This window comes from Lissotriton vulgaris, chromosome 9 (assembly GCF_964263255.1).
Source record: "Lissotriton vulgaris chromosome 9, aLisVul1.2, whole genome shotgun sequence".
Taxonomy (NCBI): Eukaryota; Metazoa; Chordata; class Amphibia; order Caudata; family Salamandridae; genus Lissotriton; species Lissotriton vulgaris.
In genome coordinates, this window is record NC_141697.1 from 689,963,387 (window position 1) to 690,251,744 (window position 288,358).

Below are 288,358 nucleotides of genomic sequence, written 5' to 3' on the forward strand. Positions count from 1 at the left end.
AAACAACATGACCTGCCACTGCTTGGGGTCCCCCACCCAGTGGGGCTCCCGGCCCAGGCCTTTGCCACCAGAGGATCCATGCCGCTGGCTGTGCCTGTACTTGTCCCCTTGCTTCCCCCGATTCTGTTGCCCAAGGGGGGGCAACCCCCTTGGCCCCTACGCTGCAAAGTTGCTCACACCTAGCTGTCCCATAGTTTGCAAACAGCCCAGGTACACTCTCGCCTGGCATGCCCTTTCTTGCCCCCGCTGCAGGGCCCATTCGCTCAGTGCTTGGTGCTCGGCCTTCTCCTTCTCCATGCTTGCTCCTGCTGCATCTTGTGGTACCGTGGGCGACGCCGAATTGGCCACAGGCCCCTCATCCCCACTGCTGACGTCCTCACTGTCTAATAGTTGTGACTGCGGGGTGAGGCAGCTGACCTCTCCCTGGTCCTTTCCTGCCTGGCCTCGCTGACCCCCCTGCTTTGGGGTCCTGCCCGTTGCTCCTGGGCCTTGCGGGGGTTGGCGTTGATCATGGCGCTTTCTTTCCCGGTCCGGCAGGGGCCACCATTTGGTTTTTGCTCGGCTGGTGGATTTCCTTAGAATAGTTAAATCTAAACAATAAAAAAACTGGCATTTTTGGATCTACATATGCCCACCATATACAGAAACTATAGACCATTAAAAAAAAACATGATATATTAGTATGAATACGTATTAATAAAATATTAGTGGTTATATCATTCGCCGAATATAAAAAGGGGGGTGTGAAGAATGAGATGATTTATAAGGGTTATGCATAAGGCGGGTGCCTTATCATAATATAAAGTTTAAGGAAAAATGCACCTGATGATCCAAATATTTGTATAATTTGTTTAGATTAAGTAAGATAAAATAGTTTAAATATGGCGAAATCTATCGCTTGTAGGATGTTTAGAGTCAGGGATCTGAACTCTGAACACCGGCTTGCCTGACTCAAATATGGCTGCCATTTATGTAGAGTGCATCAATCAACACACTAGAGTATTACATACCTCTGATTCTAAACAGATTGACTTTCTATTTAAACATAAAGTTATGAAGATTACACAAGATGGTCAAAGGACTTCACATAAAACATGCAATAAAAGAGATAGTTGTTCCAATATAGTGTAAAGTGTAACACGCAGGTTCTATATAGTTAGAGAATACAATTTTGAAGATCAGATAGCCGAACTCAAATATGGCTGCCATGAACATAATGCGAATCAATTAACCAGCAACACTATTTATGGTTCCGGTTGGAAACACAGAAACACAGAGAGTGTATGAGAGACAGACGAATCACAGCCGAATTCAGGTAAGAATCATAGGCGTTGATCAAACTTAAGAAATATGTATCCCCAAGACCTTGTCTCATGTAATTGAGAGCTAGTGGGGGGTCCCCATATTAGAGAACGGGGAGGGTTATCAGCACGGGAAACCTCACCCGGCCCGGACACGGAAAGGATTGACAGATTAATAGCTCTTTCTCGATTCTGTGGGTGGCGGTGCATGGCCTTTCTTAGTTGGTGGAGCGATTTGTCTGGTTAAGTCAGATAACGAACGAGACTCATCCAAGTTACGCGACCCCCAGCATGATGATCCATTTATTCCCCTGTTGGATTGAAATGCCGTTGACACCAAAAAACACCTTATACATGGAAAACCTATGCTCATTGAAATTGTAAAGGTGTACCTTGTGATTCGTTTTTTTCGTTTTGTAACTGTATATTCCCTATATGTAACAAACTGTCAAGCTTTGCCTAAAGCCCCCTGTTATCTCCTCCCCCTGTTTTGTAATTGCTAAACAGGACACAGGCTTGTGTCCTACTTTATGTATTGTGTTGTTAAAACTCCCTGTCTAATTCTTTAGTGAGTAAATCATAGACCTCTGTCCGGCTGGACATGTCCCCTGAATATAGTAACGACTGAGTCTATATTTATTGACTGTATATACCCCCTTCCGGGGACCACTGTTGCTTAAAAGAATTGATTCCCAAGGTCCCTGGTCGACTCTTGTGGGTTACCTTGTTGCCTCAAAATATGGGGCGGGTTATCGAGGCACAAACAATATCTAAATAAGACTAACACGCGCATAGCCCTGCTGATTGATTTATATTGTTAATTGCTATGACCAGTAAACTAACTTTAACCGACAAGAGAACAGCAAATAATAGTAATATACATAGAGAGTCTGACTAAAAGTATATTGACATAAGTAGCTTCTAGTGTTTGGTACAGAAAAAAAGATTTTGGACATAACCTGTTGTTATAGAATGAGCAGGGAGATGTCTATCGGAAGTGAGGTGCCGGGTTTTTAGGAACCCGGTGGTGCCAGGGGAAAACACCTGAAGACCTCTTGAGTTCTTCCTGTTCTGGACCACAGAAACACAGAGTCTTCTAGGTGAAGTCAAAGATCGAGTTTTATTGGCTGCAACCAAGTAACAAGCGTCCTAGAACTACAACAGCACGGTTTGTAGATTCTCAGGAGACTGTTAGTTTTTACAGAACCAGCCTTCTCCTTTTATAGAAAAATAACAGCTGCAGGCAAGAATTCTTTAGTTTACAATACGGTCATATACATATTTCCAAAACACTAAAAAAGCAAAGTCATGATGGCAAACCCACATTTTCGATGTCCAGTTTGTGATAGATGACCCAGCTCGGCCCAGAACTACCATCAGATATCGACGAAACCCCAATAAAATCGGGCACCTCCTCATCGTAAAACCGGCCATAAACTAGAAACATGGACAGGTGTATGTGTGTGGATAACATGGTTTGTATGTAGTGAATGGTTTATGGCATGTTGTGCCTTGATGCTATCTTACTCGGCCACTGGGCGAGGAACTGCCCGAACAGGTTTGGCTGGAGGCAGTGAAGTCAGCTCGGCCAGGACATGGGGAAGTCAGCTAAGGTGGACGTGTCCTTTCAGATCAAACTCGACCTTAGTCAATTGACTATATGTGGGCAAGCCACAAGATGGATGCCGTTCACAAAATAGAACCCGAGGGTTCGAGACGGAAACCATGATTTAAGGGTGATAGCATCACTCAATCACGACGCAAATGCATAGGGATAATGTCCTAATCATTACCGGTCTGCCGACACCAAATTCGTCAGGGTACGATGATATTTTGTGACACGAGGGTTGGGCCTCGGTACCATATTATAGCAGGGCCCAGAATTTTCAGAACCACAGACCCTCCTTTTGCCCTTATATAGGCAATAACTCATGCTAATCTGAGTCCAAATCTGTATTCATGAAGTCATGGAGATGTTGCTGTAGCATCATCCTGTTGCTCAATTCGTCCCTTGACACAGTCTTCCTTACACATGATGTAGCACAGAGGCCACATATTGCAGGAGCGCACTGAACACACAGGCAGAACAGGAACAGAATGGCTAAGATCATCCCAATGCATATCAGAATTTTCCATCCCCAGGCAGATATCAGTTCCCAGAACCACCCTAGCAAGGACCAGTCCCCTTTATCCACGTGAATGGAATCAGAGATCTTGTGCAGTTTGGAGATGGCCTGGTACACTGTTGGAGCATTATCAGGGATGAAAATGCAGCAACTGGATTGGATCACTCTACATACCCCGCCACGGTCTGCAAGTATAACATCTAGGGCAACCCTGTTCTGAAGAGTCATAAGTCGGTCCGACTGGAGCGCAGCAGTCAAGTTACTAAGGGCACCGGCCGTTTCGGTCACGGCGGATTCAACTACCCTCGTCAATTGGCGAATGTTCCTGCTGTTCACCATAGGCCCCCAAAACGGCAGAAAACCCTTTGCGAAGTCTCCAAACTCCTGCTCCGCAGTGTCGTCTTTACTCACGACACCCCTAACTGTCCTTGTCCGATGGTAATCTGCCTCGGCCGTGTAAGTGGGTGGCAGCAGAAACGAGACAAAACATGTGCCCGAGAAGTCAGGGGGCAACCATGTATACGCTCTGTCGTGGCAGACGAAGTAGGTACCCTTAGCCTCTAAGAATGAAGGGGAGGTCTGAGATGAGAAAACGTAAGTCTCAGTGCAGACACTCTTCCCTAGCTGAGCTCTAGGGTTTTTGCCATTTCCCTGCAGACATAGGTGACCTTGGTGGGTTACTATGCAGACTGGGGAGGATTTTTTTGTTTCTGACTCTCAGCCATATTGCGTTATATTCCACCTGCTGTAAGGCGTCAATTCATCTCTGGGAATCGTTTTGTACGTTTCGACATCCCTGCTCATATTTCTAATTCCCGCCACTAGTGCCTTGTTGCTTGAGTTTTTCCCTGGAACATATGGTTCGAGGGCAAACAGGAACATTGCTCGAAATGCCCACAGAGAACCATGGTAGCCAAATGGCAGGGCAAAATACGGAATACCCTTATCTGTTGTGTGTGGCATAAGTCCACATACCCAACAGTTCGTGGTGTTCATTACAGATTGGTGCTGGTGTAGGAGTTGGACGAATGAATTATTTACAAATTCTAATCTTCTGGCAGACTCGTGTTCCGGAAGAGGGTGAAAAGAATGCGGGGAGACAGTAGGAGGAGGTGTGGGCTGAGTGTTATGTACAAATGTAACTCGAAATGTGAATAGAATATAGCCAATCAAGAACATCATTATGCTACACAACATTAAAATGCATATTATTAAAAATTGTTTTCTCGCCATCACAATGCATATTTTCTTTTCAAAGTTCGTAGATCTAGCAGGTCTCTTTACCCTTGGAAACTCCATCCTCTAAGTTGCTGCCCGCGGTGGGAGATTGATTCTGCTAAGGAGTGCTTCTGTTAAGTCCAGGGTAATTCCCTTAGACCAATCAGAACTGTTGACCTAAACGTCTCCAGCTGCACTTCCCAAGACTGTCAACCGCGACCCTAGCAGCAGAACCGGATGGTGGTTCGAAAATCAAAAATGAGCAAGTTCCCTGGACGAGAGAGCTGCACAATCAAAAATAGTTCTTGGGGGAAAGAAAATCTTATTAGTTTACTTTTATTAGTTCGTTTTTCTTGGCCTCAGATTATACCGTTGTTTCCCAGGTATGGTGTGGTCTTCAAACAAGATTTCAGGTTCTGTAGTGTCCAACTGCATTGACGGTGGCACAAATCCTTGCAGAAGGGTATCGTTCTCCTTTTCTGTGGCAGTTCCTTTCAAACGTGCATCACTGAAGGGTACAAAGCGTGGCACGGACTCGGTTTCAGAGTCAGCAATTCCCTCCTGGACCCATCGGTCATATGGAAGGGGCAGCGGGGCCAGTTTGCAATGGGCGCCGTGCACCCAATTTTTCTTGCCGTGGACACGTACTGCAGAGCGGGTAGCCAGCAACACCTGAAAGGGTCCGGACCAGCGAGGCTCCTCGTTCTTGGTTCGCTGGAAGTTTCGCACTAGGATCCAGGAGCCAGGTTCAATGGCGTGGCCTGGATCATCAGACGCTGGCGGAGAGGAGCTGTGGACCTGTTGGTGTAAAACACGCAATTTAGTTGTCAATTCGTGCAAATAGTCAAGCAGTACAGGGTGCTCTATCTCGCTGAGTTTCTTGGGCCATGGTACACCCCATATATTAGCTGGGCGGCCGAACACTATCTCGTGCGGACTAAGTCCCAGTCTAGAATGGACAGTCATTCTGGTAGATAGGAGTGCTAGAGGCAGGGCGTCAGGCCATTTAAGACCTGTGCTGGCTTGGATCTTGGCCAATTTCAACTTTAATGGAAAGGGGCGACCACTCGGTCCCCCCGAACGTATGGTTGGGTGCCCCGATCCTCCCGGGAAACCATTTTGGGCGGGGGGCATGTCTCGGCTGGTATGCCCGAAGCGGCGTAGCCGGGGCGCGCCTTTTCCCGCCCAAGAGGGGTTGTCTTAGACACCTACACCGATGGCCACGCCCGGTAGGCGTACCGGAGGAGGGTACACGCCCTCCCACAGAAGAATAAATAGAGCGGGAATCCGAAGAAGCATCCTCTTGTTCCTATGCTCTGAAGGCTGCACCCACTCGTTGCTCGTGAGCCCTTGACGGAACAAGCAGCAATTTTGAGAACTTGTAATTCTTGTGTTTCTCTTTCAGTGACTTTAAGGCGAAGAATCCAGGACCGTGTTGATCGACTCGGAGCGGATAATCAAAACCATATCTGGCAAGAAGGCAGGAAAGGGTTCCGAGACAGATAAGGTGCTACGCATGTTGGTGAACCGAATAGCGGGCATGGAACGAAAAGTCGGACAAGTCCCAGCGATCGGTCGAGGTTTGGCGGACGTCAAAAAGCAACTGGCGGCACTGAACAATCCTGGTAGTCCTAAAAAGGTAATAGGCCCGGCCTTGCCGGGAGTCGTCCCCGAGGGTAGAGGGAAGCGGGTCAAGAGGAGGGTGGTTGCTGGGGGGGTTCCGGTCCCTGAGGTGCCCCCGGTCAACCCTGTCACACCAGCTAACGACCCGGTACCAATCCCAGACGCGGGTCAACCGATCCCGGTTGTGATTACGCCCGCTACCGATGAGGATATGCCTCCTGAATTGGCCACCCAGTTGGCCGCATGGCTCAATAAGAAGGCGGGGGGTGCTACGGCGCCCGGAGACATGGCCGAAGAGGCCAAGTTACTAATCCAGCAGTTGCGGCAGTCGCGAGATGCCGCAAAGGCGAATATTCCTCTTGTTTCCCCACAGGTGACACCGGTAGGACCGGCAGTTGGTCTCGAGAAAACGGCGGGAACAACGACCGAACCGGGTAAGCTCGCTTTGCCAATGGCGGGGGAGGGCTCATTACCCTCAAGGCGGGAGAGTGTGGCACAACACATCCCTATTGCAACGAAAGAATTGATATGGGAGGACAAGTATGTCAATCATTGCCGGTCTGCCGACACCAAATTCATCAGGGTACGATGATATTTTGTGACACGAGTGTTGGGCCTCGGTACCATATTATAGCAGGGCCCAGAATTTTCAGAACCACAGAAGAACACCATGGCCGAGACTAGAATCATGTATAAATATAAACGATTTCCAACCAAAATGAAAGTCGTAATAATTAAAAGCACTGTCCATCAGTGAGAAGACATATCAGTAAATTGGTTGGAAAATTAGACTTTGGATATAGATTTATGCTATTGGAATTCCTAAAATATATGTATATCATACAAATACAAAAAAGGGGCTCTGATTAATTGAACTAAAAATCGGATCTGAGCCACGGTGAAGAATTCAGAACTGAAAATAAATCCATCACGAGTGGAATAATCGAAATCACAAAGATTACAAGAAATTAAGGGTAAATTGAAACACCTATACAGATCAGAAAGAAAAAAAGATCCCCATTATAGAGACACATTAACAATGTTGCTTTTTTAGACAGTTAATTAATCTCACAAATAAATGACAACTTTTATTTTGAGGCCCAGTGAAGTCTACCCTGTTCCTTAAAAGTAAGTGAAAGAAAGGGAGCCATTACTATAGGAGATGAACATTCCTTAGATAATACTAATATGAGATTTAATACTCACAGGATACCATCAATCTGCTGGTATAAATTGAAGACTATACCGGGATGTATACATGCGTGACTAATCACTAAACATGCACGTTCTGGAACTGAGCCATATAAGTCTATGTTGGATAAGGAGCCTAGTTTTAAACTTTCCCAGATTTATAAGGGAACAGATCGCCAAAGCAGAATAATGCAATTGTAATTGATAATAAGTACAAGCGTGTTTTACTATAGATGATGCATGCTTAGGAATAGGCCTATTAAAGCCAGCATTGGGTAATAAGCCCTGTTGAACCCCTTTTTCTAATTCATTACGGAATAGGTTTCTCTAGTCAGAGTAATTTAATGGCATCTGACTATTTAGCTATAAATATGAGAACAATGACCTTAGTAGTATAAAATTACTAGTGTAAACTGAACCAACCAAGGATAGCGCAAATGAATAATTGTATTTTATCTTTTCTTATATTTATAGATGTTTGTACCTGATTTTTCAATGAATGAATTGTATTATGAATAAGTCCTGAAGAAGGCGGGGAGAAAATTAAAGATCCACAGAAGCGCTTCGTCGACATTATTTGTAATAAGTGAATGGTCTTTGTAATAGAGAAATTGCAAAGTTTTTAAAGAGATTGTATATTTTATTGTAAAGTTGTGTGTGATTAATTGAATACAGTACAAAATTGTTTACACATAGGTGTATGTAGATTTTATACAGACCTCTAGGCATCAGAAAGTATATATCAAGACATTCTATTTAGATGTAGTGTATGACGATTATCATTAATAAGAGTATATAAAAAAAGTATGTGTATCACGTGTATTAAATTAACTTTGATGAACTATAATTGTAATAAATTGTTCTTTGTATGGTTTTGGTTCAGTGGATACTCTCTTTTTGGTCATTTTTAAAGCTATTAGCACAGAAGGGAAAATTTGCTTATTAGAAATATACTACCCAGGCCCTTTTGGCTCTATTGGAGTAACTCTCTGACTTTGGAGGCTTTTCTGTGTCAACAAGGGGGACCTCTGCCCTCTTTTGACCCCACTGCCGCTCCATTTCTCGGGTCCTGATTGGCCTGTTCATTACCTTTCGGAGGACACCAATCAGGCACGCCCTCCGACTCCCTTTTGAGGGCTTTCACTGGTTCACGCCCCCCCGGGTGGGGTTGAGCACGGGCCCCCAGCTGGTCTGGCTTTGCCTCCCCCAGCCCGTGCTCTAGAGAGACAATAAAGCCACCAAATAGCAAGCAATGGACAGGTTTCAAGCCCCTTGTTGTATACAATATCTTTTGTAGGTGAGTCCAAAGATAAAGCACCATCACTTATCTCAAGGCCAGTGTTGGTAATTTCAGGCAGGGTTCTGGCATTAACACAAAGAAGTGGAACATTAACACACAGCAGAGAAGTGCAATACTATACTGCACTAGTTCAATATTCCTTCCTCTTAGATCGGATGTCGTCAAACTGGGGGTGGACCCCCTTGGGGGGGCCTTAAGTGATCCTACGCTGTGAATAAGAGAAGTATCATACTTTATTTTAAGTGCTAAATAAAAAAAATGAGTGGTAATAAGCCACTTTGTAATGGACCTCACTAACATCTTTTGCCATTTTGAATCCTGACTGTGAATGTGTGTAAAAGGGGTAACAGAACTTAACTGCAATTTTTAAATATGTTTAGACATATTTAAATATTGCCAACTTAACTGATTAATGGTGAAAAATGTTTAACACTGGGGGAGCGGCATAAAGAACTTTGAAGACCACCGTCTTAGATGCACTGTTACCCGTGCCCAGTCAAGTTGGTGAGTAAATGCACTTCTTTTTCCCGTTCAAAGCATTGTTATTTACACTTTTTGTGGAACTTTGATTATACTGTATTCATATCATGTTCTATATTATCCTTTTTACGATTTTAATGGATATCATAAATCATTATTATTCTTTATTACATCTTCATGTATTTATGTATCAACAAATAACTATGTATACGAAGTGTTGTTTTTATGATGTTAATCTTTTCAATAAACCTTTTCTTGAACTTAAAAAAGCACTGCTTCTGCACCAAATTCCGCATGCATCTGATTTTATAGCCAAGGGTAGGACAGTAGAAATAGTTCAGTGGCAATAACCACAAATCTAGCAATTTTGAACCCCGCGGCTCAAACGGCCCACCTGCAATCAGGGCCAAAGTACCCAAGTTTAAGCTTAAAACTCCCTTTATATAATGCGCTCTGTCACCCAAATAAGACTTGTATATAAAACTGCTGCTAAATAAAGCAAATAAAGGAGGCAGTTAGCAATAAAAAGAGTGGGGGGTGGGAGCCCCGGACCACCAGTGAGAGCTGTGCAGCAAGTAGTGCCTGCTACACCGTTTAGGCCTTTTACAGCGGCGTAGCAAGTAGTGCCAGCTGCTTCGTTTAGGCCTTTTCACAGCTGCGCAGAAAGTAGTGCCAGCTGCACCGTTTAGGCCTTTTTCATCTGCGCAGCAAGTAGTGCCAGCTGCATTGTTTAGGCCGGTTACAGATGTGCAGCAAGTTGAGCTATTTCCAGCTGCATTGTTTGTACTTTTTTCAGCTGCGCGGCTATTAGTGCCAGCTGCATCTTCTAAGTTACTTTTCCGTGGGGACAGGTCTGATTAAGTTGGAGTCCTGCTGCAGGGACAGCACCATTGACACTATGGTTTCAGGGCATTTGAGTCCCCCTCTGAGATGGCTATTTGGCCAGGGAGTCTGCAAGGTTTGTAGGGCGCCAGGCCTGTACATATATGTTAGTGCTAGAAAATGCTTTTCATGTATTTTGTTGTCCGCACCCTAATGCGGCTGTTAGACGATCTTTTAGTCTTTCGCAAAGTCTTAAAAACTTTTTTGTTTTAATAAATCACTTTCCTCCTTTCTGTTATGTTTCCTGTGGTGTTGCATTTTTATCTGCCATGCGCCAGGACGCCCCTTAGCTGGGGCAGCTGTGCGCAATACAAAAGTTTGTAACATAACATAACATAACATAATATGAGCACCTCTTCAGGTGGTCTTAAGATGATGAGGCTGTTGTGCATACTTAGGCTTTGCTAGTCCCGGATGGCACATTAGTTCTGATATCCTCACCTTAACGTCTGGATTATGTGCCCCCTTTATGCCCTTTTATTTCTCTTCTCCACCGCTTTGCCAGTAACACTTTCCTCTCATCCCCCCCACCCTCCTCCGCCACATTTTCCCATCATGGCCACCACTTGAGTTAAGGTTGGAACTAATTGCTACAAAATCATTTATCCTCCCAGCCTGACTAAAGCTGCAACAAAACGATTGAAGCACAATACTATTGAACGTTTCCCGGATTCCCTCTTTGTTGATCAATTTCACAATAGTCGTTTTGGGAGGCTCAAAAATGATTTCATTTTCTTCACTCACGACACCTCCTCTTGGTCCACCAGCTTATACAATATCCCTTAACGTCACCTCCTCCTCCTCTATCCCTCATAGGAAACAGCTAAAAATCTCCCCCTCCACGCCTTTCAACGGTTATCTCACTATCTCACTCTATAACAACGGTACTGTCATGATCCAAGGCAATGACACCTGTCTTTCGCTCTTTGACCACCTCTTCCCCTCCCTACTCCCCTCCTCTGCGACCGGGCTTTCCCCCGACTCTCCTTCTAGCTCCACCCATTACTCCCTCTCTCCTCCCCTGACCCCCCTACACTCCAAATGGCTGCACTCTCAAGAATCACAGTCCGGCCCTCTTCCCGCCCCCTGCCCAGTGACCTCTTCTCCTATTCCTCCCCCCTCACAATATGCCCCCTGCCACTTCACTTCAGCCTCACCGCTAGCTAATGCGCTCCTCGTCCAATCTGCATCATCCCGGTACTCCAATCTCTTCTCCTCCCCCATTTTCCTTCCAGTCACCCCCCTTTTTAGTCCACCTCTCCTCCAACCTTCTCCCCCAGTGAACTTTCCCTACGCTCCCCTTATCCCCTTATCCCCACTTCCATACCTCCTGTCCACCTCCCCCTCCCCTCGTTATTCACCCAGATTTCGCCTCAATCCCACTGCATCTCTCTCCTCCCTCCCACTCCTCCAGCAATGCTATGCTACTCCTTTTCCCCCAATGGTAGCCCTGTCCATTTCCCTCCCTCGGGTCCAACAGTACCACTTCCTTTCCCCAACTTCCCTTTCTCTCAACCCCCCACTCTGCCAGATGCCCGTTCCCTCACAGCCTCCTCTCCTACCTGACATGCCCACCACAACCACCTCACCTCTTTTCTTCCCAAACCTCCTTCATTCCCATGACTCCACACAGTCCTCCCCTCTCCTTTTTCCCTATTGCTGTGTTCCGCACCCTTCTCCCCCTAAAGTTATCCCTAATTCCTCTCCTTCTTGCAACACCAACAAAGGCAACTCTCCCTTAACCTCCGACTCATTAACTCCTGCTCTCAACCTCCACCTTTCCCCACTTTTGAACCTTACACCCCAACTCACCTCCTATCCCCCCACATCTCCCTGCCTTCCACCACCAATTCCACCCCCACCTGTTTCCATCGATCCACCCAACATTCTGTGGTCTGCATTACTCTCGCTGGAAAATAAGCTAGGTTCCCTTATCATCTCCATCTCCCAGCTTACAGCTGCAATTTCACTTCTAAGCTCTAAGATTTCCACCTTTCCTTGCACCCCCTCTCCTTCCCAACTTCCCACGAGATGCACCTCGCCCCCTCATCTCAATTTAGCCAAGCTCAATCAGTCTGCAAACTTTGTTAACTCGCACAAGCCTTTGAACGCCGCCCTTCCTCAACCTGCATACCCTAGCAACCCTACTATCTACACTATTCCAACCATCTCCTCTGTCAGAACCAAGCATCCACCTAAACCCTCCGGAGCACCTCCACATAAGCACAACATCCCGATCACCCTTCAGAGCCCAGGTGCCCCTGTCACCAAAACAGTCCTGACAGAGCTGCACTGTCTGCTCCACAACTGCAGATCTGCAGTAAAACACAAACTTGAAATCTCAGATACCATCACCCACCACAATATTGACCTGCTCTTCCTCACAGAGACCTGGTTCAAAGATACCTCGCATTCTATGTTTGATCTCCTATTACCTACAGGCTATTCTATTATTAGGAATGACAGATCTGACACGGGGGGAGGTGTTGCAGTCATCTTAAGAAACTCCCTTCAACTTAAGGCCTCTTCTATCAGCTCCTTCCACACCTTTGAATGCCTTTCTTTTGAGCTACAAGTGTACCACCATTCACCCCTTAGATTCCATGTCATTTACCGCCCGCCTCGTAGTGGCCCTTTGTTTTTGGAGGAACTCACTCACTTCATCAGTGACCAGTACTCGCAAAGTGAAAATCAGACGTTTGTGGGTGACTTTAATTTCCACTGGGGCTCACCGCAAGACTCCACCGCAAACTCTCTGGCCACTTTCCTCTCTGTCAACGATCTCATCCAACACTGCACAGAATCAACACACTCTAAGGGCTCAATCCTGGACCTTGTTATTTCTAAAGCAGGCATGCTTTCCATCACTACCCCTATTCACGTAGACTGGTCTGACCACCTCCTCATCCCATTCTCTATTCAACTATCACACGCTATAACACTTGGCCAACCCAAGAGGGCTATCTCCTGGTTCCGTGATCAAAATATTGATGTCGGTCCCCTCTGTGAATCAGCTTTGTTATCACTTTCAAGGCTAGACCCGAACCTAGATGTTGACGATCTCACCTCCCAATACCTCACAGTTTTTGCAGATGAAATCAACAACGTCGCTCCACTCAAAAGCAAAAGGTTAAGGCCCACCCCCTCAGCACCTTGGTTCAACAAATCCCTCTATTAAGAAAGGAAGCAGCTAAGATTCCTGGAGAAACAATGGAGGCAAGTGTAGGAGAGTAGGGTCTGCAATCCTATGATCACCCCAGATTTTTGCTTTTTGCTTCACTGGTTTACGACTTCTCTGGCTGTGGGCCTGCTAATCAGACCCACAGCCTTGCTGTTCTCTCACTAAATGGACACGTGTACCTTAGGTGCATTAACCAATTGGTACTGGGGCACCTTATCAGACCCTGTAACTCAGGGCATAGGTGTACCCAGGGCCTACCAGGGGCTGCAGCATGTATTATGCCACTCCTGGCTGGCCATCTAAATCTGACACAACTGGCTGCACGACAGCTGGGACAAGGTGGTGTAATCACCCTTTGCTTTAGATATAGTATACCTATATCTAACCCTAAAATGGACACTCGTATTCCTATCAGTCACTCCTATGGCAGGCCTTAACAATCCTGAAGGCAGAGTGCTTGGAATCGTGTGAGATGGTGCTCTGGCATAAGCTGAGCCCGTTTGCAGCTTGCGGAACCAAGTCCTATTAGCTGTTCCATGATAACGCATACCATATTTTCTTAAGTGCATTATAATACTCGCGGTTATATGCCAACTCTGGTATTGCTTTATCAAAACATGTCGAGTAAGGTGTCATACGAATTGGAATACTAACCCCTCGCCAATTCTGGCGACGGGGTTAGCATTCCACCCTTCTAGAGGGACACGACATGTATGTAACTATGAACCCCGGTTAAAGTTAACTCGAGCCTCAGCATCACAAAATGGATGCTGCCACCACAGACAGAAGTCTGACCTCCTGCTGCTGGGAGTCCTTCCAGCGAGGAGGGTTTCCTGTCAGGGGCGGTGCTAGCACCGACCCAGACAGGGTTTTGTGTATCCTAGGTAGGCAGGGCTGAATAGGAAGGTGACTGCAAGTGGCACCTCGGTGCTCACTATGCATTTGCCAGTCTAAACCGGTTCCAGGGGCACACCAGCCCCTGGACTGGGGAAAGTCCGGCATGGGAGAGGGGTGTAACCATCCCCCTTCCTGGTCCCACCCATGGGCAGGACCTAGTCCCGTACCAGCCCCTTTCTTTAGTATAAAGGTGGGAGCGGGGACCCCTTCCAAATTAGATCATTCCGAATCTTGATGACTTTCCACGAAAGAACTCTTGAACCTTTCAGAAGACTCTCCCTTGCGGCTAAGGAGTAGCCACGCTGCACCCGCAGGCACCATCCAAGCATCGCGGTTTGCTGTAAGTCTCTCCTCCGGATCAAGACTTCCCAGCTCGACGAGAACCGGCTTCCCTGGCACCTCTGACCTCAACCTGCATCATCAGCCCAGCTGAGATTCGTGGGTGCGACGAGACCTCGAGGGACCGGCCATCTTCAGAACTGCAGGACGCTTGCCCAGCACGACCGCCGAGGGATCCTCGAGTGAGTGCTTTGGGGTTTGAGAAGCCCCAACCCTGAGCAGCTCCAGCACCGAAGTTCAGCCTCCCAGCATCCACGAGATCTGCGTGGGGGCCCTTCTGCTCTTTGCTGCTCACCGCGTTGTCTGGCTACTAGCCTGCTGGCTTGTGGCCTTCCCGACAACGATCGACGACATTTCCAACGCTGGTCTGGTTGCTCCAGACTTGCCCTTGCTCCCCTCCAACAGAGGAGCACCCCGGACCCTCCTGGTCCACTCCAGACGCCATTTTAAGTCCACAGCGTGGGCTTGCATTTGCCAAGACTTGTTGCCCCAATCCTGGGTCCAGCGACGTCGACAGCAGATATCATCGTGGGACAGCTCGCACCTCCATCCTGGTCGCCGACAACGCCTCCTGGTCCGTGAGACTGCAGAGCCCAGCGTCGCCCACTCACCTGGTCGAGGCGACTCCATCCGGTGCCATCCTGGTGCCCATCTAATCACTGGCTAGTGATTCAGAACTTGGTCCCCTCTGCTTACAGGTGTCTTCCATCTTCGATCCAGGCTTGGATCACTTCGAACTTCAACACTGGTCGCCTGCCAGCAACTTCCTCTTTCAGGCTCCATAGACTGCAACGAGGATTCCCGACGTCTATCCAGACCTATGCATCCGCAGCCCCGGGGCTAGGTAAACTCAGCATTTTGGTGCTCCAGCATAGCTTTGCTATCCAAAGGTCCAGATCCTTTTTCGTTTCAGCTCTACCTAGTCGGATTCGTCCGATAACACTAACTTTACAAAATCTAGCATCCATAGACTTTGTCCCGCATCCCGCGTGAGAGTGCGCACTCTGCACCCGATCTCCCTAGGCCTCCTGCTAGTAATCTGAAGGTTCAGTAGTCAAGTCCTAGCGATCCTAAAGTCTAATAGAGTAGTACTTACCTGCTAGTAATTTTGCATTCCACTTTTGTAGTATATGGCTTTTCGTGCCCCTCGGGCATTTGTGTAAATTGTGCGATTTGAGTATTTTCCAAAGAGCTTTGTATTGTGCTTAGCGCCCTGTCCTCATAAAGAGTCCAGGGCTGTTGTGTTCTAAATAAATATACTTTATTTTCATAACAACTTGTGTGGTGTCCTTTCACTTGGTGTTCAAGGGGTATATGTGATGGTATAACAGCTGGCTTAACACGACCTCTAGAGTCTAGCCTAAAGACTGCTCTTGTCCACGCTACTAGGATAGCTGGTCTACGGTTGACTTACAACCAGTCATCAATAAGGGTCGTTTGGAATGATACATAGTGATCACTAGAATAGTGAGCACTGCATATCAGGCCAATTCTCACATTGGTGAGCAGCGGTTGGGATTTGAGCTTGCTGTTGTTTTACCACACGTATCCTAAGAATATCATTGTGAAAGATCATATAAGTACCCAGGTACATATAACTTAGCTTAGAATACTCTGAGTTCTACTGAACCAGCTGTTGTAGTTCAACAGGGCCTAGCACACCCTGACTACAACTCTTAGCAAGGGATCAGTAGGCAAACAAACAGTGTAGGTAGGTGCATCACTTACACCCCACTAGAAGCATGTCGGACAAAGGAGGGAACTCAGAAGCCCCCCTTGTGTCAGTGGACCCTCCACAGGTCACTTCACGATATGCTGCTCTTAGCTTCCAGGAGATGAGACAAATCTGTACATCCAGGAAGCTAAAACAGGGTTCTAACACTACCATTCCCTTTCTGATTGGTCTCTTAGAGACTTATGATGCCAGGAGGACTGCCAACACAGATCCTTCTCACTCAGATGGGAATATGCCCCCCTTAGAGGGAACCCTTGGGGACCCTGACCTCCAAACAATGGAACAGTGAGTGAAGGTGAGGAGGAGGATCAGGAGTTGTCAGAGGATGAGGCAGACAAGGGTCAGGGAGAAGTCAGTAGACTAACCAGGACCAACTTAAGTAGGCATGAGAATGGATTTGGGGGACCCCCAGGGCCACTCTCAGGCGGACTTAACATTGGGAATGGACGAGTTAGGTCTCTATCCAGAGGCTCTAACAGATCCATTCGAACCAATGGCTCTCAGACCTCTTCTCATAGAGGGATGTCATCCCTTAAGAGGAGAGAGCATGAAGCAAAGATGAGGGAAGCCAATCTGAGGATTGAAAGGGAAGAACTTGCCCTGGCCAAAGAGAGGCTTGCCTTTGCTAGAGAGCAAAATTTAAGTGGGCTAGATCCCACTGGTGGCAGCATTTTACCTAGAGAAAAGGACAGGAGTTTAGACACTAGACACCTGAGTAAGATAGTGCCCCCCTTTAAACAAGGGGATGATATCCACAAATGGATAACTGCTTTGGAGAGGGCCTGCACTGTCCAGTGCGTCCCACAGAGTCAGTGGGCAGCTATCTTGTGGCTCTCCTTTGAAGGCAAAGGTAGAGATAAGCTCCTCACTACTAGAGCTGAGGATGCTAACAATTACCAAGTCCTGAAAAGTACACTGATAGATGGGTTTGGCCTAACCACTGAGCAGTACAGGTTGCTGTTCAGGGATACCCAGAAAACTCAGTCTCAGGATTGGTCTGATTTTGTGGATTGTGCCACTAAGGCTTTGGAGGGCTGGTTGCTGGGCAGTATGGTTACTGATTATACAGGATTGTACAATCTGATCATGAGGGAACAGATTTTAAACAATTGTCAGAACCAGTTGTTGCATCAGCACCTTGTTGACTCAGATCTGACCTCTCCCCAAGAATTGGGAAAGAAGGCAGACAGATGGGTCAGAACAAGGGTCAAGCAGAACCAGGGCCAGAACCAGGGTGGTCAGAAGAAAGCAGACCAGAAGGGTAATAATACCAAAGGTGAACAAAATGACCAGAAGTCTTCGACAGGACCCCAACAAACCAAAGAGGGTGGGGGTCAGGCTTCCCAGAAGAAGAAGACTCAAGAAGGCCAGTCAAAAAGGTGGTGCCAGTACTGTAAAAGTAAAACTCACTGGTTTAGTGAGTGCACCAAGAAAGGAGGGCAAACTCCTGCCACTGCAGCCCCTAAGGCACCTGCACCCCCTAGTACAGTCAGCAATGGTAGTGTACCTCCCAAGGGATTAGTTGGGTTAACCTTGGGTTCTGAGGGGTATGACACCTTAGTTGGCACACTCACTCAGGCTGTCCTTGTCTGTACAGGGGATGTAGATATATCCCCTGATGCCAGTCCCAATACTTTGGGCAAATACAGACAGACTCCTTTTATCAATGGCAAGATGGCTCAGGCCTACAGGGACACTTGTGCCAGTGTCATAATGGTGACACCTAACTTTGTGGACCCTGGACAGATCATGCTAGGACCAGAGTACCTAGTGACCAATGCCAGCAATGTCACTACCCACCATAGTATGGCAATTGTTGATTTCTCCTGGGGAGGGGTAAGTGGCCAAAAGAAGGTTGTTGTTAGTTCAGACCTCCCAGTTGAATGTTTGTTGGGCAATGATTTGGAGTCATCCCTATGGTCAGAAGTGGAGCAGAGGACTCACATGGAAATGTTAGGCTTGCCAGCACATGTGCTTGCTGTGACTAGGTCACAGGCCAGAAGATGCCCCACTGAACAGGTGCTGGATCCTGGAACAATGGACCAGACACCTTCCAAGAAGAAGAGCAGGAGGGTTAAGGCATTGCCTTCCCCCTTGCCCCAGGTTGTGGATCAAGTCTCAGAGGAGGCTGACCTCAAAGAGCTGAGGGAAACTGAGCCTAAAGAACTTGAACCTGATCAGGTTGAGTTTCTGGGTTCAGGGGGACCCTCCAGAGAAGACCTGGGGAAGGAACAGTTAGCCTGCCCTTCTCTTGAACCCCTCAGACAGCAGGCTGCTGCTGAGGCTGCAGGGAACGCCACAGGTGCCCACAAGGTATACTGGGAAGATGGACTCCTGTACTCTGAGTCAAGAGACCCCAAACCTGGTGCAACCAGGAGGCTGGTCCTCCCCTTGTCTCTGAGAGGTTTCCTTCTCACCTTGGCCCATGAGATTCCCCTTGCAGGACACTTAGGCCAGAATAAGACTTGGGACAGAATTGTCTCACACTTTCACTGGCCTCACATGAATGAAGATACCAAGGAGTTTTGTCGCTCCTGTGTCACTTGCCAAGCCAGTGGTAAGTCAGGTGGCACAACAAAGGCCCCCCTTATACCAATGCCTGTGGTGGGGGTGCCCTTTGAAAGAGTGGGGATTGACATTGTTGGTCCAATGGAACCCCAGACAGCATCAGGGCACAAGTTTATACTGGTGGTGGTGGACCATGCCACCAGATATCCTGAAGCTATTCCCCTTAGGACCACTACAGCACATGTTGTGGCAAGAGTCCTAGTTGGAGTGTTCTCCAGAGTGGGCTTCCCTAAGGAGGTTGTCTCTGACAGAGGTGCAAACTTCATGTCAGGATATTTGACTGCTATGTGGAAGGAATGTGGTGTCAACTACAAGTTCACTACAACCTATCATCCACAATGCAATGGGCTTGTTGAAAGGTTCAACAGGACCCTAAAAGGGATGATTCATGGACTACCTGAAAAGCTCAGGCGTAGATGGGATGTCCTGATACCCTGCCTTTTGTTTGCTTACAGAGAGGTCCCACAGAAGGGGGTTGGCTTCAGCCCTTTTGAACTTCTGCATGGGCATCCTGTAAGAGGACCCCTATGTTTGGTGAAGGAAGGATGGGAGAGACCTCTCAAAAAGCCTGCAACCAACATAGTGGACTATGTACTTGGTCTCCGCTCCAGGATGGCTGAGTATATGGAAAAGGCTTCTAAAAACCTTGAGGCAAGCCAAGAACTCCAAAAAGCTTGGCATGACCAAAAGGCTGTCCTGACTGTGTACAAGCCTGGACAGAAGGTGTGGGTGTTGGAGCCAGTGGCACCAGCAGCACTCAAAGACAAATGGTCTGGGCCCCACACAATCCTTGAGCAAAAGGGAGAGGTCACCTACCTGGTGGACCTTGGAACTCCCAGGAGCCCCCACAGGGTGCTCCATGTGAACAGGCTCAAAGCATATGTTGACAGGAAGGACATGAGCTTGCTCATGGCCACAGATGAGGGATAGGAGGAGGAGAGTGACCCTCTCCCAGACCTGCTCACTCAGAATCCTGATGATGGATCAGTAGATGGTGTTGTCTTTTGTGGCAGCCTCTCTGACCATCAACAGAAGGATTGTAAACAAGTTCTTCAATCCTTCAGACATATGTTCTCTCTGACACCCAGTCAAACCAATTGGTGTACCCATGAGGTTGACACTGGTGACAGCCTGCCAGTTAAGAGTAACATCTACAGGCAGCCTGATCATGTTAGGGACTGCATTAAGACAGAAGTGCAGAAAATGTTGGAGCTGGGAGTCATTGAGCCCTCAGATAGCCCTTGGGCTAGTACAGTAGTTCTAGTGCCAAAGCCTCACACCCAGGGTGGTAAGAAAGAGATGAGGTTTTGCGTAGACTACAGAGGCCTCAATGCAGTCACTAAGACTGATGCCCACCAAATACCAAGGGCAGATGAACTTATAGATAGATTGGCTTCTGCCAACTACTTAAGCACATTTGACCTGACAGCTGGGTATTGGCAAATCAGGTTAGCTGAGGATGCCAAGCCCAAGACAGCATTTTCAACCCCTGGTGGACATTATCAATTTGTGGTAATGCCCTTTGGTCTGACAAATGCACCTGCCACCTTCCAAAGGCTGGTGAATCAAGTTCTCACTGGGCTGGATGACTTCTGTGCAGCATATCTTGATGATATAGCTGTCTTTAGTTCCACCTGTGAGGATCACCTGGTCCACCTGAGGAAAGTGTTAGAGGCACTGCAAGCAGCAGGTCTCACTATCAAGGCCACAAAGTGCCAGATAGGGCAGACACAGGTTGTATACCTGGGCCACCTTGTAGGTGGAGGCCAGGTTCAGCCACTGGAGAGCAAGATACAATCCATCAAGGATTGGGCTCCTCCAACCAGCCAGACTCAGGTTCGAGCTTTCTTGGGCCTGACTGGTTATTACAGGAAATTTGTCAGACATTATGGATCAATTGTGACTCCACTTAATGAACTGACAAGTAAAAAGATGCCAAAGAAAGTTCAGTGGACAGCAGGCTGTCAAAAAGCATTCGATGACCTAAAGCAGGCCGTGTGCACAGCACCTATCCTAAAGAGTCCAGACTACTCCAAACCATTCATTGTCCAACCGGATGCTTCTGAGTTGGGTGTGGGAGCTGTTCTATCTCAGCTGAATTTTGATGGTCATGACCAGCCCATTGCTTTTATAAGCAGGAGGCTGACCCCCAGAGAGAAAAATTGGTCAGCTATTGAGAGGGAGGCCTTTGCTATGGTTTGGGCCCTGAAGAAACTGAGGCCGTACTTGTTTGGCACTCATTTCAAGATTCAGACCGACCATAAGCCCCTCTTGTGGCTAAATCAGATGAAGGGTGAAAACCCCAAACTGCTTAGGTGGTCCATTTCCCTACAGGGGATGGATTTTACAGTGGAGCATAGACCTGGCACTGATCATGGCAATACAGATGGGCTCTCCAGGTATTTCCACTTAGAGCAAGAAGACTCACCTGGTCAAGGTTAGTTTATTGTCCCAAAGTTTGGGGGGGGGTCATGTAGGAGAGTAGGGTCTGCAATCCTATGATCACCCCAGATTTTTGCTTCACTGGTTTACGACTTCTCTGGCTGTGGGCCTGCTAATCAGACCCACAGCCTTGCTGTTCTCTCACTAAATGGACATGTGTACCTTAGGTGCATTAACCAATTGGTACTGGGCCACCTTATCAGACCCTGTAACTCAGGGCATAGGTGTACCCAGGGCCTACCAGGGGCTGCAGCATGTATTATGCCACCCCTGGCTGGCCATCTAAATGTGACAAAACTTACTGCACGACAGCTGGGGCAAGGTGGTGTAATCACCCTTTGCTTTAGATATAGTATACCTATATCTAACCCTAAAATGGACACTCGTATTCCTATCAGTCACTCCTATGGCAGGCCTTAACAATCCTGAAGGCAGAGTGCTTGGAATCGTGTGAGATGGTGCTCTGGCATGAGCTGAGCCCGTTTGCAGCTTGCGGAACCAAGTCCTAATAGCTGTTCCATGATAACGCGTACCATATACTCTTAAGTGCATTATAATCCTCGCGGTTATATGCCAACCCTGGTATCGCTTTATCAAAACATGTCGAGTAAGGTGTCATATGAATTGGAATACTAACCCCTCGCCAATACTGGCGACGGGGTTAGCATTCCACCCTTCTAGAGGGACACGACATGTATGTAACTGTGAACCCCGGTTAAAGTTAACTCGAGCCTCAGCATCACAAAATGGATGCTGCCACCACAGACACAAGTCTGACCTTCTGCTGCTGGGAGTCCTTCCAGCGAGGAGAGCTTGGACAAAGGGTTTCCTGTCAGGGGCGGTGCTATCACCGACCCAGACAGGGTTTTGTGTATCCTAGGTAGGCAGGGCTGAATAGGAAGGTGACTGCAAGTGGCACCCTGGTCCTCACTATGCATCTGCCAGTCTAAACTGGTTCCAGGGGCACACCAGCCCCTGGACTGGGGAAAGTCCGGCATGGGAGAGGGGTGTAACCACCCCCCTTCCTGGTCCCACCCATGGGCAGGACCTAGTCCCGTACCAGCCTCTTTCTTTAGTATAAAGGTAGGAGCGGGGACCCCTTCCAAGTTAGATAATTCTGAATCTTGATGACTTTCCACGAAAGAACTCTTGAACCTTTCAGAAGACTCTCCCTTGTGGCTAAGGAGTAGCCACCCTGCACCCGCAGGCACCATCCAAGCATCGCAGTTTGCTGTAAGTCTCTCCTCCGGATCAAGACTGCCCAGCTCGACGAGAACCGGCTTCCCTGGCACCTCTGACCTCAACCTGCATCATCAGCCCAGCTGAGATTCATGGGTGCGACGAGACCTCGAGGGACCGGCCATCTTCAGGACTGCACGACGCTTGCCCAGCACGACCGCCGAGGGATCCTCGAGTGAGTGCTTTGGGGTTTGAGAAGCCCCAACCCTGAGCAGCTCCAGCACCGAAGTTCAGCCTCCCAGCATCCACAAGATCTGCGTGGGGGCCCTTCTGCTCTTTGCTGCTCACCGCGTTGTCTGGCTACTAGCCTGCTGGCGTGTGGCCTTCCCGACGACGAACGACGACATTTCCACGCTGCTCTGGTTGCTCCAGACTGACCCTTGCTCCCCTCGAACAGAGGAGCACCCCAGACCCTCCTGGTCCACTCCAGACGCCATTTTAAGTCCACCACGTGGGCTTGCATTTGCCAAGACTTGTTGCCCCAATCCTGGGTCCAGCGACGTCGACAGCAGATACCATCGTAGGACAGCTCGCACCTCCATCCTGGTCGCCGACAACTCCTCCTGGTCCGTGAGACTGCAGAGCCCAGCGTCGCCCACTCACCTGGTCGAGGTGACTCCATCCGGTGCCATCCTGGTGCCCATCTAATCACTGGCTAGTGATTCAGAACTTGGTCCCCTCTGCTTACAGGTGTCTTCCATCTTCGATCCAGGCTTGGATCACTTCTAACTTCAACACTGGTCGCCTGCCAGCAACTTCCTCTTTCAGGCTCCATAGACTGCAACGAGGATTCCCGACGTCTTTCCAGACCTATGCATCCGCAGCCCCGGGGCTAGGTAAACTCAGCATTTTGGTGCTCCAGCATAGCTTTGCTATCCAAAGGTCCAGATCCTTTTTCGTTTCAGCTCTACCTAGTCGGATTCGTCCGATTACACTAACTTTACGAAATCTAGCATCCATAGACTTTGTCCTGCATCCCGCGTGAGAGTGCACACTCTGCACCCGATCTCCCTAGGCCTCCTGCTAGTAATCTGAAGGTTCAGTAGTCAAGTCCTAGCGATCCTAAAGTCTAATAGAGTAGTACTTACCTGCTAGTAATTTCGCATTCCACTTTTGTAGTATATGGTTTTTCGTGCCCCTCAGGCATTTGTGTAAATTGTGCGATTTGAGTATTTTCCAAAGAGCTTTGTATTGTGCTTAGCGCCCTGTCCTCATAAAGAGTCCAGGGCTGTTGTGTTCTAAATAAATATACTTTATTTTCATAACAACTTGTGTGGTGTCCTTTCACTTGGTGTTCAAGGGGTATATGTGATGGTATAACAGCTGGCTTAACAAGCCCTCTAGAGTCTAGCCTAAAGACTGCTCTTGTCTACGCTACTAGGATAGCTAGTCTACGGTTGACTTACAATCAATCATCAATAAGGGTCGTTTGGAATGATACATAGTGATCACTAGAATAGTGAGCACTGTATATCAGGCCAACTTCTCACAGCAAGTGCCCTCCACCGATAACTTGTCCACGCTTCGCTCCGCAAGATCCAAGTACCACAAACACATCTTCCTTGGGAAAGCGGCGCACTTCAAAACCCTCCTTGACTCAGCCAAAAATAGACCCAAAAAACTATTTGATCTCATCAAGAGTCCTGACAGCTCTCCCCCTGCCTCCAAGCTGGAGGATTCTGCAAAGAGAGCAGCGGATTTCGCTATATTCTTCGACGAAAAAGTGAAATCACTTGTGGATCAGGTCGCTCATCCTACCCCTCCAGAGGAGTGCAAATCCTTAACCATTTGGCAAAACTTTGACCCCATTTCTGAAGATGCCCTCCTCAAGTGCATCCGCAAAACAAAGCCCTCCAACCATTATTTGGACCCTATCCCCAGTGCCATTGCCGTTGACTTTTATACCCTTTCCGTCTCCTTCTATCAAGGCTCCCTTCCTGTCTCCTTCAAAACTGTGCAGGTCACCCCGCTTCTTAAAAAACCAACTGCTGATGCGTCTGACCTCAACAACTTGCGCCCCATCACTAACTTACCCTTTCTTGCGAAGATTACAGAAAGATGTGCAGCAAAACAACTCTCTCGTCATATCAAGGACAATGATCTTCTTGACAATTTCCAGTCTGGCTTCATTCAAAACTGCAGCACTGAAACAGCCCTACTGCAAGTGGTTGATGACGCGCTGAGGATCCTCGACTCGGGGGGGGGGGGGGTCCTGTCTTCAAATTCTCCTTGACCTTTCTGCAGCCTTTGACACTGTCAATCACAACACCCTCCTCAACATTCTTAAACAGAGAATGGGCATGGAGGGCACTGTGCTTAACCCTTTCGATGCTGGTGACGGAACCATTCCGTCATCAGTCATGGTTGAGCTGTGCTGATGACGGAATGGTTCCGTCACGACCACACCCTGTTCTGCATTGTCCAGCACAGGGGGGGAACTCAATCAGCAGCCAAGGTGTTAAATGGTTTGCCTCCTTCCTCTCTGATAGATCACAAATGATCAAAATAGTGAACAGTCTCATCTCCTGTGGTGGTAGGTCAAGGTGTTCCTCAAGGCTCTATACTTGCACCCACATTGTTCAACCTCTATTTAGAACCACTAGGAAATCTCCTAAGTAAATCCGGGACCCACTATCATCTCTATGCTGACGACACTCAAATCTACCTCAAGGTTGCCTCCATTCACGATCTCTCTATCCTAAGCTCCACTCTCGACTCCATTCATAACTGGATGTTTACTCATCAACTGATTCTGAATCCCTGCAAAACCGAATTCTTCCTCTTCTCCTCTTCAATCTCTCCTCCCCCAGTGCAATCATGGATGGATCAGTTGAATCTACTGAACACTAAACCCATCATTGACCACAGCGCAAAATCCCTGGGTGTCACTCTTGACAAAAAACTCAATCTAACCCCCCACATCAATTCCATTGCAAAGTCTGCTCGATACCATCTGCGCCTTCTTTGGGGAATATGTCGCTTCTTCCCGGAGCAGGACCTTATAACCCTGGTGCAATCGCTGGTCCTCTCCAGACTGGACTACTGCAATTCTCTTCTTACTGGCCTCCCCAAATCCCACCTGTCCCCCCTTAAATCTGTTTTACATTCAGCAGCTCGTTTCATTTATGGGGCCAAAAGTAGCGACCACATCAGACCGATGTTATCCACCCTCCGCTGGCTTCCAATTGAGGCTAGAGCTAGATACTGCTTGTATCACCCACAAAGCCTGGCACTCCTCCTCTCCTCACTACCTGGCGAATAAACTGAAACTCTCTGGAGGCTCTAGACCATCACGTAATGCGGAAAATCTTCTGCTTGAACCTCCCACTTTCAAGAAGGAAAGAACGATGGCACAATCCTTTTCAGGCAACGCGGTGAGAATCTGGAACTCCCTTCCGCCGCAGCTCCGGACCACCACTTCCTCCCAGGCCTTCAAAACTAACCTCAAAGTTCTCCTCCTTCAAAGACACTTCCAAATGTAATCCATGCCCTCTCTGTTAGAACCGGCTGTCTCTAGTTGGCAGAGGTATACACTTCTGACAAATAGGGACACTCCTTTTCTAGTCAGGGCAAGGGGATCACACCCTTCGATAACCCCTGCTCACCCCCTTGGTAGCTTGGCAGAGCAGAACAGGCTTATCTCAGAGGCTGTGTGTTAAGCAATTATGACCACATACAGTAATACAGTGAATACACTACAAATGGACACGACACCGTAGTATTATAAAAATAAGTATTTTTATATAAGACTTAGCACAAGACCAAATAACGGCAAAACTGTACACAATCAGAATAAATACGTTCGGAAAGGAAAAAGGATAGTTCAAAGGTAGTTTCTTCTTTAGCACAAGAGTCTTTTAGTATCAAGCAAATCTTCTTCTTGGAAACACAGTTCTTAGCAACAGGGTAACTCACACGGGAGCTACACAACGCTGGGGCAACGATAATCCACAGGTTCGGCGTCGACCGCGAGGAGCGCTGCGTCGGGCCTGGAGTCACACGGACCCCCAACAACACAGTACCTTAGGAAAATGAAGCACACGATGATCAGCGGCGTCGAGAAGTCCGGCGTCGCGTCTTCAGTGTCGATCAGGCCTCAGCAGGCGTTGTCGATGATGCAGTTGCACAGAGTGAGCAGCGCTCACGGCGTCGAAGGGCACACGGTTGATGCGATCAGCAGCGGGGCAGACACGAGGTCCTCTGGAGTTAGAGCCGTACTCCTACTCACTGGCGTTGCTGCTGGCGTCGGTCGGGCCCAGCGTCCGATCGTCGTAGTTGCTGGTCTTTTCAGAGGTGCTGGATTCACACTTCCAGCGGATAGCACTTTTTAGCAGGTGAAGTCTTTTGGCCCTGTGACTTCGGCAGGAGACTGGCACTCTTCCAGTCCTTGGAGATTTTCTTAGCAAGCGTGAGAGTACACACACAGTTCCTCTCTCCTGGTTCCTTGGCAAAAATAAAGAAGCACTGCAGGATTCCCCCAACAACAGCACACCGGCAGAAGGGGTAGGCAGTCCTTTAGATCAGCAAGCTTCTTGTCCTTGGTTACAGGGTTCCTTGTCAGAAGTGATCTAAATTCTTGGTTCAGGGGTCCTTCTCTTATACCCCTTTTCGTCTTTGATCCCTTTGTCTATGCCGGGGGTTTCCCAACACCCTGGGTCTGCGGTGGGTGGAGCGAGGCAGTAGCACCTGGCCTATTCATTGAGCCGGGCCGGGTCCTCAGACGCCCCGCAGGAGGTGGAGCCAGCATTGACACTGGCAGGAGCAGAGCTATCGCCCTCCTGGCAGGAGGTGGGGCCAGGATCGTCCATGGCAGGCACAGAGCCATCAGTCGCTTGGCAGGAGGTGGAGCCAGCATTGTATCAGGCAAGGCAGGCTATCAACAACTACTCTCCCCCTACTCTCAACGTAATGTCCCACTCATCCCACACTGACTCATCCAGACCTCTTGGAGCCACCCAGCTCCTGTCACACACACGTAAGACCAGCAGAGACCAGATATGGTTAGACAAGAAAATAGACACTTTCTAAAAGTGCTATTTTCGTACCCAGAGTCCGAAAACCATCCATACCACCGGATGCGTAATTGAACCCCGAGTTCAGGGATACCAAACTCGACATTGCACCATGCTCCCCGAGCCAGCTAGGATTATAGCGTTAATAATCCCGGCGGCCCATTCTATCCAACGGAGAGCAGGCTACCTCGCAATAGTGAAGCCCTAAGATGGCGGCACTTCACTATCAGGACAGACCAACTTGGTCAGGCTTGTCCTACCTTACACTTACAATGCACCCTGCCCATGGGCCTACCATAGGGGTGACTAACATGAAGTTAAGGGAAGGTTGGAGGGGCTGGCAAGTAGGTATACCTGCGCAGCCGACGTGACAGTGCAAGACTGCACGTGGGTCTCGCAATGACCGACCCGTAGACATTCTTTTACAAGGCCGCTCCTGTGGGTGGCACAACACGTGCTGCAAGCCCACGAGCGGCATTTGCATTTACAAGCCCCGGCACTCCTGGTGCACTAGACTAGGGACTGACAGTAAACCAAATAAGCCAAACATGGATACAATAGATACATCATTTTAACATAGGGAGCACTTGCGCTATGGCACTGATCAGCAGTGACACGGCGCCCAAAGCATATACCAGCAAAACATCGTAAAACAGTAGAGGCAAACAGAAAAATGGAGGAGAGACTCAAGCCAATGATGTCAGGTCTAACACGTGTCCCCTCCAGCTGAAATGTGGGGAGAACTACCCTTAACCAAGGGAGTCCTCATCACTAAGGCGGAAAAATCTGGACAGACCATCAGCATTGGCGTGATCTGTACCAGGGCGGTGTTCCACCGTAAAGTCCATCCCCTGTAGAGCAATGGACCACCTCAACAGTTTCGGATTCTCACCCCTCATTTGCATCAACCATCTGAGGGGCCTGTGGTCTGTCTGAACCCGGAAGTGAGTCCCAAACAGGTAGGGTCTTAGCTTCTTCAGCGCCCAGACCACAGCAAATGCTTCTCTCTCTATCGCACTCCACCTCGTTTCCCTGGGAAGTAACCTCCTACTGATGAAGGCTACAGGCAAGTCTCGGCCCTCTTCATTCACCTGAGCTAGAACAGCCCCCACGCCATGCTCTGAAGCGTCCGTCTGAACAATGAATTCTTTCGAAAAGTCGGGTGCCTGGAGTATAGGTGCTGTGCACATTGCAGTTTTCAGGGTGTCAAAGGCCGTTTGACAGGCATCAGTCCAGATCACGTTTCGTGGCTGCTTCCTGGAAGTCAGCGAAGTCAAGGGGTGCACAATGTTACCGTAATCCTTGACAAACCTCCTGTAGTAACCCGTGAGTCCTAAGAAGGCTCTCACCTGTGTTTGGGTTTTGGGCGGTGCCCAAGCCAGGATGGTATCAATCTTGGGTTGCAGGGGGGCAACCTTGCCGCTCCCTACTTGGTGCCCCAAGTACACCACAGAACCCTGCCCAATCTGGCACTTACTGGCCTTGATTGTGAGGCCTGCTCCGCGCAGGGCCAACAACACTTCCTGGAGGTGGCGCAAGTGTTCCTCCCAGCTGGCGCTGAACACTGCGATGTCGTCCAGGTAGGCGGCGCTGAATTCCTCCAGTCCAGCCAAGACCTGGTTGACCAACCTCTGGAAGGTGGCGGGGGCATTCTTCATCCCAAAGGGCATCACCCAGAACCGGTATAGCCCATCTGGTGTGGAGAATGCTGACCTCTCTTTTGCCCCATCAGTCAAGGCGATCTGCCAGTACCCAGACGTTAAGTCAAACGTACTAAGGTACCGGGCAGCCCCCAACCGATCGATGAGCTCATCAGCTCTGGGGATGGGGTGCGCGTCAGTCTTCGTGACTGAATTGAGCCCTCGGTAGTCCACGCAGAATCGGAGTTGTGGTGAAGCACCAGGCGCTGCAGCCTTCGGGATCAAGACCACTGGGCTGGCCCAAGGACTGCTAGAGGACTCAATCACCCCCAACGCGAACATTTTGGAGACCTCCTCCTTAATGTACGCTCTGACCTTGTCAGTCACCCTGTAAGCCTTGTGCTTCACAGGAGGGCTGTCTCCGGTGTCAACGTCATGGACACACCAATGCGTGACACCCGGAACCAAGGAAAACAGATCCGGGAATTGTCCCAACAGGTGGCGACAATCCTGTTTCTGCTCAAGAGTCAGTGTGTCAGAGAGGACCACACCATCCACTGACCCGTCTTGCTCTTTAGCATACAGGAGGTCAGGAAGAGGTTCACTCTCCTCCTCCGTTCCATCATCTGTAGCTAAGAGCATGCCCACTTCGGACCTTTCTAAGTGGGGCTTCAAACGGTTGACATGCAGGACCCGCAAGGGGTTCCTGGGAGATTTCAAGTCCACCAAGTAGGTGACATCGCTCTTCTTCTCCACAACCTTAAACGGTCCAGTTCACCTGTCCTTGAGCGCACAAGGTTCCACAGGGGACATGACCCACACTTCCTGACCAGGCTGAAGCTCTACCAGAGTGGCATTCCGGTCGTACCATCGCTTCATCTCCTCCTGGCTGGCCTCCAGATTTGCCTGAGCAAGTTCTCTGAAGCGCCGAGTCTGGTTCCGAAAGGCCAGCATGTAGCTGTATACATCCTGGGGAGGTTTCCTGGGAGATTGCTCCCAGCCTTCCTTGACCAGACTCAAAGGTCCTCTTACCGGGTGACCGTATAAGAGCTCAAAGGGGCTGAACCCTAGAGCCTTCTGCGGCACCTCACGGTAAGCAAACAACAGGCATGGCAAGAGGACGTCCCATTTCCGCCTCATTGGTTCTTCAAGACCCATAATCATGCCTTTCAGGGTCCGGTTGAATCTCTCAACCAGCCCGTTTCCTTGAGGGTGGTAAGGAGTGGTGAACTTGTAGGTTACCCCACACTCCTTCCACAGAGACTTCATATAGTTCGAAATGAAGTTGGTGCCTCGGTCGGACACCACCTCTCTGGGGAACCCCATCCGGGAGAAAACACCCATCAGTGCCCGTCCCACCACGGGGGCCGTCACTGTCCTGAGAGGGATGGCTTCCGGGTACCTTGTGGCATGGTCCACCAAGACCAGGATGAACCTGTTGCCTAGGGCTGTCTTGGGGTCCAGGGGCCCAACAATGTCAATACCCACCCGGTCAAAGGGGGTGCTGACCACTGGAAAAGGTTGGAGGGGAGCCTTCTGCTTCCTTCCGCTTTTCCCACTTGCCTGGCAAGTGCGACAAGTCTTGCAATGGATGTCTACATCCCTACGCATCTGAGGCCAATAAAAATGGGTGACAAGCCTGTCATAGGTCTTGTCCTGCCCCAGATGTCCAGCTAACGGTACGTCATGAGCCAAACCCAGTAGGAAGGCTCTGAAGCGCTGGGGTACCACCAGCACACGGGCAAACCCAGGCTCAGCAGCCTTAGGCTCGCTATACAGGAGGTCGTTCTCCCAGTACACAAAATGTGACCCTGATTGATCACCTGAGGATTGGGCTGAGGCCTGCTGCCTCATGCCCACAAGAGAAGGGCACTCCTTCTGTTCCGCACAGAATTCCTCCCTGGAGGGACCACCATCCTGCTGCCAATGGGTCAGCTCGGGCAGATCTCCCAGTTCGGCAATTTGTTCCCCTGTGGGCTCCAGGGCATCCCCCTCAGGGTCTACCTCCTTCTGGACCACGGGAACAACGGGGGCCGGTTTCCCGCGCCTCCTGCCTCTTCTCTTCACAGCTGGGTCCTGGGCCGTACTTTCAGGCTCCGGGACCCCATCAACACCCTTACTCGCTGTCATGGATCGAGTGGTTGCACACACCCACTCTGGCACACCCAACATTTTCAAATGCGCCGCTCGCTCCACCTTAGCCCAAGGGGAGTCTTCCAAATCATTGCCCAGGAGACAATCGACAGGCATGGCGGGCCTCACAGCAACCTGAAGAGTACCTGAAACTCCCCCCCATTCAAAGGAAACCTGAGCCACCTCACACTCTTTCTGGGAGTTATCGGCAGCTATCACGGGGTAGAATGCGTGGGGAACCACCTGCTCTTTGGACACCAAGTGACACTTGACAGCTGTCACACTCGCTCCGGTGTCTCTGAGAGCTTCCACTCTATGGCCATTAATGGTCACCCACTGCCTATATTTACTAGTGTTACTAGGCAGAGGGGGTGGAGGGACCATTTGCATGTCTCCGAGCGAGACCAGGGACATTTCTGCGGGACCCCTCCCACCATGGACAACCATCTCCTCCCCTCCCAAGGCTACACTTGCCAACTGACGAGGGGGTGCACGCGGCGGTACATTCGAATCCTTCTTGGGACACTGGGGGTCATAAAACCGGTGTCCCACCTGCCCACAACCGTAGCAGGTTAGGGGGCCCCTATGAACAGGTTTACCCGTCGGGGCCCCTGACTTCTTCTCAGGGGGAGGCTGGGAACCCTTCCCTTGGTTCCCTTGGGGATTACTTTGGGGCCCTTTCTGAGACTCCTTCTGTTTACCCTTGTCCCCCCCACTCTTCTGCTGGGGACCCTGCCCACCTTTGGCTGAGTCTCCCACTGGACCCTTGTGGACCCTGGTACTGACCCAGCGGTCCGCCTCCTCAGCAAGTTTTCTAGGGTTAGATATCTTGCTATCAATCAGGTGCTGGCGCAGCTCTGGAAAACAGTTATTAGACAAGTGCTCCCACGCAAACAAATCATAGAGAGCTTTGTAACTTTCCACTTTGCTGCCCTTTACCCAACCATCCATGGCTCTGCAAAAATAAGACACATATTCAACCCACGTCGTACCAGGCAACTTCTTACATTCTCTAAAAGCTTGTCTGTACTGCTCGGGGGTTAAACCATACCGCAACATTAAAGCATCTTTCATATGAGCATACGACATCCTATCTGCAACAGGCATGTCTAACAGGGTATCTCTTCCCTCATTCACAAAGCGACCCCACAACCCCGCTCCCCAATTCTTCTCAGGGACCTGGTGGGCCAACAATGCTAACTCATATGCTTTAAACCATTGACCAATATCTTCATTCTTATTGTAATCTTTGATCACATCTTTTGGGAAGTAAAACTTACTTTCTGCAGGCTCGGATGGAATGCTGCCACCAGAGGGATTCAACTCTAACTTTTTAGCTTGGATATCCAGTTCCCTCAACCTGGCTTCACGCTCCAAAGCTAACTTCTCTCGTTCAAACTCCAACTTTTTGATCTCTAAATCAGCTTCCCTTCTACCTCTTGCATTTTCTAACTCCAACTGCCCATTTATCTTTAGCCTTGCCATCTCCATGTTGTAAGCTCGCTCTTTCGCCCTTTCTTCTCTTTCTTCAGGGGAAAGACCTTTGGAGGAAACACTGCTTCCGGGAGAGGGCACAGGTCCATTCACTGGCACCTCCTCATCCCCTTCCTCTGTGGGTACCACCACCACATCAGAGGGATTTCTGGATTCCCACCAGGCCTGCAATGCTTTATAAAAATCATCCTTTCTCGAGAGGCCGGTGGTAGGAACTTCAAACTGGTTGCAAAAGTGTTTCAGCTCATCTTTCTTGTATCTCTTGAGCTTACTCCTCTCGAACTCTTCAACAACAACGATAGCAGGGGCAGTGACTCCGTTGTCACTCATGGTTAAAACTGGCAGTGTTCAGAAAATCAAGTTTCAGGAAAGCGGAGAACAAAAATAGGATCCTTCCGAATCAGATTGTGACTGCGTTATGGTCTGCTTTCACTACGTAGCGCACACTAATCACTGTACATGGGTCATAAATGCAAGGTCCAAATCCTCACCGCTGCATCCAATGTTAGAACCGGCTGTCTCTAGTTGGCAGAGGTATACACTTCTGACAAATAGGGACACTCCTTTTCTAGTCAGGGCAAGGGGATCACACCCTTCGATAACCCCTGCTCACCCCCTTGGTAGCTTGGCAGAGCAGAACAGGCTTATCTCAGAGGCTGTGTGTTAAGCAATTATGACCACATACAGTAATACAGTGAATACACTACAAATGGACACGACACCGTAGTATTATAAAAATAAGTATTTTTATATAAGACTTAGCACAAGACCAAATAACGGCAAAACTGTACACAATCGGAATAAATACGTTCGGAAAGGAAAAAGGATAGTTCAAAGGTAGTTTCTTCTTTAGCACAAGAGTCTTTTAGTATCAAGCAAATCTTCTTCTTGGAAACACAGTTCTTAGCAACAGGGTAACTCACACGGGAGCTACACAACGCTGGGGCAACGATAATCCACAGGTTCGGCGTCGACCGCGAGGAGCGCTGCGTCGGGCCTGGAGTCACACGGACCCCCAACAACACAGTACCTTAGGAAAATGAAGCACACGATGATCAGCGGCGTCGAGAAGTCCGGCGTCGCGTCTTCGGTGTCGATCAGGCCTCAGCAGGCGTTGTCGATGATGCAGTTGCACAGAGTGAGCAGCGCTCACGGCGTCGAAGGGCACACGGTTGATGCGATCAGCAGCGGGGCAGACACGAGGTCCTCTGGAGTTAGAGCCGTACTCCTACTCACTGGCGTTGCAGCTGGCGTCGGTCGGGCCCAGCGTCCGATCGTCGTGGTTGCTGGTCTTTTCAGAGGTGCTGGATTCACACTTCCAGCGGATAGCACTTTTTAGCAGGTGAAGTCTTTTGGCCCTGTGACTTCGGCAGGAGACTGGCACTCTTCCAGTCCTTGGAGATTTTCTTAGCAAGCGTGAGAGTACACACACAGTTCCTCTCTCCTGGTTCCTTGGCAAAAATAAAGAAGCACTGCAGGATTCCCCCAACAACAGCACACCGGCAGAAGGGGTAGGCAGTCCTTTAGATCAGCAAGCTTCTTGTCCTTGGTTACAGGGTTCCTTGTCAGAAGTGATCTAAATTCTTGGTTCAGGGGTCCTTCTCTTATACCCCTTTTCGTCTTTGATCCCTTTGTCTATGCCGGGGGTTTCCCAACACCCTGGGTCTGCGGTGGGTGGAGCGAGGCAGTAGCACCTGGCCTATTCATTGAGCCGGGCAGGAGCAGAGCTATCGCCCTCCTGGCAGGAGGTGGGGCCAGGATCGTCCATGGCAGGCACAGAGCCATCAGTCGCTTGGCAGGAGGTGGAGCCAGCATTGTATCAGGCAAGGCAGGCTATCAACAACTACTCTCCCCCTACTCTCAACGTAATGTCCCACTCATCCCACACTGACTCATCCAGACCTCTTGGAGCCACCCAGCTCCTGTCACACACACGTAAGACCAGCAGAGACCAGATATGGTTATACAAGAAAATAGACACTTTCTAAAAGTGCTATTTTCGTACCCAGAGTCCGAAAACCATCCATACCACCGGATGCGTAATTGAACCCCGAGTTCAGGGATACCAAACTCGACATTGCACCATGCTCCCCGAGCCAGCTAGGATTATAGCGTTAATAATCCCGGCGGCCCATTCTATCCAACGGAGAGCAGGCTACCTCGCAATAGTGAAGCCCTAAGATGGCGGCACTTCACTATCAGGACAGACCAACTTGGTCAGGCTTGTCCTACCTTACACTTACAATGCACCCTGCCCATGGGCCTACCATAGGGGTGACTAACATGAAGTTAAGGGAAGGTTGGAGGGGCTGGCAAGTAGGTATACCTGCGCAGCCGACGTGACAGTGCAAGACTGCACGTGGGTCTCACAATGACCGACCTGTAGACATTCTTTTACAAGGCCGCTCCTGTGGGTGGCACAACACGTGCTGCAAGCCCACGAGCGGCATTTGCATTTACAAGCCCCGGCACTCCTGGTGCACTAGACTAGGGACTGACAGTAAACCAAATAAGCCAAACATGGATACAATAGATACATCATTTTAACATAGGGAGCACTTGCGCTATGGCACTGATCAGCAGTGACACGGCGCCCAAAGCATATACCAGCAAAACATCGTAAAACAGTAGAGGCAAACAGAAAAATGGAGGAGAGACTCAAGCCAATGATGTCAGGTCTAACACTCTCGATTAGCTGAAGGAAGCCCTTCCATTATAGAAAAATCTACTCTACATGACTATGGAAGTGTCCTCCCAGTGTGTTCTTGTGGTTCGAGAGTCGGGCATTTATTGCAGTATTATCTTTCTACCTGTGTTTGGAACTCGTGTGTAACATGCACCCGTTACTTTCTCTTGTAACACACTGTTTTCTACCTCTTACATCTGTTAATTTTCGATACCTGCACAAGTGCCACCATGGCCTACGTAACGTTTGTTCTTGTGCTTGAGGGCCCTCCATATATTGCAGTATTATACCTCTGTTTACTTTGTACGCTTTTGTAACCAGCACACGTCACTCTTTCCTCCTGTAATGCACCGTTTGCTACCTCTTGTATTTTGTTGGTTCACGATTGTCACTTTTGTAATGCACCGTTTGCTACCTCTTGTATTTTGTCGGCTCACGATTGTCACTTTTGTATTGCACCCGTTTGCTACCTCTTGTATTTTGTTGGCTCACGATTGTCATTATTGCTTCATTTAATGTAACGTTTGCTTTTGTATTTTGTTCACTTGTAATGTTCTTATGTATCAGTTCTGGTCCTATTGTGAAGCGCTCTGACACCTTCGGGTAAAGTCCGCGCTATATAAAAACGCACAAATAAATAGATAAATAAAATGCGAAAGAATGAAGGAAAAGTGATACACACGTCTGGCAACTTTTCAAAAGCTTGGTATTCTTTTATCTCATTAAAATAATAACCAAACCCAAGTTTTCCAATTGCTCTCACTGAACAAATGTAACTTTTAGGAGACGGGTTGAATAAATAAAATATTCATGTTTTTAAAAAAACGAAAACGTTGACCTAAATGAGAATCGAGCCCGAAAGCGTATATGGTCCCCTCATTTGTAGATATACGGAAAAGTTGCCAAGCCCCCTCACTGTGGATATAAGGAAAAAGTTATCAGGAACCAAGTGAGGGGCATGGGCAGGAGGTAGACCGGGAAGGAAACGTGTGCAGGACTGAGGAAGCGAGTTAGAAGGTAGAGGGGGTCAGGAGTTAGGTGGGGGAGGGAAGGGGGTCAAGGGAGAGGTGGGAGACGTGGAGCAGGGGCCGGGGGAGGAGGGCGGTAGAGGGGCGGATCCCAGAGCCCCAGAAGATGGCTTCCTTCCCCGCTCCGGAGCCCGGGAGTCCGCAGACGTCGGAAGAGTCTCCTCTGTCGGCGGAGGAGGGCCTGCTGGATCCCGGGGAGCAGACACCCTCCTCCCCGGGGTCCCTGGGATTCTCCCCCGAGCAGGTCTCGTGCGTGTGCGAGGCACTGCTGCAGGCCGGGGACGGGCAGCGTCTGGCCGGTTTCCTGCGTTCCCTGCCCGCGGACGGCCCGGGCGGGGAGGCGCTTCTCCGGGCTCGGGCCCTGGTGGCCTTCGAGGCCGGGGACTACGCGTCTCTGTACCAGATAGTGCAGAGCCGGCCCTTCCCGGCGGAGCACCACGGCTTCCTGCAGGACTTGTATCTGCGCGCCCGCTACCGGGAAGCCGAGGCGGCGCGGGGACGGCCGCTGGGCGCCGTGGACAAGTACCGGCTGCGCAAGAAGTTCCCGCTGCCCAGCACTATCTGGGACGGCGAGGAGACTGTGTACTGCTTCAAGGAGCGGGCCCGCCGCGCCCTGCGAGAGCGCTATCGCCGCGACCGCTACCCAGCACCCGACGAGAAGCGCAGGCTGGCCCGGGAGACCGGCCTGTCACTCACGCAGGTCAGCAACTGGTTCAAGAACCGCAGGCAGCGCGACCGCACCGGGACCGGCAAAAGGTGAGTGTCCCGGCGTGGGGTGCTTAGCTAGTGGGGGCTCGGACACACAGGACTCCGACACATTCACGTCACGGTGTGTAGTGGTTCGAAAGAGGTCCAAACCGCAGACCCAGAACAAGAAACAGACACTAGAACTACATTACGTAGAGCAACTAGACGGAAATACGTCGCCTTTAGCTATAGGTATCAAACATGTTGGCCCAGAACTAGAGAGCGAGCACTAAGTCTCGGATTCGAGAACTAGTGATACAAGAGACAGAATGTCAGGGTCTAGGGCCAGTAAAACCAAAATACAATTAGAAGTTTAGTTTATAAACTCGGTGACGGCACCTGGGGCAGAATGTCAGGGTCTAGGGCCAGGGAAAACAAAATACAATTAGAAGTTTAGTTTATAAAGTCGGGGACGGGCTCTGGGGCTTAGAACAAATGAAGCCAAGATTATTAGAATCCAAGTTACATGTCCCAAGGGAGAAGATGTCAGACAGCAGAGTGACTCGAAGTGTCAGAACTGAAACAAACAAGAATTCAGAAGCACCCTGACTTTATTTATTTATTTATTAGTTTTATAGAGCGCGAACCAGACCCGTGAGGGTATCCGAGCGCTTCACAGGATGTTTAGGGAAGGAATACAAAACATAAGGATGGGAGCGATCAGATTGGGAGAGAATGGTATACATTATACGGGAGGAGCACGTAGTCTAAAGTCATGAAACATGGAAATGTGCCCACTAAGTGAGGGGAATAGTGAATTAGAACCCCAACACCTAGGGACCATGCCGGAATTAAAAGCATATGGAATTCGACAGGCCCACGTAAATTCACAGTGGACCCAGAATCATTGGGCGCGGAAACAAGACCAGAACTCCTGGCAATGGAAATAGACCATGGGTCGAAAGTTGATGTCTTAATTTGAGAAACTTGTCTTACTGCTTCCAGTAATAATTCATCTCGTTTGAAAAGTGTGGGTATTATTAATTTAACTCTTATTGCAAAAGAAAGTAGATGGAGGCTTCTAAAAGCTCACATTCTGCTGTAGAAACACTGCTCGACCTGCCTTCCCTGGAGGGTTGCCACGCCTCCTAGCAGCAGGTCTCTAGCTCTCTAAGTACACAGTTGCTGTTAGAAACTCCCCAGGCCAGGCTCTGCCACGTCACTGGGCCTTCCCACGCTTGTGGCTTCAAGCCTCATGGTAGGTATTGTTGTGAAATGTGAACCCGGTAACTTCCTGTTTCTCTGTTCTCCATGCCCTTTCCTCCCTGTCCAAGGCGCCGAGTTAGCTTTTAGTTCCAGAATCCACAGACACGCGTTTTTTACTCCACACACCTCAACGGGGTGGCATATATATTATTTATGTATATCGCTCGTACAGACGTGCAGACACTCCACTTCATACTATACATTACACCCCCTGCAGCACTTTCGATATGAGCAAAGCATTAAGCTGTACAAGGGCACGGGTTACTGGAAGGCAGGCGATAAGAATGAAGAGTCAGCTCCATACTAGCTATTTAGAGGTATGAGTAGATATTTCTAGGCCCATCCAATAAATATTAATTTGGGCTAGCAGATGCATAAAACAGATATTAAGAGTTTCTCCATTTAAATGGTAAAGAACATGCACATTTGGTGCTAACCGCAAAATAAACCTCCACTTTCAGCACTTAGTAGCCCCCCTAAACTATTCGATAGGCTTGACCAACTGCAGAAAAAAATCATAGCCTTGTGTAACTGAGACCTGTTTGCACGGGAGGGGCAATTTTATGATGTCCTCGTAATTGAGGCCAACAAGGCTTCACTTACCAGTTCAACCTGCAGATTTAGGTGCAAACTGTTCCAAAATCTGCATGTCCTGTTATTTACTGGGTCTTTTCCCACACCGGTTTGACCTGCTAAAATTTAACAGATGAAAACCAGACAGTCTGATTTTACCATCATACTCCTAAATCCTAATTCTGACCCCTGTGCATGTAGTGGTTTGCAAGTCTGGGCCGGTTCTGAGATTTTTGGGGCCCCGGCCAGAAAGGGAATATGCGAGGCCCCTCTAAATTTACATAGAGGACACATGCAGGGATCTGGAAGCTGCTTTGTGCAGACTCCTCCTGGGCTGCAGGTCCTCCTCCTCAGCCACCTACAAGCACCTCTTACAGCTCCTATCCAGCTGAAGCCGTGGGGGCGCTAAAGTGCTGGACAAAGTCCTTTCTGCAGGGTCTCTGAATGTGCAGGAGCCCAATTGCAGGACCAACCTGCCAAATGTGTCTCCTTGCAACTGGGACAAGAGGAAGTGTATCCCCCCCCCCCCCCCCAACCCCCTAAGAGGCACCGCGAGGGGGGACGCCCTCCCATGAGCCCAATTGCAAGGAGACACCTTTCTTTCAGTTGGAGCGACGGGTACAAGAGGACCGGCTGTGTTTTGCACTGTTGGTTGGCCCCATGCCGGAGGGATGAGTGCGTGGCCCTGTCTGAAATATCCTAGGCCCTCATAATGGAGTTCTGAGCGTAAGGCATAGAAGACTAACTGAAAGGTTAGCTGTATGCATAGAAGAAAATGTAGCAGGTCAAATGTTTAGGAGTTTATTAATTTCAGAATAATGTGGGGGTACAGATGAACATTTTGTACTTTATATTTTACAAATGAACATACTATTCTTTACCAATTACCAATTCCAAATCTGTATTTCGATCACATGATCATAAAAGATGTACAAAATTTACCTCATCAGTTAAAAATCCGGAATATCAATATGTCATTAATATAAAATACATTAAGAATTAAAAAATTAATGAAAAGAAGGTGCCAGTTAGACAAGGGATAAAAATTGTCAAGAGTCTCCGACCCCCTTTATCAATCGGGTGCGGGCATACCACATTGCAGTTAAAAATGTTGCTATAGCGAACACAATTGGCGGGGATAAATCAGTCTTTAAAACTCTGTATGCGGGTAGGAATGTTCTAAATCCCAAGTTTTTGAGGAGGGTGACAAGCCAGTGTTTCCTGCTTTTCCGGTAGGCTCGACAGAAGAAAACCACATGCACATCGTTCTCCTTTGAATGGGCACGTCTCTGTGGCAGGCCGACAGGACCATGCTTGAGTAAAAGACCCAAGAGGGAGGGTCCCGTACCTCCACTGGAGGAATAGTTTTCTTGTTAGAGCCGGAGTCATGCCATCCAGAACGCCTTAGAGGTTATATGAGTCTTTAATTTTAATGAAGTGTTGTGTTAGGGATCCTTCACGAGTGCTATCCAGAGCTCGGAGAAGCATATTATCATAGTACGCTCTGGACAGTGCTTTCCTCAGAATCTTGTTGCTTGTACTTTCCGGGTCTGACCATAGTTCTGGTAATCCAAGGGTCTCACAAGTTCTCTTGATGTAGTTTAACCAAGGGGTCTTGGTGGCATTGGGTAGGGATAGAAATTCCTGTAGCTCGGCTCTGTAGGTGGTGAGGTCTTGACAGCTCCAAAGACGACGCCAAAAGGTTAATGGTTTGAGCCCTAATTCCTCCGTAATGGGCCTCAGACCCAGGTCCAGTCTCAGGGGCAGGAGAGGAGTGCTTGGGGGGGGAGGGCTGTCAGCTGCCTGAGGAATTTGTTTTCTGTGGTCAGCAAGTTATGCGACGGAATGTGGCCCCATAACTCTCCCCCATAAGTAACTCCCCCCGCGCCTGGGCTTTATAAATTTGGATTGCAGGGCTGAGTGGGCGATATGATGACTTACTCGCGATTCTCGTAATACCTCCTGCCCTCTGGGCCAATTTCATATTTGCTTTTGTCCGGTGTGCCCCCCACGTTAGATTTTGGTTTAGGGTTACCATTTTTCAGTTAGTTTTGGATGTTGATTTGTGGCACTGCAGAACGTTACTGCTTCATTGCCACAGCAGTATACACATTTGGTCACAGAAATGTGCATGGGTATATTAACCAAGCTGATAATTTGCTACTGTAGGTGAAAAAGATGCAGCAGAAATGATCTGAAGATGCCATGTTGCAATTCATACAGTAATTTGGAAGGCAGGCTCGGATGGATGAAATGTAATGGTCCTTAACAGTGAAAGTTATGATTGAAACACCATTCTTGCCATATTTGAGCTATGGATTTTATTATTAGTTATTTGGGGTTAAGATAGATGTCTAGACTATAGAGGACAAAACATATCACGTATGTTCATCAAATCGTATAGCGTAAATAAAGCTTAAGACCACAGACATCTCACAGAAGGTAATGCTCAGGGTTCATAAGGCAGCTATCCCTATGTCTGCAGAGTTATTCCACTTCACAGTTCTTATAGGCATGCTTTTCTGCGAAGAAAGCTGTTATTTAGGTTGTGCATGCCCTATTCCTAGTCCTCATACATCTAAGCTACCCACCAAATACATGCTAAAGCTGTCACTCATATTAGTCATATCTTTGCAGGCCCAGGCTTATTATAGCAGAGTTGTCTTTCAGGTTGCACAGGCCTTACAGGCTCAGATAAACAACAGCCATGCAAGTTTTTGGATTACTGTGCTCTTACGATTCAAACATCTTACAGCAAAGCTAATCAGAAAGGTATACAGACTAGTTCAGTTCAGTTCAAAAATAAAGTTTATTTAGATCATTTGATCTATAAACCACAGCTCCTACATTATCATTTAAAAGTCTACACATCACAACATCATATTTTAAACATTAAAAGTCATATTATCCTTAAAACTTAATTTATAGCAATTTAAAACAGATAATTTCATTATTAAAATTACAAAGCACTTAGCTACTCTTAAGCCTCTGATAAGACAGGGAATTTACATGCGGCCTGCATATATTTCCCAATGGCTATCGCAATATCTAAATTTTCCATATCAACAAGAAGCTTCCGTGCTTGTAAACGCGCTCTTGCGTCATATTTTAAGAATATTGGGCGAAGGAACTGTTTACGTAAATTTAAAAATATGACAGTCCAATAAAATGTGCAAAATAATACATTTCATCCCTATCTTACACAAGCATATGCCATCTGGTTGCAATAAAACCGCTTTTATTGCACTATCTATAATGACCGGGTTAATACCAATTCTTAGCTTAAGTACTTCCATTCTTAACCAGCGGTTTGGTATTAAGTCAAGGTAAGGAAAGCTTATGTCTTTCTCCCAGCTAGTACTCATAAATTTTACAGAATCTTTTTTACTCGAGTATTCTCGGTCTATTGCTCTAGAAATTTCTTTACCCTGCATTTTAAGAACCCTCTTTATTACATTAATTTGTAGAGTCTTCGGGTCTATTTTCACATTCAGGTGGTCACAAATGGCCTGATGTTTACTTCTTATGGCTTTGGTCCACTTTAACTCACTGGCTTGGATTTCTTTCATGCACCATTGAGACACCTTTGTGACCTCCCCAAGACCCAACCGATTCCAGAATCTGAGGAGACTTAATTGCACCTGAACATTCCAAGCGGTTAGGCCTAATTCCAGTCTGATTGCCTGGATCATTGCCGAGCTGGGGAGAGACAATAAAGATTTTAAGCATTTCCCCTCATCTTTATCCCAGGAGCTTTTACCATCAATACAAAGAACTTTCGACCCATATTGGAGTTGTGGGGGAATCATAGCTTTATAGGCCGCCAATAGAGGCTTATGTGACATATCACTATAACTGTGGTTGAATCTTTTCAGTCCACATCTCGCTAGATGTGATTTTTAATTTCTGAGCCTCCAAATGCATGCTCCACTTCAGGGAACTTGTGAACCCTATTCCGAGGTATTTGTATTCACTTACAATATCTAGTTTAGTTTGGCCCAAATACCAACTAAACTTCGTATTCTTCTTCCCAAAGCACAACATTTTTGTTTTTTCCATGTTTACTGTAAGTCGCTTTGCCGTACAGTGTTCGCTGAATATATTCACCTTTCTTTGAAGACCCACCTCGGTTTGGTCCAATATTACCAAGTCGTCGGCATACAGCAAACAGGACAAATGCCTTCCATTTAGTTTTGGGCTTGCACCTCTGGCAGAGCCCAAGGGAAGGGGCAAGTCAGCTAAGAATATGGCAAAGAGAAGCGGGGCCATAACACAACCTTGCCTCAGTCCATTATTTATCGCTATCTCAGGTGTTAGGCCGCCAGAGATATCTTTGATTACCTGTGCCCAGTTTTGGCTGTGCAGTTCCTGGATTACCAACAAAAGATCATCAGGAACCTCATAATTTTTCATAGTCTCCCACAAACACTCCCTATCTACCAAATTAAAAGGTGCGCGTAAGTCCACAAAGCAGCAATACAACTTGCCCTGCAGCATCCTGGACTTCCGCGCCACAGCCCACAGAGAGAAGCAGTGATCGATAGTAGAATGTCCTTTCTTAAAGCCTCCCTGCTCTATTGGGACTATCGACCACCGCCCCACCCACTCCTTTAATCTACCAAGGATTATTTTTGAGAAAACCTTTTCTCCAATGTCCAATAAATTAATTAATCTATAGTTCCTTGGATCCTTCCTTTCGCCCTTTTTATGTAAGGGTCTAATTATGACCCCTCTCCAAGATTTGAGTCCAGAATGGCGACAAACATATGAGATAAAAATCCTGCCCACCAATCTATTTGAGTTTTAATTAAGATGGTGGTGGGGAAATTATCAGGATCTGCTGCACGAGATAGATTCAGCTTCTTGATTTTTTTTTTTTTTTACTTTCTCTACGGTAAAGGCTGGTTTTAGCGCTTCTACACACACTGTCCAAGTTGGTTTATCCATCTCTATTTCCTGGGGCCTACTAGCTTTATATAAATTGCTTAGGTAGTTTACCCATGCCGCCTCTTGCACAACACAACTCCTATTTTCCGGGGTCCTTCCTACGGCATCCTGTATCAACCTCCAGAACCCTTTTTATATTTTTATTTTCTATTGTCTCTAATAGGTTTACCCACCATTTTCTTTAAACATCCTTTTCTGCTTCCTTACTAGGGATTTATATTCTTGCTTCAGATTGTGCAGGAGCTCTAAATTCTCATGATCATAATAGCTCCTCTGACGTTGCTCTATTTTCCGAATGGCCCTTTTTGAATTCTGACATACAGGATTATACCACCCGGGCATTCCTTTGCTAAGGTGTGTTTTTACCTTAGCTTGTTTTTTATCTCTTACATACACTCTAAGACATTGCACCGCCTGTGCTATTATATCCACATACCATGCTACCTGATGACCTTTAACTCTATCCTTCATTAAATTTTGGTGAAAGCTTGCCAGTTTCTCAACATATTCTTCTGACAATTTTGTGGTGAGGCGCTTTGGGTATTCCACGTTTTTGGGGATCACCCTTTCACATGTACTTGTTGATTTCCCCCCCCCCCCCCCCTAAATATTCACAATATAAAGCATTATGATCATTGTCCCTGCGCTTGATTACCCAGAACTTTTTTACCATTGTGTAGTTCCAGGCCTGGATAAAAATATAATCTATTGGACAATGTTGATTGCCTACTCTAAAAGTCAGTGCAGCTGGTCAGTCTGTGTCCTTCCTGCCATTCAAACATATTAAACCCTTAGAGCCCAAAACTTCCCTAATGCTTCATCTTGATTGGAGGTTAAACACCTTGAAATTCTGCTGGCCCTATATTATAAGGGCTCAAAATGTCCTCAAACCAGTGATCTATCTTTCCAAAGTTTAATTTGTGGTTAAAATCACCCATTATTATGATTGTATCCTTCCCGTACATATCTATTAAATCAGTTATATCCTTTTTTAAGAGCCCTAATTCTCTATCATATTCTTTTTGAGAACCCCATTGAATATATACATTTATGATAATCAAGTGGTCGTCCTTCCCTTCTGTGTCTGGATGAAGTACCTTACAGACCTACAACCATTTACACAATGAGCCAATTAGCTTGGCCTCTTTCACAGACTATTCAAGCTCAGGCTTTGGGCATCCACAAAACCACCCCATAGTGTATGCATGTTGTCGAGTCTTAATAGCTTGGATAGAGGATCTAGAATTTTGAAAGAGGACTAGTGGGGTCTGGAGACGATAATGGTGCGTTGCACATAAACAGGATTTCTGCAGAACACCACAATTAGTTCTGGACTCTAGCAGTGGGCTCTAGCCGTGGGCTGTCTGCCACTTGTGAAAGAGGTGAACCTGCAATCATTAACAGCTGGTGAATTCACAATTCATGCAATGAAGAACAAAATGTTTAAGAACAGTCACCCTATAGGTGGGAGAGCGAGGAAGGCATGGTTAGGCCTAGGATACCCAAACGTCTCAAAAAGGATCATCATTATGCCAGGAATGACCACCTTTAGACAGAGATGACCCGCTGGATACCATTTATTGTTCCAAATGTCACCGGTGAGAAGTTTCTGCTATGAAGAAATCCACAACAGGCATTTAAATGCCACAACTCCTGCTCCTTTCCTTTTCTCCTCAACTGGTTCTGTTCCAAGCTTGCACCCTGCCCTTTCCAGTCCCATATTCCAGTCACTCCAGCTACTGGCATTATTTGTTCATGGACCCTGATTGGTCGTGTTGCAGACCTTGTGCTGGTAGTTAGTTTATTGTTGGTGGGTCGTAGGGTGTACTTGGCCATGGTTTGGTTAATAGTCACTCCAAGGGCCTGCAGTCCTTCTACCCCATGCATGTTGAAGTAGACCTCTCCTCTCTGTTTGAGACCCCTTGAATGACATACTGGGCTAGCTCTATATTTAAGATCTTGAGCTATTCATTTGAAAACCCTGCATTAAAGTGTCCCTGAGTACAAGTTCCATCAGCCTTTGGCTATTGTCCTGTACTCCAGACAAGAAGGGGTGCTACTCACTTTCTTAACAAGGATTTAGACATCCCCCCCAATGCTTGGGATAGATGGCACTCTGTATCGCTCAAAGGTACATTCAATATTCCTAGTGCAAAATACTGATCTACCTCTTCATGCTATGCAACACTTATGCAGCACTGTGGAAATCGGCGAGGGTGTGTTTTCCAATTAAAGCCTAGGGAAAGCCACGGGTAAGAATAAGGACAAGTGAAGGCCATCGTGAGGATGTATGGGGATCTAGAGAGAGACATTTAAGGGTTGTGTGGTAAGAAATTGACATATTATGGTTATAAATTACATTTACAGAGAAAATAGATTTAAAAAGCCTATACCCATTGACAAAAGGCTATGTATAATGTTTATTTAATAAAATACATGGTATAGTTACATTTTAAATTTGCTGCACACTTTATACATTTACAAAATACGCTAAACCTTTTTCACTGGATCAGTTTGAGTGTGTGCACTGCATAATGAAATTGCTTCTAAGCCACATAGCAGTACACACACATCTTGGTTACAATGATAATTGAGGCTGGTCAAGATTACATTCACTCGCTTTTTATTTTCTAATGCTTACAAAATAATTATAATAGAGATGACTATACGGACTTCATGTTGTAATTCACACAGTAGTGTAAGGCAGAAACAGGTGGGGAATTTCATGCTACTGAACTGCAAATAGTACAGTTAAATCCGGCATAGTGCGATTTAGTGTTATGAGTTATTTTGAGTTAGTACAGATGTCCAAGCTCTGACATTACACTATCGGCCTTGTTAAACAAATACTACTGAACTAAGCGTTAAGACCGCAAATCTCTCAATGCACAGCTCTTAATCGTAATCATTGTTCATGAAAAATGGTTGCAACAGTACCCCACTTTAGAGATCTTGTAGGCCAGACCTCCCAACTGGTCCTCAGCTCATAGGTACTGTCCGGGCTCAGACTTCAGACAGCAGGGGTAGCTGGCTTTACGCAAAGTTCACATGCCTAGGCTTTAGCTGATCATGCTATCTGTTAGGTTATACATCGTACAACAACAATTCTTCAGGTGACACAGATCTTACAACTTAAGTCCTTCAAAGGTGACCAGTTGATTACAGAGATTGGTACATTCTGAGATTTCAGATGAAAGATGTATCCGACTCATTGCGTACAATTTCCAAGTATTTTGCACCATGCTATCCTTAAAGTTGGAGATGTCACAGGCTGAAGTATCATACGAAAGAAATGTTCACCTGGTTGTGTCAATCTTACGTGTGCCGGCTTTGAACAGCGCACTCATTTCTTACAAGTAAAGGCACAGATCACATATTCTTACAAGCATGCCTATCTGTCAGCAAAGCTATCATTTTTACTCAGACCTTACATTGAGTTCTCTGAAAGCTACTGTCCATCAGATATAAGCCAAAGCTGTCACTCATGTTACACACATCTGCCGGCTCAACATTATGATAGCAAGGTTGCCTTTCTGTTATACAGGCCTTACTTGCCTAGGTCCATGACTGGAATCCAATTCTTCTGACTACAGAGCTCTTAAATTTAAAAGCAGCTGATAGCAAAGCTATTCCCAAAGGTACACAAGTTGTACAAGTCCAGGCTTTAGGCATCAGCAAAACCATCCCCTAGAACACCAAAAATAGAGAAATAGCTAGAATAAAAAACGATATTTATGAAAGTGGACCCCTATAAATGTAAGTCACTGCTGGGGTTAAATAAAAGTCCTGCAGAACCCTCAATTCTGGATGAAAATGATGTTCTCCACGTTAACCCTGGGCTGTTTACCATTCATGAAATAATAAAGCTACCCTTATATCGGGTGTGGTCCAAGTTAAACAAGAAGAATGAAAAATGCCCACAGCCCCCACAATGCAGGGGAGCGAGTGATGCACATTAGGCCAGGGAAGCTTAAGATATTGCAGAAAAGATCAACATTATGCATTGACCACCATTATGCAAGGGATGGCAGAGATTTGCTGTAATGATCACTTTTAGACCAGAGATGACCCAGTAGGTGCTACTTTTGGTCCCATGTAGATTTGCCACCAGGAAGAGGCTGTATTTGCCATGAAGGACTGCATGCCAAGTATTTACATGCCTCCACTCCCTCTACTTTTATTCCTCTGCTGATACAGCACCATGCATGCACGCCTTAACAGTGGCTACTCCAGTGCCATACTTGGGCATCTCTGTATTATGCTGGCATCCTTCATTCTCTGATAATGAGTGGTTATGTTGCATGCCTTTGTGACGGTCATTTTCACTGTGTGCGAGTTTGGGCATTTGCCATTGTTTTGGTTAACTCTCACTCCAAGGGCATGCAGATGGGAACTGATGACTCTTGCATGTTGCAGGAAAAATCTCTGCTCCGATGTAGATCGTATAAATGACACATTGGACTGGCCTCCATATTTAAGAGCTACCTGTTGGTAGTGACAGCGCTACCAGTAGCCCATGAGCTGCTCCTAAATTATGTCCGATATAGCTAGTGCAACCCGGACAACCTATTGCAGATGGTTATGCCTAATACAAACAATCCTATATTTTCATGGATAACACAAATATCTTTGTATCTGGGAAAGTTATGGTACTGTTATGGAAAGAGATGACAGTTTGTGAGACCTTTATTTTTTGATTTGGACCTCATCAGAGATCCATGTATACAATGTTGTTTTTTACAAAGTAACAACTACAAAACAATCACAATACCAAATTCAATACAAAGATACATAATTTTTTATTTTTTTAAACCCATTTTGTGGGTACACAATACATCGACTAGCCTTCTCTGCAGGTGATGTACTAGATTCAACGATAAGTGGTTTAAAAAATGGTTGACGTCTGAAGTGCAAAGCTGGACAAAAAATAGCATGATTGAAATCTTGCGCACTACTATTATGTAATTTACAAATTCAGTCTTTAAGAGACAGTTTTTCCTATGCATCTGTTGGGATAAAGCACTCATTCTTAGTCACACGCATTGACATAACCAATAGGCCTCGTCTTTGGGACCTTATAAGTGTTATAAGAATTTTTGTTATATATATATATATTACCTACTGGCGGTCGCCAGTAGGTATATATAGTTAGGATTTTTTCTCTATGGGATTTTTGAAAATTCTATGTCTAATAACTTTGGCGTTTGTGAACGGAATTGGCTGAAATGTTCAGCAAAATGGCACATTTTGTTTCTGAGCAGCCCCTGAAAATTTGGGGGGGGGGTTTGTCAAGGGGGGGGGGGCCGAGAAAAAAGGGGGGGTCCCAAAACGCGTTTTTCCCATGTTAATTTCCATAGGGCGGTTGGCCTCACTTTTAGCTTGAACGGCTGAATGGATTTGCACGAAACTTGGCAAAATTGTAGGGACTGTTCGCCCGATGTGCCTTTGCTAGGTCTCAATATATGTGCTCCAGTGGATTTTGAGAAATTAACGTTCAAAAAAAGATATATATCTGTGACAGCGCTCCGGTTCGCGTACTTGACGCGTAACGGAACTTTGCGAAGCGAAGCCGATTGGCTCTCCGGTGTCTGTCAACATTCTAAACAGTCCGGAGCGGCCGCCATCTTGTCTCTCGGTAGGATCGAGAGACAAGAGGAGGCCAAAACAAAGGGGGAAATGAAGGAAAGGGGGCAAGGTAGACCCCTCCTGACCCCCTAGGATTGATGAGGGGGATATTAAAGTGCCCCGCGGGGCAAAAAATAAATAAAAAAAATAAAAATAATTTCGCCGTAGAGGCCCGTCCCGGTACGCGAACCGGGCAGCTAACTGGGCAGCTAACCGGCAGCGTAACGGGAGTCTGAGGAGTAGCTGATTGGCTGTCAACATTGTAAGCAGTCCGGAGCGGCTGCCATCTTGTCTCTCTGTAGGATCGAGAGACAAGAGGTGGTGAAAAACGAAGGGGGAAATGAAGGAAAGGGGGCAAGGTAGACCCCTCCTGACCCCCTAGGATTGATGAGGGGGATATTAAAGTGCCCCGCGGGGCAAAAAATAAATAAAAACATTTTTAAAAAAATTCGCCGTAGAGGCCCGTCCCGGTACGCGAACCGGGCAGCTAACTGGGCAGCTAACCGGCAGCGTAACGGGAGTCTGAGGAGAAGCTGATTGGCTGTTAACATTGTAAACAGTCCGGAGCGGCCGCCATCTTGTCTCTCGGTGGGATCGAGAGACAAGAGGTGGAAAAAAAAAGGTGTAAATGAAGGAAAGGGGTAAGGTAGACCCCTCCTGAACCCCTAGGATTGATGAGGGGGCTATTAAAGTTCCCCGCGGGGCAAAAGAAAAAAAAATTGCGATTTTTCGCGGTAGAGGCGCTTCCCGGTACGTTAACCGGGCAGCTAACCGGCAGCGTAACGGGAGTCCGACATATTGTGTTTTTGGAGTGTTTGTTTGCATACCGGGTTGCGTTCCGGTAAGCGTAACAAGGGGAAAATCAAGAGAAACAGTAAAATAAAATTTAAAGGAGTAGATTTCCACCAAACTTGGCAAAATTGTAGGGACTGTTTGTTTGATGTGCCTTTGCAAGGCCTCAAGATATGTGCACGTGTGGATTTTGTCTAATTAAGGTTAAAAAAATATATATATATCTGTAAGCGTGCTCCGGCGCGCTTACGTTACAGGTTTTGTTTGCGCTGCAGAGACGATACGTCACGGTTATGCGATGCGTATTGAGGCGTCTCACGGGCTATGTGATATGTCACGTAATAAAGAATATATTTTACAGCTATAGATATTAGCTTTTAAAAAACCAATGAAATTCACTGAAAAAACCATAGGTTATAGACCATATATAGTTAGGAATTTGCATTTACAAAACCTTGAAAATTCACTGAAAAAACCATAGGTTATAGACCATATATAGTTAGGGATTAGCATTTACAAAACCTTATTTTACTCGCACAAAACCATTGAAATTCCATATATAGTTAGTTGCACTAACTATATATCGCGCACCCGCAATCCACTGCTAATGATGTCACATATTACATCATTCATGACATGGTCAGTGACATCACTGATGACATCTCAAATGACATCACTGATGACATCACTGATGACATCTCAAATGACATCACTGATCACATCACTGATGATATCATTTATGTGATAATACAATGAACATCTTCAGACTCTAATATAACCTTAGATACAATCAGTATAAACAGACACTCACAGACTGTCACTTATCCATGGAGTTACTCACACACCTAGTCAGTTATGCAAAAAAATCAATCACACCTCCATTTCCTCAACTATACAGTTATACACACCTTACTTATTCAAACATATACTAACACATATTTACTGTCTTATACAAGTTCACAATGATCCATACAGCCACTCACACATTCACTGGCTCTTATGCACAGTTATTTATATATGTCAACTCTCACATGGACTGTGTTTTACATATCTACTTACTTTGACATGTAGCACTGAGATATCCATTCACTCACCAATACACTCATGCACACAGTCAACTGTCCATACAGCTGTTTCCACATGCACTTTTGAACCCATACATTTAGTGAATCAACTGCTCACACATCTATGCACAGTCATACACCTCCCAGCCACCCACACACATACTCAGTCTCCCATACAAATACTTGGGCAACCAATCAATAACCCATATAGTTACTCATATAGCTACTGATTTAAACATGCAGCAGTTTACAGAACAACATATATAATGATGCACAAATTAAGACAGTTTAGTCACTAACCCATGCACTCAGTGAGACCAGGGGTGGGGAATTCCTATCTCCCGACGCCCGAGACATCTAGATTTCCTACAAGGGCAAGAGGTTTTAATTTCTATTTTGTCCAAAGGACAAGTAGACAGTCTTGCGGTAATCTGATACACAGCTGTTCAACTCTGTTGGTCACAGCCAGTTAATACATAGCTCTGCAAAGTTTATTGGCAGTGAAAGGGTCAATGCAAAAGCTGGGGCCTGCACTTTAATTTTACAAGAGCATAAGAACAACGTGATGGAGCTGAGCTCAAAGTTGCAGCTCTGTATAAAACATCCACAGCACTGGAGTATTTTTGCTTTCTCCCCCAGACTCATGGCCCTCCCCTGGTCCTTTGACTTTCTTCGAGCACAAAACCAACATGGAGCTTTTGCAGCTCCAGAATACTCCCATCACTGGAATGTAATGTTATCGGCCGCCTGGCTCCTACTCTAACTTGAACCTTGTGACCTCTTGCCTTTTATTCTGTGCTTCACCCTTGGGCCTCAATCGGCCCCAAGATCCCTCCTCACCCTCTACTCCGGGGCCTGCAGCCTACAGTAAAGCGCCATGCTTTCCCTTCTCATGCAGCTCTTGCACAACCTTCCTTTACTGTGCACATTATGTTTCACCCGGTGCCTGAATTTGCTAATCCCACCCCACCCCCCTCGGCTGCCCCCTCTGACTGCCCTGACCCGCCCCCCTTGGCCTCTCGTATCCTACATCATCGAGGGCTTACAATAAAGCTCATTAGTTTACCCATGTGAAATGCATGCAGTCCTCAGGCACACCCTCAAGTCTGTCCTTGCACTGGGCCTCTTGTTTCACTTCATGTGTGCACCAGGGGCATCTGAACACACCGCTGTAGCAACTACAGCAGCTGTAGAGTTCTTGACGGGCCTCTTCTTTCTGCAGGTCCAGACAAAGGTTCATAATTGACGTGAAAGGATATATACATGGATTAATGAGTGAAAGGATGGATGAGTGAAAGAATGGATGGATGAGTGCAAGGGTGGATGGATGGGGTTAAAGTGGATGGATGAGTGAACGAATGAATGGTTGAATGAAAGGGTGGATTGATGGATGAGAAAGTGGATGAATGAATGGCTGGTGGAGTGGGTGGATGGATGGCTGGGTTGAAGGATGGATAGATTGATGGGTAGAAGGGTGGATAGTTGAGTGAAATGATGAATGGAGGGATGAATGAAAGGGTGGATGGATATGAGTAAAAAGGAGGATGGTTGGGGTGAAAGATGGAAGATCAGAAGGATGGATGGAGGGATGAGTGAAATGGTTAATGGATATGAGGGAAAAGAAGGATGGAGGGATGGAAGAGCAAAAGGATGGAAGGATGGAGGGATGAGTGAAAGGGTCACGGGGTGGATATGAGTGAAAAGGAGGATGGAGGGGGTGAAAGATGGAAGAACAAAAGGATTGAGGGATGAGTGAAAGGATGGGCATGAGTGAAATGGTGTATGGAGGGGGTGAAAGTGGATGGATGGATGAGTGGATGCATGGATGAGTGGAAGGATGGATGAGTGAAAGGAAAGAGGGATGGATGAGTTTGAATGATAGATTTAGAGCTGGAAGGATAGGTTTGGCCAGGGGCATTGTGAACCCCTCTCTTTAGCAGCACTGCAGGGTGGAGCTCTTGATGGGCCTCATCTGTCTGCAGCTCACCAGTCAAAGGCCCATAATTAACGTGTAATGGTGAGTGAGTGAGTGAAAAGATGGATGAATGGATGTGAGGGTGAAAGGGTGGAAAGATGAGTGAGTGTGGCTTGCTAGATGGATCAATGAGTGAAAGGATGGATGAGTGACTTGGTTGGTGGACGGATGATGGATGTGTTGAAGGAAAGGGTGAAAAGATAGATGGATTGCAGGGTGGATTGATTAGTAAGCTAAAGGATGGATGAGTGAAAGGGTAAACTGACGGATGAGTGGAAGGATAGATGAGTGAAAGTGTACATTGATGGATAAACGGAAAGATGGGTGAGCGAAAGGATGGATCGATGGCTGAGATGGATGTATATCATTGGGGATGGAAGGGTAGATTTGAAAATGGATGGATGGACAAACAGAATGGTGAAAGTCTGATGAAAGAATGAATGGACGCCAATGTAAAGGTGAAATGCTAGATATCAGTGGGTGAATGAAAGGCTGAATGGGTAGATCTGCAAAAAAGAGGCAAAATAAAGAAATCTCTAGTATTCGAAACCTTCTATAATATGAGCCTGACATAAGCTGAGAGGCTATCATCCGAGCTTTTCTATAATGTTATGTTATGTTAGTATGGATTTGTAGAGCGCACGTTCACCCCAGGGTTTCTTGGCGCTGTGTGCCGCTGGGGAACCTGTCCTGGCTTTCCCTGTTAGATGGTCCCTATTGGGCATCCCCAAGGTGAAGCCAGGCATCCCCGGCAGCGAGGGGCCGTTGTGGAGATTAAGCAAGCTATTGCCCGGCGTTGCAGCGTGGGACCCATGGTTAGAGAGGCACCGAGGCGAGATTTATCGAGCACGCTGACATTGTTCCGTACCCTGCCGCGTCGGGAAATGAACCCTGGTCCCGGGCCGACCTCTGCTTCTGGGTCTGCGGCCTCTAACCGGTGAGCCACACTTCTCCATCATAATGAGAGTGTTGCCATAATTTGACGGTGCACTACATGGACAAGTGGATTTAGTAACAGGACAAGTAGATTTATGAAGCTACCTGTCCCATGGACAAATAGATATTTTATTAAATTCCACACCCCTGTGAGACACATTTAATCATTCTCCCATACAGTCAGTCATGCACCTACTAAATCCTTCATCCAGACACTTATACATCCACTCATTCTTCAATATGTAAGACATATTTTAACTTTACAGAAACATACAGTCACTGGGTGTTGTCATCAGTGATGTCATCAGTGATGTCATTTGAGATGTCATCAGTGATGTCACTGACCATGTCATGAATGATGTAATATGTGACATAATTAGCAGTGGATTGCGGGTGCGCGATATATAGTTAGTGCAACTAACTATATATGGAATTTCAATGGTTTTGTGCGAGTAAAATAAGGTTTTGTAAATGCTAATCCCTAACTATATATGGTCTATAACCTATGGTTTTTTCAGTGAATATATATATATATATATATATATATATATATATATCTGGAACACTCCAAACTTTCTCATGCAAGTAAGGCACTGACTCCGTGAAATAGTTGATTCCAAATAAGTTTATTCACTCATTTAGGCTGCTTGACGCGTTTCGGCGGTAAGCACCCGCCTTGTTCACAACATCTTAACAGACTGTGGTTATATTTATACCCCTTAGTCATTGCATTACATCATGCGCGTTTAACTCCTGTTTTCATGCACATTTTAGCTTGTTTTCACATTTCACACTTGTGTGTAACCAGTTCCCATGGTAACATGGGGCGACGCCTTAATTAGACTGACATAGAGAAGTTATTTTCACTTTCACAGTTTGCAATTACATCACCCGCCTCCATGCGTTGTTTCGTTTCTATAGAAACCTTCCCGCACCTTGAGCCCAGTGATTTCCTCATTCCTGCTTTGTGTGTGCCTCGCTATGATGTGACAGGCAGACCTTCGCGCGCTTTACCGTGTTTACAACTCCCTCAGCGCTGGTGAGTGTGGTACTCTTCAAATATTACATTGTCCGTGGTTTATATTCGCGTGAGGGCACATTGTTTTATTAATCATTAGTGCAGGTTTGCCGTGCTTGCTCCGGTCTCCATATGCTGCTTTACGCGTGTGTAAGCGGGTGCAGTGAGGATGCTACAAGGTTATTCCGAAAACGTTTGTGATAATAATCGGTTCTCTGATCATTAGGCGCGCGGGGTTAACCAGGGAAGTTTAAGCGGGATTATTTGACTTAGTTTACTTGCGCGTGTTAGTGCGTACCCTTGCGCTCGCGTTCGATACTAAAGCCCTTGCCTGTGATTTCTATCTGGTTTTTATCATTGTGTATCGCACTCGCGGTCCCACAGTGTTCGCATTTACTCCCAGTGGATAGGCTTAACCATTTCTGACAATTGACCGTTATTACATTTAGTACGCTTTATATTTACATCATCTCCCAGTGGACAAGATTATAAGCGTCAGTCAATGCTTTGCGCTAACGGGTACTTACATATATTGCAATAAATTATGTAAACAAATAATGTTCCCACTTGCATTACATACATTTATGTCTATTCAGATATCAGATATACAATCATTTGCAGAATTTATCATTTTATATTATCACATATGTGCGTGTGGTGATTTTCTAAAATGCTGGTATGTCAGGCTAAAACTGCTCTCGGGGTCGTGTTTGTGCTAATATATACAGTGATATATATATATATATATATATATATATATATATATATATATATATATATATATATAAACAAAAAACATTATATACAACTGAACGACCCTATTAAAATTGTTTTCTTGTCCTTGCAATGCTAGCAACTCCTTTCTGTCTGTTCTAATACTTGTTTGCTCTCTGAAATTCTGTAATCCTGTTTCATTGTTTCTGCCTCTTAAACAATTATTTAACCTTAGTGGAATATTCGGAAGCCACAACTTGTTTTAGTGGTAAAGAGCAAAAAGTGCTGCTACTTTAAAGCCAGGTTTTCCTTTCCTTTGGGGTTCTTAACTGTCTAGTGTCCAATTAAACCACTTTGCGCCAACACATCTAGATAGTTGATTAGAATTAATACTCAAATTACTAGTGAACCTGAATGAGCAGTCAAATGTACTCCAGAAATCAAAAAGCTACAGCCCTGTGTTCTTTGCTGCGTGTATCACAAGCGCCTGGAAAAAATACAGAGATTACGCATAATAATTCAATAAATGAACATTCAAAAACTGCAAGACTTAAAAAGAGGAGAGGAGAGTAACATGTGGCTACAAACAGCAGTGAGTAACCAATCAAATAGACTTTATTCGCTTCACAACTTATGAAACCATAAAAGTTACATTTTACAAATTCTAAAACATATCCATTTACAAAAAAGCACAAGGCATGATACATTACATTAAAAATACAGTCCCGGGTATATAATACAAAGGTTCTAATTGGTGTTCAATGGTAGGGGTATATGGGGGAAGGACACAGTAATTCCAATATTAAAATTTTTAAAAATGTTGTAAAAACACAGATTTATCAAGCAATACATATCCGAAATTCTTTAAAGATACAAACATTTTCTTAGTTTCATTGAGCATCTCAAAAAGCCTGCCACGAAAGGAATACATTCAGGTCTTAACAATAATAGGTAATAGAGAGTGGGGCGTACCTGTCTAAAATTTAACTTTTTTAAAAGAGGTTTTAAATAAAAGCTCCTTGGGGTCTCATAATATTTACAAAAGAACACAGTGCAGCAGATCCTGTGGAGACAGATTGTCGCAGCCACAGGGTGCTAGCACTTTCCCTTTGTGACACCCTCTCGGAACAGGTAATAAAAGATGGAAATAATCCAATCTAAACCTGATTAACAGAAAGCGCTCATAAGAGGGTACCGGCCATTGAAGATATGGTTCCAGCTCAAGAGAAGACCTAAGTAGTATGTGTTTACGTGCACTGTTATTCAATAGTTCTCTCTCCTCTCCTTCCATTTTTCTGCGTAACATAAGAGCTCTTTACAAGATCCACGTGTTCCTTGGTGATACAATCAGGTGTTAGGAACAATTCAGGACGTCCCAACTCTCTAAAGCTCCCCTGTAGGTATTTAAACCAAGGAATACAAATCATATGATCTAGGTTCAAAGTCTCTTTTTAAAATGTTGTGTAAGAACAAGATGTTCATTTAGACAACATTTCAGCCAGAAGATTAGGGGGCGCATAGCCAAGGTATCCCAAATGTAAGGGGTGCCCGTTTCTTCATGGACCGTTAGATTCGCCGTCCCTTGTGGGACGCGCAGCAGCCGCTTAAAAAAATTGTTTTCGGTTACCTGCAGTCCCTCAAGGCCCGAATACCCCCATAAATCACTCCTTAGCTGGCTATAGAGACGCTTTGCGCTTGGTAAATTTTCAACATTGCGGCCACCGGGCGGTAGCCCAATTGAGCCGCAAAGCTAAATATTGCTGCATTGGACCTAACAACCTCTCCCCTTTTCTTATTAAGCAGAGCGGTCCAATTCAGTTTGTCGTCCAATAAGACGCCCAGATAGGAGAAGGTTGTGGATATAGGGACTCTAGCTCCATTTACCTTAAAGGGATACTGCTTTTTAGGGCGCTGCCCTACCTGCATTACATATGATTTGGAGTTGTTTATGGCCAAATCTCTAACATCCATAAACCCCCAGAATGCATCTAGTAGGGTCTGTAAACCTTTAGGGGTACGTGCCAAGAGGACGGCGTCGTCCGCATATAGCAGGACGGGCAGTCCCCGGCGTCCCATGTATGGGTAATCAGCCCCGGTCTCCCGCAGGATTCTTTCTAGGTCGTTAATATAAAGGTTAAAAAGGAATGGTGCAAGGATACACCCCTGGTGTACCCCCCGTTCTGTTTTAAAATTCCTAGTCACCTTGAGGTCGGAAGCATATCTGATATTTGCCCGTGCATCTCTATGTAGTTCCATCAGGAAGTTCACCAAGTTAGACTCCACCCCCATGTCCCTCATGGATTGCCACAGCCTTTCCCGGTTGACGCAGTCAAAAGCAGATGATAAATCCATGAAGGCCAAATAGATTGTCCCTGGGCGGGTGATGGTATACTTTCCGAGGATCAAGTAGAGATTAAGGCATTGTGCCATAGTAGAGTGGCCCGGGCGAAACCCAAACTGAATGTCTGAAACAATCTTATTGTCTTCAGCCCAGGCAGTCAGCCTCTTTAGAATGACTCCACCGATAACCTTTACTATGGAGTCAATGAGGGAGATCGGTCTATAATTTACAGTACAACCACGATCTCCCTTCTTAAACACAGGCAAAATAGTAGAGGTTCCCCAGGATTTTGGGCAGCCTTCTTTAGCTGCTGCGTTAATTACCACAACCAAGATTGAGGCCCAAAAAGAGGGGTTTGATTTGAAAAGATCAGGTGGGACCCCGTCAGGGCCCGGCGCCTTCTTATTTGTAAGACTATTAATACCTTCCTCCACCTCCCCTACGGTAAACTCAACTATTTCCTTGTTTATAACCCTATCTATTGGCTGTGCCCGGGGAGATTTACTTTTAAAAATATTAGCAAAGTGAGATACCCATTCATCCTCGCTTATATTGGTACCCTCTTCCTTGTCTCCTCGCTTATATTGGTACCCTCTTCCTCGTCTCTAGCCACTGAAAAGAGTGGTCTATTAATAATTTCCCAGAATCAGGAGCTGCTAGAGAGAGTCAGGGGGTCTAGAAGCTCCCTCCATCGGGCCCCTTTCAATTCCTTTTTACGACTAGCTAGTAGATCTCTATAATTGTGCCGAAGAGTTTGAAAATGTTCTCTATCTCTCGGGATTTCTCTTAAGGCCACCTTGAGATCTCTTGCAGCCTTGGAACATAAAGGGCTAAACCATTTGGGATCAATGTGCACCCTGTTTTTCCCTGGGGCTGATAGCAGGGTCCCCACATTAAAGACAATTAACAAATGCTTTGAGAATACCCAGAGCAGTTGTTTCCACATTCATGCAGCACGAAAATTCCGTCGCACATGCGTCCTTAAGTGCCTCATGAAAAAGAGGTGGAATTACTTGGGTCCATTTCAGTTGACGCTTACTGTGTGTTAATTTTAACTGAGCAGGGTTTGATACAGTCCTTTTTCTTCAATAGGCTACCTCCTAGGTGCACACACACAGGGTTGTGGTCACTGGGCACTTGCTACGATTAAAAAATCCCCTCATGAGGGACGAGATAGGCCGGGAAAATAATATGTGGTCTATAAAGAATCCTTCTCGTGACCCTTAAATGTCGGTTCCCCTTGTCTACTATTTGGTTTAGCATAGCTCATAGCAGGGTAATAAAAACAATAATATAATGGGCAGAAATGCAACACCTGGGGAATGACTGATCAACCCCTCTTCGGAAGCAAAACATCCCTATGAGACGACTCTTGGTGGCCAGCAGAGCTCTCCCCCTCGCGCCCTCAGAACAAACTAGGACCCTTGGCATCATACTTGACAGCAAGCTCACCATGAAAAAAGAGATGAACGCTGTGTCCCCAGCCTGCTTCCTCACTCTCCACATGCTATGAAAAATCTTCATGTAGCTCCTCATCGGCACCAAACGCACAGTCACTCCAGCCCTCTTCACCAGCTGCCTGGAATTCGGCAACACCCTCTTGGGGTCACCTCTCAGCTGCTGAACAGACTTCAGGCCACCCAGAGCGCAGCAGACCGGCTCGTCCTCAACCTCCTGAGGCGTACCCACATACCCCCCTTACATCAGATCACTCCATTGGCTCCCCGTCTATAAGAGGAGCCAGTTCAAAATGCTGACCCACGCCTACAAGGCCCTGCACAATGAAGGACCAGCCTACCTTAACCACAGACTGAACTGCCACCAACCCATCAGACATCTGCGGTCTGCATCCCTCTCCCTCACTCACACTCCCCACTTCTGCCGAAGCAGGAGTGGCTACCGCTCCTACTCCCACCTAGCCGTCAAGACCTGGAACGGCCTCTCCCTCCACCCCCGGACCGCCCCATCCCTGCAGGAGGTCAGAAGTGGACTAAAAACCTGGCAGTTCAATTGACAAAGCCTAGCAGCAGCTACCCCCGGCGCCTGGATACCTTCCCAGTTGATAAGCAGTGCTTTACAAATTGGAATTGATTGATTGATTGATTGATTGATTGACTGATTGACTGACTGGCATTTGTCTAGCACCTGCCACCCAAATTAGGTCTCTTGGCCCCAAACTAAATAATGCCTAGCCAAACAAATAAGACTTCCGAACTATGTTCCTCTAGCCAGTGTGGTTTTATACTACACTCACCTTATCACTAATTAATTTTACACTCACCTACTTGGGAGTTTACTTATTGTGGATTTTCATTTAGAATTAAAACAAAAAGTGGCTCAGACAGTGACTAATTCTATACATGATAGGGCCAGTGTCTAAGCTGTTAAATTATGATTATTACGTTAGAGATGTCAGACACCCCCGTTCAAGAAAAATGCAAAACACAACCATTAATAAATTATGATCTAAGCCCTGGCCTAACCAAACCAAATTAGACCACTCAACAATGCTCTGTAAATAAAAGGCCTCAAGAACTGAGCCGTAAGCGTGACCCTAACATGCTCTCAGTAAATATCTAATGCTAATTAATGTTCAACATTTTACATGACTATGCCTAATTAAAGAATTTGATTCGTAATATATATTAATATAAAATGAATGTAAGCAAACATCAAAGCGACAACGCTATAAAGACTAAAAGTGCATCCATTTTGTATCTTTTTTTATTTTTTTATTTTATTGTTCTTAGCATAGCAGAACTGTAAACAAAATCACAAACTAATATAAATCACATTGATCATCAAAAGAATGTCCAAATTTTTGCTTTCAAGAGAGAAAAACTCATGATTCATAATAGTCCCGAAAAGCGCTCCAAATTTTATACCCAGTCTCTTTTTCCTTGATCCTTTAATTGAAAATAAACTCCACTCCAAAGTATATAAGCTCAGCATTTTGGCACGCCATTGATGAAAGTCCGGTGGTTTTTCCTGTAGCCACTCCTTGGCTATACATAGACATCCAACAGTCATCGCAAAGAATCTGAAATGTCGATATTGAAAAAGTGTTTCCAAGTTATTATCTTTTTGAATTTTACCTAACAACATCATTGCTGGGGAGATAACAACCGTTGTTTTAATCACCAAAGAAATAAAATTTTCCAAATGCTAAATAAACCCCGCAGCTTATCACAGCTATAAAAAATATGTATCGCCCCAGCGTCCTCATCCCCACATCGAAAACATTTACCTTCATTTCCAGCTCCCCATTTTGCCATTCGCTTAGGCGTATAATATAAATCAAAAACCGATTTAAAGAACTGAGCTTTCAAGTTTGCTGACTTGAGCGCCTCCTTTGACAAAATTAAAAGATCCTCTACATCAATTTCTAAATCTCCTAAAGATTCTCTCCATTTCAGCTGCACTTTCTCAATGTCATCTTTCTTAGCAGAGACCAGGGATTGATAGATCACTCCAATTTTAACCGATCTATTAATTCCTTCAATGACCTGATGTTGAGTAAAGTTCGTACCTCTCCGATTTAAGTAATCACGAATTTGTAGGTATTTAAAAAAATACCATCTGGGCAGTGAGTATTTCTCCTTGATCTCTGCAAAAGATTAACAAATCCCATTCTCATTAACAATATGTCCTAAGATCTTGATACCTTTCTGCTGCCACTTGTTGGTCATTGCATCCGAAAAAATCCCAGGTAGGATTCTATGTGCATTGAGCGGAGTATAATATGATACTCTTGCTAAACCCATATTATTTATAAACCATTTCCAGACCTTAAATGCCCCCATGGTTACCTTAAACCTTGTTCGCTTAAAATAGCTCCCATCAATTTCTTTGACTAGGATATGCTCTGCATATGACCCTAACTGTATAACAAAAATATTTGGCGTATTAGCATCATCACTTTCATGCTCTCCTGTTATCAGGACATTCACTTTCAATAAAAAGCAGGTTATATAATAAAGAAAAAAGTCAGGTACACCCATCCCTCCCCTTAAAACAGGCAGCATCATGTAATTCATTGCCCTTCTAGGTCTCCCAGGGCTCCATATAAATTTCCCACATTTGGATTGTAGCGCCTGTATTTTATCTTTAGTAATTTCTAAAGGTATAGATCTAAATAAATACAAAACCTTTGGCAATATATTCATTTTTATGACATTTGAACGTCCAATAATAGTTAAGTAGAGCCTCTCCCATCTGTCCAGAGATGACGTAATTTTTGCCATTAAAATGTTCCAATTGGCTTGCAGTAATTCCGTCATGTTTGCCCTAATTAAAATACCTAGATACATTGCTTCTTTAACCACCCTCCTGTCTTGCCATTTAATCGTATCAGAACAAAGAATTTGGGTTTTTGACTCATTCAATTTATACCCAGTTATATAACCAAATACCTTCGCTAACCGCTCTATTTCCTTTATTGCAGTTACAGGATTAATTGTAGCCACTGCAATGTCATCAGCGTATGCAAAAACTGGAAAAAAATAATCCTGAGTTTTATAAGGAGGAATCCAGGTATTCCGGCTCAGTAACTCAATTAAGGGATTTATGTAAAGGGCAAATAAAAGGGGAGAGCAAGGACAGCCTTGTCGTGTACCGCGTGATATGATGATATTTTCGGAGAGTTGGCCCATAACTGATATCTTTGCCACAGGATGTATATTTAAAAATTGAATTGCTCTAATAAATTTTGGCCCAAACCCATTTTTTTCATTAATTCCCAAAGGTACCCCCACTGCACACGATCAAACGCTTTTTCCGCGTCTAACAGAATCAGCGCTAGATCGTTCTTGTTCACCGAGGCGATATCAAATAGAGATATAACTTTACTGACGTGTTCTACCGTCCCCCTTCTGGGGATGAATCCATGTTGATGCTGTGATACTAAGGGGGTAATACAGTCCGAAAGTCGATTGGCTAGTAATTTAGAGTATATTTTGTTATCGGCATTTAACAATGAAATCGGTCGATATGACCCGACAAGTTCTGGTGATTTACCCTTTTTACAGAATACTGCAATAGTGGCTTCTGTCCAGGTTTTTGGAGGGTGTCCCAACTGAGCTTCCTGCATAGTTTTTAATAGTTCTTTTTTTAATATCGTGATAAAATTGCCCGTATACTTCACTAGGTAATCTATCGGGGCCTGCAGCTTTTCCTTTAGCTAAGCTTTTAACAGCCCTATCCAGCTCCTCCTCGGTGATCGTATCCTCTAGCCATTGTGATTCAATTGAATCCACCCTTTTTAAGCCTTCTGCTAATATTGCATTCCAATTTGGTCCCGGGACAGAAGGATCATCATATAGCTCAGAGTAAAATTGTTGAAAGACCTTCAGTATCTCTTGTGGTTCTGATTGTGCCTCCCCGGCAAAGTCTATCATTTGATCAATATTTCTAGCTGATTCTTTAATACGTAATTGAATCGCCAATTTTCTCCCAATTGCCTCTCCATATTCATGTTTATCCATCTTAGAGGAAAGATATCTCCTAGCGTTTTCTTCAGCCCAGAAGTCTGATATTTTCGCTATGTCCTTGGCCACCTTATCCTCTAATATGGTTAAGCCAGCCCCCTTATTGATTATATCTCCTGTGTTAACATTCTTTCTGAGTAAGTTAGTTGCTCATATAATCTATCTAGCTCTTGTCTGGCTTTTCTTTGATTCCTAAAAGAAAAACTAATACATTCTCCCCGAAATCCCACTTTAAAAGTATCCCATATTATTGCCTGTGAACTAGATCCCTTATTCTCTTCAAAGAATAGTTTTATCCACTTCCTGATATGATCTCTAAACTCACCATTAAAGATTAATTTCCTATCAAATGTGGCTTTAGGACTTATGGTCCTGTTGATGCAAACTTGCCCCATTCCACCTGCTTTCGCCCGCGAACAAAAATACTGATTTCAAGAAATACCCAAAAAAATCATACACTTCAACCTACTGAAAAGAGGCCTATACCGTACACAATAGTACCAAGATCATAAATTATACATTAGAGTTAGCATACCCTCATTTCATTAGATACAATTATATTGTGACAAGAAACAGGTTACATTGTATCCAAGAAAGTCTTAGCTGCAAGTGATGTTGTAAAGTAATGAGTACGTTCTTTATAAGCTACTTTCATTTTGGCGGGAAACATTAGGTAGGCTTGAACACCCTTAGATTGAAAAGCAGGTATAAGCTGTCTCAATTGCCACCTCAAGTCTACCGTTTGTTTGCAAAGATCAGGACGAACAAAGTAATCACAGTCCAGAGCTCTAATTTTCTTATCTGGTCTTGTCTCATGAATACTTCCTCTCGGGCTAAGAAGCTATTGAATGCCACTAGTAAAGCTCTTGGTTTTTGCTCACGCTGTTCCGGATAGTTTGATCTAATTTTGAAGGGAAACCGATGCGCTCTTTCCACTTCCCGATCCCAGTCCCATCTTGTTGAATCGGGAAATTACTTTTTCAGAAGCTCGATGATGAACCCTCGAGGGTCCGACCCCTCCTTCCCTTCAGGAATTTGTAGAAACCGCAAGTTATTTCTACGAGAACGATTCTCTAAGTCAATAACTTTCCAGTTAATCTCGTCCTTGTGAGCCAACTGTTCCGCTATCACTCTCTGCTGTCGTGTTACCTCATCCTCCAGTGTGGATATTCGCTCTTCAGCTTCAGTTACTCTGCCCAAGAACTCTGAGTGCGATTTAGCCAAGCTCCTAACTGCATTTTGAAGCTTTTTGCATGAGTTCTGCACTCTTAAGCTGTCCTGTCTGTGTTCCTCTCTGTGCAACATCATAGTCTTATATATAAGGTCAAGCGATATTTCTTCATTTATCTCTTCTCCTGGCAAGGATGCAGCTCCTGTGCGGTCGCGATCTCTTTCCTGTGTCAGCCGCAATCTACGTACTGTATGACCGTTCGCATGCTCAAGATCCTGTTCTTCAGCCTGATAGCTGCTATTAAGACTTCCTTCCACCATACTCATCTGCATTGCATACTGTTGAGCAAGATCCTCAGTAGATGACGCAGAATGCTCTGAGAGAGAGTAAAAATCTGCTGAGTCTGCTTTTTATATACTTGACCGAAGGGATATCAGCAGGAGTGCCATCAGGTAAATTACCATCTAAATCCACCTCTACTACGGGATCTTTCTCTGCTGGCTCTATCAAGTTATCTTCAATCTTCCCTTCGACCTCCTCCTCCCCAGCATCATTTAACTGTACACCATTGAGCTCCATGCTCCCAGAGCCTGCATGTAACCCCTGCCCAGTCTCCACACGCTCTATTAAAGCTTCTACGTATTCTATAGGCACTGTCTCTTTTAACTATTTCTTGATTCATAACGTGCTTAATTCCCTTTGAAGCCTCTTTATTTTTCACTGAATTAAATAGTTCAGGAATATCTTTAGTTGCCTTTGTAGTCTTGGATACTTCATGCGTAGTCTTGAGTACTTCGTGTGATACACTCTCCTTTTCCTTTAGCCGGGGATTGCCTTTTCCAGCTCTCTCAAGTTCTTTAACCTCCACGGGTATTGTCTTTAACGTATCAGTAGTTGAACGCCGAAGTTCGCGAGGTCCGGCAGGAGCGACTAGCTCACGCGACCGTTACAGTCGCCATCTTGCCTCCACTACATCCATGTTGTATGTCAATGCAGTCCGTAATAAAAAAAAGTCAATAACAATGCAAAAAAATAAGGTGGAGATGACAAAACATTGCACTTTGTAGGATATTGTGACATTATTTAAACTTTAAACAAACTTTTTGAATCATTGTTTTTGCATGTGGTTTAATAATTTTACAAAATAAAATGTTTTCGTAATTTCATATGTAAGACCTCTGATTTTTTTTTTTTTATTTACACTTGATAGTGTGTTTAAGACCTTAATGTCAGTCATTGAATAAGTACAAAAAGGCGCTTGCAGAGTAAATAAGAGGCTAGTAAGGAAATGTTCTAACTATAGCTCAAATCGTGAATGTACAGACCCTGCATGACTTCGGAGGATACACCTAGGGATGACTTGACGTAGACCTTTTATACATAATGCACACGCATTTAAAAACAAGCATTAGAAATGCAATAGGTCTCGCAGCATTAGAGTTAGTGCTTTTAGAATTGTTAATGGTTTTTTTTGTAAATCTTTAGCATGAGGTTGAGGGTGAGTGAGGGTGAGTGAGGGTGAGTGAGGGTGAGTGAGGGTGAGTGAGGGTGAGTGAGGGTGAGTGAGGGTGAGTGAGGGTGAGTGAGGGTGAGTGAGGGTGAGTGAGGGTGAGTGAGGGTGAGTGTGAGTGAGTGTGAGTGAGTGTGAGTGAGTGTGAGTGAGTGAGGGTGAGGGTGAGTGAGGGTGAGTGAGTGTGAGTGAGGGTGGGTGAGTGTGAGTGAGGGTGGGTGAGGGTGAGTGTGAGTGAGGGTGGGTGAGTGTGAGTGAGGGTGGGTGAGGGTGAGTGTGAGTGAGGGTGGGTGAGGGTGAGTGTGAGTGAGGGTGAGTGGGGGTGAGGGTGAGTGGGGGTGAGGGTGAGTGGGGGTGAGTGTGAGTGTGGGTGAGTGTGGGTGAGTGTGGGTGAGTGTGGGTGAGTGTGAGGGATTGAGGGTGAGGGGTTGAGGGTGAGTGAGGGTGAGGGGTTGAGGGTGAGTGAGGGTGAGGGGTTGAGGGTGAGGGAGGGTGAGGGGTTGAGGGGTTGAGGGTGAGTGAGGGTGAGGGGTTGAAGGTGAGTGAGGGTGAAGGTGAGTGTGGGTGAGTGTGGGTGAGTGTGGGTGAGTGTGGGTGAGTGTGGGTGAGTGTGGGTGAGTGTGGGGGATTGAGGGTGAGGGGTTGAGGGTGAGGGGTTGAGGGTGGGTGAGGGGTTGAGGGTGGGTGAGGGGTTGAGGGTGAGTGAGGGTGAGGGTGAGTGAGGGTGAGGGGTTGAGGGTGAGGGGTTGAGGGTGAGGGGTTGAGGGTGAGGGGTTGAGGGTGAGTGGGGGTGAGTGAGGGTGAGGGGTTGAGGGTGAGTGAGGGTGAGGGGTTGAGGGTGAGTGAGGATGAGGGGTTGAGGGTGGGTGAGGGTGAGTGAGGGTGAGGGTGAGTGAGGGTGAGGGTGAGTGAAGGTGGGTGAGGGTGAGGGTGAGTGAAGGTGGGTGAAGGTGGGTGAGGGTGAGGGGTTGAGGGTGAGTGAAGGTGAGGGTGAGGGTGAGTGAGGGTGAGGGGTTGAGGGTGAGTGAGGGTGAGTGAGGGTGAGGGGTTGAGGGTGAGTGAGGGTGAGGGGTTGAGGGTGAGTGAGGATGAGTGAGAGTGAGGGTGAGTGAGGGGTTGAGGGTGAGGGGTTGAGGGTGAGTGAGGGTGAGGGGTTGAGGGTGAGTGAGGGTGAGGTGTTGAGGGTGAGGTGTTGAGGGTGAGTGAGGGTGAGGGAGGGTGAGGATGAGGGGTTGAGGGTGAGTGAGGGTGAGGGTAGGTGAGGGGTTGAGGGTGAGTGAGGGTGAGTGAGGGGTTGAGGGTGAGTGAGGGTGAGTGTGGGTGAGTGTGGGTGAGGGTGAGTGTGGGTGAGGGTGAGTGAGGGTGAGGGGTTGAGGGTGAGTGAGGGTGAGTGAGGGTGAGGGGTTGAGGGTGGGTGAGGGGTTGAGGGTGGGTGAGGGGTTGAGGGTGAGTGAGGGTGAGGGTGAGGGGTTGAGGGTGAGGGGGTAGGTATTTTGGGATGCGAGGTGACACCGCCACGAGACCTTGTCATAAATGCATAAAAACATATCCCTATAAAAAGAAAACAAAACACGAGATAAACAACATCCCTTAAGGAAAGTTACGTGCTGTGAGCCGCGGGGAGGGCTGTCGGAAACACCTACGGAACTGACATTTTAGAAACGCGTGGGCTGCAGGAAGGTCCCCCGGCACCTTGCAGAACAGAGCCTGCTTGTGATTGTGAACAGTGTGTGGTCGAATCTGCCCTCCAGCTATTTGTCTGTACCAGAGCACCTGACAGGTCAGTCCAACGGTGTCCATGCTAGTGTTTTTCCTTTATGTTTGAAAAAGCTGTGTGTAATAGGGGCCTGAATATTTTCATGGGGAATAGCTAGGAATTAGTTCACAATAGCAGGAAGCTTTCAAGTTTACCTCATGCCCTAGAGCGAATTCCACTCGCACGCACGAGAATGCCATAGAAGCAAGGAGAACGGCGGCCATGCATTGATTGGGTCACTGCGCGTGCAAGGCCGTCCATGCCTCTGCGAGCTGACCGCCTCATTCTAAACTGGCAGCAACTAAATCAGCACACTCGGAGCCATATTATGATGCCGCTTTCTGCGTCAGCGCAAGAGACGTCTGTGCGTCTTGGACACATACATTAACTCGAAATGTCTGAGGTAATGCATGTTTTGCTTACATCAGAGCTCGGAAAAACAGGGTATGTATTGACTGTTTCCGAGCTCTGCTTGGAGATGATTTCAGTTGATGTATGCACTCAAAACGCTGCAGAGGCAACTGCGCAGGCGCAGCTCAGAAAACGACATCCAAGTACGGCCCCTGGAGAGTCCGGTCTGAGACGGACAAGTCGCCGTTCACCTCCCCGGCTGGTGGCGCATTCCCACCTTTAAGGTCGAATTGGATACTGGCCTCATGAAAGCAAGAGTACGTAAAATGGGCTAATTGGATTTGCAGCAGTTCACAGTCGAATTCAAAGCAAGTGTTCTGGACGGGAATGAAAGCCCCAGCTGCTGCTGTCTGTTCTTGTTCCTTAAAGCCAGATGAGTGACCAGGATGCTTTAACACACTGTTCCAGACAGAAGTTTCCACGGAGAGGCGTTTATTTTGCAGGCTTTCAGTATACTTTATTCGATGGCGCAGCAGGGATACCATGTCCCCTTCCCCTGTTTTTAAAGAAATAAAACGCCATTTTTGGAAGTCACATGGGTCCCTTATGTCCTTTACCTGTTAACTACTTCCCTGCAGGTATGACACATTAACGGATAATTTTGGGTGATTTGTAGCGTTTGGCCTGACTCTGTGACATTGGGTTACATTTTAAACCAATTTAAATGCCCGAGGACTGTAGTGTGAGTAAAAAGATACAAGGTGAGCCATGATACTGACAAAGTTCTACAATTACGTGATTTTGCGAAATGCCATGACTGGCCGGATCATAGCAGTTTTTTTTAATGGCAGACTGGAATGGGGGGCATGTGGAGGGGAAAAATACACTATGCTGAGAGTGGGTAAAAAAAAGCACTACGACACGAGGGCTTAAATATACAGAAAAAACAAGGCGACACGGCGGGAGGGGGCGGAGCGGGTAAACAAAGACGGACATGCACGCGCCCGTGACTTTTAAGGTCAATGCGCATAAGCTTAATGCGCATGCGCATTGACCTTAAAAGTCACGGGCACTGCAAGGAATCGCCACGATTCCTTGCAGTGTAGATAAAGAGTGGATAACTCGCAATACTCTCGACTTGCTCGATGCGCATGCGCATCGACAGGCGAGACCTAACAAGGAGATCTTAGACTGGGGACTTTGCAGTGCTGTACGGGCTGAAGATCCTAGTCTTTTTCAGGCCAAACTTCTGAATTGTGGGCACATTGGAACTAACCAAAAGGGTCTCTTGTAACTTGCTGTTAAGGGCTTCATTATTACTGTTGCATCTGTGATGAAAATAAATTGTCCTCTCCGAATAGTATTTGCTAAAATCACGGGTGTTAATGGGGAGGCATCCAGGTCAGAAGCAGGGGGAACCTGCATGAATTTGCTTTTTTTTAACAATAGTGCCTTGTCCTTTTAAGCCTTTTTGAAGTGCAGACTTTTGAACATGTTTTTTAAGCTAAATACATTGCCAGCCTGAGGCATGTTTTGTTAATAGGGAAGTGATTTTTAGTGAAATATACGAGTTGTTAGAAATAAATGTACCTTTATAGCAGAGGTGTGTAATTCTACGTTTGTACTGCTTCCTTAAAGGCTTTATATAGAAGTTTAAAATTGTGTTATATTGCAATAAAAAGGCAATTTTCTATAAGGTGATATCGAGCGTTTTTATGACTTGTGTCTTTCGGGATGGGGGAATATGTTAAGGAACACAATTGCACTTGCTGTGTGCAGTTCCTGGGGGGGGTGGGAGGGTGTACTTTAGAAATATGCACTATGCTCCATCCAGGTTTGAAATATCATTTTACAGATCACACCAGTATGCTAAACGGTGAGCCCAGAGGCTTGTTGGGCCTGTCCTCTGCAGACCGTCTTTACCCGCAGCGAAACCGCATCCATATTTACTCCTTAAATGGCCTTTAATTAAGAAGGACCATTGCGCATGATAAGCCAGCGTCTCTCCTGGAGGAGGGAATTTGTCCCAGGAGAGCCCACAGAGTCTCCTCTGAAGCTGAGGAATGTTCGCATGTTACAGCCCCTTTAATCTTGGGGCAGGAGTGCGCATCTCATTGCTGGAAGCCCAAAAAAAACAAGAATTGAAATTGCACGAGGGTGGTTATGTAACACGATAATGGGAAGAAAAGAAAATGTAACTAGTATAGAAAATAAAAGTGAACCGTCTACAAAAACGGCCCAAACGGAGAATTTTAATGCGCAAGTAAAACATAAAGGGTTCATCACAGGTCTGTTTGTGGGGAAGAGCAGTTTGGAACTCGCTTGGTCTTTTTTGATAGCTAACCTTTTAATGTTAATGCAAAACACAGCCAACAGTGGTGTGATGCACTGTCTGGTTGTTTAGGCACATTATGGCGGGGGCATTTGACAACCAAATGAATTGACCGTGAACTAAATAAAATTAATTGGCCGTCTTTCAGCCATAAATTGTCACTGCCCTTTTCGAGGCCGCCCATATCACACACTCCAGCTGGCTGGTCGCTTCCAATGCTTTTTTTGCCAAACATTGCATTATCAGAATTCATGTTGCTGGTTTTGAGGATTTTTAACCCTTCTAACGCAGATCAATTGCTAGTCTGAAAGGTTGCTCTTCAAGTTATCTTTACTGAAGTGGACTCCGTGTGTTGCAGGCATAATAATGACCCGAATATTCAGGGGAAATTGTCTTATAGTCACAAAAAGGCACACTAGGGAATTAGAAAAATACACTCACTGGTTAAAGAAAGAGAACGACAATTTGTATTTATAAAGTGCGACCTTCATCCAAAGGATATTACAGTGCTATGCTAGGACGTCTTGCGAATGGCTGAGTGGTTTATGGGTGGTTTGAAAATAAGATAGTTCTCTGTGAGGCGGAGTTCTTGTGGTAGGTCATTCCAGTGTTAAGCTGCCAGGTATGAGAAGCTGCGACCCCCTGTTCTCGTTTTCTTAATGCATTGTGTCCTCACTAGAGCTTGGGACTGTGATCTGAGGCACCTCGAGGGTACAAATAATTCAACTTTTATCTGTAGAATAATAGGCCCCTGTTGGTGCAGGGCCTTGTGTGTGTAACCGAGCAGCTTAAATTTCGCTCTTTGGCGCATTGGCAGCCAATAGAGTAATTTGAGGCACTCGCACGATGAACTGAGTCTGACTTTGTTGCATACCAGTTTGGCTGCGGCATTCTGCACTACTGCAGTCGAGTGAAGAGGTAGTCTGCCATGCCCATAAATAATGCATTGCCATAATCCAGCTGTTAAGTAATGCCTGTGTGACCGATCTCCTGCAAGTTTGCGGGATCCAGGGAAATAGCCTTATTAGAAGTTTCAGCATCGCGAAGCATCTTCCACAAAGGACCCGTATGTGGTCCTGCATGGGTAGAGTGATATTCACGAGGATCCCCTGATTTTTTTTTTTTGTGCATTGCTTTGGGGCTGGGGCATCCCCAGTGACTGGGGCCACCAAGTGGGGTTCCAGAAAATGCCATACCGATCTGTTACTGAGTACGATTTCTGGCTATGAAAGCGAGAAGGACCAACCCCTACTAAGCAATTGGTTTCTAACCAGCAGCTTGGTGATGCTAGGTGGCAGCAGAGGTGTGTGACAAATGTCACACAGTAGCATTGTATGCCTCGGCTTGAATGCAGCAATGTCACAAGCAAGAAGATGTGTCCGTGAGGAAGCTGTCACTGCAGGGGTGCACGGGAAGGCTCCAGCAGGACTGTGCACGGAGATAGTGCAAACAAGGGGACCTACAGACCAGCTTCCCGGGGGCAGTTAGCTCTCCTGCAGAGGATGCTGTGCCAGGCTGAGCTCAAGAGGTGACGATCAAGTGGCGTATGTCTCCTGACCACACAACCCTTCTCTCAGCAAAGGGGAATGCAAGCTGAGCGCTCCCACTGGCAGAGGTTCATACAGAGTGCATTCATGGCAGGTACTGTGGGTTAAAGGTTATCGCTGTCTCACCTGCATCTTTGACACAGCAGGAGAAAAGATTCACATGACGAGGAGGGGTTGACCTCACCTGTCGCATTTATATGTTCCTCAGAGAACGGCTGTACCCTGTACATGTCTCCTCTTGATGCAACCGCGGCAGAGCCATGTCTGGGCACGGCTCTGCAGACTACCTTTACAGCAGCCCTAGCAGTACTGCTGCCCTGGCACCGCTGCCAAGCTCCCCCCGTAGGGATCACTGGCCTGCGTGCTGTTTGCCTGCATCATGTGCTTGCATGTGGACTCAGCACTTGAACCGAATGCACGACCACAGGTGCAGTGAAAGAAAGTTCCTAAAAATCCTCTTTTCTCACCAGACTTGGGCGATCGCTTGACCTAGCAGGCATTCGCAGCATTTCACAGCGTGGGATTTCCAAGTTGCATGTTAAATGAAAATAAAGAACTGGGCATTTAAACCTATGAAGATCTGGAGCATTTCAGAGATTACTTTTTTCAGTTCGCATGTAAGTAAGCATGCGAACAAAACATGGGCTGGTCTGAAAACAACTAAAACAAGCAACCGAGTGGTAGCTGCGGCCGCAATGATGAACGATGAATTATCTTCCAGTACCTTCATATATTTTTGGACAATGCAGCTTCATGCAGGTCCATCCACAAGCAACCTGTCTCAATTCTTTTATTAGTAGTTCTGTGTCTTGCTCACTTTATTTTTAGATTGCTATGTTTTCTCCCTTAATTGCAGAATCATAGATAAATTGTGTTCAAACGAAATTTATTTCTTTAGCGATATTACGCTCTGAGCATACCTATCTTAATTGATTTAGGGTTGAAATTTGCTTTTGATTTTTTTACATCTGAAAAATCTTCATGTATTCATACTCCACGAATACTTTATAGCATTATTGAAAATGTCATCAATGGCCGGTGGTCAAGCCTTTGACACAAATTATCTAATTCCAGCATTCAGCCATTGGATTTCTGAAGTAGCACTGTGTCGCCCTTCATGTTCCAGATGGATGTATTCTCTAACAAGATGATTACTTTGTAGGAAGATATTTTTGGGGCACTAAGTGTTGTCTGTTATATGCAGATCTGATAAGAAACCAATTGCTGAGTAGGAGGACACTACACAGTCTATTGTAGAGGACCCCCTATAACTAATGTGTGTGGCGATCAAAAATATCCTTTTTCACACGACTACTTATAATAATACATTCATGTTCCCTCAAGAATTCTAGGATTAACAAACCTTGTGTTTCTGCCCTCAATTAGCAGGACATTTGGAGAAAGCGATATTAAGGGATTCTCTTTAACTGTGAAGGTCTATAATGATTGATTTGATACTTTGGCATTAAAGTCACCCATTATAATTACTAAGCAGCATTTCTCAGACTCAATCATTTCAGATATAAGAGCTAATATACATGTAACCAGGGAAGATTTCTTTTAGACTCCGGGGCATACATACTTTAAACAAAAGCCAAGCATATTTATCCAAATTGTCAGGTGTTAAAATAACATTAGATGAATGATTAAGGAAATAATAAGAGCGTAAATTCTTTGTACATAAAAATATTGCTTTTCCTCCACTTACGCGTCCCATCCTGGAATTTTTGGCTGGGTAACTAAACACCCAGTTGTATATCAGGGGTTGACCAGGATTCTTGCAGTCATATCATATCTGCTTTTAAACAAACCATAAAAGCAAATTTTTGGTGATCTGTGGAATTACCTTCCATGTTCCAGGATAAAGAAGGTGACAATTCCAATCTGTGGAAATGTAGTATGTGTGACGACGAAGTGAAAGTGAAAAATTAGCAGAAAATTCAGTGCACATAATCAAAAAAGTCTTAACTAACAAGACATCAATTTCAAAATAGAACCCTAAAGAAAAGTAAATTAGATGGGGTTCTCAAATCCATTCATCAATACAAATGAGGTTAAGACACAGCAGCCGTTTCAACCCCTAAACTTTATTCAACAGGGTCTTCCTCACGGCAGAACAGTCGCAACCTAGACAAAGAGGGGAAATGTCCGAAAATAGTGAAGATGCTGTAAAGCGAGGAAGAATCTCGATGATGAATACCATCATACTGCTCACCCGACCTAAAAGGGACGAAAGACAACGCAATGCCTAAAACGAATGCGATCATATAGGTCCTACGTAAATTGCCTATAAAAAGAAAGACTCAAAAAACACCAAAGCACAAATCACGTTCGAGATAGCGGGCATAGTAAAATGAAGCTCCCAACACTGATATATAACGATGAACCCATGTTGTAATAGCATGTAAAAAAAAAAAGATGACCTAGTCATTGTGGAATATTTATGCAGAAATAATAAATCATGATGAAAAACGGAGACTATAAACCGGAAAGCGTGGGCTGATCCATAAAACCAAGGGCCCAATTAAGAGTCTGGTGGTCCGAGGAGTGCCAGCCTTGTTGGGCGTGGCAGTCTCCCAACCGCCTGATTACGAGTTGGGCGGTCTGGCTGCCACAGTCCCTCCTCAGCAGACCGGGAACTGCTGTTCCCTGGTGGTGTTGCGGTGGTGTAGAGGCATCAGAATGCTTTGCGGGCCCGCTGCTGTTCTGCCAAGCATATTATGAGTTTCCTTTCTACCAGGGTTTACATGGAGGTACTTACTACAGGGTCCCCTGGTGCCTCTGCACCATGTGGATGCACAAAGTGGGCTGTGTGCATGCTCACTAGTTCCTGCACTAGTTCCTGCACGGCATGGACTTTTCAGTCCATGCCATGCGGTAATTGTTTTAACGTTCCCATTGTGATGCCTGTTAACAAAGACACCGCCGTAGGAATGCCAAAAAAAGCCTGCCAGACATGCGTTACACCCGTAATCTGGTCGACAGCCTCACAACAGGTTTGGTAGTGCAGCAGCGGGCGGACCCGGTGCTGCACCACCAAATTCGTAATCGGGCCCCAAATGTCAAAGTGGTAAAATGGCTCTGTTACTAGCAGACCGAGGATACATATAACTAATTTTTTTTATACCTCACAAAGAGCCTGAGGGCCAACAAGCGTAGTCTAATGCCAGTGCCAAAGAGATAAGATTACCAAACAAGCATTTACAATGCAATGGTCTCGGCATTGTTAAAGATTAAGCTATTGGCATTGCTCGTGACATTGCCATTTATTTATATGTTTTAAAAACAAAAACATAAATAAAAGTATTGTCATTTACAATGCCAATAGCTCAATCTCTTGCAAATGCGAGACCTTTTGCATGTGCACCCACACACAGAGCCCCCCCACACACACACACAGAGAGCCCCCCCCCCACACACACAGAGCCCCCCCACACACACAGAGCCCCCCCTCACACACAGAGCCCCCCCAGACACACACAGCCCCCCCATACACAGAGAGCTCCCCACACACAAACAGAACCCCCCTCACAGAGCCCCCCCCCCCACACACACACACACACAGAGCCCCACACACACACCGAGAGTATTAGAAGTTAGTAAAGAGTGAGTAGTAAAGTGCGAGTAGTAAAGAGTGAGTAGTGGAGTGAGTAGTAGTAGAGTTAGTAGTAGATAGAGAGCGAGTAGTTTAGTGATTGGAGAGTAGTAGAGAGTGAGTAGTAAAGAATGAGCAGTAGAGTAGTAGAGAGTAGTGGTGAGTAGAGTAGTAGAGAATAGTAAAGCGAGTAGTATAGAGTTAGTAGAGTTGTAGATAGTGAGTAGTAGATAGTAGAGAGTGATAGTAGTGTGAGTAGAGAGTAGTAGAGTAAGTAGTAGAGATTGAGTAGTACAGTGAGTAATAGTGAGTAGTAGTGATTAGTAGAGAGAGCGTAGTAGAGGAGTAGAGTGTTTTAGACTTTTAGAGTTAGTACTACAGTAATACAGTTATTAATAGAGTGAGTAGTAGTGAGGAGTAAAGAGTTGTAGAGCACTATAGTGATTAATAGAGTTTGAGTAGATAGTAGTAGTAAAGTGAGTATTAGAGAGTGAGTAGTAGAGTGAATAGGGAGTGTTAGAGAGTTGTAGAGTAAGTAGTAGAGTTCTAGAGGGAGTAGTAGAGAGAGTGGTAAAGAGAGTAGTAGAGAGTGAGTAGTAAAGTGAGAGTAATAGTGTGTAGTAGAGAGTGCGTAGTAGAGAGTGCGTAGTAGAGTATTAGTAAGTACGAGAGTAGTCGAGATTGAGTAGTAGAGTAAGTAAAGAGTATTAGAGAGTTTTAGAGTGAATAAGAGTGAGCAGTAGAGTGCGCAGTAGAGTATTAGAGTGAGTACTAGAGAGTAATCAAGTTAATAGTGAGTAGTAGAGTTGTAGAGTACTACAGTGAGTAGTAGTGAGTTTTGTGAGTAGTAGAGAGTAGTAGAGTGAGTACTAGAGTAGTCGAAATTGAGTAGTAGAGTGAGTAGGGAGTATTAGAGAGTTGTAGAGTAAATAGTAGAGTAGTTGAGTGAGTAGTAATTATATTAGAGAGTAGTAAAGAGTGAGTAATAGTGAGTGAGTAGTAGAGGGTAGTAGGGTTGAGTGGTAGATAGTGAGTAGTAGAGTAGTAGATAGTGAGTAGATGGAGAGTAGTAGAGAGTGAGTAGTAGAGAGTAAATAGTAGATAGTAGAGAGCGAGTAGAGTAGTGGAGGGTAGGGCGAGGGTGTAGTTTGAGGGTGGAGGTTAGGTGGAGGGTGGAGTTCCAGTGTACAGTAACCCCCGACAGTGTCTGAAGCACTGGGGGCTCCAAATAAGGGTGGTAGCGAACAGAGGTATGTGTGTGTCTGTGGGGTGGGAGCATAATTCTACTGAATTGTGGGGTTTCAAGAACTTTGTGTAGCGCACACATAACTGCTAAGAGGTGTGGAGTGCTTTATGGAGAATATTTTATTGTAACCGGAACATTTACACAGGAAGTTTAGAGGATCAGACACTGCACTGAGGCCCTTAGGGAAACCGAAAGGGGGCGAAAGTCAAAGGGAGGTTACCAGCTAGTGCCTGCACGTTATTCTCCTGATTGGCAATTCAAAATACCCGGCAGTCAAAATACCCGGCAGTCAAATAATTTGATCAGAATCACACATTTGGTTAAATGAGAATGCCATCAACAGCAGCCAATTCTCATATTCCTAAGGCCAGCTGCTCTGTCACGACTACACACTTCCCATAAGTGGGAGCGAAGCAGCAGGTGCAAAAATGTAACTTTAAAAAAACACCCACAAGAACAAACATAAAGGTGGCACAAAAAAAAACAAGAACACACAAGGGTGGCAGCGGGTTAAACCAGATGACGCAATGTCCACTCCCAGGCATTGCCTTCAAAACCAAGGTAATAGCCCCCCTCCCCCCCGACCGATGCCTTTCAAAGGTTGTCAGCTACCACTACAAAACCCAGAATGCAATAGACTAAAATCATAACTCTGCATTTACCCGTAGTATTCCAGGTCTGACAGACCCGGGCACTGCCCAAAATCCCAGCAACTTGATGGGGCTCCCCTGTTCATAGAGGCACTATACTCCTAGTTTCTACCCCAGCTGAGAACCGTCCAGATAACAGAAACGTGCATTACTTCAGGTGTACAGCCCTTGCGACCTCAGCACAAAGTGCAAGCATACCATAGGCACAAGAAAGCGTTACGAAGCTGTTTCCGGTTCTAAATAGCGCTACAAAAGACACTATAAATTGAAGCCTTTGTTTTCCTCCGACAAGACATAAAAGGGTTGTTGTGGCCCAATGTTTATCACACGCGCTGTCCACTCACCGTCGCTATGAAGCAATAATATACAATTAACTTCTAAACAGACCCAGAGACATTCGGGTTAAAACGTCATTTGCCATTTTCGACAGGAAAGATTGGTTGACAGTCGCACAGCGTTCTTAAATCCAATTACAAAAAAATCTTTGCCCTTCCCCCAAGGAATGTACAAGAAAACATGAGCACTAGTCTCTGACCTTTTATCACACATTGGTTACAGATGAACTGCCCTTTGCAAGGAGCAGCCCGTCACCATCGTGATCCGCTCCTCGTATCGTGCGTCCGCCCACCTCCGTTGCACCCGATGCTCGTTTGCTATTCCCTCCATCTCGAAACCGCACTCTGTCTCCCATCTTCCTTACTTGAATAACTTTTTAATTGTGCGATCATAGTGTGGTTGTTGTCCTGTATTTTATTAACGCACATTTTTTTAGTACAACTGGTTAATCGGAGGTGTTTCTAACATTTGGAATTGCTTCCAGGAATGAATAGGCTTCAGGTGTCTCAACAATGTGCCATCGGAAAGTTTTTTTTTAGTGTTAAATGAGGGTGGGTCAGTGGTGTCACATAAAGTAGCGATTGCTCAGTTTCAATTAGTGCACCTTCACCACAATTCACGAACACCACAGGTCACGCCAGTTTCTTTTTTTCTCTTAAACACACAACCCCTGGAGGTCAGCTGTTGTACACTGTTACAAAGCTGACCATCTTTAAAGTATGTGTACCATGTCATGATGGCACCGAGGTACGGACACACATAAGGTATAGCATTATATCTTGCGGTGTTGAGGGCTAGTCCCGTCGCACGGGTTGTTTTCTGAATCCGTAAAACCACGTGTGGGTAAGTAACCACGTGGTGAGCGAAGGAAAGTTCACAGCACATTGTCCGTCTTAGATGATCTTGGAGTTTCCTTTCGGTACGAACTCCACCCTTGAAGTGCAATTGGCTGGCTAGGTACTCTGTCATCAATAACAAGTTAAGGTTGGTGATCGTTATGGTTATTATGATCTATGCCTTCACAGCCGGTTCAATGTCCTGTCTAAGTAGTGTTTTTACCCTTTTCACCGGAATTGAATTAAGTTAATTAATGTCCCTGGGATCTAACCAATCTGAGGAGCCTCTTGGTCTGACATTAAAGTGCCACGTTTCTGTGCTTTAGTTTGGGAATTATTTCTGTCCGTGTTTAACATTGCTAAGCCCCGTCCTTTTCAGACTGGGGGGGGGGGGGGGGGGGGGTGTTTTTGAGGAGAGAAAGAAACGCAAAAAACACGCCTCTCAATCCGAAACGGACGGGGCTTAGCTACAAAAAATGACGTAAGAGAAACATCTTCTCCAATGGCTGGCTGCCGTTTAGGGGGCCAGCCAATAGAGAAGAGGGTCGGGTTTAACCCCTTCAACACTGATGACGAGTTGGGCTCGTCATGGCGTAGCCTCCTCGCACGCTGATGACGAGCCCAGCTCGTCACGTAAAGTGCGTTTTAAAAAATCTCAGCGTACGAGCGGAATTCCGCTTGCACGCATGAGGTTAAGACCCGCTACTCTGAGACATGAGATCTCGCCAGCGAGACTGCGCAGCCTACGCCAGCCGATACCTAAAAAGGAGAGTTCTGGAATATGAAGTGTTTGTAAAATCAAATTATTTAAATCATTTGATTATCTTTAAGAGCCATTTGGCAATATTTATGATGGGCTAAATCTGATTTTTTTTGCATGCATTTATTTAACTGATTCTACGTTTCTTGCTTTTTTACTTTTTTTTTTTTTTTTACCGTAGTGAATATTAATTTATGCTATTGATATTTTCTCCTTGCCTCAAAAAATTGGTAGAGAAGCCAAAGGAGCAACAAGAGCCTTTCTAGGAATGCAGCATTGTTATCGAAAGGAACGTGTTTCAGAGATTAAATTTGGCTGTCTTTCGAAATTTTCTTCTCTTTCTCCTTAGGTTGTATTTAGTTTATCTTATGGCTACCAATCCAAACCCGAGCACTGCTAAATGCAGTCTGTAGAGAGGGTGTGTTAACAGTATGTTTGTGATAATTCCGAAGGAGATTGATCTTGTTGAGGTAAGCTTTCCAAATTTTGATCACTGTTAGTCTGGGCTCCTGAAAAAAACATCCGTTACTCTGAGTTCCACATTTTGGACGATTACTTAAAGGGCATTGAGGATCCGGTGAGAAACATTTGTAAATCTTTTCAGTAATGCTAAAATGTAAGATAGAATTCTTTACAAAGTTCGAAGAGTTTCTGAATACTACAAATAATTTTCTGGTAAGTTACAGGAGGTCTGTAAGTCAATTTATTGAGTTGCAGATAACTCAGCAATTCAGTTTATGGTGGCTTTTTGCATCTTTTTTGGCATTGTGCAAGAAAAGATAGATACAGAGAACTCAGTGTGAGGAAGAGTAAAATCTTCCATAACTGGTTCTGGTATGATGGCTAGATCCTTCTGTACAGAATGCAGAAGATGTTTTGCCCTTAGATTATCGAATCTGGAACCCCCTTCTTCTGATCAGTACGCGTTTTAGCCTCCTTTGGAGAATTTGCATGCATGCCGAAACCAAGCATGTCTAAACAACGCGGTCAGACCCACAACAAAGTCTCTACCATGCATGCCTTTTCAACACATTTTGTTGTAAAGGCACGATTGCTCCGGGGTTATGCTTTGTAAAATGCTCACCCCAGCCCCCTCCACGCGCCCTAACACCTGATCACCCAGCCCTCAATCCACCCCGCCCCAACCTTAAAACTACCCTGACTCCTCACCCTGAGTCCTAAGACTTGGCCTCTGCCCATAAAACTACCCTGACTCCAGGCCACTCGCCCTGAGCCCTAAAACTGAAGTTTTTTCCTCTTAGATGGAAACTGCATGTATGGCTCAGCCCACGTCGTAAAGGCCGTTTCCCAGTTTTTACATTTCTGGTATCAATTTTTGAAAAGAAAATGGGAATACTTGCCTAAACTTTAAGAGCTCTAAATTGGGAAGATTTATTCCCTATGGGATTATTTTTTATTACAAGACTTTAGAATTAACTTCCCTGATCTATGCTTTCTCACGGTCATATTTAAAATCAAAAGCAAAACAATTAAAAATAATCATCAATAAATGCTTACTGCTGGATGCTCACTCCTGCCGATATATCCTTTTGGTGAATTGACAACAGCCGCATCAGGTGGACCTGCGAGCTGGAGTCACAGTTCCAAAATTCCAGTCATAGATGAAAGCTGCAACAATGATGATACAGCAGCGTTACATAAGTAAACAGCCACGAGTGTGGGACGACTTTAGTTCACACTGAACAACATTGACTTCTGTATATCCCCCCCTTGATCACGCTGTAATCTGGTGACCCACAGTGAATTATTATTGGAGTCCAGGGACCACGGTCTAAGCAATTTACATAATTTGAACCGCAAAACAGTACCCAAAAGTACGGATACAAGCATTCATAAAACAGCTACCCAAATTAAATATTTTAATATATTCACAAATATTAAACAGCTTAAAAAAATGAATTGGAAGGTTGTGGCTTTTTTTCAATTCAATTGTGGCCACCCATCCCCTATAGTATATTACTTTTAGACTGCTCTCACAATTCAGTCTGAGGATGCAATTTTAATTTTTAGCTCCAATTTTAGATTCCTTCCCATTTACAGAGTGTTTTTAACATTTTTACATTTTCAATGTTGCTTTTTTATTTACATACACCTTATTTTTTAATATTATGTAATTTCTATGCTGTCGTTGACTCCCAGAGGCCCCTGAACAACAGTTTGAGAACTGCTGACCTAGAGCATTCAGCGTCTAACACCAATAATAACGGTAGGGGCCTTCACTGAAAAGAATTAAATAATCATTTTGTTTCAAATGCACTCCTGTCTGCTCTAGCCCAACTCCACTCCACAACTGTGGATTGCGACAAGCCGCTTTTGGGGATCACTTTCACGCTGATGCGATCCTCCTGGGCCGATATGATACCCATCCCCAAGCTACGCCATGCTGCTCTCTCCAGTAACCTTTGCCAGTAGTAGTCTGGCGTGTAGCGGCAGAGATCGAGAGCATGGGGCAGACCGGCAACTCTGGATAGGAAGACCAGCGGCCAACGAGCACTCACTCCTGCTTACATGTCAGCACTCGGATGCAAAGGGGTAGGAGGCAAGAGTAATGTTGTGCTTATCTTGGATGGCCTTGTGTTGATCACATCACTTAGCCTGCTCTATATTTACCCGTGTTACATTTGTGAAAGTCCGTTTGTACTATAAATGTGTTGAGCTGTATCAGTTAGGGAAAGAATAACGCAAGAGCACCAAATACACAGGAGGATTGGAAAACACCACTTATGAATTACTTCAACTGGGTGCCCTTTGGGTTCTTTGGAACCCCAGTTAAACGCATCCAAATTGAATACAAGTTTAAGTTTTCTACTGAGATTGAAATGCGGAGGAACAGGCACTTATGCTAGTATTGGTGGAGGAGCAGGCACTTATGCTAGTATTGGTGGAGGAGCAGGCACTTATGCTAGTATTGGTGGTGCATCAACTCTATTACTGTACAGTTGGCCTCACTGCTTCTGCTCTTGAAAGCAGTTCCAGTTCTAGGAAGGCACCTCCGTATGAACAGTGTACACTGTGGTGACATCGAAATTTCACAAAGTAAATGTTAATTTTCCCACTAGCTCATGCATCCTCTACCCCTGGATGAGATTCACTGTTTAGTTCTTATGTCTGGCAAAACTGATTATGATTAGATGTCTCGTTAAAACTGATATAGTTTGCAAATACGTGAACATATACGTATACCCCAAATGTCTGAATACTGTTAAAAAAATCACAAAAGCCGATCTGAGGTTTCTTTTCCTCTTCCTTTTTTTTTTTTTTTTTTTAAGCGTTACTTTTTTTGGTTTGAAAGTATTAGGCAAACTTGATAATAATAAAAAAAAATTGGTGGAGCACAATCGATTGGTTTTAGCGTTTTCTTTCCATGGTGCGATTAACTTTGAGTGATACGTTTCTAGATGATGATTATCAAGCAACCTCTATGGTTAGCCTCGGCTGGAGAGGCTCCCATTTCACCTGAAGTACATAAAATGTATTTCACATTAGTGGCACACCACTCAGTCCCTTATTTACATAAGTCCGGCATTTTTTTTACTCATAGATGTGTGTGGGTTGGTTGTTACTTCTCTGACATTGGTGTCTGTATTCTTGTCGGAATTCACATCCTGCGCCCGAAATTAGACCCCAGACAGACCATAATTTGTATCTCAAACAAAAAGCGACCCTTTATAGGTAAACCATCCTTTAGAGAAGTAACTCAACATGCAGTTGAGTAACTGTAAAATACCTCCATTTTGTTGACGTTATTGCGGAATGATTGACTTCAAAGATGTTTATGCTTTGTATTAGGCCTGTTTACCTAATTTCTTATTTGAGGTTTAATGAATGAATATTAAATGAGAACGACCAGGATTTCTATTAAATTTGCAATAGTTGTGTTTGGCACCACTGGATATATGTAAAAAAAAAAAACACACAAACTATAAAAGGGTAAATTCTATCCTCTAGACAGTTCGCCACTAGTCTGAGATGAAGCTGAAATTACATGTGTGAAGAACTATTTGATCATAAAGTCCTTTTTCCTTGTCTTGGATGGAGGTCACTACTGAATTAACCTGACTGCCCCATTGTCCCTGCAGCTCCACGAGTTTTCCTTCCAAGAACACAAGACTATAGATGCCCTGGTGGGAGAACTGACCTACAAAAACAGATGCTTTAATTCAGATTAATTTTTGGAAAGAAATGTGATTTTATAAGCTTCATCTTTCTCAGGAGAAGCTCTCAATATTGTGCATCCTAGGGATGCTGGAGAATGTTCTGTCCATTTCCTGAGGTGGGTGGGATTTCCTTTACAACTCCATATGTGCATCGTGAACTCTCAAAGAATACGTTTTTACCCTCAATATGCTTCTTTGATGGTGGCAGGAAAAAGATTGGTCTGCCCCCAACAGTGAGCGCCTTGCTGTGACTATTTATGTCTTCAAAGTAAGAGTTGAAAGCATAGTGTCCCTATCTGTTTAGATATTATCTCATGATAGAACACTTGTGGGTGAAGCCAGGATCAGTATTTCATTTATATAAAACAACTCGAAGGTCGTCCTGGAAAGACAAGATGGTTCCCCACCACATCTACAAATTTGTAATATTTGCAACCAGAGGCTTCTAATTTAATTTTGATTGAAAGAAATGCATGCTCTACCATTTGCAAACCTTTTGAGTAACCACATGTCTTTCTTCTTCATGCAGCGAGTCGGATGGAAACCACAGCACAGAAGATGAGTCTAGCCAGGGCCCTGAGGATATGGAGGTTGGAGGATCGACTGGTCAAGATGGGAATCCTCTCCCTGACAACCTCTTCCTGGCAACCAATGCTTCGTGCTCCAGTGCCTCCTCCATTCTCCTTAATGGCAATTTCATCACTACCAGCCCCCAACCCATTATTGTGAACGGGGGATCTGTCATCCAGACACCTAATGGGGTTATCATCAATGGTTTGGCTCTAGGAGATGGCCAGTCCATTACCCTTAGCCCAGTGGGCAGCAATTCTCCCATCTTGTTCAATGGAGCCACCGTCATTGGTGGCACTCGGCCACAGCTAAAGCAGGAGTCAAGCTTGCTGCAAGACCCCATGTCTACAGTTTTACTGAACACAAGCAATTCCACCAGTCTTCAGCAGCTACAGTGTCGTGCAGACATTAAAGTAGAACACGGGGAAGAGTCTCTGCCCTCCTTGGTGTTTGCCAAAAATGGCCCTCTACCCCTTCAGGTTCCACAGACAAGTCAAGCTGGGCCAGCAGCAGAGGTCAAGTCAGAAGGATCCCAGACCACGACCTCTGAAGTCCTTTTTCAGTCTGAGACTGGGCTAAGCTCCCACCAGATCTTACCTGTCACCCAGGTGCACCAAACACAATTGCTGACCTCGGATCCAAAGGCAGCTTACGTTCCTCAGTTATTGTCTACTCCTCAAGTGGTGACATCAGGAGATACGACCTCTGTGGCTCAAGTAGCTTCTGTGGCTCAAGTCATCCAGGCACAACCCATGGTCTCTGGTTCCCAGATTATTCCTATTTCTTCAGTTGTGACTAACACTCAGTCTAGTCAGCTAGCTCACACTTTCCAGCCATCACAGGCTGGCATAACGCAACCTGTGTGCCCTAGCATCCAGACAGCACCTTTCCCCTATGTCCTACAGGGTTCTACATTGGTCTCTTTCCCCACAGCCAATCACCTGACATCTTCCGTTGAGACAACCCCAGCCACTTCCATCTCTACTGTTGCCACCGTGCCTTCAGGAGTCGAGGCATCACCACCTCTCCTTCCCCTTTCCCAAGCTTCCTTGACCTCTCAGGTGGTCCCACTGTCTCAAACTGGTCAAGGCACCCAAATGCTTTCCCCATCCCATATGGTCCCGCTCTCCCCAGCTGTTACTCCCTCTCAAGTTTACTCAGTCCCGCAAATGGCCACCTCAGCCCAGCCGTTGCTCTCCATACCTCAGATGCCTCAAGGGTCTCCGCTAGTTTCACTCCCTCAGGTTGTCCCCTCATCCCAAGTGTTGACTTTTCAGCAAGGCACAGGACCATTTCAGTTCCTGACTAACAACTCCCCCATGAAACTTAGTCAAGCTGGGTCCCCGCCTTTTCTCAGTTCCCCCCTCAACCAGGGAAATATTCACTTGATCAACACAAGCATGGGAATGGCAGCGGTGCAGCTCCCTGCTGCAGCTACCGGTAAGTCATACTGTATTTTGTTTGTACTGCAATCTCCTCATTAATTCTAAATCTGCTGTGCCTTTTTCTGTTATGATTACTCCTGCTATATAGTTAACTGTTGAATGAAAGTTACTTAAGGGCATACATTTAACTAAATTGTATCTAGTTTTGTTGACTGTAACTATACAAAAATATATAAAATTATCCAGGCCTTTGAATATACATAGCGAAGCAGGATTTTTCAAAAAGTGGGAAGTTAGGAATGCTGAATAAATCCTGAAGGGCAATTTTAAGAGGAAGAAGGTTTCAGAATACAAAGAACTACTTCTATAAATGCACTGTAACCAAGAGATATACTGGTGGGTCTTGACAGATTGTACTGACTTACCAGAAGGGTCAAGAGCCTGTACTGAAAAGACACTTCTCAATCAGCCCGCCAACATTTAGTTTTGTTACAGCCTGAACATGGGGACAATAGTTGCCATCGGTGAAATTGTCTACTTTGTGGACACACAATCTCATAGAGTGTCGATCAGTCTGTTCCAAAATACGTAAAGCACCTGCCAGGATACTCTGTACATGAATCTCCTATGTAGGAAAACATGCAGGGTTTTTTAGAACCCTTAAAACAGATAAAACGCAGGGTGTTGCACGGCTATTTTCCCAGGACTTCCATCCAACACTAAAGGTGTGTTTATTAATTTTGGTAATCTGAATTTCTTTATTGTATCTGTCAGTCCTATCTCTCTTTCCCTCAGCACGTTTAAATTCATGAGTACCTACAGTTGATAGTCTTGGCAATTGATAATCTATGATAACTCCTCTTTGGAGTGTTTCAAGTCGTTATCCTTCTTGGGGTGTAATTACAGTACTTAAAAGTGGGGCCATACTACAGCCATTTATAGTGGTGACACTCTCTTTTTGGGTCTCAGCTACCAGACAGCTCAAGCTGTCTGTTTGAAAAAATACATGTTGTTTTACCAATGGTTGGCTATATTGTCACTGTAAGTCCACTGGAGCATGGACTCATTGCTTGGCTCTTCACTGTTTACTTTTCGGGCACTACTGTTTTTTCTTTGTGATTATGCTCTCATTGAGCGTGTATGTGTTTGCCTGCTGTCTCCCTCGTGTACTTCATTTACCCGCATCTGCTGTGCTGCGCTGCTGTATCTTGCCCATGTGCCTCTTCCTTGCCTCCTCCATCTTTTGCTTGCCTTCGTGTGCTTCCACCCCCTGTGTTGCTTTCTCACCTGCATGTTTGTTCCCCCAGCCCCACATTACTATCTGTAGCCCCTGTTGCTCCAGCCAGTTTCCTTCTCTCCACTGTTGGAAATGACCTTCTTTTGTGTGGCATTGACCCAGATTTGTGCCTTCTTCTCCTAAACCCGTTTTTGTTGGCCAAAGGTGTTACAATTAAAAAAAAGGGTAACCAAAAATGTATCTTTCAATTGCGACTGATGTAAAAGACTTCATTGAGATTAAATTGATTTGAGAATTCTACTTCATTTTCAGATACCAACAACAACAGTAGCCCTTATCCGGGATTCTTTTCCTGAAACCTGGGATTATCGTAATAGGAAATTTGTATCCCACAATTATTAGTCTGGGTTTTGCTGCAGATAGGGAAAGATTTCAGCGTCGTCCGAATTAACACTAAAATGGGTGACTAAGCTCTTCCTCGTGAGTAGCTACTTGTCCCTGGCTATTAAATCTTGCCTTACTTGAATGGCTCCCTTTCTTTACCTTATTAACCCCTTCGCTGCGGATGACAAAGCCAGCTCGTCATGGGCGTTACCTGCGCTACGAGGATGACGAGCTGGCTTTGTCACAAACCGCGCGATTTTCAAATTTCAGCGCACAGCGGGAAAACCCGTAGCACGCATGCGGTTAAGAGCAATAGTCCTCAATCTTAAAAATAGCTATTCCCAGATCAGTACTCATAGTGGCATCAACAATCGGTCATGAAAATTCCTCAGTATGTGGTATAATATCTTGAATGAAGCATTAGGTAGGAGAGTTTAACTCTACTATTATATTGTTTGATGCTGCATAAAAACCTTATTACTCGTGACTCGGCCAAAAAAGTTCAGGAATCTAAACCCAATTTGAGCCTTATCGCATGGATCATTGAGTTCCACAGGAAAGCCTTTAAGCAGAGCCATTCCTGACACTTCCAGTCAACACGCTGATCCTTTTTGACAAGCTAAGCCCCATACAATGCCTGAGTAATTAACCTGCCTGTTAACAGCCCTTTATAGGTTTCCACAGAGAGGCCTCCAAAGCCAAAGTCCGATCTTTTAAAGGCATTAACTATTGCCAGTAGTGTAGTTCTTACTATTTCTGTATTCTTATCCCATTTTAAATTAGTGGCGAATGTGAGCCATAAATATATATAATCCTAGACAGACCTGCTCCAGGGGTATATCAAGCGCGTACTTTTTCCACCTTAATGAGTAGTCCGTCTTCCTCACAATAGGTGTGTAGAACATTGCAGACATATCGGGGTATGGCCCGTTACTACATGATCATGCGCTTACATTCAGACAGTAAACGTGGAGATCTACCCCTTTAGGCGTTTAAATAATTTCTACTAGCCAATATCATAGGAAGATCCGAAATAAAAAGACTAGAACGGAGGACTCACTAAAACCACACCCCAACCTTAAGCCATTATCGACAGGGATTTTCTCAGATACTATGCCTGCCCCATTTAAATCAACCTGTACCCAGTTGGAAAGTGCTCTTACCGGCCCTTTTGGGCTGATTACCCAAGCGTAACACCATGGCTGAAAAAGAGCCTATGGAACTGGGATTTTGAAGTGATTTTATGGGGGGCACTCTTGTGGGTTTTCCCAAACTTCTCACACGTCTAGTTAAGCTAAGAGGACCCTGTATCTTTCGCCCAATATAGACCAGTCCAGGATGCCGGGATATATAGATGCTATCTGCTTCCTCTCCGTTCAAACGGGTGGAAGCCTCTCCTGACTCGAGCTCAATTATGGGGCTTTTTGGCCTTCTTTAGATTTTCAGTCACGCACTTCATTAATTTTGTCTTGTAATTGTATCTAGTTATCCTGCCGAGAGTAAAAAAACTGTTCGGGGCAGAATCCGAGTTTGACCGTGTGGCATTGGACCGCCCCGCCGCCAAACCCGTGTGAGGACCACCTGCCCTATAATGACTTATATAGTCAGTGGCGGGTTTTTTCTTTGCCGTTTCAAACTGCAATGGGAACATAAAGGAAAGTCAGCACGGCATGGACTGAAAAGTCTGTGCCGTGCTGGAACTTCTGCGCATGCACTTAGGTGGTACATGTTGTGCTCCCCTGTGTGCATCTACAAGGCGTGGGGCATCTATCTTTCTGTCCTCACCACCACTGTTTTCATGGATAAAAGACCTACATAAAATCAGTGTCGATGATGAAAGCCTTAATATGCTTGGTGGCACCGTAGCGGTCCCACCAAGCATATTGATGCCTCTTGATCGCTGCGCCACTGCCAGGGAACGGCGGTTCCCTGGTGGAGTCGGCTTTCCGAGGGTGGCACAACCACTAGAGTCATAATGTGGCAGTCGGACCGCCAGAGTCGCAATAGGGCCCCAAGGCTTTTAACATCCCTGAAGAGTTGCTTGCATGAATGACAATAAATTCTGCATTGCAAATTCAAGAGCCATTCTCCCCACCATCCCAGTGAATTGAAATAAGAGCCAAGGTAGGGCGTTTTTGGGGAGAGAGACTTAACAGTTTCTGGGGCAAAGTGACAAAAAACCACATTATAAGTAGGTTCAATCAATTAAACACAATACTTTATTCGGTATTTAAAAAATACCATAAAAGTACAAATAAAATACATCATGAGATGAAAAACAGAACAATACGACAGCTTAAAATGGTACATATTCAGTTTATCCGTGATTAAGAATCCCCCCATAATCCACCCTCCCACCTTCAAATTAATTCTTAGGACCATTCAAGGACTAACATCGCTGGCCACATATGTTCACCTAGTACCCCTGGTTGTTCTGAGCCTGACAGCTGCCCTTGAAAAATTTGCGGTACAGAACAGGGTTAATGCATCTCTGGACAATTTTAAAAATAACAGGGCCACCCTTGCATGTTTACATCTGGCATTCTTTAAAATAATTTTTAAAAAGAAACTCCTGGGTTGCGAATAAAAAGGACATAATAAAACAAAGTGAAGGGTATCCTGTAGAGACTGATAGTGGCTGCCACACGGGCCCTTCAACTCTATAGACTAGGTATAACCTGCCTGGTCAGCTAATAAATGGTGAAAAGATTAAACCTAAACCAAGTCATTATAAATCTGTTGTGGCATTATGAAAATAAGATAAGTAAGGCTCAATACCCACGCATGTATTGGTCAGAAGATATTCCCTCACTGTCGACTTAATCAGCTCCTTATCATTCTTAAGTGTTATGGCATGCTTGAGAAACCGGTCCTTAACCAGGGACTTATCCTGCATAGATATTTTTGGGGGATTATTAAAAAGATCTGCGCATCCTATACCTTCTAGAGTCTCCTTCACATACTTGAGCCATGGAATATTTAACCCCCGGTCGCAGGCAAGGCAGTCTGCTATGATATGCCTGCTAAATGTGGCCTCCGTATTTGCCCAGATTTTGACCCAGCACACTAGGGATTTGACTTCCAATTTGTCCTGAATGTAACTGACGCCAAGTTCTTCGTGAATAATGTGGGAAGGTGTACTCTGAGGCACTTTGAGTAAGCGCCGAAGATATCGGTTTTCCTCTATTTGTAGATGTTGCGCATCAATAAATCCCCATACCTCGTTTCCATAGAGTACTTTGGCCCCACCCATAGAACTGTATAATCTCAAAATTAGCTCCGGTGACCAACGGCCTAGCCTTCGTGCAAAATTCATGATCGACCCAGAGCAACTAGGTAACGTACTGCATTTCTCCTCTAAAAGATCTTGAAAATTTAAACATCCATCAAATAAAATCCCCAGGTACGAAAAAGAATGCACCTTTCCCAAGCGGTGGGAGCCAATCATGTAATCATACTTTTTGCTTGTTTTTTTTGCCAACTTCCATGATGAACAACTTGGATAGATTGGGGGACAGGTCTAAGTTCTCCATAAAGGAAACCAAGCCGTTTATAAGACCCTGAAGCCCTTTGGCTGTGCGGGCAAGGAGAACCACGTCATACGCATAAAGCAGGACAGGAATCCCTCTTGAACCAATCCTCGGTGTGTCAACCTTTAAAGTGCAAAGTGCCTGATCTAAGCTATTTATGTACAAGATGAATAAAAAAGGGGCCAGAATACAACCCTCTCTGACCCCGCTTAAGCATGGGAAAGGGTCGGTGGTACTTTCCTCCTGATTGTATCTTAACTGTAGCGGTAGTATTCTGATGCAATATTTTTAAGATGTTCATAAGACCGGGGTCCACGCCAAGGCCACCCATGATTTCCCACAATTTCCTGCGATTAACTCGGTCAAAAGCTGCCATCAAGTCCATGAATGCCAGGTACACTCTTTCTTGGCTAGCAATAGTGTACTTGGTAAGTCAGTTGTTTGTTGAACAAAATGAGCATTACGTTGTAGAAAAGAGGAATGTTTAGGAGCTTGAACCACTTGCTCTTTCCAACAGCCACTATCTGACCCCTTTATTACACCCAACCATTTCCTTTTCTCCTTCATCAACAGGCCAAAAGTCACAATGCTTATCACATTGAGGACATTTTAAGCAGAGTCACCTGCTTTATTTGGGTGCAGTATTGCAGAGTAGTCACAAGTCGCCTCCGTTTCTGAAGGTGTAAGAATTCCCTGCAGCAGTGTACACAAATTCATTGATAAAAACTCATTCGCTTTGTGGAATACAATATCTGGAGGGCCAGTACGAGACACATCTAGATTTGAGTTTCTCAGATTATTAATCAGTTTGTTTTTGTGCATAATCCGATCAGGCCAGGTCTTTGCAATAGTTTAGGGCTAGTAGCAACTGTAAAATGTTTGGTGGCGAACTTGAGAGGAAAAAGCAATTTACTTTTTCTAAGGACTCCTGCAGTTGCCCTGAACCATACGGCAAAGGACTGGTCGCATTGATTGCATCTGTCACTGAGTCGAGTTCAGTAATAGTATCGTGAGCCAGTTTTTTCATGCCATCAGATTCACATGTATGGGACTTTTTAACGCCTCAACATTGATACCATTTTTTTTGGGTGGGGGGATGTATCGTTCCTTCTGAATTTAATGAATTTTACAGATTGTAATGTTTAGTATTCTTTTCCTCCCTTGGGCAGTTACACCCTGACAAGCTGCAGAGCAGGCCAGCGGGCAGAGGGACTGGAGTGCTAGAAGACAGCTGGGCTGCCTAATTCTTGTCTTGCCTCTTGTATATTGGTTCCCCTAATGATCTAACTATCCGACAAGTTAGATTGGCCCTCATCTGATGACATGCAGGACACATTGGGGGCAGCCACACCTTAATCCCCTTACTTCAGATAAAACTCCCGTATTAAGCCCACTGCTTCTTCCAAAACCATCCACCAACTTGCTTTGCTACTACCCCTGCCAAAAGCCCCTCCACCTCATAGCAATTCACTACTAGCGCTTCCGTGAGTCCTGCAAGAGACCACGATATTACCAGGGATGATGTAGGCTCTCCAATCCAAACTGTGTGCCTGGCCCACTCCAATACACAGGCGGGGCCATGTAGGGCCTGGCGGAAAACAAACTAGGCTCGCTGCTGCCCTTCTCAGGCTTCCCCCAAAGGAGCACACTATTGACCCACTGGGAAATCCATAAACGCCAGATTGCTGGGCTCCTGGAGAGCTGCAAGTCGCTCCATGGAAAGGCCTGCGCTCTGCAAGCTCTGTAGCTGCTTGACTCCGCCGCCTCACTCTGCCTGTACCAGCCTCCTTCGCACCACGCTTTCATCCTTGCACCACGCATTGTCATCCTTGCACCACGCATGGTCATCCTCGCACCACGCTCCTAGCTAGTGGGATAACCCGTTTATTCAGCATTAAGAATTACAATTCATGCATATCAAAAAGATTTTGAGGTTAGAGATTTATGCCTAGCTCCTTCACCTCCAAAACCAGCCCCTCTGGAAGAGTGGTATTCAAAACAACCATGAGGTCGAGCTTCTCTAATGCAACACGCCGCACAGCTTTCTTAAGAGTTCTCATGAATCATTCTACAAGGCCATTGGCCTGGGGTTGAAGAGCAGTGCTTTTCAGATGCTTGGAATTGAGATGGCTGGGAAAGTCTCTTATCTCTTGACTATGGAAGGGCCGTTGTCAGATTTCAAGATCACAGGTGCACCCCATGTCGCAAAGGTGCCATCTGATTTTTCAATAACCTTTTCATGAGTAACTTCATTCCTACCTACCTGGGTGATTTTATTCTTTTCAGCTCCAGCTAGGATGACCACCTGCCTCACCTCCAGGCAGGCATGACTATCAAGGCCAGATTGAACAGGGCTCTGGGGTGTGCTTGAACCATCAGGTTGGTTGAGGCAAGGGTCAGCATCTTCAGCCCAAGATGCAGACCATCATGGCTTGGGACCCTCCCAAGCCTTCCTCGGCCTCACTTGGTGCTACTGTAGATTTATTAAGGGATATGGCACCATTACTTCGAATTTGAATTTAAATTTGAATTTGAATTTGAATTTGAATTTAAAATTACTTATAAAGCGCACGTTCGCCAGCGGCTTCATGGCGCTACAACAAACAGAAACAGGGTGGGCTAGCCCATGTAGAATAAATAATTCAGATTGTGGGGGGAATAGTTTAATTAAAGGCTTTAGAAAACAAAAGGGTCTTAAGTTGCTTTCTGAACTGGGAGTAGAGAGTCAGGGTCCTAAGCTCAGGGGGGAGGGAGTTCCAGAGGAGTGGGGCAAGGGTCGCAAATTTCGAACCGCCCCATTTCTTCCTCCGAAAACGCGGGACCGTAAGAAGGGCCTGGGTGGATGAACGGAGGTCTCTGGTGGGGACGTAGGGAGTAATCTCAGAAGAGATGAAAGCTGGAGCCGTGCCCAGTCTCGCTTGAAAAGTGATGGAAGCCAGCTTGAACTGGACACGCTCGCGAACGGGGAGCCAGTGTAAAGATTTAAGGAGGGGGGTGACATGGTGAAATTTAGGTAATTTGAACACCAGGAGGGCCGCCTGGTTTTGGATCTGTTGCAACCGCCTAAGACTATATGCAGGTATACTGGCATATAGGGCGTTGCCGTAATCCAGGCGGGAGATGACCATCGCCAAGGTGATCAATTTAAGGGCTTGAAAAGAAAAGAAACGGGACACCTTGCGTATAGTACGCAGTGAGAGAAAGGAAGAGGACACCACAGAACTGACCTGGGAGTGAAGAGTGAGTTGAGAATTGAGCTTAATACCTAAAGTTTTTACTGAGGGAGAGGGGACAGGTGGGGAACCGAGGGAAGGGGGCCAGAACAAAGGAGACCAGGGGCTGGATGAACCACCTGTTAACACCAGTTCGGTCTTATCTGGGTTAAGTTTTAGATGGTTGTGGTTCATCCAGTCGCGAATGTGGGTCATAGTAGATTGAAAATTAGAGATAGAAGACCGAGAGGAAGAAAGATCAAAAACAAGTTGGAGGTCGTCAGCATAGTTATATACTGCGACCTCCATCTGCTGAAGAGAAAAGATGAGCGGGGCAATGTAAAGATTGAATAAGAGGGGAGAAAGAGAAGAGCCCTGGGGGACCCCGCACTGAACTTTCCGGAAATCCGCGGTAAAATCACCCAGGCGAACAGCCTGGGTGCGGTCCCTCAGGAAGGAGGATAACCAGACCAGTGCAGTACCTCCGATCCCCGCCGCCCTGACACGGGAGAGTAAGATGGTATGATCAACCGTGTCAAAGGCGGCTGAGAGATCGAGCAGTACCAAGGCCTGGGTCTTATTGGTATCCATTCCCTCCCTGAGGTTGTCAAGGACCGAGAGTACCACGGACTCCGTAGAGTGTGCGGGGCGGAAACCGGCCTGGCGGGGGGCTAAGACCCCATGCATCTCCACAAAAGTGCTCAGGGTGCGAGTAACGTGGCGCTCGAGCACCTTTGCTAAGAATGGCAAAAGGGAGATGGGGCGGTAGTTGGCCGGGACCGAGGGGTCCGCACCAGGCTTCTTGAGGATGGGAACGATGATAGCAGTTTTCAGAGGGGTGGGCACCACACCCTGGGAGAGTGAACTGTTAAGGAGGTGAAGAGGGGGATCAGAACATGAAGAAAAAATGTGACGGAGGATGTGGGAGGGACAGGGATCAAGAGGGGAACCAGATTTGACCAAGGGAATTATTGAAGTAAGACATTCCTTAGTCAGCGGAGGAAAAGCGTCAAGATGACCCTTAGGGGGAGGACACCGAGGGTCCACAAACGTAGGAGAAGGAGGAGGAATATTGGCCTTGATAATAGAAATTTTCTGAATGAAAAAATTATTGAGGGAGTGACAGAGTTCAGGTGAGGGAGTGGGTTTCAATGTAGTTCTGTCAGAGAATGCCAAGTTGTTCACAATCGAAAAAATTACTTTCGATTGGTTCTCTGCGGCGAGGATTTTGGAGGAGAAATAAGCTGTTTTAGCCCCTAAGATGGCCTGCTTATACTGGGCTAGGAAGTTGATAAACTCCAGTCTTAATAGGGGACAGTAATTTCTCCTCCAGGCACGCTCAGCTCTGCGTACCGCTAATTTGGCAGTCTTAAGATCCTCAAACCACAGGTTGGCATCCTTCTCCCGCTTAGATGTGACCCGCTTGAGAGGGGCAATAGAGTCACACCCAGAAGTGAGCCACTGGTTGATGGAAGCGGCTTGGGAGAGGGTAGATAACCCCTGTAGTGAGGGGTAGGAGGTCATAAGTGAGTCAGAGAGGTTGTCTAGGTCAACTCGTCCCCAAGCCCGGACCCACACGTTTTTAGGAAGTGAAGGTTTGACGGGGGGTATATGGAAAGGGTAAAAGAAATCGAGTGATGGTCCGACCAGGAGCAGGGTAAAATAGAAACAGAATTTACAGGGCAGTTCAAGGACCAAATCTGGTCAAGCACATGTCCTTTAGCATGGGTGGGGGAGTGGATGTGAGGTGTAAAATTAAAAGAACAGAGGGTTTCAGAAAATTCCTTAGAGGAGGTACACTCAGCAGGATCTGACGGCCAAAAATTAAAATCGCCCAGGAGCAGGATGGAAGAATTATTTATAGCAATTGTAGCTAATACTTCCAGAAAGGACGGAAGGAACAATGAGGGTGATTGGGGGGGACGGTAAATAAGTAAACAAGTAAGAGGAGGAGAAATAGAGGTGGTCCGAATGGCCAGGTACTCGGTCGTAGCAATATGAGGTAGAGAAAGAATTTGAAAGGGAAGGTCTGCTCGGGCAATAAGCGCTACTCCTCCCCCAGCCCTGCCGTTAAGACGGTCCGAGCGTAGGGCGTAATATGAAGCAGGCAGGGTGGCTAGGAGGGCGGGGAGGGAATCATCACGAAACCAAGTTTCTGTGAGAAACAACAAGTCTGGGGCATGAAGGTCCAGCAGCACTGATAGCTCATGCGAGTGTGCTACTGCGGATCGGGTATTAAGATAAAATGCTTTGAGAGTTTTGGTGGGTGCCAGATTGGTAGTAACCATCGGAGGATTGATAGGGGTATGGTAGGGAGGAGAGGAAGCATGTGACGGGGACAAGCCAAGTGAGGATATGCGGGAACTGATGGAGGCGGGTAAAAGCCAAGGGCCCTGTAGACTACAAAGGTCTGCTGGGGAGTAGGTGAGCGAAAGGGCAGAGTGACGTGCCCCTAGCCCCGGCCGGCCGCGGACGGGCGCAGACGGGCTTGACTTATGCGCGACTTCGGCGCAAAGTCGGCGCTCCCGCTGCGCTCGTCCGCTGCGCTTGCTCCAGGTTGCCATAAATAACTGGTTGCCGTGAGCCACTAGACCGCTGACCTGCACGGTGGAGAGGCAGGGCGGAAGTGGAGCAGGACCAGGCAGGAAGTGTCGCTCGTGGGCTGACCCTCCGCTCAAACGGCACACAGCCGGGGCGGACCGGGGTCGAGAGCGAGAAGATGGAGGTAGGTTCCTCAACTGCAGAGTATTAATGAAGGCACCATGCTCGCAATTAGCATGAAGAGGTGTTCGAATTAGCCTGCATGAATGCACACGCGAGCGCGCAGCGCTATAGTCCAATTCAAGTTATTAAAAAATGCCAAGTACACAGCACCGCTATCAGTCAGCGAGCTGAGCGATTTTAAAATGGATAAAATCAGGGGTCAAGTAGCGTGGGAGCGCGTGAGTAGCCTGCCACTGCTAGGATCTGTAAAAGTTGTCTGAGCGCGGAAGGAAGCAGGAACAAACAAATACCTGGGATACTGCAGCCACTAGACCGCTGACCTGCACGGTGGAGAGGCAGGGCGGAAGTGGAGCAGGACCAGGCAGGAAGTGTCGCTCGTGGGCTGACCCTCCGCTCAAACGGCACACAGCCGGGGCGGACCGGGGTCGAGAGCGAGAAGATGGAGGTAGGTTCCTCAACTGCAGAGTATTAATGAAGGCACCATGCTCGCAATCAGCATGAAGAGGTGTTCGAATTAGCCTGCATGAATGCACACGCAGCGCTATAGTCCAATTCAAGTTATTAAAAAATGCCAAGTACACAGCACCGCTATCAGTCAGCGAGCTGAGCGATTTTAAAATGGATAAAATCAGGGGTCAAGTAGCGTGGGAGCGCGTGAGTAGCCTGCCACCGCTAGGATCTTACTTCCCCCTTTAACTGTGCTGAATTCCAAGAAGCAGCACAAATCTGTATTGGAGAAAGAAGTGTGCCGGAAGGCTTTTGACACCCTGAATGAGGACCTGATGTAACACTGGGACGAACCTGCTAAGCCTATCCAACGCCGGTGCAACACCCCTGCTCCAGTGACTCAGGTTGTTATAGCTACTTTCTTTTCCACAACAACCAACCCAATCTGGCGGGACTTCACAGAGAAGGTATCTGGTCACGTAGAGTCCTCTTCAGCTACAGGCTGCAGCTTTGCAATGCTAGAAGAAACCAATTTCTCAAAAAGCGTCTTAAGTCCGAAGGTAGAAATCGCCACCAGGAGAAGGTGTAAAAAATATGTGGCCCGCAAGGGACCTTCTCTGGGCGCGGCATTCATATGTCTCCTGTTCCGAGCTTTCTCGCCAAAAGTCAAAGACTTGATGGAGACATCATTCAGCCACAGCCTGCTGCCTTGTCCCAATGAGGTTTGTGGACTTCCATTTTGCAGGCTAACTCAGAAGTAAAACTTTTCACCTGGATGAACATGGTCCTTGTGTCCCACTCGCGCTGCATCTCTTTTGTCCTTAACTTTTGACTTTGTCCCAGTGTAGGGGGACCAGATAGCCACGGTTGACGCTTTATGGTTTTTGGCGCTATTTTGAACCTTAGACTTTAAACCTTTGGTGTAATTTTTTTATTAAAATAGTCTATTTTTCTTAATTGGTTCGGGATTTGTTGTGTTTTTAATGAATTACTGTTTGAGTACTGCAAAATACTCTACACATTCTCTCTAAGTTAAGTCTGGTTAATTTGAGTTGAGCTACCAGAACCACAGGGTTAATAGTGACTTTAGAGGTTCACCCTGACAAGGATTGTAATACTTATTTCGAATGGGTTCTCCCCTCAGTCAACTAATACTCACAATTTTCTAACACCCACCCTTCTTCCACTTGTGTCCTTTGTGCTGCTTCCACATCTGCTTAAAAAGCTTTCGTGCTACTTTTTTTATTTTACTCACCCTACTCAAATCAGTAAATACAAAGATAAAAAAGCACCTTCTTCATGTTGTAGGTACGCACGTGTGGTGCCCATGCAAACAAAAGGATACAGCTGTGTTATAGCGCCTTTTGTTACCTCTTTAGCCATGCTACACAGCATCTGGGATGCTGTACAGCATGGCTAACTGTAATTGGCAAAGGCAGTAGGTCCTAAAGGCACGACCCATTGGCTTTGCAAATGTTTATTTTATCTGGTGCTTATTCTTCTGTTACCAGCCTTGTAGCATTTTCCTATTGGCCAGTTCAGTGGTATGATCTCAAAATATCATTCATATTTTTTAACAGATGTGCTTCTTATTTGTTTCTATTCAAATTATCCAAAATAAAACAGCAAGGAATACAGCATACTATAATAATAGCATTGTAACAAATATCAAGAGAAAAGAGTGTGTCCAGAAGGACTAGTGTGCGCATTTTAAAGATAAATACCCTAGACCATCAATTCTAGGGTTCTTATTGCTTTATTTAGCTTATTTTAAAATATTTAGATTAGCGAAGCAAATATTTTTTCATCTCTTAGAAAAGAAACCTTCCATTTACAGAACACCACATTTACAAAAAAACACATTTATACACAATGTTATATTCCACTTAAAAGTCTAAAGTATTCTCTTTAAAGTGTGCAAACTAGTCCTTCTGGACACACTCTTTTCTCTTGTATTTACAGTGGTCCAGTCCAGGAGGTTTTAGGACCCTAGCCTTCTTGGTTCTCAATATTGTAACAAATCTCAGCATCTCACAGCGGCTGAAACCTACCTGAGCATCTTCCTCCTCTCCTCCCCCTCTCACAACCTTCAAATCTTTGAAACTTGAAAGAACCTATTCACGTTTTTCACCTTTCAGTCCTTGATTTCTTTCTGTCCCCCAGAATTCTAGTTTTCAGCTTGACTGCCATGAATCAAGGCTGTTGTCTGCCAACTTCTCTTCCACTTTTTATAAATCATGCCTCCTGACTTAAGGGTATTTAGGCAGGATCTGTGGGACAAGAAATTGCCTTGTATCCCATAAATTAAAAAACAAAATGACAAGACCGTTTTAGTTCATGCATCTAGATACTCAATCTGCAACCTATATGTGTCACTTTATCGCTTCCCTGTGTATCACTGACCAGGCAATATTACCACCGAGGGCCGTATCGTGATCCATTCTCTGAGCTGCACTGATGCAGAACGGATCTGTGCCTTTCGTTTTCCCGTTTTCAGTGCTTACATTTACACGACATATCTCTGCGTTAGTGCATGAACTGCAGGCAGTCGAGCTCACAAACACAGGGTAGTAATTGATTCCGTGTTTCCGGGGTTTGCTGGCAGCACTGCATAAAGTAACTGAAATATTTTAGTATGTAGTTTGTATATGCCAGTAGGGCCTCTTTTGCCATCGCCAAGTCAATCAACCCAGTCTGTATGCGTGAGGTCACTTAGGTGCCTCTCTGACCTATGAGCCTGTATCGCTTCATGTTGAACATAATCTGTTCATGCCTCTTGCCTCTATTTTCTATAAGAGACAAGATCCCATGCTGATTCGGAACAAATACGGCAGACGTGGACTCCTGGCCTATTAGAGAAAATGTATGTCTCACACCAGCTAGCACATCATGCATTGACAAAGCCAAAAGGTCCCAGCAGTGAAACCTATTGACTTTGGCATTGTTTTTTGGGTGTCTTAAATAGCTGCCTTGGATGTTCGTGTATCAGAGGTGTTCATTTTTAAAAGGGTTTGTTGGAAAGTTGGAAATGCATTCATGGAAGTCCTCTTTGAATGCATTTGTAGTACTGGAACAATCCTATTTAAAGTGGGGAGGATGTGGCTTAACTATCCCTCAGTGGACTTGCTCCTTCCACAGCGTAGTGCGTCTGGTAGCTGCTGCTGCTGTCCCCATCTGCTGCTGCTTCTGACCCGGAGGTCAAGAGTTCAAGGCACTCCTCCACCCGCAAGCTCCTGCTTGCGCCTCATCCCTGGTGGTCCAGTGGCAGAGCGTCACTGCTCTGCTGCTTGACTGCCCTTGTATCTCTCTTGCTGCTGTTTCTGTCTCTCTCTGCTTTTCTCTCTCGTTTTTCTGCCTCTGCCTTATGGCTTTGCTTTTTCCTTTTTCTTTTCCTTCCTTTTTCCTGTCCTCTCCCTCGTCACCCCTGCTGCTGTGACCCCTGCAGCCGGCCCTTCGACAGTGTCCCTTCCTGCGTTTCTCATCTCCCAGCTGTCCAGCCCTCCGGCAGCACCACATAATGCTTCGCCAGAGACACACCAAAGGCAAGTCGCTCTGCACCCGTCTGTGTCTGAACCGCGCCTAGCAACAGGAAACCTGCTCCCTGGTCATACCATCAGTACGACACCAGCACTCTCCTCAACCTGGGACGCCACACTGCCTGCCATCACCAAAGAAAACCCATGAACCTTTTGCTTGCTGGAACTGAAACCACACCTTCAAACACGCCAGCTCCTCTGGCCGCTCAGCTGACAAACAGCGTACCCATCCGGCTCAACTGCATCCTCCTTCATGTGAAGCCCCTCCACAAACACGCCACAGAAATCTGGGACCTCTTCAATGCCACCCCTCCTGACATTGCTTTCCTCACGTAAACCTGGACCAACCCCTGCTCCGGACTGGACTTCGCCATTGCTATCCCCGACGGCTACAAAATCACCTTCAAGGACTGTCCCAACCGCCCAGGAGGAGGCATCGCCATCGTCCACAAAAGCACACTCCGACAAACCATGCACTCCAGGAACCCAACAACGGCCACGGAACACCTCCACTTCCAGATCTGAACCAACCCCAACACCACCCTCCATGGCACCCTCATCTACAGGCCCCGACCCTCCTTCACCCATGCCATCGTAGACCTCATCCCACCCCAGGCTCTCTCATCCACCAACTGCATCCTACTCCTAGATCTCAACTTCCATATAGACAACCCCAGTGACCAGAACACCGCCTCCCTTCTAGAGAACCTTAACAACTTTGGACTCTAGCAGATAGTCAATGCTCCGACCCACACAGCCGGAAACACACTCGACCACCGTCTTCCCCGCTAGCGGGAACATCTACTGCAGCCACACCACTGAACTCTCCTTGACAACCATCACTGCGTGCATCTCGCCTTCGCCACTCGCACTGTACACCACCACAACCGTCATCATGCCCCCCCGTCCCAGCTGGACCAAGGCCACTCAAGAAGTTCAAGTCAAGTCCCTCTCTGCAACCACCTTGCCAAGAAAAGACCAGGGAAGCAACACTCCAAGACACCTCCTCCTGAAAACCACAAAGAAAACGGCCCTCCAAGACAGAATCAACGCCAACACATACAACAGCAAAGAACTCTTTGCAGTTGTCAAGGAGTTTGCAGGCCCAACAGCGAGACTTCAGGCCCCCCCCCCCTCCAAGAACTCTGCAACAAACTCGCCCCCTTCTTCCTGATTTTGTGGTGGAAGATCTACGATAGCTTCGACACCCTAGACCCGGCCACTAAAACCGCCAACCTCGCACACAACCATGCCACATCCCAACAGAGCATGCTCTGCTGGATCCAGCTCACAATAGAGGACCAGCTCAAGACCATGAAGAGTATCCACTCGGGAGCCCCAACGGATCCTTGCCCTTTCCACATCTTCACAGAGCAGCCGCCGCCATTGGCCCCCAGCTTCGCTGCACCATCAGCTGCTCCACCGAAGCCGCCACTTTCCCCGACAATTGGAAACATACAGAGAGCAATCCCCTGCTGAAGAATCGATCCTCAGATCCGACAGGCCTCCAGAACGTCAGACCCATCTCCCTCTTCCCCTTCCCAGCGAAGGTCATCAGGAAGGCTATCAATCCCTATCTCTCAGAGTTCATTGAAGTGAACCAAGCCCTCGATACCTCCCAATCTGGCTTCCGAAGCAACTACACCATGGAGACCACACTCCTCGCCGCCACAGACATCTGCTCCTTCCTCACCTGGGGCGAGACCACAGCCCTCTTCATAGTAACCTCTCAGCCGCCTTCGACACCATCTCCCACCGCACCCTAATCAGGAGACTACACAACGCCAGCATCCGCAACAAGGCTCTGGACTGGATCCAAACCTTCCTCACCAGCTGGACCAGTGAGTCAGACTACCACGCTTCCTCTCAGAACCACCAGAGATAAGCTGTGGAGTTCCCCAGGGTTCGTCCCTGAGCCCCACCTTCTTTAGTGTCTACATGGCCACCCTCGCAGCCATTGTGAGAAGCAACGGACTCCTACGCTGACAAAACCCAGCAGACCCTCTCCCTCACCAACAAACCCAGTACTGCCAGAACCAACTTCCACAGTGGAATGGAGACGGTTGCTACCTGGATGAAAGACAGCAGCCTGAAGCTCAACTCTGATACGACCGAAGTACTCCTCCTGGGACCCACCCCTTCAGCTTGGGATGACTCCCGGTGGCCAGACACTCGGGATCTCTCCCCACCCCAACAGATGGTTCCCCACATAATCCAGGAGGACGGTCACCTATGCACTCATCACCAGCAGGCTTGACTATGGCAACGCACTCTACGCCAGCATCACCCAGAAACAACTCAAACTTCAAAACGTCCAAAACGCTGCATCCAGACTGGTACTCGACATCACCTGCTGCAGCCACATCTCCGACAACTCCACTGGCTCCCAGTCAACAAGAGAATCACTTTCAAGCTCCTCACTCACACCTACAAAGCTCCACACCACGAAACACCAGCATACCTGAACCACTGCCTCACATTCTACGTTCCTGCCAGACAACTCCAATCCTCCCAACTCGCCCTTGTCTTCGTCCCCAGGATCCACAAGACCGGAACTGGAGAAACATCGTCCTTCCACCTCGCCTCCAAGACCTGGAACACCCTGCCACTCCCCCTCTAGCAGTCTGCGTCGCTGACCCAATTCAGAAAGGACCTCAAGACCTGGCTCTTCTTATGATTCTCCATCCAGTCCGACCAGCAGCCCACCAGTGTCTTGAGACCCTCATGATGATTAGCCACGCTATGCAGGACCCTCATTGATTGATTGATCAACAGCTAGAGCGGCCGACTTTGAAGCTGGGGAACCAGTTTAGAGTCTGGCGGAATGCTCAAACAGCCTGTGATTCTGGGCTAATCACTTAATCTCCCTGTGCCTAGAAATGAACGTGTCCTGAAATGCTGGTGCTGATGTAAAGCACTCTGATATCCCCGGGTCGAGTTTGCACTATATAAAACTGCAAAAAAATAAAAAAGATGGCCATGATCGATGCACACATATCCATGGCGACTGCCTTTGAACACGTTTGTATTATTTGAACTAACCCTTCAAGGATCGCCAAAGTGGATGCATGTGCATCACCCTTGGTGATCTTCCTTGAATGGGTGTGTACAATTAATACAAACCCATTTTCTTTTGTACTGCCATGCATGTGCGCACATGCTCACTTGCTAGTGGCCATATTGAAATGGGTAAGAACCCATTTTAAGATTGATGCTAGCAGATATATTCCAGTGAAATCAATACAAATTAAAAAGTCAAATAAAGCTGTAGAAGGGATGACGAGAAGGTGCATCGAGAGGATGGGAAAGCAATAAAGGAGAGGGATGGAGATAATAGTTTTTTAAAAACGAGATGGGTGGGCAGGGGAATCAATGGATGAGCTAAAGGAGCAGCAGGAGAAGCAACACTGAGAATGAGAGCAAATTGGGGAGGCACGGGAGAAGCAAACCTAGAGAGCGAGGGGGCTGGGAGAAAACCATGGGATAAACAGTTCACGGGGAGAAAAAGAAGCAAACATAATCACTCTCCCTCCCATGCAGTACCTAGAAGAAGAGGACAAGTTCCCAGAATACAGGCAGCATCAGCAGCAAAAGAATGCAAGTTAACCAGATATAGAACACTGTAAGACCTAAGTGCTCCTGGGTGAGGGAAACACAAGAACAGACCTACTTGAAACTGATAAAAACCTATGTGGGCCCTTGATACAGCCATTGTTTGAGTTTGAGTTTTGGCCATAAGATTGAGGCCCCTTCTAAACTATAGACTGCTCATCTTTTTAGACCAACTTGAACAGGCTGAACTGACGCTATGTTGAGCTTATAGACAACTGTTGGCACTTTCACATGCCGCAGTTGATGCCAGGTGCTAATTCAACTTCAAGTTGGACTACCTAAACAACAAGTCTTTGAGTCAAAATGTATTAGTTACTGCTTTAGATCTTTTTAGCTACCGAATAACACATGAGAAACATATTCTCGAAAGAGAGAGCTAGACAATCCCTTCATTTGTGTGAAGCTTGGTGTTCGTACATGCAGAATCTCTGAAAAACCTTCAGTCTTAACAACCTGGGATACAGATTTAACTTCCCCTATAAAATAAATGAATGAGTAAACCACAGTCCAAGCCTACTATAAAGATTTTACCACATTACATGCTAAGAAAAAATACATGGGTGATGGTAAATACTTATGATAGGAAACATGTTCAGCTCCAAGTTCTTTTTACATCTAGCTTTTTCGACAAAATGTAAGTTTATCAGTGTTTGATTTCGCCCATTCCCAAAGCCTAACTTTAGGACTAGCAGGAGTAACTGGAATTGTTCACTAAGTTGCCGATTACTTGATTGCAGTTTTGAATGCTTCATCATTTTTTGTCTCTCTCATTGCATACTGCTCATATGCATCTGCTGAAACCAAAATTTAGCCTCTTGGGATTGAGATACTGCAAGGAAATAGTTCTGCTTTGTGTAGCTGGAGATGTCTGCTTTTTTAAATGTATTGATTCAACCTCAAAAACGAAGTTTTTAATTGCTGTTGCTATTTTAAACTTTTGGAAAAAAATTATTATGCAATGTTTTTAAGTTACCAAACGATAAAGATGTTACCAAGAGAGAATATCTGTCAACACTCTAAAGCATTGGTCTGTTCATCTGGCATATACATTTTTTTTTGTGAAAACCTTTATTATATCGTTCAACACTAAATACAAAAGTAGCCCTGCATCGACAGGGGCCGGTCACCACATGTACGCAGAACGTATCAGGAAGTCCAATAACACAGCTCTTCAGCCGACAACCCATGGGTCCGGCAGCAGTAAAGGATAGACGATGTATTGAAAACATTTCGGATCATTGACATGCATAAGGTTTCATATTATATTTAACCCCCCCCCCCCAAAAAAAAAAACAAGATTAAGAAGAAGATACAGGATATCCTGAGCTACACACTCGGAGGTATAAAAAATGCGGGTAGGCGTTAAAAGGTAGTCATGGATCAAGATAGACCAACAGTAAAAATGCAAGCGCCAGTATGGTCACTAAGGGAGAAGAACAAAGCTATCTATCTATCATCATAGCCTCCCACCCCAAACCCCGCCCACTCGTATGCTTCAGGATGAAACCGAAAGTATCGCTACCGGACCCTGCGAGAAAAAAGAAAAGGGGCCATAGAACACAACAAAGGCAAAATAACAAAGACCCCCGCACCCCCCAACCCTGCACCCCTGCAATGGCTACGGCCTACCCCACTAGCAGCGTGCCTGTCGCCCAGAGGAATACCCTAAAAAGAGAGAGAGAGAAGAAAAAAGGGGGCCATAGAACGAAACAAAGGAAAAATAACAAACCCCCCCCGCCACCCTGCACCCCTGCAATGGCTACGGCCTAACCCACCAGCAGCGTGCCTGTCGCTCAGAAACGTCCCTAAAAGAGAGCAAGAAGCGGAGGAGGAGAAACAAAAAACACACTCCCGGACTCCCTTACCCTCCACCAGATGTGACCACCCGGAAACAAGTGCAAAATAAATGTAGCGAGATACACAATCAATCCGGGTAAGTACGAAACATACCACCCGACTCCCGCATTTCACAGGTCACAATCCCAGCAGCAGATTAAATTATTTTCCCGTATCCTAAAAATTCCCACAAGTTAACCCTGGCCAGTACGAATGTTCACTGAAGCACTTATAACCCAGGCCACACAACAATGAGAGCGGTAAAGTTTTCATGAAAGTTCAAGTCAATATAAGCAAGCCAAGTAAAGGATAAAATTCACGATCTCCACAGAGCAAGCGAGGAAAAGCGTGGAAGGATGATAAAACTCTGCAATAGTCACAGGTGATCTTGTGAAGGCAGTCAAGGTTGTCCATAGTGATATTCGGCGAGATAGGGTTCAAGCAAAGGACGCTGACAATGTCCACGGGCGCGTGATCTGTCTCATAGGAATCAGCAGCGCAAAAGGGATCTGGCGTCTGCACAGGGACCTCGAAGTTGGATACACGATGTTTCGTTGGTGACACCGCTGGCTGCGATGATGGCAAAAAGCTGCTGTCTGGTCTCCGGCAAAGATCGTCCATTGTTACCAACAGTGCCTGGTAGTTGACGATGATCTGTGAGTGGAGCGCTCTAATGGCCGCCATTACGGCGTGCAGCGGTGGTGTGTCTTTCGTCCCCTCCATCTCCTCTCGTAAGCAACAGATCAGGATGCAAACCCCGGAGGCCGGCTACTCCGGGGTAGCAGGCAAATCTGGAGCTCTCACCTCACGATTTTGCACCTTCGGCGCTGAGAAGGGCTCCCGTCCGCACCCCCCGACAAGCTTACTATGTCTCCGGGCATCGGATACAGGGCCGCAGCAAACGATGTGTCACGCCGTAGCGTGTGCGTTGCAGGCAGGATACGAAATCGCCGTTAAAAACAGGTAGATTATGTCCCCGTTCGGGAGACTGGACAAAGCCCAAGGTTCACAGCTGATGTTGTTCAATTCCAGCCCGGATGGGTTGGAAATCGAGGCCCCGGCTTCCACTCCGAGGTAGGCCGAGAATGAAACACGGCGTATCTCCGTCATCCGGTGTGATAAAAAGTTCGGGATTGCGCCTTCAGAGTCAGTCACTCCTCACATATACGGGAGTCCGGTTGGAAAACAGGATAACTTGCAGGATATACGAGCTGCTGGCGGAGGTCGGCGGAGCCGGGAGCTTATGCGGCCATCTTGCTTCCTAGCGTAGCTCCTCCTCCGGCATATACATTTTTACTGAACCCACTATAGAATATAGTGCGGGGGAATATAATTTTTTTTAAACCTTTATTAAGGATTGTGCAATGTACAAAGGACACATCTTCTTCACATGGCAATACAATTGACAAATAAGTTCAGTACATTACATATCGTGATGTTCCAAAACAGTTAGCAGGCAAGTGACGTTCCTGTTTCATTCACTGTCCGTCTAGACGCCCCTTTGGCCCTTGTGTACATCTGTTGCGGTATACAGCTACACAGACGCCCCTTTAGCTGAAGGTCGCAATACACAATATGGCTGCGCGGTACCCCCTTGTCCCCGTATGCTCACCAGAGCTCCAACCCACGTACCTAATCATCAAGACTGGCTACCGGCGGATCTCGGTGTGCACCCTCTGTGGGCATAACGCCCCCTTCCTGAGTAACTCTGTATGTTCTGTACAGCCCCCAGAAATTCTTAGGCCTGTTGCGTGGAGGGAGGAGATCGATCTAGTTCTCAGTTTGAGTACTACAGTATAGCATGTCATTAGCCCATTGTGCTGTGGTAGGAAGCGGTCCCATCAACCAACAAATCGCCACCCTGTGCTTGGCCAGTAGCAGGCCCATGTTGACCAGTCGTCTCACCCCCTTGGGCACCAATCTAGAGCAGCCCAGTAGGGCCAGTGTCTGCCCCGGTTCCACCTCCTGCCCAATCGCTGCTGCCAAGTCTCTTAACACTCGCACCCAAAATTTGGCAATCCCCAGGCAAAACCATGCTAGGTGCGTAAAATCAGCTCTCACTTCACTGCAGCGCCCACATCTCGAGTCTTTCCGGAGGCAAAATCTGCACAAACTCTCTGGAGTGTAATATACCCTGTTGATGTATTTAAAATGAATCCATCTATGTCTGCCATGAAGGGAAAAACTCCACCGTCCCTACATGGGGGCTGTGAGAAGTTGGCCTGATATGTGATGTCCACTTTTCTAGTGGGCACCCTGTATCAGTCCAAACAACCCTTATGGTGATGGTTGTAAAGTCAACCTTATAGACCAGCTATCCTAGAGGTAGCATGGACAAAGCAGTCTTAGGCTAAAACTTCAGAGGGCATGTAAAGCCAGCTGTTTTACCATATGTAACCCCTTGAATACCAAATGAAAGGACACCACACAGGATATATATAAAATATATATGTATTTATTTCTAAACAACCCCTCTGAGCTCTTTATGAGATCAGAGGAACAAGCACATAATGAGATACTTAATTATCATACAATAAGTTGCACAATATACAGTAGCACCCTAGGGGCACGTCAAACCATATACTAAAATAGTGGTATTAAGAACCACGTCACGAACAAAGGATAGGCCTAGGGCCTAGGGAATCGCTGGGGCTACACTGTATTACCAAAGGATAGGCAGTAAGAGGCCCACGGGAGGCGTGTGCAGAGTCTTTACACACACGCAAGTTACCATAGAGTTAGAATGGGAACGAAAGAATTGGAAACTAGTTCTTTTAGGTCACTTCCGGATGGCCTAGGAGAAAGCTACTTGAAAGTAAGACACTAGGATAGTTAATACCCACAGGAGCACCGGAGTACTCGCGTTACCTCACCCACAGGAAGCGGGTGCACAGGTGTCAAAGTGTGTCGGGTTTCGTCGCTGAATCAAATGGAGTCTTGGAGAAAGATGCTACAGGCGACCAGGATCCAAGGGCGGATTGAGGATGAAGAGTACCTGAAAGCAGAGGGGTCAGAGTCTGGGTCACTAGTCAGTGAACAGGAAGGAACCAGGCGATGTCGCAAAGCAATCAGGTGATGTTGTGAAGCTTGTCTCTGCAGCCACGTGGACCAGGAGGCGTCGACGACGACCAGGAGTCAGGCACAAACTGTCCAGCGAAGGCTCTCGTTGTCGGCGGTGTCGGCTTCCGGATTGGAGTCAACGAGCCTTGGCTAAGGCAACCAACGCAGAAATCGAAGATGGCTTCTTAATCAGACCAGCAAGGTCTGATGTGCTGCTCCTTTTCAGGGGAGCAAGGGCCAGTCTGGAGCAACCAGACCAGCGGTGTAGATTCAAAGTTTCGTCGTCACAGAGGCCACTAGCCAACGGGCAAGTGACCGGACAGACTCGTCGAGCAGGAAAATACAAAAGCCCTATGCAGCACTCGTGGAGTGTGGAGGGATGATCTTTGGTGCAGATGATGCTCGGGGCTGGGGCTTCTCAATCCCCAATGCACAACTTCGAGGGTGCCTCAGAAGTTGCACGGAAAGCAGTTCGCTGGCTTTCCAAGATGGCCGGTCCCACGTCTCGCGTCTCCTCCACGGGTCTCAGCTTTGCTGTGGATCAGGCTGAATGAAGTCTGGATGTCCGGGTCTTGTCAGGCTCTGTGTTCGGGCTCAGGCGGGAGCGACAACAAAGCAAACCGTTGATCGCTTGATGGTGCCTGCTTGTGCAGGGTGGTCACTCCTTGACCACAAGGGAGATTCTTCAGTCTTCTATCTTCAAGTAGAATGTCGAAGGTCCAGAGTTTCGTTTCAAGTTTCAGTCAGGATCAAATCTAAAGTCTTGGGACTCAGCTCCTACCTATATACCAAATCTAGGGGTTGGATTACCTGCTAGGTCCCTCCCATGGGTGGTACCAGGGAAGGGGGTGGTTACACCCCTTTCCCTTTGTCCAGTTTTGCGCCAGAGCTGGGGCTGGAGTTCCACAGCACCGGGTTGAACTGGACTATGCATGGGACAACTTGTGTGCCCCAGGCAGTGTCTTGTTTCATTCAGCCCTCCTTGCCCCAATACACTATAGCCTGTCTGGGGTGGTGCTAGCACCTCCCAAGACAGGAAACCTATTGTCCAAGCCTCCCTTGCTGGAAGGACTCCCAGCAGCAGGAGGTCAGACTTGTGTCTGTGGCAGCAGCATCCATTTTGTGATGCTGAGGCTCTGGTTAACTTTAACTGGGATTAATAGGAACAACATGTCTTCTCCCTCTAGAAGGGTGGAATGCTACTCCCGTTGCCAGAACTGGCGAGGGGGTAGTGTTCCAAAGCATATGACACCTTACACAACATGTTTTGATAAAGCCAAACCAGAGTTACCATTTAACCGCGAGGTTCATACTGCACTTAAGAGTATATGGTATATCTATATCCTAGAACAGCTATAAGGACATGGTTCCGAAAGCTGCAGACGGGCTCAGCTCATGCTAGAGCCTCATCTCACTTAAAACCAAGCACTCTGCCTCCAGGATTGTTAAGGCCTGCCATAGGAGTGACTTATAGGTGTATATGTGCCTAGATATAAGGTTAGATATAGGAATACTATATCTAAGCAAGGGGTGATTACACAACCTTGCCCCAGCTGAGTGATCAGCCAGTTGTCAGTTTGGATGGCCAGCCAGGCGTGGCAAAAGATATGCTGCAGCCCCTGGTAGGCCTTGGATGCACCTATGCCCTGGGTACCTATAGTATACTGTACAGGGGCTCATAAGGTGACCCAATATCCAATTCGAGATGTCCCTAAAGTACATGGATTCCATTTTATAGTGAGAGCAGATAGCCTGGGGCCCTGATTAGTAGGATCCCAGGCCAACTAAGTCGAAAACCAGCTAAACAATAGGCAAAAAATCTTGGGTAACCATAGTCCCACCTTCCTATACAACCCTCCCCAAACGAAAGGAGATAAGGCTATCCTTGACCAGGTAAGCCTATATTGCCTAAGTGGCCATATAAGGAAGTACCTGCACTAGCATGGTTACCCCCTGTCTCATGGTCCACTAAGCAATCCCTTACCCTAAGTGTATCATAGGATCTCCACCATAGGGTATCTCTACCTGTGGTGTGTTTTGGCAAAGTAAAAGGCTGGTGTTGAGATGGAGTACTGAAGTGAGGCTCCTCTAATGTAGGGCTCAGCTTCCTCCAATCATCTACCACCATGTGTGCCTTTCTTTCCTTGACTGAGTTGCACTGTGCTCTCAGGGTCAACCTCTGGCTGCCTACAGCTGGAAGCTGGGTCCCTTTTGTTTGCTCACTAAAGGGACAGGTCCGGTTTGGGGCCCTTAGGTCCCAGGTTTGGCTGTGCCCAACAGAATCCATCGGGAGGAGGTTCCTAACTAAGTGTAAGGGAGATCCCTCAGGAGTTTTGGAATTTTTCACCTTGCTAGGTCTTCTAGCTTTGATACCCCTAATCTGCTGATGGGGTGGTTCTTGTGCACAGGGGGCCATTTGGGGTCCACCACTAGCCTCCCTGACCTCTGCAGCCCTGGGCTGACTGAGGCAGGGTAGAGAGGGGCAGGTTACCTGCTCCAGACTGGGTCCCATCTTGGAAGGGTCCACTGACATCAGGGGTTCTGCCAGGCTAGGCCTGACTACCTCTGGAGCAGTTCCTTCACAAGGGGTAGGGTCAGTTCCCTGAGGCGGCTGACTCTCACCTAATGTCTGGTGGGAGGGAGACTTTTCTTTCTCCCAATGCTCTTTGTCTGAGTGGAGTGATCCATATTTTCAGGCTTCACAACACTAAAATCTGTTTGAGTTTGGGCTGTGGCCATCACAGCCCTACCAACCTTTTCTGGGAAGTCTGCCTAAGCTTGGGCTGTGACCATCACAGCCCTTCCAACCTCTTTAGGAAGGAATTCTGCTTGAGCTGGGGCTGTGGCCATCACAGCCCCACTAACCTTTTCTGGAAGGCCTACCATTTTGGAATGGGTTTCTTGTTCTACCCTAGCACAGGCTGAGATCTCTAGATCATTCCCCAGTAGACAATCTACAGGCAAGTTTGTAGACACTGCCATTCTCTGGGGGCCAGTGACACCTCCCCAGCTGAGATTAACTACTGCCATGGGATGATCTTTCTGCACTCCATCAATGTTGGTCACCTGATAGGTGAACCCAGGTAAAAGTTGTCCTGAGGGGACTAGACTGTCAGTCCCCATAGTGATGCTAGCCCCTGTGTCTCTATAGGCTTCAACTTTCTGGCCATTGATGTAGGGCTCCTGTCTGTACTTGCCCAAAGTGTTGGGACAAGCAGTGAAGTTGGCAAACCCCATGCCATTTTCACAGACAAGAGTAGCTAAGTTAGGGGACCTGGTTAGGCCAGAGTCCACCTGAGTTCCCAAAGTAAACCCAGCCAAATTCTTGGGGGCACTCCCACCACCTGGGGTATTACTAGTAATAGTAACAAGAGGTCTGGGAGTATTACTTGGGGGAATGTTTTCCTTATTGTTGGCCCTGGGGCAACTGCTGTCAGTCTTCCAGTGGCCAGGCTGTTTACAGTCATGGCAATAAGGTGTCTTAGGGTTAGAGGAAGTTTTCTGGGACCCACCCCCACCATTGGAGTTTTGGGGCCCTGTGGGGGACTTGTCTTTAGATTTATCCCCACCTTTCTCTTGAGGCTTGGTAGAATCTTTCTTCTGGTCACTACCCTGATTTTTAGGCCTAATCCTGGTTCTGACCCATTGGTCTGCCCTCTTACCCAATTCTTGTGGAGAGGTCAGATCTGAGTCCACCAGGTGCTGGTGTAGAAGCTGTTTTTGACAATTACTAAGGATCTTCTCCCTCATAATCAAATTACACAGTCCTGTATAGTCATGTACTTTGCTACACAATAACCAGCCCTCCAGAGCCGTAGTAGCACAATCTACAACATCAGTCCAGTCCAGAGTCTGTGTCTTTTGGGTATCCCTGAACATAAACCTATATTGCTCAGTGGTTAAGCCAAACCCATCAATCAGAGCACTCTTCAGGACTTTTTAGTTATTAGCATCCTCATCACTAACTGAGAGGAGCTTATCTCTACCTTTTTTTTAAAAGGAGTGCCACAAGATTGCTGCCCACTGACTTTGGGGTACCTGCTGTACCTTGCAGGCCATCTCCAAAGCAGATATCAATTTGTGGATGTCATCCCCATCTTTGTAGGGGGGCACAATCTTACTTAGGTTTCTATTGTCATAGGACCTATCTTTATCCTTAGAGATATTGCTGCCACCAGTGGGTTCTGACCCACTCAACTTCTTTTCTCTAGCAAAAGCAAGTTTTTCTTTCGCTAGGGCAAGCTCCTCTCTCTCTATTCTGAGATTGACCTCCCTCATCCTAGCCTGGTGTTCTCTCCTCTGAGGGGAAGCCATCCCCCTCTGAGAACCCCTTGAAGCATTGGAGTGAAGAGATTCACCTGAGTGAGATCTATTCCTCCTATACCTCTGACTAAGCCCACTTGAAGGCCTGAATGGGGCTTTTCCATTCTCAGCCCTAAATTGGCTTAGGTTAGCCTGGCTAAGTCTTCTGACTGGTACCTGGCTGTCTACCTCTTCCCCAGAATCTTCCCCAACTTCATCCTCATCATCGTCTATGACTAGGGGTCAGTGTCATCATCTGTTTAGGGTAGGATCTCCTCTGCATTCCCTGTAGGGCCTGAACCAGAGGCCTTCAGAACTTCAGATTCCTCTAGGAGTTCTATCAGTTGCTGAAGGGTAGAAGTGGACCCTTGTTTCAGCTTTCTTGTGGTACACAAGTGCCTCAGTTCTCTGGAGCGGAGTATATCAAATTTGGAGGGTGCCCTGGGAGAGTCACTCACCACAGGTAGAGATCCACTTGGTTCACCTGTGCCAGACATGATCTAGTGAGGTGGAGGTGTGTGCACCTACCTACACTAAGTATTGTCCTACCAAACCTCTCTAGGAGTTGTAGTCAGGGAGTGCTAGGCCCTTTGGCCTACAACTAAGTTCAGTAGAACTTAAGTATTATAAGTCTTGTTATATGTACCTATAGGTACCCAAGTGATCTTTCACATGATATCTTAAGATTACAATTGGTAAAACAACAGCAAGCTCTTATCCCAACCGCTGCACACCAATGTGAGAAGTTGGCCTGATATGTGATGTCCACTATTCTAGTGGGCACCCTGTATCAGTCCAAACAACCCTTATGGTGATGGTTGTAAAGTCAACCTTATAGACCAGCTATCCTAGAGGTAGCATGGACAAAGCAGTCTTAGGCTAAAACTTTAGAGGGCATGTAATGCCAGCTGTTTTACCGTATGTAACCCCTTGAACACCAAATGAAAGAACACAACACAGGATATATATAAAATATATATGTATTTATTTCTAAACAACCCCTCTGAGCTCTTTATGAGATCAGAGGCGCAAGCACATAACAAGATACTTAATTATCATACAATAAGTTGCACAATATACAGTAGCACGTCAAACCATATACTAAAATAATGGTATAAGAACCACGTCACGAACAAAGGATAGGCCTAGGGAATCGCTGGGGCTACACTGTACTACCAAAGGATCGGCAGTAGGAGGCCCACGGGAGGCGTGTGCAGAGTCTTTACACACACGCAAGTTACCATAGAGTTAGAATGGGAACGAAAGAATTGGAAACTAGTTCTTTTAGGTCACTTCCGGATGGACTAGGAGAAAGCTACTTGAAAGTTAGACACTAGGATAGTTAATACCCACATGAGCACCGGAGTACTCTCGTTACCTCACCCACAGGCAGCGGGTGCATAGGTGTCAAAGTGTCGGGTTTCGTCGCTGAATCCAATGGAGCCTTGGGGAAAGATGCTGCAGGCGACCAGGAGAGAAGTGTCCGGTTGGATCCAAGGGTGTATTGAGGATGAAGAGTATCTGAAAGCAGAGGGGACAAAGTCTTTGTCACTAGCCAGTGACCAGGAAGGAATCAGGCGATGTCGCGAAGCAATCAGGTGATGTCGTGAAGCTTGTCTCTGCAGCCACGTAGACCAGGAGGCGTCGACGACGACCAGGAGTCAGGCACGGACTGTCCCACGAAGGCTCGCTCTATCGGCGGTGTCGGCTTCCGGATTGGAGTCAACAAGCCTTGGCTAAGGCAACCCATGCAGGAATCGAAGATGGCTTCTTAATCAGACCAGCAAGGTCTGATGGGCTGCTCCTTTTCAGGGGAGCAAGGGCCAGTCTGGAGCAACCAGACCAGCGGTGTAGATTCAAGGTTTCGTCGTCACAGAGGCCACTAGCCAACAGGCAAGTGACCGGACAGACGCGCCAAGCAGGAAAATGCAAAAGAGCCCCATGCAGCACTTGTGGAGTGTGGAGGGATGATCTTTGGTGCAGATGATGCTCGGGCTGGGGCTTCTCAATCCCCAATGCACAACTTCGAGGGTGCCTCAGGAGTTGCACGGAAAGCAATTCGCTGGCTTTCCAAGATGGCCGGTCCCACGTCTCGCGTCGCCTTCACGGGTCTCAGCTTTGCTGTGGTTGTGGATCGGGCTGAAGGAAGTCTGGATGTCCGGGTCTTGTCAGGCTCTGTGTTCGGGATCTGGCGGGAGCGACGACAAAGCAAACCGTTGATCGCTTGATGGTGCCTGCTTGTGCAGGGTGGTCACTCCTTGACCACAAGGGAGATTCTTCGTTCTTCTATCTAAAATTAGAACGTTGACGGTCCAGAGTTTCGTTTCAAGTTTCAGTCAGGATCAAGTCTAAAGTCTTGGGACTCAGCTCCTACCTATATACCAAATCTAGGGGCTGGATTACCTGCTAGGTCCCTCCTATGGGTGGGACCAGGGAAGGGGGTGGTTACACCCCTTTCCCTTTGTCCAGTTTCGCGCCAGAGCTGGGGCTGGAGTGCCCCAGCACCGGTTTGAATTGGACTATGCATGGGACACCTTGTGTGCCCCAGGCAGTGTCTCGTTTCATTCAGCCCTCTCTGCCCCAATACACTATAGCCTGTCTGGGCTGGTGCGAGCACCTCCCAAGACAGTAAACCTATTGTCCAAGCCTCCCTCGCTGGAAGGACTCCCAGCAGCAGGAGGTCAGACTTGTGTCTGTGGCAACAGCATCCAGAACTGGCAAGGGGGTAGTATTCCAAAGCTTATGACACCTTACACGACCTGTTTTGATAAAGCAAAACCAGAGTTAGCATTTAACCGCAAGGTTCATAATGCACTTAAGAGTATATGGTATGGCTATATCCTAGAACAGCTATAAGGACATGGTTCCGAAAGCTGCAGACAGGCTCAGCCCATGCTAGAGCCTCATCTCACATAAAACCAAGCACTCTGCCTCCAGGATTGTTAAGGCCTGCCATAGGAGTGACTTATAGGTGTATATGTGTCTAGATAGGAGGTTAGATATAGGAATACTATATCTAAGCAAGGGGTGATTACACAACCTTGCCCCAGCTGAGCGATCAGCCAGTTGTGTCAGTTTGGATGGCCAGCCAGGGGTGGTAAAATATATGCTGCAGCCCCTGGTAGGCCTTGGATGCACCTATGCCCTGGGTACCTATAGTAAGTACACTGTACAGGGGCTCATAAGGTGACCCAATATCCAATTCGAGATGTACCTAAAGTACATAGTTCATTTTGTAGTGAGAGCAGATAGCCTGGGGCCCTGATTAGCAGGATCCCAGGCCAACTAAGTCGAAAACCAGCTAATCGCTAGGCAAAAAATCTGGGGTAACCATAGCCAGGTATCCACCTTCCTACAGGGGCAACCAGCGGCACCAATCTAGTGGGGCCAGCGGCGAATACAGAATGGCCCCTGCCTGTAGTTTTAGTAGATGGTGCCATGCATGCACGGTCGCATTAACGGAGTCCAGTATTCCCGTTCTACAATCAGGAGGCAAAAAATGACAGTAACGGGGAAGCGGAGGTCACAACTCCCTCTATAAACAGATGGGGTATCTCGGGCAGGCCATGTATCAAGTGGTGAGCATGCGCACTCTGTGCAGCCCTATAGTACAAGTCTAAATGCGTTCCCAGCCCACCCAAGTGGTACTGGAGGGTGAGAATATGCCATTTGACCCTTGGTTGCTTGTCAACCCACGCCAACCTGATCATCAGCATTTTGAGTCTCTTAAAAAATGTACTCTGAAGTACCAGTGGGATATTAATGAAAAGAGAAAGCAAGCGGGCAGTACCACCATTTTCATTATTGAAACTCTGCCCAGCAATGACAGTGGAAGTCAGATCCAGCCCTCCACCTCCTCCAGTTTACTAACAGCCACGCCATAGTTTTCCCTGAACACCACTGAGTCTGTGTTCACTTGGATTCCCAGATATAGCTCCGATATCCAGTGCAATGGGTAGTCCGACTCGAACCGGGTTGTGGCAGGAGTAAGAGGGAATATGATAGACTTCAGCCAGTTAACACGTAGCCCGACACCCCTCCAAAGCGCACCACTTCACACAATACAGATGAGGTGGCACTCAGGATCGCAAATATAGAGGAGCTTGTTATTCGCATACGTGAAGACAAAAAGTTCATAGCCAGGAAATCTGATATCTTTGAATATATGATCTTCTCGCAATGCACAAGCCAACGGCTCTGCTTCCAAGGCATAGAGTATTGGGGACAGCGGGCAGCCCTGTCGAATGCCTCTAGAAATGTGAAAAGATTCAGTCACCAAATTGCAATTCTGACCCTGGCAGTGGGCGCACTGTATAGTACCCCTATACGCTGCTGGAAGTCCGTGATGAGGCCCGGAAAGCCTCCGACCTGCGGTCAGAGGCTTTCCGGACCTCATCGGAATAAGGCCGTAAATTGCATTCACAGAGTGTTCTGAAAGAAGTCTATTTGTGGAAGTGACCAGTGTTTCAACCCTGCTAAGGTTTAAATGGTCTCTTAAGGACTGGGGATAACCTGATGAACTGACAATGAAAACGCGAGAATTAGCGCTGAGAGAAGTATTTCAAGGGACTGGAATGTGTAAGTAAAAGTAAACTAACATACTGGCATCTCTAGTTGGATACTTTTGGCTAACAATTACCTTCTCTCTTTTAGCTGTTTTTACATTGTTTTTAAATTGTGTATATAAATGATATTTTTGTATGTAACTTCTATGATATCAAATTGCCCTTTTTTATTGACTGTAGTATGCTTTTATGATTTTTAACTAAATCAAATAAAGTGGTTTTTGACTTGACTTGAAACTAGTTGGATACTTGAATAAAACAGGTGCCGGGTCCCTATCTGAGAGAGTGGAAAGCCACCCAAAGCTCGCAAAGAGAATAATGCATACTCAAAGGCCTGATGCCTAAACTGTGGAAAAAATGAGACTAAACATTACCCTCAAACAGGCATGTCAAACAAATTAACCAGCTCTAGCCCAAGATACCCATTCATGGCCCATGGCAACATTCCACATGCGCTCCCTCACTCCCGGGTAGGTGCATATGTATTCTGCAATATTTTGGCTGGGTATTTTGTTAGCCATGCCTGGATGTATTCTGCATATATTTTGAGCTGGGTAATTTGTTAACCATGCCTTTTTAATACTCTAATGTCACTGTGCTACTCTACCACACTCTAGACCACTGCACACCTCAACACTACGCGCCATTCTCCTCTGGTGCATAACATAGCTAAAACACATTGGCAAAGCCAATAGCTCTTGCATAGTCGAGACCGATTGGCTTTGCCTCTTCTTTCTGTTTGTTTGTATTGTTTTGGCACTGCCACTGGAGTACAGCTTCTCTAGCACCGTTGTTGTTGGATGAGTTGTATCATTCCACTGCTAACATGAGAGCATTATTTTTTATTTTTTTACTTTGAGCAATTGCATAGTTTTGTCCTGAAACTTTGTCATGGATCCAGCTCTTCGGGATCTGTGTTCGGATATGCCTCACATACTTCGACAACAGAGTAACAGTAATTTAGGGGGCAGCCAGTATGCAACATCTTTACTTATTCTTTTAATGTTTAGCAGCGGACTGCCAGCTCCCCCTTCCAACTTTCCAGTCTCTGTGTCATATCTCTCAGAATGAATGTGTATCCCATAAGCACCAATTTCTTGTATGTGACATTTGTTGTCTGTGTCCTGGCATATTCCTTCTGTATCTGTGACTTCTTTTGCCTATGGCCTTTCTGAGTATCCTGACCTAGGAGAACATCTTCAGGACTCATGCTCCTGTGTTGGCCTTTTGGCATGATGCCATAAATCTGAAGGTGAGAAAACGCAGTTGTTTGCTTCCATCAGTCCCTGATATTTTTTCTTTCTGGAAATGCCCTTCACCAGGACAGGAAGAATCTCTGAGGGCGAACTGCTTTAGTAGCCAATCTTCCAGGGGTATATGAGGAACTGACTTGGAGGAGTTGCTCCTGGCCTCTGGCCCGGCCCGACCGACAGACGTAAATACAGCTACTTCCGAGTACACAGACTGGATTGATCATGCTTGCCTTAAGCTGGCCCCCCCCAAACGATGTCGACCCGCTAGGTCGGCGCCATCAGCCCCCTGGTACTCGGACGTCCTTAGAGAAGCTAAATTAGCATGTAAAAAACTAGAACGGAGCTGGAGGTCCACCTATTCTGAGCATGATAAGGAAAGGCTTAGAGCCGGCCAAAGGGTCTATAAAGATGAGATCAGGCAAGCGAAGAGGGTATACTTTACGGACCGCATTGAGAAGGCTAAGAACTCAACAAAAGAACTCTTCGATACCGTCACCAGTCTCGCCTCTCCGAAGGCGGTGACGGTCCCGCCCAACCCAGAACTCTGTGAGTCCTTAGCAAAGTTCTTTCAGAATAAAGTTCAGGTAATATTCACCTCTCTTGAACCTCAGGTGGCCCAGAGCCTCCTTGAAACTCCTCATAGGAATTCCCATGCGGGATCTACGGGGGCTATCCTCTCGACCTTTAACCCTGTGGAGGCAGAGGAAGTAGCAAAACTGTTGCTAGCCACCAAATCAGGTTCACCTTACGATCCTTGCCCCACCTCTATTGCAAAACTGGCGGTTGCTCCTATCGCGAACCAACTGGCAGGGATTTTCAATTTGATGTTTGAGCAAGGCAACTTCTCTAAGATTTGGAAACGGGCCTCAATTAGCCCGCTCCTTAAAAAACCCTCCCTTGACATTTCGGACCCCAATAGCTATAGACCAATATCCAGGTTGCCACTGCCTGCTAAATTGGTTGAGAAAATTATGAACTCCCAACTCTGCTCCTTTTTGCGCAATTCAAAAGGTCTTGACTCAGCACAACATGGTTTCAGAGAGGGTCATAGCACCGAGACCGCTCTGATCAAATCCACAGAGGAGATCCGGAAGGTGCTGGACGAAGGGGGCCAGGCAGTGCTGATTCTTTTAGACCTGTCAGCAGCCTTCGATACTGTCCACCATGCATTGTTATTAGATCGGCTGGAGGGCTGCGGGGTTCGAGGCCAAGCACTCAAGCTCCTGGAGGCATTTTTAACGGAGCGGGTACAAGTGGTGGCCATGGGGGAGTATGAATCAAGACCTTTCGAGCTCCCGGGGGGGGTCCCGCAGGGATCCTCCCTAAGCCCCACTTTATTCAACATCTACGTCGCCGCCCTTGCCCCAGTAATCAGATCCTTCGGGTTCGAGTTAACATCATACGCCGACGACACCCAGATTGTGGTCTCGGTGCTCCCGGGGACTGAGAGGGAGGTGGCAGGCAGGTTCCAGGATTGTATGTCTGCAGTCAGTTCCTGGATGGCAAAAAGTTGTTTAAAATTGAACTCATCAAAGACTGAGGTGATCATTTTTGGCCCAAGTACTAATCTTTGGAGCCCTAACTGGTGGCCCACTGATATGGGGTCTCCTCCTATCCCTGTAACAAAGGTGAAGAATTTGGGGGTTGTCATTGATAACCTTCTCACCTTTAAACCCCAAGTCAATGCGATGAGTTCCTCAGTACATTACATTCTGAGAATTATCAGAAAGGTTCTACCCTACCTTCCTGAGGGCAGTAGAAAGTCGGTGGTGACAGCCCTCGTTCTATCTCGCATCGACTATTGTAATAGCCTTTTTCTCGAGGCACAACAGGGAGTGCTCAATAAGCTTCAAGTTTTACAAAATGCGGCCGCCCGCTTGATTGGGGGTTTGCCCAGGTTTTCCTCAGTCTCCAAGGAGTTGGATAAACTGCACTGGCTTCCGGTACGGAAGCGAATCAGGTTCAAGGCCCTCTGCATTGTCTTTAAGGCACTGCATGGCCTTGGCCCAGTGTTCCTTCAAGATCTTTTTCAGTGGTATAGACCAGGTAGACAACTGAGGTCGGCCAGTCTGGGGCTGGTCAAAACCACCCGGATCAAGAGGGTACGCTGGGGCGGAAGGAGTTTTGTCAGGGGAGCTGCGATGGCGTGGAACTCCCTCCCTCTCTCCCTCAAACTCAATACAAATCTCCTGGCATTCAGGAAGGATCTAAAAACATGGCTATTCTCCCAATAAGTACCTGATTCTCGCTTCTCTGGAATTATCACTTCAGCGCCAGGACGCCGATTGGCAACAGCGCGCTTTATAAGTGTAAAAAAATAAATAAATAAATAAATAAATATTTCAGGGTTCTCATCTTATTGTTCCTCACGAGCGCATCGTTTGCCCACTGTGCTTTATATAGGTCTTTTCAAACTACTAGAGACATGCTTCGCCAGCACCACTAACGCCTAAGACAGATCTTGAATAAACGTTTTTTTAAGGTCAGGATCAGTGTTCATTCAGCATATGAAGGCTAAGCAGAATTGTCCTATTCACGAAAATCTCTATCTTGGAGCAGAAACATCCATTGTTGTAATGCTCTTGAGACAGAGAAGGGGCACCTTTCTGCTTTTTTCAGCTGCCTTGTGTTCGAGGCATGTGGGCTGCTGAATTCATATCTGTGCATAGATCGCCGCCTAGTGTTGGGTCCGGATGATCGCACATTATTGTCCTGGAAGAGTCTTCGAAGTATCACGAGATAGGTGGCTCCTCCCCTGGACTACAGTTCGCATGGGCATCAACTCCATCCTCAGATTGTTTTTTTCCGCCATTGGGTTCGGATGTATATTGGTTCACTCTGTCGGAATCGATATATAAGTTTCTTAAAGCCAAAAGGCTTTTAGCTTTTCGTCGGTATAGTCTCCGATTCTTCCAGCTCAGTTCGAGCCGGATTCTAGAAAGCTGCGTGCTTTCGTCGCTGAAGGCCCAGTCGACGCCAGAGACCTTATCGACGGACCACCATGGACCGGAGTCCATTCAAGAGATGTCCCGTGTGCAACTCAAAATATCCCCACATCGACGTCCACCCGGTGTGCAACAAGTGTCTCTCGCAGGATCATGATGAAGCCAGTTGCATGGCTTGTTCCCGTTTTCGATCCAAGAAGACTCTTTTGCATCGTCGCGCTGGGCGCCAGGAGGCCCAGCAGACTGCACCGGCGCCGGTGAACATATTCGATGGCGGGGATGAAGAAGGAGCTGACCGGGAAGTTCGTGAGAACCTGTCGAATCCCGCGTCGGAGGTTGACTACAACTACGACGCGGATGTTGAAATGCTCGACGTGGAAGAAGTCGTTGACAAGGTAGGAGACGACGACGGGGCCTTTGGGGCCATGGAAGATAGCTCAGGCGAAGAGCTAACTCAAACTGACATTGGGGCCGAAACGCTTCAAAAGGCTCAGGTCGAGGGATCGCCACTAGGCCTTACCCAAGATCTTCCAGTGGGTTCTACGGCCCCGCCTTCGGGCTCGGCTACGGACCTTGCTATTGAGCCGCACCCTGCGAAAACGAAACCGAAAGCGAAGACACCGGTATTGACGCAAGTGAAAGCACTGGTGCCCCCATCGAAACCAAAGGTGCATATTGCTTTGGTCGGTTCAAAGCCCTCGGACCGGTCGGCACCGACAAAGCAAAAGGGCGTTATCGACCCGAAGAAACAGCTCAAGGGCGTCGAGACTAAGTCTGCCACGCCGAAGACAAAGGTCAAGGCAGTCGAGCCGAACAAATCGGCGCCGAAGACGGTCGACACCGACAAAGGGCTCAGTGATCCAAAGGTTCTCGAGACTCCGCGTCGACACGACAAGGCCAAGAGCGGACCGATCCACGAGTCCACGTCTGGTGATGCCTCGAAAGATTCCGTCGAGTCGACGCAGCCGTCCGCCGCTTTCTCCAAGCAAGTGGCGGACTCCCTAAAGCGCATCAAGGACAAGGCCTCAAGTGTCGGGCCAAAAGATCCTCCACCTTCGAAGCCTGTTGATAAACCGCAGAAGGCGTCGACGCCCATTCATTTTACGTTGCTGCTGAAAGTGGCGCCGAAGGCTTTCGCCCCTAGAATGGCCATTAACGTGCCCGAGAAGGTGTCCTCGGTGCCGAAGTCGACGACTGCGGTCCTGGCCTTAAAGCATCAACAATCTTCGTTGGAAGAACAACAATAACAATTTATCGATGCCGAAACGGGCAGACTTTCCCTTCACAAGCGGAAAATTGCCCCGGAACAGCCAATGGAGTCCTACAAAATTCCACTGAAGAAGAAAAAGGATTCCACTTCGACCCCTGTTCTTGTGGAACCGGTTTCTCCACATGGCCATGATGTCTCACCCACTTATTCAAATGTGGACTCCGGGGATGGTATTGAGGATGAATACAGCTATCCTGTCTACACTGAGCCAGATGATACCAATGAACCCTGGGCAGCTGCTGCTGACCCAGGTGATCCTCACTCTACCCCTGACACTCAGATGTATGCGGTTAAAACGTCGCCAACAGAGGATTCAGCTGCAATTAATGCCCTTATTGAAAGGGCGGCAAAGAACCATGACGTCCAGCTCCATGCTGACCCCATTGAAGTGGATTTTCTTTTTTACACCTTTTCCGTCTCGGAGAGGACTGTCAAGACTCTGCCTATGTTGAAGCGTGTCTTGAAGCATGCTGGGGAGATCTTTAAAGAGCCTACGAGAGCCAGGGTGATAAACCCAAGAATTGAAAAAAAGTATAAACCGGCACCTATTGACCCTACTTACATCAAGGGACAGTTGCCTTTGGACTCTCTTGTTGTTTCTAATGCTCGGAAGAGGGCTAATTCACAAACAACGGGTGATGCTCCTCCCCCAGATAAAGAATCTAATGTGTTTGAGGCATCAGAGAAAAGGGTGGCAGCTCAAGCGGCCAATCTCTGGCGCATTTCTAATACACAAGCACTTCTAGCCAGGTATGACAGGGCACACTACGACACTCTGGAGACCCTGATACAGCACCTGCCTGACGAATACAAAGAGGCAGCTGAGATGCTCATCCAAGAGGGGAAGCTTATATCCAATGCTTCTATTAAATGTGCACTGGACGCTGCAGACACCGCAGCCAGAGCTATTAACACTAGTGTCATGCTGCGACGCCATGCCTGGCTCAGAATCTCAGGATTCAAGCTGGAGATACAGACCACCATTCTCAATCAGACAGTCAACCCTGATCATCTCTTTGGCCCTGAGGTGGACACCACCTTGGAAAAAATCAAGAAGGACACTGACACTGCTAAGTCCATGGAGGCTCAGCAGTCCCAGCAGTTCAGGGGTGGTTCTTTTCGTCGCTCAAGCACTAGAGGTGTTTCCAGAGGCCAGCTCTCCCAAACTACACAGTACTATAAAGGCGGCACGCAGACCACATACACCAAACAGAGTCGAGGTGGATATCGTGGCAACAGCGCCAAAGGCAGAGGTCGTGGAAACAACAACTCCAGATCCTCCGCCACTAACAAACAGTGACGCCTTGACACTGCCCCCGACCACACAACACCTGTCGGGAGGAGACTTCAACAGTTCCTGCCGGTCTGGAAGTCCATCACCACAGACAGGTGGGTCACACAGCTTATACAGTACGGTTATTGTCTGGAGTTAACATCCACCCCACCCAACATACCCCCAAGACACCGTCCTATGTCCGCCGAGCATTTGCACTAATTGCAGCAGGAGATCCTCAGCATGCTGCAAAAAGGGGCAATCGAGCTCGTGCCTGCGGAAGAAAGAGGCACAGAAGTTTACTCACTGTACTTCTTGATACCAAAAAAGGACGGGTCCCTCAGACCCATACTGGACCTCAGACCCCTCAATCAGTACATTCTGTCGGAGCACTTTCACATCCTCCGGCTGGAGGAGATTGGTGTTGGGGGACAGGCCCTCCAGTGGTTCCGCTCCTTCCTCAACGATCGTTCCTTCTGCGTGGCCATTCCTCCCTTTCAGTCCAAACTCCATCCTCTGGCCATGGGGGTTCCACAGGGTTCCTCACTGAGTCCCACGTTATTTAATCTATACGTTTGACCGCTGGCTGAGGTTGCAAGGCAATGGGGCCTAATCATGGTCTCGTATGCCGACGACACTCAGCTGGCGGTTACTCTCAGTGGGGATGCGGCGGTTGATGCCCCCAGGTTTCGGAATGGACTGAAGGCGGTGGCCAGCTGGATGACGGCATACTGTCTCCAGCTTAACGCATCAAAGACCGAGGTTATGATTGTCTGAAAGAGAGCGGAGCTTTGGGGGGACAGTTGGTGGCCCCCGGAACTGGGACCATCGCCTACTCCGGTCTCAGAATTAAAAAACTTGGGAGTATGGCTGGACAGTAGCCTTAACTTTGTTGCCCACACCAAAAAAACTGCGGCCTGCTGTTTCGGCGTTCTCCGGGGCCTTAGACCGGTCCTAAAATTTTTTGATGCCCCGACCAGGCAACTGGTGAGTCAGGCAACGGTAGTTTCCCGGCTTGACTACGCTAGTTCTCTCCAGGTGGGGGCTAATCAGGCAGAAATTACCCGTTTGCAGCGGGTTCAAAACGCTGCAGCTAGAGCAATAGTAGGCTTGCCTAGATGCTGCTCCGTTTCCAATGTTCTTCGCTCCCTGCACTGGTTGCCGGTGAAGACGAGGATTCATTTTAAGGTTTTATGTTTGGCTTTTAAAATCCTGAAAGGTACCTCCCCTCAGATCCTCTCTGATCTCCTGTCTTTTTATGTTCCGGCACGCTCTCTTCGATCTTTGGGCCAGGCTCTTGCCGTGGTCCCTCGGTTTAAGTTGTGTCGTGCCAGGGGCTGATCCTTTCGTGTGAAGGCTGCGGCCATTTGGAATTCTCTTCCGGTTGAGATTCGTATGCTGGAGGATCTTTTACAATTTCGGAAAGCCATGAAAACTTTTTTATTTTTAATTCCCCTTTAGCTGTTCCTTCTCTGCTTTTCTGTTAGTAGTGTTATGTTTTACCTTGTCGGGCGCCAGGACGCTCCTTCGCTGGAGCAGCTGTGCGCCTAATAAAAAATATTAACATAACATAACACTGCAGCAAGTCCTACCGTTGCTCAGTCAGGGAGATTGTCTCGCAACTTTTGATCTGAAAGATGCCTATTTTCATATTCCGCTGCACCCGTCACACTAAAAATACCTCCGGTTGACCATCCAAAATCAACATTACCAGTTCAAGGTTCTACCTTTCGGAGTTACCACGGCACCCAGGGTGTTTACGAAGTGCCTGGCGACAGTGGCGGCACACCTACGGAGACAGAACATTCACGTCTACCCTTTTCTGGACGACTGGCTAATCCAGGCAAAGTCGACCCTGCAGTGTGCCGCCCACATGTCCCACACCATTCACCTTCTTCACGATCTGGGATTCTCACTGAATTACCGAAAGTCCCACCTGCAACCCGCTCAATTACGGCAGTATCTGGGTGCGACGATAGACACTCTGGCAGCCACAGCGCAGCCAAATTCAGTGAGGGTCAGCAGCATTCAATCGCTGATACAAAAATTCAGACCTCAACACTCTCTTCCAGCGCGAGTGTTCATGCAGTTGATAGGCATGATGGCCTCCTGCATCTCCATAGTCCCGCACGCGAGACTACATATGCGTCCGCTTCAGGAGTGCTTAGCACGTCAGTGGACCCAGGCTCACGGACAGTTGAAAGACCTAGTGTTGGTGAGCGGTCGGGCATACAAGTCTCTGCATTGGTGGAATCCACGAAACCTTTGCAAGGGACGACCGTTCCAAGAGCCTGTGCCACAGATCATCCTGACGACGGACGCTTCTCTCCAGGGATGGGGAGCTCATGTACTCCACTACACTGTGCAGGGACTATGGACACCACAGCAAAGGAAGATGCACATCAATGTTCTAGAACTGATGGCGATCTTCATGGCACTGAAAGCCTTCAAAGTACATCTGTGCAACAAGGTCGTGTTGATCCGGACGGACAACATTTCGGCCATGTACTACATTCAGAAACAGGGAGGAACACACTCTCCACAGTTCTCATCTGGCTCAGAGCATGTGGAAGTGGGCCATTCAGAGAAACATCTTCCTCATGGCAGAACACCTCCCAGGCAAGGACAATCGGATGGCGGACCTGTTCAGCAGGTACAGCCACCAAATGCACGAGTGGGAGATACATCCATCAGTACTCCACCCGTACTTCCGAAAGTGGGGTCATCCAGAGATAGACCTGTTCGCCACAAAGGAGAACGCAAAATGCCGAAGCTTTGCCGCCAGGTTTCCACACCCACAGTCGCAAGTCAATGCGATATGGATGAACTGGTCAGGCAAATTTGTGTACGCTTTTCCCCCAGCACCTCTAATACCGCTGGTGGCACGCAAGCTCAAGCAGCACTCGATGACTCTCATCCTGGTTGCTCCAACGTGGGCTCGACAACCATGGTACACCACGTTTCTGGAACTGTCTGTGGTACCGCATCAAAGGCTGCGCCTCACATCCAGGCTTTTGACGCAGAGCCATGGCGACATTCAGCATCCAGATCCGCAACAGCTCAACCTGGCGATCTGGCTCCCGAGGTCCTAGAGTTTGGCTACCTCGGCTTACCTCCTGACTGTATGGACATCATCCGGGAGGCAAGGAAGCCCACCACCAGGGCATGCTATGCGGCGAAGTGAAAGCGGTTTGTCATTTATTGTGCGGACCACAACATTAACCCGCTGGATGCCTCTATTCATAACATCATTTGTTATCTCTTACATCTGTACAAGTGTAATCTGGCCTATGCTTCTATTCGTATACATTTATCCGCAATGGCTGCTTATCTCCAAAATAGACAGCACCTCTCACTTTTCAGAGTGCCTGCTATTAAAGCCTTTCTGGAGGGACTCAAACGAGTCATTCCTCCGCGGACGCCACCTGCTCTCGAGTGGAACCTCAATGTGGTCCTCACCAGGCTGATGGGCCCACCTTTTGAACCACTGCATTCCTGCGAGATTCAGTTCTTGGCTTGGAAAGTGGCTTTCCTTATAGCGATTACGTCGCTACGACGAGTTAGGGAACTCCAGGCACTAACTATCCAAGAGCCATTTATTCAAATTCATGCTAACAGGGTGGTGCTTCGCACTAACCCTAAATTCCTTCCTAAGGTAGTATCTCAGTTCCATATCAACCAGACTATAGAACTACCTGTGTTCTTCCAAAATCCAGAGTCAATTGCGGAGAGAATGTTCCACACACTTGACGTCAAGAGGGCCCTAATGTACTACATTGATAGGACCAAAGATTTTCGGAAGACTAAACAACTCTTTGGTGCCTTTGCGCCACAACACAAAGGTAACCCTATTTCCAAGGCTGGTATAGCCAGGTGGATCGTTAAATGCATTCAGATCTGCTATCAGAAAGCCAAGCGCACTCTCACCATTCCACCGCGGGCCCACTCCACCTGGAAGTTGGGGGCCTCCATGGCTTTCCTTGGAAATATTCCTTTGGAAGACCTATGTAGAGCAGCCACCTGGTCTACCACACACACATTTACAAAACATTACTGTGTTGATGTGCACTCCAAACAGCAGGCAGCTGTAGGGCAGGCTGTTCTAAAAACACTTTTCCAAACTGCTGCAGCTGGCACAGGCGGCCGCCGTTAATGGAGGTACTGCTATGTATTATATGCACAGATATGAATTCAGCAGCCCACATGCCTCGAACCGAATATGATACTTACCAGTATGCATCTGTTCTTGGCGTGTAGGGCTGCTGACACTCATATCGCCCACCCTCCTCCCCGGTGCCTGTAGCGGCTGCAGCGTTCACACATACTTCTGGCATGGTCATCATTCACGTAGTTTCACTCCATCTTGGCCACAATGGCTAAAAAACAATCTAAGGATGGAGTCGATACCCATGTGCACTGTAGTCCAGGGGAGGAACCACCTATCTCGTGATACTTCGAAGACTCTTCCAGGACAACAATGTGCGATCATCTGGACCCAACACTAGGCGGCGATCTATGCACAGATATGAATGTCAGCAGCCCTACATGCCAAGAACAGATGCATACTGGTAAGTAGCATATTCGTTTCTCTTTGTCGACTCATTTTTGCTTCAGATTAACTATAGTTTTGTAAAGGTTTGCCTGGTAAGTGAACCAGCCCGAATCATTTAAGCTCACCCAAAAGGATTCAATTAATTGAATCCTGATAGACACATCAATAGGCAAGTTATTTCCGCCTCTTGCCACTTTGGGGGTCAAGAGGCTACCACATCATAGTGGTTCCTGAAAACCATGGGCCTCATAGTTAACTAAGTTATGATGCTATCATGAACAAGACACACATGTAAGAAATGTATCTCCATCCTGCCGAAGTGAAGGCTTTATGTCCAGCTCTCTCGTCATTCCCATTCCACCTCACACACACTCCCAGTGGTCCCCTTCATTCGTGAATACCTTTGTATTGCAATCCTTTGGCATCAGTTGAACTATTGAGCCCCTTAGAAAACAGGGTTCTGATGTTCATGTGCCACCATCACATACACAAAACTCGTGGTCTCCGAGGATTATGCTTTATTTCAATATCTTGGGACCAAACCGATTCTGGTGACTTTTCAAAGCTTGCCTTTTGCAGTTTTATGAAAAGACGTTTTTAGGTTTACTGTCTCTTTAAGAGTGACTTTGTTGATTACATCATTAATGGAATGATTATATTCCAATTGCTCAGAATTGAGTTTGCTGTTGCTTTTCCTTGTTGATGGTTGTACATTAAAGCTACTCTTCAACTTCTACTTCTACTGAATTGAGTGTTTTTATCACTGGCGACGAGAGTCAAGGCTTGATGGGGGGACAAGCACTTACAACCATCAATTCCCCTACATCTGGAATTCTTATTGGATTTGTTTTGGACAGTTTTGGACTACTTGGTTTGGACAGATCTTATCTACTCTTCTTGGATGTACCACTGTACTTGGATTCTGTACAGTCATCTTCATTGGACTTCTACGTTTTCTTTAACTACATTTTTGTAAGTCTTGGATGTGCCTGCTACTTTTATTTCGTTGTTATTTTGCAAAGACTTTCCGTGATTTTCTACCCATGTGTAGAGATTCACTGTAAATTGACAAAATCGGTGAAATCGGTGAAAATCGACAAAATCGTTCGTATGTAATGATTTTTATTCATTCTTGACTTTATTTGATTGGAATTTCACCGAAGTAAGTAACTGCTACTAACCTTATTTGCCTTTGAATTTCCCTCGCGTGGGACATCGCGAGTGAGCTGCACTCTCAAGGTTTCTGTTCGGTGACATCACCCTGCCTGATCGTCTGAGTTACGACGCTACATCATCACGCAACGTCAAGCGTCATAGTGTAGTGTCGGCCATTTTGATTGCCATGACAACGCTTTCAGCGCCGATGCGCACGGCTGTGCATCGGTAAATTTTACTATTTCCGATTACCATTCGTCTCAGCGCTGTTTTCAACGCCGATGCGCACGGCAGTACATTGGTATACTTTGGACACTTTGGAATTATTGGACACTCTCAGCAAGCACTACATTGGGAAAATTTGGTATTTCAGTAAATATACAATTTCAGTTTTCATTGATGTGCACGACAGCACATTTATTCTGACCTGATTTGTGATTACTTTTATTCAAAGAAGTCATATGTGTTACATTTGATATTTTGCCTGTTATTTAGATACACATTTATTTTTCATTTTAGCATTTATTTTTCTATTTATTTTAACATGGCTACCACGTCTAGTATGTCACAACCACCACCTTCTCTTTCAGAGGAGGGCGAACCTATACTCCCTTGGAAGAGATGGAGAAATTTGTTTGATTCATATTTGGTTGCAATTGGTGGAGAGAATTTTTCAGCTTTTAGGAAACAAGCTATTTTGTTACGCAATTTAGGGGTTGAAGGCAGACACACATATGACAGTATGGACAGTATACCTGTTGGTGGGGCTGATGGTGAATCTGCAGACGTTTTCGAAATGTCAATGACTATGCTGGAACAATATTTTGGTCCAAGAATTAATGTTGTTTTAGAACGGCATAGATTTTTCACTCGTGTTCAGGGTCCACGTGAACGAGTTGGAACATATGTTGCTGCTTTAAAAACTCTTTCGCGTACGTGTGATTTTGGAGATCTATCTGAATCTCTTGTTAGAGACCAACTTGTTCGATGTACGAATAGTTCTAGGGTCCAAGAGAAGTTATTGTCAAAGAACCCTACATTAAAAGAGGCTGTAGCCATTGTAGAGGGGATAGAGAATACCTCTACATGGGTCAAAGAAATAAGAAAAAATAAAGAGGATTAAAGTCACACCATAATTGATAATAAAAAGAAAGCCCTTGACACAGTACACATGCTGGAAGAAGATGACCTTGTGGGAGAGTGTCATGAAGAAGTTGCTAAAGTGAGTGTAGGTTCAAAGAATAAACCTATTCAAAAGACTCCATCTTCTCTCAAAAGCACTTTTGAACATCGTCCTTCTTCTAGTAAAGAGTCCCTTTTTTCTAAAAAACGTGATTTTCGTCAACAACGCCCATTTAGCAGCCAGAGAATACGTTGTTTTAGGTGTGGAAGTTTCTCCCACACTTCTAATTTTCCTAATTGTTTTACAAAAGACAGCATTTGTAATAACTGTGGGATTAAAGGACATTATGCTCGCGTGTGTAGGTCTGGTAAGAAAAGAGACAGTAATGAATCTGTCTCTGACATTGTACGTACAGTTGTGGTATCCAATGTTAAAGGTGAAATGGTTGATACAGAACATATATTTATGCCATTTTGTGATATAGGAATTGACAAATTTGTATTTAAGCTCATGGCAGACTCTGAGTCTCCTTTCACTTTAATTGGGAACAAGATTTGGGATGAAGTTGTGGGTCTAGAAAATGTTCAACTTTTACCTCCTGACATTGCTCCGCTGAGTTATGCTGGGTCAAAAATAGAGATTTTGGGATACACTATAGCCAATATCACTTTTAGAAGCAAGAAAATGTGTGGCAAGGTTTATGTTGCTGTCAGAGGAGACGATCTTCTTGGATGGCGAAATCAGCATGATTTGGGCATACTTCTTAATCCTGGAGCCAAAGATCCTAAGAACCAAGTCATGCTGATGGAAGACTTTCTTTCCAGTTTCCTTCCAGCTAAGGTTGATTTTGTGTGTGGGTCTGACAAATATTTTGCAGATTATCCTAAAGTTTTTTATGACACTCGGGGGTGTTTAACGGGATTTGAACATAGAATTATTCTGAAGAAATCTGCCAGACCATGTGTGCACAAAGTTAGGAAAGTGCCTAACATGATGCTTGAGCCACTGAGACATGAGATTGAGAGGTTGTTGAATTTAGGTGTGATTGAAGGGATTGAATCTTCAGAATGGTTAAGTCCAGTGGTTTTAGCACCCAAGGATGGTGGGAAATCGATTAGGATGTGTGTGGATCTGCGCGGATTAAATGAATGGATCTGGGTTAATCGACAGCCATTGCCCAATATAGCTGAGAGTATTAGTATTTTGAAAGGGGCAAAGATTTTCAGTGTGCTCGATCTTTCTTCAGCTTACCACTAAATTGTGTTACATAAGGATTCCAGACATTTAACATCTTTTGTTACACCTTTAGGTGCTTATCAGTTTCTAAGAATGCCATTTGGATTAGCTTCGGCTGCTGCGTGTTTTCAAAGAGTTATGAAAATGGTCCTTGGTAGTCTTCGCAATGTGATGTTTTTTCAAGACGATATTTTAGTTCATGGTGCGGATGTTTGTGAACATGACAAAGTATTGAGATCAGTTTTGGACAAGTTAAATGATGGTGGACTCACAGTTAAAAAGGAAAAATGTCGGATTGGATTAGAGTCTGTCACATACTTAGGACATGTTATTTCTGGGAGTGGAATACAGCCCAAATTGGAATTGGCTGAGAGCATTGTAAAGGCACTGACTCCTGTAGATAAAGACCAAGTCAAGTAATTTTTGGGAATGGCGGAATTTTTTTCCAAGTTTGTTAAGGGTTTTGCCAGTCTTGTAGAACCCATAAGGTCTCTTTTAAAGAAGGGTGTACGCTTTACTTGGTCTGATGATTGTGAGAAAGTTTTTGAATCGGTTAAAATGGAGATTGGTAAAATGCCAACTTTGGGTCATTTTGACTCCAAACTTAAGACCATCCTGACAACTGATGCCAGTCTTAAGGGATTGGGTGCTGTGCTTTCCCAAGTTGTGAATGGAGAAGAAGTTGTTGTTGCTTTCGCTTCAAGGGCCTTAAAGGAAGCAGTTTAATTATTCTTGTATTGAAAGAGAGGCGTTGGCAGTATTTTGGTCTGTACTTCACTTCAAATTTTATTTGTGGGGCATCCCGTTTGTTGTTAAATCTGATCATCGTCCCCTGGTTCAAATTTTTTCGTGTCATCAGAGTGATCATATGACGCCAAGGTTGAAAAGATGGAGTGAAGGTTTGCAAGAGTTCAACTTTCTAGTACAATATATCCCAGGACAAAACAATAAGCCTGCTGATTGTGTATCACTTCTTCCTATTGAAAGAGATTGTGTTGCAGATGGTGTTGCTACTTGTATAAATTAGGTATTGGAATCTAGCATATCCAAGGAAGAATGATTGCAGTGTGTTAAGGATGATGCCACTTTTCAATTGTTAGGCAATGTCTTTAGAAACGGGTGGCCAAATTATGATGTTCTTGAGTGTCAATTGAAGCCTTTTTGGACGGTGAGGGATGATTTAACTTTCTTCCAAAATAATTTGATGAGAGGTGACAGAGTTGTGCCCCCGGGTGATTTAAGAGAAAGAGTTGTTAACCTCGCTCATGAAGTACATTTGGGTAGAAACCTCACGAAGGCTCGGATTAGAGAGAGATACTGGTGGCCTGGTATGGATCGTATGGTGGAATCAGTTGTTAAAGATTGTCTATTGTGTGCGGTCAATGACAAATCATGTACTACTAGTCAGTCTCCACTTTCACCTGTTGAAGTTCCTGTTGCAGTTTGGACTAAGTTGGGGTTGGATATTGCAGGTCCTTTTGAGCTTATTCCCTCACATGAGAGATTTGTTGTATTGTTGGTGGATTATACCTCTAAATGGGTGGTTTCCAGATGCATGAGTGTTGTGAATTCTAGAACTGTGATTGAGTTCTTAACACCTTGGCTGCTGATGGAATTCCCCTCCTGCGCTGAATTTATTGAATTTCCATTGTTCATGACGAGCTCAGCTCGTCATAAGCACACGACCAGTGTACTGCATGACGAGCTGAGCTCGTCATGAGCATGGAAGGGGTTAAGGGATGTGTTTGTATCAGAAGGAGTCCCTAAGTATTTGCTCACTGATAACGGGGTGCAATTCACCTCCAATGAGATGGATAGTTCCTTGAGAAGCCTTGGAATTACTAACCAGAAAACAGCTCTTTATGCTCCACAAGCGAATGGTCTCACAGAGAGGATGAATAGAGTTGTGAAGAGTTGTGCACAAAGGGCTCTGGAGTCTAAAGTCTCTTTTAGCAGTGTGTTAAGGGAGACGTCGTGGGCACATCGCACGACTCCTAATACTGTCATGCAGCGATATCCTTTTGATGCTTTGAGGGGTAGATTGGCGAGTTCTAAACTCAACCCAACTTGGCTTCCGGAGAGGGGCTGTGGTGATAGTGTTGAGGAAGAGGTGAAAAGGAGAGAAGTTTTGACAAATTATCAGCAGAAATATAAACAACGTTATGATGCTAAGATGGTTGTTAAACTTAGGAAATGGAATGTGGGTGACAGTGTTTCGGTGAAAAAAACGAAATTTGGTCACAAAGGTGTTTCGAATTTCAGTGGTCCTTTCACCATTATTTCTATAAAGAAAAATATTGTCACTTTGGATAATGGTTGCACTTAGAATACGTCTAAATTAGCAAAGTGCAATGATGTCAGGAATCACTTTAATAGAGGTTCTAGTATCTCTAAAAATCCTAATGTTGCTTCTCCTACAAGTGGCCAGAATGACACTCCTAGAAGGTCTTTACAGCTTCCTAGGAGATTCAATGACTATATTATGCATTAATTTATTTTCTTGTTATACATTCTCTCTTCAAGTTTGATGTTATACATTCTCTCTTCAAGCTTTATTTGTATTTCTTTTACTGTGTATAGGGGATGTGTTATGTTTACTGTCTCTTTAAGAGTGACTTTGTTGATTACATCATTAATGGAATGATTATATTCCAATTGCTCAGAATTGAGTTTTCTGTTGCTTTTCCTTGTTGATGGTTGTACATTAAAGCTACTCTTCAACTTCTACTTCTACTGAATTGAGTGTAAAGCTACTCTTCAACCTCTACTTCTACTGAATTGAGTGCTTTTATCAGACGTCCTCTCCATCTCTTCTCTTTCTCGATGAGCCCAGATCTTGAATGCTTTCATTTCTTCTTGGTTAGACTATTGCAATTAGGTCTGTTTAGACCTACCAAATTAATTCTTCTATAAATCCCATCTCATTCAAAACCTAGCTGTGATGTTAGCACTAGGTTTGAAGCCTAGAGAGAACATTTCTGTGGCCACGGCCACTCTTCTTTAGCTTCTTGTGAATCAACGGACTTAGTTTACGTCCTTGTTCTTAGTGCACAAGACAATCTTCCCCCTAATGTATCCTCACTCCACTATTGTAACATTTGATGTAAGCCAAGTGGAGTGCAATTCTTCTCGTTGTATTGGAAAAAGTATGGCAGTCATGCTTTCTCAGTGGCTGAGAAGTTAAAGACCTGGTTGTTCCCTTCATTATATGTTTTTTCAGCTTACTCTGATTTTCTTTAGATTTTAAAATTCTCCTGTCTAGCGCCAAGATGCCCCTTCGATTGTTCTACAAATATGTATCCTGATTAGAGTAATTTTCATAATGTAAATTGACTGCCAGTATATTGTACAAATAAAAGAGGTCCTCTATAGTTGCTGATGCACAACTGTTTTTTGTAAAAAGGATTGTAGGGGTCAGTCAAGCCTAAGTGCAGATTGACATTGGAGCTGTGGCATTGCGTACGTTTTTTATGACTACCCGCATGGCAGAATTTCAACGCGCACACTCAGAAAAATTAAGATGGATTTGTTAATACTGTTGGTGAATGGACTCTACATGAGGAGGTTGAGGAGCCATTCCAAGTGTGAAGAAAATATCCCAGCTGACGTTTTCAGTGCTTCCTGTTAAGAAGAGGATCATCTCCACTCTCCTGCCTGGACTTCCTCACAAGTGGTGTTGAGAGAGACCCAGTGGACTCAAAGCTTGCAGGTCCCCAACATCCATCAAATAAAGAAGTTGAAAGAATGGAAGGTTTCGAGTCTCAGAAGTGGTTGAACCATGATTTTTGCTTAATGATTGTGGCCACCATTGGCAGAGTTGAGAGTTGCCTCTAATGCACGTAATTCAAAAGTAATCATATATGTGTTATCATTAACAATAGTACCACATCCTGCTTTCAATCACCAAAATGAGTACTTTAATTGAATGATGGATTGACTATACATGAAATATGTGTGACAAAGGCAGTAATGTGTGTTTTAACGGGAAGTGGTGGGCAAACATCTCAAAGCGAACAAGCAGGCATATAAATGAATGACAATCCGTTTATGGCACCTTCAAGTGAAAAGAGATCAGATTTACAAAATGATTTTGAGAGGGATAAATTGGAAGCAGATAGCATCTTAGAATAGCGTTAGACACTCAAATCACATGTGGATTAAATATTTTCTAATTTTTGAGTGTTAAAGTGTATCCGTAATGTCATTATTGTGGAAGGACTATAGTTCTAGAGATTGTAGGTTCCTTTTAGATTTAAAACAATAATCCTGAGAAGCATTATGGTCGTCTTTAATTTGTCCTGGTTAGAAGCTCCCTTTGGCACGGTTAATGGATTACTTGTATCACTAATGGTAGGATTTTCTGACCTGTCTATCTGAATCTTTTTATGTTTTCCCCGTGTTTTTTTTATTTTTTTGTGAACAGCAGGAAACCAGAGGCAAACCAAGTAATACTGTTTTCATATTTGTCACTTTGGCTGAATTCTGCTGACCATCAATTAGGCCTTGGCAAGCATCTCCTTTAATAGTCTGACATTTCATATTCTTTCTAAATTCTGTTCTGAGTTTCCGCAGTAAAAAGTATTTGAGCAACATAATGTGACATTTATAAAGATTGAAAGCATTGAGTTCAGTGTAAAGTTTTGAGATGCCACAAACTGTTTGCTTTTCCTCCCATGTTTTGAAATGGAATTTCTTTAACTTTCTATAAACTTTACCTTACACGCACACATTGGCTACCCCAACCACTTGACAATCACATTTTTAAGGGGAGTCCTGTTGGCTTTGCGAACTAGAGCAAAGCCTCTTAAAAGGTAGGAGGTAGGTGATGGCGTTGAGGCCTCTGAAGTGAGCAGTCTAAAGCACTTCTCCAGGACTATTTTGTCTGATACTATCAACAGTTGAATTTCCTCACCAGTTAATAAATTGGAGTTATGTAGCAGGGGTGTGGAATTTGATAAAATGTTACTTGTCAATGGGACTGATTGCTTCAAAAGTCTACTTATCCTGTAAAAATGCTACTTGTCCTTTGGGTTCGATGTAGAGCGGTTGCAGATTATGGTAGCATTAGCAATCTCATTATATAATAGCCTTTCTGATTATACCTGGCCTAATACTATAGTAGGGCTTGAATTCTAGGATTTCCTTATTTTGCCACCTTTTGTGGATCTACATACTGTGGCTTGAGGTAGAGGTAAACAATACGTCCAGGGTTGGAATGCCCTTTTGGGTTTGTGCAAACCTACCACCTTGCATGTTTTAGGGGGTTTCAGCAGCTCTTTTCTAATATTTTTGCATACTGAGGAAGGTTGCAAATGCACTCCTGATAAGTAAAACTTCTTCCAGCGTTGGGAAAAAAAGTGGTTGGAGGGAAAGTGAACTTGTAAACGCTCAACAGATTTTTGCATGAGCAAATCTAAACATGCATATTTGTGCATGCTAATATACAGTTCACAAATATTTTTTAACAGTACGATTTCCTGGTCAACTTCTGTAAATTCTTGTAAATTCATGAAATTACTTAATCTGCACTGATACAAAGACATATACCATGGATGCACTTTTGTGACTTTATTTAAGAAGTGGGCCCATATTTAGGTCTGGCGTTAAGCAAGAACTTTTGAGTTTTTTTCTCTCACTTTCCATCTGTCGGCTTGCTCCACTGTGAATTATCACAATCTGTTATTTCACAAGGAGCATATCCGCACACAAAGTGGTTTTGTTCAGTGCCAGGAACTAGTAAGTCAATGTGTGCTTTTCGATATAAAAAATATTTTAGATTTTTGCTAATGTTTGGTACAATAGTGTCGGCCCAGCAGGTCCCACAACAATAAAGTATAACAAAAAGTGTCAAAACAAGCCACGGGTTGACAAAACCAAAAGACTGACCACCTAAGTCTGACCTATTGGCTTTGCCAATGCTTGTTTATTGTAAAACTGGCAACCCTGACTTTACATTATGATACATCAATCTATTTTACTAAATGATGCTTCAAAGAAATGACACCTCAAATATTAGTCGTTTAGCCAAACAGTTTTCCTAGTTGTGTTTTTGTGTGAACATTATATTTTGAAACCAAAGAATCATCAATCATGCTTTCAGGTTTCTGCAAATATTTGCATCTAATCGGAGCGCATTCTGGGAGCATTATACGTAGCCTCATATTGTTAAACTTTGCAAACTTGTGTGCTCAATTTTTACTTGAACCACTGTCAGTAGTCCAGGCAGAGTTTACAATATTTATTTAGAGCATTCATCATCATTATAAAGGATATGCAATAATGAACCATGAATACAAGTTCGAATTGCATTAATTTATAGGCCCAAATATTACCTCATATGCAGACAACCCCCTTCCCTGCTCAATAATGTGGTACTGTAAATTGGAATCCAAAGGGTTTATGTTGCAGGGGGTTGGGCAACTTCTCCCAAAAAAACAAACAGAAAACCTGTTGTCCTTGACCCCAAACAACATATTCTAGGAGTCGGGCTATAGGAATTCCCCAGCGCTGTATGTGGGACTATTTTTTAAAGCTGATCCACTATTAAGTGGTGGAAAAGTTGAAATGCTTCATTGAATTGTAGATCAGTCATATGTTAACACACTAGTTGATTGTCTCCATATCGGTATCACCTTGGTTGGGGTATCAGCACCATTGGGTCAAGCAAAGGGCCTGTTGTGAGCTTGCTAACAGCTTACAGTCTACCCTTTGTTTACCATTGGTTATTATCACAGTAATTTGCTTGCTTCTTTTTCGATGGCTTTCATTGTCCCAGCTTGTCTATCTTGTGTTTGATTCTCCACTTGAGTATAGTTTCATTACCATCTCTTGGATTTGTTGGCTGGTTGGCTTTTATCCTTCCTTTGATCACTTTACGGGTACTACTTTTTCCTTTAAGCATTCCATGACAGTGCATGTGTTTTCCAGCTCTCTCCCCCGTGTGCTTCTCCTCCACTAAATAGCCTTCCCGGATCTCCTTGCTGCTGCATCTCTCGAGTTGCAGTGTCTCTCTCGTGTGCTTCTCCCCCACCTAACAGCCTGCCTCCTGTATGCCCTGTGTTGCTTTATCGCTCATGTGCTTCTCCTTCCCTCCTTGATGCTCTTTCTCGTGTGCTGATTCCCCCTCCCCCACACATTGTTTTTCCCATCCTGTTCTCTGTTTTCCTCTGCACCCACTGGCTTTTTAGGTCCAGCATAAGCAGCACATACGCTGCTGCAAGACCTGCTGTGAGCACTACACAGTGAAATCTCGCCTGCTACTTAACCATTAGATCGCTCTTCTTTTCTGCCTCGTAAGTAGGTCACAAAGCTTATACCTCACTTCCGGTCAACGCTAAGGAGCACCAGCCAAGCACAGTCTCCTTACGTTTACTTTCTTGATCTGTTCTTTTAAGAACTTTTTATTTTTAAACGTTGCTTGCACAGCAACGTTTATTACATCATCATGGCGCACGCTAAACAGGCCACCGCACTATCAGCTAGATGCATCAAGCGATATACCGTTCGCAAAGGGGCAGATTCTCAGAATCTGCCCCTCTGCGACCGGTATTTATGCATTTGGGATGCATCAACCCAAATGCATAAATCGCTATTTGCGATTGCATTTAAGGAATCTCAAATTGAGATTCCTTAAATGCAATGCATGAATGTAAAATAGCTAGCGATTTCGCTGATAGGGGTCGCTATTTACCGTGAAATCAAACCATGCTAAATAGCGAAAACTGTGAAAAATGCACTAAAGTGCATCTTTCAAAGTTGTATGTTACACACACACATGTCCTTGGGACATGTGTGTGCGCAATACCAGTGTCCAGGTCAATTTAGGGGGTGCAACAGGGTGTCCTTTGATTGCATTCCCAAATTGTGATTAGCTAATTGCTAATCGCAAATTGAGAATTCCTCACCATTTATTCCCATGGACCATAGGAATCAATGAGATGTCATTCCTTATTTGCGAATCGCACTCTGCGAATCGCAGGTAAGGAATATTTAGGAATTGCTAATATTTTAGCAAATCCTACATGCATCTGATTTTGCAAGTCCCTAAATGCGAATCCTTAAACTTCGCAATTAAGGACTCGCAAAATCAAACGTTGATGCATCTAGCAGTAAAACTTTTAATTTATCATCATGGTGCCCGCTTCACGGGTCATCTCACTGGGCTAAGGGACGGGCATTGGAGGTATGGCACAGAGGATACATTCTGATTAAAGTAGTGCTTTTACTTAACTCTATTGCGCTTTTCTACAGCGAGATTCGGCAACGATGATGGAATGTGATTACATCCTCCAATGGTCAGCATGTGATAACAGTGCGAGTGTTGTGTGAAGCGCACTTCCATGACATGCTTGCCTAACGCCCCACTTCTGACCGAGCACAGATAACTCTTCACCACTCGTCCTTGCAAGTCTCCGCCCTTTCCGAAAACCTCACCTCATAGGCTCTCCTGAGCTGTTCTCAGCTACATGATTTGCGCTGGGTCCGACTATTCTCTGGCTTCCCTGAGCCTGACACGCTTCATTGGGAGGTGCTTGCCAGCTATTACACTTCAGTGGGCCTCCGACTGATACTGGGCGGTGCTCACCGCTATCACTTAGGAACACAGCATGCTCATTGTAGCGAGGGATAAATGCATGTTTGCAGGGCTTACGCTCTCCTCCTTTTAATTCGCCTGCTGGAGAGGTTTTAAATACACATTCTATCAAAATGTCCATGATGCACACAAAACGTCCTCGACACCTTCATACTTGCAATTAGAGATGACCATCTCCCGACAGAAAAAAAAAACAAGAGGAATGCTGGGACACTAATACTGCCCCTCCCCCCGGGAGTACATAAGCAGTACTTACCCAGCAGCCCTCCTGTTCTTTTTTTTCTGTCTGTCGATAGATTGGTTGGTGTGCTGGTGCTGCTCCTGCTGGGCTGGAGTGGCGGTGCTTCTCTTCTTCCCCCCGCCCCGCTGCCTGGCTGTGTGGGCGCGGGGTTCCCTGGACTGACTCCTGGCCTGCCGGGCTTGCTTGGAGTCAGTCTCTGCTTGGTGCCGGTGTTGTGGTTGGAGCCTTCCTGGCTTTGCTGTGTGCTGCATGCCCCTCCCGGCCCTCTGTGGCTGGGGCTGGAATTCCCGGTTGCTTCCGGGTCACGGGCTCGGCTTCCCGAGCCAGGCCGGGGAGCCGTGCCTCGGTGATGGGCTCCTGTTGACTTCTGCACGACGGTGATGTGGGGGCCTTGTTCTGGGGTTGGCCCCCACTCCTGGAGAGTCCCGATTTCTGGATCCTTTTTTTCCTCTGCCTTGCGCAAAAAGAAAAGGGCTGTTCGGTTGCTGCTCATTGCCCCCATTTTCTTTCAGTTTGCTTCAGAGTGGGATCCGGGCGCTGGAGTTTGGGCCTGGTGTCCGAGGGCTGTGTTTCTTCCGTTCCAATGGAGCCCTGGGCGCTGTGTGTGGAGACATTTCCTTTGTCCCCGTTCCCTGCCCTCTGTTCCGTTGCTTTGGGGTCCGTGTGGGCGTCATTTTGACACGGCTTACAGTAGTAGTCTTTCGACCTGGGCGCCTGTCTTTGACGTTGGGGTGTGGGGTTCGTGGCTCTGCAACGGTTATTCTGGCGGGTCGCTTGGTCTCCCTTCCTTGCTCGTGTCCTTCTTTGCTGTGTGCGCTCTGTTCCCGCTGCTGCACAGCTGTCCGGTAGTTCGGCTCTCTGTCCGCCTCTGTGACTTGGGATGATGGGCTTCCGGGCCTCTGCTGGTTTGTGGCGAGTCCCCCTTCCCGGCCTCTTCATTTTCCGATTTGGTCAGGTCGGGGTCGCGCTGCCCGGGGAGATGTGGCGTAACGGACATACCGGCTGCTCCTGAGCATTGGGCTCAGAGTTCGATCCCCTGCGGCTGCTCTACTCCGTGTGACACTGCACTATGGCTCGCCTCCCCGAGGGTCCCCTGCTCCTTGTAGCCATGTGGTTGTTCTACATGCTTGATGATGATTGGGTCTGGTGACGTGGGTGCTGGTACGCCAGTCTCGTGTCTCTTGTGGCTATGTGTGTGTTTGTTTTGTTGGCAAGGTTTTGGTCCTAATACACAGTGCGTTCCGTTTGGCCGCCTGTGTCGTTTGCTGGGGCTGCCCCTGTGCCACTCCCTTCCTGTTGGGTGTCCTGGAAGAGGTGCCTCCGCCTTTCCCTGGCATGTCCCTTTTTGCTGCCTCTGTGGCGTGATTCTGTGGCATGGGGCGCTGGGGTGTCCACTTCCTGTTCTGCTTGTGTTTCTGTTTTTCTCACATTGCGGTGGGGACCTTGTTGTGTTGTTGGCCCCCGCTTCTGCAGGTTTTCGCCGCCTTTTTTTCTTCTAGGTGCTGCGGACGCTGGGCTCCATGGTTTCCTTGTGCTTCTGGTGTCTCTGGCGCACCTGGTCCGTGGGTTTGGGTCCGGCCGCTGCTGTCCTGTTGTCCGGCGTTGGTGGGTCCTCTGTTGGCCTGCTGTTGCTGGTCCTGGGGTGCTGTCGTGAGTCCCTCCTCCTGTGTGGTTGGTTCCTGGTCTCCGGCTTTGCTGTGGGCCCGATCCGGGTCTTGCTATTCTCGATTGGTGGACGTTCCGGGGGTCTGCTCCCTTTGGTTCTCTTCTTCTGGGGGTGCCCCGGCTCTTGGCGGCTCTGTGGGCTTTTGCTCTTTCTGTTTGTGGTCTGCCTCGGGTTGGCCTGGGTTCCGGTCACCTTTGTGGGGGCTGGTTCCTTTTTTCGCTGGCTCTACCTTTGCTCGCTCCTGGGGTTCCCTGTGTTGTTGGGGTTTTCCTGCCTGCTTGCTTGTGCCTTGCCCTCTGCTGCTCTTGCTTCGGAGTCGCTTCTCTTCGGCGACGGCCTGTTTGGGGTGCGCTCTGTTCCCCCTCTTCTTTGGGCTCCTTGCCCCGGCTAGGGCTGTGTCAGGGTTCCTGCTCCTCAGGCCGCTTCGGGGGTCAGTGGGGCGGGTCCTGTGGCCCTCCCCAGTTCCAGTTGGCCTGCCGTGCTGTTGGTGTCCTTGCCTCTGCTGCGGGCTGGCTTTTGTGGCTTCTGCTACGCTTGGGTGTCCTGGTTCTTCCCTTCCTGCCTTTGTGTGGTTGGTCACCATTTGGGGCTCCTGGTTCCTGGCCCTGTTCCTCCCGTCCCTTGGGCTGCGCCTAGTTCCTCTCGGGGGTACTTGCCGGTGTCTTGCCGGGGGCTCTTTGAAGTGCTCTCTCCCCTCTGCCTGCGCTAGGGTGGCCTTTGCTACCTTGGGTGCGGCTGTTCTGTTCCGCCCAGCCTGCGCCTGTTCTCGTCTGATCCCTGCGTGGTGCCTGGTTGGGTGCCTACCTGGGTCTTCCTGATGGTGTGGCCTTCCCTTTTCTCTGGCCTGGGGCTTCTGGTTTTGTCCGGGGGACCTTTGTGTGCTTGGTCTGGATGCTCCTGCTCTGGCTCTCCGTGTGCTTGCCTTTGGTTTGCTTCTGGTGTTTCCTGTCCGCCCCTCCTTTTTCTGCTGTGGTGCCTGCCTAGTTTGGTCCTGGCTGGGGCCTCCTGGCTGCTGCCGGTTCCTGTCATGCCTCCTGTTCTCTGGGTTGATGTGCAGTCCACGTGCTACGCTGTCTGCTCGGTGGTAGTGCTTGGTCGGGCGGGGTTGGTTCCTGCCTGGCCTCCTGGGGCTGCTGGGTGCTGTTGGCTGCCTGGTCCTTCTGCTGTCGGGGGTGTTTGCTACCTGGGTTGTTCTGGTCTTGTCTGGTTCCCTAGGTGGGTGCCAGTCTGAGGTTTCGGCTGTTGGTTGCCGCTTCTACTTGTTGGGATGCCTTCTGTGCTCTGCCTCCTTGCTGGTGCCTCTTGCTCCTGGCGGGGTGTTCATCAGTTGGGAGCGCTTCCTGTTGGTTCCTTCTGGGCCTTCTCCTGTAGTTGGTTCTTTTCCCGGGTTTGTTTCCCCGGTGTTGTGGACCTGTTTTGTGTTCTCTGGCTCTGGGGCCTTCTTGCTGGTTCTGTGTGTCCTCGGGACCTGTCTCCTGGGTTTTGTGCTGTGCTGTCCTTTCTGCCTGCTCTGGGTGTAGTTGCCGACGGACTCCTGTTCCTTTCCTGGTTCTGGGGTTCCGGCTCGCTTGTTCCTCCCTTGCTTACCCGAGTTTTTGTTCCCGTATGGGTCTGTTGGAGTGCCCCGCCCCCTCCCTCTTTGGTTGGGGTGCGGTTCTGTGGTGCTCTTGCCTCTGCGGGTTCCTCCCTCCGGGCTGCAGGTTGTTTGTGGTTTTCCTGTTGCTTGGTCCTCTGCTTTTCTGCTTCCTCCTGCTTCCGCTTAGGCCTTCTGTTTGGTCCGGCGGTTTTGTGCTGGTGGTTCCCTTTCCTCCTGCCCTTTTGTTTTGTTCCGGGCGCTGTGTGGGCCCCTTCTGGGGTTTGCTTGGGCCTGCTGTTCCTCCTGCATGGTTGGGTCGCTTGGCTCTGGTCCTGGCTTCCTAGTTCTGTTGGCCTTGGTTGCCCTGTTTTTTGCTGTTGCTTGGCTCCTCTCCGATGTTGCTGGGTTTGGGCCTTGTGGTTGTGGTCTAGGTGCTGGCTCCCTGGGTCTTTCTTTTCCGTTGCTCCTGCCCTTGCTGCTTGCCTGGCCTGGGTGTGGGGTTCCTGGGCGGTCCTGTGTCTTGTGGGGGCCTTCTTTGTGCTGCCCTCTGTGCCTCGTTGGGCGGCTGCTGGGGTTTCCCAGTTGCTCTGTGCTCCCCTCCTGCCTGGTGTTCCATCCCTTGGGGGTTGGGGTTTTCTGGGGTTGTGGTCGTTTTTCTCTGTTCCCGGCCTGGTTGAGTTTTCTTTGTTGCTGGTTTCTGGTCTTGTTGGCCTCTCCTTGTTTGGTGGGCTTTCGGCTGGGTTCTGGGGTTCTTCCCCTTCCCTGTCTTTTGGGTCGGGTTCTCGGTCCTGTTCGGCTCCTGGTTGCTTGTTGCTTCCTGGGCCTCCTCGGCCGGGTTTCCTCCTCGGGTCTCTAGGCCTCGTGTCCTTTCTTTTTGGGTGTTTGGCCGAGTTTCTGGCCTGTGCTTCTCCTACCTTTTGGGCTGGGTGCTTGTGCCTGCGATATGTTGGCCGTTTCTCTCTTTGGCTTTCTTCCGGGTTGTCTCGTCTTCCTGGTGGGTCTGCCTGGCCCTGTGGGCCTTCCTAATGGTTCTGCCCTTGGCGTTCTTCTCCGGTGGGTTGTTTTGGCTGGTCTTGGTGTCCTGGTCCGGGTCCCGGTTGGCGGCCTCCTTTTTTTGGAGCCCTGGCCTTTTTCTTTGTCTCCGGTCCTTGTCCCTGCTGTCCTGTTCTGGGTTGCCGGCCAGCTGTTTCCTGCGGTCTTCCTTTCCTACTTCTCGGTGCTCCCTTGGGTGGCTGCTTTTGTTGTGGTTTCCTGGGTGTGGTGCGTGCGGAAGGCCGGGTTTTCTGCTTTGGTATTCTCCACTTGTAAGTATGAAGGTGTCGAGGACGGAGGGACCTGGGGGTAATGTCATATTACTTACCGGTAATCTTCATTACTCCGGGTCCCGTAGTCCTCAACACTTTCATGCGCCCCTCCCTCCCGGGCGGCCGGCCTTCCTGTCTGGGCTTGTTAGTACAGGAGGGCTGCTGGGTAAGTACTGCTTATGTACTCTCGGGGGGAGGGGCAGTATTAGTGTCCCAGCATTCCTCTTGGTTTTTTTTCTGTCGGGAGATGGTCATCTCCACTTGTAAGTATGAAGGTGTCGAGGACTACGGGACCCGGAGTAATGAAGATTACCGGTAAGTAATAGGACATTATCACTGCTCGATAAGGGGTGGACTACAGATAAAGTGTTACAGTGAAATATAGAAGGTGTGCAGTGCTTATTCATCTATCAAAATTTCCAACCTGCAGACTATGCACACAAAACATGCGTAAGCAACCCGTTTCTTCTTGCATTTATTTCCACTGCTCGCTAAGGGATGAACTGCAGAGTAAAAGTGTTACAGTGAAATACATAAGGTGTTAGGTGCTTTTTAACAATAAACAACAAGTGGTCCGTCTGTTTATGTACCAGGAAGCTGGCAACATAGCAAAAAATATGGGTTGTTCTCCGGTCTGCGTTAAAAATTTGAACAGTACCAATGTATGCTTGTAGCCTGCCCGTGAAAACGCCATTCGAGAAATTAGGTCATTTGCTCTGAAAAGAAATCTGAGATTATGATGCAGAAAAAAACAAAAAGTTGCATGATTCAGGTGTGCATGCATTTAACCTAGCCTTTTCAATCCCGATTATGCAACTTCCCCCACCCCAACCCATCATGTTAGCCCTGTTTTTACGTGCCTCGTGTTTACAGCTTTTCCATGCATCTACAACGAACCTGCATCCAAACATGTCTTTAGCAGTGTGTGTTTTGTAGCGAAAAGAAGGGCATAGGGTATATTTTGTACCCCAACATGCCATTTCCATTGATTTTTATCGTAACACAGTGTGTCTAGTAAATCGGCCACTCGTTGTTTTGTGCGGCTGTGTAGTTCCACGCTATGTCTTTAGACACAGAACTAAAATAGTTTGTATAGTATGTCCGGAATATAGAAGATTCATATCCATTTATTGTAACAAACTAATATATTTGTGATGAAAGTAACAAGCATTTGCAATGCAATAGGTCTCGCATTATTGAAAGTTTGTGCTATTGCGATTGCAAATAATAATGCAACGGCAATAGTTAAACTTTTATTAATGCGAGACCTATTGCATTGCAAATCCTTGTTTATGTTGGTTTTGTTTTTGGTAGGATGGGGGACATGATGAAAATTGTGCTGGGCACTCCACGTTTAAATAATAAAAAAGCACAAGCCTCTTATTTTTGTTTAATTTCTTTTATTTAAAAACCCATCTCGGACCAATACATTTTTTTTAAAAGGTGCATATTTCATTTAATTGACATCTGCCTAAATACGCGTCTTATCACAAAATGATGTAGCCAGTTCATTGCGTCTTTTTAGGTCTCGCCTGAGAGTGCATGCACTGTTTCTTGCAAGTTTTATTAATCTTAAATATATATATATATTTATATGTTTCATTTTGCACGTCTTACTTGCTTCAGACGGCTTTGGGAGGATTTTGGTTTCCCTTCTTTAGCTTCTACACATCAAGATACTATATTTTTCTTCAGAAGCAGTATGATATTTCCAGTTGTCTCCTGCATTGGTATGTAAGACGGCTATGTCACAATAACAGTAGACCCGTATTATATATATCTTAAAAGTATACAGCATTCCTAACCAATTTATAGTACTGGGGTAGAATGCTGGGGAAGTTGGCCTGGGATGTTGGTGAACTGACTACGCTGTTCGCCCGATGTCTTATTGCACAAGTGAATAAAGTAGGGCATATTTAATTCATCCTACGTCCAGTTATTTGCTTCAACACTACAATTATGGCATTGAGCTGAGGTAGACTGACCACATCGTATGCCCACCGTGATTTATGCGCCCTACTCGAGGTAGTACTTCAGCCCTTAACTAAGGAAAATGCCCCATGACCGAAATATAAACTAAACCAAGTCGGAACAAGACTATTTCCGTTTAGCAACGAAACGTATGTACATTTACTAAAAGTAATATGCAGCACAATGTTGTGTCTTTTAAAGTGATTACGCAAAAATATGTTGCTTGTGCACACCTTAAGCAGCAACAGCTGGAAACCTTCAAAGGAAGAGATGCATTGTGTAGAAATTCTGGAAGGGCCCTGGTTGAAATTGGGTATAGATTTAGCAGGGCCATGTCATGCACTGTGTGGAGATATGTTATTTACTAGTTCTGACAGGCTATTACTTTAAGTCTCCGATTATGAGTGGACCACCAGATTAGCGGGAGCACAGTGGAGTAGTCTCCATACCGCCCTATTAGGAGTTTGGTGGTGGGACCGCCAAAGCCCCGCAGCAGCCGCCAGGGACCCACTGTTCACGGGGGGCACTGTAAGGCATCAATGTGCTTAGCGGGACCACCGCGGTCCCACCAAGCATATTAGAAGTTTTCTCTCTGCCAGAGTTTTCATGGTGTTTCCTCCTCAATAAACACCCTGACATAGAAGAAACAAAGGGGGCCCTACAGGGTCCTCATGTGCCTGTGCGCCTTGTGGATGCACACAGAGGGAACAAGAATGCTGGAACGGAAACCCTCCCTGCTGGCAGGAGCACGTATCCAATAACAAGAATTGTTGTTAGCTGCTTTAATTTGATTTCAATAAGTTCATACTCCTTTTGATACTGTTGATTGAACATCCTTTTTAATTATTGATTATAGCCATGAGGCCATGGTGTTGAATCAATAGTTCCTTATATGTCAAATCATACTTAGTTGAATAACACATTCATGTATCCCAATGCATTTCAGGTCGGAAAATGACCCTTCATCAGGGGTCACTTCATAAGTTCTAAAAAAAAAATAAAGGAGACAGAAGGCTTTTCAAAAACAATCCACTGATTGTTACTAGCATCAATAACGTCATCCTGATAGTGAAAGTCACGCAAACTCATATGTTTAGTTGTGAAGAAAAAGAACCATGCTCACCAAAATGGAAAATAGCACCTTCAAGGCTCATGATGAGCTCAGCTCGTCATGAGGCACACTGCTCGTGTGCTCATGACGAGCTGAGCTCGTCATGACCACACCCGTTTCTATTGACCTTCAGCACAGCAGACAAATATCTCAAGCAGTCAAGGTGTTAAGCTACAAAACCGTACCGTGCCAACCGAGACAGTGTTCCAAAACCCATGAATACGTCTATCTTGAAAAAATAATATCTGTGGGTGCTCATATGTGAAAACAGGTGTACATCCGCCAGTATGATCAAAGGATCACGCTCCTTAAAGCGTGACCTCGTTATGCGCGTGTTTGCACATTCATTCGTTTAGTGACATCGTTCAGCACGTGAACCAGAGAACTTAAAAAGTGACCGCGTATTTCGCGCACTTATACATTCACTCGGTTCTTGAACAAAGAAAGTGCGGGATAAGACTAAAACCTAAAGGCTCAAAGTGGAAAAACGCGGAGCTTACCGAAACAGTGCCAGAATCCTGACTGCTTCGCCAGGGATGTTGGTAATTCGACATAGGTCGGGTTAAAGGTTAAATTGGCGTCGCGCTAAGATACTTCTTAAAGGAAATGTGCTCAAAAGAATTCAGATCTTGCCAATATTTTTTGAGGATCAGTACCCTGCTTGGGTGTAAGTGCTTCCAGTATAGTAAAGCGAAGCTGTGAGATGTTGTGTCTTGCTTCAATCCAATGTGTTGCAGGGCACTGATCCTCAAAACATACTGGAAAGAGCTGAATTCTTTTTGGACAAAAAAATTGCAGGCCATGCAACCGCATGGGATGAATGATAGACTCAAATATAATTGTTTTCTAAAGCTTTCATTACACATTGTGTAGAGCCTATGATTAATGCTTATGTAATTCCATTCTTGTTTATTGTATGGTTTTGATTTTCATTAATCTAGCCTGATGGTTGTGCCTTTACGTTTGACTTTAAGCAGCATTGCCTGTCTTTAGTCAAACTGTGACATGTTGTTCGTTTTTCAATTGGCTCTATCATTCTTGTCGTTTTTTCTAACAGTAAGCACTTTTCCTTTAAGACTTCTCTTAGCTCAACGTCTACATAACCTTTAACCCAACCTACGTCGCGTTACCAACATCCCTGGCAAAGCAGTCAGGTTTCTGGCACTGTCTCAGTAAGCACTATGTTTTTCCACTTTGAGCCATTAAGTTTTAGTCTTATCCCACACTTTCTTTATCTTACAAGAACACGAATCGAGTGAATGTGTAATCGCCCGTAATATGCGGTCACTTTTTAAGTTTTCAGCTGTTCACTTGTTGAATGATCTCACTAAACGAATGAATGTGCAAACGCGCGTAACACGGTCACACTTTAAGCAGCGTGATCCTTTGATCATACCAGTGGATGTACACCGTTTTTCACATATGAGCACCTACAGATATTATTATTTCTGGTTAGACGTATTCACAGGTTTTTCAATACTATTTCGGTTGACACAGTACAGTTTTGTAGCTTATTTTTAATTTTGGTGAGCATGGTTCTTATTGTTCACAACTAGACATATGAGTTTGCACGACTTTCACTATCAGGATGACGTTATTAATGCTAGTCAGCTAGTAACAATCAGTGGATTGTTTTTGAAAAGCCTTCTGTCTCATTTCATGTTTTTAGAATTTTTATGAAGTGACCCCTAATGAAGGGTCATGTTCCGACCCGAAATGAATTGAGATACATGAATGTGTTATTCAACTAAGTATGATTTGACATATAAGGAACTATTGATTCAACACCATGTCCTCAGTGCCTATAATCCATAATTGAAAAGGAGTCCAATCAACAGTATCAAAAGTGTATGAACTTATTGAAATCAAATTAAAACAGCTAAAAACAATTCTTGTTATTGGATACGTGCTCCTGCCAGCTGGGAGGGATTCCATTCCAGCATACTTGTTAGCTCAGTAGATTTGACGCCTTTGGACACAGCGTCCCGGCAAGAATGCGCATTGTTTAAAACTGAGTTTTATCTTATTTTGTTTATCTAGCTACAATCACAACTGCACACTGGCAGCATTGCCTTGATGCACACAGAGTGGCACATGTGTGCATGCCCATCAGTTCCTGCACGCCATGGACTTTTCAGTCCATGCCATGCATGAACTGTCTTTGGCGCTCCCATTGTGGTCCCCATCTTTAGAGGGAAGGCCAAAAAAAGCCAGGCTGGAGGAAACTCCTAAACTCGTGGGCAACCCAACCACGACTTTGGTGGTGCAGTGATAGGCGCACCGGCAAAGTAAAAAATTGGGCCCTCACTAGTGCACTATGAGTTTAAGGCAAGCATCACCGCTGATTGGGTGATAGATTTTCTGCAAAAAATGTTTTCAGTTGAAGGAGTACAACAAGTTATAGTGTCAGATAATGGTACCTAATGACCATGAAGGAAAATGTTGGGGTTTTTAAGCAAAAGTGTTATAAAGCAGGGAAAAACACCTTTGTACAGTCCTCTCCCCCCACCCCCGTAGCTTAGTGGCGGGGTAAACTGGTTTGGGATAAAAGGGGTGCAGATGGCGTTGGCATCTAATTTGAATGTGGCCCAATTTTTAAGAGAAAAAGTTGCTAACAATACTCCGCATACAGTTACGGGGTTTACACCATTCTTTTTTTGATGAGGGGCAAAATGGTTGTATCTTGTTGACACAAGAAGTTGTAAATTGTAAATACACCACTAGAATGATCTAGATCAAGGATGCTGATTTAAAGATTAAAGAAAGAATACTACAAAACATTCAAAAGACAATAAAACATGAAAAATTACACAGAACAAAGAGCAACCAATCTTCTGTGGGGATTGGGGTTTAATTATAAAACCTATGAGGGTACAAAAAGGGTAATCTGTTTATTCTTATCCTAAACAAGAGGTATAGGTGTCTGATCACGCAGTTTTATTGAAAGAACAGGGTTGGTGGGATAAGAGTGTTCTTGTTGTAGTAAAACCAAGACAAGAAAAGTTGTTAAACGAAAATGATGGAGAAGATGGAAGTTTTTAATGTGCACAGTGTTGGAAATGTACCAGAAAATGTTATTTTCAGGAAATGGTGTATTCACCTGTTCAACAGGACGAGGATGCCATTGAAAATGAAGAAAAAATTGTAAATGAAAATTGTGATAAGCATGATGTCTGTCCTGAAAATGAACAACTGATGATTTATAAGGAGAACCTAGCAAAACAGTTAGTGGTAAAAGGAATATTGTTGCTCCAGCAAAGTACAGTAACTTCATCCTGTATTAATGTGAAGCGGTTATGTTATGTTATGTTATGTTAAATAAATTTCTAGAGCGCAACTAACACCGTTAGGTTTCTTGGCGCTGTAATGGAGAGAGCAGATGAGGAAGCAGAAGAAACAGTTATTTATAGGATTCGGTGAAAAGAAAAGTTTTGAGGGAGGATCTGAACTTGGGATAAGGAGAGGACAACCTAAGAGGGAGGGGGAGGGAGTTCCAGAAGGTGGGGGCCAAAAAAGAGAACTTGAGGCCACCGTGTTTCTTCCTCTTGTATCTAGGGACTGATAACAAGGCTGATTGGGATGACCGAAGAGTACGAGAAGGAACATACGGGTGGAGGAGGGAAGAAATAAAGAGGGGACCATGACCAGCGAGGGATTTGGAGATGATGCAGCCAAGCTTAAATTTACAGCGGGCAGCTACCGGAAGCCAGTGGAGACTTTTTAAGAGAGGGCGGACATGTTGATCTCTTGGTTGAAAATGGATCAGGCAGGCAGCCTGGTTCTGGATCAACTGAAGCCTCCTGAGTTGGTAAGCAGGAATGCCTACATAAAGTGCATTGGCATAGTCAAGCCTAGATATGACTAGCACAAGCAGGGCCAAGATAAGGGCCTCGGAAGTAAGTAGGCGGGAGATTTTCCGTATTTTCCTGAGTTGGAAATGGCTTGAGGAGACTACCGCGCTTATCTGGGGCATCATAGAAAGGTCACTACTAATGACGACTCCCAGGCTTTTGGCACAGTTGGCAGGGCGAGGAGGGCTGCCAAGGCTAGCAGGCCAAAAGGAGGAATCCCAAGGATTGGAGGAGCCCCCCGACAAGAACCAGCTCAGTCTTGTCGGGGTTGAGCTTCAGGTGATTTGAGCTCATCCAATTGCTAATAAAGCAGAGGGTGTTTTGGAAAGTGGAAATGGATTCAGCAGAGGAGTCAATGGTAAAAACTAGTTGTATCCGCGTAATTGAACGCGGTGACATTAAACTGACGAAGGGCACGGATGAGTGGGGAAAGATACAAATTAAAAAGAAGAGGGGATAAGGAAGAACCCTGTGGGACTCCGCAGGTCAGTTTGACCTGAGTAGCGGAAAACTGGGACAGCCTGAATGCTTGATGGCGTTGGGTCAAGAGAAGCGGACCCAGTCCAGGGCGGTACCCTGGATGCCAGCCTCCCCGACACGGTCGACCAAAGTGTCATGGTCGACCGTGTCAAAGGCGGCCGACAGATCCAGGAGGACCAGAGCCTGGCAGATATTAGCATCAGCCCCCCTGCGCAGTTCCTCCATCACAGAAAGAATGACTGCTTCTGTGGAGTGCGCAGGTCTGAACCCGGCCTTTTAAATTGCATATTATTTATTATGATCTGCGGTTAGCATTGTCTAGATTAAAGTAGTTCCTTTTTTTGTTTTTTTCTTCTTTTTGTGTGCAAAAATAATGAAGGTGTTGCATTGGTAAGTAAGAACGGTGATGGCAATGTCACGATGACTGTAGACGCCAATTACATATGGCATGGAGGTATAAAATGTTGCTAACCAAATTATAGTATGGGGTTGAATGTTGGGGTGAGTTGGCATGTGATGTGGGTGATTTGACTATGCTTTTCGGCCAATGTCTTGTGGGCTTAATGTACTAGTGAATAAAGTAGTGGATATTCAATTCATCCTGTGTCCGGATCCTTTTTTTTTTTTTTTTTACACTACACTTGTGCGCACCCCGCCCCCCCCCTACAGTCCCTGCTTCTCTTAATGTTGCACTCTCCCTCGTGTACTGTACTCTCCTGCCATTGTTTTCTCGCCAGTGTTTCTTGCCCCACCTCCAAGTTTCTTCAGTTAGCTGTTTATTTCCCCAACCCACACCCTCCATGTTGCTCTCCTCCACCCTTGATTTCAAAACAACGAGCATTTGTGCTGCACTTTTTCTGTGTTTATTTACCAGTCCGAGTGACATCCGCCATCTTTGATCACTAAATGAATTACAATGAAGAATCCCACTACATGAGGCAGAAAATGTAGGTACAAACCTACATGCAGCAAATTGATATTTTTGGGCTCCTTTATAGAAGAGCGCTGTGTCACTCCAAAACAACTACCAATTCAACTAGTTCATTTGAACATTCGGTGGGGCTAGGTGCAGAAAATAAAACACTTTCTGTCTTTTTTTTTTAACATAACATAACATTTCTCAGTAGGCCATTCCACCTGAATCAAGTGAGCTTTGCACAGCTTTATCCAAGCTGCTCGAAGTTCGCCTGGTATGGCCTGAAAAAATGTTTTTTGCTTATTTACATATAATTAAGGAGTATTTTCCATCCAAAACGGCCACCACATTAACCCGCGTCATTGTAGAGTGTTGTGATGCCAGTCTGCTTTCTTTTGTTTCTGCATACAGTCTTCAGTACCAGAAGTAGCGTGTGCTTGATTTCTGCCACTACTACCTCCCCGAATGCCCTGCTAGAGTGCCTCAGCCAGCCATGCCCCGGTTCCAGCTTCACTTTCGTTTAGCTGTAGATAACCGTGATGTACTGTGCAGTTGCTAAACACCCACAGAGACAGTTACCGGTGGGAAACATCTTTGCTGGCCGGCGAGTAATCCATTCCTACTCTGTCCCGCCCAACCGCTTCTGCCCTTCTCATCTGAAACTAGTATTTAACAGATGTTTTAATAATAGCATCAGTGTTTCTCCAGTATTAGGGTGTCTTCCATAGATTCACATGCTTGATTATTCCCCGTCGTCGAAGTGGGAGTCCCACGGTAAATAAAATAGCAATAACATACCAATAACATATGTATGTAAATACGTAACACATGAAATAATACTAGAAAATACATAATAAATACTCAAAAACAATTCGTACGTAGGAATACATGGTAGAGAGAAAAAACACTTGTAACATATTCCTGTCATTATGTTAGTCCAAACTACAGCCAATCAGGCGCCAACGCCCTTCCAGAACCTTCTCCTGAGAGCTGAGACCCTCAGATTTTCTACCGCACATCGGGCGAAGGGAGTCTCCCTGAGCTCTGCTCAGTTTTCTCAACTTCATCAAGTTTTCCAATCTTCTCAGCATGGCTCTAAGTAAGAAGTCTTTATTTAGACCTTACTCTTCTTGTGGGAAATTACGTCTTTACTCTGAGGACCCCCACATGAAGTGTATTTATTGTCTTTATCCCGACCATGAGGTTGGTAACTGCAAGTTTTGCAGGACTTTCTCTACAAAGACCCTTAAGGACAAAGAAGGCCGTCTCCTCATTTGGCTCCAGCGACTTAAGGATAAGGATTCGGCGCTGTCAGATGCAGAAAGTTTACAATCTGGACCATCTAAAGCAGCCTCCAAACGTAGTATTGTGCAGGATATGCCTTCTCCGTTTTCTAAAGAGGAAGAAACTTTCCCTGTCCATGTTTCATCGTCGACTGGAGCGTCAACGATCGTCCCGACAACGAGATCAACCGTCTCCGGATCGTCGACGGCGACCGTGACGACAACATCAGCCTCCGTATCTTCGTCGACGGCTAAGTCAACGTCTTCCATGTCGACTAAGGTATTGCTTAGCTTCAAATCAGTCTCGTCGACGATACCTATTGCCTCGTCGTCAACTAAGAAATCTGCTTTGTCAGCAAAGTCATCGTCGACGAAAGCTCACAGGAAATCATCTTCGTCGTCGGTCCCGTCGGCGGTGGCTCCATCAACGCCGACGACTTCGTCGACGACCTTACTGTCTACGATGGTTCTGTCAACGGCGGCTCCGTCGAAGGTGGATTTTTCTGCAACAACTTCGTCGACGCCTCTGCCAGTGCCGTCGTCGGCACCGTTGACGACACCGTCGACGGTGGTTCCTTCATCATTTGCTTCATTGCCTTTGGTTCCCTTGTCTTCCACCGGGTCTGGCTCTTCCACTGTCGACCCTTTGCACCATCGTCGTCAACGGCCAGTTGACCAACTATCCATCCCAGATCCGCAGCCTCCCTCGCCCATGTTCGCCACGGGCTCGGAGCAGGATTCTGAGTCGGACAATGATGGGGGTGATTCCTTCAGAGTGGCACGCAGTCCTTCGGATTTGATTATTAAGTGCCAGGATTACGGTGATGATGACGACGACGACCAGTATTCACAGGCAGATGAACACTCTGTACAAGTTCCAACTGCGACACTGCCTTTGTCTCTCATCTCAAATCTCCAACATATGTTGGATGACGACAACCGGCGTTTCCCGCCTTCTCAACAGGGTACGCCTATGCCTCATGTGCCTGCTGCTGCGGCGGCTCCTGTCCCTGTTCCGCCACCATTGCCACCAACGACTTCACCACAGGTTCAGACGTCAGTGAAGATCCACACTACGGTGTACCCGGTTGATGATGACGTCATTCCGGAACGGGAAGATGGAGAAGTCCACGATGATGATGATGACGCCGCCACCCACATGGCTGAGTGGGACGACTACCAAATCCAGACGCCTTCCCCATCTCCGGTGAGCCCGGGGATTCGCCTCCGGTGGACATTACAAGTTTCCATCAGCTGATGGATAGAGCGTCAGCTGAAGGATAGAGCTGCCCAGCGCTTCAAGTTGCCTAGAGTTCAGAGGGAGGAGGACTGTTTCCTCTGTGATTTTAAAAATCGACCATTCAAGCAAGTCTACACTATACCCATCATAGACTTTATATGGACTGAAGGGGTGAAGCTCATGCAAACTCCAAATTCACTGCCAGCTCAACTGCCTCGCCTTGAGAAAAAATACAAGGCGCCCATAGGTTCTCCAGCGTGCCTTGTCGCTCATCGAAAGCCTGACTCAGTGGTCACTCAAGCTGCACAAAGTCGTTCCCGGAATCCGGCATCTCCAATTTCAGCTCCTCCGGATCAGGAAGATTGTCGCCTGGGCGCTATTAAACGCAAATCCTCCACTATGGTATCCACTACGGTGAGGGCGGCTAATGCTTTAGCCATCTTAGGCCGATACGACTGCCAGATGTGGTCCGACTTGTCTGCCCTGGTGAACCACATCCCTGACGCTTCCAAGGCTGAAGCTTTAAAGATTCTGCAGGACGGAGAGAGGACATCGGAGGAAATTATTGATTGCGCAGTTGACATTGCGTGCACTGGCTTTCATCAGCTTGCTGGGGCAGCGGTCTTGCGGAGGCAGGGTTGGTTACGGTCCACCTCTTTCAGCCGGGAAGTACAATCCAAGATCCTGGATATGCCGTACGACGGCGAGTCATTTTTTTGGAGCGCACATAGATGAGGCTTTGCAGTCCATTAAAAAGGACACTAATACTGCTCGCTCATTGGGGCCTTTACAGTTTCGGAAGCAGCCATTTCGGGGTGCACGTGGACGCGGCACCTCCTCAACTTTTCGTGGAGGAAACACTCAATTTCGCTCCTACCACCAAGGTAACCAACGTTACTCATCCAACCAACAGCAGTCTACCCGATAGCAGTCGTCCAAATCCTACAGGGGAAAATCCTCATATAGAGGATCCATTCCCAAATGCCAATGACTTGTGTATCCCCCCCCAGTGTTGGAGGTTGAATCTCTGTCCAGAACCCAGCGGTCCGAGGTGATAGAGGACCACTGAGAAAAGAACATTGTGGCAAAGGGCCATGCTTTAGAGTTCATTAAGATTCCTCCTCCCACTCCACCGTCTGGCCCGCCTCCTCCCCATTTCAAGGAGCTTTTCCATCAAGTTTGTCTTCTAATTCAGAAAGGTGCAGTCGAAGTGGTTCCAAAGTCTCAGAGAGGAACAGGTTTCTATTCCTGTTTCTTCCTAATACTCAAGAAAACGGGAGATTGGCTACCGATTCTGGATTTCCGAGCGCTCAACAGGTACCTCAAGAGCCAATCCTTCCGCATGCTTACACTAGTAGAGATCCTGCGTCTTCTCACCATGGGCGACTTTATGACCACCATCGAACTTCAGGATGCTTACTTCCATGTTACAATTCTTCAAAAGCATCGGAAGTACTTTCACTTTTGGGTGGGACGGAGAGACTTCCAGTTCATGGTATTGCCCTTCGGCCTCCGGCCGCCCCTCGTGTCTTCACGAAAGTATTGGCTCCAGTAGTGGCTTACCTGCGTCTCTGAGGCGTCCAAATCTTTCCATATCTGGACGACTGCCTCCTCAAGTCAGTCTCGCAAACAGCTGCTTCAACACACTCGTCTTTGTCAGGATGTGTTTCAATCTCTCGGCCTAGCCATCAATGCCGACAAGTCTCAGGTCGAACCGGCTCAAAGCAGGAATTTTTGGGAGCAACATTAGACACAATGCTTTCAAAGGCATTCGTGTCCCAAGAGCGTCAACAAAAGATCATCCGCTCGGTGTCTCCGATTCGGGCAAAACTGTCAGTTTATGTGTGGATCTTAGTCGTTTCTGGGGATGGCATAGTCTTGTATTGCACTGATCCCAAATTGCAGACTACGACTCGCCCCATTCAGGAGGAATTGGACGCACAGTGGCGTCAGGTCACCGGTTCTTTCAACGACCTCGTGGGTCTCATCGCTCGCCTGAGAACAGCTCTCCAAAGGTGGGCGCAACCGTCCAACCTTGCGACAGGAACTTCTTTCCTCTCCACCACTCCAGAACTTGCTCTCACAACGGACGCCTCATTAGAAGGCTGGGTTGCTCACCTTCAAGGCCTCTCCATCAAAGGCAAATGGTCTCTGCTTCAACGTTCCTGGCACATCAACAGGCTGGAGTTGATGGCAATTTTTCTGGCACTCAAGTCGTTCCTTCCTGTGATTCAAGGGGAATCGGTGCTCATTCAGACGGACAATACCACCAGTATGCACTATGTCAACAAGCAGGTCGAAACCAGGTCTCCACTCTTGTCTTGGCTGGCTCAGTCGATCTGGGATTGGGCAATCCGTCATCAAGTTACCCTGGTGGCGGTGCATCTGCCGGGCGTCTCCAACATCCTAGCGGATTCCCTCAGCAGGTCCATGTCATCGACCCATGAGTGGGAGCTGCATCAACCAACTCTCGACCTCGTTTTTCAATGATGGGGTCGTCCATCTCTGGATCTCTTTGCAACACCGAAGAACCGGAAATGCCCATCTTATGCAAGTTGGCATCCCCACCACGGGTCGTGCGGGAATGCCCTTTTGATGAATTGGTGCGATCTATTCGCTTTGGAAGATGTGGAGGCAGCCCTGCCACATTCTCCTGATCGCCCCCAGATGGTCCCGACAGGCGTGGTTCTCGGAGTTACTCCTTCTGTCTCAGTGCAAGCCCATCCTCCTTCATCCTTGACCAGACCTCCTCACGATGGACAAGGGTCAGATTTGCCATCCGAACCCCTCCTCTCTACAATTATCGGCCTGGGACCTGAGCACCTTGAATTTGCGCTTTAAATATCTCGCCGGAATGCAGACATTCTCGCTCAGGCCAGAGCTCCGTCCACCATTAAGACTTACAAGCTCAAATGGAAGAGGTTCTGCCATTGGTGCGTGGCTACTAATATCCATCCTATCCATTCCACTCCGGAGCAGCTACTTCTGTTCTTTTCGTACCTGGCTCAATCCGGGCTATCCCATGCTACTTTGAGAGTTTTCTTGGCGGCAATCTCTCGTTTCCGGCAGGATGGCTCCTCCTCTCTCTGCTCTTTCAGAGTTATTCGTCAGTTTTTCAAAGGACTGTTCCTGGAGTTCCCACCTCTTCGGCATCCTCCTCCCACTTGGCATCTCAAGTCAAGTCAATAATCTTTATTTCGTTGCAGTTGCATCATAAAAGATATACAATTAAAATACAGTTATATAATATTCAAGAATACAAATGGGGTATGGAGGGTCTACTTAGAATTTCATTACATTATCAGTTCAATTCATCCCGGTCTACATCATCTCATTTGAGTCACGGGATTACGGTCAGAGAAGTCATCACACAATTTGAATAAATATAAAGTTTAAAAAAATCAACATATTTACAAGCTAAAAAGACAATTAAATTTATAACCACCATGGCATAATAAAAAAAATTACGATAAAATAGTAAAAAGTAATGCATGGTTGTTATGCCCAACCGCTTAGTTGGGTACTCGGTCATCCTTTGCTTATGGCATATGTAAAGATCTTAATAGTATTAGTTTAAGAGGGCTTCAACAAGTTATGTGGTTAGAAATGAAGACCCAATTTCAATCTAATAAAATTAGCAGCAAGAAGAAATCTACTGATGCCAAACACAATAACTTGACTGGTGTCTGTTTTTAAGATTCTACCAGCCTCCTTATAGGAATTTGAACCAATAATATGACATAGCGGCGCTATCCACTTTTTCCTAGGCTTCGTATAACTGGGACAAAAAAATAATATATGTAAGACATCTTCCTTTGCATTATTAGGACATAAAGTGCAGAGATCACTGTTTGTCTTTACCCAACTTTTCTCAAGGACTTTAGTTCTCAGTATTCCATATCTATATTTTATATACAATGTTTTTGCTAGTGGTGGCTGTACCTCATCCAAAAACGTTTCAAAATGTGCCACATCTTTAACCATTAAAAACCTTTGAGTTAAGGGGCCATGGATTTTAATGTATACAGAATCATGACTTATATAGGACCAGAAGGACAATTTAACAGTTTTTCTTGAACCCACACTCATGGATTCCGGGTTGCCCCAAAAATGGGCTAGTCCTAATTTAACTAGCCAGGATCTTACGTGCTTTAACCAGTAAATTTTGCTGCCTGTATCTAGGTCCATGACTTCTTTCAACCCGTTTTTGTATTCGTTCAGTTCGGGGGTTGTCCATAATCTGACCCACAACAATAATGGTCTCAACATTGCATGTTGGTCGGTACGTTTAATATTTAGATCCAAAATTAGTGGTGTCAGCGGGGTGTTGGTGGGCACTTTTAGTAATCCCCTAAAAAACATATTCTCAAGCGGTTCAAAGGTTTTCCTGCATACTGGTCCCCATAATTCCGCTCCATATAATACTGCTGATTGAACCTTATACCTAAAGATCTCCAAAGCTGACATCTCAATGTTGTCTTAGCCCAACTAATGAAGGCGCCATTCAAGCCTATCCATAGGGCGGACTTAAAGTTTCTGACCTGGAAGGTAGCCCTTCTCCTTGCTCTGACATCATCTCGTTGCGTGAGTGATCTTCACGCTTTCACTGTTAAACCTCCTTTTCTCCAATTCAAACCTGACTGTGTGGTGCTTCGCACCAACCCAACTTTCCTGCCGAAGGTGCCTACGGATTTCCATCTAAATGAGCCCGTTTTCTTAGACTTTCTTTGCTGATCCTCAATCTCCGGCAGAGCAGCGATTGCACTCTTTGGACATCAAACGATGCCTTAAATTTTACATCAGCAGGACAGCCCCTTTTCGCAGGTCCGGTCAACTGTTCATTGCCTACGGACGCATGCGTAAAGGGCGCCCTGTTACCAAGCCAACTATTGCACGTTGGATTTCTTCAGCCATTGTCTTCTGCCATCAGCAGGCCGGCAAGCCTCTGCAATCTTCAGTGAGGGCTCATTCCACCAGGGCAATGTCATCCTCTACCGCCCTGTTTGCTGGTGTGCCACTTCATCAGATCTGCAGAGCAGCCACGTGGTCCAACAGGCACACGTTCACGAAACACTACTGCCTAGATGCCATCAACGAGGCGGATACAGCAGTGGGACAGGCAGTACTGTGTCATCTTTTTAACTAAGGTGAGCCTCTGGCTTCCCTCCTCCACTATGGTTTTGTATGATTGCTATCAGTACTTACATGACTGTATTATTATTGTCTCTTTGGTTTCTCCATGCTGTTACATAGCAATGGGCCTCTTCGGCTGTTATTGCTCTCTATTATATTCAAGCATGTGAATGTATGAAAGACACCCTAATACTGGAGAAGAACAATTGTTACTTACCTGTAAACAGGTGGTTCTCCAGTATTAATGTCTTTCATAGATTCACATGCGACCCACCCACCTCCCCTCAGAGGCTCGCTTCTCCTCATCGACACTTTTGTCACTCTTGTGCTGCGAAAATCTGAGGGTCTGAGCTCTGAGGAGAAGGTTCTGGAAGGGTGCTGGCACCTGATTGGCTGTAGTTTGGACTAACATAATGACAGGAATATGTTACAAGTGTTTTTTCTCTCTACCATGTATTCCTATGTAGGAATTGTTTTTGAGTGTTTATTATGTATTTTCTAGTATTATTTCATGTGTTATTTATTTACATACATACGTTATTGGTATTTTATTGCTATTTTATTTACCGTGGGACTCCCACTTCGACGACGGGGAATATTCAAGCATGTGAATCTATGAAAGACACCAAAACTGGAGAACCACCTGTTTACAGGTAAGTAACAATTGTTCATACGTGCTGAAAAAATATATACGACTTATTGGAGAGTCTGCTTTTAAACACTGCTACTGTGAACCTGTTTTAATGTGCTCCTATGATTTAGGCGACTAAATAAAACAATTTTAAAATTTCCATTGCATAAAAACATCTTCCCAAAAAGGATTGTTTCATTAAATTCAAGTGGACATTGGGGAGGTTACATAGTGCTAATGCTATTGCAGAAGAACACACTTGCGACCAGAAATTAAGCAAAATTAATTTTATTTCTAATCTAAACAGGTAGGTGCTATGTATCTAAAGCCAGTCTGACCGCTCCCTCTCACTCAAACCTCCAGGGTTGCTTTTATGTTTATGCAAAACTAAAAATTCCTAACACATTAAGCTAGGATTTCAGTTTAGATGTTTGGAAATGTAACCCAATCATTTCATATGTTAAGCATGCTCTGTTGGCTTTGTCAATGTGTGTTTTTTAGCAATGTTGTACAGAAGCATTGGCTGCTACGCAGCATTGTCCAAAGTGAAAAAATAAAGCTCTATGACGCGGTCAGTGCTGGCCGCGACAACACTTTTTTTCCTTTACTTTAAGCCATGTGCACTGTTGCCTTGCAATGTGGCTAAAAAAAATTGACAAAGATCTTGCATAGGCAAAACCTATTGGCTTTCCCAATGCTTGATTTACTTTTAGCCATGTAGCTCAGCAAAGCCAGTGGGTCCCAAGGCGATGCTTTGCCATTACTTGTTTTTTACTTACAAACTCCCCAATCCAGGATAAAGCTAGGATGAAGACTATTAGACAGCATGAAGCAAGAGGTTAGGAGTCATGGGTGCTATTCATGTCTTATGCTTGAAATATAGTTTCCGTATGTAAAATCTTTACATTGGCTCCCACTGCACAAAAGAATATACTTCAAGATTCTGATTGTAGCATTTCGGGCATTTAATCACACCGGCCCAAAATATCTCATTAAGCGTTTCCCTCACTACTACCCCAGCAGGTCCCTGCGTTCCTCCATGACAATCTAATCCTGCCAACTAGGTTCTCTTTGAAAACCAAAGGCGGTAAAACCCTAACTCATCTTGCCACAAAAGCTTGGAATAGATTGCCCAAATTTATGAGGTCCTTAAACCAAGAAAAACACTTCAGGAAAGAACTGAAAACTTGGATGTTTAATCTTCCCGACGACTACACCATGGCAGCCATCTAACTTCTCTACCTTTAGGAAGCAACCTGATCTTTTACCTGGAAATCAGCGCCAAGATGCTCCTTCCGGAGCGACCGTTGCGCTTTACAAATACCACCACAAATTACAAATTACAAAAATATGTACCACAACTGGTGTTCATGGAAAGCACTCTGATTCCTTCAGGTCTAGTTCGCGCTACATAAAACAAAAACAAATTCTCAGCCATTGGTTATTAACCTGAGCAGAATTCCAAGCCATGTTTTGTTTTTCCCACCATGACACCCCAGACAGCAAGCAGCCGTATTTAAAACAGCCCTGGTAGTAGGAACAGTTCTGTTTGAACTGAGAGGCTTGCTGCCCTCTGAACTGGAAGAGAAGCAACCCCAAATGTTTTTTGACATAGTTAGGCCTTGTCAGTGAGGTATAGATTGAGCCCTGTGGTACATTGAGCACGGGGCACATGTATGGACATACCTCTTCGCACTTAGGGTGGTGCACAGAAAAAAAGCGATGGGTGGAATGCTTGAATTACTCTCAGCCACTGATAATTACTTGGGGCTTAATATATACATCTAATTGTTGAGGTTTGTTGTCAAGGTCACTTTTTTTGATTCGTGAGACAAAATACATATTAGTGACCCTATTATTGATAGTTTGAATTACCTTAGTGAATTAACCACATCGCTGCGGCGGCTATTCCGCCGCAGCGCTAAGTGGGCGGGGCGGCCGCTCGGCAGCCGCATGCTGGTGACAGAGCCGCTCCGTCACCAGCCGCGGTTGGACTGTGCTTGTGACGGAGCGGTTCCGTCATGGCCCCGCCCGCTCAATAGAGCGCGCCACGCAGGCGCGAAATCAGCGCCGTGCAGGCGCGGCGGCAGGGCCATGACGGAACCGCTCCGTCATCAGCACAGCCCAACCGCAGCTGATGACGGAGCGGTTCCGTCATCAGCATCGAACGGGTTAATAGTGATATTATTGTTCTATTGAAAGTTCATAATCCTTTTCTTTATTTTCCCAGTGATGTTGCATTAAGCAAGTATGCGTAAGCAAAGTCACCGTTCTGTGTGGACGCTTGAATGTTGCCATCAAGTGTAACAGGAATGATCCTGTGATTGGAAACCATAATAGACTCTGTATCTGTAACACAGTTTTCAGTACATTTTACAATTAAAATGTAATGTGTTCGACAGTAGGATTGATGTGCACTGGAGATGAAACTGATATCCCTTTGGGATCCGTTTTGGGTCTGGCAGTGCAATATTTTTCTCAAAATGCTTTATCGTTTTATGCTCTTTTGGTGGATAGTTGGAATCTGTGTGAGTTGTGCTTGTCTGCAGTATGGTCCAATGTAAGCAAAATTGTAGTGTCATTGTGGAGTTCCAGAGGGATGGGTGATCCGATGTGTGGCTGATATATTTATTAGTATAAATTGGTATGGGTGTCGTCCTAGGTGAGTGTGTCAAAAGGTTCATATTGTCTTACCAATTAATTTTTTTTGTTTTTTATGGCAGTATTTGTATTTCTCCTTTGGCTATGCCCCCTTCTTTAATTGGGCTGCGGACCCATCTCTTTTGTTATCTAATCTGTGTTAATTCTTTTAATACCTTCTGCTGGGAGATGGTATTCTTGAGTTGTCAAAGTTGACTCGTGGTCCTTCCAAGCAGTCAAACATGTTCTTTTTTTAAACTGGATGGTTACGTTCTTTGACGTTAAGTGAGCATTGTGAAATCTCTTTATGGTAGTTCACATATCATTAATGTTAAGGTATTGATAAGATGAATGAACAATTTCAGACTTAAGTTTAGTTAAGCCGACCAACTTGTAATCGACATAAAGATGTGAATTCCTTTGGTTGAAGTGGTTGGGATTTGGGTGGCAACTCAACCATACCAACATGTTTGTGTGATATCCTTGTCCATGCTCTGTACAGAGTGAAATGGAGACAGTTGTACACTTATTACATTGCCTAGAAACCAATGGTTGTTTTCTTTCTATTGCAGGAAATTACCTTCTGTCAAGTCCGGTGACTGGAAACACTATTCTCGCACTGCAACAGGGCAAGCTCCTTTTCACAGCCACCTTCCCCACAAGCATGTTGATGCCTTCGCCGGTCTCTGGTGGCATGGCTCTTCCAATCAAGCAAGAAGCCCTGGAATCTAATGGACAAATTATGGTGCCAGTGACCACGATGAATGCGGGGAGCACGGCAGGTGCTCCTGTATTGCCTTGCTCCATTGTCAGCTCAGGTGTTTCTTCTATGCCTTCACCATCCAGCGGAGTGGTAGTAGCTCCCACTCCCATGAACTCTGATGGACCTTTAAGCGATGTATTGAATCAGCCAGCTGTAGCATTTGAAGCTGACCAGTCTGGTAGCACTGCTGCCCCCATTCACAATAATATAAGCACTAGCATGGGGACCCTGACACAAAGTAGTTTTCTCTCCAATGGTCCCCTGGAGGGCATGGTTCTCCCTTCCTTGTCACCACAGCAGTTGGTGTGGTCAGGATCCCTCTGTGGACAAAGTGCAACAGGAATCGAAGTGCAAGGGGTGGACTCCAGCAGCCTGTTTGAGATGGAAAAGGGAGCTGTTCAGATGCTGGATGGAATGGAGAACAGTAACCTTCTACGCCTTGCTGAGGGGGAGAGTATAATACTTCCCGGCTGTGGAGAAAGCCACCAGCACCTGTCTGGGGAGGACTCTGATGAGATGACCCGGGAAGGGAAAGTCCTTACACAACTCCAGTCTGTGCCTGTTGAGGAACCCTTAGATATGTAACCTTTACTCGAGGTACAGTTGATTAGTTTGTGCATCTCTCATCTGACTGATGCATTCTATGGTGCCTCTAATGCATATTGCAGCAGACTCCAAAAATCTCATTGAACGGTTCTCATAACACTACAAAGTCCCTGGGCTGTTGATGTGTGCTAGAGTGCCCTACTACGACGAGGATGCTCCATGAGATATCTGTAGGATTTAAACAAAGGGAATCTTTGCACGCACACTTTTCTATTTCTTCTATACATTTTCAAAGTCAGCATTGTTGTGCTTGCAAAAAAATTGCAAAGTGAAAGTCAACAAAGATCTTTGATGTCAGTCAAGAACTATTCTCCATCTGCCAGCGACATCTGTTGCAGATTGTAATGATTTAGCTTGACTCTAAGGAATGTGCCCTCTCCTTTTGTTTAAGGACAGTAGTCAGTCTGGTTCCAGCAACTCCGCACCCCTTGATTTCTTGATTTTGAGAGATTTTAAACGTCCATGGTATGTGTCTCAATACCTTTGGGGCCATTGCATCCTGAATGTCTTCCTAGGGAGCTGGAAGGCAGTGCCGAGTATTAAAGGCAGCCCTGCCTGACGCTGTTATGATGCGTGAAGCTCCACTTTTATGTCAAGAAAGGCAGACATGGTCTAAATTTGATTTATATCTGGAAAGGGTACGTGGCTACTGTACAACTTCGAATCTGAACACCTGTATGCAGTGCCTTCTTTTCTTGTTGCCTCATTTTATTTCAACACTAAGACCCATTACACAGAAACTGTGCCTTACCCACCTCATGCTGTGAGAACCATGAATTTATCATAGCTTGATAACAAATTTCCAAGATTTGCTCTTCACCAAACAAGTAGGTTGTCCAATCAGAAGCCCTTCCTCCGAGAACCTGTTATACCAACAGCTTTTTATAGGCAAGCCATAGAATTAGATCAGAGGAGACTTTTCTAGTCCTCCAACTCTACTGGTGCCCAGACAAGAAGATGGAGGGCCACAGGAACTCCTATCCAAAGATTTCATATGCAAGAATGAATGAAATAATTATTGAATGTAACGAGCACTGATCAGCGTGAGGCTGGTTCCCAAGTATCGTTGATGAATGCTATTTCAAAATGTACGTTTTCAAGGTGGTGAATCAAACTAAGCTTTATTTTTTTTTTTTTACAACGAATGTCCCTTTTGGGTACACTGAGGCTTGTATACAGCATTATTGAGTATAGCTGTAGAACCTCTTGAGACTGGACCTATTTTGTCCTGAATTGTGATGATTTTCTGTAAATCACTTGTAGGAGATAAAATGACAATATGCATTTTCTCTGGAGCATGTGGTAGGAAACGTGGTCCTAGAGATTCATTTGATCAGGATCTTTGGAGTTATCTGAAACCATTTGTATACTCTGGTTTTTCACCACAATGTGATAGCTGATGGTCACAGCAAAACTGAATCCCACAGATGGAGGTTCAGGGTATGCCTAGCATCCAGAAAAGACTCCTATGCATGTGTAACAATGCAAACTATTGCCTTTGCACTCCAGGGCCTTTGTCATTCATAGAGGGCCACTATGTTCTGCATTAGAAATTTGTATCAACGTTGAATGATTTACATTTTGTGCTGAGTGGTGGGTGTTCCTGAACATTTAACATTTGAAAAACACAATTGTTTTCACATTCTCTTATAGATACACCAACATTTGCAGGACTGATTATTGTGGAATATTTTAGCAGCTGATGTTTTTATGCTGTGTATTCTTACCCCTACAATCCAGTGGCTGCGTCGGAAAGTTCCATGGGTTCTCTCACACGTTTTTTTCCAGAATGAGTATATTTCAATTAATATCCTTCACAATATCTTCTCTGCCGCCTGGGAGACCCTGTAACACTTTCCTAAAAGATAGGTTGATATAATTATGTGGAAAGCAAAAAATTAGTCCTGCAATGTACTAAAAGAAACATTTGCTTTTAGCATTCCACGCTCTTTCAATATCATAAACCTACAATCTAACCTATTGCACAGAAACGTTGTCACTTAATTTTAAGAAGCAGGTATAAATGAATACACCATTATGAAAACATTATTTGGGCTGTATAGCAGGAGATTGTGAGTAAGAGGGGTACGACTTTATTGAAGAAATAATGTTCCTGTAGTGGAATTTTCCTGACTGAAATCGCCTCTTTATGATTGTTTTAGAAACCAAACTGCACATTTAACTGAACAGCTGCCAGTTAATGGAAAACTGTTTCCAAAAAGATACAACCTGCAATGCACACCGTATCACAGTTGCAGAATCAACACCTCAAGAAAAGAATAACCATATGGACACTATAGATTTATTCCCCCTCTGACAGTTAAATAAAGCATGCAAGGCACATATCAACTAGCAGCAGCATGCATGGGGTGAGAGCTTAGCTTCCTACCCTTTTCCTGCATTACAAAAAAACATAACTGATATTTTCATCTCATCAGTATTAAAAAGATTGACACGCATTTTTTATCCATGAAGTGCGTTCGTTGTCCATCCGAATAGGAATAGTAGCTACAGGAGAAATTAAAATTGATTCATTTGGCACGTGCAAATATTTAAAACGGCAGAATCCTATATTTGTGAACTTCAGACATCACATTTCCTTATATAAAGAGACCGGGAGTGCTACCGAAGGGCCTGGTGGTCAGTGCGACAATCATTTTTGGTGTACCACCCACCACCCATGACCACCTCCTCGGATTTTCTCACTACCTCCCGGCAAAAATTCCCATGCTCGTGACAGAACCGTTCCATCACGAGCCTCGGGTGGGCTGTGCTGGTGACGGAACGGTTCCGTCACGGCCCGCTCGTCGAGCCTGCGTGGTGCGAATTCCACGCCTGCGCTGGACGTTCTGAAAGCGGGCGGGGCCGTGACGGAACCGTTCCGTCACAAGCACAGCTCACCCGCGGGCCGTGACGGAACGGCTCCGTCACGAGCACGGGACCGCCGCGCGGCCCCGCCTCCCCCTTAGCGCTGCGGCGGAATAGCCGCCGCAGCGACGGGGTTAAAGATCTGGTAAAGGCTGGCTTTACTAATAAGAATGTATATCTATCCAGCAGGGCCGGACTGGCCATAGCAATCACTGGGCAATCCTCCGGTGCGCCGCACAGGAGGGGGCCGGTTTTGAGCCCCTGGGGCCATTTTTGTTTCAGGGCCGTTTTTGCAGCATAGCTGCAAAATCGGCCCTCTACCAAAATCGGCCGAAAACTAGCTCGGCACCTCCAACTCCCCCGAGTGGGGAGGGGGGGCCAGCCGAGCACTTTGCCAGGGTTGGTTATGGTTCCCAGTCCGGCCCTGCTATCCAGACAAAACCTTTTTAGCAACATTAGGAATAGATAATGCAAGACTGGGGAAAAAACATATAATGCCCTTACCTATTTTATGCAGTTTGCAAGCAGCTCTTTTATGACCGTTTGTAACAGTCACTGTTCTATAATAGGGTAGTATCTTATGAACTGCGGTAACAAAAGGATCTATGTGCTGTAAGCAGTAATCCACTCAGTTATCCACATAAAATACAGATCTGTGATCTGCACGTATGTGTTTTTTTGCTGCAGGCATATTAACCCTCTGGGCTACTTCATGGTGAGTCAAAACTGGCACTAGACAAAACTCTGATCCCTCTCTCCAGCAGAAACATTGTTCACAAGAGTTACCGTGACATTTTTATTGCTGCCTGAAAGCTGGACGCAGAAGGAACTGGGCAGCAGGTTGTTTTTATAAATCGTGAGTTATTGCTAAATAAAGCACCCCCTGAGGTCCGCACCAACTCCCCAGGTCAGCACATCGTGTTGCCGCACTGTTAGGCAGTGCCTTAAAGGTGGCCGTGTGCTACTGTAATGAATGAAAATAGAACACCTAAAAAATTAAGATAGTGTCTATGATTGCTGTGGAACTGGCAGCCATCAATTTCTAAATAGCAGGAGAGCAAATCCCAGTTCTTGGAACCCCAAAAAATCCCAAAGAAGGAAAATATAAATGAGACGAAGGGCAAATTGTACCATGAGATATATTAGTCAAACACAAACGCTCTGAAGAATGAGGAAGACAGGACAGTGTCAGATATAAGAAGGAGCCACACGTTAATGCCAACTCAAGAGTTACAAATCCGCTCAACTCCCTTTTGAAAGTCAGAAATGTAAAAGTCTATGATTTTAAAATGTATGCGACAGTCACCAGTCTTCCTTAAAAATGTGCATACTAATTAGTATATAGAACAGGGATGTTCAGAGTGATCCGCATTCCTTGCACTCCAGGAGTTTCAGGATATCCATTTGAGATGTATATACAAGCAATTAAGTTTTACAGGAGATTACTGTCACAATTGTGCCTTGCTCTAGCCTGCGCGCGCTGGAAGGGAGGAATACCAGAGGTCAATTATTTAGTTTAGCGGTGTCCTCTAGGGATGGCTGCCTCCTCCCTGCAGCTGGACCATGAAGTCTGCAACTCCAACCGAAACAGACCCCTTCAAATATAGTAATTGTTAGTTTTGCTTTGAAATATGCTACCAACATAAAGTTTGTTAAGGAACTGCTTCTTGGGCACCACGTGCTGTGCTTTTGCACAAAAACAGAAGTCATTCCATCTATTTTATAAAGGCTGTTCAGTTACCCCTTTGCTTACCTAGTTAACCACTCTAGAAGCAAAGACTTCTTTCCCTGTAAGAACCAATGATTTGTTCTACTGTCCATAATCTTGTGAGTAACCTTAGATCGTTGTTTGTTTTCTGGCTCAACGCAGTCATGTAGTGATAAACTCTTCTGGACAGTGTCTTGTGGCAAAAAACAAAATAGGCTGGATCCCATATTAATATTCATCCGGAATGGCTGCGCACATGTAATAAAAAAGACAGATTAGGAGCACTGCATTAGTGCATCACTAGTGGGCTGCAACAGTCAATCCCCTAAAGAAAGACATTGTTGGTTGGTGTCTGAGATTAATATTCGAATCTGATGTTGAATAATTTACATCTTTACCTCCATGAAAGCAGTTAATGTCAAGCATATTTCTACACAACAAATAACATTTTTGGACTGAAGAGCCCGTGTACTGAATGAGAGCCTCTCCTTTACTCGTAAATTATTGTTCTATATCAGGTCCTATATCTACTTTGGTTTAGGGTTGCTTTTGAACCAGGGTCTTTGTAGCAGTGCATAAGCCTATTTAGAGTTGTGATAGCTGAATTCTTGTTGGTTAATGTAGGGGAGGTACAACCTCCACTATTCTGATGGCAAAGTTCCATTACCTTTTTAGGTTACATCTGGTAGAGGAGGAAGTTTCAGTCTGAAGTGTCTTTCTGCTTCATAGAAGAGCTACTTAGGTTTTGAAACTGCAGACGCAAACTGTTCTACTGCTGGGTTGAATGATGGAATCTCTGCCACCATTGTGCCATCAGAGATGCCCCACAGATGGAGGGTTCCTTGAGAGTCCTCACTGATCTTGCTTCTTTAACACTTGTCCTACAATCAGGCTTGGCGTCTAAATGCTCAAAACGCCATTGTCACCCATAGCCCATCAAACGTGCCTTTAGCAGTGAAATAAATGAATGGTAGAACATTCAAACATATAACAAACCAGTTCAGTCATCGTAAATAATACCCTGCTTATGTAAGAAAAACATCTCACCCGCATAAAAAGAGGACTGTTGAAGAAACATGGAAAGTATTTAAAAAGTAGCCAACACCAAACAAATAAAAAAAACAGGCGAGAGAAATTGTCTAATGGTAGGTCAAAGATTGTTGGGCTTTTGGTTTCAACATGCAATTTTGGAAAATAAAGTCAAAACCTATAAAAAAAAATCAAATGTTCAGAGTTTGGGGTCCCCCTGGCATCAGAGAAGACATTTTATTGCGCTCAAGAAAAGGAAGCTGTGTTATTGAAGAAAGGGTTTTATTTAGTAATCCTTACAGAAGCCTGTAGTGAACATTTTGCCCGTGCAAAACTTTATTCTGTTCCCTCTTCGACCTCTTCAATCAAAATGAGCCAAGATTTCTTGCAGGAAATGTAACTTTTTATTCTGCAGTATACACATTTTAACATATGGGCACTTTGAGAAAGCTGTGACTACAATACTGCAGGTCCATCCTCTCTTGTTGGTAGCTTTGCCCAAGGTGACAATGCTGCTAAATCGTCTCGACTGGTATAAAATGGCCACGTCCATAAAGGGAGACACTTTGTTGCCGAAATGAAACTGAACTTGGATGAAGATAGTTCTGCATCCCAACACTGTATGGTAACTTGTCTAAAGCTACGGTCATCTAATTTTAACCTACAAGAAGATAACACTAAAGGTTGAATTTGCCTATTAATTAATTGCCTTCATACAAATAGCGCATTTTCCGGTTAATCTTGACACCATCTTTGCTTTCAGCATCAAGCCCTTCAAAAAGCCTATCTCATTGTATCAATAATTTGCAAAAGGCAAATAATGTTTCCATTTCATAAACAGAACAGTAAGTTTATAATGATCCTTGGCACACAAGAACTGTCTCCTTCCCAAAAGAGCTGTCAGCAATGGCCACACCGAAACCCGGTATGACCATATTTTTCTACATCTTTTCCTCGAAAAAAAAAGCCCACCACATTTTCGGTGACTCTGGAAGCACTTCAACAGTACATTGTGATCATCCCTTCTGTTTTCTACACAGCTTGTTTGAAAGAAGGCAGTTAAACTTGTAGATATCTTTTTATTATTCATGGAGATCCCAGTTCTCTTGCTTCCTGATCACTGGCCCACCTCAGCAGTGATGAATGGCTTTTCCAGCTTACAATTTCCACCATCATAAAGTGAGTAGGAAGGAAATGGTCACACATGATTCCTTTTGGTTTGGAATTCTCTTTACTCACGACCACCACCGTTGCTGCCTTTTTGTTTTAACGCTTTTGACGCTGATTGCACTCTTGTTTCTCTAATTTTTGGTTTTTATACTGACCTTACTGTCTGTTTCATTGATTATTCCTTAAAGCTGATCTTCCACTAATATTCATTGCGCCCTCCTAGTGTTGGTTTCCAGTTACATTTCTTGCACTTCTACAGTATTTTCCTCCAAACTCTCTTCATGCATGCTCTTGTTCAATCCATGTCTTGACACAACTGCCTAGCCAAATTGCAATCCCATGCTGCACATGCTCACACTGCTGTCTTCAGCCTTTCTCCAACCAACCTGTTTAGTGACTTTCTCCAGTATCTATACTTATACTTAATGTTAACCTTCCAATTCCCTCCCATTTTTTTGATACTTGCCCTCACATCCCAATGCTTTCAGTTTCTGTCCTGACAACCTCATTGCTATCAAAACTCTCTCTCCACACCGTTATTGCAAGAACTTCCAGTCCTCCCCATCACACTTCTTTACTTGTGACCTTACATTTCTTTTCCTGCATACTCTTGGTGCTGACCCCCAGTCCCTCTCTGCGTACTCCTAGTGCGGTCCTTGGATCAGACTATTACCATACCTTTACTGGTGACCCCAAAATGATTTTTAGTGTAGCATTGTCCATTTTGTGTCCTTGCACACTCAGTGCTGATCTTTCAAGCACGGTCCTGGGGCTTCTGTCCTTCTGTTGAGCACTGTTCTTTAGTTCGCATTTCAGTCCATCTTCTTGCACGCTTCTAATACTGATCTACAAATTTTTTTCATAGGTGCTGTTTATCACTCCTCCTAAATTCCGAACCTTTGAGTATAGTAGCACTTACCCCTCTGGGGCTCTCCTTATTGAGCCCATGGTGCTTAAAACCTTCTTGTCGTCCATAGTTCTCATATCATTTGATTTTACATGCTATGAGATCAACTCCAATCGTTATAGTCATACATCCTTTAGGCCCTCATTCTATCCCGGTCTCCAATGTCCTTATTATTAAATTCTAGTGTCCTTACTGGTTTTCCAGTTCCTGTCCTCTCTCACTCCTTATGCAGACTACACTTAAGTCATTAACCATCAAGTTCCTGTCCTTGACACTGCTCCTCCAGTCATTCTCATTTCAAGCTCCTAAGTCCTTATCCTTGCAGCCCTTCTTGCAGGGTCATAATGCAGGGTGACCAGATCTTGAAACAAAAAATTGGGACATTACACAAACATGAAAGTAGGACTATAATTATGCATTTACCTAGGAGTATACAGTGACTTAATTGGCAGCACACAAAATGTAGTAAATGCAGAAAATTAGGAACTTACGGAACTGAATTAAGTTTTACACATAGTATCATTTATGTTAGCTAAACTGCTTTCTGCTAGAGACTGCACACTAATCCTATACTGGAACACAAGAAAGCGTTCCTCCTTCTGTGTGCAGTTGAACCGTTCTGAAAACCAGAACAGGTGTTAAACTTATGAAGTTTGTCAGTACATACGGTGGAAAAAGGACCTGTCTGTCAACTCCAGAATACCTGGTCTAGTCTATCATAAAAGCAAACCTTTCAGTTCTGCTTCCACGCTCCTAAAGCTCACCTTCCGGCCCATCTTCTTGCAGGCTCAGAAAGTTGGCCTTTTAGTCCCATACCTCGTAAGCTATCCATTTTCTCTTACCACCCGCCCGTAATGTTAATTTCCTTGTCCATTTCTTCAAATGCTCTTAATTCTAACCGACCGCTTCCTCTTGACGACTTTTTTTTTGCCTGGCCTTCTAAATACACTTTCCATTCTTGCAGTACCCATCATTATTTGAAACGTTTCTTTAATTCTGTATCCTCATTCACACTTTCTTTCTGATCCTACCAAGGAGATGGAGAATTGGAGGAATTTCACCCTTGCCAACTTTGGTATGGAGTGGGAAAAATCCCCTTTTTTCTTTAACTGGAGACCCCTCATATGATATTACTACCTTTGAGACATCAGTAGTTGCCACTTTGGATAAGCTGGCTCCGGTTGTAAGAAGGACCTCTGTTAGAAAAAGCCCTTCTGCCCCTTGGTTTACTGATGAACTCCAAAAACTAAAGAGTGCCTGTAAGAAATTGGAAAGGGCTTGGCGACGGGGTTATTCACCTGAAGCGAAGATCATTTATAGGAGGTCCCTTTTTACTTTTCATCGGAGGAAATGCCTCAGTATGAAAGAGTATTATTCTAATCCGATTAAGGCCTCTAATAATTCCGCAAAAGAAATCTTCAGGATTGTGGAAAGCTTTACAAATCCCCAGGCAGCACAAAGCACTATTCCTTCCTCTAAAGCCTTGTGTGATAGTCTGGCTACTTTTTTTCACGAGAATTTTAGAAATCTATGCCTCGTTCCCTCCACATAAAGGTGGGTAGTTTCTCTCTCCCCCTTTGGGTAACACGCAACGGTGGTGTTGTTTTGAGCCATTTGATGCAGAACATTCATTAGTTGACCTAAAACGGGTCAAATCTGGGTCCCCAGTTGATCCTTTGCCGGCAAGGTTTTATAAGATCTTGGCCTCAGCTCTGAACCCAGCATTAAATTTAATTTGGAATCCATCGCTGGAGACTGGTATTTATCCGGCTGATAGGAAAAAAGCCCTGGTGAAACCCATTTTAAAAAAGGAAAGTACAGACCCTATGGTCTTAAAAAATTATCGTCCCATATCTCTTCTCTCAGCTCCTGCTAAAATTTTGGAAAAAGAAGTGCAGAGGCAGCTGTCTGATTTTTTGGTATCTAATAACCTGCTGCATGATTCACAGTCAGGCTTCAGAAAAGGGTCTAGCACTGACAACTGCCCTGCTGGAAGTTGCTGAAACTTTAAGGGAATCTGTGGATCAGGGACACTGTGTAATACTTGTGTTGTTAGATCTTTCCGCAGCATTTGACACAGTGTCCCACAAGATCCTATTGCACAGATTAGAAAGCCTTGGAGCTTCAGGTTTGGTTATGTCCTGGTTTCAGACCTTTCTTGAGGGACGCTCGCATCAAGTGGCGTTACATCCATTTACCTCCGAAACCAAGTGGCTGTTGTGCGGAGTCCCTCAGGGCTCTGCCCTGAGCCCTACTCCTTTTAATGTTTACCTGGCTCCTTTGGCTTCAATAGTTGAGAAGTGTGGTGTGAGGGTTTTCAGCTATGCAGGCAACACCCAACTGTTCTCCTTTAAGGAAACTGAGGGGGGCATCTGATTGGCTTCAAAAACTGTCTGTTAAACATCGTGTTATGGATGTCAGATAACTGCTTGAGGCTTAATACTGAAAAGACGGAGGTCCTCTTTTTAAACAATAAATCTCCGATGCACTCTGCGCAGTGGTGGCCTACTGCTCTTAACTCTCCCCCGATCCCGGCCAAATCGGTTCGTAATCTAGGCTTTAAAATGGATACAGAAATGTCAGGAAAAGACCATATTGCGCAGCTGTCGTCAGTGCGTTTTTGGAAATTGAAAACCTTGCGTAGATTTTTACATTACCTTCCTATGGATTGCCGGCATTTGGTGGTACATGCTGCCATTACCTCATGCTTGGATTATGCCAATAGTCTTTTTATTGGTTTACCTGAGTACCTGATTTCAAGATTCCAGCTTATTCATAACACGGAAGCCAGAATCATCAGAAATATTCCTGTAAGACATAGTATATCCCACCATCTGGTAAGTTTTCATTGGCTGCCCATAAAGAAAAGAGTTTTGTTCAAAACCCTGATTCTGGCTCATCAAGCCCTTCTTGATACTGGCCCTAAGTATCTCAGAGTTATAATTCAGAGATAATTACAAACAAGAACTTTGAGATCGAACAGTCAAAACCTTCTCAAAGTTCCCAGATTTGCTAAAAGTAGGAAAGGGGGCCGTGCTTTTTCTGTACGTGCCCCCATGGTGTGGAATTCAATGCCGGAGGAACTCAGAAGGATAGAAAAGGAATCTCCTTTTAGAAAGGCCTTAAAAACCTGGCTGTTTCGACTGAATTAACTGTTCTGCCATGTTTTGGTTGTATTTTTGTAGCATACCGTTTTTTTTAGGAAACTGCGCCGGGACACTTCTGTTGGAGGTAGCTGTGCGCTCTATAAGTGTTTAATAATAATAATCCTTTCCCTGAGATCTATGTAATGTTATCCATTCCCTTAAACTTGCTGTTGCAGTTTCAGAAGTTCATGAGTGCATTTTGCTTATTCTTTGCATTGAACATTGCTTGTTTACAACCTGCACAATTAAGTTTAGTTTCCTTCATTTTGCAGATATTGGGAGCACTGTGCCATCAAGTGAATGGTTTTCAGACTGCCTCAACACTTTAACATTTCGGAGCCCAAGGCATGCCAATACATCCTTTGAGCGTGTCCTTAGCCCCACTTTATTTTGTCTATAGGCCTAATGCAGAGTTCTGTTTTCTTGATAGTCAATGAGATATGGAATCTTTCCTTCTGCTCCTTTTGCCAAGACCTAATCAAAGCATTAGGTTGGAAACTAATTTTGAACATGATATTTTGTTTTATTTTTTCTATTTTGCTGTCTTTGTCTTTTCAGCTCTCCTATGACCTGTTTTGTCATAGCTGCTCAGCATCCAGTTTACTTGTTTTGTGGGGTCTCCACTGCTGACCTACACGGCTTGTGTATGCCGTCTGAAGTGTTGGGACAAGTCTTCATCCACCACTTGGGTTTATAGATTAGCAACTCCCTCAGAACTATGTTCAAGATTACTTCATAACAGATGAGATGTCCTTCTCATAGGCTTTGTGATAGACCTTGATTTTGTTTAGCTGAAATGTCAAGACCATCTTTTCTTAAAATGGACAGATTGCGTTCTCTGAATTCAGAGAGATTTGTTTCCACACCAGAAAGTGCATGGGCTCCTGTAGGCTGACCAGGCTTCTGCTGCCTCTCTCTTATTTCAGAACTGCTCTAGGATTGCAGCTCCAGTAAGGAGCAGGTGGTTTCCAATCGGCAGACCCGGATCCAGTCTCTCTTCAGCCATTGATGACGACTATTCCTTTTTGATTGTTCTAAAAACTCTCTTATTGGATTGATGACTGATATAGACCCCATTCCCCTCTAATTGCTTGTGTCTTGGAAGGCGAGAATAGGAAGATTAATCCATTATATACCTCCTGAAGATATGTGAGTGAAATAGATTAAAGGTGCACTATACACCTCTATTAATTGTTGAATTAACTCATACTGTCTTCAAAGAAATACAGCTTCATCTCACCATTGCTTGCCCAATCTAGCGTTAGAAAGCTATGAGAATTGCTGTATTTTAATTTAATAGTTGGCCTGTTTTTCTTTTCAGAAAAGTGCCTTGTAAAGCAAAGGTTTGGCAGCTGCCCCTTTACGTGACTTAGAACCTGCGTTACTCTTCAATTATCAGTAGTGCAGAAGAGTCTACTTCCGTATGACGTCATTCATCTTAGACTCTAATGACATTCTGTGACGTGAAGCAACACCTTGGGAAGACTTTTGAAGTGTTGCTGCTATGCCAAAGTTCGATCACAAGCACAAATATCCGTTACCAAAGATTCAGTGCAAGTGCCTGCTGTTCTCCCTGACACAATATTCTGAAGCACTTTAAATATGGATAGGCATAGTGTAGGAAATCATTGCCGTGTCTGCTAGAAATCCCGTGGAAATGAATTGTAGAAAATTCATTGCAATAGGCAACGGGGCTGGTTTATGGGCATATTGGGGGGCGGGGCTGAATACATCCGAGGGTAATCAAAGGAGTAATGCTTTCCACCATTGGCTACACAACCGCTGGTGAATCATGGTTAATGTTTATTGAAATTAGTTCACAATCTTTGTAGTAAATCCAAAATGATAGCATTTCTGGATTGGGCCTCTCTTCTCTCTAGATCAAGCAAGCAGCCTAAGGTAATAATATGAATAGATATAAAGCGAGACAACGGCAATCCATAGGGCTTGTCTGTTACATTTCTTTTACCGAAGGGGAGCAGCTTGAAATGAAATCAGTTATAAAAGTGCCTTATAGAAACATTTCACACATTTGTTTATTCAGTGTATATTGACTCGCAGTTTCAGATAACGCCTTGGTTTTTACATTGGCTGAAAGCAGATGAAGAGTTTAAGACTTCAACTGGTGTTAATACTTTGAGACTAAGTTGACTTTGAGGGCAGTTCAACCAGAATCGGCAGTGGATGTACCCGCTTCAGATGCAACACCACAGTGGGAACCAAAATTTTATATCTTACTCGCAGCACTCGAACAATACTGGAGAAATATTCGAAAAAAAGTGAAGTTAAAAAGAAAAATATTTATTATTCATTGTGATCACTAGATTTTCATTCAATACTCATGACCCCTAGATATAGTCTCATCTTGCTTATGATTTTAAAGAAGGTCTAAAACTTCATCTGATTTTTTTTTTAAAGGGCCTTTACTAAAGGCACGACTGGCTAATTTTGGCAAAAGCTGGTTCTTAGAAGTAAAATTCTAAGCTGTTTTCCTTGGGAGTAACATTAGAGAACGAGTATTTGTAAAAGCAAATACTTGTGAATTGTTTCCATTGCATGTGACAGTTAGAATCCATTTGTATGAATCTTGTGAGGAGAACACATGAATTGTATAAATATACAACCCAAGACTACAGATGTAGTCTCCCGGAGCATTAGTAGACTATCAATATAGGGGACAGACTTATGAGTAAGATTGAGAAGAACTAGCTGTAGATCACAATGAATCCTTCCCTACCTTTCTTGGCTTCCAGCAGTAAGGGAGAGTGTTGTTCTAACAGGAAGTACACAGAATTACCCTATGTTCTCTGTCTTTGTAATGCTTATCGTTCACATCTGGAAAATAGTTTCTCTGTATCAAACACTGCCCAGACAACAGATTTATGTATCCACCGCCTCTGTTATTCATCTGTTCAAGAACCCAATGCTCATCAAAGACCTTGTGCAAGGATCCAGTTTGACATGTTTTTCCTATGTATTTATAAAACTGACCTGTTTGCTAGAAATCGTCTTCCAAAGTGAAAGGTACCAAGTGCTTTTGCTTCTTGTTTTCTTTTTTTGTTACATCTTCTGCAGAACAATCATTTTTATTCAGTTTTTACACTCATTACTGTGTGTGTGTATATATTTTTATACCAGCTGTCTTTGTATGTCATTTCTGTTTGTTTGGTACAGTATCATTCCATATGGAATTTATATATTGATATATAAAGATATGTTATCTATCAGTTTCCTGTGTTGTATGCTATCTTGACACCCAAAAACATATTGTAAGGATGTATTTGTAATCGAGTTCTGTGTCTCCTGTGCAGAGCAGCACACAAATTGTTACTGACTTGCACCAAAATACCATTTGATGCTGGGAAGCGACCGTATTAGCTCAGAGTGGGAAAATCGCCATAATAACTGCTGAAGTATTTCCGAAGAGTAGACTATGACATTTAAGAAAAATAGCCCGCCTGAACTACTATTTTTTTACTTATGTGGCCTCATTCAAAACCACTGTAACTGTGTTGAAGGTACCACTTGGGTATTCTTTTCCTTGGTGAAGCAGTCCCCTTCCTTTGTGAGTGAAGCGGTTATGGATAGCCAGATGCTACATTTCATGACGTGTAATAAGAACAGGTCTCTCATCTCATTCTTATCAGAAACTCGTAAGAGATTTATCAAACATTGTAAATCTAGTTGCCAGTGAGCTATCCCATTGGTGTCACATACCAAGAATCCAGGGTTATATCTGATCACACTGCTACTGGTATCAATAAGCATCAGCAGGTAAGGGGATGAGTTGCCGGCTCATATTCTGTTCTACCCTTTGAGAATTCCCTTCTGGAGCTCATGTCATTCCTGTTGTAGATGAGCTCAAGGTATTAATGTAGTTCGCACAGCCATACGCAATTAGCATACTTTCTCATTCTCACAAACCTTTACTTAACAACAGTTGTGAGTCTTGTAACCTTCAGGTGCCCCATTTCAATTTTGAATAGGACATCTTATACATTCAATACATTTTTTAAGAACTCAATATGTATATTTTCTTTAGAGGTTGTTGGCAAGATTCTGCCTCTGGTTTTTATTTATCAACTGGTAATGCATGTAAAAACATAAGTAGATGCACCAAATAATCATATAAATCAAAACAAATACAAAACATTCATAATGACATTAATCAAATGAGTATACAACATCATATTACACCAAAGTGTACAAAATCACATTACACCGTCAATGTCATTATGAATGTTTTGCAGTTGTTTTGATTTATATGATTATTTGATATATCTACTTATGTTTTTGACATGCATTTAAATGTTTAAAGAGTGATGTTAAAAAAATTTAAAGTAAAGGCAATTAAATAGCCAGGATCAGGATAAAGTACTTCCATTGGTCTTTCCGCTGGTAAAAATAAATAGCAGGGTTTGAAACTAGGTGGTCAGATCTTTTGCTAATTACAAGGTAAAGCCGGCACAGAAGAGAACTCTATGAAGATGGATCATCCTCTATATAATTGAGCAGGTGCATAGGCCCAGCCCCAGTGGACTTACTTGTAACTAGTCCTCAGACCGGTCAAGGCTCTTAATACAACACTCCTGCAGCCCGAGGCACCCCCTTCACCTCTCACCCTCTTGCTCTCTGTGACTTTTGTGCCTTCTCTCTCATTTTTTTGCCTTTTCACTCACTGTCTGTGACTTTTTGTGCCTTTTCCCTCGTGTATTGTGCTTATTCTCTTTGTGCCTTTTCTCCCACTTTCTGTGAATTTTCTTTGCTGTTTCTCTATAGCTTTTCTAGCCTTTTCTCTCACCACTTTGCCACCTTTTGTGCTTTTTAGGTTTCGCCTGGGGAACGGAGCGTAAGCTCCGCCCCCAGAGAAATCTCTAGTCTTCAGTAAGGGACTCGGAATACGCCCTCTGTTCCATTGGCTAGCTCCATATATGGAGGCTAGCCATTGGAACAGAGATCTGTCCGTCAAGGCCGGACCAGATTCGGGGGCGTTCCCGAGATTTTTTCCATGGGCGGAGTTTCGTTTTTTCCCGTTCGCTCCCCTTTCACTAAAAGTGATTTCATATGCGCTGTCCATTCCCGTCCCCCTCCGTGTGCCTCCCCGCCCCCCTTGGACCCGTTTGTGCCGATCTGAAAGTCCCCTAGCAGGTGCCCACCCTGCAGGGGACATTGCCGCCCTAATATCGAGTGCCCACCTCGATTTATTGTGATTTTAAATCAGCCGGTGCCCACCCGGCATTGCCCCTCGAAAATCACCGCCGCGACCCAAGGGCATTGAATTCGTTGCCGGGCCGCTGCCTAGTGCGACCCGGAAGTGCCGCCTCTCCGTCCTTAATAATACTTTAATGCGAGGTCATCCCGTTCCAAGATGTCCGCCAAGGAGAGGTAACGCTCAGTCCTCTCTCCATGTCTATGGCGGGTTACGCCGCTGGCGCAGCTCCGTCTGTGAATGCGGAAGCGGCGCCGCTGGTGGGCGGTGACGCGGTTGTTGTAGGTATTGCGGAGCCATGTACAGAGAGGAACCACACCGAACCAGGAGACCCACCCCCACCGCCCCCCCCCCCCCCAGGTACAGAGAGCACCGACACCGAGCCAGGAGAGCCCCAGCGCCCGCACGGCCCCAACATGAAGTTCGTATATAAGGAGGAGCACCCGTTCGAGAAGCGGCGGTCCGAGGGCGAGAAGAACCGCAAGAAGTATCCCGACCGTGTGCAAGTAAGAATGGGGCAGGGGAAGGGGCATCGAGGGCGACCAGACGCTCCTCGTCACCGTGTCCCAAGCCCCCCTTTCGCAAGTCACTTCGTTAAAGGGGAGACCTGGGTTTAATTGAATCAGGACTATAAGTCCCAGAATGCATCTGGCGGTTAAAGGACAGGGATAATGGTGACCATGGTGACAGGAAGCGCCTGGTAACACGACTGCTACCTCGTGACCCTGGGCGTCTGCCTGGGGTTTAAAGATAAGGATCTGGTGCAATATCACCCAAAGTGTCTGCTCAGTAGTAGAGACTGCTAAGTGTTGTAATGTTGCACAGGGCGAGGTGTCCAGCGTGAGTCCAGGGGTGCGATCCAGGCATGCAAGGAATCGAAGTTCAACTGGTTTAATAGTGGTTATATCTTGAACATTTGCTATGGATCCTTTCTGGACTTAGGTTGGACACCCTAGTCACAAGGTGTTTTTGCATAAGGGAGTTGCCAGATCTTAGTTGCAGGTCACACAGTGTCAGCCCAGGAGGAGCTACCAGACCGTCACACAAAATCACGCACACTTGCGTAGGGCATGAATGAATCACGTTATTCAAGGTTACACACAGGCATTCTTGTAGATCTTGCTCCTTAACATGATCACGGTTTATATGACCTAAGACAGGGGTACTCATAGTACGGCCCGCGGGCCAGTGGCGGCCCGCCTGGCCTTCACTGGCGGCCCGCGGACCTCTTTGCCATACGAGTCATACACATACTCGTGTATGTTTAGGAGTTCCTACCTGTAAACAGAGAAGATGGCCGAACGCAGGAGCATACGTATTCAATACCCTCTGTTTATGCATTACCTCATTGGCCTGAGTTTCAGAGACGTCACACACGGCGCGAAGCACAGACCCTTTAAAAGTCAGCTGTAACTAGCGCTGCGCTGTTACAGCTGACTTTTAAAGCTTCCTGTGTCCGTGACGAAGTCGACGTCCTCGCAGCCCCTGTAAGTAAAAAGCTTATGGAACAAGGAAACAGTGGTACTGGCATAACTAAACACAATCATTGGGAAAAAAAGTAAGTAAAAACATGCAAATTTGACTCTGTATATCAAATCCATGAGCTACGTGAAAATGTACTCTGCAAAAAGCCCGTAGTTCAGGAGGACGACAGTGGCGGGAAATGCTCTTCAAAATTAAAAATGATATAACAAAGACACCAACGCAGATATTCACTGTTCAATTTTCAGGTTTTGACGATGAATGTAGAAAAAAATCTAAAACAGTCAGCAAAGTCAAAGGTCGAAGAGAAGGGTTGTACAGCCACTTTCTGACAGATATTTACGTGAATTCTGCTGTGTCTGTTATTTGAGATCAACTTCCAGACAAGTTGCCTTTACGAGTGATTCGATTTCACATTCAGGCTTCTCAGGGCCCACAAATCCACTGAAGTCATCATCAATGCATTGCTGGGGGTCGAGAGAGCGCACGCCCCTCCTCTGAGCACTGCGCTCTCCTGGGGGTTTACAAGGAATGTGAACTGATGGAACTCGACCTGAAATTAAAAATTAAAGTGGCCCTTCCATTCTTACGAGGGGGAGGGGGTGTGAGTGAGGGGAAAAAGGAGCCATGTTCAGTTACATTATTTGATTGTATTACAATGTGTACGATTTTTACCATGCGCCTCCCCTCGCTGGCCTCTGACCCCTCACTAAGCGTGTTAAAGTTGTTCTCCGAGCACAGGAGATAATCTGCACTGTGTTAAAGCAAAGCCTTGTGGTGAGAGGCACCCGCCGCGTGCCGCCGTCCACGAGCGGCCACAAATTGTATGTGCAGTTAGTTTGTAATGTAAAATATGTCTTGTCAGCGGCAGACGAATGGCTGCATTTTCACGCCATCCCTAGGTGAAGAGAAACTCAATTTCTGAATTCAGCACACTTTTGCTTTCCTCCCGCAGACGGCGGCGGATGGAGGGGGGGGCGTGGGGGGGTGGTTTGTTGACGACCCCTTTGCGTTTTCATTTTACTTTGTTTATAGTCATAACACGAAACAAGCGCAGCAGATCTGGAGCTGTTTTAAACTCTACACACAGTGTTTTATGAATCCTGTCCCCAGCCGCTGCTAAACCCATCCCAGCAGTAAAGAGACATCCCTCAGTTGCTTGCCAGCTAGTTTTGCTCTAAATATAAATGTCAAGCCACACATACCTTCGTTATCCTCAATGTGCACTGGCTCTGCTGTTTGAGGGGCATATGTGTGTTTGTCTTTCTATGCCCACCAATTGCCAAATGATGCCTGTTTTTGGGACTCTGAAGTCTGTACTGAATATCCGGTTACTGCAAATTGCCATGCAATCCCACTTAAGATTGCTATTGTCTGATAAAAAAAACATGTTATAAAAATGTGCTCCACGTAGTTACAACTGCTTTGGAAATACAGCATTGTCTAGTAATGTTTTGAAACTGCAGTGATTTTTTTCCCCTCTAGCTCCTCCCCCACTGACCCCGCCCCCACAGGTGCTGCCCTCGGCCACAAACCACACTTTCAATTTGGCCCCCGAGAGAAAGTTTGTGAGTACCCATGACCTAGGAGATCACTGATGGTTTAATGATGCGAAGTTGCATGAGGTGTCTGCTGAGGGGTTAAAGACTTGTTTCGCCGCATGGTAAGACCCGTGTGTGCATGTACACTGGGTTGAAGGACCCAGTAAAAAATAATGAGATGGTGTTTGTATTATGATACTTCAGATCAAGAGAAGTATGTCACATCTCTGACTGTGGATCACTGAGAGCATAAGCCTTGGTGTAGAGAGCATGACCTACTACTACATGATCTAACATGGCTTTGGGTAAGGAGGACGAAACAGGACCAGGGAATATGGAGCAAGCTTACCACAACCTGATGACAATTTCTTGGTGCCCTCTGAGTAGGGATTGCCTTGACTGGGTTATATACCAGATGCTTTTTTTGTGCCTCCTTTGGTCAGCATCTTACTTTTCTGCTTGGCTGTATTGCTCCGAACGCATTAAACGCCCATCATTTCGAAAACGTCTTTTTATAGCTACTTTCGAGCTGTTCTACTAAAATAAGCGCCAGTGGTTATAGTGCAGAGTCGGCTGGAGACCGTTGTCTTTAAAGTTACTGTTGATTGTGACTCCAAATAGAACTGCTTACCCTTTACCGAGCTCTGGTAGATGTATGAAGTCTAGTTTTGAGCCCGCTCTGAATATAATTAAACTAATGCCCCCACACAGAAATCTTTGGCAAACATCTAAACGAAATCTCAATGACGGATTTTGCATTGAATTTATCTGTAAACCTTCATTTTGGGTTAGAGACGTATTCTGTCCCTAGTGAATGTTCTTCGTTTGTGTGCGGTTGATCTTAGGGGTTGCATATGTACAGTAAGTATGGCATCTTTTCAGAAATTGATAGCACACAGGTGCCGGTGAGTGTGTATGTGCCAGTTTCACTACAAAGTGCAGAAACTATTGAACAAAACATTGTAAGGCTGTAGCACTGCGGTCGTTTTATATGAGTGCAGAGTGCATAGGGAGTGCATGGGAGTGCTAGAGAGTGCAGAGTGCTAGGGAGTGCAGAGTTCTAGGGAGTGCTAGAGAGTGCAGAGTGAGTAGGGAGTGCTAGAGAGTGCAGAGTGAGTAGGGAGTGCTAGAGAGTGCAGAGTGAGTAGGGAGTTCTAGGGAGTGCAGAGTGAGTAGGGAGTGCTAGAGAGTGCAGAGTGACTGCAGAGATTAAGCTAATGGCAATGTAAATGACAATGCCATTTATTTATCTGTTTTCAAAACCAACACATAAATACAAATGTTGTCATTTACAATGCCAATAACTCTAACTTTTCCAAAGGCGAAACAATTGCATTGTAAATGCTTGTTCATATACTGTTTTGCCTTTTTTCTGTGTTTGTGCATTTCTCGTTCTCTTTTCTGATTTCTGCCATCTTCTCTGCACCCCTTTACCTCCCTACCTCCTATCCTCAGCCCCATCCTGTGCCCCCTGCACTCCTCCCAGAATCCACTTAATGATGGCTGCCGCGCAGAGTCGCAGCAGATGCACCACTTATGCACCAAAGGCAAGTGTGTCTGCACCTGTCTGTGCGTGGACAATGCCCAGCGCCAGAAACCCCGGTACCCCTGGCTCACGACTACCTCGCAGCTCTCCTTTGTGCCTTAAACTCTGGACACCTCACCACTCTGCTGGCGTGCCGCACAACATGGGAGGAATTTTCACCTGCTCCCTCTGTCGCATCACGTGCACCACTGCGCTCTGAACTGCAACCAAGAACACCCATACACACTCAAACACCTATTAACAAACACACCCTCACCCCTTAAACGGATATATGATTAAACAACTACTTTCTAAACCACGAATTCCCTAACCACGTAAGCTAAACAACGAACAATGCCAAACCACTACATTTTTTACGAGTTCCTAAACCACGAAAAAAAAGCTCGTGATTTGCCAATAGATGGCACTATTGTAATAACAATACTTCTGTTCAAGTAAAATGTCCAATTGAGAAGAACTAATGAGAAGAAGGCAGCCCACACACTACCATAAATCTGACACAAAAACTGACTTGTCAGACTGACCCATCTGGCACTGCCATATTGCCCAATACGCCTGTCTGAACCTGGCCCCAAACTGAACGGATGGCAGCAGCTAAAGTATCAAAGAAGGGACCACTCCTGCGCTATTACTTCCGGTGTCAGCAGGTCTTCTGCAACTGTTTTTTGGAAACCTATTTTATTAACTTTTTGGTCATGCTCAATACAGTTTGGCATTATGAAGTGCAATAGCAGTTTGGCAGTTCGTATTTACATATATGTAATTACCATATAACAACCAGGGTACCAGACAGACAATTTCCTCTGATATTTGTGATGCATTGATTCTTCGCACTGCACTATTATTTCGCCTGTAGAATTAGACATTCAATTATGTAAGGTTCAAGGAACATAGTGTAATACAACATAGAATCCACTGTTTTATCACTAATGGAACCTGTTCCTGTCGCACCATTAGTAACGCAGCACGGGACATGTGCCTTTTTTTGTCAAATGCTTTATTTCTGCCCTCCTCTAAATGACACCAGGTTGTTTATGGTAATAAGAACAAAGTCCCCACAGTTTATCTGTCAGCAGGTGTGCAGGCTGAAAGCACATCCAATGGGATGTAAATACGGGAAAAGTACAAAGGTAGAAGGCTTCAACTTGGTATAATACACAACCAAAATGTAATACCAGGAAAGCCAACTGCGACCTCTGCCCTCTATCTCGGTGCACTTCAGAGGCTAATGATCAATTATGCTCTGGTGACAGGCACTCCCGTGCCAGTTCAAAGCATAGATCACGCACAATAATTGCTCTGCTTCCAATGCCATGACCTTCGAGGAGGGGAGAGACTCGTGGTTAAGTAAAGTCGTGGTTTACAATTGTCGTTGTTAAGGCTTGGTCGTGGTTCAGGATTCGTTGATCACGTAAGTCGTTATAAAAACTTCGTTGTTAAGGATGTTTCCCCCCTTAAACACCAGTCTCGTGTATGCTCCTCAACACATGCTCACTCAGCAAGCACACCATGGAGATATGGGACCTGCTGAATGATGCCATCCTGACATTCTCTTCCTCACGGAAATATGACTGACCATAGCTTCAACGGCAGACATCAGTAATGCCATCTCCACCAGATACAACACCCCCAAGTAGGCTCGTCAAAACAGGCCAGTAGAAGGAATCGCACTCCTATACAAAGACAGCTTCACCTGCACTGCCACCACTGAAGCTGGAACAAACTAAATGAAACACCTCAACTTTAAATTGCCAATTGCAGCAAATTTCACCCGAGTGGAACCCTAGTCTACCTTCACACTCTGCCCCCAAGACAACTTTGCAAGCAAATAACATCTCAGACAAAATTGCCACCTACAGAGTTCTCAACTCCAGCGCTTTCTTCCTCCTAGGACACCTCAGTTTCCATTTTGAAGAACGTACCAGACTCCCACGTCCCCCGATCTTCGCTGCTGTTCTTGACACCCACGCCACCGGATACACCATATACCCTGACTTCACATCTTTCAACAAAATCACAATAACACATCAAATCTTGTCAACTGGATAAACCACGCCATAGTCTGTTTCAGAATCGACATCCAGCACGCCAATACTGGAACAACTTAACGGAGGAGGATTGGACGACTACCTTCCATAAGAGCAAACCGTAACCCACAGGCCTAGCACGTGATATTCCCGACACTCTGGCCCCCCTGAATCGAAGCAGCACAGAAAAAACTAGAACACAAGCCAGCTGGTACACGAATGACCTCAGAATGGCTAAAGACTCCTTAAACAACTAAAACAGAATTGGAAATTGAGCACAGGAGAAGTGAGAAAAGACACTTTAAAAGCCATCCAGAGATTGTACAACCAGCTAATCCAACTAGTAAGAAGGCCCTAGTCGAATGACTACACCCCAGCTCCAACAGCAGCAAAGAAATCTTTGCAGTCATCAACGACTTCACTACACCCACAGGTTACACCTGCAACATCAACCCATCACAAGATCTGTGTAGCGATATCCAAACTTTTTTGTAGCAAGCTCGCAACCATATACAGCAACATTGCCCTAGAAATGGCCCACCTGACCCTTTCCAGAAGTTTCCCTGTGACAAATGTAAACACACTCACAACATGGAACACCACTAGCATAGAGGAAACTACATACAATCATGAAGCCCATTCACTAAGGGTCCATGGCGGACCCCTGCCACCATGCCTTTGACAAAGGAGCTATCCTTTCAGCAAGGTCCTCCCCCTTACCCCAAGCCGCCCCCATTCTCAACACCTCTTCCACCTTCATGAAACCATAGAAACATGCAGCCATCTACCCCCTCCGAAATAAACAATGGCTCACCTGCCCAAGCACATCAATTACTGACAGATATCCTTCCTTCCATACGCAGCCAAAGTCTTGGAAAAAAACATCTAGCACCTCACCAAACACCAGCTTCTTGATGATGCACAATCAAGATTTAGGCCCAACCACAGCACAGAAACTTGTAGCAGCATGGATGACATCCGGGTGATCCTTGACGGGGGAACTTCACCCCTCATCCTTATAGACCTATCCTCAGTCTTCAATAATCTCTGCCAACCCATTCTAATCCACGAAGCAGGCATCCAGGGACAAGCTGTTGAATGGATCTGTTCCTTCCTCACTGGAAGAACCCTAACCCTCAACATGCCGCTCTACTCTTATGAAAAGCAAGAGCTTATTTACGGAGTTCCGTCAGGCTGCTTGCTCAGCCCGATGACCATTAACATCTACATGACTCCACTGACCGACATAAACATCCTCACTCCGATGAGATGCACCTGATACTGTTCTTCTGGGACAAATCACCCAACACTAGACCAGTTCACCAAGTGCATGACAGAAGTGCCCACCTGGATGAAATACAGTTTTCTTACACTGAACTTGGACAAAACTGAAGCATAGGTCTGTGGGAAAAACCCTTTGGCATGGAACTCCCCCCGGGTGGCCCACAGACTTTCGACCAAACCCCATGCATTGCTCACAAGCGAGACCCCTCTAAATCATAGACCACAAATGGGACATAAATGCCCAAGTCAATTCAGTGGTCTCATCCTACTTTACACCCTAAGAATACTGAAGAAAATCTTGAAGTGGCTACCGGACAACACCAGAAAAATTATCACGAAGCCCTCTATACCAGCAGGGCTGGACAATGGAAATACCCTACAAGCAGGCATAATCAAGCAGCCCACATGAAGAATGCAGACTGCCCAAAACATAGCAGCCAGACTAGTCTTCAACCTCCGACACAAAGCCCACATCACACCACACCTCTGGGAATTCCAGTGGCTAATTGATACAAAAGCATGCACGCTTCAAACTCCTCACCTAAACTACAAAGCACTCCACAACACAGATCCTTCTAACCTGGACAGCCACCTTCAGTTCCTTCAGTCTTCCAGACACCTCTGCTTTGCTGGTCTCAACAGCACACCCCACACATACACGAAAGCCTAGCCGCTAAGCCTGGTTCGACCTCTTGCAGCACATCAGAGCCTCTTCATCTCTTGATGCTTGCTAAAAGCTGATGACCTGGTTTTAAGTCCCCTGCTGCTGTATAGACTGGATTTTTGCACACTCTAAAAAGGTCCCAAGTTATACTTATGCACTGTCCCATGCAATTTGTGGTAGCACTTCTCTGACTAAGGGCATGAAAATAATACAGTGTATAAACTGACGTTAGTGCACATACGCATCTCCACTCTCTCGTTTGGAGCAAGTAAGGGTTTTCTGTAGTACCTTGTGGGGCTATCTAGCAATTCACAGGAGCTGTTGTTTGAAAGTCCCCATACCCGGCTGGTGCCTGGGAATATTGTAAAGGTAATAAATCTGTCCCGAGAATGTCCACTAGAAATAGTTACCAAATGTAAGTAACGTTTTTGTCTCTGATGTGCATGTACAGAATAAAAAACACTTTTCAAATAAGCCACACAATTAGATGTTTCCACTCTGTAGCATCCAAAGCGTAAGCATCCGATTTCTCTCTTCATTGGCTTCAAATTCTCACCTACATGTAGCGACAAATCAAGAGAACAGCTTAACTGCAATCCTACCATATAGTGCCAGAATACTATCCATGTAGGCCACATGACATACACACCTTTCCATCAGTAGCACTCCCAAAGAGTAGCATTCTGCCTGCTTGCGGATGCATCTTGGGGTCTGTTCAAGGGCATGAAGCGCTACATAAATATGGTAAGAGTGCAGTAACAGTCCCTGGCCACTGTAAAACGGCTGTGCTGATTCTGAAAGACCGGTCACACTACATCAACAATCTACCCGCTCATGATATAAGGGACAGCTCAGAGAATGACATTTCAACCTCCTTCTGCTCAAGTTCCTATCTAGAACAAAATAAGCTAAATTCACTTCTAATCCCTCTCCTTCCCTCTTGCACCCCAAATCATGCCTTTCCAGTGCTGGGAACAGATCTCTGATTTACGTCAGCGAAACTCTATCCGCGAAACCTCATTCCTGCCTGTAGTGAGAGCAGGATTTCGGTGCATCTGCCTCTCAGATACACTTTCTTTCCTTTCATAACAGCTGCCTCTCCCCTAGATACATTGAAAGAGATCCTAAAGCTGCTAAACTGGCTGGGCGAGAGATAATAAATAAGTGGTGGATAAGAATTGATCTACTCAGATTTCTACTCGTGCTTGTTTGCAATTTACCAAAATGGAGGGAGGTTCGTTGAAAGAGCCTATCTCTCAAATCTCTCTCTCAAATGATTTAAAGTGGGTACTGTAGAATAAATTATTTCTACTTTTCAGCTACTGTCAGGAACTACCTTATTATTGCATGGTAGTTGCTGCCGGTCTCATCTAATCCCAGAGTGTTTGCTCGCTGTGGCGAGAAAAACGCCATCTCAGAAAGAGTTCAGCTTGTTCAAGAGATCCCTCGTTGTCTGAGCTCTAATTCTTATGTGTTTTTGGAAAGCCTTAGGTCTGAAGACTTTAGAATGCCAGGTTGAAGAAGAGTGCCATCTGACAAGCAATTGGAGGCATTAGACAGATACATTATTATTAAAATGTGTCCATGCTGTAGATAATGTCACAATCTATCTCAAAACCTCAGTTGACATCAAACACATTGTTAAAAGCATATTTATGGCGATTGGTGGAGATGCAGCACTGAACAAGGGAACTGTATTTTTTCTACCCTGATGGCCCCTTTAAAGTTTTCAGTGACCGAGGATACACTTCTATGTCCAGTTCTCTCTCCAGACTCATGAGAAATCCTAAGTGTGAGGAAATGCGGTGTATTAAATGGTCTGGTTGTGTGAACTCGCTGTATAATAAACGCACAACCCTGTCTTGGGTCCAGTCAGGCTCTTTTGTTAAACCGTACCTCAATCTTGGGTAGCTGTGGATTTGAGCAGTCAGTCTTTATCCAAGGAACAAATGCAAAGCATTCAGAAGTAACAAAACAATTGAAAAAGAAAGAAATGTGAGAAAAAAGAAATCCGACCCCTATTTATAAAAATAGATCTTTTATAATTTTTTTAGACGCCAAAACTAACATCCACTGTATGGTACCGGAGTTATAGATTTTTAAACAAATCTTAAATCACTGATTTTAAACTCAAAATGTAAACAGGCATTGGCAACTACCTCAGCAGTTACTTTTGTAAACTTTTGAAAGAGTTGTGTTTAGGTATTCCGGCCCACTTTGGGTGACCAACTCTGACAGGGAGAAATCATGGGCCAGTTAGACTTAGCAGGACAGTTACTTTGCAGTCAAAGCAGTCTCCAGTCCAGTTCCAGGCTCTGAGTCAACTGCCACATACTTCAATGGAGTGGTCCTGATGCAAGGGATACAGGATGCTTTTCTGGTTGACAGGGTTCGTCCCGGGACCACCACTCAGTCTATGAATGCGGTGGGTGACTTTGGCCACAGATGTTGATGTCTGTCAAAGTCCAGGTGAGGTCCAGCCAAAAACCAGTTGCTGCTGGCCTCTCACAGTGAAATCAGCAGTTCCGTTTTTACTGCGGCTGGTGTCCTGCACTTCATGGACTCTCCTGGGTCCAGCAGACTCAGTGCACCTTTTGAGTGTCCGGGTTTGGTCTCCCGGGCATGTAGGAGGGAATAAACTGTTGTGGCTACCAAGTCTGCCAAGGCAGCCTCTTCAGCTTTTGTGGCCATGGTGCTGTAAAAGGAAGTCTGCCAACTGACCCTTGGAGTTCACCTATTCTGTCTTGGGCTCTGGCTTGACTTTTCTTCGAGCCAGGTTCAACAGGTACAATCCTCTCTTTGCTAGCCCAGTAACAGCAGGTGGAGTCCAGTCTTTGGTACATCCTCTTTTTGACAAGTCCAGAGAACAGCAGGGAAGTCCGTCTTTGGCCCTCTGTTCAGTTCAGACTTGATCTGAGGTCTGGATGCTAGAGTTGCCACTTTTATGCCCACAACTTGCCCTTGGGGGTATGTGGTGACTTAAGCGTCCTGCCCAGCACGGGTACTCGCCAATGACTACGCCACACAGAGAGTTTCGTATAGCACGTTGTTAATCTGCGTGTAACTGTGAACTCAGCATTCTAAACCCGCATTCAATTCACTACGATCTAATGCTTACATCACAGTTCTAAGGAGTCTATCAGAAGCCACAAAGGTTCCGTCATTACATGCTCACACAACATCTCCTCTTTTGTAAAGTAATAAATTGCAATTTTCACAAATATATGCAATTAGAGCTCTTCAGTGAGTCTTTGTGGTGTATGGATCACTGAGGAAACGGGACTGGCAATAGAAATGTCCATGACTTGCTTTGGTGATGGAGACAGCAGCTACCAGGGTATCTTCACACTGGGCCAGATGTAGGTAATCCCCGATTACAGATTATTAAATACCGAATCATACCGATTCGGTATTTAAGAACTGGCAATCGGGATGTAGGTATATTTACAGAATCGGTAAGATTCGGTAATTACCGAATCAGTATTTACCGATTCGGTAATTGCCATTAATTCCTATGGGCCTTGAATAAATACCGATTCAGTAAAATTACTGAATTTACAAGGGGGACAGGGTGTCACTTTGATACCCTGTTGCACCCCCTGATTCTAGCTTGTGTGCAATGTGACACACATACATGCCCTTAGGGCATGTATGTGTGCCACATGGCACAGGTGTAAGCGTACACAGGAATTCGTTATTTACCATGAGATAGTATATCATGGTAAATAACGAATTCTTAAAGGCCTGTGGCACTATTTTAAGTTCCACCTAGATCTGGAATTACCGATTCGGTAAATATACGAGTCGGTATTTTACCGAATCGGTAAATTTACCGAATCGGTAAATTTACAGATTCGGTAAAATTCGGGCCCCCTACATCTCAGAAACCAATTACCTGTCGGTAACGGCCGAAATTGGCCGTTACCTGACCGGTAATTGGCGACCTACATCTGGCCCACAGTCTTTTCAGATCCAGTCTGTGTAGTAGCTGAAGATGTTTTCTTGGTTTGTGAGGCCATTAATGACTTTACAACTTAGTCACTTCTCTCAGATTCTATACTTCACCCACAGAAGCATTGGATACCCTGTTGCACCCCTGATTCTAGCTTGTGTGCAATGTGACACACATACATGCCCTTAGGGCATGTATGTGTGCCACATGGCACAGGTGTACACGTACACAGGAATTCGTTATTTACCATGAGATAGTATATCATGGTAAATAACGAATTCTTAAGGGCCTGTGGCACTATTTTAAGTTCCACTTAGATCTGGACTTACCGATTCGGTAAATATACAAGTCGGTATTTTACCGAATCGGTAAATTTACCGAATCGGTAAATTTACAGATTCGGTAAAATTCGGGCCCCCTACATCTCAGAAACCAATTACCGGTCGGTAACGGCCGAAGTCGGCCGTTACCGACCGGTAATTGGCGACCTACATCTGGCCCACAGTCTTTTCAGATCCAGTCTGTGTTGTAGCTGAAGATGTTTTCTTGGTTTGTGAGGCCATTAATGACTTTACAACTTAGTCACTTCTCTCAGATTCTATACTTCACCCACAGAAGCATTGGTCCTCCAATGAATCTTTCTTCGTTGCAGTAAGGGGTGAGAAATCAGGGTGTTGAACTGTTGGCCACCCAATGAGGACCAATAAATAGTAGCCAAATCACAAATTAGTGATCGAGATTAACCGCTTCGCTGCTGTGCCTTATCACCCCTGTGCTAAGCCTTTTTTTGTCTACTTGAGGTAGACCTTAGGACCCCGTAACTTTTTGTCCATATAAGGTATCAACGCCAAATTTGCGTCCTTTACTTCCAACATCTGGAGAATTTTAAAGGTGTCCAGGATATGTAGATTTCCCTGGAGGGGACCGAGAAATTAGCCAAAATACAGTTGCTTTTTGTTTTTGGGGAAAAAAGTGCTGCAGAACAAAACTTATTTTTTTACGTGCAAATGGTATCAATGATGGGTGTGTGGTGGTAAAATATCCATCTTCACAGCTTTCAGGAACAGACAGACCTTTGTCAGAAAACCAACATTTTTCTACACAGTTTTCGCATTTTACTGGGACTTAACCTATTTTTCAGTGCTCTCAGCCTCCTTCTTTTCAGTGGTAGAAATGGAAGTGAAACGAATAATGGATCCCAGAAACCTTTAAATTTCTGGAAAGCAGACACAATTCTGAACTCAGCAAGGGGTCATTTGTGTAGATCCTTCAAGGTTTTCCTTTTTTTTAACTTTTTTTTTTATTGTTCAGCTTGAATGACAAATCCATAACAGATAGCATTTTAGATTATCATGGTATCCATTTGCATAACAAATTCTATTTACAGTAGCATTGATATAAATACAAAAAGAAAGATAAAGGGTCAGAGCGAACCACTGCGGCCTACTTGAACAAAAGATATGAACCAAAATGAAAAACCCAGGTCCTGGACATCAGTTATTCAGCCATTGAGTAAATGGAGCCCATATTCGTAGCCCCCTCTCCCGCCTCCTCTTACCCCCGCAAGAACACTACTTATTCCAAATTATGAAGAGCCAGAATCCTGGCTCTCCAATTCATGAAGGTGGGAGCATCAGAGCTGATCCATTCGGAGGTAATGCATAAACGTACTAGAGACATTGAAATAAATATTAGGGCTGAAGAATAACTCGACCTAGGTACTAAAGGATTACTCTCACAGCCCAATATTACTAATTCGGGGGATAAAACCACAGGAATTTTAAGACTGAGATTGATAAATGTTTGAATTTCTTGAATGAATGGTTCTAGTTTAGGACAGGTGAAAAACAGGTGTATATCATTGGCAGCCACTGAGCCACATCTCGGGCAGCTGTGGTCCCTACTACCCCCCATTTAGATATTTTAGCCGGGGTATAGTAGAGATCGAATAAGACCATATAAAATTGGGAGCGTAAGCTCCCCGAGATTAGGACCGTGCTAGATATTTTAAGTGCCTGCGTGATATCCATGCCAGTCGTACCTAGCTTTATCTCCCATTTAGTGTTTTGGAGAGATAGATCATCAGGGAGACCTAAAAGAAGGTTCTGATAAAGCAACCCAATTTTTGATCTCTTCAGAATCAAATCCATGAGTGTGTTCTTGACTAAAAGAGTAGGGATTTTATGCAAAAGTCTAGGTAGCTACGAAGCTGCATATATTTAAAAATGTGTGCATATCCAGAGCAAACTTATCATCGAGAAAGAGAAAGGAGGCCAAGCTTCCCTGATGGGCTAAGTCCCCCAAAACAGTAATGCCATGCAGACTCCACCTAATAGTGGGGAACGAGGCCAGATGGCGGCCGTCTCTCCGGCCGAGTAAACTGGTTTCAGCGTCTCCCCCCGACTGGATGCCCTGCTGATGTAGTTTTCTTCCCAGCTCGAGGGTCGAGTGATTTAATCTATGGCTGACTGATAATTCTCCTTGCACTCCTACCTTTCGAAGTTTGATGCTCCGGTGGCCCGGCACTTATCGACGCTGCCTGACACGCTTGATCTTCATTCCACGGCGTTTGCTGGGCAGCGGCTTCTGTGTGGCTCGACGGCTCCATCGATTGGGTTCTCTAAACGCCGCGATGCCGCCGAAAGGGCAGACAAGAAACCCGCCTCGGATCGCCCCAAAGTCCGGTTCTTCGCTGCCTCAGCCCCCATCTGTTCAGATGGCACCTCCATCTGCCGACACTGCAAAGAAAGGCCAGCCAGATAACCTGCCCGGCAAAACTCCTAAAAACACTAAGTCCGCTCTGGTGCAGGCTATGTTTCAGTCCCGGGCCAGCAGCACAATAAAACTCTTCAGAGCCCAGGAATTGTGAAATCTCGCCACTCCACTACCACGGCCCCCTCCAAAGCTCCCGCAGCGGTGACTAGTAAGAAAGATAGTGTTCCTATACTACCATCTCTAACAGTTTCCCCCAGTATTATTAACGGGGGCATGGCAACTAATATAAATGGGCAACCAGAAGTGGGGGTGCTCGGGGCTAATAACTCTGGGACTTTGATCTGCACGGAATCTTTAATGGATGAAACTACACAACCCAGTGGGCTTCTGGGAGATGTAGTCCCTTTAGGGCAGGGTTTCTAAAATACAAGCAGCAGCAGCCCTTCTTTTAGAGCCCTCCCTACCTTCTCCAATCTCCCATCCACATGTCGAGGCTATACACGCTCCCCTACTGCTTGCCTCAATAAATATGGATGGCGACACAGATGGTGACAACTTTTTTTCTTTATCTGAGCATACTGGCTCCTCTGTGGATGATAATGGGTTGGGTAGGAATTAGACGGATGACGAGGATAGCAAAATGGGGGACTGGCGCACTAATGATGTTTTGAATTCCGCAGCCATTTCAAATGGTCTGTCTACAGTACGAAAAATACCCCAAGATCCTGGCTCAAATATCGGCTCCCTAGCTTGGGTTATTCATTTACAGCTCATCCTGGAGCACAAGCTAACCCCCAAGATTCAGCCACTAATCCTTCAGTCCCCAGCTTGGGTCCACCTCCGGGTGAAATGACACTGTCAATAATTTACTAGACAATAATGGCTCATCGTGAGGAGACCCGCCAGGAAAGTGCCTGCGCACAAGGGGCTTGCCGTAGAGTTCAAAATTCCCTTTGTAGAGTGATTAAAACCTGTGCTGACATTGCATCTTAGGTAGCCGAAGCAGAAACTCGGATTCCGACTCTTGAAGATGATATGGCCACCCAGAAGACCACTTTAGAGTCAATCCATTCTCAGAGGGCTGAAATCCAATGGAAGCTTGTGGAAATGGAAAACAGGTCCCGGAGAAACAATTTAAGGATTCTGGGGGTCCCTAAAGGCATTGAAGGGTTGGACACCCGTCTGTTTGTGGCTGAATTATTTGCTGAAGCGTTTCCTGAAGTTAAGGAATGGGACTAGCAACTGGAAATCCAACGTGCCCACCGGTTTCCTTTGAAGCCTAAACAACGCTCCGGCCAAACACCCAATAGACCCCGTGCCATTCTTATCTGCTTGCATAACTTTTCGGCTAGAGAAAGGCTTTCGGATCTAGCTAGGCCTGATGGGCAGAGAGCGGGGACGGGTTGCCAATTTTTTGTTAGACCAGATTTTTGCCCTGCCACAGTTGAACGGAGGTGGCAGCTCCGTCAGCTAATTGCCTCATTTCAATCTAAAGGGGCACAGGTGTTTTTGCTTTTCCCTTCTAAACTCAAAGTTATTCATCAAGGCCAGACAAAAAATGTTGAGTCGGAAATTCAGGCCAAGGCCTTTCTGGATTTAATCTAGAAAGCTCTAGTTCAAGGATTATGCTTTGTTTCCCCCCCCCTTTTGTTTCTTTGGTTTTTTTTCCAACATTAGTTGGGGCATGGCTTCTTTGAGGGGGTGTTGACTTGCTGGACTTTTTGTCTTTGATTTTTTTCTTGGAATTTCTTCAAGCATGTCCTCATGCAGCGTTCTTCTCTTCAGTCGGCAGCAATTCCAGGGGGGGATCCCAGCTCTTACCAGCTCCTCCATCATTCGGACTTCAGTCCCATTGCCTAGATTTGGGGGTGGAGGTGTCCTTTGGGTTTCAGGGTTGGGTGGGGGGGTGAGCGGGCTCTTTGGGTGAGGGTTTGGGGAGGGTGCATAAAAAAAACTGCTTGAAAAATGTTCTATTTTTCATACCATATTGATTATTGTTGTTACTTTGTGTCCAGTGTTTAAAAGATTGAATGGCGTTGGGTAATTTGCGTATAGCCTCATTAAATGTCTGCGGCTTGAATAACGGGAAGAAAAGAGCTCTATTTTCAAAGGTCGTTCAGGCTTTACACTTAGAGGTATTGTGCCTGCAAGGGATGCACCTGCCATGGAACAATCGGGACTATTTAAAAATTCCCGGGTTCGAGTTAATAGGATGTTCCCGACAGACTTCAATGATAATAGGGGTTCCAATATTTGTAAGGCGGGGGTAGGAACAGGTGTGAGAACTATTCAAGATAATGGACACCTTTGGGTCATTGTTGAGTTCCTGATTAACGGCTCACCTCTGACCATTTGTACTGTGTACAGCTCTAATCTGGACGACCCAGCAGTTTTACATTACTTGAATGTAGAATTGGCCTTGTGGCCCCACCCCATTTGCCTTTGCGGGGATTTCAATATCAATTTGTCAGCTGACTTTAACTTAACTGGTGGGCAAAAATATGTGGGCAAGGAACCTAAGGTGTTTAAGGCCCTGCAAGCGTTGTTCCAACATCGATTTCAATGTCACCGAATAATATCAGACCATAATCCGCTGATCATTGATTGTACCCTAAATTCTATCGTGAAGGTTCCTAGACCTTGGATTTTCGAGAGAAAGCTACTATTAGAAGAATCTTATTTAGACCATATGCGACCCTGGGTCTCTGAATTTTTGAACATCAACAGAGCGTCAGCCCCCAATAATATAGTTTGGGATACACTCAAGGCAGTGGTTTGTGGTGAGACAAAGAGCTTTTCATTCTCACGGCAAAGGCAAATCCGTGAGCAAATTAATGAGCGGATTGACGACGTCTTGTAGAGGTCCTGCTCACAAGCACGATTAAGGAAGGTCAGGACACTGCCCATAGTCAAATGCAGGTTGTGCGCATCAAAGCCTCCCTTCTTGAATTTCTTGGTCAGGATCTTGCAGCTAAATACCTACAGTTTCGACTATGTTCGAGTTTGGCGAAAAATCAGGAAGGGTCCTCACCAAGCGTCTTCAGCAGCGAACTTTGGCCAACCATATTGTTAAGATTCAGGACTCTCAGGGCCATATTCAAAACACTCCTGAAGGAGTCCTGACCGTTTTTTCTGAGTTTTACTCTTCATTATATACAGAGGCAGTCAGGGAACACAATATGGAGGAAGAGTTTGCGGCTTTTGTTCATGAGCTTAACACTTCTAAAGTTGCAGACTATCAGAATCTTGCCCTGGCTGCACCTATAGAATGGGAGGAAGTCGAACTGGCACTAGACACACTGGCCAAGGGCAAGGTAACCGGTCCGGACTCTATTCCCCTGGAGTTTTACAGCATATTCCGGTCCGAGATCCGCGAGGACCTTTTAACAATCCTTAGAGACGTTCAGCTTGGCCCTATACCAGACTCCTGGCGGCACACAAATATCATTCTTTTTAAAAAGAAAGATAAGCCTGAGCTCGACCCTGCCTCATTTCGCCCGATCTCATTGATCAATACAGATAATAAAATATTTGCAAAGATTCTGGCCACTAGATTAGCTTTAGTAATCTCTCCATTCGTTTCCGTTCGTCAACACGGATTTATCCCCGGCAGGGACACGGCGGACCACGTCCGCCGTGTCATAGCACTTTTAGACTGGGCTCAAGCTACAGGATCTCCCCTTGGTGCAATCCTGTTAGACGCCGAAAAGGTGTTAGACAGGGTTGCATGGGGGTTCCTGTGAAAAGTCCTGCACTGCAAGGGGTTTTGCCCTGGCTTTATTCAAGCCTTGCAGGCTCTCTACATCACTTCACAGGCAACTACATCTATTTCAGGTTTGGCTTCCAGATCTTTCCAAATTAGTAGGGGCACGAGACAGGGTTGTCCCTGTTCGCCCCTGCTATTTGCTCTCTATATCGACCCGGTTCTTAGTAGAATTGAGCTCTCCCCGCACATATCTCCGGTAAGGGTTAATGCCTATGAATTTAAATCTTTGGCTTACTCCGATGATATCATTGTGCTAACCAGTGTTGTGTCAGCCTCATTCCCAGCAATTAAGACTTTAGCAGGACAGTTTGGCCAGTGTTCTGGCTACAAGCTTAACGCTCAAAAGACCCAGGTGGTCCAATCCTCTACAATGGGGTCCTCTGATGCACCAGTGGTTCAACGTGCAATGTACTTTGTCTACTGCAGCTGTAATTCTAATGCCTAACTGCCAGAAATCAATATTTTACCTATTATAGCCACAGTCAGCTCCACCTTACTTAGATTAGATAATCTGCACCTATCTTTGTTTGGAAGAAGGAACGTCCTAAAAATGTTGATTTTACCGAAAATTCTTTAAATTTTTAGGACCATTCCGCTAGAATTTGCACAGACTAGTCTTGCTTGGGCAGAAAGATGCTGCAGTAGGTTCTTATGGAGTTACCGTCAGCCCCGAAGGGCGGCGAAATGAATGCACTTGCTGCTAGATAGGGGTGGGTGGTCAGTTCTAATCTGGTTCTTTATAATTGGTCAGCCGTACTCCAACATTTTGCTCTTCCACTTTTTGGGGACAGAGCTGTACTCCCATTATGCTGCAGCCCTTCTATTTTTGTAATCGGCCTAGGAGAGGATGCCAAGGGAACACTACTGTCTGTCCTTGAACCCAGCTACTACAAAAAAATAAATTTGAAGTAATCATGGCTATGTACTCGGTTCGGAGGAAGGTACGGCGCAAAAGGTCAATCTCTAATATTAATTATTACACTCCCCTCGCAGCAGCTAGACTGTTACCATCAATTTTTCAAGACCAAATACTTCAAGGTTTTCCTATAGAAAGTAACAGTTGAAATAAATAAAAAAAATTGAGTTGAAAAAAACTGCTATTTGTGCCTAGATTTTCACTTGTAACTGTGGCAGAATTTTTAAAGCAATATACCATTATGTCTGATGGACCCTTCTAGATTCAGGGATATATATATAGGACTTGAAGGTTCACCAAGTACCTGAGGCACCCAGAGCAAATAACGGAGCTGCACCTTGCAATGGTTTTCATTGTTTACTAAGTATACAGCAATTTATCTGGTAAAATATAATGAGTGAAAAATAGATATCAAGGAAACCTATGTATTTCCGAAATGGAAACAGCATATGGAGTTTAGAAGCAATGGTTATTTGCACATCTCTGAATTTGTGAGTACCCATACTAGCATGTGAATCACAGGGCATTTTTCAAACTTGCTTTTTTATTACACACTGTCTTACATTTGGAAGGCAGAAATGCATAGAAAGAAAATTGGTAATAGCACTTTATCTACTATTCTGTGTTCCCCTAATTCTCCCGATACAAATGGCACCTCACTTGTGTGGGTAGGCCTATTTTTATTTTTGAATTTTTTTTTGTATGTTCTTATATAGCGCTCGAATCACCGGGGAGGTATCTCAGCACTTGCCTTGGGAACCCGTCCTGGCTTTTCCCTGTGAGATAGCCCCTACAGGGCATCCCCAAGGTGAAAGCCAGGCATCCCGCCGCGAGGGGGCCGTTGTGGAGATTAAGCAAGTTTAATGCCCAGAGTTGCAGAGTGTGAACCCATGATAAGGTCAGGCACCGAAGCGAGAATTATCGAGTCCGTGGACATTTGAGCTCAAGACCCTGCCGCGTCGGGAATTGAACCCTGGTCCCGGGTCTGACCTCTGCTTCAGGGTCGGCCTGCTCTAACCAGTGAGCCACACTTCTCCACTAGTGCCCGCTACAGTAAACGGCACAAAACACAATGTGAACACTTCACATTTTTTCCACTGAAAACGGACCCTTTTCTTTGCAATGTGCCTTGCTGTGGATTTTGGGCCCTAGCTCAGCCTGCACCTAGGGAAACCTAGCAAACCATTACATTTTTGAAAACTAGACACCCAGGGAAATCCAGGATGGGGTGACTTGCGTGGCTCTTACCAGGTTCTGTTACAAAAAATTATTTAACACCTCAAACTGTAAAAAAAAAAAAAATTCTATTCTATAGTTTTGGTAGAGCGCAAACAGCTGCCCCAGCAATGAGGCGTCCCGGCGCTAAGAACCAAGACCCTGGCCTGAGCGGGAAAGGATGGAAGGGAATTACGGGAGAGGGAATAGGTACGTTTTTATTGCTTTCCGGGAAGCCGGTAGGCTTTCTATGGAGCTAATGTGTTGCGGCAGATCGTTCCAAAGTTTGGCTCCAAGAAACCTGAAGGAGCGGCCGCCCATGCGGCAGAGTTTTATGCGCGGGACGCATAGGAGGTTTTGGTTGGAAGATCGCAGGTTACGTGACGGCACATAGGGGGTGAGGAGTGGTCGAAGCAGAGGGGGGTATCAAGTTTGATGATTTTGAAGGTCATGATGAGGGTCTTGAATTTGATTCTGGAGTCGACGGGTAGCCAGTGTAGTTTTTGGATGGTCGCTCTGGCTGAACATCTGCGGGGGAGGCCGACTAGAGTTCTAGCCGCAGAGTTTTGCACGCGTTGGAGTCGTGCTACCTCACTTTTGTTGGCGCCAAGAAGGAGTACATTGGCGTAGTCAAGACGCGAGAGGATGGTGGCTTGAATAATAAGTTGGCGAGTTTTGGCGTCGAAAAAAGCCTAGTATGTGGCTAAGACTCCTTAGCAGGCTGATACAGGTGCCAGCAACTTTTTTGGTGTGGGCCTGAAAGTTGAGTGAGGCATCCATCCAAACGCCTAGGTTTTTCACTAGGGATTTGGGAGATGGAATGGTGCCTAGGGAGGACGGCCACCAATGCTCATTCCAGAGGCTGGTGTTTTGCCAAGGAGTAGCACCTCTGTTTTTCCAGCATTGAGCTGTAGACAGTTCATTGTCATCCATTGGGCAACCGCGGAGAGACCTTTTTTAAAACTGGAGGAGGAGATGGAAGGACCTTCTGAAAGAGCGATTGCCAACTGTTTGTCGTCGGCGTACGACACTAATGTCAGGCCCCACTCTTTGGCCACTGCCGCCAGAGGCTGGACGTAAAGATTAAAAAGGGATGGGCTCAACGCAGAGCCCTGCGGAACTCCCTGTGCAATGGGGTGGGGTTTGGATAAGAGGGGGGGGGGGGGGCAGAGACCCGAAAGGATCTGTTTTCGAGAAAAGATCGGAACCAATCCAAGGCATGACCAGATACTCCAAATGTCTCCAAACGATTAAGAAGGATGTCATGGGATACCGTGTCAAAGGCTGCGCTGAGGTCCAGAAGAATCAGCGCAGCACTTTGACCGGCATCTAAAATCGTTCGGAGGTGCTCTGTGGTGGCCAGGAGAGCAGACTCAGTACTATGGCCTGGTCTGAACCCATTTTGAGATGGGTCCAGGATGATGTTTTTGACCATGTGCTGGGATAGAGTACTGTTCACATGTGCTTCAGCGAGTTTGGACAGCCATGGGAGCAGGGAGATTGGTCGAAAATTCTCCGGTTTTGATGGGTCTAGGGTGGGTTTCTTGATGATGGGTGAAACCCACGCTTGCTTCCAGGCAGATGGTACACTCGCTGAGGTAAAGGAGAGGTTCAAAATAGAGGTAAGTGAAGGTAGGAAGAAATTGAGTGACTCTAAAAATTGAGCCGGGCGCATGGGGTCAGCCGGAGAACTAGATTTAACTTTTTGGCATAGTTTGATGAGGTTATCGCCGGAAATTTCCGGGATGTGAGTCAAGGCAGAATAGTTGGGGGGAGGAGAAGGGCTGCTGGTAGGGCTGGGGGAGTGCTGGGGAAAAGAAGTATACATTTTCTGTACCTTGTCGACAAAGAACCTAGCAAGATCTTTGCATTGTTGCGCGGAGGAGATACTAGGGAGGGGAGATTTGCTGCTCTGAAGTTCTTGAACGAGTTTAAAGACTTCTTTAGCAGGGGTGGGACTAGATTCGATTTTGTCAGCATAAAAGGCAGTTCGCGCAGCACGGATGGCTTTGTGGTACGTTTTTTGTTGTAGTAGATAGTTTGATTTTTCTTCCTTGTTATAATCCCTTCGCCAAAGGCGCTCCGCCATTTTACAATCTTTGCGTAAGGTTTTGAGGGTATCGTTGTACCAGGGGTTGGATGGAGAGTTACGTCCTTTCGACCATTTTGCTGGAATGAGGATATCTAGCCCTCCCGTGATCCACTCATGAAACGCGCTATAGTTGGCGTTGATGTCAGAATTGGTGTCATGGTGGAATTCCCCTAGGGTGGTGTGGAGGTCACATTTCCCTCACATTTCTGTGATGGAAAGTTCAGGAATCTGTGGGGAGCCACACACTTTCACCCACCGAGCATTCCCCAAAGTCTCCTGATAAAAATGCTACCTCACTTGTGTGTGTAGGCCTAGTGGCTGCGGCAGGAAATTACCCAAAACATACTGTGGAGACCTCAAAATTATTGATCACAAAACTACCTGGTTTTCAAGGGGGTACCTGCGTTTTTGATCTGTTCAGTGGCCATCTAGGGAAACTTACCAAACCCTGACATTTCTGAAAACTCAACACCTGGGGAAGCCCAGGGATGCATAACTTTCATGGTTCCCCTAATGTTTTCTTACCCAAAATCCCCTTGAAACTTCAAATTTAGTTTAAAAAACATAAAAAATGTCCAGAGATTTTTGTGTGGGAAAGCTGTGGGATCACAGGGCCATCATAAATTTCCTACCACCCAACGTTCCCCCAGGTCTCCTGATAAAAATGCAACCTCTCTTGTGTGGGTGGGCCAAGTGCCCATGACAGTGAAGGGTCCAAAACTTATTGTGGAGGCATCAAAATTATCCATCGCAAAGCGGTCTGGTTTTGCAAGGGGGCACCTGCTTTTTTGGTCCTAGACTCTGTGGACATCTAGGGAAACCTACAAAACCCAGATATTTCTGAAAACTAAACACCCAGGGGAGTCCAGAGATGCATAACGTACATGGATCCCCCAAGATGTTCTTACCCTGAATCCCCTGAAAACCTCAAATTTAGCACAAAAAAATCACATTTTCCTTTCATTTGTGTGTGGTATCACGGTGCCGGCACAAATTTCCTACCACCCAGCATTTCCCTTGGTCTCCCAAGTAAAACAATACCTCACTTGTGTGGGTGCCCAAAGCAGAGTCCCCCTAATGTACAAAACAAATTGTGCCTATCAACTCGCTGTAATATCCCCTCAATCTCTAAACATTTTTGGCCTTTCCCTGTCACTGGCTTTTTGCCCACACACAGCCAGCCAAACGTCAGTATATGCAGACCGTCTGCCAAACCCCAGTTCAAACACACACACACTCAAACTTTCCCTGGTATCTACTGGTTCCCCCCCTCCCCCATTGCCAAGTGAGCCTAAAAATCTCACTGATCCACCCCCACGGCTAAAATGTGTGCCTTCAGGGCAGCCCCCACCATTGCACAAGAAAAAAATAATAGTCCCTGGTGCCTATTGGGTTTTCTGCCCATCCGGGGGGGGGGGGGGGACTAGATCGGGGGCTTTTGCTTTAATATGCCTCCCGGGGTGGGGGCATTAGCATGCCCATTCTGAGCATCCCGCCCCTCTTTTACAAAAAAAATCCTGGTGTCAAGTGGGCTTTCTGCCTACCCCCCACCCCCGGGGGCATATTGGAGGTAATAACCCCCATCTGTCCCCCGGGGGGGGGGGGCAGAAAGACTGCCCCTTTTGTTTTTGGTGGGGAGGGCATTGGCATGCCCATTGTGGGCAACCCCCACTCCTATTTATAAAAAAGCAATAATCCCTGGTGCCTAATGGGCTGTCTGCCCCCTCCCCCCAGGTGCAGCAAGTCAAAATATGCCCATAAAGGTTTGGGAGGGATCATAGGGCCTTGTTCAAGGAGCTGTTCCCACCTCCCTGCTGACTCTTGGTGGATACCTACCTGGGGATCGCTCTCCTGCGGCACTCTCCTGCGGCACTCTCCAAGCAGGGATCCACTAGGGAAGGAGAGATTTTTCCCTTTCCAATGATACCTCTCTCTCATCGTCCTACGTGTTCAAGGAGCTGAGATATCGTAGGCTCGTTTCACGTTCACTTTCAATCCCGTTCACTTTTACTCCCATCATCATTACATTGAATTATAAATAATGCCTCGGGCAACTGAGGAAGCTCTTCCCCGGCTTCCGAGGCTGAAAAAGAAAATAGGAAATCCCTCTGCTTTAAACAGAGGTTGTGCACTGAGAACAGAACGGTTCCGTTCTCCACACACGACCACCGTGACTGAGGACAGAACCGTTCCGTCCTCAGCACAGAACCGGTTAAGTACACTATTCTCAGACTATAACACTCTCACTCATGCATTAGAAATCAGATAATTGTAAGGACAGTTCTATAGAAAGAACATTAAGACACAATAAAAGACCCAGACACATTTAGATAATTTGGTTAGTGTATAAAAGATCCAAAATCAATGTATATAAGTAACATTTTAAGCACTTCAGTCATGAGTCGTACATCTTGTTGTATAAAACCACACATTTAGTCAGAGTAAATCTATTGCTAAATAAAGAGATCCTTAAGGAGGATGGTTAGGGTTGGAGTTTTCTACCACCGACAAAGGCAGGAGGATGGTTAGATAGAGTTTTGCAGCGTGAATCTTCCTGGATTCACCATGCTGTGCATTATTCCGCCATCTAGTGGTTGGGTCCGGAATTGTAGTATTTTTTTCTCTCTTTTTTTTTTTTCGTGGCCCAGGTGGGCGTCGACTTCCCAAAATTTGGTGTCCTTTGTGACGTCCAAGTGCTTCATCCTGAAGCTCCCACCTTTAGTCGCCATCTTCAGATTCTTTTATCCGCCGTTGGGTCTCAATTGTTGCCGAAGAGTTCCAGAGTTTTGGAAGAGGAATCAAGCAAATTGAAGAAATTCAATGAAGAACCAAGTTTTTCAACTACACCGGACTACAGGTCAGGTACCCGGAGCGACGAGGGATGCACTCGCAGAGGGCTCCCTGAGCGAGGGGATGGACAAAACACTGTTCAAGTTTTGCTTCAATTGCCACCACAAGTACCCCCAGAAGGATCAGCATCCAGTGTGCAACCTCTGCCTGCCACTCTACCACAGAAGCGAAGATTGCAACGCCTGTTCGGTGTTTACACCCAAGACCCTCCGAGTAAGGGAGAGGCAGAGAAGGGCGAACCACAACATGCAGGGGCCACCACCATCGCTACGAGACTTCGGCCTCTCCCGTGGAGAAGAGGACAACATCGCCGAAAGGACCGGAGGCCTGCACGGTTGTTGAGGTCCATAAGAAGATGTCGAAGGAGGTAAGGGAGTCATCGACCCCTAAACACCCAAGCGGCACTCAAAAGAGTGAAGGAAAAGCCCTGAGCAATACTCATAGAAGTGAAGCTAAGTCCTCGAAGGGAGCTCTGCTGCCAAAACACTTGACGAAAGCAACATCCTCCAGGGACAATCAACTGAGCGTATCCTTCGAAAAGGACTCCCAATCGGCAAAAACTCTCAAAAAGACGTCGAAGGTTGCCCTCAAGAAGGACAACTCAGCGCCGAGGAAAGAAGGGTCAACTTCGACGGCCTCGAAGAGAAGGGCTCCAACCCTCGACGCCGAACATGTTGCTGAGATGAAGAGAAAGAAGAGGAGGCTCAAGGCCGAAATGGCGAGCATCTTACAGCGGATAAAGGACTTTGACGAGAAGATGAGCCAATACACCATCCCGCCGAAACCGGCACTCTAAGTCGAAAGGGACGACGAAGACGCGGAACTGCCAAAAACGCCCGAACCAGTTGAGGAACTAGGAGAAGACAACTACTATTTTGAGGGAGAAAGCGACAAAGATCTGCGATCCTGCCGGGACTCGACGTCCTCGGAGGCACAAGACATGGAATGGCAAGATATTGGCGCCGGATCGCCGTAGGAAGGCGAAGACACTTTCCCTTCGAGGTTCCGCCTCCAGACGACCTAGGGATGTACAACATGATCGTGCTGAAGGCTGTACAGACTTATGGAGTGAAAATGGAGGAGGAGAAGCCCAAGTCATGTTTCCTCCTGGAAACTCTACTGCCTCAACAAACTAGGAGCCAATTCCTGCCCATGCTCCCTACTGTGCTAGACCAGGGAAGAGAGGCCTTTAGGGAGCCAGCAGTATGCAAAGCTGTGACACCTCGAACGGAGAAGAAGTACAAACATTCTTCAAAGGACCCCTGCATACATCTAAGGGTCAGTGCCAGCCGACTCCATAATTGCAGCAACAGCTAGGAAGAGGGCTAATTTTCCCACGAATGCCGGACCACCTCCAGACAAAGACAGTAGGAGGATGGATCTCACAAGGAGAAAGGTGGAGAGAAATGGGGCAATACATTGGCACATCGCAAATTCCAATGCCCTGATCAATAGGCACGCATCCCAACACTGGGAAGAAGTGGGGCAGCTTCTGAAACGTCTACCAGACCAATATCAACAAAGAGCAACTCACCTGGTAGAAGAAGGAAAGAGCATGCCGAACACATGCCTGAAATCAGCATTAGATGCTGCAAAAACATTTAGCATGCTAATGATGATAAGAGTGACTGAGAGAAGACACGCATGGCTCAGAATCTCGGGATTCAAGTCTGAGGTACAACGTAACATCTTAAATACACCCTTCAATGGAGAGCAACTGTTCAGCACATCAGTGGATAACAAGTTGACGTAGCTTAAGAAGGACATCGAAACAGCATGGTCAATGGGAGCGTTGCAGTTCAGGGGAATGTGAAGAGGCATCCCTACAAGGAGACCAGGTGGTAGAAGTGGCGGCAACGTGCGGACCAGATCGCACCAAACGTTCCAGCAGGGCTACCAAGGGAACAACCAAGGTGAGCAGCAGCAGCAAAACTGGCAGTACCAACCCTGGGAACAGTCCTTTCGAGGGCGCGGAAACGGACGAGGACAAACACGAAAGGGAGGATGACAGCCGTCAACCAAGTGACTCCACCATGCATCAGGCCCCCACCCTAGCAACACCTCTGGGTGGGTGGAAAGACAAAAAGAAAAACAACAGCCTAACGTTCAACAACAAACAGTACCTCGAACACTCAACACCGGTAGGGGGAAGAATAGGAGACTTCATCCAGGAATGGAGAAGGTCACATCGGACAAATGGATACTAAACATCATACAATTTGGATACTGTATAGAGTTAGAAAGACAACCTCCAAACAGAAAACCAATAAGAAAGGCACACTCCGCAAAGGAGCTCGCGCTCTTGCAGCTTGAGTCGTAATATTTGCTCAGCAAGGAGGCAATAGGGCTGATACCGCAGAACCAAAGGAACAAGGGGGTTTACTCAATTTACTTCCTGGTGCCAAAGGTGGACGAAGCGCTAAGACCTATCATAGATCTAAGGTTCCTGAACAAATTCGTAAGGACTCAAAGATTCAAGATGACCTCCCTACAAGAGGTAATACCACAAATATTGCAAGGAGACTTCCTGGTCACTATTGATTTAAAGGACGCATACTTGCACATCCCCATCAACCACAAAGACTACCGCATACTAAGGTTTGTGATCAACCAAAGCCACTACCAGTTCACAGTACTGGCATTCAGCCTAAAATCCACACCAAGGGTGTTCACAAAATGTCTAGCAGCTGTCGCAGCACACTTACGAAGGCAGAGGATCCACGTATACCCCTATCTCGATGACTGGCTCGTAAAGGCAAGTTCGTACGAGCAATGCAAACTACAAATCCAGCAGGTCATACTAACACTGACAGGATTGGGCTTCTCGATTCATTGAGAGAAATCATCAACAGAGCCAGGACAAATCAAGATATTCTTAGGGGCAGAGATCGACACCATACAGGCCAAAGTGTTCCCCAGCAGGAAGAGAACATTGGCGATACTGAAGGAAACACGTCATTACTGCAAGGGGCAAGTTCTGACAGTGAGCACGGTGAGCAAGCTAATGGGAATGATGGCATTATGTATTCACCTATTTCAAAATATTAGACTACACATGAGGCCATTCCAGGAATTGATACAGCAGTAATGGTCACAGGCAACTGGGAGCTGGGAAGATCTAGTGGTTGTCACACACGCAATGCATCAGGAAATAGCGTGGTGGAGCGAACAGAACATATCACAGGAAAAACCATTCACACAACCAACTCCAACAGTGACCATCACGACAGACGCCTCCCAACTGGGGTGGGGCTCGCACATGAACAAACTCAAGGTGAGGGGGCTATGGTCGCACCAGGATGCGGTCAAGCACATCAATTTCCTAGAACTAAAAACAGTGTTCCTAGCCCTGAAAGCATTTCAGAAGCAGCTGTACGGAAACAGGGTGTTGATCCAAACAGACAACACCATGACCATAATAATAAACTCTTTATTGTACAGTTAATAAAAACCATTACAAAAATATAAAATGCCTGAATATTTAAAAAGCAGAAGATGAACATTAGACAGCAGATAAACAGGTAATGAGTCATAAAATTTGTAAAAATTAATCTTGTGCTTAAAAAATGCCGTGTCTGGGACAGGGAGAACAGTCATGTTTAATATACGAGTTCATGATGGAGATTAAGACTTTACCAAGGTTCCTCTCTTTTTCTCAAAATTAGTTATGAATTGGACTGCTCCGCAAATAAGTTGAGGGTCCACAGAGCACAGTGTTTGTATAATAGCAGACCGACAGGTACGTGCACCAATTTCATTGAACTTCGCCTTTAGTTTGCTCCGGTGTTCCAAATTCATGGCGGGACAGATGCAGATCAGATGAATTAAGTCTTGTTTTCTTGCTCCACACAATTCGCACCCTTTATTTTCTCGCATCCGCCATTTTGGTTGGTCAAAGTTTGTTGGGAGGTTACCCAGCCTCAATGTAAGATATCTAGATTTGATATGCGCTGAGAAAGCAAGTTGTAGATATGCTGCCGGAACCAGCTTTTTATATGATTGTATTGTCATCCAGGCATATTCACGATGACTCAAAGATGACGAACAATAGTTACATACCTGTAATCTGTGGTTCTCCAGTATTGGTGTCTTTCATAGATTCACATGCCTGAATCATTCCCCGTCGTCGGAGTAGGAGTCCCACGGTATATAAAAAAGCAGTAAAAAACCATTTGTACATAGCAAATAACAGTCATACCCAACCAGGAAGTAAAATAGCCCCAGCTACAGAGGGCAAAACCTTCCACATTAGTGACTATCCAAGTCATTATGTGTAGACCAAACTGCAGCCAATCAGGCCACAGCTTCCACCAGAATGCTCTCCCCAGAGACCCAGGCTCTCAGATTTTGTAGCACCGGAGTGTACCTGAGTATACATATATATATATCCATAGCCTGAGTGAGACTCTCAGGGGAGGTGGGTGGGTGCATGTGAATCTATGAAAGACACCAATACTGGAGAACCACAGATTACAGGTAAGTAACTATTGTTCTTCTCCAGTATTAGGGGTGTCTTTCATAGATTCACATGCCTGAATCAGAGTAGTTAGCAGTAATACAATACATCGCTCTTGGACGCCAAGCTATACATGCATGAACATAAAATAGTGCAATAACGTATTAAAGCGTCAAAAGAGCAAGAGGAGGTGGGAAAGATCAACAGAGGCTCACCTTATTGAAAAAGATTACGCAGGACTGCTCTTCCCACTGAGGCATCGGCATCACTTGAAGAATCCAGACAGTAATGCCTCGTGAATGTGTGCCTGCTGGACCATGTTGCAGCTCTGCAGATCTGCAGGAGAGGCACACCAGCAAACAACGCAGTCGAAGAAGAGACTGCTCTCGTAGAATGAGCTCTAGGTAAGGTCTGTAAGGGTTTACCTGCTTGTAAATGGCAGAGCCCTATAGTTGACGAGACCCACCTAGCAATAGTCTGTTTTGTCACTGCACAGCCTTGTCTCGGTCTGCCATGCGCTACAAACAGCTGATCCGTCTTCCTGATGGCGGCTGTCCTTGAGAGATAAAACTTAAGACATCTCTTGATATCTAAAGAGTGTAAGGTCCGCTCGGCTGGCGACTGCGGATTCGGAAAAAATGTCTTAAGTATCACTGGTTCATTCAAATGAAAATCCGATGGTACTTTGGGCATGTACTTCGGGTTGGTGCGGAGTATGACCGAGTCATTAGTGAACTGCAAGAAAGGTGGTTTAGTCGTGAATGCCAGCATGTCACTAACCCTTCTGGCTGATGTTAACGCCAGCAGTAATGCGACTTTCCAAGTGATGAACTTCAGATCAACTTTATGGATCGGCTCAAAGGGATGGCGCATGAGCTGAGCCAGTACTATATTCAAATGCCATGATGGAGGTGGCCGACGTATTGGAGGAAACATATGAAATAAACCCTTAAAGAATTGTTGGATTATTCTTGAGGAATATAGAGAATTCGTACCATCTTGACGATATCGGGATATAGCCGCTAGAAACACCTTAAGTGTTGAGTGCGCCAAACCTGCTTTAGCCAACTGCAAAAAGAAGGGTAAGATCTCCTCCGGTTCTGCATACATGGGATGTAAATTCATAGTTTGGCACCAAACACAAAAACGCTTCCATTTAAGCTTGTAAGTTTTGTTAGTTGAATGTGCTCTAGCATTGGCTATGACTTCTTGACAGTCCTGTGGAATGTTTAAATGTGCAAACTCATGGTGTTGAGGAGCCAAGCGATAATTTCAGAGAATGAGGGTCCGGGTGATACAATCTGCCTTCTTGAATTGTCAGAAGATTCGGAATTTGAGGCAGTTGGACTGGTTCGCGTTCTGAGAGAAGAAGAAGCTGTGTGAACCAATATTGTTGTGGCCACCGTGGAGCAATCAAAATTATCCGACACGGTTGTCTTCTCATTCTCTTGATGACCTTGGGAATTAATGGAATTGGTGGGAAGGCGTAGGCAAATATCCTCTCCCAATTCAGTGACAGCGCATCCCCGCAAGATTCTCTGTGGGGAATCCAACTCGCAAACTGTGTACATTTCTTGTTCTGATATGTTGCGAATAGGTCTAGATCGGGGTGACCCCATCTCTGGAAGATCCGATCCAGCGCAGGTTGATGCAATTCCCATTCGTGAGTGCTGCTCTTGGATCTGCTCAGGGTGTCTGCTAGCACATTGGCTACCCCTGGGACATGCACCGCTGACAAGTTGATGTTGTGATCCAGAGCCCAATTCCAGATCTCTTGAGCCTGCTTGGACAACCGGGCTGATCTTGTGCCCCCCTGCTTGTTCAGGTAATGCATGCTCGTTGTGTTGTCTGTTCGAATCAACACTGTCGAGCCTTCTAGCAGTGCTTGAAAAGATTTCATGGCGAGGAAAATGGCCCTTAATTCCAATAAATTGATGTGCCATGTCTTTTGCTGTTTGTCCCATTTGCCACTGATCCTCATCCCTTGAAGGTGAGCGCCCCAACCTTCTAGCGAGGCATCCGTGGTCACGATGAATCTGGGGACTTCTGCGAGGAAAGCACAACCCACTTGCAGGTTGTGTTCTTGGTTCCACCACAGGATTGCGTTCTTCATTCGAGGCGTTAAGGTGATGATATCCTCGAAGGAACCTGATATCTGCAGCCATTGACGACCGAGTTCCTCCTGCAAGGGTCTCATTCTCAGACGACAGTTTGGAGTGAGAGGGATGCACGATGAGATCATCCCTAGGAAAGATTTGAATTTTCGAACAGAAACGTACTCTTTTCTGAGGAGTGCAGTCGCCATCCTTTGAATCTTTTCCTGTCTTTCGCTTGATATGAAGACCTGAGCGAGGTTGGAATCCAGCGTTGCTCCTAGGAAAGACTTCCTTTGTGATGGTTTCAGATCTGATTTCTCGTAATTCACTGAAAACCCTAGGCTGTGGAGCAAGCAAAGGCATCTCTGGACATGGTTGCTTGTTGTGGCGTAGGAATTGGCCTTGATAAGGCAGTCGTCCAGATATGGGTATATCTGAATACCCTGTAGTCTCAAGTGGGCCGCTACAGGTGCCAACATCTTTGTGAATACACTCGGGGCTGAACGTAGCCCAAACGGAAGCACTCTGAACTGGAAGTCCCTGCCAGCCACTCTGAACCTTAGGAACTTCTTGTGCCTGGGGAAAATGGGTACGTGGAAGTGGGCGTCCTGAAGGTCGAGTGTTGCCATGTGGTCCCCTTCTGTCAGAAACTGGAGGATCTCTTGGAGTGTTAACATTCTGAACGTTAACCTTTTGATGTATTTGTTGAGGGCACGCAGATCGAGGATGGGGCGCCATTCCCCCGATTTCTTGCGTATCAAGAAAAAACGAGAGTAAAAACCTTTCCCTCTCTGATGTTGAGGTACTCTCTCGATTGCCCCTTTTCGAATCATTGTATTGATTTGGATGAACAGCTCTTTGAGATGTGCTGGGGGCGGTCCTTTTGGGGGCGAATTTGGTGGGGTTTTTACAAATTCCAATATGTGGCCCTTGGAAACCACATCCAGGACCCATCTGTCTGTGGTAATTTCTGACCATTTTGAGCAATGTAGGGATATTCTTCCTCCAATTTGTGACTGGCTGGGACGAAGTGGTGTACAAATGATTTGTTATGGGTCCCGCACTCCTGGGTAGTTATTTAGAAGATTGTTAGTTGAGTGTAGTACTTTCGTTGGTGCAATGGATGGTAATCTTGCTGGGCTTCCAAGATCAAGATATATCACCATTAAACTATGTATCCTGTGAACACAAGATGCATTCCATCCATGCACTCCTTTTCCAACTTTCATAGATTTTCATACAAATTTTACTTTCTTGTAGAATAATTCATTTATTTCTCATTTTGTTCAAGGTATATCATTATGTTCATGACTATTCAACATATTCCATGTCTCGGAAACATTTTTCACATAATTGTAGTTGCCCAATGCATTTCAAGCGTAACGCCCTTCCTCAGGGGACTTCATAAACTCTAGAAACAATAATCATAAGTCACAATCAGTATCCAAAAAGGAATGGTCCCTAAATAGAAACACGTTCTTATGTTAACATTGTACATCAGTGATACCCCACGTGCGTGAAACTCGTGAAAATACTCATGGTGCTTCTGTGAAATAGTGCTCGTGTCCGAATGGTGAAAAAAGACAGATAAGATATAATGGAGACCCAATAACTGGGTACTGACCTTAATGCATGGAATTGTTCGTTCCGGGTGTTTAGCTGTAATGAGGTAAATGGAATCTAGGTGTCAATATATAACGTGACACAAATGTCTCGTTTCTGTGTGAAAAAATGTATCCGTTATATCTTACCGGGGTACTGGAAACGTGAAGTCTCCCTCGCTAATCTTGGCGTGCAGCGCTCTGTATGCGAGCGCTCTATGGTTTAAAGACCAAGCGTTGTATGTTGCCAAGGTTACCATTCATCGACAGGTGACGTTCGCTGTACTCTATGGTAGTGGACGGCGCTGGGGAAACGGCGTGTGCTTGCGAGGGTAAACATGAACAAAGGACTATGTCGCTAGAAACACGTTGTGTGTTTACGTGGGTAAACAAAAAGGTGTAAACAAGAAAGCAGACTATGTCGCTGTCTGAAAACTCGGGACGCGAGTGTAAAAGTGATGGTTTGCAAACATGCACGTGGGGATGTATCAATTAAAAAGTGATGTTCACACAAAGAGTGATGTTCATGCATAAATAAACGTGTTATATGTACATGGCAAAACGTAAGTAAAAATATCATATTCACATTGTCCAGTGACTGATTCAGACTATAATACGAGCTGAAATGCAAAGTATCCGAATTATGATTCATAGATAACAGTGAAAGTCCAATCTTTCATTGAGCCCTTTCGGCTGGAGGGTGCACAAATAGTCTATCCAGAAGATTTCTCTACGCAGTAGGTGGCTGTTGTTGTCTCGACCCGGCAGGGTTGCCACTTTTTCAAGTATACAGAATTTCAATTGACTTGCATTATGCTTTGCCTCGTTGAAGTGTACTGCTATGGTAGATTTATCGTTTTTTAACCGGATGTTACTTTTATGTTCCACAATTCTGGTCTTTATTTTCCTTTGTGTCTTACCTACGTATGAGAGACCACAAGGGCATCTCAATAAGTAGATTACGTTTGAGGTGTCGCATGTTCCAGATACCTTCAATTTTATGGACGAACCTTTTGTGGGATGGTTTAAGGTATTTCCTTTTATGATTGCGGTACAGTTACCACAGTTGTGGCATGGTAGAGTTCCTTTATAAGTGCCATGTTCTGTTGTTTTCATTTCCTTTACCAATTCTTTCAAATTCTTAGTTCTTTCGTACGCAAAGATTGGTTGGTGTCTGAATAGATTTTTGAAATCGTCTTCAAGTGCAAGCATAGGCCAGTGTGTTTTGATTGATTTTTTGATCATAGGGCTGTTTGTAGAATATTTTGATACGAATACAGATCTGTGTTCATCAATCTTTTCTTTAGGTTTTAATAGATATTCTCTTTGTAATGTTTCAGCTCTCTGAGAGGCGGAATCCAAGATGGCTTGAGGGTATCCTCGTTTTCTGAAATTTTCCAACATTTCTTCTTTATGTTTTTGATACAATTCCTTTGTAGATGCTATTCTTTTGATCCTTAGTAATTGTGAAAAAGGTAAATGCTGTTTGAGCGGAGTTTGGTGGAAACTTTTGAAGTGGAGTAAGTTGTTTCTGTCTGTTTTTTTGGTGAATATGGATGTGGTGATGTTGCCATTTTTGTTGGTTAATTGTACGTCCAAAAATGATAAGGACTCTTTGTCTATGGTGAAGGTGAATTGTATTCTCTCATCAATTTGGTTTAGTGAATTAAGTTCGTTGATCAAATTTTCTTTACTCCCTTTTCATAACACGAAGATATCATCGATGTATCTCTTGTAGAGAATTAAATTGTTGGCCCATTCTTCTTTGTTCAGTATGTGATCTAGCTCATAGCGGTGCATGAACATGTTGGCATACGTGGGCGCGGCACAATTGCCCATGGAAGTACCCGACATTTGTATGTAAAAGTAGTTCTCCCATTCAAAATAGCTGTGGTATAACGTGAAGTGCAGTAACTCCATTAGTAGTATTTTGAGTTTATCTGGTTTGTTCTCATGTACGAGAAAGCTTTCCACGGCTAGTAAGCCTGAATCATGCGGTATGGATGTGTATAACGATTTCACGTCTATACTTGCCATGATCATGTCTGTGGTAAAATTGCTTTTTTCTGATTCCAGAATATTCAAGAAGTGAACCACCACTAAGACCCATCGTATCTACAGTTGGATCCATTCATGAGCCAGTTGGAAAATACTTGGATAAACACTTTCAAAATATGGTACAAAACAGCTCAACCTATATCAAGGATACCACACACTTCTTGAATATTCTGGAATCAGAAAAAAGCAATTTTACCACAGACATGATCATGGCAAGTATAGACGTGAAATCGTTATACACATCCATACCGCATGATTCAGGCTTACTAGCCGTGGAAAGCTTTCTCGTACATGAGAACAAACCAGATAAACTCAAAATACTACTAATGGAGTTACTGCACTTCACGTTATACCACAGCTATTTTGAATGGGAGAACTACTTTTACATACAAATGTCGGGTACTTCCATGGGCAATTGTGCCGCGCCCACGTATGCCAACATGTTCATGCACCGCTATGAGCTAGATCACATACTGAACAAAGAAGAATGGGCCAACAATTTAATTCTCTACAAGAGATACATCGATGATATCTTCGTGTTATGAAAAGGGAGTAAAGAAAATTTGATCAACGAACTTAATTCACTAAACCAAATTGATGAGAGAATACAATTCACCTTCACCATAGACAAAGAGTCCTTATCATTTTTGGACGTACAATTAACCAACAAAAATGGCAACATCACCACATCCATATTCACCAAAAAAACAGACAGAAACAACTTACTCCACTTCAAAAGTTTCCACCAAACTCCGCTCAAACAGCATTTACCTTTTTCACAATTACTAAGGATCAAAAGAATAGCATCTACAAAGGAATTGTATCAAAAACATAAAGAAGAAATGTTGGAAAATTTCAGAAAACGAGGATACCCTCAAGCCATCTTGGATTCCGCCTCTCAGAGAGCTGAAACATTACAAAGAGAATATCTATTAAAACCTAAAGAAAAGATTGATGAACACAGATCTGTATTCGTATCAAAATATTCTACAAACAGCCCTATGATCAAAAAATCAATCAAAACACACTGGCCTATGCTTGCACTTGAAGACGATTTCAAAAATCTATTCAGACACCAACCAATCTTTGCGTACGAAAGAACTAAGAATTTGAAAGAATTGGTAAAGGAAATGAAAACAACAGAACATGGCACTTATAAAGGAACTCTACCATGCCACAACTGTGGTAACTGTACCGCAATCATAAAAGGAAATACCTTAAACCATCCCACAAAAGGTTCGTCCATAAAATTGAAGGTATCTGGAACATGCGACACCTCAAACGTAATCTACTTATTGAGATGCCCTTGTGGTCTCTCATACGTAGGTAAGACACAAAGGAAAATAAAGACCAGAATTGTGGAACATAAAAGTAACATCCGGTTAAAAAACGATAAATCTACCATAGCAGTACACTTCAACGAGGCAAAGCATAATGCAAGTCAATTGAAATTCTGTATACTTGAAAAAGTGGCAACCCTGCCGGGTCGAGACAACAACAGCCACCTACTGCGTAGAGAAATCTTCTGGATAGACTATTTGTGCACCCTCCAGCCGAAAGGGCTCAATGAAAGATTGGACTTTCACTGTTATCTATGAATCATAATTCGGATACTTTGCATTTCAGCTCGTATTATAGTCTGAATCAGTCACTGGACAATGTGAATATGATATTTTTACTTACGTTTTGCCATGTACATATAACACGTTTATTTATGCATGAACATCACTCTTTGTGTGAACATCACTTTTTAATTGATACATCCCCACGTGCATGTTTGCAAACCATCACTTTTACACTCGCGTCCCGAGTTTTCAGACAGCGACATAGTCCGCTTTCTTGTTTACACCTTTTTGTTTACCCACGTAAACACACAACGTGTTTCTAGCGACATAGTCCTTTGTTCATGTTTACCCTCGCAAGCACACGCCGTTTCCCCAGCGCCGTCCACTACCATAGAGTACAGCGAACGTCACCTGTCGATGAATGGTAACCTTGGCAACATACAACGCTTGGTCTTTAAACCATAGAGCGCTCGCATACAGAGCGCTGCACGCCAAGATTAGCGAGGGAGACTTCACGTTTCCAGTACCCCGGTAAGATATAACGGATACATTTTTTCACACAGAAACGAGACATTTGTGTCACGTTATATATTGACACCTAGATTCCATTTACCTCATTACAGCTAAACACCCGGAACGAACAATTCCATGCATTAAGGTCAGTACCCAGTTATTGGGTCTCCATTATATCTTATCTGTCTTTTTTCACCATTCGGACACGAGCACTATTTCACAGAAGCACCATGAGTATTTTCACGAGTTTCACGCACGTGGGGTATCACTGATGTACAATGTTAACATAAGAACGTGTTTCTATTTAGGGACCATTCCTTTTTGGATACTGATTGTGACTTATGATTATTGTTTCTAGAGTTTATGAAGTCCCCTGAGGAAGGGCGTTACGCTTGAAATGCATTGGGCAACTACAATTATGTGAAAAATGTTTCCGAGACATGGAATATGTTGAATAGTCATGAACATAATGATATACCTTGAACAAAATGAGAAATAAATGAATCATTCTACAAGAAAGTAAAATTTGTATGAAAATCTATGAAAGTTGGAAAAGGAGTGCATGGATGGAATGCATCTTGTGTTCACAGGATACATAGTTTAATGGTGGGACGAAGTGGTGGCAGGCTGCGTTCCTCACTTCTTTGCAGTGTTGTCTCTGCCCGATAAGTTGTTTTTCCTCAGGGCTGTGAATAATTATTTCGCCTTTGGCCGTAAGATTGTTGCCTGTATGGCTGGAATCTCTGGTTACTTTGGGTATTCGTATATGAACGTTGCTGGTAATATCCTCCTCTATTTGTGAAGTTACCTCTTCCTCTTGCACCACGAAAGGAAGATTTCCGGTACTGTATAGTACCCAACGATCGTGCAGTTTCTGTATCTTTCTTGATGGCTTGTAAAGCCTCATCCACATGCGGGCCGAATAGGTACTCGACATCATAAGCCATATTCAACACCTTGGCTTGCACCTCCTGCCTGAAGGATGTAGATTTCAACCATCCCTCTCTTCTAAGGACTGCAGCTCCTGCCAACTGCCTGAATCCTGTAGCTGCTACGTCTACTGCAGCATCGATGATTTCCGACGAAGCACACTCTCCTTCCTGCAGAATTTTAGTGGCTTCGGTCCGGTCCGGTTCAGGCAGTTTCTGAATGTAAGGCGATATGTCTGACCACATCTGCCTATCATACCTGCCGAAAATTGCCAGCGAATTAGCAGCCCTAACTGTGGTTGCTGCAATGGTCGATACCTTCTTCCCAATGGTATCGAGTCGCCTCCCATCTCTGTCAGTAGGAGTGGAGATCTGAGATGACGGGTTCTTTGCTCTCTTTTGAGCTGCTTGCGCAATGACTGACTCCGTCTTGGCCTGACCAATCAGGCAGGCAGGTGAAGAAGTAGGTGTGAGAAGTTGTCCCGATATGCAGTGTTCACTATTCTAGTGACCACTATGCATCGGTCCAAACGACCCTTATGGTGATTGGTTGTAAGTCAACCTTAGACCAGCTATCCTAGTAGCGTGGATACGAGCAGTCTTCGGGCTAAACTCTAGAGGGCGTGTTAAGCCAGCTGTTATATCATCACATACCCCTTGAACACCAAGTGAAAGGACACCACACAAGTGTTATGAAAATAAACAGTATATTTATTAGAATCACAACAGCCCTGTACTCTTTATGAGGACAGGGTACTAAGCACAGAACAAAACTCTTAGGAAAATACTTCAAGTGCACAGTTAATACAAGTGCCCGAGGGCACGGAAAGTTTAGTGGTCTCGGGCGGACCCGATAAGGCAAGTCGGAAGCGAGGGACTCAGGACCCTTAAGTAAGGAGGCTATGCGGGCACCGAAATGCCGGAGTTACCTAGCCACAAGGGCTGCGGCTGCACAAGTCTTACAGGCGTCGGGGGTCTTTGCTGACGAGCCAGGAGCCGGAAGGAAGGAGTTGCTGGCCGGCGACCAGTGAAGAATAGTTCGTAGAGATCCAAGCCTGGATCAGAGATCGATGATACCTGAAAGCAGAGGGGACCAAGTTCGTACTACTAGCCAGTAGTCAGAGGGTACCAGGAAGGCACCGGATGGCCATCACCTCGACTAGGTGAGTGGGCGACGCTAGGCTCTGCAGTCTCACGGACCAGGAGGCGTTGTCGGCGACCAGGATGGAGGTGCGAGCTGTCCCACGAAGGTTGATGCTGTCGGCGTCGCTGGCCCCAGGATTGGGGCAACAAGCCTTGGCAGATTTCAGGGCCACGTGGTGGGCCTAAAATGGCGTCTTGAGTGGACCAGGAGGGTCCGGGGTGCTCCTCTCGGAAAAGGGAGCAAGGGCCGGTCTGGAGCAACCAGACCAGCAGCGTTGGTTGTCGGATGTCGTCAAGGAGATCCCAAGCCAGCGGCTAGTGATCGGACAACGTGCTGAGCGGCGAGCAGAAGGGCCCCACGCAGATCGTGGAGATGCTGGGAGGCTGCACTTCGGTGCTGGAGCTGCTCAGGATCGGGGCTTCTCGGACCCCAGAGCACTCACCAGAGGATTCCTTCGGTGGTCGTGCTGGATTAAGAAAGTGTGCAGGTTTTGATGATGGCCGGTCCCTCGAGGTCTCGTCGCACCCACAGATCTCAGCTGAGCTGACGATGTGGGTAGAGGTCAGAGGTGCCAGGGAAGCCGGTTCTCGTCAAGCTGGGTCGTCGGATTCCTGAGGAAGGACTTGCAGCAAACCGCAGAGTTCTTAGATGGTGCCTGCGGATGCAGGGTGACTACTCCTTAGCCACAAGGGAGAAATCTTGAGAAGAGTCTCGAATGTCCTTTCGTAGAAAGTAGTTCTTGATTCAAAGATGATCTAATTTGGAAGGGTCCCCGCTCCGGCCTTTATCCTAAAGAAAGGGGTGGGTACATGACTAGGTCCTGCCCTAGGGGTGGGACCAGGAAGGGGGGTAGTTACACCCCTCTCCCCCTGCTGGACTTTCCCCAGGTATGGGGCTGCGCGCCCCTGGAACTGGTTCTAGCCGGCAGATGCGTAGTGAGCATCGGGGTGCCACTCCGCAGTCACCTTCTTGCAAAGCCCTACCTACCCAGAATACACAAACCCTGTCTGGGACGGTGCGAACACCGCCCTTGACAGGAAACCCTTTGTCCAAGCTCTCCTCGCTGGAAGGACTCCCAGCAGCAGGAGGTCAGACTCGTGTCTGTGGTGGCAGCGTCCATTTTGTGTAGCTGAGGCTTCAGTTAACTTTAACCGGGGTTCACAGTTACGTACATGTCGTGTCTCTCTAGAAGGGCGGAATGCTAACCTCGTCGCCAGAATTGGTGAGGGGGCAACATCCCGATTCGTATGACACCTTACTCGACATGTCTTGATAACGCGATACCGATGTTACCGATATGATACGCGTTATCATGGAACAGCCATTGGGTCTTGGTTCCGCCAGCTGCAACCGGGCTCGGCTCGTGCCAGAGCCCAATTCACACGGTTCCATGCACTCTGCCTTCAGGATTGTCAAGGCCTGCCATAGGAGTGACTGATAGGAACTCGGGTGTCCATTTTAAGGTTAGGTATAGGGATACTATACCTACAGCAACGGGCGAGTACGCCACGTTGCCCCAGCTGTCGTGCAGCCAGTTGTGTCAGATTTAGATGGCCATCCAGGGGTGGCATAATACATGCTTCAGCCCCTGGTAGGCCCTGGGTACACCGATGCCCTGAGTTACAGGGTCTGATAAGGTGGCCCAGTACCAATTGGTTAATGCACCTAAGGTACACGTGTCCATTTAGTGAGAGAACAGCAAGGCTGTGGGTCTGATTAGCAGGCCCACAGCCAGAGAAGTCGTAAACCAGTGAAGCAAAAAGCAAAAATCTGGGGTGATCATAGGATTGCAGACCCTACTCTCCTACATGACCCCCCCCCCCCTAAACTTTGGGACAATAAACTAACCTTGACCAGGTGAGTCTTCTTGCTCTAAGTGGAAATACCTGGAGAGCTCATCTGTATTGCCATGATCAGTGCCAGGTCTATGCCCCACTGTAAAATCCATCCCCTGTAGGGAAATGGACCACCTAAGCAGTTTGGGCTTTTCACCCTTCATCTGATTTAGCCACAAGAGGGGCTTATGGTCGGTCTGAATCTTGAAATGAGTGCCAAACAAGTACGGCCTCAGTTTCTTCAGGGCCCAAACCATAGCAAAGGCCTCCCTCTCAATAGCTGACCAATTTTTCTCTCTGGGGGTCAGCCTTCTGCTTATAAAAGCAATGGGCTGGTCATGACCATCAAAATTCAGCTGAGATAGAACAGCTCCCACACCCAACTCAGAAGCATCCGTTTGGACAATGAATGGTTTGGAGTAGTCTGGACTCTTTAGGATAGGTGCTGTGCACATGGCCTGCTTTAGGTCATCGAATGCTTTTTGACAGCCTGCTGTCCACTGAACTTTCTTTGGCATCTTTTTACTTGTCAGTTCATTAAGTGGAGTCACAATTGATCCATAATTTCTGACAAATTTCCTGTAATAACCAGTCTAGCCCAAGAAAGCTCGAACCTGAGTCTGGGTGGTTGGAGGAGCCCAATCCTTGATGGGTTGTATCTTGCTCTCCAGTGGCTGAACCTGGCCTCCACCTACAAGGTGGCCCAGGTATACAACCTGTGTCTGCCCTATCTGGCACTTTGTGGCCTTGATAGTGAGAACTGCTGCTTGCAGTGCCTCTAACACTTTCCTTAGGTGGACCAGGTGATCCTCCCAGGTGGAACTTAAGACAGCTATATCATCAAGATATGCTGCACAGAAGTCATCCAGCCCAGTGAGAACTTGATTCACCAGCCTTTGGAAGGTGGCAGGTGCATTTTTCAGACCAAAGGGCATCACCACGAACTGATAATGCCCAGCAGGGGTAGAAAATGCGGTCTTAGGCTTGGCGTCCTCAGCTAACCTGATTTGCCAATACCCAGCTGTCAGGTCAAACGTACTTAAGTAGTTGGCCGAAACCAATCTATCGATAAGCTCGTCTGCCCTTGGTATTGGGTGGGCATCAGTCTTAGTGACTGCATTGAGACCCCTGTGGTCTACGCAGAACCTCATCTCTTTCTTACCGCCCGGGGTGTGAGGTTTCTGCACTAGAACTACGGGACTAGCCCAAGGGCTATCAGAGGGTTCAATGACTCCCAGCTCCAACATTTTCTGCACTTCACTCTTGATGCAGTCTCTAACGTGATCGGGCTGCCTGTAGATTTTACTCTTGACGGGCAAGCTGTCACCAGTGTCAACCTCATGGGTGCACCAATTGGTCTGACTGGGTGTTTAGAGAGAACATATGCAGGAAGGATTGAAGAACTTGTTTACAATCCTCCTGTTGATGTTCGGAGAGGCTGCCACAAAAGACAACACCGTCTACCGATCCATCGTCAGGATTCTGAGTGAGCAGGTCGGGGAGAGGGTCAATCTCCTCCTCCTGTCCCTCATCCATGGCCATGAGCAAACTCATGTCCTTCCTGTCGACATATGCTTTGAGCCTGTTGACATGGAGCACCCTGTGGGGGCTCCAGAGAGTTCCAAGGTCTACCAGGTAGGTGACCTCTCCCTTTTTCTCCAGGATGGTGTAGGGCCCGGACCATTTGTCCTTGAGTGCTGCTTGGGCCACTGGCTCCAACACCCACACCTTCTGTCCGGGCTGGTAAACAGTCAAGACAGCCTTTTGGTCATGCCAAGCTTTTTGGAGTTCTTGGCTGGCCTTAAGGTTTTCGGATGCCTTCTCCATGTATTCAGCCATCCGCGAGCGGAGGCCAAGCACATAGTCCACTATGCTGGTTGCAGGCTTTTTGAGAGGTCTCTCCCATCCTTCCTTCACCAAACACAGGGGTCCTCTTACAGGATGCCCGTACAAAAGTTCAAAAGGGCTGTAGCCAACCCCCTTCTGTGGGACTTCTCTGTAAGCGAATAAAAGGCAGGGGATCAGGACGTCCCATCTGCGCCGAAGCTTTTCAGGTAGTCCATGAATCATCCCTTTTATGGTCCTGTTGAATCTCTCAACAAGCCCATTGCATTGTGGGTGATAGGGTGTAGTGAACTTGTAGTTAACACCACATTCCTTCCACATAGCAGTTAAGTAGCTCGACATGAAGTTTGCACCTCTGTCGGAGACGACCTCCTTAGGGAAGCCCACTCTGGAGAATACTCCAACTAGGGCTCTTGCCACCACAGGGGCTGTAGTGGTCCTAAGGGGAATAGCTTCAGGATACCTGGTGGCATGATCCACTACCACCAGTATAAACTTGTGCCCTGATGCTGTTGGTGGTTCCATGGGACCGACGATGTCAATCCCCACCCGTTCAAAGGGCACCCCCACCACAGGCATTGGTATAAGGGGGGCCTTTGTCGTGCCACCTGACTTACCACTGGCTTGGCAAGTGACACAGGAGCGGCAAAACTCCTTGGTATCTTCGTTCATGTGAGGCCAGTGAAAGTGCGAGACAAGCCTGTCCCACGTCTTCGTCTGGCCTAAGTGTCCTGCTAAGGGAATCTCGTGGGCCAAGGTAAGGAGGAAACCACGCTGAGACAAGGGGATAACCAGCCTCCTGGTCATGCCAGGCTTGGGGTGTCTTGCCTCAGTGTACAGGAGTCCATCTTCCCAGTATACCTTGTGGGTACCTGTGGCGTTCCCAGCAGCCTCAGCAGCAGCCTGCTGTCTGAGGGGTTCAAGGGAAGGGCAGTCTAACTGGTCCTTCCCCAGGTCTTCTCGTGTGGGTCCCCCTGAGCCCAGAAACTCAACTTGATCAAGTTTGAGTTCTTTAGGTTCAGTTTCCCGCAATTCCTGGAGGTCAGCCTCCTCTGAGACTTGATCCTCGACCTGGGGCAAGGGGGAAGGCGAGGCCTTAACCCGACTGCTCTTCTTCTTGGGAGGTGTCTGGTCCGTTGTTCCAGGATCCAGAACCTGTTCAGTGGGGCATCGTCTGACCTGTGACCTGGTCACAGCAAACACGTGTGCTGGCAAGCCTAACATCTCCATGTGAGTCCGTTGCTCCACTTCTGACCATTGCGATGACTCCAAATCATTGCCCAACAAACAATCCGCTGGGAGGTCTGAACTAACAACAACCTTTTTCTGGTCATTTACCCCTCCCCAGGAGAAAGCAACAATCACCATACTATGACTGGTAGTGACGTTGCTGGCATTGGTCACCAGGAAATCTGTACCTGGGATGATCTGTCCAGGGTCCACAAAGTTAGGCGTCACCATGGTGACGCTGGCACAAGTGTCCCTGTAGGCCTGAGCCATTCTTCCATTTATTAAAGGCGTCTGTCGGTATTTGCCCAAAGTATTGGGACTGACATCAGGGGATATATCCACATCCCCTGTACAGACAAGGACAGCCTGAGTGAGTGTACCAACTAAGTTGTCACACCCCTCAGAACCCAAGGTTAACCCAACTAGTCCCTTGGGAGGCGCACTACTACTGCTGGCTGTACTAGAGGGCACAGGTGCCTTAGGGGCTGCAGTAGCAGGAGTCTGCCCTCCTTTCTTGGTGCACTCACTAAACCAGTGAGTTTTACTTTTACAGTATTGGCACCACCTTTTTGATTGGCCTTCTTGATTCTTCTTTTTCTGGGAAGCCTGACCCCCTCCTCCTTGGGTTGTTGGGGACCTGTCGAAGACTTCTGGTCATTTTGTTCCCCTTTCGAATCTTTACCCTTCTGGTCTGCTTTCTTCTGACCACCCTGGTTCTGGCCCTGGTTTTGCTTAACCCTTGTTCTGGTATACACCCGTTACAACGCATCTTTTACTCCGCACTACCATTACAACGCGACTTTTACAACGCATACCATTACAACGCATTGCGCTGGGGGGCGCTCTAGGATAGGGAATAAGTATAATTTACTATCCGACACCTTCCCTAGGGTCCACGGGGACTGGAGTTAGAATAGTAAATTATACTTACCACTATCCAGCACCTCAAAGCGCTATGCGTTGTAATGGTATGCGTTGTAATGGTCGCGTTGTAACGGTAGGTAGTTGTAACAGTATGCGTTGTAACATGGTACATCCCTTGTTCTGACCCATCTGTCTGCCTTCTTTCCCAATTCTTGGGGAGAGGTCAGATCCGAGTCGACAAGGTGCTGATGCAACAACTGGTTCTGACAATTGTTTAAAATCTGTTCTTGCATGATCAAATTATACAATCCTGTGTAATCAGTAACCTTACTGCCCAGCAACCAGCCCTCCAAAGCCTTAGTGGCACAATCAACGAAATCAGACCAGTCCTGAGACTGAGTTTTCTGGGTATCCCTGAACAGCAACCTGTACTGCTCAGTGGTTAGGCCGAACCCATCAATCAGTGTGTTCTTCAGGACCTGGTAATTGTTAGCGTCCTCTACTCTAGTAGTGAGGAGCTTATCTCTACCTTTACCTTCAAAGGAGAGCCACAAGATAGCTGCCCACTGACTCTGGGGGATGCACTGTACAGTGCAGGCCCGCTCCAAAGCAGTAATCCATTTGTGGATGTCGTCCCCTTGCTTAAAGGGGGGCACTATCTTATTCAGGTGCTTAGTGTCTAAACTCCTGGGTTCCCGTGGGGGAATGCTGCCACCAGTGGGAATTGTCCCACTCAATTCTTGCTCTCGAGCAAAGGCGAGTCTTTCTTTGGCTAGGGCAAGTTCTTCCCTCTCGATCCACAGATTGACTTCCCGCTCCTTCGCTTCGTACACTCTCCTCTGAGGGGATGTCATCCCTCTTCGAGCAGAGCCTCGAGAGCCATTGGTTCGAACGGATCTATTAGAGCCTCTCGACAGAGACCTAACTCGTCCGTTCCCAATGTTAAGCTGGCCCGAGAGAGGCCCCAGGGGTCTCCTAGTACCATTCTCGTGCCGGCTTAAGTTGTCCTGGGTTAGCTGACTAACTATGACTGGACCTTTGTCTGCCTCATCCCCAGATGTCTCTGGCTCCTCGTCCTCCTCTTCACCTTCTGCGGAGAGATGGATAAGGTCAGGGTCACCTGCGGTTCCCTCGAGGGGGGGCATATCCACTTCTGGATGAGAAGGGTCGGTGTTACCCGCCCTCCTTGCATCATAAGTCTCCAAGAGACCAATCAGAAACGGGATGGTAGGGTTTGCACCCTGTTTTAACTTCCGAGATGTACAGATCTGTCGCATCTCTTGGAAGCTAAGTGCAGCATATCTGGAGGTGACCTGTGGAAGGTCGACTGACACAAGGGGAGACTCAGAGTTTCCTCCTTTGTCTGACATGCTGCTTCTAGTGTGGTGTAAGTGATGCACCTACCTACACTATATGTTTACCTACTGATCCCTTGCTAAGAGTTGTAGCCAAGGTGTGCTAAGCCTTGCGGAGCTACAACAGCTGGTTCAGTAGAACTCTAAGCTAAGTTATATGTACCTGGAGTACTTATGCGATCTTTCACAAGATATTCTTAGGATACGCGTGGTAAAACAACAGCAAGCTCAAATCCCACCGCTGCCACCAATGTGAGAAGTTGGCCCGATATGCAGTGTTCACTATTCTAGTGACCACTATGCATCGGTCCAAACGACCCTTATGGTGATTGGTTGTAAGTCAACCTTAGACCAGCTATCCTAGTAGCGTGGATACGAGCAGTCTTCGGGCTAAACTCTAGAGGACGTGTTAAGCCAGCTGTTATACCATCACATACCCCTTGAACACCAAGTGAAAGGACACCACACAAGTGTTATGAAAATAAACAGTATATTTATTAGAATCACAACAGCCCTGTACTCTTTATGAGGACAGGGTACTAAGCACAGAACAAAACTCTTAGGAAAATACTTCAAGTGCACAATTAATACAAGTGCCCGAGGGCACGGAAAGTTTAGTGGTCTCGGGCGGATCCGATAAGGCAAGTCGGAAGCGAGGGACTCAGGACCCTTAAGTAAGGAGGCTATGCGGGCACCGAAATGCCGGAGTTACCTAGCCACAAGGGCTGCGGCTGCACAAGTCTTACAGGCGTCGGGGGTCTTCGCTGACGAGCCAGGATCCGGAAGGAAGGAGTTGCTGGCCGGCGACCAGTGAAGAATAGTTCGTAGAGATCCAAGCCTGGATCAGAGATCGATGATACCTGAAAGCAGAGGGGACCAAGTTCGTACTACTAGCCAGTAGTCAGAGGGTACCAGGAAGGCACCGGATGGCCGTCATCCCTCGACTAGGTGAGTGGGCGACGCTAGGCTCTGCAGTCTCACGGACCAGGAGGCGTTGTCGGCGACCAGGATGGAGGTGCGAGCTGTCCCACGAAGGTTGATGCTGTCGGCGTCGCTGGGCCCAGGATTGGGGCAACAAGCCTTGGCAGATTTCAGGGCCACGTGGTGGGCCTAAAATGGCGTCTTGAGTGGACCAGGAGGGTCCGGGGTGCTCCTCTCGGAAAAGGGAGCAAGGGCCGGTCTGGAGCAACCAGACCAGCAGCGTTGGTTGTCGGATGTCGTCAAGGAGATCACAAGCCAGCGGCTAGTGATCGGACAACGTGCTGAGCGGCGAGCAGAAGGGCCCCACGCAGATCGTGGAGATGCTGGGAGGCTGCACTTCGGTGCTGGAGCTGCTCAGGATCGGGGCTTCTCGGACCCCAGAGCACTCACCAGAGGATTCCTTCGGTGGTCGTGCTGGATTAAGAAAGCGTGCAGGTTTTGATGATGGCCAGTCCCTCGAGGTCTCGTCGCACCCACAGATCTCAGCTGAGCTGACGATGTGGGTAGAGGTCAGAGGTGCCAGGGAAGCCGGTTCTCGTCAAGCTAGGTCGTCGGATTCCTGAGGAAGGACTTGCAGCAAACCGCAGAGTTCTTAGATGGTGCCTGCGGATGCAGGGTGACTACTCCTTAGCCACAAAGAAGAAATCTTGAGAAGAGTCTTGAATGTCCTTTCGTAGAAAGTAGTTCTTGATTCAAAGATGATCTAATTTGGAAGGGTCCCCGCTCCGGCCTTTATCCTAAAGAAAGGGGTGGGTACATGACTAGGTCCTGCCCTAGGGGTGGGACCAGGAAGGGGGGTAGTTACACCCCTCTCCCACTGCTGGACTTTCCCCAGGTCAGGGGCTGCGCGCCCCTGGAACTGGTTCTAGCCGGCAGATGCGTAGTGAGCACCGGGGTGCCACTCCGCAGTCACCTTCTTGCAAAGCCCTACCTACCCAGAATACACAAACCCTGTCTGGGACGGTGCGAACACCGCCCTTGACAGGAAACCCTTTGTCCAAGCTCTCCTCGCTGGAAGGACTCCCAGCAGCAGGAGGTCAGACTCGTGTCTGTGGTGGCAGCGTCCATTTTGTGGAGCTGAGGCTTCAGTTAACTTTAACCGGGGTTCACAGTTACGTACATGTCGTGTCCCTCTAGAAGGGCGGAATGTTAACCTCGTCGCCAGAATTGGTGAGGGGGCAGCATCCCGATTCGTATGACACCTTGCTCGACATGTCTTGATAACGCGATACCGATGTTACCGATATGATACGCGTTATCATGGAACAGCCATTGGGTCTTGGTTCCGCCAGCTGCAAGCGGGCTCGGCTCGTGCCAGAGCCCAATTCACACGGTTCCATGCACTCTGCCTTCAGGATTGTCAAGGCCTGCCATAGGAGTGACTGATAGGAACTCGGGTGTCCATTTTAAGGTTAGGTATAGGGATACTATACCTACAGCAACGGGCGAGTACGCCACGTTGCCCCAGATGTCGTGCAGCCAGTTGTGTCAGATTTAGATGGCCATCCAGGGGTGGCATAATACATGCTTCAGCCCCTGGTAGGCCCTGGGTACACCGATGCCCTGGGTTACAGGGTCTGACAGGGTGGCCCAGTTCCAATTGGGTAATGCACCTAGGGTACACACAGCAATTTAGCGAGAGAACAGCTAGGCTGTGGGTCTGATTGGCAGGCCCACATCCCGAGAAAGTCGTAAACCAGTGAAACAAAAGCAAAAAGTCCGGGTGATCATAGGATTGCAGACCCTACTCTCCTACAGTAGGTGCCCTGTACTTTTTATCAACTCGCGGTAAAACCGCTGGTAAAGAGTTTGGTGTGGCCATGATCTTCAGACCTTCTTTCCAAATAAAGTCTATAATGGGAATAGACCAACTTTGACTCTGTGACAAACTTTTAAAATCGTACAGGAAGCATTCGTCCTGTTTAGTCTCCATAGTAATGAGAAATCTTTTAGTTGCTTTGTCCATAAGCCTATGGAAATTCGCAATATCCACCAGTGGTGACTCAGCTTTTGGTTGTGCATCTGGAGAAGGTGTGTCGGCTTGATAATCTTCATACTCCGACGAATCCGTATTATCTAATTCCCCTTCCTCATGAGTTTCTTCATCAGTATTCTCACCCTCCGTTTGGTGGTAGGACACCGGTGTTGATGGTCGGGCATGTTCCGCTCCTTCAGTCATTGTATCCATTGGTGTTGAGGATACTCGAGGCCGTGGAGAAGTGATTTGTGATTCGCCTGACTCCGAAGGCGGAAAACGGCGATAATAATCGCTAAGCATGTACTGCAAATTCTTATTTATTTTATTTTATTTATTTTTTATTGCGCAAACAAATACCCTAGGGTGTCTCGGCACATGTGTGAGCTAGCAGGACCATATTAGTAGAGTTCACTGGTCAAACAGCCATGTCTTTACGAGCCTCCGGAAGCTCATCAGGTTAGGGGCATTTTTGATATTTAGTGGAAGAAGGTTCCAGAGTTTTGGTGTGGCCACTAAAAAGCGACGGTCTCCCCAAGTTGCCGTTCTAGTTCGAGGTACAGGAAGAAGGCAAGTGTTGGCGGATCTCAACAGTCTTTTGGGGGTGTACAGCTGGAGTGCCTCAGTCAGGAATTTGGGTCCTGTGCCATGCACTGCCTTATAGGCAATGAAGAGGGCCTTGAACTTAATACGGCTCTCTACTCTGAGCCAGTGAAGCTGACGGATGGCAAGAGTAGTAGGCTGGCGGCGAGGGATGTTTAAAAGAATTCTGGCAGCCGCATTCTGTACCGACTGTAACTTTGACAGCACAGATTTCTGGGTGTTGAGGAAGAGGGCATTTCCATAATCCATTTTGGAAAATACCAGAGTGGTAACTAAAGTCTTCCCGGCAGAGGAGGGGAGATAAGGCAGTAATTTCTTTATTTTCTTTAGCGTGAAGAAGGCAGAGGAGACAACCTTGTTAACATGAAGGTTGAAGGTTAGTTTGCTATCGAAGATGACTCCCAAGTTCCTCGCTTTTACCACTGGGACAGGTGGAGAGCCCAGTTGTTTGGGCCACCAGATGGAAGACCATTCTGGGGCGAGGTTGCCAAAGGTCATAACCTCGGTTTTATCCGAGTTGAGCCTTAGGCAGTTGGAGGACATCCACGTACTGACAGCAAGCATTGCTTCCTGAAAATTGGCTGCCACTGCTGTGCCGTTCTTGTGGATCGCCAGCACCAGTTGGGTATCGTCAGCGTAGGAAGTTAATCGCACCCCATAGGCCTTTATTACCCTCGCTAAGTCCGCTACGTAGATGTTGAATAACGTGGGACTTAGCGAGGAGCCCTGTGGTACTCCACATGGTAGTGCAGAGACGGGAGAGTAGAAATTGCCCAACTTGACTGTCTGGGTGCGGTCGGCCAGAAAAGATGAAATGAGGTCTCTAGCCGAACCGTCAATCCCCAGAGCTGTGACACGGTCGACCAAAATAGCATGGTCGACCGTGTCAAATGCAGCGGATAGATCCAGAAGAATTAAGATGGCCGTTCCTCCCTGATCCATGATGGTTCTGATTTCATCAGAAGCTTTTATTAAAGCGGTCTCCATCCCGTGTCCCTTCCTAAAGCCAAACTGCGTTTCGTCTAAGAGTTGGTGCGTGTCGACGAACTCTGAGAGCTGTATATTCATCAGAGCTTCGCAAATTTTGGCCGGGAAGGGAAGACAGGCAATTGGTCTATAGCTGACCGGGGCGGAGGGATCCAGGGAGGGCTTCTTCAGAAGAGGCTTAATCACTGCCTTCTTCCACGGGGCTGGATAATATCCGGTTTGAAAGGCAGTGTTACAGATTTCCATGAGTGGATGGGAAATCACCTCACTTAAATTAGCCATCACTGAGGGAGGGCATGGGTCCAGAGGGGATCCAGACTTGGTGATGGAAATGAGTCTGCTAATTTGGTCTTCAGAGGTGTCAGCAAAAGAAGAAAGATGGTCATGGTTATTATGGGGAAGTTCCTTATTGCTGGCAGTGGATCTAGCTCCTGAATCTCCACCAAAGGATGCATAGATATCTGCCACTTTAGTAGTAAAGAAGGTGGACAGTGCGTTACAGAAGAGTTGGGAGGGTTCTACTCCGAGACCCGATGGAGGTGTAGATAGGGAGTTGACCACTGAGAACAGTTCTCTGGTCGAATTCCTGGCATTGTTTATTTGGGTCGAGAAAAAAGTCATTTTCCGAGTAGTGATGGCCTTTTTATATATGGTTAAGGCATCTTTGTAAGATTGCTTAGCACTGGGGCAGTAGGATTTCCTCCAGTGTCTTTCTAAATTCCGACAATGTTGTCGGTGAAGTCTAAGCTCTTCTGTGTACCATGCCGCTGGAAAAGTTCCATTGGCATTTGCATCCCTGGTGTTTGTTCAGACTCCAACCTAGGCGGCTGAATCACTTGTTCCTCCTCCTCCTGATCTTTTACTTGTATAAGTAAATCAGATGGGCTCTCCGCTGCCTGAAATAACTCATCACCAGAGTCCTCTTCCTCAGAATCCAAAAGCCTGTCTGGCATTGTTAGTGGCGACATCGATGTAGACTGTGAGGAACGTTTTTGCAATAGCGCTGCAGTAGTGGCTGGAGATGGCAGCAGTATCACACTGTTCCTTGCTGACCAGACTTGAAGATCTGTGCAAGATGACAGCTTTGGTGTTGTTGGATTGTCTTGTGCCACCTTTAATTCTGTGTCCCGTGGTATTGTCTTCGTCGTCGACGATGTGCTTGTCGAAGACAACTGCTCCGTCAACGAGAATTGCTGTTTAGTTTTTGTCGACGAGATGGGTTTCGTCCTCGACATCGAGGGAACCGTCGACAGGACCGCTTTCGTTGTCAAAGGGGCCGTCGACGGGACTGTTTTCGCCGTCGAGGGGGCCGTCGACGGGACTATCTTCTTCGTCGACGACGATGGAGTCGTCGACGGCAGCTTCGTCGACGTCGATATCGTCGACGGTAAGGTCTTCTTCGTCGACGGTAAGACTGTCGTCGACGGCAATCTCGTCGTCGACGCTCGTATCAGCTTCGTCGACGGAGGCTCGTCGACGAGAGGTGTGACTATTCTCGTCGACGAGATAGGACGAATCTGAACATGCACATAAGTTGGAGAGGACGCTGAGAACATCACCATAGAAGGCTTTGGTGAGGAAAAAGTCACAGTAGAAGTCACTGCCGTGGCTGTCTTACATGAAAACGGCAGAGTAGTCGCTGCCTTGGTCACAGGCCTCTAAGGTGACACTAAAGACGCAGTCTTTTTAGAGTCTGTTGCCTTCACAGATTTCTCACAGGATTTTTTCTTTTTCAAAGTAGAAGGCTCACCAGCGTCAACAGTGAGCTGGGCCTGTCTTGCCACCTTAGCTTTAGGAGTAGTCATCTTACTTTCAGCCATCCTCTTTCGAGACCCCACAGAAGACCCTGAGGCCAAACTTCCTACCTCAGAGATTGGATTATACTTGTCCTTAATCCGCTGCAACCACAGCAGCAAGCGACCCTCTCTGTCTCTGAGGGTCTTTGGAGGGAAGGTGCGACAGATCTTGCACTCCTTAGCCTGATGATCAGGGTACAAGCAGTAGATGCAGAGAGTATGAGGATCTTCCTTAAATAGCCTTGCCTTTCCGCAGGATTCACAGGCCCTGAACAGGGACTTTGATGTAGACATATTTGAAAGTGAAAACTTTCAGAAATAGAGAAGAAACTGAGCAGAGCTCAGAGAGACTCCCTATCACACGACGTGCGGTAAAAAATCTGAGAGCCTGGGTCTCGGGGGAGAGCATTCTGGTGGGAGCTGTGGCCTGATTGGCTGCAGTTTGGTCTATACATAATGACTTGGATAGTCACTAATGTGGAAGGTGTTGCCCTCTGTAGCTGTGGCTATTTTACTTCCTGGTTGGGTATGACTGTTATTTGCTATGTACAAATGGTTTTTTACTGCTTTTTTATATACCGTGGGACCCCTACTCCGACGACAGGGAATGATTCAGGCATGTGAATCTATGAAAGACACCCCTAATACTGGAGAATTATCGTTAAGTAACGAATGCCTACTGGCCGTCTTCTTTTCTGTTTGTTTGAACAATGGTACCGGAAGCCTGGTTTCCCAAAGTGGGGCCAATTCTGTTGTTTCTAAAGAGTTTTCAAAATTTGGCATACTAGAAATTAGGACTGTTATGGATTGCCTCCCACATGGCACGATAAATCTCTGTTTCTTGGTTCATCCAGACATAGTACCAAAATTTGGCAGTCTCATATTTTTTTAGCAGAACTTGAGATTGCAGGCCAAATTCTATAAGTTGTGCACTCTTCCCGTGATGTAATACGCTCCCGTAAGATATTGTTGGCAGTAACTTAGCTTTCATTACGTTTAAGAGCGGATTCAACATAGGGCCTCTAAGTTTGGTTGCTAGATTGCTGAAAGTGTGTAACAAGGCGATCCCCTTCTTTTCGATGGCATTTAAATGCGTTGCAAAGTTTAGGCGCTTGTCTAGTTGTACCCCCAGATACTTATAACTTTCCACCACTTCCAATTTGCTCTTATCTATTGCGAATTCTGGTGGCGCTTTATGGCGACGAGTTATAAACATGATCTTTGTCTTCTTGCTGTTTATTTCTAATAGGTTTAATTTTGTGTATCTGGTCAGTTCTTGCAGTAGACGTTGCAAACCATTTTTCGTCTGGCTGAGTAAAACTACATCATCGGCGTAGGATAGATGTGTAACACGCAGATGACCTAGCCGTGGTGGATCAGTGTTGATCTGATCCAAGCTTGATGTTAAATCAGCCATAAATAAATTGAAGAGATGGGGTGCCAACACTCAGCCTTGTTTTATACCATCAAAGGTACTGATCTTTCGAGTTAGCTGCTGTCCGTTGACAATCTTTACCTGCATCCAGGTGTTGGTGTGCAGGTCGATGATTGGAATTAAGATTGAGTCTGGCAGGCCCTGCTGGTTCAGTTTGTACCAAAGTAAATGCCTGCTAACACGGTCATAGGCCGCCTTGAAGTCTACGAAACAGGCATAAAGTGCTTGATGATTTTGTAAACTTTTTTCCGCGATTAGGCTCAAGGCCATTATGTTTGCCATCGTGACTGTTCCGTGGTGAAACCCTGTCTGGTTTACCGGCTATCATTGTTGTCGTTATCTGCTCCCCTGGCGCCATGTAATACAGAATACAGAATGCGTGGATTTACTTGCCCGTGTGTGATCTTCTCTTTTGCCATGCTTCCTTAGGAGGGGAGATGGATATCCCGGTTTTGCTTCTTCTTTCAGACTTATTCCCCACTCCTCGAATTTGGTGGTTTCAGCAAGAATACTCTTGACAATTCCCTCGTTTCTCCATGTTGTCAGTGTGCCTCCCTTTGCTACGTTGTCTCCAAGGGAGATAAATTCTATTGAAAGTAGATCAGCTGTTGTTATTTGGCTGAGACTTATAATTGTGGATGTTAAATGAAGAATGTTTCCTCGATTTAAATAGTCTTGCGTACCATGTACTTTGTAATTTGGAATGAAGAGTAGCCTTCCTACTGTTGCGGTTTTCCAGTCTGGTGTTAACTCACAGGTGAAGCGTGCGTTATCGTTTGGCCAAGTCCTTCTTGTTTTGTGGCTTCCGTGGCCCTTTACATCAACACACAGGTGTTTTGTTATTTGCTTATTAGCATGCTTCTGAGGCTGTTCGATTGACATACTGCCCATGGGAATTCCATCTATGCAATCTCGTTTTAGGCCGCCATTTTATGTATAGTGCCCTTTTTCCCTGGCGACAGACGTGGGACTGGGTCCAAGTTTTACTACATTTGTTAATTCAGTGTTTTGTTGTGGTTCTTTGTTGCCTGGGGTTATTACTACTTGTAATTGATCGTAGCAGCCCTTATCTACCTTGGCTGTGATTGACCTGACGTTTTTATTATCACTTTTGCCTGATCTGCAATTGGTATTTGGAATAGTGATCTGGATGGGAGATGCTTTCTTGTTATTTTCCGTGCCTTTAATGACCATCTTTTGGCATCCCTGATTGGTGGCCTCACGCTTATTTTGATCAGGCTCATTAATGTTGAGCTTTTTGCTCTGCTGCGGTGTGCACGCTTTTTGATTAGGAATAATCACCTTACGTTGCAAATCACTTTGTGGACTCGCTGCAGATTCATTTTGTTGTGCTATGCCGCTGTCCACTTGTTCCATGCTCCAATCCGCATCACTTGAGACAGACGATGAGGTTGTAAAGTCGATTTTAGTACCTGAAGTTTGTGGTTGTGCAATCCCCTCACGATTCATAGGTATTTTGGATGACACCCTATGCGTCTGGTCAGTTGGTCTTTTGGGCATAGATTTGGATCTCTCTTTTTGGGGTGTATGCTTCAGATCCTTACATTCGTTCTTTGCCCTTGTGGGTGGTATTTGTGCCCTCAGGTTTGGATCAAATTCAGGTTTTTTTTGTGTTTTTACACAGTTAAAAATGGGGTAGCTATAAGCATGGGCGAATTTTGCGAATCTCGCGTTCGCGAATTTTGCGGATTTGCGAACTCGCAATCCGCAAAATCCGCAAATTCTCGCGAATTTGCGGATTTTTTTTTTGTGTTCGCGCGGGTTTCTGCCAGTTCGCGAGGGTTTTGTACAATTTCGCAAAACGCGAACTTACCTGTCGGGGCGCAAGTTTCGCGAACTTGTTGTTTCTACGTGTCCAGCCTGTTTGGGACACTCTTCTTCATCACTGCCACTCTCTGTCACCACTGCCACTCTCTGACTACTCATGCCACCCTCTGGCCCACCCATACCACCCTCTGTTTCATCACAGCACCCTCTGGTTGTCCAGTCAGTGTACATTATTGTGGCAAAGCAAGCACACCTTCCCTGCCTCAAGTGACCTGAATTAATTTGGGGCTGATTAATGTGTCACAGAATATTTTTTTAGCTGGCACCTGCTTCCTTAGTGATTCCTGATTAGTGATCTTTTGCACTTGCTAAGTGCTTTCATTGTTGCAAAATTAGTTACAACACCTGCCCTGCCCCAACTGACAATAATGAATTAGGGGCTGATTAATGGATTTGAACTTCCAGCCTGGCTCCTGCTTGTCTCCCTTAGCTGTAATTCAGGACCTTTGTGGCATATGTGTAACTATTCTGAGGTTCAGAGCAGGGTCACATAATAGTTGCAACTGGCAACTGAACTCTGGAGGGGCCCCTCAGGAAGCACTACAGGAAATGGCTTCTAATGATGAGCCTGAACTTTTGAACCTGGTAAGTAGTTTCAGTTTTGCTAAGATCGTATTTCTGCAATTTTGCGCTTATTCGCGGGGAGCGAAGTTGTACTGGGAAGCCGCGAACTCACGCGAACAGTGCGAGTAAGCCATAAAATCCGCTGCTCGCGGATTTGCGGATTTTGCGGGAGATTCGCAAATCTCGCGGATTGCGAATTTACAGAAAATCCGCAAAATCCGCGAGCGAAACGGATTTTCCGCCCATGCTTAGGTAGCTAATCAACACCTGCTTCTCGGCAGGTAAACACTTTGCCAGCTGATTTCTGTTCTTTCTTACTCGTTTTTTCGCCGCTTTGTTAGACTTTTTTGATTTATCTGATTTTCTTTCCCGTCCAGCTCGGGTTGATCTTTCTCAGTTGGTTTATGACAGTTGGAGTGTCCGACAGGGGATTTGGTTCCTGATGTTTTAATTCTCTCTGATGGAGTGTCATTTAGCTTTAATTATTCATCATACTTAATTCTTTGATCCAATGTTTGTTGTACTAACACTTCTGTTTTGTTTTCATTGCTCTTTTTGGGTGTGATTGTGTATTTGGTTGAAGGGTTTATACACTGCACAAAGGAAATAAGGTCACTTCCATTAAGTGTACTGATGTTTCTTTGATTGACAAGCTTACATTCCTGCAAAATATCCTTCAGTATGGATGGCGGATCTTTTCAATTTTTCCAATATGGGGTTGCAACTACATATCTTGGATGATCCCCACGGACGAATTTGCTCCTGGATCCTGTGATGACCATAGTATCTAGTTTTCTGTTTATACCGGATATATATTCAGCCATGGAGCTCATTAGTTGTATTTGTATGTCTAATTTGTCAGACTGCATGTTTAGGGTTTTAATTGAGGTTTCCAGTATGCTCCCCAATGCACTATGTAGTGTGATTATTGATTCCAAATTTGTATTTAATTCTTGCCTTTGTTCTTGCTGGCGTTGATTCACTTTATTATGAGTTACGTCAGATTCCCAAAAAGCGTGCTCTTTGGGGATCCTGACTGTTTGCAGCTCCTCGTCTTTTTTGTGTGGTTTGCCCTGACTTTTTGATGTAACTAGATCAATCCCCGCGGAAACACTTGAGATTTCAATTACCGATGTTTCCTTGAGGCCCTTTGCACTATGGCTTACGGGTGGGTGTAGGGATGCATCCGCGTCCTCAACATCTACACAATGATTCAGCCTGCTGGATATCTCAATTATGTTTGTATTTAAGGTTTCCATGATTGATGTGTTGTTTACATTTTTAAATGTTACTTCCTGGAACTCCACATTCGTTGCTAGTGATTTGTTGTGGAGTTGTGTTTGCTCCAGATTAAGTGCATTTGCTTTATCGTCACACTGCACCATGTGTGTCAGTAAAATACCTTTATTATCCGTTTGAAGTTGAGGTTGGAGTTGGGGCCCCCCTCCCAAGGTAGTTTGCGGTCCTTTCTCTCTTTACTGAGGTTTATCGCTACCTGGTTTGGGCGCGGTTCATGCCTTGGGGTTGAGTGACTATTGGGATATTCATTGTGTGCTTCGTTGTGGGCGCTGATATTACACTGCCCTTCGTTACTGCGAGAGACCTCTTGACTTTCAACCATTAAATGATCCAAATTTATGTCTAATGTTGGTGGAACAAATAATGTGGTTATACTTTCATTTATGTTCTGTTCTTTACTTGTTTCCATTTTTAGTGAGGTCCCTTCACTTGCATCGTCCATGGTTCTATTGTTTGCTCCTGATGATATTTGGTGTTTTACTTGTCCTGAGTCTGTGTCATGATTTTTATTTTCCATGTGCACTTGGGCTTGTGTTTGTATCGTGTGTTTAATATTTTCCCAAGCCGTTTGCACACAGTTGCTTATTTCCTCCTATCCATTTTTCCCTCCCTGGGGTTGAGTTAGAACAAGACTGTGATGCCCTTGTGTCTGTTGTCTTTGTTGGTTTGCATGGAGACATTGGTTTTTGAAGACCGTTCGGTGTTGCTGGGATTGTATACATTGCGGATACTGGGTCTTTTAAGAATGTAAATTTGCCGGTGGAGTTCATTGTACCAAAGATGGAGTAGATCGGGGGTATTCATGTGGTGACCGTGCTATCCTCAGTGAAGGGAGTAGAGGTTTTGGTCTTGGCTTTCTTTTTTGCTATTTGCGGGGGGTTTCTTCGTGTCCTCCCCGACCTCATCTCTTAACCGTTGCTCCCCCTTTTTTTTTTTTGCTGTTGGTATTTTACTTTGGTTTGTTCATTGGTGACGCCTTGCGTAAGTGAAGGCTTCTACCCCTTCTTTTTCCCCTTCTTTGTTCTTCCTTGGCAATGATGTTATTTGATATTATTTAGAGCAGTCTATATATCATGCGCGTTAGCCACCGGGAATCACCAGGAATCACCTGGAACCACTGGGAACTTTTTTTTTTCTTTCCCTACTCCGTGACCCTTCTGCTTCTCGTTTTGATGACTCTCTGAAAAGCTCACTGCTCACAGCTCACGCTCCGGGGCTCTCTAGCGACCTCTAGCGTCCTAAATCCTTATCCTAATCCTCCTTTCCAAACAGAAATATCAGTCACAATTTGCAATTTGCAAGTAGCAAGCGTGCAGGAACGCTGCGCTCTTAATTTTTTTTGTGGACCACCAGCATGGGCAGCTCCTTCCGGTGTCCTTTTCAGGGGCCGACACCGTGAATTTGAGCCTGGAGCTGTTATTATACCGGCAGGGAAGTTTAGGCAAATGGAGGGAATTAGGCAAGTGAGGTCTGTTTAGTAACCGGGTGCCGCTTACCGGTTGCAGATGCCAACGCCGACCGCTGGGTAATGGAGCAGCATCTCCGGCTGTTGATGTTCTGCAGCTTGCACACCCCCTGCAGCCTCTCTACTCCTCACTCGATCTCTCTCCCTCAGTTGACGGCGAGGACGCTGCACCGTTCACCGCTCTCCAGCTGGCCCCTCCCGCGTCCTCCTGCCGTCTGCCGCTCCGCCTCGCAATGCAGCACCGAGGCTCCGGAACTCAGCTGACTCGGTGGTACCTCAGCAAGACTTGGTCCCGGCTGGCCCCTCCTATGGCCTACTGTTGCCCGCCGCTCTGCCTCGCACTGTAGCACTTAGGCTCCACTAACCCCCACCGACCTCTGCTGGAACTCAGCTGACTTGGCAGTGCCTCAGCAAGACTCGGTCGGTGCAAACACGGGCACCAGGGCACCAGGTCAGGTAAGGGGGCCAGGGGGCCTGGCAAGGGTAGTTCGGTAGTTTCGGTAGTTCGTGATGCTCGCAGCTCTCAGCTCTCCGCTGCTAGTTTCTGTAGTGGGAATAAGTATTTCCTTGCTTACACCACGACCATGTTCTACATCAACAAGCAGGGTGGAACACAGTCATTAGCGCTGTCGAGGCTAGCACAGGAGATATGGACATGGGCCATCCCACTAAGGATAGACCTACTGGCAATACATCTCCCTGGGAAGGACAACATAGAGGCAGACAGACTCAGAAGGTAGACGTCAGCATCCCACGAATGAGAGATCAACCATCAGAAACTACAGAGAGTATTCGGGAAGTGGGGTACACCGAAAATAGACCTATTTGCAACACACCGAAATGGGAAATGCCAACACTTCGCATCCAGACACCCAGACCATCAGTGACAAGGGAATGCGCTATGGATAAGTTGGTCAAAAAAATTTGCATATGCTTTCCCCAGATCCCACTGATACACAGGGTACTCAGCAAATGCAAGATCAGCAACATGTCACTGATACTAGTAGCGCCTCAGTGGGCCAGACAGTCATGGTTCTCGCAGATAGTGGAAATGACTCAGGCACCAGCACACACATTCCCAAAAAGAAGGAACTGTTAACAATGCAGATACGGAAGGGTGCTACACCCAGAGCCTGAGAGCTTCAGCCTGGCGGCATGGCTCCTGAGAACCTAGAGTTTGCACACCTCAAACTACCGGCGAGCACAACGGTAGTGCTCAGGGAGGCAAGAAGGCCTACCACAAGGAAATGCTACGTAGCAAAGTGGAAGAGATTCTCGGAATGGTGCAGTAGGGAGAAATTACAAAGGAAAATCACAAGGGAGTTAACAGTGCTAAAATACTTCTGCTGCAAAACAAACTAAGCTACACGTCCCTAAGGGTACACTTAGCGGCGATTGTGGCTTACACTAGAGGAGAAACAGGAAAAAGTTCTTCACCTCCCAGGTCGTAAAGAGATTTCTAGAAGGGGCGAAGAGGATAGCACCTCCAAACAGAATGCCAGTACCAGCATGGAACCTCAACGTAGTGCTGATCCAATTGATGAAGAAACAGAGCTAAGTGGCTGATCAGGAAAGTTAGAAACAGAGTAAGAAGCTGCACAGCCAATCAGTAAGGTGCAGCCAGGGATTAGAATATTACCCAACAACTCAAGTATTTTTTGAAAAAACTTTTTGTATTATTGCATGGGAAACATGGCATCAAATAGACACTTCATCACGACAGTCAGTGCAAAAACGTGAAGAAATATATACAAATATTTACAAAAGTATATCACAGTGAAGGCAACATACACTTACAAACATGGTAAGACAACATATAATCAAATTCATATGGTGACACCAACTATTGTCTGTGACATAGATTCAAAAGCACATAGTTGCAAATTGAACACTTTTTTACAAATTGTTAACGAAAATAGAGCCAGTCCTATGATAACAAAAACCTGTGAACAGGGCGGAACTTAAGATGGAATAGCCTGCCTGTCACGCAACACCTGTGAATAATAAATTATAAGAAGTTGCAAGAAGGGTCCACAATAGTGGTATGAGTTTGTCCCTGTCTGCACCCCTAGTTCTTGACACAGGCTGGGGGTCAACGCGTTTCGAACCTTGTTTATTCTAGGTTCTCCTCAGGACGAGGACTGGATGACGATGTACCTTCTCAGCCAGAATATTAACTGCATGGAGAGAAGGGTGAAGGGCCGCTGGAATTGGTCTGCAAATGGTGTCAAAGATGCCGGATCAAGTGGCGCCCAGGGCGAGTCGTATTAGTCAAGGACTCACATTCTCTTAATTTTAGTGTTTATAACGTAGAAGGCGGCTGCACGCGATGAACGCTGTGCGAAGGAGACACGTCTGCTACAAAGTGTCTGGGCGGGAATCAATCTCTCGCTGTCAGTCAGAGCCTTCTACAGTCAGAGTCTGTAGTCGTCCGTGATCTGCCGGTCCGGTCAGATTAGTGAGAAGGCACCATTCGAGCCCATGCACGTTACACTGCACATGCTCACACTAAAGACAGCCTTCTTAATAGCTATCACATCACTGTAGAGAGTAAGTGAGTTGCAGGCGCTAACTCACAGATACACAGTGATGGGATTGTAATGAGAACAGACCCACACTTCATGCCAAAGGTGGTGTCTCGGTTCCACCTCAGCCAAACAATCCAAATACATAGTTTTTCCCCAAAACCAGCCACAAGCACAGAGAGAGCGCTGCACACACTGGACGCCAGGAGGGTGGTGTTGCACTACATAGACTACTTATTATAAAACATCTGATCATATATACTTAAAAATACTGTTATACGGTCCACATATATAATTTCAGTTACTCATTAAAAAAGGCAAAGTAGAGATGGAGGAGGGCGGATGTCACTGTTATTTGACTTCTCCAAAGTGCCATTTTTGGCTTTTTACCAGTGGGACGCAGTGTTGTTGTAAAAAGGGTCATGGCTGGTGTAGGGAGAATCCACAATGTCATTGCCTTGACTCTTGTTTTCTATCGACAGCTTGTGACATTTCGTTGGGAGGAACCTCTACGGAGGGTTTATAATTTAATTCACAGTGGAAAGCCTTTTTTGACCACTTTTTACTATTTTAAGTGTAACGAAAGTAGGTAGAGATTTTTGGGACGTTGGCTCCATTAGTGACTCTTTTCCCCCTGTTGTTCTGTTTACTGGGTTTATCCGTTTGGCAAAGCTTCTGTTGTTGAGTGTTCCAAGGGCAACGTACGTAAATTTTCCAGTCGCTTAGCTGTTATGTCGAAAAACTTTGTTAGTCGACAATTTAGCTGCACTATCTCTGGGTTGAAACATAGCAGAGCCGCTTGTCTACGAGTCCTAACTCCATATTGGTTGAACACAGGTTTTAGAAGGCTTATTCTTATGTCTCTTAGGTTATTGCAAGTGCACATGACAATTAATAAATAGGTCCTCCACTCCGCAGCCGCAGAGGCGACAAGGCTGATCACCGCCTTTTCTCTCCCAAGGGGGAAGAAACTAATTAATTGCACCAATCCCCAAGCGGAGTTTTAAGAATTTATCCTTTGTAGTTGTTTTTATTCCGATTTTCAAGTAAGATTGCGGTTTTAGAGCTTTATACGTGTTCAGTACTACCTAACCGTGAGATCGTTTGGATAGCGAGTTTTTATCTTCTGCAAGTGACAGTTGTCGGGATACCTTTGTTTCGGTTTTTTTTAATACAGTGTGTGCCACTGTAATACTCCAGAGGTCTGTCAGTCCTAACAGTTTGATTGAGTCCTACAGGTACTCTCTGGCTGGTTATTTTGTAGGACGGAATAACTCTGTCCATATATGGCTGTTCAGGGATCCTTCTGCTGCTTCTTTGATTTTATGCCAGCATTTTACGTATGCTCCCCTTCTTTCGATTGATTGTTTTTGTAGCCAAACTCCAACCGTATTTCGGCCGGTGAAGCATACCTAGGGAGGTGAAAGATTTGGGCCGGGGAAGCATACCTAGGGAGGTGAAAGAGATTGCACAAGCCATCCAACTATGCCGCGAACAAGCTGGGCAACAGTTACAAGGAGCAGCTCATGCTCACTCAACAAGGAAGAAAGGAGCTACAATTGCGTTTCTTGCAAACACACCGATTCAAGACATTTGCGAAGCTGCAACATGGTCTTCAGTGCCCACATTCACTAAGCACTACTGTGTGGATATCCAAATGAACAAAGAAGCACAAGTGGGACAGAAGGTCTTGCAACACATATTCAGTAACCAGTGCTCATCTTCCACCAGTGCACATCTTCCACCCAGCCACCACAATAAGGACAAACCGCTACAAAGTCTATGCACAGCATAGTGAATTCAGAAAGATTCTGGCTGCAAAACGTATCGTTTCTTATCTGTTGGTGTAGTTTTGCAGCTTGAAGACTTTATGGATTCACTATCGAACCCACCCTCCTCCGCCAGAAAAATGAGACAGGAGGAAAGGGATTAAAGATGAACAAGACTTAATAATTAAAAGGAAATATAAAATAACACAGGAAAGAAAAAAGAATCCGAAGATGGCGACCAAAGGTGGGAGCTTCCGGAGGAAGCATGTCGACGTCACGAAGGACACCAAATGGTGGTATGTCGACACCCACCTGGGCTACGAAAAAAAGTAAAAAAGACTACAATTCCGAACCCAACCACTAGATGGTGGAATAATGCACAGCATAGGGAATCCAGAAAGTCTTCAAGCTGCAAAACTGCACTGACAGGTAAGAAACTATACGATCTCTTAGCATGGACAAAGAGATCAAGTCCACTAAAGGAAAGTTCATGGGCAAGGGGAGTGGAGCAATAATCAGGAAAGTTAAGGTCTGGTCTCTCACCAGACAGCTCCAAATAGTCCAGCAGGCAAGTTCATCAGCAAAGGGGAAAAAAGCAAGGGGCATTTGAAAATAGTCTGGCAGGCAAGCTGGAGTCAATGGAAGAGAAAAGGGGCTCTGACGAAAAGACTGCTCCCTCCTCCTAGGAAAGTCACTTTTTATGCTCCAAATTGTCCATTTGTGAAATTAGTTGTCATCCTACGAGGGTCTGACCATCATGTGCCAATTCCTCCGCACATCAGGTACAAAATTCATACTCCAACATATTTTCTCATGTTGCTCATGAGAAACAACTGTCCATTAAGTCCTCACAGGTTAGTTGACAAAGAACTTATTTACTTTGTTGCTCTTCATGTATTAAGTCGTCGTACCAAGTTCCAACCAATTCACTTACAACGAAGTGCTGGAAAAGTGACTATTGCTTATATAATGTTGCGTAAACTGAACCGAAAAAGCAACATTTCAGGAAATGTAACAAATGTCCATTACACCAGGTCATGAAATCATTCAGATTAAGGAAAAAGGCAATGTAATGCTTTTTTAAGTTAGCATTTCTTATCTAGTAAAATACACTCATAATTAAGTCAAGCATATAATATATGAAAATAATTGTAAAGTTGTAGGAAAGGGCCTCTTTTTACATGGTTAGCCTCCACATTTTGCCTGATGTAATTTCATACAGTAAGTACACTGGGTCCTGCTAACCAGTTTTCCAGTGCCAGATCTCTTTCCCAAAAACTGTACCACAATGGGAACCACTTCTGTTACCCTGTAGTTCCTAATAACGGGTACCTTTGGTTCCTAGGGCGTTGGTACTGACAACGGTCCTCTGGGGCTGCAGTACTGGTTGTGCCTCCCCAGTGACTCCTCACCAAGGCTATGCACTCTGCCATTGCAGGCTGTGTATCTTGGTGCTTGGGATATAGGTAAGTCACCGCTACTGCAGGCATTTAGCCCTATAGCAGGGTGCACTATATCCTATGAGTTGGCATATTGGCATGAACAGATATGCCATTACAATCTCCAGTCCATTCTGCGATGTTGTAAGTGCACAGTGAAGCCATAACGAGTACATGGGCTCAATACTTGTCAACACGAGTCTCCTAGCTCCACGATCGCTTCACTAATTTCCAATGTGTTTGGTACCAAACATCATGTCTTAATAAATCTTCACTGATATCAGTGTTGGATGTATTAATAATTTCACACAGGAGACCCTTTTAGAGGGTCCCCTGAAAACATACCACACAGTGGTGTGGTTCCTGACTTGTTTTCGCCAGCCTGCAACTACTAGATGTGTTTCTGACCTCATGAGATGAGAGCCAACACTCTGAGTACAGAGACAGCTCTGGGCAGTGTTGCTTCACAACTCCTCCAGGACAGGATGGCCTTCCTGGGCAGGAAGCTTCAAAGGCAATACCACCTCTGGAATCCAACCCAGGAACCTCCAGATAGTGGGGGAAGTCAGGTCCCCTTTCTTGCTCCACTTTTGGTAGAAGCAAAGGTGGGAACATTATGTAGATTAGGAGGGTCCCCACTTAGCCTACATCATCCCTAGGGCGGGGCAGGAAAGGTAAACACCTCTCCTGAAATTCCACCATCTTGAAACGGTGAGAAAACAACCTGTCAGGGCTAGGGTAGTGCTTGTTTCGACAGGAAGTGGTGACTAGAGGGTGACACCCTAAAGTAAAGTTGCCCATTGACCCAGCAACAACACACAAGACCCACCACAAAAGAAACTCCACAGAAGGTTATATATAAAAAATAGCCTTTGTATTATACCAAACACATTAGATAATAAACACACACTTTACAATGTGCCATAGGCACGGGCAGAATTTACAGTGGATTATATACATGGGACAGGGCCACATGGACCACTGTCAGGAATAACCACTCTTAGAACTAGCACTTGGTAGAAATAGCAATTTGTAGGAATAACACTTAGAACATAGCACATATAATAACTGTAGCACCAAATGGCAAATGTAGCACACTACCAGTAATCACTGGTAAAAGGTAAGTACCACCTACGCAACCCTATCCACCCTAGGAAAATATCACACAGGGAACCATGAACTCCCTAGTATAACCTATACTAGGTAAAACAACCTCCTAAGCATAAAAACACATTCAGAGGTATAGGCCGGAAGCTTTACACATGATGCATGAAGACACATTCAGAGGTATAGGCCAGAAGCTTTACACATGATGCCTGAAAACACATTCAGAGGTATAGGCAAGAAGCTTTACACATGATGCATGAACATGTACCCCACACAAGGGCAAAACACATGAGAAGGTCCCCAGGCCAACTTGACCTCTCAGGGGTTGAAATGCCCTGTGTCCAAAATGTCAGGGCAGGCAGCCAAGGAAGATTCGCCAGGGGCCTAAACGTAGCAGCTGCTCACTAAGTGCTGGGCAGCTGGAGAACTGAGCCTGGCACCAGCATGCCTCCTGGCTCTCTTCTGGGGCTCTCAATAAACAATGGCCAAACACGTGGGAGCCTCGCAGGCTCTAATGAACACAATAGTCCCCTTGGAGCCTCGTGGGCTGTGAGTGAACAAGTGGGGGCCTCAAGAGCCTCGGGGGCTCGAAATACCAGTGCCCCAGGAGCCTCTTGTGGGCTCTTAAGAAATGTCCCCAGAATCGTTGTAGTCCTTCCTCTGGGGTCTCGAGAACAATGGCCCCTAAACGTTGGTAGAGCCTCGGGGCTCTAAATGCACACTGCGCCCGGGATCCTCTTGGGCCCTAAAACAAAGGCACCCCTGTGACGTTAGAGTCCTGCTCTGGGGACTCGAAATTAGCAAATGTGCCCCAGAGCCTCGTGAGCTCTAGCACCAAATGTGCCCCTTGACGGTGTAGCGGCCAGCTACCAAGTGGGGCCGCTCCTGGAACCAGCCTGGACAACCCCGAGACCCCTCCTTACCGGTCTCCTGTCTCCGGGCGTCCTGGGCTGCTGCTCCGGTCGGGTCACTTCTGCTTCTTCTTGGCACACCACGGGGCTCTCCCACGCTACCGGGGACCAAGGGTGCAGACGCCGCCCTTGTGCTCGCGGCGGAATCGGGCAAACCTCCTCTTGATTCCAGGAGCGTGGGGTGGGCTCCCGTCCGCTTACTGTTTTGCTTCCGCCTCCCCACCAATCACAGCGTGGCGCTGGGTCCAATCCCAGCACGGCGCTGGTAGTGACGTCACGGAGCTGTCCCGGAGGTACCCAGGCCGGCACAGACTTCGGGGGCAAAATGGAGGGGTAGGCACCCTCTTTAAAGCACATTCCTTGGTGGGGTGGGCACCCGTCAGGGGTTAAGGAACCAATTATAAAGACGCGGGGTAGGCTCCCGCTCGTGGGCTAGAAACGGCAGATAAGCGGGGGGTGATACAGGGCTCCTTCAAAAGTGAAAAGAAAGCGCTCCCAAGTGCTAGGGGAACAAATCTAGTACTCACAGGCGCTGCAAGGAAAAGAAAGCCCTTCCCTGGAGGAGAAATCAAGCGCTGCCCAGGCACTTTAGGGAACATGGTCCCAGGTCCAAAAGAAGTCCAGCACAAGTCTTTGAGGTAGGTAGGCAGGGGGGCAAAGGCTGGGCCCAGGGGCCAGCTCACAGGGCCCTCCTGGTAGGGAGGCAGTCCCCAGTGGCAGTCCTCCTGGCGCCCAGCAGCAGCAGGCCCCCTCAAGTTAAGATCAGGAAGAGAACCTTTTTCAAGGGGTCACAGACCCTTTTTATACACTAAATTTCTTTGTCTCTAGGGTGCAGGGTGGGGGGAAACCAGGCGCAGCTGGTTTTGGAGCACTCTGATGTGCTCAGCCCTTCTCACTATTCACTGGCCAGGCTAGGGTCATCAGTCGCACCACAGGGGGCGGAGCCAGCATTGTGTGGGGAAATTCCAGCCCTATTCAGGTCCCAGGTGCACTCCTCCCTCACATCAATCATGCAGATCTCTCCACTCACCACCGGGGCAGACCCATCCTGACTCCTGGAGCCAGGCTCACCAGCCAGCTTCACCCAATCACAAGCCAGAAAGCCAATTCACATAATTTACACAGACTTGCCAACTTCTAGAAGTGGCACTTCCACACTAGACACATTTATGCCGCACACATCATTGCGCAGCATTTAATCACACGAGTCTGCACATTCCAAACTCGCACCTGCACTCTCCACGCATCAGGAACTACCAGGGACACATATATTTCCAATGCATTCCTAAGGGAGGGAAGGCCAACCTCACTACATGCATGCACTTTACCCTAGGACACAGTGGTAAAGTGCGCAGAAGCCAAAAATCACTAACACCAAGTCACAATTAAAAGCAAAAAGTTTAGGGGTGAACCTGCCAGAAGGGCCAAGTCCAACACAACCACCTTCCAGCCAAAACGCAGGGTAGACCAATCACCACCGTGATGGGCTTCCCTGCTTGGGGCGATAGAACACAGACGCGGGCCCGCAACTGCAGGGAGACCCTCCTGTTCTACGCCACGGTGAACCCATGGGTTTCCTTCTAAAAACACTGTCTGGAACAACTGGGCTACCCCACTGGTAATCCCAAGCTGTCCGCGGCCAGGACCAGGCCCTAGACCACCCACGTGCCGCTGGTCCTTGCCTATTCACAGAGTCTGGGGTAGTAACCCCTGTTACGTAGTAGCCATTCTCAACTCTTCCTGCCTGTAGGACAGGGCTAGACTGCCACTGGTTCTCCAGCCTAGGGTCTACACCCTCAGGCGGACCAGGAGTCACAGGGGAGGCTCTCCTACCCCTACCTCTCCTTCTAGGGTTCCTCCTCCTCCTGTGAGGGGTACCCTTAGCACACCATTCTCCCAACCTAGGGTTTAACCCCTCAGGTTGCACCGGGGTCAGAGGCGGGCTCGCCCACCCTCTGCATCCCCTTCCAGAGTTCTGCACCCTCCCAATTGGAGTGGTACCCCTGGAAGATGAACCGGTCAGAAAGCTGGTTACAGACGTCCTACCCTTCAGGTCAGGCTGATCCTGGACCTGGCCTCCCAACCTCTGGTCTAAAACCTTTTGTGGAATAATTGCCTGGCACTCCAGGACTTCTGGGGACTTACACACCATCCCCCTGAGGCTAACACATGACTCATATGTTGTGTGACTGTCTGTGTGGCGCAGATCTCCCAACCCCTGTCCATCTGACAGTGCGTGAAGACCCCCCAGAACAGAAGTGGTGTCACCCGGGTCCCCCCCAAGGGAATCTAGCCCAACTGGCTAGTCTCTGGTCCACTGTTTCTTCCACTGGGGAACTCATCCCCCAATCACTCCTCACTTCGGACTCCTGTGCCCTCCCAACTGGAGTAGCACTGCCGGACACTAGAACCACTGGAGCTCTATTTACAGACGCTCCAGGTCCTCTATACACTAGGAGATCCTCCTCAAATGGACTAACAGGACAGCCTAGGTCCCCAACCTGGTGTTCTCTAAAGAAACCACCCAGGTTCTGAGACAGGGCTTCGGGCATCTGGGGACTCTCAGTCACACACTCACTCTCGCTCTTCTGAGACAGGTTGTAAGCCCCTACACCCCCTCACTACTCTGGGGCCTAGCTGGGCTACTCTGAACCTCTTCCACCACGCTGGGCTGGAAGATACCTGAACCACTACTTTCGGAATAACTCACCAAGGACCCTTCAGAACCTCTAGCACTTTCCAAGCGGTCTGCTTCCCTTGCAAGGAGGTCTGGATTAGTAAACCCACATCCCAACAGGTGTTGACGCAACCCTGGCAAACAACAACTGAGCAGGTGCTCCCTGAGAACCAGATTTAACAGCGTGTAAAAATCATCTTCCATGTGACCCTGTACCCGATCAATCAGTGTCCCATAACATTCATCCTCAAACTCTTCCCAAGACTGGTGAGACAGTTTCCTACTGCCCCTGAATTTCAACCTATACTCCTCTTCTTGGGAAACAGGTACCATACTCTGGGAACTGGGAATTGGACTTCCTGCACTGAAGTCTATATCGCTGCCACCACTGGACTCAAACCTCCCTGGGGAATCGAGAAAACTATAACTGCGCGCAGGGGATAGTCTACCCTCCAGAGCTAATTTCTCTTGGGTGAAGGCCCTCTCAGCCTCCTCTATCCTGTCCTGCGCTAAGACCCTCTCAGTCTCTAGCTTTTGCTGTTCAAGACCCAACGCCTTAAGACTCCACTCCTGAGCCCGTAATGCCTGTTTCTCCTCTAGGGCTAGCTTCCTATTCTCCACCGCCAATTTCTGAGCTTCCATATGCTCATAGCTCTCCTTCTGGAGTTTCTCTAACGCCAGCTGATGCTCCCTTTCTTCCCTCCTATCTACCCACTCTTCTGGGGACAGGAAAAGGGATGGGGCGCTGCTCCCTATACTGGACCCAGCAAGGGACTCCCTATCTATGGGGTCTTCACTATCTACTGGCATTCAGGCATTGTCATTTTCTTCCTCCTCTTCAGACTCTTCAGGGCTGCCCACAGACCCACCACCCTCATGGCGTGCGGCCCGGGCCCTATCTTCCTCACTGCGCTCACGTTCCCATTCACCCTTCTGCCACAGGATCAGGTTGTCCCTCAGTTTGGACGGGGTGTCTGACCCATTCACTGCTATATCTCTTTCTTCACAGACCTCTACCAACTCATCCACACTGTATCTAAACAGACCACAGAAATTAAAAGCAGACTCCATCTTGGCAGGACGCTCAGGGACACGTGCAACACAGGGGACCTAACAGGCTGAGCTGAAGGAGTACACAATCTAAAAATGACACTCTTGGGAGAAGAAATAATGGAACTTCAAAAAACAATAATCCCCAAAATGTGATTAACTAAAATGCAGAGTTTTGTGGTGCAGCCAGCTGCTGCTGCGGTACAGCGCAAATGCAAGTCCTTATCCCACCGCTGCCACCAATGTTAGAAATGGGGATTTCCGGTTGGCGAAGGCTTGCACCCAAGCCAGGCAGAAACCACCATTCTACGTCAGGGCAAGGAAGTCACCAGCCAAGATAACTCCTGCTCACCCCCTTGGTAGCTTGGCACGAGCAGTCAGGCTTATCCGGGAAGCGATGTGGAAAGCGTTTGCGCGCGCACCCAGCAACAACACCCAAGGCCCACCACAAAAGAAACTCCACACAAGGTTATATATAAAAAATAGCCTTTGTATTATACCAAACACATTAGATAATAAACACACACTTTACAATGTGCCATAGGCATGGGAAGAATTTACAGGGGATTATATACATGAGACAGGGCCACATGGACCACTGTCAGGAATAAGCACTCTTAGAACTAGCACTTGGTAGACATAGCACTTTGTAGGAATAACACTTAGAACATAGCACATATAATAACTGGAGCACCAAATAGCAAATGTAGCACACAACCAGTAATCAATGGTAAAAGGTAAGTACCACTTACACACACTAACCACCCTAGGAAAATATCACGCAGGGAACCATGAACTCCCTAGTATAACCTATAATAGGTAAAACAACCTCCTAAGCATAAAAACACATTCAGAGGTATAGGCCAGAAGCTTTACGCATGATGCATGAAGACACATTCAGAGGTATAGGCCAGAAGCTTTACACATGATGCATGAACATGTACCCCACGCAAGGGCACAACACATGAAAACGTCCAGAGGCCAACTTGGCCTCTCAGGGGCTGAAACGCCCTGCATCCAAAATGTCAGGGCAAACTGCGCAGGCAGCCAAGGAAGATTCGCTAGGGGCCTAAACGTAGCAGCTGCCCACTAAGTGCTGGGCAGCTGGAGAACTGAGCCTGGCACCAGCGTGCCTCCTGGCTCTCTTCTGGGGCTCTCAATAAATAATGGCCAAACATGTGGGAGCCTTGCAGGCTCTAATGAACACAATAGCCCCCTTGGAGCCTCGTGGGCTGTGAGTGAACAACTGGGGGCCTCAAGAGCCTCGGGGGCTCGAAATAACTGTGCCCCAGGAGCCTCTCGTGGGCTCTAAAGAAATGCCCCCGGAATCGTTGGAGTCCTCCCTCTGGGGACTCAAGAGAACAATGGCCCCTAAACGTTGGTAGAGCCTTGGGGCTCTAAATGCACACTGTGCCTGGGATCCTCTTGGGGCTAAAACAAAGGCGCCCCGTGACGTTGGAGTCCCGCTTGTGGGGCTCGAAATTAGCAAATATGCCCGGGAGCCTCGTGAGCTTCAACACCAAATGTGCCCCTTGACGTCAGGGCGGCCCGCTGCCAAGTGGGGCCACTCTCGGAACCAGCCTGGACAACCCCTAGACCCCTCCTTACCGGTCTCCTGTCTCCGGGCGTCCTGGGCTGCTGCTCCGGTCGGGTCACTTCTCTGCTTCTTCTTGGCACACCACGGGCTCTCCCACGCTACCGGGGACCCCGGGTGCAGACGCCGCCCTTGTGCTCGCAGCGGGGTAGGGTAAACCTCCTCTCGATTCCAGGAGCGTGGGGTGGGCTCCCGTCCGCTTCCTGTTTTGCTTCCGCCTCCCCACCAATCACAGCACGGCGTCTTAAAAGTTAGGCCGCAAACGTCAACATTATCGGCGCCATCTTGCCCTTTTCGAGCCCATTCGTGCGCGTAAGCGGCAGCCATTTTGAGCACCATGGCCTCCCTGCCCCTCGCTAATAGCCAGCGTGTCTCTCTCTCTCTCTCTCCTAACCTCGCAAGCATCCCCCGCACGCTGATAACCCCCGCTCTCTCATGCCTTGGGTCATAAACCCCTCTCCAGCGCAGCTCTGCCTCGGAATCCCATCCTGTTCCCAGCGCGACACCTCCCTTCATTCCTTTCATGGTCCCGGGTCCTTTGATACAACCCCCCTTTTCCTGTGTGCCCGTTTGTCTCCCTTGTTCCCAGGCCGCCACCTGGCCCTGCGGATACTGTTTATTGCCCCCCCCCCCGTACAGTAGGAAGCTCCCCCATCAAAGGACCCTCGAGCTGATCAAAGCCCCCACCCTATGAGATCCGATCAACCCCACACATTCCGTGAATCGGCGGAATGTCCAGCTGCGCGATAATCATCACCTGTTGTGACCGGGGTGGGGACTTCAACTGTAAATGTGTGTGGGAATGGGCCTGAAGGGGAGATTCCGAGGATGTCCTTTCATACTTCAAAACATTGCAAGAATGTGTTACATGCAATAAAGATCATAAACCTGCGTATAAGAGGCCAGGCCTCAGAGATGCGGGTAGAGCACCTTGAGAAGATACCTCTGTTGTCTGATTTGATGTGTTCTGCTCCGTCGGAATAAAACATCTGTTTCCTGCCTTCCGGTCTCCAGCGCCTGCCTCTGTGTTTGGTAACTTGAATGGGTATAGAGGCGGTTAACGCCGGGCAACTCTGAAAAAGGTCATCTGCCCGTACCTTTTTCTACAATTGGCGTCCCAAACGTGGGGCCCATCAGCGACTCGTGGATCCAGTGGGAGAGGTCCTGACGACAGTGTGAACGACTGCAACGATCGGGAGTGCACCTGTCCGATAGACCCTCGTCTGACAGCCGATCATCCGAACTTCACTGGTTCCGAACAGACCTCTCTCGAGTGATCTACGGTCCTGACTGGGAACCATCAGGAGTGCCGCGAGGAATACGAAGAATAGAGGATGATCGGGCGCTGGATTCGGAAGACAAGAAACTGTCCATGCGGTCCGGGTAAGGTCGTGTAAACACGACGAATTGCGAAATGATTGTTTGATTGTTTGGAAAATACTAGTATTACTCTTTGTTGATTTGATTGGAGATTCACTGTCTGCAAACGGAGAAACAACAGGCTCTCTCTTTGCAAGCAGTAAAGGATAGGTAACGCAGACTTTTGCCCCCATTATAATCCGTCGTGCCTATCTTTCTCCCCCACTGATTGATTGATTGAACCCGAACTACTGTTCGCGGATTGTTTTCTGGAGATTCTCTGTCTGCAAACAGGAAAGAACAGGTTCCCTCTTTGCAGATAGTGAAAGGGTAGGTGACTCAGACCTTTGCGGGCCTACTTATTCTCCCCACTGATTTATTTGATTGACCGAACATTGACTGTTCAATATTGGTTCTTGAGGTATTCACTGCCTGCAAACAACGTAGAATAGAAATATTCTGTCTAGTCTTTGCACACAGTGATAAGATAGGTAGTACTGACTTTTGTCTCCATTGTGATCCGTCATGCCTGTCTTCTCCCCACTGATTGGTAGCCTGTTTAGCCCGGACCGCTTTTAGAGATGAACCATCCGGCTCCACTGGAAGGCACCCCTAATAAGGACATGTTCATGAAGCATGGATTGATCGCTATAGCCTATAGCAAGCTGTGGCATAAATATACGAAAAAGGATCGAGAAAGTCAGTGGCCACTGATAGGATCCTTCGATGATGATAAAATAAACGCGCTAGAAACAGCCCTTGGTAAAAACAAGACAACGCCCACTATGCTTGATAGTTTCGGCATGTGGCGCAAAGAAACTGAACAACTTAAAAAGAGAACTGAGAGTAGGTTGGGAAAAGAGCTGCGAAAAGCAGCCCACCTAGCTGCTCAGAAACTAGAAGAAGAGATAAAGGAAAGAGAGGAAGCCAAACAGAAACTAGAAATGGAAACATCAAACCAGTGTCCGGTTAGAACACCCTCCACGCTCTACCCTGAATTACCCTCGAAACAGCGAGCAAACGATGATCTTTTGTTAGGTCCTCCGATCATCTACATGCCCCCTCCATATGCCCCTTCCCAACCCTTAGCACAGCACCCACCACCCCCAAGTACAAACGAGAGTAGCACCACAGCTTCGGCCCCCATGGCCTCTGTGCCGGCCGAACTCCTTGTATTAGATACTACACAAACGACAACGTTAGGTGACCCCGAGGCCCGAAGGGTTGGTACTGCAAGAACAAATAGACTAGGCAAAGATGAGCGAGCAAGGGTTGACAAGATAGCAAGGACACTGGTAGAAAGGAAGGAAGATGAAGAGTACATCACGGATATGTTTAACTCGTATACAGGAAGTCACAGACGACATTTTACCGTACGACTGTGTTACCATGTCTTGAACGCATACGAGGACCGATATCGAGACAAAGGTCCCGAGAGCCTAACGACTCTGTATAGGAAGGTCGATATCGGGGATGAGGGCGAGTGTGATGTGACGGACCTCCTTATGCGTACGCTTGAGGTTTTCCGCCACCTCACTGAACAAGAGTCGGGAGCTAAAACCATGACATCCGTAGCGACCGAACCACGAACTGAGCAATCTAACGCTATGATGCCGATACGAGAGGCTGCCCCTTACTGGGTTCCTCCCCGAGGTGAAGGGACTAACGATGATGCAAACCACAAAGATGCAAAAGGAAGGGTAGTGTACAACTGGGTCTACCAGCCATGGGACCGGCAAGAGATTCTGACATTCCGGAAATCTCTGCCTGACCTACGTAAAAACCCCACTGCCTTCTATACTGAATTGGGTACAGCCCTAGGTTCAATGATTATGACCCTGGCTGACATCGACTTGTTTTTCGGGTTATGTCTACCAGCTGATGTGTGGAAGCAAATCCGCAAAGTCGACCACCTTGAGCTGTTTGGACATACCTGGTCACAACTCGATGGCATTGATAAACAACGAGAACCTGGACAAAAGCCTTTGAAATCCATTTTAGACCTCCCAGATAAAATCGTACAGAAATTAAAAACCCTGATTCCAGAAAAGAAAGTGGACTGGTCGATAGTAACGGCCTGTCGCCAGAAACCCCAGGAGGATGTATCGGACTACTTCTCCCGGTTTGAAACGGTGTTCTCCGATTACAGCGGCCAGGACATGACCACTGCAACCGGACACCATCTGTTTGTCCAGAATTATGTTAAGGGTTTGACACCAGAGGTCTCCCAGAAACTGCAGGCCAGCGAGAGTAGTTGGGCAGCCTCCAAACCTACGGCTATCCTCCAGATGGCCCAATATTATGAACATCAGAAAAATGAAAACGATAGAGCAACAGAGAAAAAGAAGAAGGACTTGAAAGAGAGGGTGATGATTGCACAACTGCAAGGGGTGACTATAGGACGAGACCAATACCGGGGAAACTATCAGACGAACGTCCCTAAGACTGCACCTCCCAAGGACCGCACTTTGACTCCCCACATTGGACGTACAGACATTAGAGAGGACCAGTGTGCTTTCTGTAAAGGAACTGGCCATTGGAAATCCCAGTGCCCGGTTCTTTTGGAAATAATCAGAAACAAATACCCCAAGGACATAGCAAGTGGACCGAGAAATAGGGGACAGCAGCGAGGGCCCCTAGCTGACACGACTAACGACAGATCAGGCAGACCAAATACATTTGATCGACCCAGACAGAACCAGTGCTAGCAATCTGACTACGATGACGCCCACGACTTTGCATAGGACTGCCAAGGGCAAGGGAGGGATCCAGTTGAGCTCTATGTTGACCAGCAAGGCCCTTATGTCACTGCTAAGGTCTTGGGTACAAAGTCTCCATTTCTGGTAGACACTGGCGCAACACGTAGTGCGTTATCTAAACGACTGATTCCAAGGGCACCCTTGTCTCGCTCACTTATAACATCGACAGGTTTCGATGGAACGCCCTCCACTAACCCTTTGTCCGCTCCGATCCTCTTCGACTTAGAAAACAACACCACTGACACCACGTTTTTGCTTTCCTCCAATAGCCCTGACGCCATTATGGGACTTGACTTATTGAAACACTTCCGAGCGACAATTAGATGTTCCCAAGACGGAGTTCGAGTTTTCCTTTACGACAACCCCGTTCTGCTTAGACATTGCCCTTCCCGACGCATGTTTTCCATCACCGACGCTGACACATCCCTGCTTGACACTCTGCCTCCGTATCTGTGGGCCAAGACGGATTCGGACGTAGGGCGCATGATGATTGACCCAGTGCACATTACTGTCCGACCAGACGCAACACTCCCAAAACTTCCACAATATCGGATATCGCCCGAGGGCGAGAAGGCATTGGTAAAGATTATTCAGTCACTGATAGACGCAGGAGTGGTAGAGGAAGTCGTTAGCAACGTTTGCAACAGCCCTATCTTGCCCATCATCAAGAAACAGGGAGAGGGAGATGAGAAAGCATACCGCTTTATCATTGACCTTCGAGAGATCAACAAAGTAGTTGTACCCCAGTACCCCGTAGTCTCAGACATCACCACCATCCTGACTTTGATTCCTTCTACTGCCACCACCTTCACTGTCATTGACCTCAAAAACGCATTCTTTTCCATCCCCATCCACCCAGACAGCCGATATCTCTTCGGCTTCACCCTAAAAGCCCGCTCATATAGGTTCTGCCGAGCACCCCAGGGCTACACAGAAAGCCCTAGCATCTACAGCCAGGCTCTCAAGAGACAACTGGATCAAGTCCAGTTACCCGATGGAGTGGTGTTAGTGCAATATGTCGATGACATCCTTTTGGCAGCCGACACCACTCCATTAGCAGTTACAGCCACCATTCAACTCCTGCACTTCCTTGCGGAAAATGGCCACAAGGTCTCCAAGAAGAAGTTGCAATTCTGCCAACCCCAGGTCACTTACTTAGGCCACCTTTTGTCCAAAGAAGGAAGGAAACTTACTCCCGACCGGATCCAAACCATCCTCGAAACTCCTGTCCCTAAGACTAAGAAACAGGTTCGCTCCCTACTAGGCCTCACCTCCTTCTGTCGACAGTGGTTGCCAAACTTCAGTCTCATTGTAAAACCACTACTTTCTCTGTTAGCCAAAGATGTCCCCTTCCCACTCCCTTGGACCCCTGAGTGCCAAACCTCCTTCACGGAATTACGAGATGCCCTTTGTTCGGCCCCTGTCCTAGAGAACGATCCCAATGTGCCCCCTGTACATGACTGTGTGACTCTTACGGACGAACAGACTAGAAGTAGGGTTGACCTCAGAGACACGGCTTTTCCTGACCCTGACGGAGAGCTGTGGGTGGACGGTTCTTGCATCAAACTCCCCGATGGCACCACTTCAGCTGCCTATGTAGTCACCACGGCTCGAACTGTAGTCGAGACAGCCCGCATCACGCAACGATCTGCCCAGGCAGCAGAACTGATTGCCCTGACACGAGCCTGCATTCTAGCAGCAGGAACCACAGCGAACATTTACACCGACAGCCAGTACGCCTTCGGGGTGGTTCACCATTTTGGGCTCCTTTGGAGGGAAAGGGGATTCTTGACCTCACACGGCACCCCCATTTTACACAGAGATCTAGTCTCCGCCCTGATCGAAGCTGTCCTTCTCCCCAAAAAGCTTGCGGTCATCAAATGCCAGGCACACAAAAAGGTGACAGACATTATTGGACAAGGAAATGCGCTAGCCGACATCACTGCTCGAACGACAGCTGAAAATAGGACGACAACACGTATGTATGTGACCAGCTCACAAGCAGAAAAATGGACTGACGCTAGGGACACTATTAGAGACATTCAAATGGCTAGCACACAACACGAACTGACTGAATGGACACGGGTGGGATTAAAAGACGACGAAGGCTGCTGGCGGACAAAAGACACAAACAAATGGTTGCTACCCGACTCATACCTGATTCCCATACTGACTATGGCACACTCCCCTGCCCACATAGGATCAGCCCCCATGATTGAACTTGTCTCCAGAGTTTGGCACAATGATAAAATCACAGACTCCGCCAAACGTCTGGTCCAACAATGCTTGATATGCCTGCAACACAACCCCGGGAAAGGAACTGTAGTACCCCGGGGAGGGTTTGGGGTCCCAAATCACCCGTTTGAAGTCCTGCAGATGGACTACATCCAGCTAGACAGATGCCAAGGCCTGAAATATGTACTTGTTGTGGTATGCGCATTTAGCAAATGGGTGGAAGCATACCCAACCCGTGACAACACTGCTATGGCCACTGCAAAAGTACTGTTAAAGGAATTTTTCCCCCGTTACGGCCTTTGTCGAATTTTATGGAGCGACAATGGCCCCCACTTCATAGCCGAAGTCATCCAGCTCATCTTAAAGGGGCTGGGCATCAAGCAGAAGTTCCACGCAGTCTTCCACCCCCAGTCTGCTGGACTTGTTGAGCGACACAATGCCACATTAAAGCTAAAACTGGCCAAGATAGTGGCTACCACGGGTCTGAAATGGCCAGACGCCCTCCCACTGGCATTGCTATCGATGCGTTCCACCCCCACCAAACATCACTTGACACCTTATGAGGTTGTTTTCGGTCGACCCATGAGCGTTTGGTCTGCACCGAAACCAACTTCCATTCATGACGTCCCAGACGTCCTAATGTCTGATTATCTGTATAAATTGACTGAAACTCTGTCTGTCATTCATCAGCAGGTGCAGCAGGCCATCCCCGATGCTTCCAGGGGTCCGGGTCACGCCATCCAACCTGGGGATTTCGTGCTGATCCGGAATTTTCAGCGGTCGAAGAGTTTGGAACCCCGGTGGACGGGCCCCTGGCAAGTGTTAATCACCACCCGGACGGCTCTTCGTGTGGAGGGGAAACGGCACTGGCTGCACGCAGACCACTGTAAGAAGGTCTCCTCGACCCTGGCCACGACAGAAAACATTGACAACCAAGAAGAGCTCCTGAACAAGGACCGACCGTCACTAACCTGCTATCCTGATACCGAAGCACTTGAACTTTCAAAATTCTCTGATCCCACTGTGCCATCCAGAGAAGGGTATTTCCTGCGTCGAAAGGAGGGAGCTTCGGCTAAGTAGACCACGGACTAAGTTAAATCTCAGAACGGTGACCTAAACACCACCAAGGGTCACCCGGAGAGAAGCTAAACGAAGTCTGTGGTTCTGCCTGCTACCGAGCACCTTGAAGATGATGGAAGTGCCAGATAAGAAGATGATGGAAGCGCCAAATAAGAAGATGATGGAAGCAACAGGAAATACCCACTACAGAAATACATAAACCCAAGAACAGACAGACTCCACAGCTCAAAGACAATTGCACTCTTCATCACAATCCTTTTCTGCTTTCTCCTCATGACCACACTCTGGATTGTGGAAGAAAATGCACCTGCTCACGAAACATTCCTGACCACTGCTCAGCCCACCACCATGAAGGAACATTATCTGATTTCGCTCTCTCCTCAACTCAGAGAGAGGCGAAAGGAGTTTTGGAATAACTCTTTTGTACAGCTACTTCACCAGCACAATCTCGCCACCAATGCCACCAACTGTTGGATCTGTGGGTTGCTACCCCACGCCACTGGACACTCAATACCATTCATCCCTTCACCCTTCTCAGTTCATGGCTCCTGCCTTGCTTGGCTGATCCTCCTGCAAGAAAGCTATAAAGACAATGCCACCTCCAGCAAAACCATGACGCACTTCTATCATGGGGTCTGGCGAAACAAAACAAAGACACACTTCTTCCCGCAGACCTCCAACGACTCAATCCACATGGACATTCCTGCTAAAGAACGAATTGAAATGCATGTGTTCAACAATCCAACCAGACCCACCTTCTCCTACCTGCGGAAACGAACGGCTGCCACTCTGACTGTGGCCCTGTCAGTCATCAACGTCACAGGCCACATGTGCATAGAAGGGCTTGGGACACAGCTGGTAGGCCACAGCGCCTGCCGTTTCACCAGAACTTTGGACTCCATCGATCCGCCTTCCTTTGTATCCTCTCCAAATATGTATTTCGTCTGCGGCACAAAGGCTTACACCTGGCTCCCCAAAGGCTGGGGGGGCACTTGTTTCATCTCCTTCATCCTTCCTCCGACTTATGTGGCTCCAGCGGATCATCACAGACAAAAACGAGCCAAGGATATTGAACAGGCCGACTCAACAGGAGCGCAGTTCCTCGATGCTATGAAGGGACTTGTTCCACTCTGGGGCCCGATGGCAAACAGCCGTGCCATCCGACATCTGACCCAGGCAGTTGAGACAACAATGAACATCACAGCTGGTATCCTTGCTAACAAAACCGCCGAGCTTCAAGCGGTCCGCTTGGTGGCACTCCAGAACCGCCTTGTCCTAGATGTGGTTCTTGCGGACCGTGGTGGAGCATGCCGCATTATTGGGTCCAGCTGCTGTACATACATACCGGACAATTCACCCTCAGTGTACAAAGCCATCGAACATCTCCACAGACTCTCTTCAGAAGTCCACCAGGAACAGGAAGAATGGTCGCTTGGTGGTTGGTTCTGGAACACCGTTAAGAACTGGGGCTGGAGACTGTTCACCATTATCCTGATTCCTGTAGTTGTAATATGTGGTCTATGCTTAGGAATTCAATGTCTGCCACCTCTGTGTTCATTATGTACAAATTGTATTTGCCCTAAGACCGTGGACTTTGGAAACGAACGCATGGGAGCATTATATGATGCCAAGGTTAGGAATTTGATGAAGATTGACATTGAGTAGGCAAGTTGGCTAGATATGTTGAAAAGGGAGGACTGTTAAAAGTTAGGCCGCAAACGTCAACATTATCGGCGCCATCTTGCCCTTTTCGAGCCCATTCGTGCGCGTAAGCGGCAGCCATTTTGAGCACCATGGCCTCCCTGCCCCTCGCTAATAGCCAGCGCGTCTCTCTCTCTCTCTCTCCTAACCTCGCAAGCATCCCCCGCACGCTGACAACCCCCGCTCTCTCATGCCTTGGGTCATAAACCCCTCTCCAGCGCAGCTCTGCCTCGGAATCCCATCCTGTTCCCAGCGCGACACCTCCCTTCATTCCTTTCATGGTCCCGGGTCCTTTAATACAACCCCCATTTTCCTGTGTGCTCGTTTGTCTCCCTTGTTCCCAGGCCGCCACCTGGCCCTGCGGATACTGTTTATTGCCCCCCCCCGTACAGTAGGAAGCTCCCCCATCAAAGGACCCTCGAGCTGATCAAAGCCCCACCCTATGAGATCCGATCAACCCCACACATTCCGTGAATCGGCGGAATGTCCAGCTGCGCGATAATCATCACCTGTTGTGACGGGGGTGGGGACTTCAACTGTAAATGTGTGTGGGAACGGGCCTGAAGGGGAGATTCCGAGGATGTCCTTTCATACTTCAAAACATTGCAAGAATGTGTTACATGCAATAAAGATCATAAACCTGTGTATAAGAGGCCAGGCCTCAGAGATGCGGGTAGAGCACCTCGAGAAGATACCCCTGTTGTCTGATTTGATGTGTTCTGCTCCGTCGGAATAAAACTTCTGTTTCCTGCCTTCCGGTCTCCAGCGCCTGCCTCTGTGTTTGGTAACTTGAATGGGTATAGAGGCGGTTAACGCCGGGCAACTCTGAAAAAGGTCATCTGCCCGTACCTTTTTCTACAGGCGCTGGGTCCAATCCCAGTGCGGCGCTGGTAGTGACATCGCAGAGCTGTCCCGGAGGTTCCCGGGCCGGCGGAGACTTCGGGGGCAAAATGGAGGGGTAGGCACCCTCTTCAAAGCACAGTCCCCGGCAGGGTGGGCACCCGGCAGGGGTTAAGGAACCAATTATAAAGACGCGGGGTAGACTCCGGCTCGTGGGCTAGAAACGGCAGTTAAGCGGGTTAGGCACCCGCGCCGTGGGGACAAATAAACGGCCTGTGATACAGGGCTCCTTCAAAAGTGAAAAGAAAGCGCTCCCAAGCGCTAGGGGAACAAATCCAGCACTCCCAGGTGCTGCAAGGAAAAGAAAGCGCTCCCCTGGAGGAGAAATCAAGCGCTGCCCAGGTACTTTAGGGAACAAGGTCCCAGGTCCAAAAGAAGTCCAGCACAAGTCTTTTAGGAAGGTAGGCAGGGGGGCAAAGGCTGGGCCCAGGGGCCAGCTCACAGGGCCCTCCAGTCAGGGGGGCAGTCCCCAGTGGCGGTCCTCCTGGCGCCCAGCAGCAGCAGGTCCCCCCTCAAGGTAAGATCAGGAAGAGAACCTTTTTTAAGGGGTCACAGCCCCTTTTAATACACTAAATCCCTTTTTCTCTAGGGTGCAGGGTGGGGGAAAAACCAGAGGCAGCTGGTTTTGGAGCACTCTGATGTGCTCAGCCCCACTCACTATTCACTGGCCAGGCTAGGGTCATCAGTCGCACCACAGGGGGCGGAGCCAGCATTGTGTGGGGAAAGCCCAGCCCCGTTCAGATCCCAGGTGCACTCCTCCCTCGCATCAATCATGCAGATCTCTCCACTCACCACTGGGGCAGACCCATCCTGACTCCTGGAGCCAGGCTCACCAGCCAGCTCCAGCCAATCACAAGCCAGATAGCCAATTCACATAATTTACACAGACATGCCAACTTCTAGAAGTGGCACTTCCACACTAGACACATTTATGCCGCACACAACATCGCGCAGCATTTAATCACACGAGTCCGCACATACCAAACTCGCATCTGCACTCCCCATGCATCAGGAACTAGCAGGGACACATACATTCCCCATGCATTCCCATGGGAGGGCAGGCCAACCTCACTACACGCACGCACTTCACCCTGGGACACAGTGGTAAAGTGCACAGAAGCCAAAAATCACTAACACCAAGTTATGTTATGTTATGTTAATTGGAGTTTTATTGAGCGCTCAGCTACTCATGCAGAGTTTCCCGGTGCTGTCCAAGTCACAATTAAAAGCAAAAAGTTTAGGGGTGAACCTGCCAGAAGGGCCAAGTCCAACACACCAGCTTCCAGGACACTCAGCACTCGGCTCTCACCTGATCCAGGATGCTCCTGTACTTCTCCTGCTGGAACTTTGGACTTGGTACCGACATTGACTGAAAACAAGAAGGTGAACTTTGTGAAAGCATTGCCTGAATTTCTATGGATTTTACTGCTTTTTCCACATTGTTTCCTATGGTGTGTAATTGAGCTTAGAAGTGAAAAATGTATTGAACTTTGCAAAATCGTATCTCCGAAAGTACTTACCTTATAACTGTGTTTATGGACTTAAACATTATATAAAAATCAACATTATTTTTACGAATTGGTCTCGAATTTATTCTTGAGTGGGTGCCTCATTTATTCCCTCTGTGAGTACAACCAATGCTTAACACTACTCTCTGAGAAGCCTAACTGTTCGCCCACACTGCCACTAAATGAGAGTTAGTATTATCTACTTTTACCTCTACCGGCCTTTTGGGGATTTCTCGCACTCGCTACATAGTGTAATTCGCTTTTGTACACTATGCAGAGAGGCGGTTACCTACAAACGTTGCCAGTGATTATTGCATAGAAGTGTTCAACTCTAATCATGGCCTACTACCAACATTTTTAAAGTACCTACATGCTAACTATTCCTAAAAATCATTAAAATATAATCGGTTTAGGAAATCTAAGACATCAATAATGTCAAGCATTTATACTGAAAATGTAATTCATATAACACATTGCATAACATGTTACACCACTTTTTCACTTTTTATGGTTCATTATGATGTAGACAACAGATATGCTAAGTTTCATAATTAATATTTGCACAATTGTATGCAAGACTCATTTGTTACAAAGATATAATATATCATATTAATAATTTGTGTTCTATGCTTCATAGAAAGCTTTTTCATCAATAATATTTCATAGGGATTTTGCAGAAATAATATAGTAATCAGGACTGGAAGGGTGGGGGCTGGTTTTGGAACACTAGGAGCCGTATTGCTGCAATATCGGCTCCCTGTAACAAAAGCGGCCGTTGTGCTTCACACTAGCACCCCCTCCCCTTACAGGGCTGGCGCATCTCACATCTGACTAGCAAAACCCCTGCCCCCCTACCCCCCTGCCGGCCCAGCTGAATTGGCAGGGCTGGTTTGTGTTCTCAGTCCCGCCCTGATAGTAATCAATTGATAAGCTTGTCAAACTCATTGGATCTAGATTCTTCTATTTCTACAAATCCAAGCACACTTTTAAGGTGCTTGTACTTCAGCTTTTCTCAGTTTCAGTGTTGTTTTTCTAGACGTGTGCAAAATGCACACTAGAGTTTTGTCTATTTTCGTTTTTATGTTAAGAATGATCAGCTTTTACGCTGCAAATCTGCGATGTCATCAGTGCCTGACGAGTGATGAGCCATGCATCTGAATCTCGCTTAATGGACTTCCCAGGACGCTGGGCAGTCACCATGTGTCCTTTGCTGGTTACAACATGAAATGGCTAAGCAACGAAAGCAGCCTCAGACTTTCTTTGTCTATTCTGACACACAAGAACACGATCTGCTTTTGTGAAGGTAACATCCTTAGCATGTCGACGCTTGTCTGCATAAGCTTTCATTTTCCTCTTATTACCCAAGTCTTTTATGCAAGTTTCTTCCTCTGCATTTGCTCTTCTGTTGGTCCATTGAGGTAACTTGGTCGTAGTGGCCCTCTCGAATATCAAGATTGCTGGGCTTTCACCTATGGTCGAGTGAGGGGTTGAACGGTAAGCTCAAAGATTGGAGTTTAGTACAGCTTTAAGGTTGAGCTTTTCAAGTACAGCATGCTGGACAGCTTTCTTTAAAGTACTCATGAAATGTTCGACGAGGCCATTTTACTGGAGCCACAGAGGAGTGCTGTTCTGATGCTTCAAATTCAGATGAATGAGAAAATCTTTGAATCCCAGACTGTTGAAAGTTGGGCCGTTGTCAGACTTTAAAATCTCAGGAACACCCCTGGTCGCAAAGATGCTATCTGATGAAGTCTGATTAGAGATTTCAATGACACGTTCTTGAGTGATAGATGAAAGATCTTCGACCAATGGAAAACGGGAATGTTCATCAACGATCCCAATCAGGTGATGTCCGTTGTCAAGAGGACCGAAGCAGTCCACTGCAATTCTTTTCCATGCATGCCTTTGCAACTCTGACATGCTTAATGGGTGTTGTGTTGTTTTTCATGATATGCAGTTGCATAGATAGGAGGCCTTTAATTCCTTTTCAACTCTTTCGTCAAAATGTGGAAACTAGACTCGGGCTCGTAGAGGTCGCTCGTGGCAACAATTCCATGATGTCCTTCATGGACCACTTCAATTAACTGTTGTCGCAGAATTTCCAGAATTAAATTTTTCGACCCTCCTAGAATAATGCCTTTCTGAGTAACCAACAGTTAATCTTTGACATTCTTAAACATTTGATAGTCGCTGGTAAGAGATTAAGGGTGCTGCTACCAAGACTGATGTGTAATAATTTCTTTCAGTTTCAGCATGTCACTATCTTGACTTGTGGCAGTGACAATTTGTTCTATTGAACTGGCAGGTGTAGTGCTTGATTTCACTATGAAATGTAAGAATGCTTCAGCCATCTTAGGATGGGTGCCAGTGCATTGTAGAGGCACTTGTGAAAAGCAGTCTGGAGGGTTCTGATATTTCCCTGGACAATGCACAATGGTGGAGTTGTATTCTTGGAATTGCAGACCCCAAATTCAATACGGGGAGGCATTTTTGCTTTTGGACTTCCAAATATAGTCATTAATCGGTCACAAAAGTGAAGGGCTTCCCATATAAGAATACGTGGAAATGTTCATAAGCCCACCCGACTGCCAAGCCCTCTTTCTCAGGTCGTGAGTAAGCACGTTAAGTTTGGGACAAACTTAGGCTGGTGTACGCCACAAAACAACTTCGAGCATTTAGGTGTCCTCTGTGCCCAACCCAACAGGGCTAGCATCAACAACAACCTCAGTATGAAGCTTTAGATAAAAAAATGCAATTTCAGTAGCTTCTTCAATAGCTTGCTTTATTTTCCAGAAGCTTTGTTCACATTAATGTGACCAACAAAAATAAACATTCTTTTTAGTTAAGTCTCATAATGGCACATTAACAGTGGCAAAATCTTGTATGTATCCAGCCCATGCCAAGGAATAAACGCAACATGGAAACATCTTGTGGGGAACTGGCAGTTGACAGCTCTTGCACTTTAGCAGGATTATGTGTCATACTCCATCAGAATAGATAAGGCCAAAGAATTTTAACTTTGTCTTGTGGAACTCACATGTCTTGGCATTCAAAGTTAAAGCGGCATCATTGAGCAACTGACATGCTTGAGTGAGAGCTTTGTCATACTCCTCCTGTGTAGGTCTGACAACCAATATGTCATCACAGTAATTGAAAGCATTCGTGGCAGGCTGTATGATAGGTTAAATGACTTCTTGGAATAGCTCTGCAGCTGATGACATACCAAAACTTGGTCTCTTGCAACAAAACAGACCAACATGAGTAGAAAAGGTTGTAATATACCTGCACTTCTCCTTAAGTTCAAACTGGTGATATCCTTTATTCAGATCCAGGCAAGAAAATACCTTTGCCCCATTCAATTGTGTTATTATGTTGACAATATGCGGACCTGGAGATCGTTCTCTTTCAATGTCCTTAGTTCGCCTGACGCATATTCATGCTGATGAGTACTGCTCCTTCACTCTCTTTCTAGGTACTACCACTTTGGGAGAAACCCATAGAGTTGGACCAGTCAAGTCAGAGAATTTATATAGCGCACTACCTACCCAGAGGATCTCAAGGCGCTTAGAAATGGGAGGGGGATTACTTGTCAAATATCCAAGTTTTAAGTTGCTTTCTGAATGCTAGGTGGTTCTGGGTGAGGCGAAGGTAAGCGGGGAGTGAGTTCCATGTTTTAGCAGCCAGGTAAGAGAATGATCTGCCTCCCATGGTGGTCTTGTTGATGCGAGGTACAGTGGCGAGGGCTTGGCTGGAAGAGCGAAGTTGGCAGGAGGGGGTGTAGAAGGATAGTCGTGAGTTGAGGCATTCTGGTCCGATGTCGTAGAGTGATTTGTGTGCGTGGGTTAGCAGTCGGAAGGTGATTCTCTTATTGACGGGTAGCCAGTGGAGGTCTTTCAGGTGGCCAGAGATGTGTTCGTTGCGCGGGATGTCTAATATGATCCTGGCTGAGGCGTTTTGGATTCGTTGGAGTTTCTTCTGGAGTTTAGCGGACGTACCTGCGTAGAGGGTGTTTCCGTAGTCCAGACGGCTCGTGACTAGAGCATGGGTGACTGTTTTCCTTGTTTCGGTGGGGATCCAGCGAAATGTTTTTCTGAGCATGCGAAGAATGTTGAAGCAGGATGAGGAAACGGCGCTGACTTGTCTGTTCATTGAGAGTGAAGAATCCAGGATGACGCCCAGGTTTCGTGCGTGGTCTGTCGGGATGGGTGCTTTTCCAAGGGCTTCCGGCCACCAGGAGTCGTCCCATGCAGAGGGGGATGTACCTAAGATGAGGACTTCTGTTTTGTCCGAGTTGAGTTTCAGACGGCTTTGTTTCATCCATTCGGCAACTTCTTTCATTCCTTCGTGTAGGTTAGTTTTGGCGGTGCTGGGGTCATTGGTGAGAGAAAGGATTAGTTGAGTGTCATCCGCGTAAGAGATGATGTTGAGGTTGTGTTGGCGGGCGATGGCCGCGAGTGGGCTCATGTAAACGTTGAAGAGGGTGGGGCTGAGTGAGGATCCTTGAGGTACGCCACAGATGACTTCAGTGGCCTCGGACTTGAATGGTGGGAGGCGGACTCTCTGGGTTCTTCCGGTGAGGAATGAGGTGATCCATTCAAGTGCTTTTCCTTGTATTCCGATGTTATTGAGGCGTTGTAACAGGGTGCTGTGACAAACTGTGTCGAATGCTGCCGAGAGGTCGAGGAGGATGAGGGCGACTGTGTCTCCATTGTCCAATAGAGTTCGAATGTCGTCTGTTGCTGCGATGAGGGCGGTCTCAGTGCTGTGTTTTGCTCTGAAGCCAGATTGTGAGGAGTCGAGGGATTTGTTGGCTTCGAGGAAAGCGGCGAGCTGGTTGTTGACGGCTTTCTCGATGACTTTGGCCGGGAATGGAAGGAGCGAGATGGGTCGGTAATTTTTGAGTTCGGTGGGGTCCGCTGTGGGTTTTTTCAGAAGGGCGGTGAGTTCAGCGTGTTTCCAGCTTTCCGGGAAGGTGGCGGAGTTGAAGGAGCAGTTGATGACGTCTCGTAGGTGCGGTGCTATGACGGAGTCTGCTTTGTTGAAGATGTGATGAGGACATGGGTCAGTGGGGGAGCCTGAGTGGATGGAGTTCATCAGGCGCATTGTGTCCTCAGTAGAGATTGGGTTCCAGTCGTTGAGGGTGTTCACGGGGGGAGAGTGTTCAGCAAATGGTTGGGTGGGTTGGTCTCCGGGTTGGTTGTCGAAGCTGTTGTGGATGTCTGCAATTTTGTTGTGGAAGAATGAGGCTAGGGAGTCGCAGATGGCTTGAGAGGGGGTGATGTCGTTGGAGTTGGCCGAGGGGTTGGAAAATTCCTTGACGATGTTGAAAAGTTCCTTGCTGTTGTGGGCGTTGTTGTCAAGTCGATCCTTGAATGCTGTTTTCTTGGCCTTTCGGATCAGTTGGTGGTGAGTGCGGGTGGCGTTTTTGAAGGCGTCCTTGGTACTGGTGGTTGGGTCTTTTTTCCAGGCCTTTTCAAGGGATCGGCAGAGTTTCTTGGACTTCTTAAGATCATCGTTGAACCATGAGGCCTTCTTGTTGCCAGGTTTGCTTTGACGTTTTTTCAGTGGTGCTAAGGTGTCGGCGGTGTTGGATAACCATAGGGTGAAGTTGGCGGCGGCTTGGTCTGGGTTGGAAGAGTGGGCTGGGGTGTTTAGAAGGAGCGATGAGGAGATCTGGTCGGTGGTGATCTTGTTCCAGTATCTTTGCAGAGTTGGTTGGAGGTGGTTAGTGGGTTTTGGCTTGTTGTAGGTGAAGTGGACGCAGTTGTGGTCAGTCCAGAGGAGATCTGTAGTATGGCTGAAGGAGACATGATTGCTGGAGGTGAAGATGGGGTCGAGTGTGTGACCTGCGATGTGGGTGGGGGAGGTGACTAGTTGTTTAAGTCCGAGGTTGGCGAGGTTGTCCAAGAGGGTGGTGGTGTTGCGGTCGTTGATCTTTTCGAGGTGAAAGTTGAGGTCTCCCAGAAGGATGTATTCTTTGGAGGGGAGCGCGTGTGGAGTGATGAAGTCCGTGATGTCTTCACTGAATTTAGCTCGGGGTCCTGGTGGTCTGTAGAGGAGGGTGCCTCTGAGTGTGGTCTTGGGGTCAATGTGTATTTGGAAGTGGAGGTGTTCGGAGTTGGCGAGGTTGGTGTCAGAGCTGGTTGAGATGCGGATTGATTTCTTATGGACGATAGCGATGCCTCCTCCTGTGTGGCCGGTACGGTCTTTGCGTGTGATCTTATAGTCTTCCGGGATGGCAATGGTGATGTCTGGGGCGGAGGAAGCGTTCATCCATGTTTCCGTTAGGAAGGCGACGTCTGGAGAGATGGTGTCTAGTAGATTCCATAGGTCAATGGCGTGTCTGTGGACCGATCGAGTGTTGAGAAGGATGCATTGTAGGTGGTTGGGGTTGGGAATCTGTGGTGTGGTCGTGGCGGAGATGTTGTCGGAGCCGCTGAATTTGCAGGAGTAGCAGGAGAAAGGTCCATGAGTGTGTCCAGGAGCGGCTTGGACGCAGTTGGGGGCACGACCGGGGTTAATGGCTAGGAGGGTGGCAGCATCGTAGGTAATGCGGGAAGGCTGGGCAGAGCGAGGGGCAGGGGGTCTGGCGCTGGGCGCGGTCCAGGCGCGGACGGGCGTAGACGGGCTTACCTTTGGCGCACCTTTGGCGCGGCCGTAGCGCGTGGACGCTGCGCGTGGGGGCATTGGCCATAAATGGATGGTGGAGGGGCGGAGCGTGGGAGGGTCAGCAGCTGGGAGGCGGTAGCGGGGAGGAGGGGCAGGGAAAACAACAACAGCAAACAAAATGGAGGTCAGAGGGGAGGCGAGGCAGGGGCAGTAGGTCGCCTGGGACAGCGAAAAGGAGATTAACACAATAATACACGTTGCTGGCAGGTGGGCAAACACAGCTAAATGCAATGCAGGGCGGGCGGCGCTACAATCACATGCGCTATGAGCTATGAGTTTCAGAAAACACAGCGCAAATTGGCCAAATGCAGGCGATACCGCTGATTTACTAAATGCAGGCGATACCGTGATGTCAGTCAGCAGTGCGAAGATCTCCAGGCAGACAGCAGCAGTACTGGGAGAGGAGCAAGGAGGGAGCAACCGGTCAGGAGCGAGTCCGGGCGGTCACAGGGGCTGAAAGGACGAGGTAGGCTCTGTGAACGTGGGTGGGAGGGTCAGCAGCTGGGAGGCGGTAGCGGGGAGGAGGGGCAGGGAAAACAACAACAGCAAACAAAATGGAGGTCAGAGGGGAGGCGAGGCAGGGGCAGTAGGTCGCCTGGGACAGCGAAAAGGAGATTAACACAATAATACACGTTGCTGGCAGGTGGGCAAACACAGCTAAATGCAATGCAGGGCGGGCGGCGCTACAATCACATGCGCTATGAGCTATGAGTTTCAGAAAACACAGCGCAAATTGGCCAAATGCAGGCGATACCGCTGATTTACTAAATGCAGGCGATACCGTGATGTCAGTCAGCAGTGCGAAGATCTCCAGGCAGACAGCAGCAGTACTGGGAGAGGAGCAAGGAGGGAGCAACCGGTCAGGAGCGAGTCCGGGCGGTCACAGGGGCTGAAAGGACGAGGTAGGCTCTGTGAACGTGGGTGGGAGGGTCAGCAGCTGGGAGGCGGTAGCGGGGAGGAGGGGCAGGGAAAACAACAACAGCAAACAAAATGGAGGTCAGAGGGGAGGCGAGGCAGGGGCAGTAGGTCGCCTGGGACAGCGAAAAGGAGATTAACACAATAATACACGTTGCTGGCAGGTGGGCAAACACAGCTAAATGCAATGCAGGGCGGGCGGCGCTACAATCACATACGCTATGAGCTATGAGTTTCAGAAAACACAGCGCAAATTGGCCAAATGCAGGCGATACCGCTGATTTACTAAATGCAGGCGATACCGTGATGTCAGTTAGCAGTGCGAAGATCTCCAGGCAGACAGCAGCAGTACTGGGAGAGGAGCAAGGAGGGAGCAACCGGTCAGGAGCGAGTCTGGGCGGTCACAGGGGCTGAAAGGACGAGGTAGGCTCTGTGAACGTGGGTGGGAGGGTCAGCAGCTGGGAGGCGGTAGCGGGGAGGAGGGGCAGGGAAAACAACAACAGCAAACAAAATGGAGGTCAGGGGGGAGGCGAGGCAGGGGCAGTAGGTCGCCTGGGACAGCGAAAAGGAGATTAACACAATAATACACGTTGCTGGCAGGTGGGCAAACACAGCTAAATGCAATGCAGGGCGGGCGGCGCTACAATCACATGCGCTATGAGCTATGAGTTTCAGAAAACACAGCGCAAATTGGCCAAATGCAGGCGATACCGCTGATTTACTAAATGCAGGCGATACCGTGATGTCAGTCAGCAGTGCGAAGATCTCCAGGCAGACAGCAGCAGTACTGGGAGAGGAGCAAGGAGGGAGCAACCGGTCAGGAGCGAGTCCGGGCGCTCAATGATATCATGCTTGAGTAAAGATTCAAGTTTCTTTTCACCATCTTCCTGTAAGTAAAAGGCAATTCGTCTGTGTCTTTCAGCAATAGGACAGACATCCTCATTAATGTGTAATTGGACTTACATAGTCTTGAGTCTTCCCAACCCGTGAAACAGCTAAGGGAATTAATTTACTATTTTGCAATGACCATTCATGTTCTAGTTCACGGCTATCAGTCCCATATCAACGGCTGTGCTGAAGCTGAGTGAACAGGTGTTTATGATGCCGTACCTTTAAGTACATTAATAGGCACTTGCACTTTTGTTTTCTTATGCTTCATCGCTTCCACAAATGAACCTTGTCCTTTAAGTGGCTTTGATCCAGCCCACGTATAAACTTTCATTTTCAAAGGCGTACGTCGGGGCACTGGAGACAGTTCATTATGTTTCTCCTCAGGCATGATATTTATGGACGCACCACTATCGATAATGAGAGGTATTGAACAACCATTGACCTTCGAACCAGTGATCTTTGGACAATGTTTCAATGACTTTGTCACTTTTCATGTCAGTTTCTCTTGTACCAGTGCTTTTCCTCACAGGCAGCCAGTCCAACATACGCATTCTTCTCTGGGGTGAACATCGACATGGCACACCCATCATCTTTACTTTCACTTGATAGTGACACAGAAGGAGTAGTTTCTATCCTGTAACTCCAGTTCTGTAGTAGGGGTATCTCTGTTATAGTCATAATCTAGTGAATAGTCCCGCCCATGTGCGTGGACCCCGGCAATCAAAAATAATCTCTTAAGTTGTCAAAATAATGCAGAAACTGCAAAGACACTTAAGAGAGAATTTAAAGACAAATAATGCAGCCTATATCCACAGGCTACACTGTCCAGTACTTCAACTAGAAATTCCACCAAAAAACACCACACACAACACAGCCTGCCAGTTTCTACCATAGAGAAACTTGCCTCCCCCAGTCACAGACTCTGGAATGATAGAGAGGAAGGTAGGGACAGACAAGCCCCATAGGCTGCCATTATGTGGCTTAAATAGGATACTGTGCCTTTAAGAGAACTTTCCAGAACTTCTCCCAGTATCCCAGAATGCATAGCAGGTCCCTCTACTTTCAGTTCTTTTTGAAGGCGAAGCACGCCAGACCTGTCGCATTCTTTACATGATGAAATATCTCCTCCGGGGAGGAGGGCGGGCGCTTATGACTATAACAGAGATACCCCTACTACAGAACTGGAGTTACAGGACAGAAACTACTCCTTCTGTAGTAGGGGATCTCTGTGTATAGTCATGATCTAGTGAATAGAATGGCAAGCCCATCCCCACACCAAGCGGCGGTGGAGAATAAACACATAACGCCACTACTGTGCGAACAAATTCCGCAGCGAAGCCTGCCCAACCTGAGCGTCTGCCCTGGCGTCAGTATCCAGGCAGTAATGCTGAGCAAAGGTATGAACCGACTTCCAAGTGGCTGCCTTGCAGATTTCAGCAATCGGCACGTTACGGAGCAGAGCCGTCGTGGCAGCTTTGCCCCTGGTCGAATGAGTCTTAGGCTTACCTCCTAAGGTCTTATTAGCCTTTTGGTAACACAATTGTATGCAGGACACAATCCACCTAGAGATGGACTGCTTAGAGGTCGCAAGACCCGTCCTGACCGATCCATAATTGATGAACAACTGGTCAGACCTACGAATATCTTTGGTTTTATCCAGATAAAATTTCAACACCCTCCTAACATCCAGGGAATGGAGAGACCTCTCCGCTGGGGATGAAGGGTTCTGAAAAAACGTAGGCAAAGTTATAGTCTGGTTGACATGAAAATCAGAAATAACCTTGGGAAGAAATTTAGGGTGAGTACGCATAACAACCTTAGCAGCATGAAATACAGTATAAGGTTCATTACAACACAACGCCTGAATTTCACTCACCCTGCGGGCCGATGTAATGGCCACGAGGAACGCCGCCTTCCAGGACAGGTGCTGCAACGAAGCCTTATGAATAGGTTCAAAAGGCTCCTTCATCAATCTGGACAGCACCACATTCAATTCCCATGAAGGCGAGGGAAGCCTGACAGGAGGGAATACTTTCTTCAATCCTTCCAGAAAATCTTTGATCACAGGGATCTGGAAAAAGGAAGTCTGTGAAGGGCATTTCCTGTAGGCAGTAGTCAATGCAGCCAGATGAACCTTAATGGAATGCACATTAAGGCCAGACTGCGCCAAATGTAAAAGGTAAGGAAGGATGACATCTTCCTTACAGGTCGTAGGATCATGATTCTTAGACTGGCACTAGATACAAAACCTCTTCCACTTGTAAGCATATGAAGTCCGAGTGGAAGGTCTCTTAGACTCCTTCAGTATGTCCATGCAATCATCGGGCAGATTCAGATGGCCATATTGCACTATCTCAGGAGCCATGCCGCCAAACTCAAAGACGAGAGGTTGGGGTGTAACATCCGTCCCCCGAACTTCGTGAGAAGGTCCGGCCTGCACGGCAACCGAATGTGAGGAAGGAGAGACCGGTGAAGTAGGTCCGTGAACCACCACTGCCTGGGCCACTCCAGGGCGATGAGTATCATCCGAGCCCTGGACCGGGCCAGCTTGATGAGCACCCCCGGAATCAGGGGAATGGGAGGAAAGGCGTACAGAAAGCTGTTCGTCCAGTCGATCCATAACGCATTCCCCAGCGTCCCTTGCTGGAAGTACCTGGAGGCGAAGTTTCTGCACTTGCTGTTTTCGGCGGTGGCGAACAAATCTACGTCTGGAGTTCCCCACCTTGCGAAGACTTCTCCTAGTACATCGTCGTTTATGACCCATTCGTGGTTTTCCTGAACCAGTCTGCTCAGTGCGTCTGCCTGAACATTCTGCACACCTGGTAGATGGGTGGCTGTTATCGTCAGTCCTCTGGCTAGGAGCCAGTGCCAGATCGTCTGCGCCTCCTGTGACAGAGTGCGTGATCTCGAGCCCCCCTGCTTGTTGAGGTAATACATCGTGGTGGTATTGTCCGTCTGTACAAGCAGAGAGTTGGTCTGGAAGGACGGAAGAAAGGCCTTCAGTGCCAAGTGAACAGCCCTGAGTTCCAGGAAATTGATGTGATACGTGGCCTCCATCGGCGACCACGTTCCTTGAATCTGTAGAGTCCCGGAGTGCGCTCCCCATCCCAGGAGAGAAGCATCCATCACGACAGTCTGCGTGGGAATGTCCTTGTGAAAGGGAACCCCTCTGAGGAGATTCTCCGCCGAACACCACCACTTCAGAGACTGAAGAGCATGCAGCGACAGTCGAATCTTGTCGTCCCAAGATCCTTTCCTCTGATCCCACTGGTCCTCCAAGCACTCCTGCAGCGGTCTCATGTGCAGCCGTGCGTGTGGCGTCAGGAAGATACAAGAGGCCATCGATCCCAGTAGAGAAGACACAGTCCTCACTGTTGTAGATGGAGTTGTCATAAGAGCCTGAGCCTTCCGAAGGAGTGATAATCATCGCTCTTCCGAAGGAGACACGCTTGCTGACAGCCTATTGATGGAGGCTCCCAAGTACTGTATGCATTGGACCGGAGTCGGAACAGACTTGGCCATGTTGATGTGCAGCCGCAGCTTGTTCAAGAGAAAGCACGTCTTCTGGAAGTGTGCTTGCGCTTCCGAGAAGGAGGATGCCTTGATCAACCAATCGTCCAAGTACGGGTAGACGAACACCTTGCTCTTCCTCAGGTGTACTGCTACCACCGCCATGCACTTCGAGAATGTTCTCGGCGCAGACTTCAGTCCGAATGGGAGTACTGTGTATTGATAGTGATTGGTGCCGACTTGGAACCGCAGGAACTTCCTGTGTTTGTGTCAATGGGCACATGGAAGTAAGCATCCTGTAGGTCTATAGCGCATAGCCAGTCTCCCTGTTGCAACTGAGGGTAAATCTGATGCAACGACAGCATGCGAAACTTGTTCCTGCGAATCCATTTTGTTTGCCTGCCACAAGTCCAGAATGGGCCTGAACTCGTTCTTGTCCTTTTTGCGAACCAGAAAGAACCTGGAGTACAGTCCTCTTCCTCTCTGAGACAGAGGTACGTCTTCTATTGCCCTTTTCCTCAACAGGATATCCGCTTCCGCCTGAAGCTCGCGCAGCTGAAACTGCGAGCTGACCGGGGGAATTGCTGGAGGAGGGCTGGTGAACCGAAGACTGTATCCATTGCAAACAATATTCAGCACCCACTTGTCCTGAGGAAAGGGCGGTACGTCTTCTTGGTCTCTTTAGGCTTCTCCAGGCCCACAGCCGTTAGCGTCTCGGCCTCCGCCTTCATGCGGGCCATCTCATCGTCCGCATGCTTCCCGAAGAGGGTCTCACCGGAGAATGGTAGGTTGGCCACCCTCTGCTGTGCGTCCGGTTTCAGGGACGTAAGCCAGAGCCATGCGTGGCGTCGTTGGTTGATTCCGTGGCAAAATCCGTGAGCAGCCAACAGGGAAGAGTCCGCTGCAGCGCTGATAATCTGGTTTGCCACCAGCATCCCCTCACTCAGCACTTCCATGAAGTCCTCACGCTTCTCCCGAGGTAAATGCTCTGCAAACAGCTCGAGGGAGTCCCAGATGACGCAGTCGTATCGGCCCAACAGCGCCGTGGCACTCGCAGCTTTCATGGAGGTAGCTGAAGTTCCACAGACTTTCCTCCCCGCCGAATCCATCCACCTGGACTCCTTATCCGGGGGAACCGTGGAGGCATGCTGCTTGCGGGCCGCCGTCACAATGACAGAGTCAGGAGGGGGTTCCATTTTCAGAAAGGCCGGATCCGAATCGGGAGCCCGGTACTTCTTCAGCAACCTTGATGGAGCCGCCCTCGTCACCGCAGGGGTGAGAAACAGGGCCATAGCCGATTCCTCCAGGCCCGGCACCAGAGGCAGGAGAGGACGAGACAGGTGTTTTTGATGTAAAGTCTCAAAAATGACTGACGTTTTCGGAGTAGGCACCGTCAGGGATATGCCCAACTTCGCAGCGCCCCTTAAAAGGACGTCATGGAATGCCACCAGGTCATCTATCGGGGACACTCTTGTGTCCGGTGACCCCGATAGGGTAGGAGAATAGTCCCTGGTCCCAGAGGACCTCGTGTGTGAGCGAGATTCGCGCCTCCTATGGCGGCGTCTCGACCTCGTGGATGATCTGCGTCGCGATCTCTCCCTTCTCCCAGAGCGAGAGCGAGACCTGCCCGCCCGTGGCCGCTCCGCCGGTTTTCGTGGCGGGGTCTTCCTTGGCTCCTCACGGGGCTTCGGTTTTGGAGTCCCCTTAGGAGGAACAGGCAAAGACGGCAGGGAAGTGGACCTCGGCGGAGGAACCTTCGGCTGCGGGGTTGGCCCATGCGGAGGGACCGGAGGTGGTGGAGGGTCTCCTGAAGGAAGTGGAGGTTTGGGTGGAGGATCCTCCTTAGGAACAGGAGGAGGAGTCGGAGTCCGAGGCCGAGATGGTGTGTACACCTCTGAGTACACCGAGCCCGGTGACCCCTTAGGCGAAGGGGGCGGAGAGCCAGCCCCATCAACAGGTGACCGCTTCCTCTTGCGTCCTCCACTTGAAGCAGCGTTACTTCTGGGACTAGAATCCCTCTTGCGCCGTTTTAGAGAGGCTGAACGACTCCTAGACGCCGACCGCTTTCTGCTCGACGCAGAGCGTCGCTTTTCTGGCGTCGAACGACGCTTCCTTGACTCCGGCGTCGATCGCCGCCTCCGCGACGTCGACCCTCTTTTCCTCGGCGTCAAACGCCAACCCCTCGACGTCGACCTCTTCTTCCGCGACGTCGTACGCCGCCTCCGCGACGTCGAGTGTTCCGTCTTCGACGACGAGCGTCGCCGTCTTCTTGACGTTCTCGACGTCGAGGAGCCCCTCGACGTCGACCGGTGCTTCGACGGCGATCAACGGTGTCGCCTCGACGGCGATCGACGGTGTCGCCTCGACGGTGAGCGTCGATGCTTGTCGCTTCACCTTCGTCGTCGATAGGAAGACCTCGACGTCGATGAAGATGATGACATCGACGGTGGCTTCGACGGCGACTTCTCCATGATCTTCGACGTCGAGCCGTCACGCCGTCTCGACCCGGAGCCCCGGGGAGAAGGGGAGCACACCGCCGTCATCCCTCTCGACGTCGTTGTCGATGCAATCGTCGTTGACGGAGACCGGGACCGTTTGCTGGACTTCCTGCCCCTGGGGAGCCACCCAGAGGCCTCAGCAGAGGCAAAGGGAACCTTCCCAGCCTGCCCAGACCCACCTGAAGCCTGCAGACGCCTCTCCTCCAGGCCAGAAAGCCTGATCTTCAGTCTGTCCCTCAGAGTCCGAGCAGTAAACTGCTGGCAGATGACACAATCCTCAGGGACATGATCTTCAGGGAGGCAGACGATGCAGACATCATGGGGATCACTCTTGGCCTTCTTTCTCCCACATGCTGGGCACTTATCAAAAAGGCCAGGCATTTTAGAGCCCTAAAACGCCTAAAACAGCACAAAAAAGAGAAAGAGAACACCAAGAAAGTAAACTGAAACACTTTTAGAACTCAAAAGTGCCAAAATATCCAATAAACCCTTGAAACAAGGGAGAGCTCAATGCCAGGGTCCTGGAAGCAGGAGTCGGAAAAAAGAACTGAAAGTAGAGGGACCTGCTATGCATTCTGGGATACTGGGAGAAGTTCTGAAGAGTTCTCTTAAAGGCACAGTATCCTATTTAAGCCACATAATGGCAGCCTATGGGGCTTGTCTGTCCCTACCTTCCTCTCTATCATTCCAGAGTCTGTGACTGGGGGAGGCAAGTTTCTCTATGGTAGAAACTGGCAGGCTGTGTTGTGTGTGGTGTTTTTTGGTGGAATTTCTAGCTGAAGTACTGGACAGTGTAGCCTGTGGATATAGGCTGCATTATTTGTCTTTAAATTCTCTCTTAAGTGTCTTTGCAGTTTCTGCATTATTTTGACAACTTAAGAGATTATTTTTGATTGCCGGGGTCTACGCACATGGGCGGGACTATTCACTAGATTATGACTATACACAGAGATCCCCTACTACAGAATAATTATTTAACGAAGACACTTGGCCTTATGGGCGTGCGTCGAAAGTCACTTCTGGAACCATTTTGACTTCATGCAGTGACTCACCTACTTTTTTTTGTGCCTTGGACACCAACACAAAATGATTCTCCTTTTCACAGCCTTTGCAGCCCTGCATAATGGTGGGACATTTACCTTTGTGTGGAAACGAAAATCCACACCTAAAACACAACTTCCTTTTCTGTGACGAATTCACTCTGTGTCCCTCGACCTTGTGCTTTGGCTTATTTCTCACATTCATGACTGACTCATGCTGGGCACCTCCAACCTCCACATCAGCAACTTGTCGATTAACATGCTCTTCAGCTCTGGCAGCCACGAGAACTCGCTCCAGACTGAGAGTTTCTCTTAGCATTCGTCATCGGAACGTATCTGACAAGCATCCATCAATCACGCTGAAGCGTATAGGTTCCTCATCATTAAATTAATTGAATTAACAGTGTTTAGTGAGTGTATCCAGTCACTTAACACATTTGTTGATAGTCTCACCAGCTGTCTGTCTTTCTTGACTGAAGATGTATCTTTAGTAACCTACATTTGGCATTGGATTGAACTTGAGATTCAAGGCTGCTTTGATTTGACTGTATGTCATTTCCTCGGCTTGCAGCATTTTCTTTAGGACTTCTTTCATGCCTTCACCAGCAAAATTCTTTTGGTGCTTGGTCATTTTCTTGTTATCTGCTTCTTCAAACGCATCAATGAAATCATCAAATGTCTCTATCCAGACAGTCCATCTGTCAACAATATTAAACATTTTGGTGGTTTTGAATGGCGTGGTGGTTTCAAGAAGGTGGCTTATTGTAATTATTTAGAAGATTGTCTAACACTGAGGGTAGAGTACCTTCCAACACCATCTGCTGTCCGCTAGAACCTCCTTCATCCAGACCATCTCTAAGGCCCAGTGGAACTTTGACTTCCCTAATGGTCTCCATTGGAGCCCTTTGCTTTCAGGAGGCCTCTGGAGTTCCTCGGAGTCTCCACCCTACAGCTTTGATGGCGTGCCGCTTCGGGTGTGGACACCTCCCGCTAGCACAACCCCGGGTGCTTTCTCTGGTGTTGCTTCCCCCCGCGCAGTGGCACAAGGGCTCTCTTCACTCAGTACTGCTAAGCAGATGACCGTTTCTTTTATCATTTTGACTTTAAGTTCCCCTTTGTGCTGTCTGACGGATGAATGACGTTACAACGCATACTTTTACAACGCCTACCTTTACAACGCGGTTTTTACCACGCATACCATTGCAACGCATAATGCTTTTAGGCGCTGGATAGTGAATAGTTTAATTTACTATTCCAACTCCAGTCCCCGTGGATAGTAGGGAAGGTTATTGGATAGTAAATTAATCTATTCCCTATCCTAGAGCGCCCCCCAGCGCAATGCGTTGTAATAGTTTGCGTGGTAAAAGTTGCGTTGTAATGGTAGGTCGTTGTAAAAGTTGCGTTGTAAAGGTTGTATACCTGTCTGACACCTGGTTGATCTCTGCCATGCAGTGCTTCTGTTCGCAGTGTTATCATGAATAAATGAATGAATGAATGAATGAAGGGGGTCATTTACCGCGCAACTTAGCCCAAGGGCATCAAGGCGCTTTGCTTCACTTTGCTGCTCTTTCAAAACCTGGTTGCACCCGCCTCTAGCATTGTCATCCCGTATGAATGTATGGCTATTGAGTTTCGTAGTAGTGCAGTACCTCTTTGTCCACCTTCACAGCAGGTTCTCGGCCACTGATTTGTAGACTTTCCAGTGATGTTTTTAATAGCGTCAAATGCTTTTCACGGAACTGGGGCTGCTCTTTGACTCCACTTGCTCCAAACGTCGTTTTCACACTTCGACGGTAGCAAATGTGTCACACACAAGCAGTTTGCTCGACCACGGCAAACTCTCTGGAAAAGCACTGTCAATCTCAAGGTTACATATTCCCTATCTTGTTGCCAGTTGTAGCGTCCTCCTCAGCCCGGGTATTTGCCAATGACTACACCACACATGGAGCTTAATATGACAAGTCTTCATTCGTCTGCGTGTAACCGTCCATCAGGAGCCACAAAGGTTCCGTCATTACATTCTCAGCCTTCACTGCTGTGGCTACTAGCAAATGGGCTACCATGACGCCTCCCACCTAATGGCAACTTCCTGCTATGTGTGGCATCTAGCTATCCCAGAGTGCAACATTCTACCTACTCCCAAGATAATTCTATCAGTGTGTGGAGCTAGATAGTCCACTGTAGACGTGTGGCTACCTGGGAGATACACTCCCACTGGAAAACGGTTTGGCAACTGTATTCCCCTCTCTGTCCCTGACGCCAACCTGTCTACCTAAACAAAGGCGAAGCCCCTCTCATGTGTTCACAGTTTTCCCTCCAAAGTCGGCGTTGCTTTTGGAACTCACTTGTGTGGCTTCCTGCCAGGAAGTGGTAATACCTCTTCCAACAGCAGGCCTCTATTGTTTTCTTTCCTGTGAGTCGTTTACACTTCTCCCCAGGATCCCCAGGATTGCAGAAGGCTGTCTTGTGGCTAGCATCTGCAAATGACCACTGGAAAACTTGGGCAACAGAGTAGCACCTTTCTAAAATTGTCTTTTATTCAAAAGTTACATTACATTTGATTCTGGCTTCAAGTTGGGTTTAATATAATGTTTTTTTATACTTAAATAACACAAGGAGTACGAGGGGATCGAACACCTTACCAAAGACGTAATGCTCCCTAATATTATCTATTCACACACACAGCACGTCTGGTATAAAAAAGGACTATAACGGAGATGATGAAAGATAGAAGCATGTAGTTTTAAGGACAAGAACCCTCACTCACCAGAAGGTGACATGCTTCATCATTTTAATACCTTGAAGCACCAACTTTGGTAGTCCCATTCAGGAGTTAGCACAGCTGGCATGTCAGTGCGTAGCCCAGTATCTTTTAATGGGGCTACTAGCATTTTCACAGTAAAAACAACATTTTGGGCTTTGTACTATTAGGGCATATAAAATGACATAGCCTACTTTTTAATATACAGTATCTTGTCTTCATGTCTCAACAGGCTTATCTAAGAGGGGTGACTTAAATATATATGCCACTCAAGCCAATTATCGATCTCAGAAACAAAAAAACTAACTCAAACAAGTGAAGTGTGAATTGAGACTTCCAGGTTGCACAGCGGCATCTGCTAGGCTGTGTTACCAGACTTTCTCTGTCTTGGAGTAAGCATGCTGTATAGCGCATATTGCTACTATATTTCAAGTGTTAAAAATCACACCGAGTTGCTCATCTTTTCAATTGCGTAGTTTTTATACAGCACTTTTAATTGGGGGTTATAATGCTGCTTTTCCTGCCGCAGTCTAATAGGTCCATGATGCTGTAAAACTCGAGTGTTGCTTTTACATAATTAGCGATACTCATGTGAGGGTTATGGGCTTAAGACACAAGGGCTGAGTCGAGGTTCTGGGAATTTATAATCATACTTACCGGTTACACACAGACTTGGTACTTTAAATTTATACAAAGATAGCAAAAGCGGGTGCAATAATTCACCAATGCACTTAGCTTATTCATTTTTGTTCATCAATTTTACTCTTATGTTGCAATCAGGAATGAAAAGATGGCGCGCCGACAGTGCTAAGGACAGAAGCAGACGCAGTAGGTAGCTAGTCCTTAGGCCACCGGGGTGGCCCCTGCGCCTGCCGCCCTGGGACCGATCTCTCCCCGCCCCCATTGCTACGCCACTGGGCAGACACTTACGTCAAGTACACAATACAGAAACTTGAACGAGCTCCAGACTGAAAGGGCTTTGCTGCTTGGCGACATCCTTCCATTTTCTCTGAGATGTCTTCCCAGAAAAGATAAATGCTGTCCTCTTGCGCGCTTGGTGACAATCTATTAATTTAGGTGTTATGTCAAACTTTGAACATGATTTGGCAATACTTACCCTCCGGCTGTACAGTGTCATGTCAACACAACACTGCCATGCTAGCCACAGTGAGGTCAGGGGTCTAGAGTGTCACCAGCCTCTCAGGAAGTGCACCTGCTGGCCACGAGAAAGGAGGTTTTCAGGACAAAGAAGGGGCAATTTGCGAACCGCATGTGTGGAAGACTAGCGTCCTGCATTGGTAGGCCAAATGCTTGCAGTGTTGGGAGTCTCCAAATAAAGAAAAGGTACGAAAATCTTGTGGAGCACTGAAGAATGTGTGCACCTGCAGCTGCGCCTATCGCGCACACAGCTAAAACTATGAGGATTCGGTCCATCAGACAATGGATGGTGATGAATAATGGAGGCTCTGGCTGTCAGTCACTGCCAGTTAGTGGGTATATCCATGCTCAC

General features: G+C 46.5%; 1 protein-coding gene across 1 annotated transcript; it reads left to right on the forward strand.

Annotated features, from left to right (window-relative positions):
* Window positions 1–36,621: 36,621 nt before the first annotated feature.
* Window positions 36,622–169,696, forward strand: SIX5 (SIX homeobox 5). Its single transcript, XM_086938417.1, has 3 exons — window positions 36,622–37,271; window positions 84,737–86,217; window positions 166,623–169,696. Exons 1-3 carry the CDS (start codon window positions 36,622–36,624, stop codon window positions 167,396–167,398), a joined length of 2,907 nt encoding a protein of 968 aa, XP_086794543.1. The 3' UTR covers window positions 167,399–169,696.
* Window positions 169,697–288,358: the final 118,662 nt, after the last annotated feature.

What these genes read in the sequence shown, in the direction of transcription:
- SIX5 (XM_086938417.1), top strand. Translation starts at nt 36,622, where the DNA reads ATGGCTTCCTTCCCCGCTCCGGAGCCCGGGAGTCCGCAGACGTCGGAA. An exon ending in CGCACCGGGACCGGCAAAAG is followed by an intron (nt 37,272 to 84,736) that starts GTGAGTGTCCCG and finishes TTCTTCATGCAG; the next exon opens with CGAGTCGGATGGAAACCACA. An exon ending in GCTCCCTGCTGCAGCTACCG is followed by an intron (nt 86,218 to 166,622) that starts GTAAGTCATACT and finishes TTTCTATTGCAG; the next exon opens with GAAATTACCTTCTGTCAAGT.